The sequence below is a fragment of the Telmatherina bonti genome, assembly GCF_933228915.1.
Source record: "Telmatherina bonti genome assembly, chromosome: 14".
Classification (NCBI taxonomy): domain Eukaryota; kingdom Metazoa; phylum Chordata; class Actinopteri; order Atheriniformes; family Telmatherinidae; genus Telmatherina; species Telmatherina bonti.
In genome coordinates this window covers 11,649,633-11,918,413 of record NC_136612.1, presented here as the reverse complement: position 1 = coordinate 11,918,413, position 268,781 = coordinate 11,649,633, and the positions used below count along the sequence as shown (strand labels likewise).

General features: G+C 40.5%; 2 protein-coding genes across 9 annotated transcripts; one reads left to right on the top strand and one right to left on the bottom strand.

Annotated features, from left to right (window-relative positions):
- Positions 1-42,504: 42,504 nt before the first annotated feature.
- nfixb (nuclear factor I/Xb) lies at positions 42,505-236,958 on the top strand. 8 transcript variants are annotated; one of them, XR_013771557.1, is made up of 13 exons: positions 42,505-42,530; positions 56,836-56,919; positions 92,331-92,862; positions 188,814-188,879; positions 191,702-191,776; positions 194,340-194,460; positions 195,295-195,425; positions 202,720-202,794; positions 220,167-220,342; positions 222,226-222,373; positions 225,563-225,654; positions 229,358-229,790; positions 235,414-236,958. XR_013771557.1 is itself a non-coding variant. In XM_079252584.1 (13 exons), exons 1-13 carry the CDS (start codon positions 42,528-42,530, stop codon positions 229,370-229,372), a joined length of 1,647 nt encoding a protein of 548 aa, XP_079108710.1. In that variant the 5' UTR covers positions 42,505-42,527; the 3' UTR covers positions 229,373-235,196. The 8 variants fall into 8 exon arrangements, 7 of the variants coding, with proteins under 7 accessions (XP_079108710.1, XP_079108704.1, XP_079108706.1 ...); XM_079252584.1 differs by lacking the exon at positions 235,414-236,958 and adding an exon at positions 211,476-211,604 and having other exon boundaries at positions 229,358-235,196; XM_079252578.1 differs by lacking the exon at positions 235,414-236,958 and having other exon boundaries at positions 229,358-235,196.
- A 7,661-nt stretch (positions 236,959-244,619) lies between these two features.
- On the bottom strand, positions 244,620-257,567 carry rad23aa (RAD23 homolog A, nucleotide excision repair protein a). Its single transcript, XM_079252232.1, has 9 exons — positions 257,336-257,567; positions 254,813-254,974; positions 254,449-254,648; positions 252,250-252,293; positions 251,576-251,703; positions 249,065-249,152; positions 247,406-247,536; positions 245,022-245,183; positions 244,620-244,932 (listed from the first exon to the last, which is right to left on the bottom strand). The coding sequence occupies exons 1-9, from the start codon at positions 257,399-257,401 to the stop codon at positions 244,819-244,821; spliced, it is 1,095 nt and encodes a 364-aa protein (XP_079108358.1). The 5' UTR covers positions 257,402-257,567; the 3' UTR covers positions 244,620-244,818.
- Positions 257,568-268,781: the final 11,214 nt, after the last annotated feature.

Genomic DNA, 268,781 nt, shown 5'->3' with positions numbered 1-268,781 from the left:
TCACTAACAGGCTCGTTTACCTAGCAAATAAACTCAACTTATTAAATTCAACTCATTTGGTGACTGGTCGGAGCAGCTGCCAGACAGGACTTTTACTTTCTGGACCAGGAATTGCCATCTCTGGTTGTGTTTTAGCACAAATTTGGTACAAAAAAAAAAAAAAAAGAAAAAAATCACAGTAAAACAGAACTTTTGGAGTTCTAAAATATTTTCGGGCACAATATAATTCAATTCAATTCAACTTTATTTGTATAGCACCACTTTACAACAATGTTGTCACAGGGCACTTTACATACACAAATCAACATACACATTATTTCAAACCAATTCTTACATATCCTATAATAGAAACCAACTGATTGCATGCACGTGGCGACAGTGGGAAGGAAAAAAACTCCACTTTAACAGGATGAAAACCTCCGGCAGAACCCGGCTCAGGGAGGGCAGCCATCTGCCTCGACTGGTTGGGCTGGAGACGACAGGAAAGACAGATCAACATGTACAACTGCACTTATTCAGGAAGACCTGCGGAAAAAAAGGATAAATAAGTTAGAGACGGCAATATTGGCATATATATATACATCAATATATTAGAGAAATAGAGCGAGGAACGTCTCAGTGCATCAGGTAACATCCCCATTGCTACATAAGTAATGGTTGGCTAGACTACCCATAACTATAAGAGCAATGAGCATAACCTGGATAGTTGATCCAATATAAAAAGCCAAAGAAATCTTATATATTTATAATATATATTTATAGTAATTTGCATGATCAAAACATTTAGGAAACCTCATTTTTTTCTTTCTTTCTTGTCATTTGCTTTTTTTTTTCCCAAAAATTTATTTCCTTATGTTGTTTTATTTTACACATTAATAGCTTATTACACAAATAAACCTTTTTTTTATCCAAAAGACTAAAATGTTTGTGATAATACTGTATTTTTTTCCCTCCTTCTGCTTCCTGGGAATCTTTTTTTCAGGCTAAAAGTCCTTCATCTCATCGACTTTTAGTGCTTGAGTAAGTACAAGGGCCTAAACTAACTCTGAAGTAGCTGTGGGCAGGTGGGCCATAGCCAAAGAACCACAGCAAGTATGGAGATGTGGGCTGCTTTTAATACATTTGAGTATTTTGGAATCACTGTGCGCAAGAATAAACCTTTGACAAAAGGGGATTTTAGCTTCAACCTCCCAAGCTTCTCCGCCCTCCCTTAACTTTTATATTTAATTTCTTTTCAGAAAGTTAGGATAGAACAAATAGAGTTGCACTGGAGTGCAACACTTACAGAGACAGATGTCATTGCTTTTGTATTGTGGGAGCGTGCAGAGCTCTCCATCGTCTTTAAAGATTTAAGGTTCCCATGGCAGGAGTTGCACTAGACTGAAGGTGGGGGTGGGCATGACAGAGGCTTAATTTGGCTTAGGAGGGATCCAGTGCCAAGCCCGCGGCTTTAGGGATCACATCAACGTCAGTCACAGGCAAATAGGCTTGTTAACAGTGAGACGATAAGGGGATGGCAAGATGACAGAACTATTTCTGAGTGAGGATGTGAGTAGGAGGGATGGGTGCTGTGATGAGACATGTTTAGGGAAGTTACACAGAACACACCTGATTCATTTATCTCCTGCAACGTAAATCAGTGTTTACAGACACATGAAATTTTTGCCGAATGGTTAATTTATTTCCAGCGTAACAGGTTACTTGCTGACAGGTTTAGAAAAGATTATTAAGAACAACGTGTTGGCCCAGAAGAACATCAAAGCTAACATTGCTGGTCAGATGGTAAGGTCACCTTTCTAAAAAAACAAATTATGCGTTCTTTATAAACAGTCATTTCTTGTGCTCAAATGACTAAAACTGTAGTTTCTTTTCAGAGACCATTCTTGTTTTGCATCTATCTGTGACAAAGTGGGTAAGGTGACCACTTGTCACTATTACTTAACACAAAAACAGCTAACCATTTTGTGTTTGAGTTACTGATACTCTTCTTTATCCTCTCAGTGGGAAGCAGACACCAACTATCCTGGGTTTGTTTGTGTTTTGTGTTTGAGCAAAGTTAAAATATACAACCAACAGAAATAATTTGGTTTAATATTCTCTATTCTTTGTTAATGAAATGTTAGTATTCTTGATTTACTTATCATACTTATGTTCTAGGACCAAAAGGAGGAAGAGCTGCTCATGTCCTGCATTTAGAGGGTTTTACCCAACTGGTGATGTCACTGGATGGTACCAAGTATGGGAAGGGGGGAGTTTCATTGTGTTACAGGAATTGGTTTGTCTTTTATAGGATATGTATTGTACCAGATGTTCGTGGATGGGGAAACAGTTTGGAGAGTTATCTGTGGTAGCGGGGAAAGACTAAGACATTATTTAGCGCGCGTACCTGAAAGGTGGAAGATGCTGGGGGCGGCCATGTTGGGATTCAGGTGTGAGGGTATTTAAGGCGGGCATTTTGTTTGTCTGCGAGAGCCGATATTGATGTAGCAGGGTGCATGTTAGATTACTTTAGGCTTATTTGATTTCAGTTATGTTTAGTGGGTAAAATGTATTGTGTGTAATGATAATTTTCCATTGTGGGTTTCTATGTATTTTAAGACAACATGCACCATTGCACAATAAATTCTCAACTTGTTGGAGGACGTCTGCTGACTGCCATCTGTTAGCCACTCTGGCCACGCAAACTACAACACTATCTAATGCTTTCAACTGTGGTGGTGTGTTTCAAACGCCTAAGCAAGACATGACTTCATCTTACATGCCCCTACATTGACCTTTACCAAATACTAACATGAAAACCTGACAGGACCAATTCTGTGTTTACCAAACTATACTGGAAAGGTAACACTGAGGCTGTTTGAAAGGTGGGTAAAAGTACACTCTTTTACTCAGAAAACATTCAGCATTTGCAGAAATATGTCATGGCTCCTTTAAGTTTGTGGTGGAGAGTGAAATTTATATTCGGCTATTTGTTGGGCAACAAATTTAGATTCAATGACAAAAAAAAACAAAAAACAAAAAAAAACCAAATGACAAAGGCAACAGATTTTTGGATGGCTTCGGAGCTACTAGAACTGACCATGCAAATAAGTGTGTTTCAAAAGTTGCTAATTATTGCTAGTTAATTAACAATACTTCAGACACTCTATTTAACATGGTAATCAACCCATTAACACCTAACATATCATATATGACACATACAGTTTCTGAGACCTACTGCATCACCATATGGTAAAAGCTTGGCTCAAAACCATGTTGAATATACAATCTGATGTTTGGTTTCTGCCCCTGGTGGAGAACCTTTACACTTCAATCTATGCACACATAGACACACATCTATGCAAAATATTATTATTATTATTATTATTTTCTTAGTTTTCGTTAAATAATAAAAGCTTTAATAAGCAAAAGTAGAATATTCTTTTCATTATTTCTCAGGTCATATTTGTAAGGTCAGCTTTTATGGTGTTAACATTTGTATGATACAATCGGTATATCTTTGGAATTTGAACGTTCAACCTTTAATCCTTTCATGCATGTAATACTTTTTAAAAAAATGCAACATTTTTTAAATACAGTATTTAACCTCTACAGACATATTCCATATTACTTTTTTGTTTTTTAGTGATATTTACAATTTATCAGGATTTATGATTTTTTATTGTATTATATTAAACATCTATAAAATAATATCTAATCATAATTATATGATGTTCTATAAAATATAGCTGTATTATTTTCTTTTCCTATTTATTGCAAAGGCAAACTTGTGTAATAATAATTCTTCAGTGAGTGGAAACGTATTGGATGACTCACTAACATCCATGGATATGAAAAAAAAAAAGCTTGTAGGTGTCCACTATATGGACACTATGTCAGAAAGGGTTAATGTTCACCATAAGAAAAAGGCCAGAAAAAAAATGTTTTTTGCATTTTACCATTTGTTTTGGATAGGAATAATCAGAAACCATGTTTTTATCAAATGGTTTAGATATAAGTTACCAACGTAGCAGCAATTGGTCAACATTTGGAATGGCAGTGTTATAAGAAATACTCAGTTTAGGTTTTGTACCCAAAGCAATTGATCATGATGGCTCAGCCGGGTTTATTTACAACAATATCTTAAAGAAATTCCACAGTCTGCAAAACCTTGACCAAATGGTACACAAGGACTTTAACCCATAACGACGCAACTGCTGAAACAATTTTCAAGGAAAAGCTCATCTGGCACATGTAGGACACAACTGGTAAGTGTCTGCCTCTGCCACCAGTTGATGATGCTCTGTTTAATGTGTTTAAGTTAAACTCAATTAATTAATTTTAACCAGACTCATGATGTTTGAAACTTCATGTGAAACAAAGCATACGTGTGAAAATGTAAGATGAACTTTTCCAAAAGGCTTTTTAAAAAAACTGTGACCTATCCCAGAAGCGATAAGTACGGTAGTTGTTTTAATTGTCTGTTTAATGTGCAAACTTTCTAAATCTCAGAGGTTGAAATGTCTTTTTTAGCTAAATAACTTGCAGGCATTTGCATGCTGTCTACAGACCCCTGATGTAAGCCTGCTGAAATCTTCCAGACATATTTCTGTCAACTACAAGATATCTGAAAATTTCCAGCTCATTCTGTCTGTTCTCCACATTTTCACATGATTCAGATCTCAGGCTTGACTCCATAATTTGTTTGTGTGTTAATATAACTTCCATTTAGCTCCAACCTCCTGAATTTTGGCCTCACATAAATATAAAGTGATAAAGTAAACTTCTTACTATTTGAGAGAAATTCTGTATTTCATATCAAAAAGTTTAGGATCCTTTGAACATATGTGATCATGTGAGCTTGAGTACAGACAGAGTTTTGTGGATTATTAGATTCTGAGTTTTCTTTTTCTTTTTCCAGCTTCTGATGTAGTTTCCTGTAGTTTCCAGTAATCTTGATAATGGGAATGGTTTAGCTATTTGTGAGCTTTAACACAGAAAAACAGCTGGTTCCTTATTTTACCACGAAGTGACACGTCACATAGCGTCCTGGATGTAAAAGTTGTATAGTGTCGGTTTCTCAGCCTCAGGACGCTGCTGGGCAGTGGCGGCTCCCAAGCGGCAACCTCCGGCAGTTAGAAGTGAACCCTATGCGGAAGTGCATAAAACTGCAGTTCCCCCTTCATCCACTAGGAGCTGCAAAACAGAGCAAATCCTCATAGACTCCCATGTTAAAAAGACCAACTTCACAGCAGAAATAAACATGTTTACAGCCTGGTTCAAAAATCCATTTTTGGTTTATAGGTCAGGTTTACCTTCATGACAACTGTGGGGGGAGTGAATTTTTCTCTAACTCGCCCGTTTAAAAGTAATTTAATCTCGAAGTTCGGCATATTTAGGGCTGTGTTCTTTTGATTGACAGGTATCCAATCTCCAGCTTCAAGTAAGAAGAACTGCGGTTTTTAGCCCATTAACAAAGTGACTTAGTTTAAGCCCGCTTACCTCCGTCAGCTGGTCAGCTCCTGTTATCTCGGGGTTGGCTAGGTTAGCTTTTAGCTCGGAGTTTGCTCAATGTTAATCATCTGCCATGACGCTCACGGCTCCCCTCTCAGCTCCAACTCTTTGCCCCAATTTGTATTTTTGAGATGACGTGCATGACTCTGCCAACATGGTGACGGTAGGAACCACCCACCGAGCTTCAATTCAGCTCTTCAGAAACCTACGGGTGACGCCATGGAGGCTCCGTCCATCTCTTTATAAACAGTCCATTGCGGCTCCAGAAATGCACATGATAGATGTCACTGTGTCATCAAACAAGTCCGGTACGCAGAGTTTTATGGTCAGAAAGTTACGAAATGCAGTTTAAAGTCAGGAGATGTAAAGATCCTGTAACTTGGCTCCCTATCTGGAACAAATAAATGACTTGTGACCAGGCTTCTGCAGAGCTGAATGGCATGCAGTTGAGGGAGCTCAGTCATCTCATTCAGGTGTTTTGGAGAAGGAATGCGTCTAAAAGTTGCAGAATAGTAGATCTCAAGGTCTCGAGGTTCGGACTTGGGCACATTTGCTTGAAGTGCTGTTTATAAAACCACTCCACCACAAACTTTTTCCATTTGACATTTATCTGAAACATCAGTGTTGAAGCAAAATGTAAATTTTATGTGTTATAATGAAATGTGTGCATTTCTAAATATGTCAAAGAAACACATTATTTCAGCCCTGTGATGGACTGGCGAGCTGTCCAGGGTGTACCCTGCCTTTCGCCCAAAGACTGCTGGGATTGGATAGAATAATGGATGAATGAATAAAACACATAATTTCCTCTATGTTACTTATTTCTTTACATGACTGAACAGGCACATACTCAGAAGGAGCCAAGCTTTGGTTTTGCCATGTCTTTTGAAGCAATTTGCCAAGCCAGTGTTACAATTTGTTGACACAAAGACGCAATCGTAATAAGCTGAGTCTAAATGATCCAGTCTTTTGTTGGCCTTAAACAATGACAGGGTTTTACTCTGAATTTTGGCACCAAGAATCAGATTTGTCAGCATCTTTCCAGAACAAGAGCTGAGGACCAAATCCAAATAAAAGGGAGTGGAGCCTTAAAATATCTCCATTTCCTGGTAATGACAGCACACTGTGGCTGTGCTGAAAAAAGAAGAGGGGCGGGGGAAGCCTCCTTTGGTGAGACGAGTCCCCACGGCACTGGTGATAAATTGCAGCTTTCTGCGAGAACACCGCACCAAAATTAATAATCTAAAGGTAACTAATGTTGTCCTTGGCAACGGGGAGATTAATTGCCCACAGACAACCTAAGCTTCCCTCTCAAACATTTGAAATCCACACATCTGTGTTGCATTACTGATTTCTAAATCTGAACTTGAAACAAGACCATTGTGCTCTCTACAATGCATTGTGGGGATTTTGTTTTTCAGCTGGAGCTTAAGCCACGGCTGTGATCACTCTCGCAGCTCCCTGCACGCTGCTTTAAAAACACCCAAACCGACTCCCACTAATGTTAAACTTGGACTTAGCCCAGTTAAGAACTGCCAGCGTAAGCGGTCTGTAAAGAAGGCTGGGGTGGTGGGGCTTTTTTTCTTTTTTTTTGTTTTTGGGAGGGGGAAACATGAGGCTGACGTGTGCTCAAGGGAAAACAGAGGGCAGAAGAAGGTGGAGAGCTTTCAGCAGGGAGCAGCAGAGTATTTTACAGTAATGGATGCAGCACGTTTCCATTTAGAGATGTGATCAGAGCGTAGCTGATGCTGATGTGGAGGACATGGACGTTGCTTTTTAAGAGTTTTATCCACCTGGGCATAGAGGTGATGGAGAGACGGGAGTAGTGAACCAGAGTAACCACCAGAGAGCTTTTATTTCTGCTCACTTTGCAGCAAAGAGCGCAGCACAAATGGCAAGCTGGGACTCCCTCGACATCCATTTGCATTTCCTGCCACGTAGTGGATGTAACATTTCAACAAAATGATCTTGGATCACAAATCTTTATATCTCACGCTCATGTAAGCACCTGAGGAGGAAAACATCCCTATAAACATTTACAGGCGCTGGGTTTACATAAGGATTTGGCATTTGTTGCCAGTCTGTAATGGCACCAGATTCCCGGGGTGGTAAACAACTGTGCCATCCTCTGCCCATGATGCATTAAGATTTTCCTTTTAACACATGATGAAGCAGCCCTGGGGAAATGAACAGATTGCAGTTTATGAAAAATGTGTGTCGCTTTTGACAAATTTGCAAACAACAGCGATAACATCCTGGAAATGTTTAGCTATGACGAAGCTCCGAGTCCTCAGGCCTTTAAAGCCCAGCCCGGGGTCCTAATGAGATGATGAATGGGAGCATACGGAGTGATGGAGGCTCTCGATCCACCGGTGGCTGCTAATTTAAGAGGAGATTCATCAAACATGGGCCTGCACTCAGATGCAGTCTCATAAAACATTGCTGGGGTCCGGTGAAGATGAATGGAGGTAATTATCAGCTCTACCTGTTCATGTCCCTCCGTGTGGCTTCCCCGGGTTCCAGGGCTCCTAATCTGTCTGCATGAGAAGCAGATGTTTAAATAAACCTCTTCTTTTTACTGTTAGATCTCTATTGAGTCTGAAGTGTGATTATCAAACATTACAATAATGCAGCAGTACTGCTGGAATCATCAGGCACCAAAGAGGACACTCATCATTCTGCACTTGCTGGCTCCAAATGATCTAATCACTCAGTGCATGGATTTAGTCAGACTGTACGACTGCTATCAACAAGACTATTACTGTTTGCACTTGCAGTTGGCATTCTTGTAAATGTCAATGATTTTCATGAAATCTCCTCCCGGTGGCGCCGAATGTGATGCCAAATGACCAGAATAGTGACCCCCGCAGGAGCAGTTAGTGACACAGTCATACATGTCGTTTTCAAAGCCACCTTTACAGACTTCAACTTGAGTTTGCATGAGAGTGAAGGTTCTAACAGGATATCTGCAGACTTTACAACACAGCGGACCCCTCCGTCTGCAGCCACAACTTTGCATGGTCAACTTTTAGTTTTCTTAACACGGCAAAGAGAGTTTCATTGTGCTTGTTTTTAAATGCTGTTAAACTTTCTAGAATCACACCAGAAGTGGGACGATGGACTGCTGCAAACTGCATGTGAGTTAATATTTCACATCATTGTTGTCATTCAGATGCACAAAGTGTCACAGTCTGTCTGTTTTGTTTCTTGTATTCTTTACTTTTTTTTATTTGGGCTTTCTTGAGTTTAGGTTGGAGTTTCCATGTTTACCTGCACTTACATTTTACTAGGATCACCTGTTCAGCTGCTTGTTAACATTAATATCTAAACAGCAGAGCTGTTTCTTCCAATAGGCGAACTACGCGGATGTCTAGGGCCCTTAAACCACCAGGGGGCCCCAAAACTGCCTCTTCTTCATTTTTATTTGTAGCTATCTTGTGTGTTTATGACTCCGTTTATAGGCTTAAAAATAAATGTTGGCCTAAATAAAACAAACTGTGACAGTAAGCAGTGGCTGTTTTTTGTTTTATGGTATTATGAGGTCTTTGAACACATTGCCGCGGTTGGCATTGGTGGTATATATATATATATATATATATATATATATATATATATATATATATATATATATATATATATATATATATATATATATATATGTATATACATAAAAGCACGTTATTTTAAATGTTTGACAGTAACCCATCACAACATCTCTTTGTCATCTTGTAACAAACCAAACTGAGAAAGATCAGGTAAAAATGTGTGAATTTATTGTGTTGGGACTACCCCTTATAAATAAATCCATTGGAGGTTGTAAGGTTGCTCAGAATAACACACCGGACTTTGAACAACAGCTTTAATCATCATCAGCCTTTTAGCAGTAACATGTAACATACCGTCAACGTATGTAGCAACTTGTACTTCCTCATACTCTTGTTGCACCTAGTGGTGTGAGGTAATGGTACAAGTCACTTGACACAACAGAGGCGCAACCATGAGACGGGCAAACCGGTGTCATATGAGGACTTCACGGATGACTTTGCAAATAAAAAAGCCAGGAAGCAGATATTTTGAGGATTATACATTGTGACTGTTACTCTGAATAATGTGTGTTATTATCAGGTGTTATTAGTGTAAGACAAAGGTAATTTATTATTACTTTAAGTGTTAGTCTGTTTTTCTTCTTTAAAATAAAGAGTTCTTTTTTTTAGAAATACTTAATATTTTCTATTGATTGATATATAGACAATTCTTTTCCTTGTCTTACTGTGATTTTTTTTTAACAGTTTAACTTGCTGAGTGGCTCAGCTTAAAGAGCTTTACTTTTACCTGCAGCCTGTTTGCTCAAGAAGTGTAATAGATAACAGACTGGAGGCCCCCAAACTGTATCTTGCCGAGGGCCCCCACAAAGCTAGAAACGGCCCTGCTAATCAGCCAATCGCATGGCAGCAACTCCAAGCATGTAGTAAGTGACATTGTAAGTGACATTGTGAAGATGACTCGCTCAACTGAGCATCAGAATGAGGAAGAAAGGGGATTTAAGTCACTGAATGTGGGATGCTTGTTGGTCTGAGGATTTCACAAAGTCCTGATCTACTGAGATTTTCATACACAACCATCTCTAGTGTTGACAGAGAAGGTCTGGAGATGAGAAAATATCCAGCAAGCAGCAGGTGTCTTGTTGATGTCTGAAGAGAACGGACAGACTGGTTGGAGATGATGGAAAGACAAGAAAAAGTCAAATCAGCACTGGTTCCAACTAAAATATGCAGAACATCATCTCTGAACACACAACCCGTCCAACTTGGAAGCAGATGGTCTCCAGCAGCAGAAGCCCACACCAGGTTCCCTCCTGTCAGTAAGAACAGGAAACTGAGGCTACAATTCACACAGACTCACCAGAACTGGACAATAGAAGATGGAGAAACTGGTCTGATGAGTCTCCAGCTCCACATTCACATGGTAGGATCAGAATCTGCTGAAAACATCATGACAACATGGATCCATCCTGCCGTCAGGATCCATGTTTCAGGCTACTTGTGATGTAATGATGTGTGAGGGGGGCATAAGTTCGTGGCACACTTGGGGCGCCTACAAACGATTATTAAAACACCACAGTCTACCTGAGTGTTGCTGCTGATTCAATTCAATTCAATTCAACTTTATTTATATAGCGTCAAATCACGGCAATGCCATCTCAAGACGACTTACAGACAGATAAGAAAACATATTGAAAGCCAATTCATAATAGCCTATATAAGGAAACCAACAGATTGAGTTGGGTCCAACATGATCATGTCCATCCCTTTGTCCATGTCAAGCCCGGTACTGGCAAGGTGGACCTTGTCTTGAGTCCTTTATTTCATGGTTCTGTGGTTAAAATGCAACAGTTCTTAAGGCTGCACATGATTTATTCTGACCACCACATTTTCTTGAATCGATCACAGATACTGAAAATATTTTTTTTCCACACTGATCGTCATTCGATGAAGACTGTTGGTCATGAAACTTTACCTTCAGTGTTTCAGTGCTGTAGGTGTTTCTGTTCACATTTCATTCCTTGATACGGGCTCAGGTTTCCAAACAGGTCACTCTGCAACACTAAACCCTCATCTGAAGGTTTTGTTCACACCGCAGCTGATTAAATCTGAAATGTTAGCCTGAATGTTATCGCTAGCTTGGCGCATCCTTCAATGGGAATAGTTCACACGGTAAAAAGGCGACTCATTCATCTCTTTCCAAGCAGATCCTCCAACAGGTGGAAAGATTCTGGTGGACTGGCATTCACAGTGCTTCCAGCTAGCAGTTTGCCACCATGATCCTATACAACAAATCTTCAACTTATTTCTTTTTATAGTCCAAGAATAAACAGAAAATGGCTGCAATGATTTATTGACGTAAACGGACACACAGAAAACAAAAACAGACTTTGTGTGATTCTAAATAGCTTGTCAGTCAATTTTAAGGAAGAAAATCTTTGTATTATATTTTAACATTTGAATATTTTAATTTTTTGCCAGTCTGAACCATTTTAGACAAACTTCCTTTCCATTTGATGTAGTTTTCAGGAATAAGTCTCAAAGCTTCTTGTGAGACTTTCTAAAGCTCTTCTTTAGATGTTGCTGACTTTTGTTCTGGTCTCTAACCAGATGATCCCAGACGGCTTCAACAATGTTGAGGTCCGGACTCTGGAGATTACTCCCTCCATCAGACCTGTTGTACCGTTTTTTAGTCCAGTTCCTGTGACATTTGGCAAACCTCAGCCTTTTGTTCACATTATTCTTCCTTAGGAATGACTTGACAGCCTCTCTGGAAACTACCTTATTGGTTCAATAATACTGTTTTACATCTGACAAACTGTTTCCTGGCTTTCTTTTTATATAGTAAAGAAAAGAGAAGAAAAGAAAAGAAACAAACTACAAAAAAAAACTACTTTACTCTGTAAATGGTGAAAGTGAAAAGCAGAAAATGTCTGAAGAAAAGCTGAAATGTCTTCAGAGAGTCTGGAGAACTTTTGTTCAAGATTTATTTTCAGGATTTCAAGAGGAAGCAAATGATAAATAAGTGCTGGCTTCGAACTCCGTGCGCATTACTTGGTTGGGGTTAGAAAATGATCCTGGATGGAGCTCAAATACTTTCTTTTTTACCCTTTTAAAAGACACCATTTTGCTGATTGGCTTGCTGGTTATATTGACAGTTATTTGCTGTTTCAGTTTCTCCAGTCACTCCACTTAAATCCAAATTACTAATAAAGTCTTAGTTCTTCACAACAATCACATTAATAGACGCCATTTTGATACTTTACACGCGGTATCTCTTATGAATACCAGGATCAACATAATTATTGCTTGTTGCTGGCTGATCAAACCACCCGTGAGGTTTTTGTAACTTGTTGGAAAGGGGAGATGGACCTACGCCCATGTTCAAGTCTTATTGTCATCCCACATTACAAAACCACACCCACTAACCCCGACATTGCTCACTAGGCAGATCCAAACCAGTCAAAATAGGTGAATTTCAATTTTTAAAAAAACAAAAAAACTTACATTTGTCAGGACAGTCCTTAAATCTGGATCCAGAATTGTTATCTTTGGTTGTTTAGGAAACTTTCTGAGTGAAATGGCTCAGAAGTTTCCCAGTGGCGGCTAGAAGACGTTTCAGAACTCTCCAAATACTAAACAAAGTAGTTCAAATGCTTCTTTTATTAGCTCCTTTAGCTAAAGATGCACCAGACCACCCTGAATAAAAACAAGCTCCTGGTAGCAGCAACAAAATGCTTCATTTGTACATAGGAACCTGAATAATAAAGGGATATTTGATATGTTCTGTGTAACATTGTTTTTGCATTAAATGAAGTATCTCAAGCAGTTTCTGGCTTAAAATCTGAAGTTTTAGCGCTGCAGCTTAGCTTAAGCGTGGTCAGGTTTTCATCCTTCCACATTTCTCCTACCACCTTTTCTCAACCCAGACATGTTTTCCAGGAGGGTCAACGCAGAAGAGCCCAGGAAAGACGTAAGAAATGCCGGCTGATCAACATTTATCAAGTAGGTGGACAAAGGTCTGTGTTCCTCATCAGAAAGGTCCGTGCTCTGAGCTGCCAGCCATCGGGAACTTTGACCTCTGACCTCAGCGCTACATTCAGATATCCACGCACACACAGACACACATTTGACTCTCATCTCATTTTGGAGATTTTTGGGGCACTTGGTACAGAGAGGAAACTTAAAAGGGAGGGGGGGGTTTGTGGCACCAGCCTGGCGCAGACATCATTCCCATTGCTCCCTTAGCTGCGCCGGCGCCATCTGTCATCTGCGTGAACATCTGCAAACCCAAGGTGCCCTTGTCACCCAATGTTAGAGCAGTATGTTTGGCTTTTCCATTAAGGAAACCTGGAGTGATTCGCCCGAACAAAACCTATTAGACTGGATGGTGTGGTGGTGAATCAGCTGGGTTGCTGAGGCACATTAAATAGTAGGATTTCTCCTCAGGCAACGCCGCCCGCCTGTCTAGCATGTCTGGCTAGCATGATATCTCATCTACTAACTGCCTGACAATTTGGCCTGAGTCTGCTGTTTTCTTTATGAGTTCTGGCTCCACCACATTTCTTCTTCTGTCTGTCTAATTCTGCTGCAGAACAGATGGCTTCACCCCATCCTCACTTTTAATCTTACTCTTCGTTTTGCACTCGAGGTTGCGACCAAAATTGAAATCATATTCTCTGTAGACTCCAGGAGATTTGAATGGCTGAACAATTTGTACTTTGTCCTGAATGAAGCTGAACCAGCGCTGCTGGAGAGGAAGTTGTTTTTTAGCTTATTTTCTAGAGCCCCGAGTCAATGCTGCATATTTGATTGCAGTGGAGTTATTTCCACACAGAGAGAGCTGGCGGCAGATGGACTGCTTTGCCAAATCTGGACAGTCTTTTGTTCACTGCTGCTGCTCTCTAGAGAGCGTTGTTGTCTATTGCATATGGTGCTGAGCTGGATTACAGCAACAAGATCACAACAATATGCTCATTGTCCACCATGCAGGGATATAATCTCAAGGATTACTCTCAGATGAAACAGGCTACGGCCTTTCTGGGTGATATTAAGTGATACAGGAGTTTTTCCACATGCCTTGATGGAGGGATTCTTTTCTTTTTTTTTAACCTCTTTCAGACTCCAGAGTTTTATTTCAATTGTTCCCGTCGTCGTTTCACGCATGTGAAGCTGGACACAGCAGCAAGCAAAGCTTTGCTTCCCACAGCTCTCCAAAAGAAATGGGCAAACACACACGCATGCAAACAGCAAGCCCTCCGCCATCTGCTCTACCCAAAGCGCTGCTGACGAGTTAGTTGTGAATTCGAAACAGCAGCTGAGAGGACACACTGTGCCCTGACCACACAGAGTGGCACCGCTGCTGCCCGGCTGCCTGGCACAACAGGCTCCATCTGACACATTAATGAATTCATACACACACACACACACACAAAAGTTGGGCAGTCCTGGGCCAAATCAAGGACAGAAATGTCCATGTAACATGAAAGTGAAAACATGCTTTAGTCTTGATCTAAAGTCACAAAGTTGTTGAAGCAGAAATGTTTGGGACTGACTTGTTGATGTCTGAGCGACAGATCTTTTTTTTTTTTTTGGACTCTTTTTGAGAAGACTGCAGCTCTTTTAAGCTTCTTCTCAAAAAACGGAAAGAAAAAAAAAGGTGCACTTGCATATCAGGATAATAGAGAAGTATGTATCAAACAGGCATAAAGAAACCAAACAAACACCCTGAAAGACGGACATTCAGTTCAGCCACAAAGTGCCTGTTGGAGAGAGCAGCGCTTTGAAAAGAGCACCTGCATGCAAAACAAAAAGCTCTCCTCTCACCAACTCTTTACAACGCTCACTGGTTTCCTTGTGAGCAAATTTCTATTTATGCACAAGACTTCCAACTTGGCGACTTGCAATTTGTCACCTGGCTTGTTTACTTTTCTTTCCACTTGTTTAGAACTCACCTTTGTCCTGATGGGCTCATTAAGAGCGGCTTCATTCCAGAAGAAACCACCAGGTTTCAGCCTCACTCCTCTGAACTGAGTGACACGGCTCAGGCGCCGCACTTTAAATGAGGCTTGGCCTCTTTTTCCCACGGGGAGCTGCAGGAACAGGAGCCAATAATGTGTTTTCACTTTTATGTATTTTCATAAGTCATTGAGTTGGCCATTAAAGTTGAAGTTTTTCACAAGAAAGTGTATCTTTTCCAAAAAACATCACGTTTGTGTTAAAATTAGATCCTTTTGTGTTGTATGTTGGGTTTTTTTTCCCCCGTGTCCTTCACGTCTCATGTTTTTTAGGAATAATTAGAGGGCTGAGCAGGATTTTAATCGTTGTGCTCACTGTGCTTTTTCCATGCAGGTTTGCATCATGGAACATCATTTTCAAGCTTTTTGTTTGCATATCTGGATGTTTGAGAATAGAAAGCTTTGAAATACAGAGAAAGAGGGGAAAAGTAGCTTCATAGCCTTCTACAGTAGTGAAAAATAGTGTTTTTTAGCTTTCATCTCATCTCATTGTGACAAAATATCCATTCTTCGGCTTGCTTTTGTTAAAATAACTCATTGACAGCCAATCATAATGTCTGGCATTTATTTAATTTTATAAACACTTAGATTGTAATCTAAAAATATCCAGACTGCCAAGAACTAATAAGCTGAACACTTCACAGTCAAATAAGACCAAACGAAACACGACCAAAGCAAAGGACAAATGAATCAGCCAATTTGCATCTTTCCCATAATGGTGGCGCTAATGGATCCACATTAATCTGTTTAGTTTTACAACGGTGAAGCTAATGAGGAATTACAGCTTGAATTTCAGTGGGTTTTTTTCTCTCTCCACGTTGAAGACAGACTGCCTTTACAGGGACGGCAGAAATGGGCATCAAATTCTGCAAATGAAAAAATTGGAAACATGTATTTTCAAATCTATTGTAACTGAGAGCAGCCATGATTGTACGTTTTTAAATCATTATCCAGTTAAACTCTTTTAAAACTTAGAAACTGGATATCAGATTAAGAAATCAAAAGTTTTCTCTGTAACATTTTCAGTAAAATTTAAACAATGAGGAGTTGTACGTTACATGGTTTTGATGCACAACGCCAAGTGTAGAACACCACGACACGCAAAGTTTAATGCACCAAGTTGTGCATTGTGAGATCCAAGTTGTTTAATCTGCTACCATGGTCCCACACAGTTACCTTTTTTTTTTTCTTTCTTTTTTTTTTTTTTTTTTTTTTTTTTTTTTTACAAAACTTGTTAAATATGCTAAAGTATAGGGACTATTTTATGTTGTCCTTGATGTACTTTTTATGCCAAACAACCACTGTCAAGATACACCACATTCATTCACCTGTCAAAAGCAAGCTGAATCGGAATCAGCTGATTCACGTGTTGCTATGGTGACGTCAGTAACAGATTGATATTATTTGCCAAAGTACGCCCGTGTATATAAGAAAATAAGGCACACCAGTTAGCATTACAATTATCACTGACCATTAGGGGTGGGAAAATCGAACTGAAAAATTATTGCGTCACAATTTTAAAATCTATTTTTTATATTGTTAAAAAATCTTTTTTTTTTTTTTTTTTAGATAAATAAAAGTAATTCATTATACAATTTGGTATTTTTATTGTTTATATTGATTGTTTTACATACGTTCTTGGGCATTATGACAGCAGAATGATGGTCTGGCTACTGTGTTGTTTTTCCTAATTGAAATCAACAAAAATGACAAGCAAAAGAAAGTTTTGTACATTTTGTTTGTTTGTTTGTTTTTAGTCTACAAAAATCAACAATATCGAGGAATCGTGAGAATCCCAATTTAAATCAAATCGGCACCTAAAAAATTGGAATCAAATCAGGACAAAAGCATATCATCACAGCCCTACTGACCATGGTATAAATATTTTTATGACCAAACTAAAATTTTTCCTCAGTTGGAGTACAGGAAGTCATTTCCAGACAGCGAACAGAAAAGCACATGCAGACATTGATTTACTGTTACAGCTTCTGAACAACGATAAAGATTCACTTTTAAATGAGGCCGCAGGTGAGAATGAAAGCTGCGGATAATTTTTTTATTTTCTTTTGTTTTTTTATGACTATTGTACTAGATATAGTAGTGGTAAATATTTATGAATTTTTTGGTATTAATAAATTAAAATATAATGAACCATTTTTTGGGGGAAAAATAAACAAAACCATTGCAGTTATGCTGCAACTTTTCCCAAAAACTGCAACTAAATTTTAAATTGTAAAAATGACCCAAAACTGTGAAATCCTGAAGGGACTGAGACAAGTATCTCCAGTATGTGGAGCAAACAAAAATCTGATTTTATAAAAGAGAAAATCAACTTATGTGGAAACAAACATCCTGACGACAACAAAACTGCATAGAAACTAAATCATTGTTTTTATGGCTCCTCTCAGCTTCCATACAACATGGTGCAGGATTTACTTTCCCAAAACAGCGTTACCTTGTTGAAATGACCAGTATTACTGCACTCCCAGCATGTCCTAAGTGTGTGTGAATTCAGGAAGATTATTTATGTCAAGTATTAGCAGGTTCTGATCAGACGTGAGAAGTTGGGAGTTGTGGTTTCATGTACAGCAGTCTGAAAGGGGTTTTGAATAAGAGCCACTATTTTTTTTTTTTTAACATTTTCTATTTTTTTCTGTATTTCTTGTGAAAAAAGGCTGTACTTGCCTCAGGGAAAACAGCAATGACTACTAATTAAATGAAAAGGTAACATTATGTAATTGATAGTAGATAATTTCTTAATTCCATTTTGGTTTTTACAAAAACTGAAAATAAATTTTAAGTTTGCTTATTTTTAAAAAAATAATAATTTCCTTTAACTGTGTCTAACATGGACACAATCAGCAAGTACTTATGACATAAAATTAACGTATAAATTTTTGGTAAACCTTAGGTTTAATTTCAGAGAGTATATATTCACATTTAATACTGAATATTTTCCAGACACATCGTACCTGATGTTAATAAATGTCCATTATATTTAAGTTCCCCTCACTTTTAACTCCTTCCAGGTACCTAAATGCTGCCAGCACATGACAACAAGGATGTCAAAGCAATCTGATTGGTGGAAAGAAGAGAGAAAGATGGATGAATTGGAATAGCAGAGAGGAGAGGATCGTCTGAGAGCAGGCAGTGAGGGAGGTAAAAACCGAAAGCAGATGGCAGAGCTGGCACCTGTCTTCCACTGAAATCTGTTTGGAGCTGTTTTCCACATGTCTTAAAAGAGGGGAAAAAAGCCAATGCTGCAAAGCATGCCAAAGAAAGACACTCTCAGGTTTTAACCCTTTGTGACAATGCCCTTCCTTCAGCTCCTCAGCCATAATGGGATGCCCCCCTCTGAACGGGAGGAGATACAAAACCACTCTCAAATCCTTCCACGCCATCTCACCCAGGCCTTGTAAGCAAACAGAGAGGGCATTCAGAGCAGGAGAAAGTCTCATTTAAAGCATTAATCTGTGGGCCACATGCTCAACAACAGCGGAGGAGCAGAGATGCACAACAGCGACAGACCCGGCGACACACTCTGACACACACATGCATGCAGACACTCGGAGCTGCCAGGCCGGCCCGGGCTAAATGTGGCATGTGTTTGGCAAGCGAGGAACTCGGTTCCAGGTGGCTGCATATATAAGTTGCAATCAGTTTGAACCCTCTTAGGTCACTCTCGACCACAAGACCCTTCTGGTGTTTTTACACATTTTTGGGGCTTTACAGCCAATCACAAGCACTTCACAGTCATGCCAAAGCAGCAGCTACGACTGTGCAGAGAAATAAAGAACCAGAAGACAGCTACCACTTTCTGTACAGACATGTATGTTGTATGAAACTCACGTTTAAAGCCTCCAAACGTGTTTCTGACACTGATACAGACTGCAATATTACAGGAATATAATATCCATACAAACTGATGTTCGAGTCATGACCATATTAGGATTTTCATCTGATAAAATCAGAATATTTATTACTGAAATGTTGGTCTTTGGACCATTTTTGACAATTTGTCTCTGTTTTAAGGACAAAAAAGGGAAAAATTTTGTTTAAAAATGTGTAAATTACATATACAGATATCATGAGAATATCATGATCTTCTGACTTTGATATTTGTAAAAAGCAAAAATGCTCCTTTACAATGATTCGGCCAAACGTAGGAAAGAAAAGGAAAGTTTATTAGTTTAACATTATTTTTGTTCTCATATTTTTTTTCCTGTTTTATCAAATTTCATAAAATTGCATTGATTGGAAATCAATCTGTGTACAGCTGCTAACTCCTGCTACTTCCAGACAGTGCAGGTTTTGTCTTTAGAGATTCATATTACTGCACTTTTGTCTGTTTTTATGCAAAATACTGTTGTTTTAACAGACTGTTTATGTTTCTACACAAATTTGACCATTAAACTTCTTCTGCAGAGAAGCTAACATTAATTTACAATCACTTTAAAAAAAAAAAAAAAACAACTTTAAAACTATTTTAATTTGTTTTTAAAATTTTACACATTTATCTTTATTTATCATCTTCCTCGGTGTATGGATAAAAGATTTACTAGTATTTATTTATACTATATATGTATAACTAATATATTATATGAAGAATATTAATATAAAAAGGCATTAATGCAAAGTGAAATCAACAAAGAAATTGTTATGTGACATATTTATAGTTTATAGTTTATGATGCAGTGAAAACCATCTTTATTCATCATTTTGTCTATAAATATAAATATTTGTGTTTTTTTACACGAGTCCTTTTACTTGTTTTCACTCTGCAGTGTTGTGTCTTTTTGGTAAAATAATTTGGTTTATTTTTTTTTCACCAAACACATGAATCCTGTATCAGCACATCATGCATCTTCACTTCCTCCAGTTTAAAAATGGATCAGATCTCAGTTTATCAACATTAACTCTCATGCGATCGCTCTGAATGCAGAACAGAAACACTCCCTTACAAAAGAAGAAGAAGAAATTAACGTCCTGCTGCTGGATGGCTTTTGTTGTTGTTGTTTGTTTCACATCATATTTGTAAACAACGCGGTGGCACAGAGATGACAAACCCAGAAAATTGAAGCGACTCAGGAGGAAAACAAGCAGATCGTTTGAAGAGGGCAGCAGGAGTTCACCAATACAAAACACTTCCCAACGTTGCCAGTTGTCTCTGTTCACTGCAAAATCTCAGCTTTCAAGAACAAGAAATAAAAGCTATAAATTACTTGAGAGAAGTTGAATTATCTGCCAGCAGAAGAAGAACGATTTTACTTGCCAAGGTTATTTCAAACGAGTAAATTCATCTCATAAACTAGATTTTTTGAAGCTACAGATGAAAAGTGAGTATTTGTCTTTTCTTTTGAGGAAGATGATTTAGGACTGAATCTTTTACTCCAGTTACTGTTCATAAAAAAAGCTTAATTATTTCTGCTTTCAAGAAATAAAATCTCTGATTTGGATCATTAAGGACCAAATACTTGATGCAAATGAAAAGCTTTGACAAACAAACATCCTGAGGAGAAGAAGAGTCTTTCTTAGACAAAAAGCAATAAGAAGTTTCTTTGATTGGAGATATTTAATCCTACTTATGTTGCTGTTTTGCAGATAATTCCACAACTTGATCACATAGATTATTAACTAGTAGTTAATCTGTTATAGAAAGTGATTATAACCTCATAATTTCAGCCAAATTAATCAATCTTGCACTTATTAATGCATTAAATAGTTATAATTCTTGCTTTGTAATTTATGTTGTAAAGTAAGTTTGTTTTTTAAGTGTACAAATATGCTTTTATGCTGCAAAATGCCCCACCAAAAAACCCTGTCATTGCAGTTCACAAACACACCAGTAGAGTGCGCCAGAGGACACACGTCCTGCCATCACCACACACTAAATCTGCAGCTCACACACTTTTATTAAACACACACCTGTCAAAGTTTGTTGTCACCCACGTCTTTTAACTCTCACCAAAACGTTTATAAGCTGAAAATAACTCCTTTCCTGCTCTCCTCTCACTTCTTCTTTCTTCTTCTTCTTTTTTTTCCAAAGGAACCACAAATTGTGTCCAGATTTTCGCACATAGTAACTCAGTGTTTTGAGCCATTTGGAAGTGAAACAATTACAAACAAACCTGTATTTTACCCCCACCTCACCTTTTTGATCCGACTAGAAAAAAAAGCTTTTCCCCCTTTAGGTTATTTTAGACTTCGGGCTCATTTTCTACTTTTTTAAGCACACACTGCATATCTTTCACTCATTTTCACGCTTAAAAAACAATCTGCTCACACAACTGCACTAAAAAAAAAACTGCTGCAAATTATTTTCTGATTTGCTAACCAGTGACAACATATTTATTTTGTGTTTAGAGATGATAAATCATGATCTGAGGGACAATTAGTCGATGAAATGTGTTGAGAGGTTTACAAGCTCGGTGGGAAAGTGTGTGTGTGTGTGTGTTTATCATGATGAAATATGTGACTGATAAAGATCTGGCACAAAAAAAGAGGGAAAAGAGGACCAAACACACAGAAGAAGACGGAGGAAGGTTCATGTTTATGTGCGTTGCAGGTTGGCACTGCCCCGTGAAGATTTGAGCTTCATGCTCGTAGTGGTGGTGCCCAGAGGTTGTTGCCATGCAACTCAATGTAGCACACACACACGCACACACACACGCACACAGCCACCAACAATGGTCTGCTTTATGAGGTGCCCACTGATGCCATGGTAACCTCCTCGTTCTGGGCAAGACGGGCAGAGCGGTGTGCCAAAAAAATGCCCCGCTTCTTTCCCCCCCTCCTTTCTCCAACCACGTTGCCCAGAAACCTTTTGAAACTTAATAAGTGAAACCAGTGGGCAGACAAATTACGGTGGGAGTGTGTGCGTGTGTGTGTGTGTGTGTGTGCGTGTGTGTGTGAGGGGGGCAGAGAGTCTAGGCGTTGGGAGTTTTAGTGTATCCTCTAAGAACAAATTTAGGTTTGAGTGGGAAAAAGATGTAAAAAAAAAAAAAAATTAGATTTTACGACAAAGTGAGTCTGCTGAGAAACTTTTCTGAGTGGTGCACTCCACTGGAGATGATCTGTGGCTTGCAGGCAGGGAATGCGGTGCAGTTACGTAACAAAGGCGGAGGTGGTGGTGGAGGGAGCAGTGGACAAAAGGGCTCCAGACAGGGTGGAGTGTCACTTTGGTGGCAGAAAACTCCAGGTGAAGCACTTCTTATGGAAAACCAAGAGTCGTTCATGCACTAATGTAAGCACCTCGGTGTTTTGCTGCATCCATTTCGCTAATTTCAGGGGTCATCTAGGCAGTGCGCCCAGTCCATGGGCTTTTTATGCCCCGCTGAGGAATAAAAACAGGTCTGAATCATGACTGGAAGCTGGCGATGCGACAGAGGAGGTGGTGGGGAGGGTCGCACACAAAAGCCCCATCTAGTGCTTTTAAATTCCCTTAAAATGGGGATTGGTGCCAAACGTGGCCCGTCATGCACACCACTGCACCATAACTGGACCTGTAATTGCCACTCGTCCCACGTTTTCACCCCTCTCTTTCACCACGGTCACCCCCTCCTCATGTAAAGCACACAGACGGAGCACAACACTAACAGCAGGATCATCATTTGGGAAAACAGGCAACGTTAATGGTCCTCTCCTTCACATGTTGTCAGCGCCTGCTAATGAAGCCACAGATAAACAGGACGGAAAGAACTAAACACAAAGAAACGAGGGGAACGAGACAGATACATAGAGACAGCATCATTTGTTGGCAAGTAAACAGGCAAAGACAGGAACGCTGATCAAATAGATGCAATGCATCAGATAAAATCCGCCGTTCCGTTGGATTGAGCACAGAACTCAAACAAAAAAGGGGGCAGAGCAGATTTTCCTCAGACCTTCCTTTTTCTTTTCTATAACAGGCATGACTAAATAAAATCCACAATAATGCCGTCCTCATGTGAAATGACTAACTGTTTATACCTCAGAAGAAAATGACTTTCGTTTGTTTTTGCTCCGTTCATCAGCAACAGATTTCCCTCTGCTTCAGATGCACATGGCGTGGGGAAGAGAAACATTGGGGCTTGTTGAGGTGAATGGTGCTGAAAACAATTTGATGAAGCCTTTCCTGGCTAGGTTTTTTTTTCTGCTAAAGTCTGCATATAAACATTTATGTTTCCAGCACAAGCGGCCACAGGAAAAGATGTTTCTCTTCTGGAGGGAAAACGGTTCAAACCCTCAGATGCACGTGGGTCAGATACAGTTCTGCTTTTTCTGCTAATTACATGAGTTCATCAGACTTCTTGTTTCTGGAATCTCCTTTAATTTGTCTTTTAAATCTTTAAGAAAACAAATAGCTATGTGATGACGTTCCCATATCTGTCTTTCCTTGTGGCTCTTTTTATGTGCAATTTATGCTTCTCATTTATTTACATATGACTGAATTATTTTTGTTTTTTATTTAACAGCACTAAGCTCTGTGAATGTTCAGGGACTGATTTACTAATTGCAAATGAGTCACTTTCTTGATAATAAGATTTGATATAGATGTTAAAAACTTGGAAATCTTAAATTCAGCAAAAACTAAAATTTACTAAACAAGACCAAAAAATGTATTTGTTGTGTCTTCACTTATCAGCTCCACTGTTTCTAGAAAATATAAAGAAATTTTAAATCTTGGCTACATCTGCCACTACTGTGGAAGCAGTGATCCAAGACAGACAAATGATGATGCATGATCTGACACTGGTTATCCCAACAAATAAACATCGCATCTGAATATTTGGAGTCCCAATGATATGTTTGCATGTGCACAAAAGATGGAAATACATTTAAAAAAAAAAAAAAAATCTGAGTTCTTTAAGTTTCCTTTGTAAAGGACACTTTTGGTGAATGCTCTTTTATACCCTATCATGGCACCCTCACCAACAACCAATTGATCTTCTGATAGAATCTTCTACAACACTGCTTCCTGTAGATTTAACAAACTTATCAATCTTGATCTTGATGCTGGCATTAAGTTCTTGAAATATTTGTTATTATTTTCTAAACACATTAAAAGTGATCATCGAAGAAACTGAAAATCATTTCCTTTATATTTATGCCAGAGGTGTAAGATAATCAAATAGCAGAAACTCAGCTCTCATCTAAATGCCTTTTGCAAAACATTAAAGATATCACAGAAAAACATTAACCTAAAATTCTTGAAACATTTATAAATATTTACAAATTTATACTTTTTTTTTTTTTTTTTTTTTTTTTTAAATAAGAAGAGCAGCCAGCGACTCTGACACAGATGCACTGCATGTTTTTGGACATTTTAATCGCATGTTTTGCTGATGTGGGTGTCCAGATTTACCTGAAACAACTTAGCATTACAAGAAAGCGAAATAGGAAGCAGAAAGAGCAAAAACGAGAAGCTCTGTCTCAGATTTGACCTGCCATGTTGGGTGTTCAGAGGAAGCCCTTCAGTAAACTGGCTCGGACATCTGAGCTTGGCCCAAGGCCTCCTGGAACATGCATATCAGTGCTGCCCACAACAGACAGATATTACTGTTTTTTGACTGACAGCGTGTCTCAGGAATACTCAGGAATATGCACACAGCGGCGAAATGACCGCGCCACGCAGGTGAAAAGCGCCTCATGCCCTTCTGAGCGTGCACCTCTGTATTTGCTGCAGAGCTGGTGGCGCAGTAAGCCTGCACATGGCAGGAGGAGCAGTTGGACCAGAGGAGCGAGAGGCACAGCTGTTTGGACAGGGTCTCCGTGGCATTTCTGTGTCCCTTCTCCCTCCAAACACACACACACACACACACACACCAGAACATACATACAGTATATACCCTCACATACACACCCTCTCTATCACTCAAGCTGCAGCAGCATCGTAGTAACACACAGCTCCTGGTTGGTGACTCCATCCGTGGTTTTCCCTTCATTGATTGTGCTTTATATATTTCTATATTTATCAGCCGTCCCAGGAAGAGGATTTCTGGCTCAGGCGAGTGGCGTGGCAGTGTGTGGAATGGCGTGGGAGAGGCAGAGTGACCCCGGGCTCAGGTGGCAGCTGTGTTATGACTTCTCTGCCAGGTCATGGTGGATGGTAGGACGGATGCTCCCTGTCTCTCCCTCACTGTGTATTGATCAGTCTGTCTCTTTCTGTTCCTCTTTCCACGACATCCTTTTCTGTCTTTTGCTCTCTCACTTTAAACCCAACTTGTGTTTTGGATGAAACCTGCTTCTGCTGCAACTTCAGTGTTTGTTTTCCTTCCTGTGCGCGCTGCATGTTGTGTTATACCACAGAGGACGTATGAAAGGAGCGCTTTCAGTCACTCGGCGTGTTTGCGTTTTCAAGCTGCTTGGCGCTGAAGGCCAAAGGAAAGCCAACCAGAGTGAGAAAAGTGGTCTACTTTTAGCAGTTAGGACAAGTTCAGCCTCCCTGCTGAGATTATCACGCTGTCATCTGAAAATCACATTATGCTAATTTATGTAAACCTGAATGAAATGCTTTCAGCTATTATAGTAACACGGCTGCTTCACCTAAATAGACTGAGTTTCTCTTGAATTTTAATTACAAGATCTTTTGGGTGATTGACTTCATCAAAGATATCTGGGTCTCATCCCAAAAGCCCAAGAGTTTTTAATTAAAACCTGTTTTTTTTCCACCAGAGGAGATGATTCAGAATGTTATTAAGGCCATGATATACTTTTGTGGGACGTAAATGTTTATTTATTTTCTTCATAAGCAGCCCTGCTTTTTTTCTACCTTTAGTTTAGCAGAATTGGTTATTTTTTACGAGATGTGTAAGATGAATCCTCTTCTATATTGAAGTTTTGGCAACTTGTTTGAGTTGTTCGAGTCTGTTGTAAAAAAAACAAAAAAACAAAAAAGCAATCGCTTCCTCCTGTTCTTCTGACCCTCAGCTCTTCTGACACAAACATCCCACAGTTTGGATTATATCAGAGAGCTAATTTATTCCAGATTTCACATATTGACAACATCAATCACACTCCTCTCTGGGTAGTGGTTGCCTTATTATTTTCCCCTCATGTGGCGGTTGGTGTTGATCACAGAAGTGTCTCGAGGCCTGACACAGTTTGTAAACCCGAGGGTTCCTCTCTGCGCCAGCCTGCTGCGCTCGCCGCTATGTAGGGCAGAGCTAGGCCCTCTGCCTGGGTGGGAATGGGGGTGAGGGTTAGAGGGGGGGAGGGAGTTGAGAGAGAGAGATGGATAGGGAGATGGGGAGGGATGGCAGCCAGCAATGGGGCCCCATGAAGGGATGCAGGAGATGGAGAGCAGGAAGGAGGAGTGGAGGGGTTATAGAGTGCTACAGGGGGCAAAGAGAGGGGCACAGGCTGGGCATGGCTGGCAAAAGAACATTTCCTCTGTCTGCTGACATGCAGCCACTCATATCTATGATGACATACGTCTAGGGAAGATACTGCAGATAATTTATATGATCACAAAACAGAGAAAATAGCTGAAAATGAGAGAAACAAATAAAAACGCACAGCTGGTTTGAGTTGTGTACTCATGTTTCAGTAAATAGATAAAGTCACAGGTAACTTTATTAGGTACACTTGTTTAATTGCTTGTTAACACAACATCATTAGGTTTTTTTTTTTAAATTACTTATCCTATCCAGCAGCGCAGGAAGCAGAATGATGGTCTGGCTGCTTGTAATTTGTTAACCAAGGGGAGCTTTATGTTTACTTTATGCATGTTTACACAAATATCTAATCAGGCAATTAAATGGCAGCAAGTCAGTGGATTTAGTCACGTAGATGTGGTGTCAGGATGGGGAAGAAAGGGGGGATTGAAGTGACTTTGAGCAGGACATGGTTGTTGGCTGTTTGATGGACAGTCTGGTTGGAGATGATGGAAAGGCAGGCGGAAGTGCTACAGGAGCTACAGACCATGTCAGCTGCCACTCCTGTCAGCTAGGAACAGGAAACTGACGCTACAGTTTACACAGGCTGCAAAGACAATGCTGGTCTGATGAGTCTCCAGTTCAGCTCCACATTCACATGGTAGGATCAGAATCTGCTGCAAACATCATGACAACATGGATCCATCCTGCCGTCAGGATGCTAGAGGTGTACTGGTGTGGTGGGTCTTTTCTTGGTCACTTTGAGCAGTTTAGTACCAACATCTTCTGATGGTTTGACCCCCACAGCCTACCTGAGTCCTGCTGCTGACCATGTCCATCCCTTTCTGAGCACAATGTAGCATCTTCTGATGGAAACTTCCAGCAGGATGATGCACCATGAAGCTCACATCATCTCCATGACGATGAGTTCACTGTCCTCCAACGGCCTCCACAGTCACCAGATCTCAGTCCAACAGTTCATCCTTCCCCGTGTGGTGGAACGGGAGATTTTCATTGTGGATGTGCAGCTGATGGTATCTGGTCACATTCATCTTGCTGAACACAGCCGGCCTGTTTTAGGCAAACAGGATAACATCAGCCAGCAGGAGTGGATCTTATTTCTGACCTGATCTCATCACGCTGACTGTTTTCCTTTACTTTCTCTCTCTCTTTTACACACATAAGACGGTTATAATATTTCTTTTAATTGAGTATTTTGTATAAATTACTGGTACTCAGTGATCTTCATGTAATGTATATTTGATTGTTCCAGACATGAAGGTAAAATAAAAGACATTTAACAATAAAAATAATTAACATTGTTTTCGTTATCAGCAACAGTCCAGAATCTCACAACCAGTTAATCCCTGAATAAAAGTCATCTATGGATTTTTTTTAAGTAATATTCTTCACAGTATGTGCATTAATGCAGAAGGTTTTTATACTTTCAGAATGAACAATCTGTGCCCAAACATATAGTAAATCTTAATATTTCAGCTTTGTTGCTGTTTTAACAGACAAATGAAACACTGGCTCTATAATAAGCCTTTTACAGAGGCCGTCCTATATTTTAATGGCAGAATAATTAAATCAAATGAAAAATACTTTATGGTATATTTTATAAATATGCTTTATTAATCCCCAAAGGGAAAAACATACATATCTATTTCAAAATAATAAAATCTTGCTTCAAAATATTTAACAGAAACATTGACCAAAAGCTCCAAATTTTACATTTTTGCATATTAAATTCTAAATAACTGTAAAATAGCTGAATTTTTAAGGCTGATGCCTATGTTTTCACATGTATGGTAAGTAGGTAAGAGAGGGTGTTACACTGCAAGCTGTCACACCAAAGTACTAAATCTGAGCCTGGTCCATCCACATAAAGACTTCTCACTTACCTACATTCACATAAACTTCAACTCCATTTAAAGTTAAGCATAAAAGATGCAAGGAAAGGTTTAGATAATAAACTAAGAGAGGTGTCAGACTGAGCTTGGAGATGGCAGACACGAACACAGGAACAATGTAGAAGATTTAATTCTCACTAGAAGCGTCATTATGACAACAATAAACTCTCCACCACCAACAAACCTCCAAGAAGGAACATTTTAACCCTTTAAAGCCCTATTTAAAAAAAACAGTAATAAATGTCCAGTTTTTGAATGAATATTTGTCTCTTTAACACAATGGAACAAAAAAATTAACAGATTTTTGGAGGCTTTTGTCATATGTGAAAATTATTATAGTTTAGTCTGCTGCTTCCTGATATCTGTTAGGGGACGAATACCAGACTCTGTTCAGCAAGAATTTGAGCAAAATTTTACACAAAGTGTCTCAGAAACGGTAAATCTGCCTTGATCTGGGTGGTTGCTATGGCAGCGGCCTCTGTGGACATGGGTGGACTGACTCCAGGTGTGGATGGATCCCAAAGATGCTGTTTCTTCACAGCAGCATCAAGCCAGATGTTTACTACTCTAATGTTTTATTTGTGAGTGTGTGTGGGTGTGTGTGTGGCGAATGACTGTGTGTGAAAGAGAATATTATGAGTGTGTTTTGAAACTGCAATGTTGTTTATTTTGGATATGAAGGCCTGTTTTATTTAATATTGTATTTAATGTGCAGGAACTGTTTTTATCGTGTAAAGCATGTTGTGTCGTGTTCATGACCTCCAGATGAGACCCACAGTTAGGATCAGATGCTGATGACAGAACAGCCTTTCGAGCAAACACACAGTATTTCTTCAGAGGAGAAAGAAACAAGTTTAACTTTAGATAATCATGTGTTTTTATCAAAATTTATTCTTAGAAGAGTCAAAGAAAAATTAATTTTGAAAAGATAAAATTCTTATAAATCACAAAAAATTATGTCATTTTTCTGTCTTTGGTTGTCATATTTTCATGTTAAGATAAATGTGTTTGCAGTTATTTCTGTTTACAGGACTATATTTAATGACAAAGACAAAAAATTGCATTTTCATGAAAAAACAACCCAACAGATCTAAAACATCTAACTCTTATAAAACAGAATATGTCTTTTTAATTTACAGATATTGTTCTGACTTGTGTTGGTGAATTAGAAATAGTGTTCTCGTTTGGGAATCATTACCTCAGTTCTCCTAAAATCATCTTTATTTCCTCTGTAACCGTTTCCAAACATGTTGGATGACATAAAAAAAACAGGAAAAAAAGGCTTCTTATGCTAGAAGAGAGTTTTGAGAAGATCACTGGTTTTGATGCCAACAGAAATGCTGGAAAAAAAAACCTGTTTCGGCAACTTGATCATTTACATTTTTGAGATGAAGAAACCTCCCAGACAGGCTGATTCATAGATCTCAAGTACAGAATGTGAAGAAGTGTCAGCATGGATGAGTTCAGAAACTTATCTAATAAGCATGATCAGTGAAGGTAGTTCATCACTGCTAATATTTAAAGCTTTGCCAAGAGGAAAACCTAAAACACAGGTGGCAAACTCAGGTCCGATATCCTGCAGAGTTTAATTGTTACCTTGCTCCAACACACTTGATTGAAATTAAAGGGTCAATGTGAAGATGTTGACTAGAAAATGTTGAATTTACAGGATTTGGATCCGGTGTGTGTTTGAGCAGGGAAACACCAGAAAACTGGTGAGATCTATCTGTTGGTTTCCTTATATAGGCTATTATGAATTGGCTTTCATTATGTTTTTTTTCTCCTGTCTGTAAGTCGTCTTGAGATGGCATTGCCGTGATTTGATGCTATATAAATAAAGTTGAAGTGAATTAAATTGAATTGAAAAACTTGCAGGGTAACGGCCCTAGAGGACCAGAGTTTGACACCCTGTAAAGGATTAAGATGTTAGAAATGATGCTTCCTTGTCCGGCTCCTGTTTGTTCCAGATCGATCAAAAACAGGGGAAAAAGTGTCAAAAAGAAAATGCGACACAACACAGTAACATGCCTGTGTTTATTAAACACGTTGCTTAAATCTGAGCGTATTTTTAAAATGTCATTTTTCTGTCCATCATGTGCTGTTCTTTGGCTATTTCCAGGAAAATACTGTTTAAATTATTTACAAACCCTCACATCCTGTTGGCCTCTTTACATTTTAGGCTGTGACCCAACATTTCAGGAAACTGGGAGATCGAGGGTCTCAATTCAGGTTTTTGTCTTTAACTTTTACGCCCTTTTCACCTTCCCACTGTCCCAGTCTTTCCAGTCTTCCTACAATCTATCTGTCTCCCTCCATCCCTAAACAGATCCTCCAATCAGTGTCTGTTTCCCTCCGTCTGGCTTGTCCCCTTCCTTTTCACCCAGTTGACCCCGCCACCACCCTCTTCCTTCTGTCTATTTGGCTTCCCTTCACCCAAATACTCCTAACGACTCATTGCAGCAGCTTCGCTTCTCTACATTTTCTCTTTTTTTAAAATAGTATCTCTGTTTTTGCTCACTCTGTCAATCTCTCCTCTCTCCCCTCCTCTCCTCTCCTTTCCTCTACTCTCCCATCCTCCCCTTTCCTCTCCTCTCCTTTCCTCTCCTCTCCTTTCCTCTCCTCTCCCATCCTCCCCTTTCCTCTCCTCTCCTTTCCTCTCCTCTCCCATCCTCCCCTTTCCTCTCCTCTCCCCTCCTCTCCTCTCCTTTCCTCTCCTCTCCCCTCCTCTCCTCTCCTTTCCTCTACTCTCCCATCCTCTCCTCTACTCTCCTCTCCTTATACCCTCTCATCACACAAATGCCTGGTTTGGTTTGCAACAGCTGTCTTGCCATGTGCCACTACCAAGTGTTGCCTTTGCTGCAGGACTGAGGGGGGGCTGGGGGTGTTTTCTGGGCGTAGAGTGGGTTAATCATGAATATTCATGCTCTTTTGGATGTACCACAACACAAGAAAATGGCACCACAGCAGAGGCTCCACCCATTAAAAAAAAAAAAGAAAGAAAAGGTGTTGGGTGGGAGGATGTGAGGATATAAAGAGGGAAACAGGAAAGACGGATGTGGCGATCGAGGGAGAAGTGAGAGAAAAGTACAGGAAATGCAGAGAGGAGGGGTATGAGGATGAATTGCAGTGATTTGGAAGATGACATCCCTCCCCCAAGAGGTGTCAAAGAGGGAGCACAGCAAATGGAGCGAATGGAAGTCAACTCAGGAGAGGGGGAACTGAATGTTTGAATAAAAATATCATTTTAACATTTTGCACTCCCTTTAAAATATCAATGAAACCTTGGAAAGAGGCACGAAAGCATGACTATTCATCGCAAAGAGTTAGCAACCACGCTAGCAGCTGTGGAAAGGCTGTAATGAAGCAAAACACTTTAGGAGGGTTAATGTCAGGGTGAATTTCTTATAGTGTTTGTTTTAGCTTAGCTTAGCATAGCATGCTAATGTTTGCTAATTGGCACTGAAAACAAGAGCAAAACAAATGTTTTGCCTTAATTACAACCACATAATAACACTAGAAGACTAAAAATAGGATGAATTTAGGCCTAATATTTATGTACATTTCTGTACCAAATACAACTGTTACAGGAGGATGACATAACAACAAACTCAAAATTTTAAACTCAGACAATAAAGAAAGTTTTTGTCCTATACTGTACTATTACCACACAAACATATGTATATACATCTATATATATCTATATCTATAGATATATATAGATATATATAGATATAGATATAGATATACATATACATATATATCTATATATCTATATAGATATAGATATATAGATAGATAGATATGTTATTTAATATATATATATATATATATATATATATATATATATATATATATATATATATATATATATATATATATATATATAATGTATATATATATATATATATATATATATATATGTGTGTGTGTGTGTGTGTGTGTGTGTATATAGATAGATAGATAGATAGATAGATAGATAGATAGATAGATAGATAGATAGATAGATAGATAGATAGATAGATAGATAGATAGATAGTAATAAAATAAAATAATAAAACAATAATAATAAATAAAACACGGCCTACTTTTGCATAAAAATGTAACAATCCCGCAAAATGTAAAAGTAGTTTTTCTAAATTTCATGTCACTGATCACTTCTTTAAAGTGAGAGAAACAGACTTTTTTCATGCCTTCTGGTGAGACTGGGCTGACCAAATTGTTTACGTAGAAACGTAGAAATGGGCTTTAAATGAGTTACTTGAAAACATCAGTGGGCCTTGAAAGTGTCAACTTGGGAGAAGCATCAAATAGTTTAAAAATGAATTTGCTGTCATGTTACATGTGATGTTTGCAACCAGGTAAAAATCAAGCAAAAGCAGCTAAGCAGTAGCCATAAGGAGCTGGAGATCCAATGGAGATCCTGTTTTAACGTCTTCAGTAGAGGATACACCTGATCTTCTGTTGAAGACATTCAAAGAAAAGCTCAGTCATGTTTATCCAGTTGCATTAACCGTGAGTTCTGTGTATAAATATGAAGACAGACATGTTGAGTCTGAGTGTGAGCAGAAGATGACATCATCATGTTTCACCTGTGTGAGTTTCTCTTTCATTTCTCATTTTATAATAAAGGAATGAGCTTCACTGTGCCGAGTTTGACAGTCTTTCATCTTCAGAACTACGTTGATTCCACATCCCAAAGCGGCTCTGTTGGTGCATCATCCTGCTGGAAGTTTCCATCAGAAGATGCGACACTGTGCTCAGAAAGGGATGGACATGGTCAGCTACATTACTCAGGTAGGCTGTGGAGGTTAAACAAGGTCATGTTGGTACTAAGGAGATAAAATTGGAAATGTCTTTCATGACGTTTCCACTAAACTCTGATCCTACCATGTGAATGTGGAGCTGAACTGGAGACTCATCAGACCAGTTTCTGGTGAGTCTGTGTGAATTATAGCCTCAGTTTGCTGTTCTTACTGACAGGAGGGAACCCAGTGTGGTCTTCTTCTGCTGCTGGAGACCATCTGCTTCCAGGCTGGACGTGTTGTGTGCTCAGAGATGATGTTCTGTATATCATAGAACCAGTAATTATCTGACTTCTTGGTGCTTTTCTATCATCTCCAACCAGTCTGCCCAGTCTCCTCTGACCTCTGACTTTCTGGTCCAGACAACTGGAGCTCGCTGGATATTTTCTCTTCTTCAGACCTTCTCTGGAAACACGGAAGGTGGTTGTGTGTGAAAATTCCAGTAAATAGACCAACAACATGCCACATTCAGAGTTAAATCCCATTTCTTCCTCATTCTGATGCTCAGTTTGAACTCCAGGTCATGTCAGCATGTCTGTGACGTAATGCACCGGCTTGCTGCCATGTGACTGGCTGATGTTTCTGTTAACAAGCTATTTTACATGCGGACCTCATGCACGGTCAGGAAGTGTCTAACACTGGAGTGTGACAGGATAATATGAAGTATTTAAGGCATTTTCTTTAGAATATTTAATGAGCATCTGTAGTTTTAGTGCTGCATCACAGCTCTGTGTAAGTTGGGTCAGAATGCAGGCATTTTGCACCTTCACTTTCTCCAACAAGGTGAAGGGAGAGTGTATCAGAAAAGCCAACAGGAGGTCCTTTTTTGGCTATTTGATGTGTGATTGGTTCACCCTTTGTCCTTTATTTATTTATCTTTGTGTCCAGTAGCACAGCAATCTGCATGAAGTGTGTCTGTGTGAAAGAATGACTCGACTGAGTTTCACTGTAAGTCTGGGTTGGACGATAACACAGGAGCTACATGAGGGACATCACAGTCTGGAACATGAATAAACGTCTTTCAGTAAAGGCCAAGAAATTTCCACCTGCTACTTGCGCTTTAGGTAGAGTTACATCAGTGCAACGCATCCTTTGGGAACTCTGACTATCAGTGCAAACAGTCACAGCAAACCAGTGGAGTAGTTTTAGAGATTTCAGACCGGACGAGCAGACAGAACAATGCTGCCATCCTCCCCGGAGCCGCCGTTGTTCGCATGGCTAAAATGATTAAAGTCAAAGCCACAAAAGACAAGTACACAGGCACATACTGTAGATCTGACAAGAAACAGCTGAATGTGAGCGAGATGATCACAATGAGCAGAACAAAGTGGATGAGCAGCGAAGTGTGACAACAGGCGGATTGAGAATGAGCAGGCAAGTAAGGCGATGGATGGAGAGCAGGAACAAGAGAAGGACAGATAGGCTGCTCAAAAGGGAGGAACGAGGAGATAGAAGATAGAGAGTCTGGGTGAGGGGCAGCAGATCTGAACAGACCCAGGCTCTAGTGGCTCTTCCTCTCTCTTTCATTGAGAGCCAGGAAAAGAGATTATAGCCACCGTGCTTTCTCCTTTGGAGGGATGGAGGAGGATGAAGAGGGGGAGTGCTCTTCTCTTTCCCACCTCCCATCCCCCCACCTTTCAGACAACACTCTGGCGGTACCAACTGGACCCAAACCAGAGCAAACCATATCACCTCGCGCCACTCCGCTAGAGGAGGAGTGTGTGCTCCAATCAGCACGGTGACAAACGCTGCAATTTGATATAGATTTGTCAAAGAAAGGGAGCTTTTTTTTTTATTATTATTATTTCTTCCTCCTCGCTTTCCTTTCGGAAAGTTTGGAGCTTTGTAATTCATCACAACAAGAGGGCTTTTGAAGGGTGCTGTGTGGTGTTGTACTCTGAACAACACTCAAGCCCTCACTGACGACAAAGCCTTTGTGTTACTTCCTGGGTGTCTGTGAGCCTCTGGAGAGCGACGACTCACCGAGAGAACAAGAGGTTTGGATGTGTGTGTGTGCGCCATCCCTCGCTGCCTGCTTCACTGGGTCCTTACTGCACTTCAATAAACACCTTTCTTTCTCACATCCACACACACACACACACACAATCATACACCCCAGCTCTCTCTTCTTCTCCTCATACACACACATGACACATAGAAGCAGTGAGTTAATCAGACCTATAAACCCTCCTTGCCAGCAGAAGATAAGCGGTGTGCTGGTAGCCCTGCCCTCGTGAGACCAGCGCTCCTCTAGCGGTGCCGTGGAGCGCCCTGATAAGGCAGAGGAGTGTGGGATACCCTGAGAGATCCAGCCACACACACACACACACACACACACACACACACACACACTGGCATGGGTTAGCCTGATCCTCCTCTGAGCCGATAGGTGCTTTGCGTGGCCTGAGGCTAAACCAATCATCTGTCTCCATCAGGTGTTATTAATGTCACCTCTCAGCCTGCAGGTGGATGAACATGTGTATCTGTATTTGATGTGTGTGTCCCAGCTGATGTGATCGACTACATGTCTGCAAACGGCACCCTGATAAAAACGGATCAGGGCGCAGCTTCCAGCATCTGGATCCTGGATATAACACGCATGAATATGGCGGTCCTTGTTGCGAAGGTAATTAGCAAAGTGGCTGTTTCTCCTGCCTGTGAGGTACGTTATAGAATAAATAAATAAATAAATAAATAAAATACATCAATTAAAAGTGCTTTGTTCCCAGTTCTGCAGTAAATACTTCCATGTTTAAAGTAGGTTGCTTTCGTCTAATCCTGCCTGACAGCAAATTTTTACCTTGATGTATAAAAGGCCAGCACTCTTTCCCAGGGGTCTATATCTAAAGCCAACTAATTAAACCTACAGTACTGATCAAAACCCTTCATTTCTCATATGGTGCCAAGAAAACTGGAAATAGGTGAGCTGGTTTATTAATGCACATGCAAACATACATGGAAATACATAATATGAGGAAGAAAACAGATTTATTTAGTAATTATACATTAGATTTATAGTAAATATTTGGTGCAGCTTAACTGTTGAATTATGAACCATCTCCTTAAATTGTCTTAAAGTTGTCTTTAGGAGTAGCTCTCCAGGTTCCTTGGAGGAGTTTGCAAAGCTTGGATGTTTTCTGCCTTTTCTTCTGTTCTCTGTCCAGATGATCCCATACTGCTTGAGTAATGTTGAGGTTCTGGATGTGGGGAGGATCCATCATCCATCAGACCTGCTGTGTCTGTTTCTCACTCCAGTCTTGTGTCATTTTGGCGTAACTCGTCCTTTCCTGAGACACAGCTTCTTAAGAGTCACCTTTCCATGGAGACATTCCTGATGAGGCTTCAGTGAACAGCAGCCGGATCAGCCGACGGTCCCGATGCATCTCTCACGCCTTGTGTCAGATGTAGATGGATGCTGTAGACAGATTTCTAAGCAGCTTTTTTGTCTTCCATTTGTCCAATTTCCACAAATACTTATGGATACACTGAACACCACGCTGCGATTTGGGAAATGTCCTTGCTGTTTTACATCTGACCAACTGTTTTCTGGTTATTTTTCATTGATCCAACCAAAGCTGTGGAAGCACATTATGTGTGTTTTAGGGTGCATTCCCATCAGGATCGTCCGCTAGACTCAGATTGGGGACTCGGCTCAGTTGTAGGGGGGTTTATCCATGCGGACCGAAATCACGTTGGTTAAACGAGCCAAACTTTCCCCATTCCCACCAAAGGTGGCGCTGCAGTGGTATGTTGCAAAAGAGAGGACAAGACCCACCTGAAGAAGAAAACTTTGTTGTGAGTTAAACATGGAGGCGAAACTATGGCTGTTTTGGGTTATTATTGTGTCTTATGCAAGTAAACTGCAGAAACACACTGCAACGATGGACGCAGTGTGAACAACAGACGAGGCAGAGGACTCTTAATGCCATCGCTCTGTATTTACCCACAATGCAATGCAGGAAATGACTGGGTTTTGTTTTTTTTGTAGTCCATTTCCTGTATTTGGTCTGTTTGAAAAGGATCGAGGCCTGTGTTTGTAGGCGGACCGAATCAGCTTCTGTTTGTTTGGCGTATTCACATTTCCCCAAATGAAACGGACTTTCCAAATAAACGGACTCGGATTTGAATCAAAAAGGCGGACGTGAACATGTCCTTACAGGCTGCTGGCAACAAAGCACCTGTAGTTGTGTGTTTCGAGTTGATAAAACACTTTTATTGTTTGAGTTTCAAGCCTTTTCTTTACGCTTGTGAGGTCTGGTCTTTGGTTTGTTGGAGTCTTTATTTATTAAATAGATCAGGAGAGATGTTGTTAAAATGAGTGGTAAACTGGGAGACACAAGAAAAATGATGCGTTGGGTCAGTGGGATCTCATGTACCTGACTAAATTCAGAAGATTTATTTTCTTTTTGTATAAATTTTCAGTTTGTTTGATTGTATATCATGTAATGATGGTTGGGTGAAAAGGGGGCAGGTAATATAAGAACTGACTTCTGCTGCTCCTTATTTCATTCAAATTTAACTTGAAGATTTCTTCAAAATTTAAAATATATTTTGATTTATTGAATGAAAATAAAAAAGATCAGGGGTTTACTCTGGTATTCGAGAGCCGCAGTCCCGCAAATGTTTCCCTGCTGCAACTCACCTGACACATGTCTTATTTAGCAGCCTTGTGCAGAGCTTGACATAAAACACAAATCTGCTAACCGCTGATATGAGTCAGGTGTGTTTCAGGAGGAAAAACTCCCAACACTTGCAGAACTGCAGCCGTTGAAGAGCGTAGTTGTCCACCACTATTCTAGATCATTGTTTTCTGCTCTTCCACGTCTTCTTTTGTTTTCCAATCATTTAATCTTTGACAATTGTTCTTGATAAATTTGATAAATTTAATAAGCAGAATCTAATATTGGTTATTTGTAAGCGTCTGCTAAATGACTCTAGAATAGAATAGAATAGAATAGAATAGAATAAAATAGAATAGAATAGAATAGAATAGAATAGAATAGAATAGAATAGAATGGTCAGGAACAAATACTGTATGATTTACCAAAATACCAACTAAAGATTTACCAATGAAAAGAAAATGATAGAAATTTTCTATCTTCTGATCTCCAAGGCCTTCTTTGGATTCAGATCTGTTTACAGTAAAATGTTTCAGCATCATAAATTAAGTCATTTAGGTAAAGGAATACAGAATTTAAGAATAAATAATAAAATAAAAAGTTCTAAAGGTTTTTAGCTTTCCAAACATGTAAACAGAAAGACATTTATATTAATTTAATCTGTACATAAACCTATTGTTCTTTGCCAGTGAATTCTGATCACATGTCAATAATTCAGATCTATGGTTTACGTGGATTTGTAGTTTCATTAAATGCGCAATTATTAAAATTCATTTTAAATAATCTCTTAATGTCCAAGCTCTATGTGGTTTATATCTGTCATTTTAAACATTTTCATCAGCTGGAAATGAGGGCGGTGGTACATGCTCGTACACCTGAACACTGAAATTTATATTTGCAAAGGCTTATTTAGTCTACAGATTTTATAGATGGAAAATCTGTTCTTTAGACATTTTAAAGGTACTTTATAAGTATTTTCATTATTATTTTATTGCCTTATGCTGTCAGACATCTGCATTTGTGCAAGTGTTAGCATTTTAATTCTTTTCCTCCTCCTGATATTAACTTCTCAGTCAAATACATTTATATATATATATATATATATATATATATATATATATATATATATATATATATATATATATATATATATATATATATAATTTTCTGAAGATGCAGATCTAGCAGGTGTTTGTTGGTCATTTTGCTCTGCTGATTCAGTCTTCCAAAGTTTATTTCACTATGGCAGCAGTTCTTTTCATTCAGCACTAACCAGATTGGCTCTATGTGTCTAAACCATCGTGGCACCTCTTGGAAATTGGCGCAGGTCAAACTGAGCGTCTTAATTCAAGCCCAAAAGAAGCGAGAGAATGGCGGTGAGAGCAGCCCGGTTCCAGCGGCCTTGCCAAGGTCAGCATTCCTCGACAGGCCGTTGCCTGGTGGAACTTTTGTTTCACGGTTTTGTGTGAAAGCTCCAGGGAGAGAGACGGTATATAGCCTGCTGCTGGACCAGGAGCGCAGAGACAGCACGGAAAGAAAAGAGGGTTTTCTTTCTTTTTTCGCAAACGAGCGCAAGCTGTTGTTTTGCACGAGTTTGGGCTGCACATTGCGGATCATTTTAGTGAAATCTGTGGGTAAGGTATAGATGCAGGTGTATAGTTTTTATTGTTTTCTGTCTCACAGACATTATATTACACTTTTTACTGTTTACCTGCAAGTTAAGGAGGCCCGCTCTCTATTTATTGCAGCTGAACCAAATCCAGTGGCCGTAAAAATGCAAGATTTGCTGAAATGACGAAGCAGCCGTCAGGGTAGATAAGTAAAATAATTAGAAGATTCTAGAGCCCAAATTTAAGGTCAATGTAAGGGGTCAAGTGAAAAGTTTGATGTGAGAAACGTGGATATTGGAGTTTTATGAAGTGTTCAAGAGTGTGAAGCTCACACACGTTTTATTGAACACTTCACAGCTCGAGCTGCTCCTCAACCTTTGGGTTTTAACCAGTACTTTACCTCTGCAGCCTGGAAATGATAAATGTTTGCAGGTTGATGAGTCTTACAGAAAGAAAATGCGGGAGATGGACAAGCGGTTCACAAACTGGCCGCTAATGTTCAGACCGCAAACAGAAGCGGAAGTTTTCTCCCGCAAAGGCCGCAGATTTATGGTTCCCACTTCATCCTATAAGGCCTCTCTCTCACTGGAGAAGGCCAAACACACACCCAACACACACACACACATACATATTAAGCTTTTAAATTATGAGTAACTTATTTTAAAAAAAGAAAGGTCAGCGAAGAAAATCCGATTTAATGATTTTTTTAAAATTAATTAATAAATTAATAAGAAGAACTAGATTAATCATTTTGGAAATTCCTGAAAACATGGAAACTGTTTTCATTTTAGAAATTAAACCCAAAAAAAAATCAGTATTCATTTTTTAATTTGATTGTATATTTTATTTATATTTTAGAATAAATATAAAAAGCTGAAGGCCCAAATTAACTATTAACCTGATTGACATATGGCGCGCTTTGTACCGATGAAATATGAATTGACGCATATTTTGCGCTATTTTTAAAATGAGCTCATAGCAGTAACACAATGTTATCGTTATTAAACTCTTGTAAGCTTGTAGAAATAAAGATGCACTGATACTTTCAAGAGTTCACTGAAAGCTACAGCTTTTAAAACAAGAGATTTCCTGTTAAAACAGCGGAAAAAGAAATAAAAAAAAATACATTCTGATTTAGTTTAATAACTGAGTATTTTAAATTGCATATATGAATTTAATTCCTATTAATTTTGAATCAGTAAAGCTTTGCTTTATGTTCTTTCAGCTTTCCTTTTTTTTTTTGTTTTTTTTTTTTTTTGTTTTGTTTATCTCCGCAAAATGTCAAATATTTCCCTGCATGTCAACATCTCTGAGTGCACGAGCTTTTTATCTGTTGAACACATCAGAGTTGCACCAACAGAGACTGAACATTAGGAGGAACACACGGAGACATGGAGACATTCACCTAATACGTGAAGTCGGCGGTTTGCGTCACAGCCGCTAAAAATGTGCTATTTTCTCCTTAGAAGGTCACAACTCTGTTTGGTGGTTTATTTGTGAGCAGGACAGAAACCTGCGTCTTGAAGGCGCATGTCTGTTGAAGCTCCACCTGGATTTCCTCCCCAAACTGGCTTTTTGGGTGTGTGATGGATGCATTTAGTATTTAATGGACTCCTGGCAGGAGATAGGTACCTGCAGACATCAGTCTTCATCTCTTTCCCAGATTACTGTGGCAAAAGAAACACAGAGTGGACTGAGTGAAAAAGGACAGATTTGGGTTTTTGGTTCATAATTTTGCTCCATGTGTGGCAACACTGGGTTGTTGCAGCATTTTGGTGGTGAAAACTGCTGAAAAACTCATGTATTATATTAATTACTGATCCTATCGCCATCACAACTAAATCTTTTTTTTTTTTTTTTACTGAAAGGTCATTCCAGAAATGAATGCTGTAAGTTTGATAAAGTATTTCAACTAAATTAAACGCGCATTTATGGATAAAAATCAGCCGCAGGTTCAATTCCAACATTTTATCTCTGTTAGGCTGCAGTTTGAGAAATGACTCATTCTTCTCATACAATTAAATATGAAAATAAATCATATTTATCCTAAACTCCACTGCCTCCCCCTCCGTCCCCTCCCGCCCCTGCCATCGTCCCTGAGCTGCCCCTACACTGTTGCCGGTGAGAGCTACTAATCCCCTGCGTCCATGCTTTACTCTGAGCCCGTATTTAATTCCTCTAAACCCCCAGCTGCCGCCCTCGTTACTCACTGACACGACAGACTGTGAACCGCTCTGGTTATTAATAATTCACCAGCGCTGCGCTGCGCTCCGCTCCTCCAGCCGCGGCCGCAGGACACCGCACGTCTTCTTCACTGGTGCGTGCGTGTTTTTTTTCCACTTCCCGCACTTGTTTTGCTTCAATTTCTGCTGCTGTCGCGCAGCACGGCACGGCACGGAGCGAGTAGCGCTTATTTGAGCCGTTTATCTGCCGAGTCCCGCCGTCGGCTCCTGACGTTGCGACATCGGCGCTGCCGCGTGGCGAGTTTCGCTTCACGCGACCTTGTTCCCGCAACTTTCTCCGGACACTGAGGAACAGGTGGAAGAGGAGGACAGAGGCGCACCGCTACGTTTTCAGATCAGCAGGGGGGAAAAGAGAGGAGAAAAGAAAAGGAGTCGCATGCATGAGGAGAAAAGTGCGCGGCGGCGGCGTCCCCTCTCTGCAGGAGCAACAGCTGATTTGATGAGCGCGTGAAGCCGGGCTACTTACTGTCGGTGCACGGCCAGACTTCTGCTCTGTCACTCGGGATCAGGCTGACCGTGTTGGTGGACTTTACGGCACCGAGACAGACCGCGAGAGAGAGGAGAGAGGAGCGCGCACTGCCAGGCCACGCAACGTTTATGGAAATAGCTTGCTGAAAGCGAACAGAAACACTTCGGATGAAGACATCGTGACTTGGATTACACGGCTCTTCTCTTCCGTTGCCTTGACAGAGGATAGTTGCCTGCAAATTCCCCCCCAAAAACAGCATGTTTACCGGGCAACAGGTCGTGCTTTAGGGCTTCTTTGCTTCCGGTACAAGGCCCAACTAAACAAGAAACCGACCACTTTTCTCTCTCACACACACACACACACTTTTTTTTTTTTTTTTTTTTTTTTTTTTTTTTTTTTGGAAGCCGAACTTTTGAGAGTGGAAAATGGGTCTTTGAGAGTGTTGGCACATTTCCTCACACCACAATGGTACGTGCTATGTAAACCAATAATTTCCCTATTTATGCAGTCAGCCTTCAGGCTTCATTGTTCACCATAGATTTAATGATAAACAGAAACAACTTTTATGTTCAGTTAAGCGAGCTTACTTATGATAATTGTGTGTATTTACTTGTGTGGAACCAAAGAGTTTGCCAAGTCCCTCCACCAACCTGAATCTGATTAATCTGACGTGTTCCGACTCCTTCTGATATGGTGGTTTTGTTTTCTTATTTAAATCAGGGAAGCCCCGAGTGTTTCATGAACATTTGTTCCAGTGCAAACACAGTTCAGTTTATTTTCATGGATTTTGAACTTTTACCTAAATGTTCTGTCTAAGCTCTTGTTCAGCTCCACCACCTGATGCCTTCTGCAGTTTATCCAGATGGAGAACACGACTCCTCTCGTTGGAGTGGTCTCTGAAGTGAGCCAGTCTGGACACTATTTATAGCTGCGCATATGAGAGGCGCTGTCGCATATCATTCAGAGTAAGAAGCTAATAAAGAGGCGTCACAACGTATGCAGGGGTCGTATATAGTGGGACACGTCAGCCCCCCCTCCCATAAGCCTAATTCCCACCTGAAGGCAAAGTCTTAGGAGAGGTCGGAAACTTGGCTATCAAATAATAGAGCTTGTTGTTTGTGCCAGCTTTTGATTCATGCGTAATTACGCACGGTAGGTTTGACTTATTTCTTAATTATGCAAGCTTTTTATTTATGCAAAGTCCAGAGAAAACCTGGACCATCACAAAGACAAAGTTTATTATGTTTGTTCTGGTCGCTGAGACAGGCAGCATAAAAAGATCATTTAAAAATATTTGTGGTCTTTTTTATGATCTAAATTGGAAAAGTTGTTTTAAAAGACAATATTTAAATGTTTCCTTCCCACTTAACCCTCAAAAGTCAATAACATGCTGCAAAAGCCTCGCGCCACCCCTCATTTCTGCATATATTGCCAGGAAAGAAGGAAATAGGAGCAGATTTACTGTAACATAAACATGAAAAAGTATGAGGAAAAAACAGATTGTAGGATTCTAATGAACCTTAAAGTCAGTATTTGTTCTGAGCGGCTTTATTCTTCTGGTCTGAACCTGGAAGAAGCCTTCTAGTTGGTCTTCAGGAATAAGTTTCCAGTCTTCCTGAAGAACTTTCCGAAGCTCTTCATTGGATGCTGCTTTTTTGTTGTATTCTGACATGATGATCTCTTTGTTCTGGTACCAGAAGGTGAAACATACAAGCTTTAATTAATGCTTTTCTTTTTTATTATCAGCTGCAGGGACAAGGCACCACAAGTCGTTGCCTTTGACTGCCCGCCTGTGAGATTTGAAACAGATTTTAGGATTTTATACTGCTTGTCCTTAAAGTTTAAATGGTCAGGGCGCTGTCTGATTAACCTTTTAACCTTTCATGGGCCCTACTGGTTGACGTTGCCTGAGCTCGACCAGTTGAGCCCTTCTAGTGTTGCCTGAATTACAACTGGCTGCTAAAATCAAGAGACTTTTGCTCTCACCTCTCAGTTTTGTGGTGTTGAAATTTTAGATGTTTTTGTTTCTAATTTTTAAAAAATATCATCAATGCAGCAGATTTCCAAAGTGAACAGAGGAATTGTAAATCGTTATTAGTAAGGAGGATTAATCCATCCGCCGGACCTGCTGCCTCGGTTCTTTAGTCTTGTGTCAGTTTTCATTCTTCAGCTTTTACTTCCCGTTTCCCCTCATTAGGCACGGCTTCTTGTCAGCCATCCTTCATGGAGACATTTCTGATCAGGCCCTAGTTAGCAGTCGTTGGATCAGCTGAAGGTCCAGAGCTATCTCTCAGGTGCTCCCAGATTCCCTCAAATTCTTCTCATATTTCTTCAGGACATTACTTTCAGATGCTCAAAGATGTTTCTGGCCTGCAACTTTTTCTTCTGTCATCCCCTGGTCCAATTTCCTCTAATATTTAATGAAACACTCCACATCTGCCAAGTTAATGTCTCCTTAAGATTCACATTAATGCACAAAAAGATTGTCTGTCTGTGCAACTATTTTATCATCGTCTCTTTTCAAAGTTGCAGCTGAAGAAATGGTAGAAAGTCACATTTCTGCAACAGGTTGCTCGTAACAAAGCGCAGAAAGATACAGTTTAAAATGTTCTTTGCTAAGCTGAAAATAGAAGCACCAGGGCTGGACTGAAACTGAGTGAAAATGCAGAAAATGTCCAAAGAAAAATTTGGAAGAACCTTCAGAAAGCTGGAGAACCGTCAGTCAAAACCACTTTAAAGGATTACAAGAAGGTTTGACTGCTTAAAAATAGAATATCAAGAAATGAGACGTGGATCAAGACTTTAACAGTACTGTTAATATTTATATGTAAAGCATAAATATAAATGTGAGTTTAAATAAATTCTCAGAGGTTTTAAAAGTGTGTATTTAAAAGCAAAACTTCTTGCTTTAACATTTGTTTTTTTTTAAAAAAAAAAAAAAAAGAAAAACGTGCAGAATTATCACATCCAGCGGGCTCGTCTCCTTGACCCTTAGACAGATTCTTTCTTGGCACAAAATGACTCAAGTCAGGCAATAGTTTCATGAACCTCCCACATACAACCTTGAAGCTTCTTAGATACCAGGATGGCATCTTATTTGCACATGAATATGGAAGATTATTAGTATGAATAATTATTTGTTTACGAGCATCCTTGCTGTAATGGCAGCCGCCCAAGAAGCTCATCAGTAAAAATGATACAGAATTCAGGACAGGCCTCACATGGGATTATCTCAACTTGTTATTCTCTTATTTACAGCAGCAACTCACCTTTTTTTTTTTTTTTAAAGACTATTTGTGCCAAGTTGCATGTTATTTTAGTCAGATTTCACTGGGGGCATCTGTCAATCAATGTCAGGATTCAGTTCGCCTTCCCATGAGGACGATGATCCCTCTCCGACATAAAACCCTTAGATGATCTATAACTGTGGATTTACCGCTCACAGTTTGTGTTCATGTGTCCTGAAATCGTCACAGAATGAAAACATAGTCACACTTTCTGATATACAGAAATATTTTTACATATATAAGTAAATGAAGCGTCTGTTTCATGTAAGAACATGTCTGATCCAGTGCAGGAGAAGGAAACTAATTTAGTCATGTAGTCCTATGCTAATATTTATGTGTAATTGTATCTTAAAATATGTTTTCTAAGTGTGTGTTATTGTGTGAGTGTGTGTCCTGCACATGATGACCAGACAAGCAGTTTTCCAGTCTTGCAGGATCTTCTTCTTGGCCTGCCAGTGATGTCATCCCTTACTGTATATAGAAAATGATGTTATTATGTTTGTCCTGGTCGCAGCGAGAGTTCATGCCTTTACTGGAGTTTAAAGATGGAAACTCTGATATTTGAATAGTATATGTACAGTAGAGAGGTTGTGGAGGATGTGAGAAGAGGCGCAATCGTATTGTATTGATGGCTACGGTTACATGATGTTTTTTAATTTGGAATTAATAATTTGGAATTAACGTATTCTCCTACGAGTTTACATGAAAATAATAATTCTTAATTAAGGTTTACATAAAACATGTCCTCACTTAATTCCTCTTAGAGCGGCGGGTTGGGAAGGGTTCTGATTGGACAGAGGGTGCACGTGACGTATGACGTATACCAGAAATAAACAAAGTTTGCTTCCTGCTTCTCATCTTTTCAGTCGTAACTTGTAAAAACAACATTAAAAGTACCAGTTTCACCAATATTTTTATTATAAATGTGAAGTAGCAGCTCAACACCAGCATACTACTTCACTTTTTGCAGCAATTTAGAAGACGAAAGATAGACCACCAAACACGGGAGGCAAAACAACGTGTTACCTTGTCCTGTCATCAGGACAAGGTAACGAGCATGTGCAGAGCGAACAGAATTAACTTAATAATAAGTAAATAAATTTAAGGTTTACATGACAGAGGAATTAAGTAGTTCGGAATTAAAATGCGTATAAACCAGCCACTTACATCGGAGTTAAGTTTAATTCAGAATAGAAATTAGCATTAAGAATTAAGTGTTTACATGGTCGTTTTTCATCAGTTTAAAGCAGAATTAACTTTTATTCGGAATTAATCAGGAATTAAAACTCCCATGTAAACGCAGGGATTGTGAGATTAGAAGTTACAGGACAGTTAAAGTTTTCACGCTGCAGAAGCAAAACAAAAGCAAAGCTTAAAGGATAGTTTTGAGCTTAAAATGCAACAAATGTCAGCTGCTGACAGCTGTACAGCAGGAAGTGTAATTTATTACCTAAACCACACAATGAAAGTTTAGATTTATCACCTCACAGGACGGTTTTTCTTGTTCTGTTCTGAATAAGCTGACGACATCATTTCAGTGCTACTTTTGACTTGCATATATTAACACTAGAGTGTTTTTAGTGTCCCTGGATCAGTGATCTTGTCCCTCGTTTGCTAAATATTTCAATAGTAGTCTTTGTATCTTTGCAGATAATCAGGGGTAGGAAAAAAAATCAACCCACATAATTGTGATTTTTTTTTTGTTGTTTGTTTTACAATTTTTATTGGGGTTTTTTTTTGGCCAAAAATCAATTTTTTTCATTTATAAATGTTTGTATGTTTATATGTCAGATGAAGAGGAAGTTACAGCTTTTTCCAGCAGAGGGCGAAATGCTTCTCTTCGACTTTTTAGTAACAAGACGTTATATCCGATTTGGAAAACACTTAAACAGAAGACGGAGAATAGCGAAAAATGCGCAGAGGCCTCTACCATCACATTTTAAGTCAGTATGTGGACACATTTAGGATTTTTTGCTTTGAAGGGAAAAGCAGCGTTGGGCATGTCGAAAGCTGTTTGTAAACGCTGTAATGCACATGTCGCGTACTGCGGTAACAAAGCTAATGTCAATGCCCACCTTGCAAGACGCCATCCTGAGGTAAATGCAGACCTAATAGCCAAAAGTACTGCAACAGCAAGCCAACACACACCCAAACCAGCACTTTTATCTGCAGCTCAAGCTTTTTATATCAGAGCATGAGTTCAAACAGCTGATTCCCATATATTGCTGCTGAATAAATCTGAAAAACTGACACATTTGATTTTTTTATTTGGGAAATCTGGCTCAAGATGTAGTCTGTAAACTTGGTGACCATGCAACTTTTTCACATTGTCTGGTGTTTAAAAAGCAAACTAAAAGTTGTGAATACTGAGGAATCAAAATTAAAATCAACTAGGCACCCAAAGAAATCAGTGCAAATTAATTTTTAAAAACATATCACCCCAGCCCTGTTTATCTCGTCTTGTTGAACATTTCTATTAATCTATTTCCTGTCTAAGTGTTGGCCCACAATTAGAAGGCTCAGATGTTATTCGACAATTAACTCAAAACATATGCCGCTCTGAAACCTGTCTTTAGTTCTTCATCAATTAAACAGGCAGAATTTGCAAAGTTGATTCAAAGTCAAGCAGCTGCATATTAAAAGTATTGCGGTTAAACCCACAACATGCACTTAAATGAGCTCTGTGAAACAGGTTGCAGAAATAAAGCCAGAATATCATTAAGGGCTGCCACATCCGCTGTTACGGGAGGAGAACAACAAAAAAAGAAAAGCTAAACTGGTGAGCTCTGCACATTTTACATCTCTGGACGTCCAGGATGGTTACTGATGATATAAGGGTCCTCAGTAACATACAGCCAAGCAAAAACACAAACATATCATTATCCTGGTCTTTAAGGAGAGTTCTTCACCAGTGTTCACCGCAAGGTGTAAATCATCCATAAGCCTCAAGAACAGAAAGGCTAGATCAGATTCTACCATCCATGAAAGCCAGAAAGGTTCCGGTGCCGCATTCTTCTGACATGAAACTAAAATAACCTGTTCACCTGTAAAACACATGGAAGCTGTGTCATGGGATGAGCATGCGTTGCTGCCAATGATGCAGGGTTGGTGTCTGTGGTAATGCTCAAGACAGTAGCAGTCAGACTCTGAAGCATGTCTGGATATGCTGCCCAGTCTGCTTCCAACAAAACGCACAATCTCACACTGAAACTTAAAACAGATGCATCCATATAGCCAACCCATAAAGGTCAATTAACTGGGAGACTAATGCTTTTCACTGCCTTTTGTTTTGTAGATCAGCATAATAAGCAATCTGTATTGTATCATGTGTAGGTTATGATATTCTCAGATGGTAATTTATAACGTTCAGTAGCAGATTTGATTCATCACATGAAAGTTTGTACTTTTTCTTTGAGGGCCTTTCCACACTTGAAGGTAACTGTCCTCTCCAGCTGAGTTTTGCTCCAACAAGTCAAGCTGAATTTTGACAGTCTGACGGTGGAGACAAAAGGCTAAACTTACCATCTCCTCATTGGCCGCTCCAGTCCACAGATGTGAAATGTACCAGATCAGGATGCGATCAGTCTTATTTGTTCCTACCCTGAAAAAGTCAAAAGTCAGTTTGTTGCGTACAAGAAAAATTGAGTCTCAGGAACAGAACACTTAATGGCTTATTTATGTTCCCTTACATTTGTCCGTTTCACATTGTCATACGTTGTTTCAGTTGTATTTGGAGTTGTTTTTATTTTGCATGTAGTCGAAGTGTATATAAGCATTTAGCTTCTGCCTTAGCCTGTTTGGTCAGTGAAACATATAGCTTTATTGATGTGTTTATATAAATAAATAATGATTGCTGACTAAATATACTTATCCTATCGTATCGTATCATATCAAAAATCTTACCATATGATTTTATATCGTATTGAATCGTATCAAATACTATCCTATCCTAATCTATTCAGTGCTATCATGATTCATATTGTATCATTTCGTATTGTATCGTATCGTACTGTATCGTATTGTATCATATTGTACTGTATCGTATTGTATCGTACTGTATCACATTGTATTGTATCATATCCTATCATATCGTATCCTATTTTATCCTATCCTATCCAGTGCTATCGTATCGTATATCATATCATATCATATCATATCATATCATATCATATCATATCATATCATATCGTCATATCATATCATATCATGTATCCAGTGCTATTGTATTGTATCATATCCTATCATATCCTATCCTATCTTAATTTATACAGTGCTATCATATATCATATATCGTATCGTATTGTATCGTATCGTATTGTATCGTATCATATCGTATCATATATCATATATCGTCATATCGTATCATATTATATATCCAGTGCTATTGTATCGTATTGTATCGTATCATATCATATCCTATCCTATCCTAATTTATACAGTGCTATCATATATCATATCATATCATATCATATCGTATCGTATCGTAACCTATTTTATCCTATCCTATCCTATCCAGTGCTATCGTATCGTATCATATATCATATCGTATCATACCATATCATATCATATCATATCGTATCATATCGTATCGTATCGTATCATCAAATCGTATCATATATCATCAAATCGTATCATATCATATCATCAAATCGTATCATATCATATCATCAAATCGTATCATATCATATATCCAGTGCTATTGTGTCGTATTGTATCATATCTTATCCAATCCAATCCTATCCTATATGTTGCTGCCCTCATACTTCTAACGTGTGTTTCACGCTGCCATAATTGAGAGTTCTTCCAATGGTAGGCAGTTCTGAGTTCAGAGTTCACTTCAATGTTTTAGCACTGGTCAGTAGTGGTAATGCATCATTGTAAAGTCATTTACAGCAATAAATTAGAAAAAAAAACATCAGTGGCAGAATAAAACCACAAGGTTTTTACTTTTAATGTTTTCTTCAACTTCCTCTGCATTGTCTTTGAATGCTTTTTATTTAGCGGTCTGTACATCATTTTCTTTTGATATCAAGCTGATACCAAGTAAATGGAGGGCAAGTATTGCCAAGACAATACATATACGAGACTGACAAGATTTCGATATGACACGATACCGATATGACACCAATACAATACTGATATGATACCGATGCCATACTGAAAATACAATGCTTAAAATTTCAGTCATTTACTGAGTCAATTATTCATTTTTATTAACGTTAGTCCAATTAAGGGTCACAAGGAACTGGAAATTGGAGCCTATCCCAGCAATCATCAAGTGAAAGATGGGTGTAAACCCAGGATAGGCTGCCAGCCTGTCGCAGTCCATTTAATAATTTCACCATTAATTATTGACCATGATTATGATTTTGATTAAAAAAAAAAAAAGGGCAATGATTTTTTTCACATAAAACATTTTTTTATTAAACTAAATACTATAATTGAGAAATTGAAAAAAAGGCTTTTTTTGTTTATAAACAACATAAAATAAGAACATCAACAATATAACAAAATAGTAAAATAACTACAAATAATGTCAACAGTGCAAATTATCTAAACGAAGGCAAAACTTACTATTTGTTAGCTCTGGTTCACGTTCTTTGACTTTTTGTCCCCAAAGCCCTCTACAAGAAAAATATTAATGTCAGATATCAATACTAGCGATATTTGGATTGATCCAGCCCTCCCTAACTACAGTCAACAAATTTGAGGTCAAGAGTAGCTTGTTTTATTTCCCACATAACTCCATAAATCTGATAAGTTTTCACTTTTAATTCCTATGTAATATAAAACTGTGACTTTGAGCTAAAACATACAAAGCAACTAAAACATGTCTGTATGTATATGCATATATACACAAACCTATTTGTTATACAAACAATTTTGCTTGCAATACTATTGTAGATGTATAGTCAAACTGAACAAAATTTTAGCAAATGAACAACATATGAAATAGCAACAAATGTCCACACTACAGCCTGCACAATAATATTTCACAGATAGATTTTTACCTTCGGATTAACTTCTCTGTCATAAAAAGCCTCCTTCTCACTTTGAAGTAACTTTCAAGGAAAATATCATCTAAATCTGACGGGAATCCGGATAACCTAACTTTCCACTAGCACTTAAACGCAGAATGTATTTGTAGAACACTGGAGGTGTGAAAGGAGTCTCAAAAGTCCAGATGCACATGCAAACTGATCCATATGAATATAATATGATCTGTGTTTTTTTAGGACTTGCATGCACCCACATTTACCACACATTTGAACATGAATATGACCCCATCTGTTAAGTTTGGAGTAAGTACATGCAGAAAATATCAATATTTCTGCAATTTTAATGTATGCATGTGAAAAGTTACTCTACACGTTAATATTGTTTGATATGTGTGTGTGGACTTGAACACACTTTTACAAGTACCTAAAGTTACTCATAAATTTTTTTACATAGTTGTGACCACTACGAAGCTACTCCTCAGCTGAGCCGGACCACGTAGTACTCCTTATCTCATTTCTGAGCTGGCCTTATTAATTATACTGAGAGGTAATCACAGGAATTGGTTTCACAAGGCACAACAAGCTGCACAGCAGCTGCATGAAGCTGTAATCTGAGTCAACTTCATTTAGGAAGTACTGGTTTCTCTTCAAAATTTGCAAAAAATAAACATGAATTTCTTGTCTTCAGTCTCCTGTTTTGAGCCTTAATGAGGAATGAGAGCCAATAGCATTATTCATTAAACAGGGTTTGCCAGCTATTTATCAATGTAACAATATTAGCATATTAAATTTTCAACACTTTATTTTAGCATTCATTACCAGGTTTAGCATTCTAAATAAACTGGCATCAAATGGATCGAACCAAATTAAATGCTGAAAAAGAACCAGTGGCAAGCCCCAGAAACATACTAAAAATTCTTTCGTAACACACACACACACACACACACACACATGCAAACACACTCTTCTAATTACCGCCTCCCCCCTGCTCCCTGCCTCTTATTCCACACCTCCTGAGATGCAGGTGTAAAATATCACATTTTTCCAGCATTTCTCCCTGAGGTGACGCTGGCTCGGACTCACACAACGTAAATTTCCCCTTTCATATTCCCCCACACATTTTTTTCTACAAACAAGTTCCCCCTCCCATCCTTCCTTGCCTTTGATGTGCTTGCCACATCTGCACAGGTCTGTTAGCTTGTTACCAGGTGAAGAATGAGGATACAATTAAGGCTGAATAAAGCAAGAGTGGGTAGGATGTCAGCGATGTTTTGCAGTGGAAGAGAAGTCTCTGAAGCTCCAGAAACTGTTGTGTTCACAGCGTCAGACTTGCACATGATTAAGACGGTAGGATGGAATGATCAGAAGGTTGGTAATCAGTCGGAGAGACCCGCCTCTCGTGGATTGTTGTGTATCCAGAAATGTAGAAACCCAGGTGGTTTCTGTGCTGGTGTGTGTCTGCGTGAAAAAGACAATGCGCTAAGCAGAGGAAGGCGGGCATTATGTATATGTGCTCCTATTAATCCATTTGAGCTGCAGCCAGCTTAGGCATCCATCCCCTTTCTGATCTGACGTATTGTAGTTGTGAGAGAAAAGTGAGTGCAAACACAGATCATGAAACTTATTTAAACTCAGAAAAGTTCAGTAACAGGACACTGGCAAAAGCCTGGAAAAGTAAGGTCAACAGACACAATTTAACATCCTAAAACTGACACGAAACATTTCTCATATACAAGTTTATGGTTTTAGGTTTAGCCTAGCTTTCTACAAAGCCTATATTTATGGCTGATGTGACTCTTATCAGAGCTTTATGATTCAGTCTGCCAACACAATTAACTTTCACCAGTTAAAATTACTGTTAATATAGCAATTTTATGGTTTTAAGGGGGGATTTGAAGGTCACTGATGGAAATCTATGTAAAAATATGAATGTTTCCACTACCAAAGCTCCACCTAGCTGCCACTATTTTATGTCAGACATTTTATCTTTGTCAGCAAAATGGCAAAGACTACAGCAAACATAACTAAGATGGCCCTGCCGAGGCAAGAAGACTCAGAACTCAATGAACACGTCACATCCCATTTTAGTGACTAAAACATCCTAACATAACAGACACTTTCAAGAGATAAATAACATATGTATATAGTTACACTACTTATTTATTTATTTATTATTTCTATTTTAGTTATATTTGTTTTAGGACATCTGTCTTTTTGTTTATTTTGACTTCAACTTGAGGGGGTTATGCTTTGATAACACAGGGAGAGCAAAGTTATTCTAGCTAATGCTAATGCTATCACTAGATTGGCTAGCAGTTTGCATCCAGAATTTACATAATATTGCAACAGGGCTGCAAAACAATACATGAAATATTCACCTAAAGTTAACCTACTCTTTATGCATCTGTATAGATAATGTGATGCAATTTTTTTCATACTTGTGGACACAAAGTAGCTCCCCACAGAGGAAAAATGTGTCACCGCATGTTGTGAAATTGTCACAAAATAACTGCTGCATCTACTTTAAGAGTCCAGAAAGTCCACATCTGAAGGTCAGAGGTACAGAAACGTCTGTCAAGGCACACAACCAATGTGGCTTTTGTGTTAACCACTGGTAGTTCACAGTGGCATTTCTTTGTCATGTTACTTGAGGTTTCAGACACTGTTTCATTTGATTTACATGTTACAAACTAAACAAAGTTTTGTTAATGTTGGGCCTTAAAAACATTAATAAGTTGGAAAAACATTAAACTGTTAGAAGATCCATCCATCTGTCCATTTCTTAACAGCTTAGTCCAAGGGTTGCAGGAAGCTGGAGTCTATCCCAGCTATCATTCGGCGAGAGGCAGGGTACACCCTGGACAAGTAGCTATCAGAAGATATAGCATCAAAATATAAATGTACAACATTAATTAAACATTAATGGCTAAACACTAAATATGTTGGACTCACACACTGAATATTCCACTGAAAAAGTGTTTTTTGAAGGATTAAAATGAACCAAAATCATAATCGTAACCCAACTCAGCAAACTTATTTGTGGAAAATAAATGAGCGGTAATGAGTCAAAAACGATTGATTAAGTCACCTCATCCCCACAACACCAATCTGGAAAATTTTATTTAAATGGGAGTCTGTTGGTGGCAGAGAGGTTTTCAAAGCTAGCCCTTAGCAAACCATGGGACTCAAAATCACTTCCACATTGGCTTCACTTTTCAGAAATGGTGGAACTATCCATCTTCAATAGGCAGCCTATGATTTTTTCTTTTGTAAGACAGAGTTAACTGTCTTTCCAGTTCAATGTAAAAATAGCTAAATGCATCCTGATATATAAGTGCAAATAAATATATTCTTCAGGCCAAGACCTTATTTTTTTATCATAAATAATAAGAAATTTAATTTTAAAACATTAAGTATTAAGTTTTTTCCTCTTTCTGTTTTAATAAAAGTGCTTTTAACGTGTCCAATGTTGTTAGATATTTACACATCAAGCATTCATTTGCGCTTAAATTTCCATTTACTTGATAATTAAAGACAGTTTTACACAAAAAGTTCACCATAAGTAATTACTACAAAGAAGAAAATGTTTTGTAGCCTTTCCTCATTCATACCAACCAAAACAGTGGCAGCTTAGCACCTCATCTATGTGTGCTTATAATTAACTGTCTTAAACACGTATAAGTGTTTCCTTCTGCAGATTTGGTCACTTAAAAAAAGAAAAGTGATGCTTAATCACTTAATTTATCCTGTATATTAGTTACATACAGATTAAACTCCTCCATTCATTGAGTGAAAACCATTATTCATCTTTAAATGAGTAAAATTCAGGACTAGAAGCAGCTCAGAGTTATTAGTATGCCACATCTTATGCTGCTCTGTGATTATCAGAGGAGTAAAATATAACCTTCAGATGGACTGGTCAGTTTATGAGCTTTACAGAAAGCAGCGGGAGCTTGACAAGGGCATCATTTAGTGGGAGAAATGGTTTTCCTCCAGTGTTTCCTCACATATTAATTGTGACATGCCAGGATTTGGGTACCGAGGCTTGTTTTCGCTTTGAGGAGTTGAGTTAAACTTTGTGTGACTGCGTATACGCTCTACATACATCCACGCTAAACTTATTGTGATGAAGAAAAGCTCAGTTAACTAAAACACACAGTTAGTCTTATGTTAATCAACTAGCCTGAGACCTGGTGCCACAGACGCTGTGAAATCAAACACACAGATGTCCTTCCTGTGTTACATGGAAAGGGAAAAGACTCGAGCTGTAACCTCTCATTCTGAAGGATATGAATAGCCTGTGTCTCTAGCCGCAGCTCGGTTAGTCCCAGTCTGGGACTTATTATAGTGCTGTGTGTTTATGCATGTGTCTCTGAATGTATTTGTTCAAGGGCAATCCCATGTCACCCTGTGCATTTGTGTATTTGTGTGCATATGTAAATGCTTAAGTAACCTAATGTCTGTTTGAATTTCCCCAGAACCGTCTATCTCACATGCCAGTTTAAACAGTATAACTATACATTTTCTTCCTGGCTAAGTTCGATCCCGCTTTGGGGTTCATGTTTGTTTCAGAAGGTAAGAACGTAAATAGGATTACTTCCCCGTTTTCTCCGAAACCCAGCAACTAAATAAAGTCTCAGAGCGCCAGTGTGAATAAACTTCTTAGTAGATTTTTAGCCTTCATCTAACAAGATTCCCAGAATATCCATTTAAGTTCAGCCTGGATAAAAAGAACTTGCTCCAGTTTGGACTAATAATTATTAACAGAACACCGAACACAAATCCTCAGCCTTCATTTTTCTGGTATCCATGTTGTGTGGCTGCCTCAGCTGACTTCGGAACATCCTCGGATGCTCATTCACAGCCTTCGCTGGTGCATCCTGTAGCATACAAATGAACTGAGCTGAATAGAAACAAACACTTTGGCCAGACAGCATAGAGCCGGTAGTCTGGCCTGCGTTGGGCTATATGTGAGATGCATGGCCTTTCTATGTGTGTGTATGTGTGTGTGTGTGCGTGTGTGTGGTATATGACTGCACATAGGAGTGTGTATGCATGTGTGTAAATTATTTGTGCTGAATGAGTGGATGCTGACAGAAAAGTGACCATGCAGGTGAAATAGCAGGGACAGGAAATGCCATTGTGTTGGCAGTATTATGTGGGGGGGGGGGGGGGGGGGGGGGGTATGGCAGCTAAACACTTTGCCTCCCCCATTCAAGTGGTGGTGACTGGCAGGTCCGGGCCTCAGGCCTGCACAGCGTATGGACACAGGCCACCAGCTCACATGCGTGCGTGAGCATGAGTACAAAGGAGGTATCTGGTGGTGGGACTTGAGGATTTATTTTTTTATTTTTTTTAAAGAAGGAGGATGAGAAGGATTTTCATGTATAAAATCTACTTTTTCCGCTTTAGAAACTGCATTCCTGTGTTTTAATGTCTAAAAACAGTTCCCACTAATAAACAAATGATTGTTGTGTTACATTTCAGGCAACCGAAACCTTTCTGTTGAACGAAGAACCCTCCAGAGGTCCTGGGATGCCTGAATGCTTTGTAGTATCAGATTCATACAGGGTATGCATTTATTATTATTATTGTTCTCATTGTTATTTGGTATGTTGGTATTAAATGTGTAATTGGAGTCATTACTCAAAATTCAGCCTGTTTTCAAGCTTTTGGTAATTGCACTACAATCATAATGTCAATCCCTGCTCCCTCTACTCAGCTGCAAACTATTACAATTATTATTTCCACACACACACATTTAAGGGGGGAAAATCGGGGACTTTGAAACTTCACCAAAGCTTCCTTGCCTGATGGGAGTGAAAATTACTGTGTTATACATTAATGCCTTTTCTTATAAAACAGAAAGGAGTGCAAAGTTAAAGAAAGCGACCGTTGCCCGCCTCCGGTGAAGGTTTCTAATAAAGCAGAAGAGTGAGGATGGGGAGAAAGTGCGAGTGGTGTCGAAGAGGTGGTGGTGGTGGTGGTGGTGGGGGGGGGGGGGTTGAGTACGGCTGAAAGTGTGATTGTTTATGAAGTGGGAGCCACTTTTCTGGGTTACGGTCTTTGTTTCCCAGAGTTGAGACCTATGCCAAGTCTCACCGAGAATCTGGGTTGCTACAGTGTATCGTGTGTCTCAGGGTACAGAAATGAACCATTATGGCTGTAACCGAGTAGCACGGCTGGTATAGAAGGGAGTTTTGGAGATTGGAGGTGGGGGGTGGGGGGGTTTTTGTGTGCTGTGGCCGTATTAGGTTTCAGGGTCAGTGAGTTCAACAACATCCACAGGAGAGTTGATGTTGGACCTCCAACTTTTCACTGGGAGGTCTTCAGGTCGGGGCTTAGTCTTGTTCAGAGCTCATGACCATTAACCGTCTATGGTTTGTTCATACTGGTTTTCTTAGTTTGAGGACATTCCTAATTTTTTACAGTCTAACATGGTGGTGTTATGACTTTAGTGTTGTGTTTTGAAAGTGGTGTCGTCCAGAAGATGCCTAACCCACAACAATTTGAATGGTTTTCTTTAAAAATAAAAACGAACATGTAGCTACAAAGCATGGAGTGTAGGTATGGTGAGCATGTGCAGGCAGGTTGTTTAATTAATAGATGATCTTTAGAGCATCAACACATTTTCTGTATATAATGGAGCTGAAAATTTCTTTCTTACTTTTTTTCTCCAGTAACGCCAAAGAGATATTATATTACTGATGTTTATTGGTAAATTATTATTAATTTAAATAGCTAAGTAAACAGTAAAAATAAATAAAATAGATGATAATGAGTCATTGCATGTGGCTAATTTTATTGCAGAAATACAACTCTTATGTAATTTTTGCAGTGGAGGCGAAGAAGCCTCTGACTGAAGAACCTTAGTTGTTTGGTCTCTACTGTGTTTTGTGTTTCTGATGTGCAATTTTGTGAAATACATTGAGCAAAACATGGAACATAATTTGGAAAGGATGCATGAGCAAGTTTCTTTCTTTCATTTTAAAGTTGAATAAATCAAACAGATTTGACAAAAAGAAAGTCAGAAACAAAACTGTCCTTTTTCCTTTTATCTATTTAAAAATATCTTGATTTATCAATGCATCTGTTTGTATAATGGAAAATATATTTTTATCAATTCAAAAAGTATTTATATTGCTAATGTGCATTAATAAATGACAGAAAATCTGAATAAATAAAGAAAATAAAATGTAGTTATTATGTGAGGCTGTTGGCATTGAAGATTAGCTCTAAAGTCCAACCAGAGTTGGAGCAAAGTGCTGTATACAATCAGCAAAAAACAAGAGAATAAAACAGTTAAAAGAGAGATAAATAATACAATAAACCAATTGATTATACAAGGAATAAGAAATTAAAACAATGAAAAAAATGAATAAATATTAAATAAAACCAAACTATAGCACACTGACCAGAATCAGTCTCACACTGGGCTAAAAGCCAAGGAATTAAAAACACTATCTATCTTGTAATGCTTACACACATACATTCGTGGAAAAATTTATTGACCACACTGTTCATTTTTAAGCCTGGTACAACTAAAGGTACATTTTTCGGGAACAAGGATGGTCTAATATGTTTTTTCCACTATTATATGTAACATATTTTAAATACCAGATACCAGAGTAGTAATATTAAAACTAACTGAGCAATAATATTACTGACATTAACTGTTTTAAATGTATTTTTAATAATTCAGATAGAATCCAAGCCTAATCAATAATTGAAATAATCATAAAGTACACAAAATATGGCTTTATTGGAAAGTGTGGGTGATTTTTTTCCCACCATGTTTAGCAGCTTGTAATTCACTCGTCTCATTTTCTAGTTTATTCAGGTTCTTTAAGACACGGTTTCTGTCCAAAGTTTTAATTCACATTTATTTAGAACACTTTTGTAAACCACAACTGACTTCCCTTCTTCACAGATGTGATACTCTGAATATTTCAATAAGAACTTAAAGTAAAACTTTTCCTCATGTGGATGTCCACCGCAGTTTTTTTTTTTTTTTTTTTTTTTTTTTTTAACTTCTAGTTAGGACTGCAATGTCAGGATTATCATGGGCATCATCTTCTATACTACCACCCTCTGGTGACACATACCACTCTTTACTTGCTTCAAATCAGATCATTAAAAAGTTTCTGACTTGTTTTTTTTTGCATCTTTTAGGAAAATTGCATTAGATTTGCTTTGCTAAGGAACATAAACATTTTTCTCTTCTCTTCTTATCAAATGAGACTTTGAAGGCTCAGACTATATGGAATAATTACTTTTAAGAGGGAGATTTTTCACTGGGAATTCCCCTCAGCTGAAAACCACTGAAAGCAAACCCTTGCATACATTCTGTTTGTGTAACAAGCTGCTCGAGCTGACATCTGCTCTGCACTGGCCAACAATCCAACCACACTTCTACTTATCTCCTCCCTCTGCTATATCCCATCTCCTGCTACACTCAACACACAGGTGTGGCGTCGGCACTGGTTTCAGCATGACATCGTACGTGTGCGCGCAGTTTATGCAAATGTGCGGTTTTTCTATCATCCTTGAATAACCTGTCTTGCACAATGACTCCCTGCCTGTAGTTATCAGAGCTTATTTTTCTTTAATAAAGGCCTCAGTTCTGGTGTAACTGTGCAACAAGCTGGTGGGTGAAGTTGTTAGAGAGCTGGCCGCTCTGGAGCAGCAGCAAATATGTATATTTGAAGTGTGTGTGTGTGTGTGTGTGTGTGTGAAAAAGCTGTGCCACAGCAGACTCACCAAGCATAGCATATGGCTCTACAATGTGTTATTTAATGAGAGATTTACTCACACAGACCACTAAATGTGTGGCTCGTTGAGGGAGCCATGGCAGAGGAGTGTTGCATGCAAGCCGGTTCCATGATTGCAAGCAGTCAACACGGACTCTGTCAGCTGAAAATCCTACAAAAGTTCCTGGTTGTTATGGTGTGAGCACACCTGCCTTAAAAGGGAACCAAAAAAAAAAAAAGCGTATTTGTGTGTGTTTTAAGGTGTGTCTGTGCACGTGCTCTTTATATTAGTCACGTATCATATTTACACAGAGGAATGTTTTAACCTCGGAGGGCGGTGAGGACAGGAGGTTACAGTTTTGTGGCGTACATACACTCCTGACCACACACTGTCTCCCTCGCCACCCGCCCGCCTGCCTGCATCTCTGGCTCGCGTTTCTGGCCTCGTGCAGTAATTGGCCACACAGAGCCCAGATCTCTTTGTTTCCCTGCAGAGGCTTGTGGTTGAAATGCACAAGCAGTAGGCCTCATAAATCTGCGGGACTCCAGTGTCAGACCCAAAATTTTAGCTCTTCATTTCTTTTTTTTAATGACCTCACTCCTACCTAAATTCCCAACAGCACCGCAATCAGAGCACGAGCCAACAAGTCTTATTATATGACTTCTACGTGCATCACTTTATCCTTTTGTGCGTGCGTGAAAAGACCCGTGCAGGATGTATTCCCACCCCCCTCCTCACACATCCCAGCTACAGTATTTTGATACAGCTCAGAGGCTGTGATTATACGTCTGTCTTAACTGTTTGCTAGTTTTCGACTTCATAGTGAACGCTGCAGTCACTGTTTGGCTTGGACTGACTTCACTGGTTTTTAAGCTACAGTTGTGGCTTCCAGACTGGGTCAAATATGGTTCAGTAAATAAATAGACTTGACTTTACAGCCTTGATGAGAAGACGCATTGATTCAAACGCCTGCGAATGAATTGGAGTACATAATCCAATGCAAACTTCAGACTTGGGAGGAAAAAAAATCCTCGCATCTGAAGATTTAACCGCATATTTTTTTTATGTTTCTGTGCAGCTGGACATATAAATGTGCGTTTGTGCGCAACAAATATTAATAACATCTTTATTTTGGTGTCATCAGATGCATTCTCACATACAGGAAGTTTGCACGTGTCTTAAAATACAAACTTATTCCAGTTTTCTTACACTATTCCCGCATTTTTTAAAGGCGCGTTTACGTCAAAGTAACTACTGGTGGACTGAGCAACTCATTGATCATTATTTGTGTCCTCGTAACATGGCTTGCATGGGTCAGTGAAGGCAACTTGCGCATGGCATTGCCACATGAGACGCAGGGAATTGCGGATATGAGCAGCGTGCAGCGGGTCGGACACACACCGAAGATTAAAAAAAAAAAAAAAGATTTATAGAAATCATAAAGTTTTCTCGGTAACACCTTAATAAATCCAGGCTCTTCTTTTTGGTCTCCTTATCTTCTTAAAAGGTCGTATTTCAGGAGAATTTCAAAGGAGAGAGGTTTAAGTGCTGCGAGGAGGAGAGGGGAGGGAGACAGAAAGTTTTTTCCCTGAAAAAGTTGGTGCAAGCTTTCACTTTCTAGGCGGGGTTACTGTAAGCTGCAGCAGCATGGAGTGAGAGAAACAGGACGGCGAGCGATTGCAATGCAGCACCATACCGAGCTTCCATCCAACTTAAATAAGCTCTCCGGTCCTCCCTACTAAAAATAACCATGTACTCCCCGTACTGCTTGACACAGGTAAACTCTCTTCTTTCTACTTTATTGTTAGCGGGGTGGGGGGACGCCAGGGGGTTATTTTTGTTATCATAAATTGCGCCGCCTGTGTTTTTTTTCCTTAAAAATGACCTTTTTTTCCCATTCGTCTCTCGTGTTTGAGCTCGTCTCTTGTGTTTTGTATCGCTCTGAAACTTCCACCTCTCCGACTCTTCGGACGCTTTCGGACGTAAACTTTTTCTTGTGCGTTTCTGCCGCACATGCTTTTTTTTTTTCTTTTTTCTTTTTTTTTTATTTTTAAGAGAGAAAATGGCGCTTCGACCGAAATGTGTTTTCATATTTTTAAAAAAAAAAAAGGGCAAAAAGAGGAAGGAGAGGAGCTTGCGGGAGGAGGAGAAAGCGGAGCGCAGGAATGGACACGGGAGAGGAGTTGAGCCTTACTGGTGTTAACATTTTTCCCTAGAGTGGAGGCTTTTTTTCCTGTCTGTCTTTGAGAGGAGTGTGAGCAGAGGAACAGTGGGGAGGAGGAGGCGGTGCTGGTGCGGTGGGGGTGCTGCTGTCACCGCCGCCTTTTGGGGCTGCTTGCTTGCGTGTGGGACCGGGAGCGCGAGGGGTTTGTGCCTGTGTGGTTGGGTATGTGAGTAGTAAATGAACGACCAGAGCATAGACGCATCCTGCATGCACATTCTGAGATGGCGCTTTTTGTGGCGCTCGGCTGCGCCACAACTTTTTCAACTTGAATGCAACATGTGAGCACGTGCAGTTTGGTTAAGGGGGCGCTGAAATGTCATATCTGCATTCAGATGCAGCTTTTTTCCCCTCTATATATCCCTTTTACCTGACTTTTGACAGTGGCTTTATTCCTGTTGCTGTAAATTTAGGCTATATATATATATATATATATATATATATATATATATATATATATATATATATATATATATATATACATAAAGATAAAATAAATTATGGCTGCAGGTTGTGTCGAACTTTACTTGATTTTTGCCTGCTGCTTATATTAACAAATTGTTATAATTTCAGTTGTATATCATATTTTACAGTCTTTTTTGTGTTTATTTGTTGTTTTTGTGTATAAAATGCTTGAAGTAAAACTTATGGACTCTTGCAGCATTTTTGCAAACATTTGGATTCTAAAATTATGCCTGAGCTGTAATAAAGTTTTTTTTTAAATTTATATTCATTTTATTCAAAGCAGATGCGATTTTGAAGCCTTTGCAGAGGTTTTCATATTGGAGGAAAGGCAGCAATCTAAGAAACCACTATCAGTTCATGTTCAAGCAGTGCATCTCTGCCAAAGCTCTATCTGCTTATACTTTAAACTTATGATAAAGTAAGGGTATTTTTTCATTGTTAAAACCAAATGCCACTCTAAACTCAGAACAAATCTCATTTTTCAACATTTTCCCTTCAGGATTTCTACTTTTTACCCTCACATTGTTGGACCCTGAAGATATCCAGTTGCAGGGACATTTCTTGTTACACAGCTGCTGGAAGACTCCCTGCTAATAAAGCAGAGTTGTTTATCCCTCATTGGCTCCGTCTGACAGCGGACTGCCAGGGTCTGCGTTTGATCCGTAATGCATTCATTCTTTTTTATTTTTACAGTGGTGTTTTATTAAGCAGGAGTTTTTCCTCCCATTTTGTGATGATTCTGCTACCAGAGGCTGACGGGGCGTCCCAGCATCATGGTCCCCTGGTTGGGGTACAAGTCACGTCTGGTTTCCATCTGAAAACATTAGCAGCTGAGGATCATAGCATCAGCCTCTTATATCGACACCAGAAAAGAAAAAGAGGGATGTTTGATTGCCTTTGTGTATTAATTTTTATGGAAGGAACTGTTAAAAGCCACTTAGCTTGCTGATTTGAAGCTGGTTGTATGTGTTGGTTCCATTTTACTTTATCATTTTCTCTGCATATGAAGTGTATAATCACTAAAATAACTTCAACTTAAACGACTCTGAACATGTGGCGTTTAAACATGATGACTTTATCTGCAATGGATTTTACAAATAAAGAGAAAAGAAGGAGAAGAAAAAGTTGCAGCAGATAAACTCGCAACAAAGGGAGCTTTTTATTTAGCTACATAAATTTCCCTTAATTAAACCTAATTGGCAACAGAGGCTCACACAGCACACATGTTGCACATGATGGTATTTGCAGTTTGTCATTGACTTAAAATGATGGCAGTGCGTTTGGAGCAAGAATAACCCTTCAGATTTTTTTTATTTATTTTTTTTTTTGTCTTTTCTGTCTTTTTATCCTTTTTTATTTTTAGAAAAAATCCTGCACCCTTATTTATGTTAGTGTTGAAAGATGTCACACACACACACACACACACACACACACACACAAATTGCCTTGCAGGTCTGCAGATGAAGAGAAAGAGGCACTTTTTTTTAATCTTTTTTTTTTTAAACAAAACAAAACACTGAACTCGGATGTTTCATATGAAAAGAGCTCTACACAGGATTTTTAGCTGTGATAAAGCCTGAGGAGGAGCAGTGTGTTGGGTTGGGAGTGATCACGGAAACATGAGAGGAGTATATGTGTGTGTGTGTGTGTGTGTGTGTGTGTTAAAACCTGCTGTAACTAGCTTAGGTGTGTTTCCTTATTTAAATAAGATATAATATTGCAGTTCAACTCTTTTAGTTAGTATTTACTATCATTTAAGCTGCATTTTGAGACCCTTTTCAGAAGTTATTGGTCTTATTGAAGCGACAGCGTCCCTCCGAGCAGACCACGGTGACGCACGACCTCATTAAAACCCAACAGATATTTTGGTTGCAGTGCATTTATAAATGTGTTGAAATCTTTATACAGGTCGTCATTTATGTTTTTCATCTGAGACTGTGTTCACTGGTGCGCCGTTTTTAACGTATTCCTTCCCTCTGCCCCCCTTTCTGCCCGCCTGGACGCTGACCCTGCTCTCCTAACACCCTCTCAACATAAAGTATTACCCTACTCACCTTCTAAACAATGCCTTAGTGGTAAGTCCTGTTTAGTCCCTATTTATTCAGCATTAGGTGTGTGTGTGTTTTTCTCTTTTAAGATAATTATTTTCCCATATTTTGTCAAGAGAACATGTTTTTTCCCCCCTGAAGCAGCTCCCGCAGGGCCGCTGACCCGCAGCTTGATCCCGCAGAAGAGAGAAAAATCTTTTTTTTATTTTTTTTTATTACGATGTCGTTCCTTTTCTCCTTTTTTATTTCTTTTATTAATTTGTTTGAATAAATGTTTGCCTCGAGCAGAAGGCACATTACATATGATTGGTTGAATCGGTGCAAATTTAGTTGTGGCGCAGCCAAAACACCGCTGTGCTTTGAATTTGCGCACAGAGCGTCACCGCAGCGCTGATTGCGTTACAACCATCCACGTGTCACGCAAGATAATACGTTTAAAGTTGTCTTAGTGTTTATTAAATGACTTCAGGCTGTGTTTGTTTGTTTCTTCTACAACATCTGGATAAGCATCTAGCTGATTGCCGCACATGCAGCATGACGTCAGTCACTCAGAATTTTTTTTTCTTTTTTTTTTTTTACTTTTATTTTGAAAATAAAAACGGGAATAAGTGCAGACAATTATTTTGAAAAGTACAAACTTAAATGAAAACATAGTTTAAAAGGCAAGATGAAGTTTGATTAAGCTGAAAAGTCAATATTTGATCGGATCAGCTTAATTTTTTCACACTTTTCTTCCTGCAGACTTCAGGAAAAGTGGTCCAGGCGTCTTGATGGACTTTCCAAAGCTCTTCTTTGGGTGTTGGCTACCTGTTTCTTTTTCATTTTCCATCAGTTGTGTTGAGGATTGATCACTTCATCTGACCTGTTTGCATTGATTTAAAGTCCTTTCATTTGCTTCATTTCTTTGCCCTCCGCTTGTCATGCAGACCACAAGTCATGCCAAGTTTTAATGGTCACAGCTCAGAGTTGTGTTATTGGTGCAAGCATACAGTTTTATACACATTAAACCTTTTAAAGAAAATAGAAAGATGGTGTTTCTTTGCAACATGTTGCTGGTAACAAGGTGGCTGAGGATGTAAACAAACTTGTTCTGAAGTTTTCTATTACGTATCAACACAACCTCAGTTTATTGGTTTATTTGACAAATATGCACATTTTTTTAAATGTTTGAATTGTTCATGAATGATAATCAGTGTTAGTAGCCTGAAAATAACTTTTAAGAAGACTTTCAGAAAGTCTGGAAAACTGCTGTTGGTCTAATGAAAGCAAAGCGTGGAAGGGGGCTCAAGACTTTTGGACAGTTGTAGCAGTCAGAAGTCATTTCTGCTTCGAAGTGCGGGCTCTATATCTCACTGCTCCCTCCTCCCTGAGTCCCTGCTGGATTTCTTTATCAGTTTCTATATGTTTCTCTTAGAGGATGTATTACATGTGTCTGACGTCACAGAGCTGTGCTGTGAATGAAAACATGAAATCAGCTTTTGGAGGGAGACCGTTAGCTTTATTTTATCTAACCTAAAGAAATCAGATAAAATAAATACAACCAGTACCTGGATTTTGAAGCATTAAGGTTAGGCATATTGTTTTAAGAGCCCCGCCTCCCCCCAGCCTTTTCTGCCATGCTGTCCCTTCCCTCTCTTCCCATGGCTTGAGTTGGAACAGCTGTTCTGAGGATTACGATCTGATGGAGCTGCAGTCTGAATAAACAGAAAATATCAGAAGTGAAGCGCATGTGCTCCGAACGTCCGTGCGGTAAATGGAAACATGCAGCTGAAATGAGCTTTACATGCTGCCGTGTCAGTCGGCTCTGGGAGTGGTCTTCCCCTCGCTGCAGTTTTACATCACAAGCAAACTCCAAAGCCAGTTTTTCTCTTATTGCCTGTATTCAATTTCCCAGATAGGTCTATTAAATTACCGCATCACCATGAGCTCTGGTCCAGTTGCACACTAGTTATTTTGTTGTGAATCTATATACACACCCCTAATGTTACTTACCGAACTTCAAAGAGAGGTTAACTCATTAATACCTTAGCAGGGGGGGGGGGTGACACGGCATCCGAGGAACCCTCTTCCTCCTTGGGTTTGGGTTGAGCTCCAAGCACATTTGATTGACACGTAGGCCAGATCTATTGGTTTTAGTTTTTGCTGAACAGGAATGTTGGGGACTTTGGAGCGTCTAGGTTGTTATGCTTGTTTTATGCTTAGCAGGGGAACGTGGGTCTTTTCTCCTTCTGCTCGGGACAATAAAGGGTCAAAATGGCAGACGCTGCCTCCCACACTGTGTTTCATTAGATTACAGGCCAGTCCATTGAAAAAAAACCTACAAACCCTTAAAAGACAGACAATATTAGGGCTGTAACAATACAGCAGTTGTTCTTGTGAGTTGGTATGAATAGAAGTGATTGTGTTAATCAGCATGTGAGCTCGTCTAATATTAATCGCTGGATTATTGATGAAACTATTGGAGCAAAATTTGTGATATTGACTCTGAGTCATTATATTATGATCAAACCTGTGATTTAAACCCCTGTTTACCTCTCTGAAGGTGGCATTTTGTGTGTTTGTGCCCACCAGCCGAAGCAAACGATGTATCCCCCGCAGCTTCAGCCAGCTTTGCATGTTGCCTCTGCAGCTTCAAAAGCAGAAGCATGTTGTGGGTTATTTGCATTCTAAGTACACGCTGTACTTGCAAGCGTGAAACTGAAAGGCTTATGAAGGTTTCTGTGATTCATTTCTTTGTCAGTCTTAAATTTTTTCTGTGTTTGCTGTCAGCTGGTGACTGGAGGCCACCATGCGTCAGCAGGAGCACATTTACGGCAATTTTTCTATATTTATGTTTTTGTTTTTTTCTTTGCTGTGAAGAGATTCGGGGGCTGTGTTTGGTGGCGGAGACAAAGATGAGATGAGCTGGGCACATCTTGGCAGCAGGCAATATAGATTTGAATTAAGTAGCATGTAGTTTTTATCTGGAGCTGCATGCAGAGAGAGAGGCAGAACCAACTGTGTCTCATTCAGTATCAGCACAGCTGTCCCAGCATCCGTGGAGAATGGATTCCTACTGCTATTGCCATGGGAGGCTCCAGCCAAGAAGAATGGGAGGATATCCAGTGTGTGCGCTTGTGTTTAAAAAGGAAGGCGAGGAGCGAGAGGAGAAAGGGGAGAGGAATATGCCGGTGTGTCTGTGTGCACACAAGTCTGAATGAGTTGAGTTTTGCATGTGTGTGCCATCTTGTCTCCACCCGCCTCGCTCTTCTTTTGCTCATGTCACCTCTGGCATGGATTAGTCTTTGGCACAACCCTGGCAGTGCCCGTGGCCCCAGTGTGGTTCTGCGGTCGGTGATATGTTGTGCTGTTGCCATGGCTACTGAAGACACACACACACATTGATGCTAAATTACATAATTGAAGCTAGAATATACAGGAACACGGAATACTTAGTGTACAATATGAGACGGGAGAATGGGACCAGGCGTGGGTAAGATAGAGGAAGGAGGGCGTGTGTATTTAGAAACCATCTAAACAAAGTGTGCTTCCACCAGAATTAACCATGAACGTACATTTCGCTCAATGTTTAAGAGTCATTTGTGAGTGTCAGCACAGCATGTTCTTTCCTTCAGTTTTGAGTCATGAATTTAAATAAGACTATTTGGATGTTTGTAACGCCATGACTACTGATCTGTCAGGGTCGTTGAAAAGGTTGCAGTGGCGCACATGACGCGTTCGTGTGTTAAAAGACAGAAACGCGTGTTTATGAGAAGGGTGTGGCGTCTTGGGTTTACACTGAGGCATCACAAGGCCGGCACAAATTCACACTCCCTTTATCGGATGCAATCAGATATCTCTATTAATCCCAAAAGGAAATGGCAGTTTGCAGCGTAATGATGAATTATTGGTTATTGAACAAATAAACATGAAGAAACGGGCATTTTAGATAGTTGTAGTTACGCTGGCCTTATTGAAGTATACCTGAAAGAGCCGTTTGACAAAAGATACTCTGTTTTTCAGCCACATAACAGTGATTTGCAAATCTCATAAACACATTTTTGATCGTCAATAGAACATAAACAACACATCAGATGTAAAATTAAGACATTTTAACATGTTAGGGAAAATATTCGCTCATTTTGAGTGTGATGGCAATAAAAAATCTCTACAAAGTTGGAAGTGGAGGAGACTTCCTGGGTCCATGCAGTTTCTTCTACTAGAAAATCATGCCTGCTGCTAAAGAAATATCTCCTCAGGGCCCGAAGAACACAAGCATCTACTTGTAACTTTCGTATTCCTCCTGGTTTTCTGAATCTTTAGTTGATATTTTACAATGTAGATGGTGGAGTTTCTACAGTCTTTAGGCATTGAGGAATATTTTTCTGAAATTATTATCACAATTTTAATACCTAGTTTGTCTCAGTTACGTCCATCATAGAGTATCTTCCTGTCTAAAATGCTCCATTTATACCTATGTTACTGACCTGTTCGCCTTTAAACTAATCAATTATCAAATACTCCTCCAGTTGTTTTTAATTTGTGCCAGTTTTAGCCTTTTGTTGCCCATTTTCAACCATTTTGAGGTGTGTTGTTGCCAATAATTTCAAATTGAGCAAAAATTTTTCAGATGAAAGATAAAATGTCTTATAAATTGTTTATTTTCTAATGAGAATAAAATATGTTTTTATAAGATTTGCAAATCCCTGGATTTTGTTTTTAATTTACATTTTACACTGTATCCCATCATTTTTGGAATGGGGCTGTGTTTTTTTTGATAAAACTATCAATTATACTGTATTTGAAGCTGATTGCTCACAAAACATCTGTAATATGACATAATCATATAAATTTAGATTCAGCTTGTAAATGCTAATAGCGCTAACATAATTCTATAGAGTAAATGCAGAATATACAAGCGACTATAAGAAAAGTAGAGGTTTGACTACAGGTGGTCTAGACGCTTTCATCTATTTAAATGGTGTTGTCCACCGCATGTTCATTTTAATTTGCAATTAAATTTAAGAGCCGTACATTAATTATTCATTTAAAGCTGCTTTCAGTTGCCAAAACTTTCACTGTACAAAGACAATGAAGTCATGTTGCAGATTGTAAAAAGAAATGTCGGTTTTTAGTGAGGTTTATTGGTTAGAAGACAGACTGAGAAAATTTTCTATGTGTGCTTTGTTCTCACTTGGAGTAAATTTGAATGTCTGCCAGTATCAACACACACGGACCAAACACACTGTAATTCATTCTCCGCTTTTCCTTTTTAATCACCAAGTAACATTTTTATAAATGACAAAGCAATGTGATATCGAGTTTCCAGCTTTCTTCTGGAACCTGCAGGCTCGAGCTTATGACCCAGCAAAACAAAGCACTCAAGTCCGTGTATCAGTGGGTCAACAGGAATAGATAGAGCTGCTGTTGCAGATCGTCAATGACCCGCTCAAGGTCACCAGTGTGGGCAATCTGGGCATGTTGTTTGGCCTGTCCTGCCTCTCTGTCTGACCTACATCTCATTGCACTGGCTAAATATATACAGTAGACCCCGTCATTAAAAAAGCTTCTAGATTAATCTGGATGAAATCTGAGCACTGTTGGCTCTCCATATGTTTGACTGCAGCTTGTACTCACAGACATTCACGGGCAGACTTTCATATCACTGTCACAAACATTGATGCAGTTTCCAAAAACAATATAGATAAAAATAAAAAAAAAGAAATGAAAACCTGGCAGACAAAGGTACTTCTGCAAACATGTACACATACTCATTACCATTTCATGAAGACGTCAGCTATCGCTGCATTTGCTCTGCTCATTTTGAAACAATCAATTTCCACACTTGAAATAAGGCATGTTTTATCTCACTCTTAACCATGTATACAAGCTATGGTTTGTGGTGTTTCATGCATTGCACACCTGCACATATTTAATCACATGAGACACAGGTGTGCATTCTTTTAAGAAAAAGGAAAAAACCCTACTCATTATGAGTGCCTTGGAGCAGGAAACCATGTGTGTTCTGAATGTGATAAAGGAAAGTGGTTTTCAGTTCTCAGTTTCTTCTGTTTTCTCTCTCCTTGGTATGATTTATCGAATTAGCATGTTCATGAGACAAACAAATGTTATTTCACATTACTGATGACACAGATAAAGATAATTATTGCAAAATGTTTATAATACCATCATGGTTCCTGTTTTAAGCACATTTAAAATATTTGTTTTGCTTAATGTTACTTTAAGTTAATTGTTTGCCTAAAATTTTTAGCTAACAGCTTTAATCATTTGCTAGCTGGGAAGTAGCTGCCATTTCAGCTAAGGTTGCTAGCGGTAGTTGAGTAAGTAGCTCTTGAAAAGTATAAAAGAATAGTTTAATTAAAAGAAAGAGAGAGAGAGAGAGAAGGTTTACAACTACCTGACACATAAAAACACCAAAACATGAGGTATTCTGCGCTCTCATTGAATAGGTGTCAGAAAAAGTGTCTTGCTAATTAGCTAATGCTTTGGTCGCTACTTTAGCCATAGCAGTAGTTGTTCTTACAGCTGTTTTTTTTCAATATTCACATGTGGGCTAATGTGTCAACTATTTGATCACATAAAGTATTTTACTGATAGTTTAAGGTATTTATTTTAACGTTGCAACCACGACTAAATCCACCCAAACTTTAGCATTTACTGAAGTTAGTCTGTTAATGTACAACTTTTAGCTGTTAGCCATAACAAAAAAAAAAAAAGCTTGTTAGTTTTTTATTTCTGTCCTTTGTTAGCTTAATAATTCCAGTCAACCTCAGAAGGTAGATTATGTTATTTATCCTTCAATATAGCTTCTAAGAAAAAGCTATGGAAATGTTTTTCAATTATATTTTATTAGAACAATAACAACTATTAATGATTCTACACAAATAGTTGTAATAATCCTTTCATAACTGTTCATCATTGATCAAAATTTTAACATTAATTTGCATAACATATGCTTAATTTTGGCATTACATAGCCAAACCAAGTGACACAGATGGTTCAAACAGGTTTACTTCCTTTAATTTTTAATAAGGTGAATTATAGTTACTGGAGGATCTACTCTACCAAATGACATTGCATAAATTACATACCAATGATATATTGATTTACTGTGCTTAACTTCAGATATCAATCTTAATGAGTTGCTGTTGTAACAAAATAGGTGTTGGTGAAACATACGCCCTTGTCATTGTTTCTTAACAGTAGTTTTATAAGTAAGTGCAAAGGACACTTTGAAATGTCAATTAAAAAACCAAATGGCCTCCAAGAAATATAATTAGAATAACTAGAAACCTCCAAATGTACTTTGAATCTTATTTGGAAAAATTGGATTACATATTTTGGTTTGCCATCTATACTTTGAAAGAATCAATCTGTTGTCCAATCTCACAGGGCCAAAAACAGGACATGGTCTGACGATGTGAACAAGGCCTTAGTGTTCAGGTGTTATAGCTGACTCAATATGAGGATTTTAATCAAATGTCTATTTTTTCAAATTAGTTGAGCTACTCTGCATTCTTTCCACGTACCTCCTGGCAACTGAAAACGTACCCCGAGGCACAAGTACCTCTGGCTGGAAATTACTATTACAGAAAGCCAGCAAAACAAACACTCAGCTGTTAATCTGTGGTGCTCATGTGTTCCTTCTATCCATCCATCCATCCTTTTTTATTATGAAAAGATGCAAATGATGCATTTCCGCTCACCTGCTAAAGCCTGGGGAGGAAATTACAATAATTATTTTTTTTTTACAGAATGGACAAAGAATTCTTTAACCCAAAGTTATTAAGGAAATGGTGGTGGCAGAGTTGGATGATGTCTCACAGTAATTCTTGTCAATGATGTCAAAGCATTTAGCTGTTTTTTTTCTTCTTCTTCTTTGGTTTCATTTGAGGGATAAAGAGGAATTGATTTAGTTGTTGATTGGAACATTTCTTGAGGCTTTCTTTCATCATCATGGTACATTACCTCATGCCACAGAGGCAAAATAGTCAAGTCCTGAGGTTGTTGATCCAGTGACCGAGCAGGATTGTAATTCAGTTCGGTTGTTTAATGGGTAAGATTATGAGCCCAGCGGTGATTATGTCTGACTAAAACCTAAAGCAAGAGCTCGGTGATAAAACAAATCTCAAAATGAGATCACGATTAAATTTAAATGTCAGTCTTAGCGATAAGCATGAAGCATTTCCAGCTGATCCGTTTACAGAGCCAGATGGTGGCAATACGTCTCTTAAGTTGATCGCTTAACACCAAGAAAACCCAAGAAAAATGACCTGAGGAAGGAAACTGAGTTTAAACGTTGGAGAGAATCAGTTTAGCCAAAGAGAGCCATGAAAGCAGGGGTGAGACTGAAACCGAACTGATTTTAATTGTGGTATTTTACAGAAAAGGGTCAATTTCATCAATAATATGGCTGCAATAATCATCAATCAAAGTACCCTAACCCTGTCAGTTTTAACACACTATATTGAGATTGATCAATATAGAAAACAACACAGAAAATATTTTGCTCTTCTGTTCAGTCCTTCTGACAGTCACTATTCAAAGCTAACTTGCTTGTTTCTCACCATGAAAATGGCTTGAAGGCTTTGATTGGACTCGATAGGCATTTATTGGGTTAATGTTGGAGGGAAAAGCTCTTCCTGTCTTGGGGGTGGGTGGAGGAACGTTGACGCTTGGAGGCTCACGAACCCGCAAGTCAAACAGTAATGAAAACAGTTGTGACCTGATTTCAAGAGCCGGGAAAAAGACAGAGTAGAAGTGAGGAAGGAAGATATTTAGATACAGACAGTGAATCACAGAAAGCATTATCCTCCTTTATTCATAAAAACTTAAAGTCTTTTCCTTTTAGCTTTTTAAAAAATTTCTTTTCTGGCTTTTCCTGCTTGCATATCTACCTGTTACAATCCCCCGTCTGTTTATGTATGTGTATCTACTTCTGCCACCCTGTCCGGCAAGGAATAGCTGTCACCTGAGGGAACAAAGTGCTAGAACTTGCTCTTTGGAGCAGGAAGTTGGCACAGGACCAAGGGTGGAAAATCTATACTTGGTTGCATAATATAACATATCTTTACCTCAGATGAACTTGGAGGAGTCCTGGCAGCTGTGAGCAAGCAGGGCTGGAGGGCGGGAGTTTCTGTGTTATTAACTGACTCTGTTTGTGTGGAAGTGTCTGTGTATGTGTTTGGTATGAGTGCACACTTTGTGCTTCTTGTAGCTTGTGTTTACTGGACGGTGCTGTGGGCCTGGGGCTGTTTGAGACCTCCTTGACAGAGTGGAGCAGATACAGTAGAATCTAATAGAAAATAAAATGAAAGGAAAAAAAGAGAGAAAGATCAGAGTGGAGTAGAGTTAACAGAGACAGAGGCCAAGCGGGGGCTCAGGGTTAGACGCTAAGACAACTCTGTGGTTCTCCTTCTGGCCCGGCCAGCTACAGCGACTGCTATCCCAGCTACGACTGCGGCGTCGCTCAACTGCGAGGGAATTCAGATATAAACTTTCTGCTCTGTTTAAGCTCAGAGAAATGGCTTCAGTATTAGTGTGTGTTACATGGAAAGTTGTATATTTGACTGGAAAATTCAGCACAGCATGAGGATTTCATGTCGCTGCCTCAATATAAAACACAGATGGGCCAGATTCAGCTCAACTCCGTGAGCTCATGGAGTGAGACAATCTCTGTTCTTCGAACACTCCTGATACGTTATAAACTTTCCTCAATGGGGCGTTTGACTAATCTCTTTCTTATTATGGACATGTATACGTAGTCTCTCTCCTATTTCTGATGTCACATGATCAGCAGACAGCTGTCTGATGTGTCAAAAGGAGTGAAATTTGAAACCGGCTTCATTACGGTCATCATCTGAAGTAGAAAGCCATCATCTGTGTTACCTGTGGCAATGGGAAAAACAGTGTGGACTTGTCTGAATTGTCTTATATAAATTCACACACATTTATTTCTTTTTTTTTTTTTACCCTGCTCTCCGTCTGCACACTGAATACAAGTTTTCCCGAGCCCAAGTTAGGAGTCATGTGAGGACCACAAACTGACTGTATATTGGAGCTCGGCTTGGGAGATTTATGGTGAAGGTGAATAGGGACAGTGTGGGCGTGCAGAGGTGCACGCGATGCTGCTTTATTTTAATACGCGAAAGAGCTGAAAGTCTTGAGAACTGTGAAGAGGAGAGAAACAGTCGTTTTTCCTCCTTCACATGAGAAAGATTATACAAAGAAATGCAGCCCGGAGAGAGAAGAGAAGGGGAAAGAGAGGGAAATGAGCGGGAGGGAAGGGGAGGCTGCAGGGTATTGTAAATACAGTAGGCTGGAGAGCGTTCCGTGTCCTTTTTATTTTTTCTACCAGCTTGATTTGTTTGATTTACTCTCTATCAGTCAGCAGTGGATGTGTTTAAGCGAAGTTGAAGTATATTTGAGAAAGCCTCTTTATAGCTCTGGCTGTTTGTATTCCCCACTTTTTTTTTCTTTCCTTGGAATCAGACCATGATTAAAACAGACGATATAGGCATATTGTATTTCCTCGGGGACTGGAAGGAATGCAAATGCATCATAACCATATTATACTAGTTAGAAACAGTGCATGCTGCCAAGCCTCTGGATACAGGAGAGGGTGTACACGGTTCCTCTAAAGAGTCCCAAAAAGAGCTGAAATCCCACAACTGGAGAGGTTATTTGACACTGCTGGACTGTATTTGACATTTACACACAGTGCTTAAAGGCCTCTGCTGTACCGAAAGAAAGTGGAAAATAAAAAAAACTAAAAGAAGACCCCCACCTCTAAGAGAGAAAAAAAAAAAAAGTGCGTCTGTGTATATGTGCGTGGAGGCCGCAGAATCCATTTGGCATTTTTTGTTGTGAGGGAAGCATGTTGCTGGTGGGACTTTGGCCTGCACAATCCCTCCTCTGTTAAAACAATGCGGCAGTTGTCCTCCCTAACCTAATTACTCCCTCCAGGGGGAGAAAGGCAACAGCACCAAATCCCATAGTTAGGAGCTCTGATCTGGGTCCTGCTGTAAGAAAAGGCCTCATTCATTTCCCTCCCTCCATCCACCGCACATGCACAGACACGCCGATACACACACACACACATACACACACACTCTTTTTATTTTACTCTGCATTTGGGCTTGGCCTGTTAGGAGCTAATTGCGCCCTTATATATCCTGATATGTCTCTTTATATGTGTTTTTCTTGCCGCTGTAACATTTTATAGTTGTTGTAAAGTTGCGGATACGGAGGACTTAATTGCTTCTGAAGGTCATGTTATGGTGATACGCTGCTGTGAGCGGAGGATTATAAACAGTCCACTGATGCACACATACACGCAGACAAATCCGCAGGTAAAAGAAGCACAACACATGTGGGCTTTTGTGCTATTTATTGTATATTTAAGCATTCAGGTGTAACCATATTCTTAATGATTCGTAAAACATGTTAGTGTACATGACGCTAATCAAATGCAAAAAAACCATAGAAACTTTTTAATTGGTGTTGAAGTTGATACAGTTTCACCCAGTCGTCCACCCCGCCTCCCTGTATTTTAAACATATAATAGTTGTTTAACATCATATTTCTGACAGTTCACTGTCAGCATGTTTCAAGCGTACAAATTTAAAGCGCATCAGGAATGCAAATTTCACGTATCTCAGTAGCTCTGACAGCGCAGTGATTAAAATCCATTCTGAGATTGCTGTTTTTCAGTTTACCATTGTTATTATGACACAATCTGGTGAGAAACCGAACAATTAATTTATGTACATCAATTATGAAAAGCATGGATTTAATAAATGGTTCAGAAGTAAATTTAGCAGAGCTGTTACCTGAATAAGGACAATGGAAGTGTTAACGTTTATCATTTTGTTTACTCTGGTTCCCATCACTTTACCTTTACAGGGGTGTAAATCATAAGCTTGATCACAAAACAGTAATATCAATTGAATGGATAATTATCCATTTAAGCCAGTATTGTAAATTCTACCACAATGTGATTTTTGTTCAATTTGATTCAGGTCCCAGCAATTAATATGAGGTGAAATCAGAAGTGGATTTAACACAATTACTCCCAAAATATCAAAGCACCTCAAAAGCAAATAAACACCAAAATCTAATTTTATATCTGAAGTCACTTCAATTCAGTTGACTTTACATTAAATCAAATCAATTAAAATTTATTTATAAAGACTTTTTCATACATTTAAAAAGCAGCACAAAGGGATTTTTTTTAAACTTCCAATTCAATTAAATTTCAACTGAAATTCAATGCAATTTAAAATTTATCTTGAGGTTTAACACAGTATTTTTTATTGAATTTAATTTAAATTCATCCATTTTCTTTGCTGCTTATTCATGGGGAAGCTGGAGCTTATCTCAGTAAGTAGCAGGCGGGAGGCAGGTACACCCTGGACTGGTCACCAGTCCATCGCAAGGTCAACAAAGAGAGACAAACAACCACTTACACTCACTCCTAGGAAGAATTTGGAGCGATCAATTAATCTAACATGAATGTGGAGTTATTACACAGCGGGAGGAAGAGAGAACCCACGCACACAGACGGGCAGAACATGCAAACTTCACACACAAAGACCAGTGTTCGGACCTATTGAACCCCAGCCAAGGTCTAAACCACTGACCTTTTTGTTCGAGGGCACGGTGCTAAGCCCTGCGCCACCGTGCAGCTCAATTCAATTCAATTCAATTCAATTCAATTCAATTCAATTCAATTCAATTCAATTCAATTCAATTCAATTCATTTCAGGCAGTTTCTTCAGCACCACAGCATAGTTCCTTCAAGGTTCTTTTAAAGCTGCAGTCCAGTTCAGTCCGATTCATTACAGTCCAGTTATAATCCAGTTAAAACAAATATATTATACTATACACATCATTGTTTATGACAACGTTTTTATAAGAGAAAAATCTTTAAATCAAATGGTTCGCATCGAGTCCTTTCTTGATTCACTCCACCATCCTGAGGATGTACAGCACGGTGATTCTTTTATACTAAACTTAAAAGTTTTTTGTTTTTTTTTTAAATAAAAAAAAAAGGACTGTTTACTGAAAGAATAAATTTCTATTGCTAGACATTAAAGTTGGATATGGTATAAACCTGCTGTCAAACCCAGTATGTGTACTTATTGACCATTGTAGTACAGTCTGAATTTATAGTTTTAAAAAAATTGAGCTTGGATTGATGCTCTATTGATACACATCAATGTACAATCAGTATTTATAGCTGCTCCTTCTTAAATATATTTTTACACAGAACTTAAAAAATAAATCTTTTAAGCAGCGCTTTTAGTTCCAAAGATTCAGGTTGGCTAGTCCAGACCAGAGTCCAGACCAGAGTCCAGACCAGAGTCCAGACCAGAGTCCAGACCAGAGTCCAGATCAAAGTCCAGACCAGAGTCCAGACCAGAGTCCAGACCAGAGTCCAGATCAAAGTCCAGACCAGAGTCCAGACCAGAGTCCAGACCAGAGTCCAGATCAAAGTCCAGACCAGAGTCCAGACCAGAGTCCAGACCAGAGTCCAGACCAGAGTCCAGATCAAAGTCCAGACCAGAGTCCAGACCAGAGTCCAGACCAGAGTCCAGACCAGAGTCCAGATCAAAGTCCAGACCAGAGTCCAGACCAGAGTCCAGACCAGAGTCCAGATCAAAGTCCAGACCAGAGTCCAGACCAGAGTCCAGACCAGAGTCCAGATCAAAGTCCAGACCAGAGTCCAGACCAGAGTCCAGACCAGAGTCCAGACCAGAGTCCAGATCAGAGTCCAGATCAAAGTCCAGACCAGAGTCCAGACCAGAGTCCAGACCAGAGTCCAGATCAAAGTCCAGATCAGAGTCCAGATCAGAGTCCAGATCAAAGTCCAGATCAAAGTCCAGACCAGAGTCCAGACCAGAGTCCAGACCAGAGTCCAGATCAAAGTCCAGATCAAAGTCCAGATCAAAGTCCAGACCAGAGTCCAGACCAGAGTCCAGATCAAAGTCCAGACCAGAGTCCAGACCAGAGTCCAGACCAGAGTCCAGATCAAAGTCCAGACCAGAGTCCAGACCAGAGTCCAGACCAGAGTCCAGACCAGAGTCCAGATCAAAGTCCAGACCAGAGTCCAGACCAGAGTCCAGACCAGAGTCCAGATCAAAGTCCAGATCAGAGTCCAGATCAGAGTCCAGATCAAAGTCCAGATCAAAGTCCAGACCAGAGTCCAGACCAGAGTCCAGACCAGAGTCCAGATCAAAGTCCAGATCAAAGTCCAGATCAAAGTCCAGACCAGAGTCCAGACCAGAGTCCAGACCAGAGTCCAGATCAAAGTCCAGACCAGAGTCCAGACCAGAGTCCAGACCAGAGTCCAGATCAAAGTCCAGACCAGAGTCCAGACCAGAGTCCAGATCAGAGTCCAGACCAGAGTCCAGATCAAAGTCCAGACCAGAGTCCAGATCAAAGTCCAGATCAAAGTCCAGACCAGAGTCCAGACCAGAGTCCAGACCAGAGTCCAGATCAAAGTCCAGATCAAAGTCCAGACCAGAGTCCAGACCAGAGTCCAGACCAGAGTCCAGATCAAAGTCCAGACCAGAGTCCAGATCAAAGTCCAGACCAGAGTCCAGACCAGAGTCCAGATCAGAGTCCAGATCAAAGTCCAGACCAGAGTCCAGATCAGAGTCCAGATCAAAGTCCAGACCAGAGTCCAGACCAGAGTCCAGATCAGAGTCAAGATCAAAGTCCAGACCAGAGTCCAGACCAGAGTCCAGATCAAAGTCCAGACCAGAGTCCAGACCAGAGTCCAGACCAGAGTCCAGATCAAAGTCCAGACCAGAGTCCAGACCAGAGTCCAGACCAGAGTCCAGATCAAAGTCCAGACCAGAGTCCAGACCAGAGTCCAGATCAGAGTCCAGATCAAAGTCCAGACCAGAGTCCAGACCAGAGTCCAGACCAGAGTCCAGATCAAAGTCCAGACCAGAGTCCAGACCAGAGTCCAGATCAAAGTCCAGATCAAAGTCCAGACCAGAGTCCAGACCAGAGTCCAGATCAAAGTCCAGACCAGAGTCCAGACCAGAGTCCAGATCAGAGTCCAGATCAAAGTCCAGACCAGAGTCCAGACCAGAGTCCAGATCAGAGTCCAGATCAAAGTCCAGACCAGAGTCCAGACCAGAGTCCAGATCAAAGTCCAGACCAGAGTCCAGACCAGAGTCCAGACCAGAGTCCAGACCAAAGTCCAGATCAAAGTCCAGACCAGAGTCCAGACCAGAGTCCAGACCAGAGTCCAGATCAAAGTCCAGACCAGAGTCCAGACCAGAGTCCAGATCAAAGTCCAGACCAGAGTCCAGACCAGAGTCCAGACCAGAGTCCAGACCAGAGTCCAGATCAAAGTCCAGACCAGAGTCCAGACCAGAGTCCAGATCAAAGTCCAGACCAGAGTCCAGACCAGAGTCCAGATCAAAGTCCAGATCAAAGTCCAGACCAGAGTCCAGACCAGAGTCCAGACTAATGGAGTCAGTGGAGCTTAAACTCTCACCAAATGTATTTAAATCGAGGTTAAAAATATAATTTTTTCTATGCGTCTATGTATGACAACTGCACAGTAACTTTTAATTGATCTTGCATTGAATTATTTTAAGTCAATTTAGATTTTATTTCTACTTTTTGTTGTCTTTTCTGTTTTATTTAAAGCACTTTAAATTGTACATAAAAGGTGTTGTACAAACAAACTTGCCTTGCCTTTACATCATGCCAGGAGACTGAACACAGAAACAAACTTACCGCTGCTGCCGCCGCATTCATTGGTGCTGTCAGAGTTTATAGGAAGTGACTTTAAGCAGCAGCGTGATGCCGTCAGGCTCCATGTCTAGCCTTTGTTTGGCCTTTCCTTCAGCGCCGCTGCCCGCCGTCACAGGCACGGTGTAGCTATTGAAAACTTTTATTACAGCAACATCGAGACAAGGAAGTCTGCTTAGAGCGAGTGGGGAAAGGGATGTGTGCGCGGTGGCATTCACCAAAAAGAGGAAGGGGTGTTGAAATTGTAATTCTCCCACAAGCAACCTGTTTAGCTTTGTTTGTTTGTCTCTCCTCTCTCGGGAAGATTAGAGCAGCCATTGTGTGGCGGCTCGGGAAATACGGCTCCGAAGTTTATATTTGGAGATTGTTGGTGCTGCTTTGTTGGTTTAGACCGTTGAGGCTTAGACGTCTTTATTTGTTTATATTGAGGAAGTAAAAATTCATTTATCACTCCTGATATCAAGACTTTTCTAGCAGGAGGGTCCATAAAGCGTTCTGCCTAAATATCTACTTCCTTTTTGCTGGATGGCTACATTTTGGACGGTTTTGCATCCTTACTTAAAATAACAAGCTTAAGAAGCTACATGTCCTGGTTTTCTTAGGACACAGAGTGTGTGTTTACCTGTGCGTATATACGTGTGAGTGTGTTTCTGGTCCTGCAGTCTATAAGGAGAGGTCATTGCTGTCTTTGTGTTGTGTGTGGGCTAAAATCCGTCACCCTACGGCAGAATAGGAAGCTGCGCTTTAACAGCATTAGCTTGGCTCATCCTTCAGCATCTGGCCTGCTTTATTAACCCCATCACCGACCCTGTAATTCTTTATATCCTTTATTTATAGTTCATAGATCTTTGTTTGTCCGTCCTGTCTCAGTCCCTCTCAGTTGGCGGCTGTCATGATTGAATCTTCTGGGTTTTTTTGCAGTTTTCTCCATTAACAGCTGATCTATCCTGTTTATGAAGCCCCTGTGCCAACTTATCAAAGTGCCTCGTTGATGGGAGCCATGATTGAGCTCTCTAAAATCAAATCATTAACTTTTTATTGTGTTTGCTTGCACTGGCTTGATTAACCCCTCATTGATCTGGAGCATTGTGTGTTTTCTCTGCATCCTCACTTTAGATGTCACTGGTGCTCTTTTGTCTGAATGAATGCAGGATTTATGGGTCTGTTTCTGCAAAGGTTTAGTTTCAATCAAAGCACCAATGTCAGGAAATATTTCCTCATTCTTTTATTCTTTTATTCACTCATCTTCCTTCCTTGTTTTGTCTTTATGTTTGGAGAGGCCCATCTTTATCAGGGTAGGTACAGACACATAAAAACACACCTCTGGTGGAGAAATTCGCCTCTGGTTTGGTGCTTTTTGCCCACTGAAGGCAAAACCATCGTAGGTAAAGCCCCACAGGCTGTGATATCACCCTTTCCTTTCACTGAAGATCCTTACATGCAGGCATTGAGACTCTCAGCGTATAATTACTCCCCACTACGACTGGAGCTCAGTTTCTTGGTGAATTTAAACGTAAAGGTGCGGGGGAACATATAGACGAACATAATGGGTGGGTGAGCAGACGTGGAGTGGTGAGCCAGTGGGGGTTGTGAATTACGGATGGCGGCGAAGCATTTGCATAAAGGGCAGGGCAGCATGCCCAATGGTGGAAAAGGTTGGCATCACGCCTTTCAGACTGGCATAGAGGGAAGACTGGAGAGAGAGACAGAGCGAGAAGGGGGAGGTGTAGTCAATAGTGCATCCCTTGTTCAGAAAGAGGAGGTCCCTAGCTGTTGGCAGGAGAGCAGCCTAAATCTCTAGTTTGATTGTGTGCTAGATTGGCCCTTTATTTGTCTGATTGCTAAGCGTTCAACGCTGCTTTAGCAGCGGGTTTCTCTGGAGCCTTTCACCGAGGACGGAGTTTTTCTGTCTCTGGCTGTTCTGTGATTGTCTCCACACATATGCCTCAGAGTTTAGGCTGAATGCAATCAGCCCATCAGGCTGGGAAAGTTTCTGACCCGTATGTTTTAGCCGAGTCTCGAGCCGCCCCGCGGCCGCCAGCCTCCCGCTAAGGTTAACGACGTTGACGATTTGACTTCACGCCATAATATGGTGTAATTTTTACAGACAAATACAGGCCAGAAAACAACTGCTGAGAGGCAGCCAGCGGCTGGCTGGCTGTATTCATCTGTGTGTCTCTTACATTGTGTTTCTCACAGCCACACCACTGCTGCTCCCCCTCATGTGGCTCCAGCAACGCTCCCAGTGAAAGGGACAGTTATTCATGTGGACATGTTATTTTTGTCCTTTAGTCCATAAGTAATGCGTATAGAGTCTTGGTGTTCTCCACATGCTGCAGTCATGAGCTGTAAGAGTGCGACGTCTGCAAACTCCACGCACCCAAATTCTCAAGTAATCAAAAAGTTGTTTTTAATATTAGTTAACATTATCATGAGCAATATGAAAATTAGATTTTTACTCTTTAAAGGCTACAACAAGTGTCGTGTAATAAAGCAATAACAGTTAACTAATTGCTGCCATCACAACCTCATGCAAAACAACCAAACACTATTCCAACAAAGTGGAGTGCCACATTAAACTGAATTATGAGTAATTTTTCCATAACTGGAATAATGAAACCAGTAGTAAAATGGGTTCAAGACATTAAGTTTCACCAATGAAACTAGTCATACATTAAAATTCAACTTCCTTGAAATCCATGTATTAGAAAAAAACCCATCTTTCTTCTTAAAAACATGTAAACTTCCACTATATTGTCTTTATATTACAAAATTAATTAATCAATACTGAAGCACTGATGTGCAAGCAGATATTAGAAACAAAACTAATGCTGTTAAAACAGCTAATAACTGATCTGAACGCCTCACGGCTCCATCATATGACCATATATAGGCAACAAAAAAGCAATAAATACTTGAAACTGCGTTAAATTTAGCTTTGTTTGAGATAATTTCCTCTGCAAAGCTTCTATAATTTCAATAAAGAGTTCAGAAAACAACAGTCTTTGCTTGCATAATGTGTGAAATGAGAGGGTTTTTCCAGCTTTAACCCTATAAAGCCCAACGTCACGTATTACATACATTCACTTTTGCATCATTTTATGGTAAAAACGTTGCTACAAATCCTGCTTGTTGCAGTCTGATCCTTGTCTTCTCCCTCTAATAGATGCCAGGAAAAGCAGGTTACACCAATAAATTTGACATCTTGCATGGTAATAAATAAAAAACATCCCCAAACAATTTTTTAAATGTTTTGTTTTTATTGCATTTTGTTAAAGGGACAAATAAAGCTCATATTCTAAAATTGGACTTTTCATGACATTTTTTCATAGAAGAAATGTTTCTACAACTTAGTCTTAAAGCTGTGTTTTCCTGTCTGCAACAGCTCAGAAAATTTAATTGTTCTGCCTTTTATCCCCTTCTAATATGAATTATTATGGATGTTTAATTAGCCTGTACTTAATTAAACATTTTTGGAAGCTTTTCTTTCTTTAGTTACAAAACCAACTATTCATGACTTTATGTCATCACATATTAAATTCCAGAAATTGGGTTTTTAATATTTTAAGTTATATATTTTATGCGTTAAATTGCTGTGCAATGATTCACAAATACAAACTATCAGGTGTTTTTAATGAAGATTTGTTATTTAGGAACCAGATTCAGCGACATTAGAACACAGTAATTGTATTTAAGGAGATGCCATTCATTAGAAGTTTTATGACTGATGTAGTATATTTGTACATCTACTTGGATATTTAAGTTAAAGTTGGAATTTTGCTGTTTTTTCTTTGTTAGAATATGAATAAATATAAGAATTTATATATGTAACCTACATAAAGTGTCCCTTTTTGTTAATATTCCTCAGTAGCAGAGATTTGGCACTAGAAATGTCGTAACTTGTCCTTTCCATTAAGCAGATGATGCAAGCTGGAGAGTTTTTGCACTAAATGTTGACTGGATTTTGTCGTTGTCAAAATGTGTTTCAGATTGATGGAGACAGAAAGCTGTTTATTATTTTCTGAAGCTACTTATGAGAGGGGGGAAAAAAAACGAAGCTTTTAGGGGAGCTTTGATTAAAATCACAAACAGAAAACCCAGTTTTTTCAGCACTAATGAGAATCAGAAGGACTGAAGTTCAGGTTAGAAACTTTGTGACGCTTTTCGATCACATGGATCATAACCTGACATCAGCCAAATGCTTTGAAGAGCACCTGCGCTCCAACCCAAACGCCACGCACCTGGCGTCAGGAGGTCGAACACACAGCTGTGTGACTCTGTAACCATCCTTTACAGGAGCGTTCTTCCAAACATCGCAAACAACAAAGTGGAAAACTAATTGTGTAACAACAAGTTAGGAGCAACGGTGCGGGTGTTTACGGCTTCAGACGGACGACACACACCTGCTTGTGTTGTTTTGGTTCACATTATTCTCCCAGCAGTGAGTGAAAGGCTGACTGAGGCGTTTCATATTCATGTCTTTGAAAAGAGCAGCAATGCTGAACGGCAAGTTAACACATGAAACTGAAGACTCTTAATTTTAGGCCGTGTTGAAATTCTGATTACAAATTCAAAGAGCTGTGAGGAAACATCCTTTTGCTTTTGGGGATATTGATGAATCTCAGATAAATCTCAGCCTGACTGTAGATAAAAGAGATAATGTGACACACCGGAGAGGGAAGGTTTACAAACTGTGCCGTTCACCTGACGTGATATCTAACTTAATGAAGTGTTTCTGACAAGTTCATCAAAAATATATCACCTAGCAGCGCGGCAACGTGGGATCAAAGAGAATGGATTCGTTAAATGCGTTTCTTTGTTGCAGGCCAGCCGCATCGTGTTTACCGACTACAGAGCCGGTTTTTACCAGAGTAGAAAATTAGCACCCGTCACCAGCCAAATGCTGCTAAAAGCTGGCTGTGGTTTGTAAGTTTGTCTCTGCAACCAGCCACTTTGGCAAGCTTCTTGTTTAGACTTTTTTTGTTTTCTTTTGATGTACAGGTTTAAATAGTTATTTAAGATGCATAACGTCGGGGTGATGGTATGACTATTATCTCTGTCTGTGCTGGCAGCAGCGTGAGCAGCAGTGGTCTGTTGACTGGCACAGTGAGAAAACACTCAGTCATGGCTGTTGTGGTGCTGAGTTGGCCTGTCGCAGCATGGCCGATCAGTCAAACGCGCCTTGGTGAGACGCAGGGCGGTTCCTTTTTTTCTTTCTTTCTGCACAGCAGCAGGAAGCATTTCTTTTCAAGGCCAGTGGTTGTAATGTGCAAAAAAGAAAAATCATTTAACCTGATTTTCCGTTCACAGGTAACTCCGTTGCCACCTTAAACAACCTTAGGTTCAGGTAGAATATAGGCCCATGTGTTCCCTTTGTCCTCACAGCGCTCTCATCGATATCCCCACCGAGAGGATCTGCTTGTCTCTACATGTTATCTCAACTCAAGCATGAACAAATGTTTTATGAAATCTCTGAAGAAAATCACCAGAACAAAACGGCCTGCAGCCGCCCGCACCATCTCCGTCCCCTTCGTTTTACAGCTCTCACAGATTAAGTGGTTTTTATTTCATCCCTTTCTTGCACTTTTAACCCTATTTTGTCTGGTGTGGTTTGAATGCAAGTGCAAGATTAACACATTTCCTATTGTGAGGTAAAATTTATGGCTGATTTGAAGACAAAGTAGGAGCTCTGGAGGTCCGAAAGGGCCCAGACCATTTTTGCAGCGTTGTGGGACTGGAATGTGCCGTGCGTGCCTCTTCATCAGCACCCCCCTCACAGCCCTCCCCGGGCACGTTAGCACGCAGCCACCACAAATTGCTTGCAGATTTTTCACACATAGTAACGTGGTCGGTTTGTAAACTCGGATAAGTGCGAGCAACGCAGAGCGCTGAGCTCTGTGGATCTTTATGCATCACCAGCTTGACACAATAACGAAGAGGCCGTGTGGTTTTCTGAGGTGACATCCCCCCCCCCGCTTATTCTTCTTGCTTTTTAACATTTAATCCTGTGCGTCCCACCTCCTTGTCTGCTTCTGATGATTAACAGGAGTGTTAAAAGTGGGAGATAATGCTGATGGAAATGTGTCTTGGCTCCAGTAGAAAACCCTTGCAAGCTAAAGACATCACAGTTTGGTTTGTCTTGGATGGTACTGAGGGAGATGTCTGCGCTCTCATAAAGTTCCACACTTTACTACAAATTTACACACAGAAGGGAAACCGAATGAGACCAATAAAAGATGCTAAAACTTGAAGAATCCAGATGCAGTCCTTTTTTTTAAAGATCCCACAGTTTCAGCCTCGGTCACACAGGTCTCTGTCTGTTATACCTCAAACCCCGTTTCCTCAAATCCTGGCTCACTGTCAGCGGTCTGCAGCGAGGTGAAGGGAAGCCGGTGTCAGGGCTCTCCGCGCGGGGTCAGGGACACTCAGCTGGGCAGGAGAGGACGCAGACGAGCCCCACCAGCACAGAGCTGCACTAATGAAGGGCCCAGCAGCTGTGAGGCCCTCGGGTTATGCAGACCATTGGCTTAATTGGCCTTATGAGATGCAGCGTAACCACATGGAGGTCGGGTGCCACAGGACAGTGGCGCCTGGTGAAGGGTCAAAAAGAGGCAAAAAGTTTTTTTTTACTAGTATTTTTTCTGAGTTTGTTGGTAATTTCATGAAGGAAAGTGATGCAATATCGTGCTCATTTTCTGCTCATTAAAAAGGGTTGAGATGACGCTGATGAAACATGGTAAAAGTTTTATTATAATAAACAAAAAGAAAGAAAAGAAGAACGTGGAAAGAAAAGAGCAGTTTTGTGTGCCAGAGTTTTGATTGGTTGGCTTAAGGATTTGGACTTTGGTGCAAATCTCACTACCTCAGTGATTTCTTGGCAAGCCACCAAGGTTGCTTTACGTCACCTTTCAAATCATACTTCTAATTCATATACACACATTTCTCATCTAAACTCTTTTACTCATTTTAATTTATTTATTCTGTTATGAGGAGGAAAAAATCCCTCCAGCTGATTATTTAAAAAAATTTGTTATTTATATTTTTATTACATGCATATATGATCATATATAGTTTTTTTTTGGTCAACACTTATTTGCCAGTATTGTTTTAACCCTTTTCATAAAAATAGATTAAACAAAATGTTGCTCTACATTTAGCAGCAGCATCACAGTGAACATTTTTAATGCGTTTTGTCTAAAATATTAATATTAAACAAAAAATATTATTTGAAAGGATGGGCTTGCTATTGTTTATTCACATGTGGCTGAAAATGCAAAGGCGCACTAATGACTCAAACTCAGGCTGTTTTTTCCACAGTAAAGAGCCTTTTCTCTCCTCTATGAAAGAGTTAATCTGAAGTTGGCAGCCAACTCCTCTCAGTCTCGGCCAGACGTGCGGAGAATTGCAAAATACTTAACTCAAAATCATGCATTTTGTCTTTTCATGGACGTTTTTTCCTCGTCATTTAAAAAAAAAAAAAAATTCAGTTGTGGCTTTTACGATATAAATATTTAGAAATAAAGCTCATGTCTGCGATGTGGAGACGGTTTAGGGCTTAGAAAGATCCCACAATAAACGCAAATACGCCTTTTTTTTTCTACTTCTATGATAAATTTAGATTTAGAGTCGACTAAATGTGTTTTCCACTTTAAATAAAATTAAATATATTTTAATAAAAAATAAAAAGAGCACAAAGCTTATTGAAATAAATAACTAGATAAAGGTCAATTAGGACGTTACTTCATTAGCTTAACTCGTCACAATTTAAAAACTGTTTTTGGTGTTTTTATGCATATTAATTGATTTCGTGTTTTAAAATCGATATAAAAACGCGCCATATATTGTAAAATAGTTATAATTTTTTTCCACGTTTACTTCTTTGAGAAGACAAGAATAACTAATAGTGATGGCGCATTTTTAATTGATGTATAGTTTTATTGGTTTAATAACGGGGGCCTGGACGGTGTTTAAGTAAGCAGCCTTACAAACACGACTTTAATTGTGAAGATATGGGGTTATTTGTGTTTTTCTTCCATATTTCCCCCCCAGGCTTTGACCGTGACCCTTAAAATGTCACGTAATGCAGCTTTTCCTCTCTTTTCTTAATAAAACCAACATCCATCTTTACGTCTCGCGCAGCCTTGAAACGAAGTCTCACTCTGGAAACACCTCAAACTGCTAATTGATAATTACCCCGCATCAAAGCTAAAGGCCAAGCACATTTGACCTTAATTTAATTTCCAGGTAAGGAGATTATCCTACAGCCGTGTTTCGTGATGGCTGCATGCCGGCTGCACAACCCAAACAAGCATATATGTCATGTTTAAGCAGAGAAACGTGAGAATTGCGCGACGCAGGCCCGGTGTGCTGCAGCAGATAGTGCAGACACGCAAATCCGCTTGTTTAGATGCTCGTTTCTCCTCCCTCCAGATCTGGCAGTTATAAAGAATAGTTATTTCTGGGGAATAAATATGTCACCCCCCCCCCCCCCCCCCCCCGTCAGCCTATGGAAGGCGAATAGCATAGCTAAGGAAAATGACTTAAACCTCCTTGTAGTCAAATTCTGCTGACATTTGAATGGTGGTTTATTTGCATTTTGGCAGGGTCACCTAGCGAGCTTTAATTCATTTTGAATAGCACAGGCGCAGGAAATCACATTCAAGTGCCAGTTATCTGCTCCTGCTACAGCAAGTTTCTGCAGGTGCAGGCAAACACAAATATACCCCCCCTTCACACACACACACACACACACACACACACACACACACACACACACACGCCACAAGGACATTTGTGAATTCTCCCAGCTTTCCTTTATGGTGTTATCTGACCATACATCAAACTTTGGCATCGGTCAGTGGCACACAAAGAGGCTGGAGGTGGAGATGAGCTGTCCTTCTCCATGTTAGCAGATGATGGGTGAGAGGCAGAGTTTCATTAAGCTGCTGGAAGTGCAGTGCTGGGAGGAGGCCGTGATGTTTATCGCTGACAGAATGGTGGCATTGTGTGTGTGTGTGTGTGTGTTTGTTTGACAGTTTGCACGCCTCTAGTTTTGTACGTGCAGTTCCTCTTTTTATTACAGGAGGGTTTTAATGTTTGAAAATGTATTTTTTGTACATGGATATTTAAAAATGACAAATAATTTCCATTTTATTCACCGTTTCTTTTTGTTTAATGCTGTGAAACGTAGGAATATGTGCCTAAAAGCAGTCTGAAATGTTGATATTAGATATAATTAGCTGTATATTTATCATTAATGAACAGATATTTTCTTGCAGTGCTTGTGTAATTGCTGACTGTGTGATGATCTGAAGGATTCATGGCCGTGGATTTGGACGACTCGTCCTCTCTCCAGACAGTTTTTTAAGCCTCTGCTCTGTGCTTTTTCAGTCCTCGTGCCTTCAGCGTGTATCTGCCTGCAGAGCAGGTGCAGCCCTGAGTGACACGCTTCACAACCAGGCAACATGGCAGTCGGCGCCGTTGCCTCCCGAGAGGAAGCAGCGAGCAAATTTGGGATTTCTGAGAGACACTCTCACACTCTTGCTGATCATTTATCTCCTGCTTGCTGCGCTGTTCGAAACAGCTGAGGCAAATTCTGTCGCTTGTGTCCTCCTACCTCCCCCATCCCCTGATTTTAAATCCATGTCAGTGTTTGTGCCTTCTAAATCATCCCGTCATTCGGTCGTGTGTGTGTGCAGAGAGCGGAGCGTGGCTGCCCGGGTTCGCTCCTGCCTCTTTGTTTGCTGTGGTAAACCCACGAGCAGCTGCCGGTGGTGGGGTCTGGAGGGACTCTGAAGCTGTGTGTCCTCTCTTTGCCATCCTCTGCCAAGGTGGCATTATGCAAGCAGAGAGAGAGAGAGAGAGGCAGAGGAGGGCGGACGGGCGGGGGAGTTGGTGCGGGGTTTGAGGAGACGAAGCGGCGGCGGCGACCACAGTAAAGATGGAGGCAGGCTGATGGGTGCAGGAGAAGACTTGCTCTCCTGAACTTTGCCTCCGTGTCAGGGTGGAGCTTGTCGATTTGGCAAATTGTGCAGCGTCGGACAAGGCTGCGCGCTCTCTCACACCCCCACCTGCTCCACCACCTCCTCCTCCTCCCTCTCCCTCCCCTCCTAACCCTCTCCTCTTTCTCTTTTACCCTCCCTTTTTCTGCTCTTGAAGCGAACGCATTGGCTGGGCGACAGGCATCTTGTTGCCAAATAGGCGGGCCCTCCTCGCACTGGCAGAGGCTCAAGCAATGGTTAGGGAAAGAACGCGGAGAGGACGAGAGGGCCAACGAGAAACAGAAAGAGAAAGAGAGAGAGTTGGAGAGAAAAGGGGAAAAAAGAAGCAGCACTCAGCTTTGCCAGCGGTCGCATGCGCTCGTCCAACATTGATTCGGCGCTCTGTTTTTTTTTCCCCCCCTTATTCTGTGCTCTGCTCTCCCTGCCCCCCCCATCTGTGTGTTTGCAAGTGTGTGTGTGTGTGTGTGTGTGAGTCTTGTGCCGGGCCCAGGGATCAGAACAGACACCACTACCAGTAACACTTTGCCAAGGATTTTTTTCCTTTTTTTTTTTTTTTTTTTTTTTCTTCTTTCGGTTTTTTCTTCCAAGATTGAATTTTGACATTTTTTCTGGAACAAAAAGGACGTTTATTTTAAATGCATTTAATGCTACTATGATTGATTTATTTTTTTAAATAATGCAATAATTTTTATGGTATTTGTCAGATTTTTTTTATTTTTTTCTGCTCTACAATTTCTTCTTTTTTTTTTTTTTTCTTTTTTTACTTTTTCTTCTTGGTGGGATTCTCTTGTTTTGGTTTTAAACTTTGGCCCACTGTTTTGTTTTTTTTTTTTCCTTAGCAGCGTGTTCTGCTAATTAATTTTTTTTACACCCCACCCCCCTAATCCAAGTTTTTTCTTTCTCTCTTTTTTTTTTTTTCGTCTGCTAATTCTCCACACCCTGCCAAACCAGCACTCGCTTTACATTGGGGAGCGCGGGAGGAAAGAAAAAAAAAAAAAAAACTGGTGCAGGAGATTTTTTTTCCACTTTAAACACTGTGCCAAATTTATGATGAGAGTGCAAAATGGTAACTACCAGGCCGTCTGTCTTCCTCTTAGCAGTGTGGTTTTCTGTGGTGATTTGTGTCTGCTTTCAGTTTGTTGTGGAAATGTGAGTCTGGTTGGAGCTCCCCTTGCATGGTAGCTGAGATAGGGAAATGGTATGGCTGATCTTCTAGCAGCACATTTCAGCAGTGGTCTAGTGGCGGCTAAGCTTGGCGGTGGCGAGCGACCGATGTGTGGCAACCCTGGCACAGGAGCGCTGTGGCGAGATCTGGGCTTTGTTGCCCAGAGATATGTAGTGAAGGTATTATGGTTCAGCAGAATAACTTGTCTTTTTGCAGCAGGGGAACTGAAACTACAACTTGGCTTTTTTAGCCACTTTTGGATGCATGCATTTTATTTACTTTACATTATTTTTTATGTTTTTTTTTTTGTTTGTTTTTTTTTAAAGATTCCTTCACATTGCTGAAATTTTCCCCTTTTTTATGGCTGCATGTTTTTATGCTTTTCCATGTTAGAATATGCATGACAATAATGTTTCATTTCATGTTCATTTGACTTATATTTGCTTTGTATTTTAAGAGTTTTCATTAGTTTTTATTTAAAAAATGTGTTTCAAACTAAAAATGATCAAAGCTGCATGCTGCTAGAATGAAAAGGCGTCTTTCTCTCTCTCATCCAGGATGAATTTCATCCCTTCATCGAGGCCCTCCTCCCCCACGTCCGTGCCTTCTCCTACACCTGGTTCAACCTGCAGGCCCGCAAACGCAAGTACTTCAAGAAGCACGAAAAGAGGATGACGAAGGACGAGGAGCGCGCGGTGAAGGACGAGCTGCTGGGGGAGAAGCCAGAGATCAAGCAGAAGTGGGCCTCGCGCCTGCTGGCCAAGCTCCGCAAGGACATCCGGCCCGAGTTCCGCGAGGACTTTGTGCTCACCATCACGGGGAAGAAGCCCCCTTGCTGCGTGCTGTCCAACCCCGACCAGAAGGGCAAGATCCGCCGCATCGACTGCCTCCGCCAGGCCGACAAGGTGTGGAGGCTGGACCTGGTCATGGTCATCCTGTTTAAGGGCAGCCCCCTGGAGAGCACGGACGGCGAACGGCTGGTCAAGTCGCCCCAGTGCTCCAACCACGGTCTGTGCGTCCAGCCGCACCACATCGGGGTGACGGTGAAGGAGCTGGATCTCTACCTTGCCTACTTCGTCCACACGCCAGGTACGCAGCCACAGATTGCATCGAGCCTTTGTGGGGGGGTGTTTTTTATTTGTTTGTTTACTCTCTGACACACACACACACACACACACACACACTTTTACATTCGAGTCACAGCTGAGACCCAGACCCAGTGCCAAGCCTTTATAAACCCAGTCAGGACTGAGACTAGGACCCTGTCCTGACTTTTAAAGGGACAGTCTGCCCAGAAACCTGCAGGGAAAGTCTCTGATGGATGAATCTCTCAGGTTTAGAGAGATTCTGGGAGTTTGACAGTCAGGCTTAAAACCTGTGTTTACTAAGAGATGTGTTTGCGTCGCTACATTTGTTCAAGCATTTGTGTGCAAATTTGCCTAAATCCGAACGTGCATGTTTCGCTGTGCCGTCGGTAAACAAAAGCATCTGCAGACCTGTTTATCTGCGCGTGCACGTCGCCGTGCACCCGCGTGCGTGTGAGGAGCAGCTTGTCATGCGTCTGTAATCCCTGTGTGTGTGTGTGTGTGTGTGAGGCTGGTGTGTGTGTGTGAGGCTGGTGGTCTGGAGAGTGCAGTGACAGCTGGCCCGGTCCCAGGTAGTTTAGGAGGCGAGGAGGAGAGTCAGGTTGTCTGCAGCGGCCGCTCGCCTCAGCCTATCGCTGCTCCACACACACACACACACACACACACACTCGAGAGTGCACACTCAAACACCCTAACCTCTCCGTTCGCTGTTCGTTTATCACTTTATACATTTTTATTGAATGATTTTCCACATTTTTCCACTTTTTAAAATCAGAACTAATAATTCACTCCTAAACAAAACATTCTCAAGTTATTATTATGTAATAAATATTGAATTTCCCTTTGGGGATCAATAAAGTTTATTTCATTCAACACGTTCCTGTATCGATCAGCACAGAGAATTTCTTTTTATTGAGACTTTATTTCATCAATGCAAATGAATTTTTTTAAGTAAATCTACTGTGCTAAAATCTCAGTGTGAAATCTATAATATCATATCACAGTAAAGTATAATTTACTTGCACATATAAGGAAAAAAACATGTAATTAACCCTTCAGGAAAAAAATGTTTCATTGCTTTTATTTCTTTTTCCATCAGAGAAAAATAGAATGAATTTTATTAGAAGATTTGGTTGAGATTAGTCTTAATAAGGAGGGGATGACGATGAAATATTAATTGTAAAATAAACAGTTCCTTTTGGCTTTAACAGATGGAACAGGCAGGTTTATTATCACAAACATAAAACTCATGTCTGGTAAAGGATAAGAGAAGATTGTTATATTTTATTTTGCTCCTTCTGAACAGTCCCGCCTTCATTTCTGGGTTATTAATAAAGCGGAGAGCTACTTGAAAAGTTGTCCATTAGTTTTTCTCAGGGTCAGATAAACACATTAGTGGATCTTTTCTCTATTTTTGCAGCATCTTCGTCGTCTCTGATGGTTTACGGAGCGTCTCTGTCAGGTGTAAAGCCTCTTCTTCAGCCTTGCGCGATTATCCTTCATTCTCTCACTGGCACACACTTCCAGGCCTTAATTCTCCTCCTTGGCAGGACGGTGCAGAGCTCCTCCGTGACATATCCCCCCCTCCCTCCATGCCAGGCTGTGTGTAACTCTGCTTGAGTTTGCAAGGCCTTCGTGAGCGTCTCTTCCTGTTCCACAATGCGCCGTGGCGAACCGCGGCTCAGATTAGCTCCCAGCACCGCCTGCTGCCCCTTGGAGCAAAGCCTTTCCTTCTTTTCCTTCCTTAACTTAGTGTCGACGCATCTTCCTCATATTTTTATGTCTTTTTAAACCCAAATGAGGCACTTTTCTGAAGATCTGTTTGAGTTTTGATCGTTTTCAGACACAAAACCGGCTGGTCCAAAAAACAAAACAAATGTTTGGACGGGAGAAGGTTTCCTGTTCGGATTGGGTTCAGGTTTTCTCCGGCAGCTTGTGAGCAGAACTAGAACGCAGAAAACAGGAAATGTGTGCAATTTTAAAAGGAATGAAAAAAATCTTTGTAAACGAGACATCCGGGGTTAACCAGAGTTTAGAGGACAGGCAGACGGTGGCTCCACTCTAACCTTTCGGGTGGCAGCGTTACAGTTTTATTCTTAGCTCCCCCCCCCCCCCCCCCCATTCCAGGGTGTCTGTGTCTTTCGGAAGCTATCGGTTGCCAGGCCTGATGATTGGACCGCCGCCTGTCCCCACCGCTGTGTTTCAGTCCTCTTGTCCCCAGTGGTGTCACTGTCGCCAGCTCTGCTTTCAAGCAGTGTGATTGACAGAGCAGGAGATAAACCTCCCAACACACACACACACACACACACACACCTCACCTCCTCTGTACAGCGTGTGTCTCTGCTTTTGTCCAATTATAGACTTCGGCCCCTGCAGGCGGGGCAGCGGGAGCAGGGACACACGAAAGCTGCTGCGCCGCAGCTGCAAAGCAGAGGTCCCACCACCGAAACACACCCCGTCGTTTACTTCTGACAAGTACCTGGTTTTACACACACACGCTGCATGATATGATTCCTGCAGACTGATGAGAGTCGGCTTCATTTTCCTTCCACCGATTCCGCTGCATCCGATGATGAGAAGAATCGCTCAGGGATGTGGAGGAGATCGAGGAGATTGGGAGGAGGGAAGACGAGAAGGGGGGGGAGGGTGGATCTGATCTCATCTTTGATCACACGTCTGTAGAAAGCGAGGTCTGGCTCACCAGCCGGGCGCCGCGGGAACTCCTCCACCTACAAACCCCGTCTCAGGTCATGTTTGTCAGAGTTCCACAGTTGTGGGCCTGACGCCGGCGCGCAGCTCCAGCATTAGTCACGTTTGGAGCGCCGCGCCGCCGCATACGGCTCTCATTACCGCCGCTGTTATGATAAAAAGATGTTTCTGAGCGCGCAGCCTCTATATTTGTTCTCCGTGCTGGAGACAGACGGAGCAGAGAGGTGGCGGGGCCAGGTCCCAAAGCCAAAGCTGCACACATGCCAGGCGGTGCTGCGACCGCGAGAGGTTCGTTTACCCACCAGCGTGTGCGTTACAGATCACTGCAAGCTCTTTTTAAAGGACACAAACGAAGCGGACTGGTAGAGTTTTAACGTCACACTCATCCATCACACACATCTTACCTGTTTCTGCCAACATCCTGAGCTTCAGAAGGAGGTTGGCTTATCAGACGTCTGGTTACATAACGAAGAGGAGAGTAAATTATTTGTGTTTATTGTTTTGTTTCTAAGACGTGCAGAAGCAGCATGTGACGTACACACTCTGGTTCTGTCGCCATACTGGTTCCAGTGATTTAAAGTAAAAAAAACCTCTTTTTCTTGGCGGCTTGTGTTGCACGCAGCAGAGGTTTCTGGATGCAGAGCAGAGTCGTGCTCCGGTGTTCTGGCAGCGCTCCGTTACCGGGGCCGATGAGCGAACGGGGCCTGTTGGTGTTGCTGCGGAAACAAGAACAACTCCTCTCGCCGTACGTTCAGCGGAAACCTTCTTCTGCTTTGTTATGATTAGAAATAAAGCGCCCAATAAAGTTTAAGCTCCACGGTGAGCCTCCAGCGGCGGTGACACGGAGGCGTGCTCCGACTGCCACGGCTTGGCCCAGTTTTTCCAGTTAGCCACTTGCGTGTTTGTCCGTGTGTGTGTGTGTGTTTCTGCATGTTGTAGGAGAAAGGAGAAAGAGCAGAGTGGGGTGTGTGGAGTGTAAGGAATGACTGGTAAACAGATCATTCCAGTTCAACCGTTTTGCCTCCGAATGATGAAAAGACGCGGAGGGTTCTGCTCGGGCTCGGTCCGATCCTCTGACCTCCTTTTACGCAACTTTTCCAGCGCTCCATTGATCCGACAGCTGAGCAGCTCCACGGAGTTGGTAAAATTCCAGGCTGCTTCGTATTCGCTGTAATTATCCAGTTTAGTGAATAATAGTGAAGAAGACGCAGAAAAGACTGAGTGTCTGATTGAATTATGTCTCATTTTGAAATAAAAAGCTTTGCAAATAGAAGAATTCTGTCTAGCAGAAAGTGGACAACATGGATCAGCCTTATTTCCTAATTTCACTGTACGCTGAGTTTTAATTATTTGTGTAATTAAGATTCATAAATAAATGTTGTTGTGTCTGTTTAGGAGCTCCAACCAAAAAAAAAAAAAAAAAGAAACAAAAAAGAAAAGTTTAATAAAATGTGAAGGAAAAGTAAAAGTGAGAATAAAAAAAGATTCCTGAGGGAGGAATTGCTGTTTTTAATTTAACATGTTCTTTTTTTTTTTCCTCCTTTCTCAGAATAGCAAAGCATAAAATTTGCACCCCCCCCCCCCCCCCCCCCCCCCTTCTGTTTTTCCTCTGCGTATTATTTTTAAACTCCAACGCTGTTTCATATCACTGTGAATTTGCGTGACCGCTCCTCTCCTTCCTCTGTACAGGCGCCAGGTCTGAAATGTGCCTGTCCGCTAGAAAACATACGTATCCCCCGTGCAGGAGGGGCGGCTTTGGCTTGGGCGCCGCTGCAGCCGAGGGGCAGGGAGCAGGACGAGAGGGAGAGGAGAGGGAGAGAGGTGCGTCATTTCTGGGCCATTTCCCATCAGAAAGATTCTGATCAGTCCGCCTCGCGCCTTCTTCCCGCGGTCCAACGGAGCGGAGCGCACGGCGACTCGCCCTGTAATCCCGACAGCTCTTTCCATACGGGACTGAAACGTCTCATGGCTGAATCTTTATTTAAAACTCAAAATAAGCAATTAGAACGCGAACAAAATCCTCTTAAACACAATAACATCGCTGCATATGAACCCTGATGATGTGAAAACCAATGAAAATCCTCGCTGCATTTTATTTATTTTCTCCTTCTAATGGGAGCAAATGCCAGTCGCGGCTGCGGGGACGATACCGAGTGCTGATATAAAGTAAAAAGAAAAGCGTAGAATGAAGATAATGCAAAATGCCATGCTGAAAACAAAGACGGAGGGAGGGCACACATTCAGGCTAGCGGGGCTGGTTGGCAGCGTTTGGCACCCGAAAGCTGCAGCTCTGTTTGGAAGGTGCCAGCTTTTCAAACCGACACAGACTCTCTGCCAACTTCTCCTCTTCTGATCCTTTTCATTCTCTCATTTTAACATTTTTCCCCCCCATATCCTTGTTTTCGCTCAACGCTTTTCCCCCTCTTCCCGTCCCTTCGCGCCCCCGGTACTGTACCGCCGCTCCTGCGGGTGCTTTCTGCTAAAACCTTTTCAACCTGCTGCTTTTTTAGCAGAGACGTCGAATAAAACGGCTATCGCTGTCTTTTCTTTTTATTTTATTTTATTTTAGCAGAGCGAATTCTGCTCCGCTGTGTGATGGTGTCCAAAACAAAATGGAGGATAAAGTGAAGGTCCTCTCCAATCAGAGCACAGAACCATTCCACATGTGAACATGTTAAAGGCGAACAAGCAGTAGAGACTGATTTCATTCCTTTTTTTTTTTTTTTTAAATTTTTATTGTGAAGCTGAGCAGGAAACGGTTGATGGATTTAGAGTAAACAAAGAATATGTCTTGTTCATCATCTGGACGGAGACCTGGGGCCCCTTTCGAGACAACATGGAGCTGGGAGTGATGGGAGAAACGCCGGGTGTGGGGGTGGATGGAATTACTCAATAATGATCAGAAAATTAGAGCCATTATTGAGGGAGAGTAAACAGGCCTCTCTAAGTGTGAAAGGCCCCCATTCAGCCAGGACCAGGAGCAGAGCTCCTTTCTTCCTTTCATGGATCCACCCATGGCCTGAAGAGCCTCTCTTTTGTTCCCTGAAATAACAGAGTGAATATATGGGTCTGCAGACGTGGGGGTCCTGCTCTCTGTGATGATCACAGTATGGAATACGGCTCCTGACTGTACGCCGCACGCCCTTTATTTAAGCATTATGCTCCATTTATTTCTGTAGCAAATCAATCTTTGTGGCACTTCTCAGTATTTCTTCAGACTGACTCGTCTAATTAAGCGATTGATGTATTTACATAAGACGGTGTCATCCAGTTTAGAAATACTGGCAGTGTGTTTCAAAATGTTTCTTTTTTCTTTTTGTGTTTGTCTACGAGTGCACCTGGGTGTCGGTTTTAAATTAGCATCACTTAAAAACGTTTCTTTTCCGCATCCGGAGAGGCGACAGTCGGGGGAAGGCGGGTGTAAACTAGGCGCTAATGCCACCACTTCCGCGTTTGTCGGTGCAAATGTTCTAATTAACGGGGAAAGGGATAAATAAATAAACTTGCCGTGTCTCTGAGCAACTGAACAGCGAACGCGGCGCTCAGACAGGGGACAAAGAAATGAAGAGGGATTTACACTGTGAACAAGCTGGTGGAGAGAATAAAGGAGGCTGTGTTTCCTTTCCCTTTTTTTCCCCTTCTCCTTTACATCACTTCCAACCACTTCACTGCTCTCAGATTAAGGTTACTCCACAATAATAATCATTTTAACACAGTTTTTGTTGCTGCCGTAGCAGCTTTTACAGCTTCAGTACATGCTAAAAGCAGTTTTTTTTTTTCCTCATTTCTTTCCCAACATTCCTTCACTCATCTCAGCCTTAACATTCCTATGTAATCATCCATCTTTCTTATGCAGCGCTCCCCCCCCTCTTCTTCTTCATACTTCCTACGAAGACACTCTTCAGGGCAGGACTCCAGTCCAGCTCGGAGCTCCCCGATCGGATAAATAACAAGAAAATCCACCAGATCACCTTTCTTCATTCACTGACTTTCCCCGTCTGTTTGCTTTTCGTGCGGATGGCCAGCTCCATTTCAGAGGGTTAATTCTCGATCGCAACGTGCTCATTATACCCATCAACTGTCAGCGCTGAACTCCCCCGTCTATAATTTCAGACTCATTTGAATTCTTATTGGCAGCTTGGATGCATATATTTCTTAAAAGGAAGGGAATGCTGTCCCCCCCCCCCCAATCCCTAGTGAGGAATAAAATATGGTGCAGATTCAAGAAAAATGACAATTTAGATTGTTTATGTGTATTTTTGATCATTTTCAAAAGTGTGAAATGTTGTGATGAAACTGACCACCGTCGGCTCCATGTGACCCGACTGTATCTCTGCATCGTCTAGCTGTCCAGAAAGCCGGATGAATAGAGTTGCCATGGCCACAGAGCTGTTTTTTGTTTTTCCTCTCTCTCTCTCTGTGCACCTTTCCTGGGTGATATCCAAGGAGTGTCAGCGACTGGCCTGGTTGGCACGGCGAGTGGCCATGCAGTGCTGGGCTGTTTCTGTGACGCTCCGGCCCACTGTGCGGGCAACCAGAGCGCGGAGCTCTGCCAGAGGAATCCACTCAGATCGCTTTCACTCTATAGAGGGCATCCCCCGCACTCATGCAAATGGATAAGCAGATATCTATACATCCGAGGGGGTGGGGGGGACGACGACCGCGTAAGCATAGCAACGGCGTGGACAGCAAAGGTAGCCGGCGAGATCCTGCGTCAGAGCGAGGCTTAGATTCCCAGGAATAACATGAGGATATTAGATTTTCTTCCCGTTTTGATAATCTATTTCTGGATTTATAAACACTTGTCATTGGACACGGACCAAGTGAGACGTAGAAAACGTCTCTGTAAATTTAGAACTTCGATGTTCTTCACACATTTTGTCAGGCTTACTTCAGTCCTGGGGGGAGAGGAGGCTTTTTTATCCTCAAACACGCAGCAAGCGCCTCCCGAGATGGCAGCTTAGATCGACTTTAATTACAAAAGCAGGTGATATAAAAACTCCCATGCAGTTTGATATCAGAAACTCAGAGTCTACACGTAAAAGTAAGAACCTCAAAATGAATCAGGATGTTAAAATCCAGAAATGCTTCATGCTTGACACGTTAACATATTTACGAGGAAGCAAATGCGTTTACATACAAGTGAATGTGCTGTCGCACTTAAGCAGTTTATTTACTTTTGAGGTCATTCAATGCCTGTAACTTAAATAATGGAGTCCAGAGTTAACTATATCTGCACACCAAGTGTGTTTATGTGATACTGCAAAAAAAGAAAAGGAGAAAATGTACTAAAAAAAAAAAAATCAAGATTATTGAAATAATACTCTTAAAAATGAACGTAAACACGTTAGTCCAAATGAAAAAGTGTGAAAACTGTCGTTTTAAAACTGCATGAACACTGGATTACCCTTGCATGCATACGATCAGATACTTGCAAATGGACCAATGAGCTATATATACATATTATATGTATATCTATCTATGTGTATATATTTTTTCTGGTTCCATCGTCCTGTTTTTTTTTTTTTTAATAACCCTAAAATCGTCTGACAAAAGGACCTATTTAGTAACTTAAAAACAAGGCCGGTGCATTTATTTAAACAGTGTTTGATACTCAGTAATCTTTCACACAGAAAGAAGTAACTAAATGTTTTGCAGTGTTGTGGTGCCGAACAAAGACCCAATATCTGGGTTACCCTCCATTTGCATGCAGAAACTAGGACGGTTGTCCAGTTAAATGACGAGGTGGAACTCTTAAACGCGACTCGTCTCGCTTGTACATGTAAATGTGCTGAGTAAGAAATCAGGAATCATCACAAGAAAGTGTGTATTTGTCACTTCAATCATTTTACAGTGCAGATATTGCCATTCTGTGGGTTTGGACTCCCAGTGGGATTTTAAGATTGTTTGTGGTTCCCAGAAAACAAAAACACTAACAGAAAATCGCAGACTTACGTTTGTTGTAGAAGTCACAAGTCTTTATCCTGTTGGGAGTCAGAAAAAGGGTAAACCAACCTAGATATCACTCACAATACAAGGCCATTAAATTCTGTTTTGCTCATACAAACACCATAACGATGTATTTGACGGATTTAAGAGGAGATTAAATGAGACATGCTAATTAATAGTTTGTTTCCAAAGCTATCACCTCTTTTTTGCATTAAGCCAAGGCTGGTTCAATCCTCTGACTTTGACTTGGACGTCTCAATGGTTGTTTCTCTTATTGGTTTTTTAAAAAATATATGCTAAAACTTTGGAAAAATCCAACGCCTGGTCTAAAATCAATTAACTTGTTTTAGACTAAGAGATGGTTTATACACTACATCACTTGTACAAGCAACATAATAGGTTAGAATAGATTTTATTGAGTGTTTTACTGAGTGTCAGAGTTTGTCCGCAAGATTTGGTGACGTTTCAGATGTGGGTGAGGTGGGTGAAAGGTTCAAGACCAGCAACCGATTCCACTGAGTTGTGACTCGAAACAGCCGAATGTCTTCCTAACCGTAACCTTAAAATTAAAAAGCACAGCAAAAACACCCAAACATTACCAAACCGAAGCTGTACTCTATACATTCATCCTGTTATAATAACCCAATCAATGAGTCATCCTGTTCATTCTTGCTGCTGTCAGTGGTGAGGGTCAACCTGCACAGGTTGCCATGGACAACAAGGTGATAAAGTGACTTTTGTGGTCAATGAAGATTCGCCATTTGACCTAAAATGGATGCTTTTGGAGAAACCCCCAACTAAGACTCAAACAAGGTTGAACTCTAGAAGACATATTCAGACATATTAAGCATAACTTCCTGAACCCACTCTGTTTCCCACCACTGGGACCATTGATTGGCTCCTTTTTTCATATTTAAAGACCAATCCTCAGTGGCTCTGTCGGCCACTGAGATGAAGTGCATGAAGACTGCTTTCAAGTGTGTACTCCAACAGTGTGTGATTTCGTGCGTATGCTCATGTGTGCCCTAGAAGCAGGCCGAGTGACAACAAACACTGTCTGCAGGAGAACACATGAGAGCCCTCTCTGGATTCCTCTAGCACCTGAACCCCTTTCACACCTGATGCCCGTGGGCCATGTTGGTTCACATGAAGAGAGCATGCACAGATACAAACACTGTATGACCCAGCTGGAAACTGGCTCAGAGTTAAACCAGACCCCCTCCCTTCGCTGGTCTTTGACTTGGTGCGATCTGTCACCGCAGAAGTGAAAAGCTGTTAAAAAAAAAAAAAAGACACACTCTTGAAAACTCATCTGCAGGGAAGCAATCTGCAAACGATTGCAAGGTGCTGATTATTGCTCTTATGCCTATTAATCAGTTATTTAATGTCTTTTTTATCACTCAAGCAGCCTCAGTAGCAACGGAGCCGATCTGCTCTGTTATTTGCCCTTTGTGTGGTAACGTTTGATTGGTGTATTATTAGGTTCAGACCACCCTGCTTCTCAGCCCCACTTGAGTTTCCATTCTTCTGTTGCTCAGCTTTAATGTCAAGCTGTCCTCCAGCAACCCAAACACGCACGAGAGCGCGCATAGAGAGCTAACGTAAAGGCAGGAGAGCCCTACGAGCGCTTCGGCAGGGTGGCGATAGAGAAAGTCATCCAAGCCTCTGTGTTTATTTTAAGAGCTGATGATCTAGAGATGGCTATTAAAAGCAGAGGGCAAACAATTTAAGAGCAATAAATCTTAAAGGAGTGGGTGTGGGTGGATGGGGGTGGAGAATGGGGTGGGTAAAAGGGGGGTTTTCTACCATTCGCTGTGTCCCACCAACTTTCCTTCCAGCAGGAAAAAAAAAACACGCTGGAGTTGACAGTGAAGAGCAATCTGGCCTTCATTCTGCGGTTTAGATTTTTATCTGCGGTTTTGGCCCTGAGAGCATCTCAGATCCCTTATTTTCCCCTCACTGTCTGGGATTTTATTGTTATTTCTGTTCCTTTCATCTGGGTTTACGTTCCCTTCTGGGCCGTGCCGTGAAACAGACCTTAATGAGATACCGTTCACACCGTACGCTATCAGGGTAATTTTCCTCCATCATCTTATAAACATAAACACAAATAAGATTGCTCCAAGACCTGCATGTGATACTTGGAAGTTTTTCTCTGCTCAGATAGACTGGAAAATTCTGGCATGGATGCAAACTGCCTGATCACAATAGCTTCACAAGGAGAGCATTATGATAAGGACCATGTTGTTATGAGTAAACTAAAGATATCTTGCAAAGTAAGACTTCCAATAAACCATCTGCCATCTTGCTCAGGGGTCCTGCCTGTTGTATTTTAGAATATTTCAGTGAATGACTCTCAAAGTGAAATGAGCATCTCGAGTGCTTTTAAGATGATTCTTTATTTCTGCCAAATAAAACAAAGTTGCCTCAGTAACACACTGATATGTGATTCTCATCATTTTTCAGCACAGATTTAGGTTTTCTTGGGAAATATCTTAGTTTATGTTTCAAACTTTAATATGTAGTCTAGCTTGACATTTCCTCCTGGTCTACTTAAATGCGCTTTGTGGTAATTTTAGCAAGAACAGTAAAAATCCCTGTTGCTTTTGTTTAAGTCTTCTATAATGAAAACTTTCATCCATACAGTTTGGTTAGTTTTCTAGTTAAAAGTAAATTAATAGGTTGATTTCACAAATATTAATAATCAACACTCACTTTTTTAATTGCACTTGTGTAAATACCAATATGCTTTTGTATCAAATGATCCGTAAAGTCATATTATTTAAAGACTCTTTACAGCCTGCAAATAAAAAGATTTTTTGTTATAAAAAAAAAAAAAATGATATATAGTTATTCAGAAAACAATCTAAACTTATAAAAACTTCCCTTCACAAGGTTTTTGCATGAAGACGTGGGATTTTTCCTCTACCTAACTGGCAGCCATGTTGAACTTGATGATTACCTGTATAGTAATTACATTTTTTATTTAAGTAAAAAAAAAAAACTGTATAGTAATCAACAATGGGTTAGTTTAGTCATTTATGTTCTTTTCTCAAAATATTAAATTATTTAAATAATGTGGTTGAAATAATACAACTCCATCACCAAAAAAAAAAAACCCAGTGTAAAATGGAAACTAAAGCTGAATACAATAAACCAATACGGTAAACAAACAAGAAAGATATTGTACTTTTATGATTGTCACTTTGAAATGTTTAATCATACAGCAAATGTTTTCCAGTTGTGAAAGGTCTAGACTACAGCCAGATCAGTCCAACATCTGGACTCTTCCACTACAAAGTACTGTTACTGCAACAGATGTAACATGCAGTTTGTCTTTGTCTTAAAGAAACATGCAAAGACTTCTCAGAAAAACCACCGAGATGGGAATATAAGACCTCTTTTTCGCTAAGTCAGCATGGTACAGTAGAGTTAGGAAAGGTCAGGTGAGCAAGCTTGACCCTCACAAGTTAGGCGGGGTTTAGTCCAAGTACACAGCATAGTATCATATTGTAACGCAACCAACATACAACACACAACTAACTATGAAATGCTAGGAAGGAGTGTTCGTAGTTTCAGAGCCGACTAGACTCTTTGCAGGTATCTTGTTTTTTTTTAATTCAAAGTCAAGTAAACACCGAGGTGAAACAGCTGAACCACCACAGAGTGTTTATGCTTACTTTCATTGTGAGAAGTGATGTTTTGTTTCTTCCGTTGATCTGTATTGTGTGACACCACTAGCTCTGCCCTTATAGAACCATACCATTCTCCTATGACCCTACAACTAAAATAGTCAGGTTTGGTTCTATTGGCCCCCTTTTTGTTATAATGGAAACACACAAATACTTCATACTGTACCAACCTGAACTTTACCACTCTGCACAAACAGGTGCTCTGAAATCTGTGTGCTGCGTTGATAGTGTCTTTCCAGATCTTAGCTTTACACACTAATGACTAATACAACTCCAATACCATCAGAGATGAAGATTTTAGAACCAAGTTCAGATAACAAGCTGAATATGCCATTTCCTCTTCAATCTGGATGATGCAGTGTCCATTAAATCTAAAGCAAATATCAAGTTTTGATTAGTCTTAACATAGAACTGTGATTTCTGGAAGTGTTCCTTGATGTCCGTGGCAGAATCATGCCTGTTTTTAACGGACTGCTGCAAGATTACAGGCCTCCAATACTTTTGTGTGTGTGTGTGTGTGTGTGTGTGTGTGTGTGTGTGTGTGTGTGTGTCTGTGTCATTTGGGCACAGAAATGCGTCCTGATTTTCTGTATTTTTTTTCCATATCATTATTATTATAATATTTACTTTAAATTTGCAATTTTATGTTGAACATATATTCTGAGATTCTTTCCCAATGTTTACGTGCAGTTTTCTTTATAGTTTGCCAAGTTTCTATAAATCTTTATTTCTGAGAGACTCTGTTTCTGTAAGGTGTTCTTTATTATTCCCAGTCATTTTACTGGACTGTTTCTAATTAACTTAATTGATTGCAATGTCTTCATCCAGCTGTTTACTTTTCATAACAACTTTTCCAGTTTTGTTGCCCCCATCACAAACGTTTGAGACGTGTTATTCTTATCAAATTTAGTTGCTATTTAATATCAGATTCGCTTGCATTTCTTTGGTTTTATATACATTTTTTATGGTATCCCAGTTTCAAGGAAACTGGGTTGTAACCACTGATAATGGTAATAAAAACCCAACTGAAATAGTTAGCTAAAACTAATGGATAGCATTATGGCTAAAGAAATTGTGATGTTAATGAAGTCAAGTTCATGTGAACAAAACAAGGTTGAGCCCCACGGCTGCATATCATCATCTTTCTGTCAAATAGTTTGCAGTAACTGTTGATTGATGCAGATTGAGGCTGTCTTTTTGGCGCTGCAACATTTAACTGACATGTTTTTTTCTTTGTGCTTTCCCAAAGTCGTTGTCTCAACGAAGCACATTTGATATGTTACCCAAAACCCAACAAAAAAACCCCCAAAACTGCTGTTCAGTCTGCTTCTAGTCTCTCCCGTCTCATTTTCATTGGTCTTTCAGATGTGTGATAAAGTAATCCCGACATATTTCATATCCTAATGCAAAACAAACAGAGCTAAATAACACACATTCTTGCCCCATTCTGATTTGTGGGAGTTGTTACCCAAATAAAGCTCCACTTTCTCTCTTTCCATCTTACTTGTGCTCCCAGCAGATCTGACCTGACTGGAACTTTTAACTGAAATAGCCTCAAGCCCCAGAGCTTCTTTTGTGGAAATGTCTTTTTTATTTTTATGTTTTTTTTTCCTGCAAGGTGTTTGTGAAAAAGAACAGAATTTTTTCTCCTGGATTCGAGTCTGGCCCTCATTCCTCCGCCGACCGTCTGGCTTTTTATTTGCAAGTTTGCTCTGGTATACTGCCACTTCTTACTCACAGTGTTTATCGCACATAGTGGTGAAATGCATCTGGTTATATAGAACAAGTGCTTCCCCTGAATTTCCATGCCAGGTGCATTGGACACGTCTGGTGGAGTTCATCTGCTCAAAGACCGAGCTGTTTGAGGGTTGCTGAGGCTTGCATGCAAACACGTCCTCTATCCTCAACCACATGAAAATATTTTAGCAACAGCCAACATTTAACTCAAAAAGCAGCAAAATAAAAAACATTGATACATTAAATTAAATGACCCATCCATTAACATACATCAGCAGGGCAACTATTTCTAACTAAATAACTTGAGTGAATTACACTACAATGCAGTCCAGTATGTCAGCACCGCCCGTACAACGTCATTAATAACAGAAAATTAAATTATCACCTCTTTAAAAGTGTTAAGAAAAAGTGAAAATGTACAACTTCATTAATGTTGCATCTGTAGCAGAGCCATGTGAATGCATTAGATGTTACAGGTGCTTCTCCGTAAGAGCTCTGTGGGTGCACGGTTAATAGGAAGTCATTTTGGACACTGTTTATAAATTCCACTTAGTTTGTAAGTAGAATTTATAAGCAGTAAAAAAGCATGCTCTTCAGTTTTTTAACTGGAACTGTCATACTGGTCTCCTTTGGGCTATCGTTTACATGTTAGCAATTGTCAAATATTAGATTTGCTTCTGTGTTTGGGATAACTGTTTCATTTCGCTTTCAGACACACATTTGACTCTAAAATACTTTGTCATGCAGAGGAGCTTATGATCCACTCGATGATTGCGAGGTGTCCAGGTGATGTGGCATCAAACCAAATCCAGATCATGACCCTTCCACCACTGTGCTTAAGATCTGAGTGCTCGTATACCAGAGTTCAGCTACTATATTTTACCTGGGGCCAAAAATGTTCTGACCAACTTAATGTTGGGCCAAAATGACCTCTTCTCAGCTAAAACCTGTTTTTTCTTTGTCTTTATACATTTCTTTATACATTTTATCAGAGTATTTATCATTATATTTAAATGGAAACTGTAAAACGTGATTTATTGTTCAGCAGTAGTGGGTCAGGAAAATGTCAGAATTGAACCTTACACCCTGCTGTGTGTAAAGAGCAGCTGCTTTACCAGGTTAATTAGGCACCTACATGGGTATTCAGCCCAAACAAAACCAGTCATTTTCCTCGTATTTCCATCTGGCATTTCTGGTCCTGAAGCGCAACATTTTGCTACAATAATTTTGACCAATCACACTGTAATAAACTGTGAAAACACCAAAACATTTTTTTTTTTTTTTACATTTTCTTTAGATGAAATGATGTGTATATTGATTCGTGTATGTAAAGTGTCCTGTAACAACATTGTTGTGAAGTGGCGTTATAAATATAAAGTTGAATTGAATTGAATTGAATAGGTATTGTTAAAGGACCAAATGAAGATTTCAGAAATAAAATGAAAAACTTGGACCTTTCTGCCCAGTGGTTATAAGGTTGGGCTTTAAAGGGTTAAAGCAATTATGTTGGGCTGCCAACTTCTATAAAGTTTGGCATGAAAGTTTTCTGTGTAGCATGAAGGACTCAAAAGTTTTAAATGTCCTTCTAACCCACCCAGACTGATGGGCAGCAACAAATGCTTCCTTTTTTAAATACATTCCTGGCATATTAGCATTTTTGCTAACACACACCTGAATGCATAAGAGCAGCAAGCTGCCAAAGCTTCGGCTCTAATAGAGTTTTCCAATATGCTGATGATTAGTTAATCAGGTGTATTTGATTAGAAGCATTTGGCTATTCACCCTCTTTACTCCTGCTGAAAAGTAAAGGTGGACTCTGGTGAAGTGATTCCGTGTTTTGGCTCAGTTTCTGTTACATAAATGATGGCATGGTCTGTTTTTTTTTTTTTTTTCTTTTTTTTTTTTTTTCCCATTTTCAGACCTGTTTATGATCAGATGACTTTCCCATTAGATGCTGATGTGTTCAGCCTTCAGTTTGACAGAACATGTACTATTTTCTGTGGTCATTGTAAACATCTAAACTCGTACTAATAATGAAAAATATCTGCAGTGCTTTGTGCAAAAATCCATTCACTAACTGGCTTCACTGTTAATTGTCCATAATTTTAAAAAGCTTTAGGAAACAAAGTTAATCAATTGTTGCATGTGCTCGCCGTTACTTTGTGGCGTGCATCATGCGTCATGCATTGTGTTCTTGTTGAGAATAAAACCGCTTGGTTAAGTAAGCTATTTTTTAGCGCTGACAGATTGTGCGCACACACTCCCTTTCCCCGGCACACATGTGTTCTGCACAGCCTGTCATTAGAGAAGCCTTGATGTGGTTACTGGGTGGCACAGAGGCCTCCTATTATTGTCGTTTTATGACAACTTTCACTCTTTCCCTCCACAGCACTCCCCCCCACACCCTTTTCATTTTCCCTCCCTCCAACATGCTAAATTCCTGCCTCTATCCCTCCTTCTTTCCGCTTCATCCCTCCTCCTCCTCCCTCCTTCTCCCAACTCGTCCAAACCCACATCCATTTCTCTTGCTGTTGCAACGGGATGCCTGTTTGTTTTTAGTGTGTAAACCATCCTGACACAGATCCCTGGGGCAAAGGGCGGAGATAGGAATATTTTGTTGGTGAGGAAGGGGGTGAGCAGACAGTTTGGTCTCCATTTGCAGAGGGGATATATTGGGAGATGGAGTCGGCCCAGTTCTTGTTCCCAGCTTCGTTGATTGTGGCTGACAGTTATTGTTTTTGGCTTATTGAATAATGGTGTTGGTGACCGCTTATGATTGGGTTCAACGTATATCACGCACAAATTCATAACAGCTAGTTTGCCCAGAGGCCAGTTTGACATCTTGTAAGATGTTTGCGTATCTTGCCGCCGCCCCACCCCTTCACCCGTCACACTTCTGTTTTGCTTTGACAATTTATAGCATTAGGATTCGTTTGTTGTCCTTTTCTCTGTAACACATTTTTCTACTGACTGAAGTTGAATAAACTGGACTGATTGAATAGAAACCCGTTACAAAGACCTTTCTGTTGGGGCAAAACTGAAACACGTACATATGTGACTGTTTAAGAAATCATCTTAGCGTTTATACGAGTTTATGATACGCTGATTTAAGGTGACTCTGTCAGATAATTCAGCAGAAATGGGGAAATTTTTCTTACAGACATTAAAATTGTGTGTATGCACTGTACGCTCCCAATCCACCGCCAATACACACTCAAGAGTGTTTTGCCTGTCTGCACCTTAATTAATGAGGTCTTTGGGAGTATAGGCCCCGCAGCAGTGTTGGCTAAATGAGTGAAGCGAGTCACCTCGGGACAGCAACAAGTAAATCCTGTTTAGATCAGCCCCAAGGCGCTACTTGTTCCTCAATTTGGCTTTTAACACACTTTTCCCTGCCTTCCCTTACCTTAATCACCTCAACACCTCCCTGTAATCTTGTGCAGGCACCACTTCTCATTTCTTGAGGGTTTTTTTTCTTCACAACTTGCTAAATCCTATCTTTGTATCTTTCACCTTCTTCAAAACTTTGCTCATTACACCCACCGTTGGTTGGAATAAGCAGCCTTTGCTCCCGTAAGTCATGTTTGCAATAGAAATGTGCAGAGTAAGGTGACACTGACACGGAAAGTTCAACATACAGTGACAGAATCTGCTTGTTTGGGTAATGAACCGTGTGCATGGGGAAGGACAGGGGTGTTATACATGGCCAGCGTGGTTGGAGTGAGATGAAATCTTTCCATTTTCCTGACCAGACAGTTAGCATGAGGCTGTAATTAGCACCTGTAATCTTGTTAGAACTCCTAATTTCATTTTTGTTGTGAGCCTCATGACTAGTCTTACTAACAGTGCATTACAGCAGAGATACAGCACACATGGTAACTACAGGCCAAGTTCAGACCAGGTCCATATTTCAGCATGCTTAAACTATCTCCATCTACTCAGCTACAGTTTGTGGACACTGATGAATGAAACTGTGGATTTAAGTCTGACTTACACTTATACATTGTACTATATTTCCAGATGCTATGCAGTAACTCATTGGTTCATGTCAAACATGTTATACCTTAAATTATGAAGAAACAAAAAAAATCCAAATGATCTGAACATTTGCAGGAGTCTTCAGCGCTCATGTCGGTGTGGCAGAAGGAGGTGCAGCTCGACCCGTATTTGTCGATGCAATGTATTTCTGAAACAGCGCGGAACCAATAAGATTCCCTCCTGATCCATCTGTGCTCCTGGTGTGAGTATGACTTACAGTAGCAGGAGGGTCTCCTGAGGTCAGGGAGCTGAAAATCACAAAGACATGTGGAATGCTGAAAGTGGGCCAGTGCAAACAGGCAGGCCAGGCTCTCCAGGCTCAATAACCACCAAGCTAGTCGACCACTGTCTTTTTGCAAGGCCCAGGTGCAACCAAAGGCTGTATGCTTTTTTTTTTTTTTTTATTCATCTATATATTTACTTTTAGTAATCAGATAACAGTGGGTTATATCTGTGATGATTTGCATTTCATCCCACTAATACTTCTGCAGAAGTGTAGCAACAGAAAGTTGTTTTTCCACAAGTCCATGTAGGTATGAGAACGTTTATCTCATTTATGTGTGAATTAAGTCAAATAACGTAGATATGATGAATTGTAATAAAGTAGTAAGTGGGCTGTGACGATATGCTTTTGTCCCAATTTGATTCGATTCCAATTTTTTTTTTGGTGCCAATTAAATTTAAGTTGCGATTCTCACAATTCTTCGATATTACTGATTTTTGTAGATTAAAAACAAAAAAAAAGTACAAAACTTTTTTTTTATAGTAGCTAAAATCATCATTCTGCTGTTATAATGCCCAAGAAGACAAATAAAAAGATCAATAAAAACAATAAAAATGACAATTTTGTTTTATAGTGGATTAATTTTATTTAAAAAAAGAATCTTTTTTTTTTTCACAAAAAAATCAATTTTAAAATTGTGAAGCAAAAAAAAAAATCCAGATTTATTATTTTTATTTGATTTTCCCACCCCTAATGGACATTGTGATGTACTACATCCTTTGCAAATAATGCATTAAATAATAATGAGAACAAATAATAGAAGGAAAAGGCACATTTTTGTCTTGTTTTTCGTCATTTGCTGAACTATAACTGGCAAACCGCAAAAATCTGGTTGCTCAAGTGTTTGGTTCAGGTTCACAAATGTTGCCAATGTAAAAAAGTTAGCCAGGACTGCTGTCAATCTGCTACGTTGTTAGAAATATATAAAAACATTTTTCTAATCTGGAACTTAAGTCAGGTGATTTTAGTTTATGTGCATTACTTTTAGTAACTCGACCTGACAAAAAGCATCATTTCCGCTGTATGACAACTAAATTTGGTCGTTACTGACGGCCTGTTCAGCTATACCAAGTTCTTTTCAGGAAACTTGAACATGAAAACGTATATATGATAGTCTTTGAGTAATATCCTTTCAATAAAAAAAGAAAAACTCTAAAAGTAAAAGAATTTAAATTCATTCCTATTGACTTTGTTTGGTATTTGCAACATTTCCAGGTCATTTTAGTTTGTGTTGAACCTTCCCCAGCCGTCGACTTTTCAGCTAAACCCAAACATTAGCTTTCATCACTCCATCATTTATTCGAATGGCACTGAATTTATATCTATTTATCACTTATTTATTATTTATTTACTTATTTGAATATAAATAATGACCAGCTCTCCATTTAGAAACTGAGCTTACTAAACATATAGTTTGAAATTACTTAACCATGAAAATTTAGTTTCTCTCAAAACTCCAACATTTCCAACTTAATAATCATAATAATTGTAATATAATTCATATTTTTTATTGCTTTAATCTCACTTGTGAACTTCATCTCTGCATTTTCCCCGTCTCTACATGTAATAGAAAGCAGTGAGCTGCTATGTTTTGCCGTCCGCGCCGTTTGGAGTCATTTTAACACTAAAAAGAATGGGTGTGTTGATGAGAGAAAGCCGTTACTTGATGCTTGACAGACATCCTAAAATCACACTCAAAAAGTTTATTTCAAAGGCCGCTGCAGTATGGGCGTCATCTCCTGCTCTCAGCAAACTTCTGCAGGCTAGGTGGGCTACCATTACACGTTTCTTTATCATTTTTTTCTCAGCCTTTATTGACATAGACAGCTGGAATAACCCGGCAGCATAGAAAGACTGACAGCTGTGATGACGTGAGGGCTCAAGAGTCATGGGAATATTTCCCCCTCCATGTGTAATGACCACAGCACGAGGCCTGCCGGGTCTCCAGGTAGACAGCAGCAAGTCCTGACTTTACTTTGAGGGAGAAACAGCTTCATCAGATGACATTATATGTAGAGATCAACATGGGGAAATTGGCACGGTTGGCTGATGAGTAGGTGAACTTTTGATCATACATTTGGAAATAAAAGCAGTCTTTAGGAGGACCGTGACTCTAAGTTAAGAGGTTCACCAACAGAGGGTCGATCCACAAGGCTTCGTTTCTCTCCCCGTCGCACATCCATAACAATAGAGGGCAGTTTGGTCCAACAGAAACTCACTTGGCTGCATCAAAATGAAGGGAACAGTTAGAGTTTCATTTGCAGAGACGGAGAAAGTGAACCACGGAGGGACACACACACACATACACACAAATGTGCAGGCAATGAAAAAACAAACACACAGAGGTTGTTGAATTATGGGTAAAGACAGCTGAGCCTAACCAGGTTTGGTTTCCACGGTGCAGTGGGGGGCTTATTGAAAAACAGAAAGTCTATGAGTCAGTCGTGCTCGCGAGAAGACTTTCAGACTGCAGACTTTCTCTCCCCCAGAAATTCAACAAAAACACATGCCGCTGAATATGAGGGAGAACACCTTCGAAAACATAAAACCCCAGGGTTCAAAATGGTCTTGAAAATGTTCCACGTATCCTAACAGTTAATGCCAAAAAGAGAGGAGGGAGTTGGGGGAGAAACTAAAGGGGGAGGGGGAGGTAGAGGAGAGATCCGTCCTCACATTTGCTATCAATTTAGGGCACTGAAAATAAGCACCAGGTTTCACTGGAGCCGAGCAGAACACCAGGAATGTTTTTCTATATAAAACGGAGGGAGGGAGGGGAGAGAAAGGGGAGCTGCGAAGAGAGTGAGAAAAAGAAGGAGATGTTTAAGAAAAGGGGTAAAAAGAAAAGGCAAAGAGAGGAGAGTTGTTTGACAATGGCACCTTGGGTCCAGATGTGAAGCTGCTGCAGTTTGACAGCTCATGGGGGCAAAAAGGAAAGCAGACTGTGACCCTCTGGAGAGGGACAGATAGACAGTTTGATAACCAAACCCTCAGTCTGAGTGCAGTCAGGGTCGTGCACGTGCACACCCCCCCCCCAAAAAAAAGGCATGAACATATACATGTTTAGCAGCAGCCTCCAGTCAGAGGTTTTCATTGCATTCAGCACATTTGCACTTGCTCTGCTCGGTGGCGACTAGAGACTCCCCAAGGGGGCTGACTAGGCACAACAGCTGAAGAGGGGAGGGTTATCTTTGGAGAAAATAATCAATATGTCCCTTTTGCTGCTTGTGGCAGAGCTCTAACAGGCCTAGTCATCGGCTTGTTCCACTTTTTATCCTAGAAAAAGCTCGTGCTTTGGCCAAACTGGTCCAAGTCGAGTGGTTGACCTTCCAACAAAGCCCCTTCACCCGACTTCTTCCCATCGACAGAGTGCTTCTCTGATACCAGTAGAAACAGTTGGGAGTAGAAAACAAGGAGGGAGTTAAAGAGAAAGCAAACTGGAGGGGAGAGAAGGGGGCTGAGAGACAGACCAGATGTGTCTTTTGTTTAGATTTGAACAGAGCGGAAAGGAAGGGTGTAGGAGTTAGGAGGCGAGCTTTGCGAGGGGGAGAAAGAAAGAGGGAAAGCAAGTGGGAGTGAGTGAGCTTATTTTTTTATCATTAGGGTAGGACTGTAATGAAACCAAAGCATTCAAAGCCAAGCCCCTGCATGGGGGGGGGGTATGTGATTACCTACCAGCAAAACCACATTCATTATACTAATTGCTACAATGGTCCCAGTGGTTGGGGAGCTGAAAAGGGGGCGACGGCTGGAGGGGTTGCATTGTTAACATTTGTTAGGCTCATTGACTCCAGAATTCATGTTGTCTGTCATTATAGGTTGCTGGTGATATTCTCCAGGGTCTCTAGTTACAGAAAAACTGATAATCTGGAGGTCGAGTTGAAGACCTGTTTCCTCTAGATCCCACGGGGCCAGCGCTGGCGTCCCAGCCCCGACTAGCTTAATGCATGCGTAGGAACATGCTATGCTGTCCCGGTCCGATTGCCAGTGCATACATTTAGCATGTGGTATGCATTCACGCTCTGAGCAAAAAGCACGTTGACCAAATCTGAGCCATACAAGGAAAGGATTCGAATGATGGAGAGGTGAGGCCTTTTTACTGTGTTTTGCTGCACAAAGTAGCCAGGTTCCCTGCCGTTTGCTTCACTGTTTCACTATGTGTGTGTGCCCAGTATACGCAGAGAGCTCCCAGCAGATGACTGCAACGACAGTTCAAACACATTCGATGGTGAGCACACAGCTCAATCTGTTAAGTGTCGGGAACCCAAAATCAGCCCAACTGGGGGGAGTGTTGCCAGTTGCGATCACCAATATGGCCAACAGTTGTTTGTGAAACATTTGCAGCACATCACTGAATTCTTTAGCGTGCCTTAACAGGAAATGAAGGACTAAGTGACTAAACACCCCCCTCCCCTCATCCTACATCACACACTCTGTGTGTTTTTCTGCTTTTCCTCCTTGGCTGGACTTACCTCGGTGCAACGTTGTTGTGATAACATCATCGCAGTCATACAACTGAGCTCTTCCTATTTTCTCATCTGGTTCAGTCAGACCACAGAAGGGATTTGCATCATGTGTTTTTACTCTCTGGCTGGAGAAACGGTGCTGAGAAACAGGGACAAGGCTTCGTAGGTGGTTGGCTGGGCCACTTTTTCTCATCATTTGGTCTGATCCTTTGTTTTCTCAATGGAGGAAAGAGATATTAGCATGTAGCATGTAGAGTACGTCAGACTCTGAGAAGCATTTTATTGTCATCGTTGGCAAATGTTGCGCTACTTTCACTATGTACGTTACAGTTTTTTACTTTGGTGTTTAACTTAAGGGTAAAATGATTACTGAGGGGTAATGTTGAAGGGGAAAAACAAACTTCTCTAACACTGTCCTTTGTGAGAGATCATAATTTCCTGTAGAATGTAAGTGGAAGTATAAACAAGTATAAACATTATAGACGTACAAGCATTTTCCCACACAGGCATGGGGAGTACGTGCACACTCCACATATAAAAACTAAACAAAAACTCTGTTAGTCCAGCTGGTTTGACTTTTAGGCACTATTTAAATGTGTATCTAGAAACTAGAATAAAAGGTCGTAGCATTTGGCAGCCACAGAGTTTCAGGATGTCTGTTTGGCTTCTGTCTCGAACCGAAGCGGCAACCTTTCGACAGCAAAAAGTGAAGCCTATGTGGAAGTGCATAAAACTGCAGTTCCTCCTTCATCCACTCGGGGCTGCAAAACAGAGCGAATCCCCATAGACTCCCATGTTAAAAAGACCAACTTCACAGCAGAAATAAACATGTTTACAGCCTGGTTCAAAAATCCATTTTAGGTTTAATAGGTCAGGTTTACCTTCATGACAACTTTTTTTCTAATTCGCCCGTTAAAAGTAATTTAATCTTGAAATTCGGCATCTCTAGGGGCGTGTCCTTTTGATTGACAGGTACCCAATCTCCCGCTTCAAGTAAGAATGTAGAACAACCACAGTTTTTAGCCGGGTAACAACGTGACTTAGCTTTAGCCCGCTTACCTCGGTTAGTTGGTTATCTCATGTTATCTCCGGGTTAGCTCGGTTAGATCTTAGCTACAGGCAGCTTGGAGTTCACTCGATGTCAATCATCCACCATGACGCTCACAGCCCCCCTCTCAGCTCCGCGTCTTTGCCCATATTTATATTTTCCGGGCGAGACGACGCTGCCACATGATGCTGCCAAGATGGCGATGGTAGGAACCGCCCACTGAGCTTGAATTCAGCTCTTCAGAAACCTGCAGGTGACGTCACGGAGGCTCCGTCCATCTTTTTATATACAGTCTATGCTCGAACCCTTTGCTTGTTTATATTGACCAAATAGAGGTGGCTCAGTGCTCTATCAGTGATAGTGGAATCAATAGTAGTCTAATATGGCATGTTTCACCACACTGGCTAAATTCAGTGATCGAAAGGCATTGACCCAAACCGAAAATATTGATACAGTAATAATTTATAAACTGATTAACCATTAAAGGTCCATGGTACCGTTGACACTGTCATGGCGCTTTTGCTTTTCAAACGGCACAACAACAAAAAACTAGTTGCTGTTAACGTCACTCGGAAGGGCAGATTTTAATTTTTCATTTTAAAATTTTCGGTATGATGTTAATAAACCATGTAAAACCAGAGATAAAATTGTTTACATTTGATAGCAGAAAAATGTTTTCTTGATCTGAGTGTAAAAGTGGGATAGAATGATTAAACAGCAATTTCCGTTTAATATATTTGTAATTTTTCATCATTTTGTCAAAGAAAAAAGTGATGAAATGAGCTGATCCTACTTGCTGAATTTTTTTCTGTTCAGAAATGAGGAGTTCTGTGAACGTTTCAGGAATATATGTTTACAAAGTAGGCTGAAGTAAAACATAATGATCACATGAATGAGTTGGATTGTCAGGCTTCAGGTCCTTAAAATCATTCAAAAATGCTAAATTAAGAAAATGATTGACCATGAATTAAAGTAAAATTGGCTTTTTCTTCACAGACTTCTGCTTTTGTACGGCTCTTTGGGCCAGCAGACATCCCGGAAGAGTCGGTCTGGCCAGTGTAGCTGCTGACACAGCCAAAGTAAATGAGCGATTTGTCTCCAGTCTCTTGGAAGTGTGTGCCACTGTAGTTGTAAGGGAATCCTCTTTGTGTGCGGGATTAATAATGTCCACACAACTTCTCTTTCTGTACGTTGATTTATACGTTTGCTCAAGCTGCGGGTGTGCCCGTGCACAATCTGTCAATGGGATGCGTGACGGCTTCCCGTCAACCCTGCGGAGGTTTTCCACATATGTCAGAAATAGCCGTTGGGTTATGAGGAGAACGAGGGGGATCAAGTGGGGTAGAATGAGACTGGTGTAATAACAGTGCTGAAGGTCTGCTTTCTCACTGAAGGCTGACAGCTTACGGATGATATCACATTTCCTCATCCTGGCACATCACTCTCATCAAACTGCCCCCCCATCCTTCCATCCAGCCATGCAAGCCTGCCTGCGTGGACTACTCCTCTGGGTCAGAACCAAACCGCAGGGGCCCGAGCGATTGGACCACACATGCTAAAGCAAACGGAGAGGAGAGTGACGGAGATATGGGAGTTTGCTTTCCGACTTCTAGTGCTCTGCAGGGGAATGAGGAGCACGGAGGAGCCGGGCTTTTCAGATGAGAGCACTTTGCATGCAGCTTGTGTGGAAGTCTTTGAGAAATAAAAATGATGTCGGTGGAGAAAGACGTCATTAAAAAGAGGAAAGAGGCCAATTAGGGTTATGAATTTGAGGAATGGGAATGTGCCTATGATTGTTTGAAGTGAAATGAACCTTTTAAGCGCCTCTAACCTGCAAGAAAATCACGTTTTCCAGAAGTCAAAGAGCTATAGTGCAGTTTTTTGTCTTTTTTTTTAGTTGGGTGGGAGTACACACATCCTAACAGCGCTATTTTTTATTGTATTTTCGTTACTCTAAACTGTTTAGCAGCTCATAGCAGCTTTGATTTTTCTTTTATAGTTCCGTTGAATGTCTTACGTTCTTTAAAGTAGTTAAAAATAGTATGTAACTATTTTAAATAGTAAATGTAAATAGTAACAGTATGTTAAAAATAGTATTTACACATGTTCGCTAGTTGTTTTGTTTATGTATTAAAAGCAAATCATGGGCAAACTCAGTCATCAGTAATACTTAGCTTTGAATTCCTGCTTTGTATCTGCAGAGTATCATTTCTCTGCTCGCACAAAGGTGCGGTGAAACATCCCGTTTGTTCGCTGTAGAGCATCGGAGTAACCACTCCTGGCTTGCAGTGTGCTGTTGTCCGGCGAGTGGGCATGGACTGCAAAGAACCAACTAAATGAACTACGCACAGTTTTCCTCTCATGTTTGTACTGAAGGTTTCTGGGTAATTTCCAATCAGAGGAATGAAAAACACCGCTGTTACGTCGAAACATGGTACCGTGTGAAAACATCCTGCCGAAGGCTGAATTTCTATATCTGTCGATCTGTGAAACCTCATCGGAAAAGGATTCTGCTTATAGTTTTCTATCAATTCACAGTTTTGTGTGATTAGAACAGAACAGTTAAAGAGCTGTAATCCACATAAGTATGGTCTCAAGGGTGTTCAGACCTCAAACTCCAAATGGACCCTCCACTGTTTATTGTAATGAGATTATACAGTAATGAAAAACTATGTGACTTATTGTAAACATTTTTTATTAAAACACATGAAGATACATCAAATATTAGTTATTCATTCATTTATTTTTTTTACAACCAATGTGCAACCCTAACACTGTAAAGAAATGGCATTTTCATGTCGTCCGCATCCGCGGGAAGCGTCGGTAGGACGTTGCAATAGGATGACTTGCGAGAGCATTGGTCAAGCAGCAGATGCTAGCAGTCCCTAAACATCTGTGGCAGCTAGCAGCCACAGCTGCTAAACTGGCAACCTTTAGCTTCAGGCAGCTGGAGCTAGCCAACATGCTTTCATAATATTGTTGAAAGGAATAAAAAATGAATACATCTGCATGTGGATAATTCCACTTGCATGTGGTTTTGTATATTTTAGCTTCCGCTTCTTATTATTGCACAGTGGAGTCAGAAAAAAGGTCGGTTTCATATGCTATGAAGATAAAAGGCTGGGTCAGATTAGTATGTTCATGTGAATGCGGAAGCAGGCTTAGGATCATGCACAAGCGTTTATTAGTTGTTGTTTTTTTTAATGCCAAACAGTAACCAGTTGGATGAATAGAAGAGTTTTAAGGGACTTAAATCCTTCCTTTTTTTCTACATCTATTTTATTTTCTGTACCATCTTCCATTTATTGTTATGTATTTTATAGTAATATTATATGAGAGTTGACAGCAAATGTAAACTAGAATGAGAAAGAACTAAAGAAAAAGTAATAAAATCTACTTTGTGAGCCCATGTCAGCCCCTATGTAACGTAGAGAGCAGCTCCTTTTCCTCTGGGAGAAAAGCGAATATGCGGCTTTGTAGTCATCGTTAACATGAACACAGAAACAGATGCAGAGTTAGACGGCGTTCTCTTGTTTTTGTGTGTAAGTTTTAGCGTAAACGCCGCTTCGTGTCGGCGATGACAGCTGAGACATGGCCTTCCTGCTCGCGCTCCCTTTCTCTGTGGCACGAGGGGCTTTCATGCAGGGTACTTTTGAAGTGCCTTCTGGGAGGCCCTGAAGTGTGCTGCAAGGTCAGAGGTTACAACAACTGGGCCTCCCAGGACCCCCACCCTTACTGCTTTAAATCCTTCTAACCCACATCCACACACACACACACACACACTCCTGTTTTCATGTCAGGTCCACAGATCACTTCCAGACCCCGCTGACACCAAAGGCAAAAAGAAAAAGTCACCTTCTCTCAGTAGCCCTGTAATCTCTGCTGACATCTTAACTTTTAAATATCAGCACCCATTTCACACACATTTCATCAAACACACACACACACATCTTGAATAGACCCTTTGTGTTTTTAAGTTGCAGTGTTAACAGAATAAATCGTTGCGAATTGTGTTTTTGTGTCGTTACAAACAAGCGCAGCCTCTGAGGAGGATGTTTTTGTTCTCCCTCCCTGCTAACACAGAGGAATCTGTCATTCGCTCAGCGAGGTGTGAAATTGTGCTGCCATCCGCTTCACCTGTCAGGGGCCGACAGAATGACTGGGACCCTCTGCAGCACTCGCTCTATCTGATAATCTGTCACACACTTTCTTCCCTCTTGTGGAGATCCGTATCTGGGTTTCGCCAGGCAGCGTTCAGCATATCACACGCCACCCCTTTCCCCTCCTCTCTCAAGCTTAACATCTGTTTCTAGTGAGGGCCAGAAAGGGGGATGTCGAACTCTTAAAATTAATTAGCGCATTACCAAATGCTTGAGTTAGAGGAGGCCTTGCGAGCCCCCAAACCCTCCTCCACTTCTCACTCCTCCCTGCTCCGCTGAGCCTCACATCTCCCCAAGTCCCCGGGGGCCGGTTTATCACCCAGGACCAATTAGAGTAGGAAGTAAGGTCGCTGACCCTCTGTCAGGCTTCATCAGCTCCTGTGTCACCTGACTGAGGCCATGCCACCACAAGGAGGAGTGTACACAGAGCGGGGCAGGGAGGAGTCGACCGAGCTGTGACAGCTACAATGAAACATTCCTTTCTTTACCTGTTGGAAAAGAGAAATGACTCATTTCCTCATCTCCCTGCTTGTTTCATCTTTTCTCATGCAGGACCTTTTCTCAGCCAATTTTTTTTTTTTTTATCAAGGAGATGCCTTGTTAGTCCTGTTCAGAGTACCGGCACGGGTTATGTTGACACACCGGACGGCAATCGGTTACCTGCAGGCCTTTTCCTTCAGGACATAAATGAAATAAATAAATGAAAACAAGACTAAAACCGTTAAGCAAAGCTAACGTTTCTGCCCAGCAATGCCTGGTAGTGTTTATGAATTAAATGTCAGGACACCACGTTTCCATGGTGACCAAATGGCAACATGCAGATGATTAATGACTGTAACACCTGCTATATTTAACTTCCTATTTCTTGGTAAAGAACACTAAATACAGTGTGGATGATGGGAATCTTATTGAATACACAGAAATTTAGTCCTGAACATAAATAAGGAGGAACTGTAGTGAAATAAGGCAACCAAATTAAGTTATACATTTTACACATCTATATACTTGTGTTGCCCCCTGCTTTTGAAATCCTATGCTTTATTGCTGGGACTGATCTATTGTATATTTTTTTAGATGGTTATCGTATTTGGATTCGATGATATTTTGTCTGTTTTTTCATTCTTGAAGTCTAACCAGGGGCGTGGCTTGCTAATGACTTTTGGCTGTAAACCTGCATGAATGGCATCTAAATTGTATGGTTTTATGAAGCAATGTTTTATGCTTAAATAAACATAAATGATAAAATAATGAATTTCAGTAATAGCATAGACTTTTAAATGAGAACCATTATTTGGAATCTCATCAAGGTGCTCACAGTCGAGGATTAGCAAAGTCATCATAATGAATTATTTAACAGAACGGGAATGGCTCTGAACCTATCCAGTAGTTATTTCTTAGGATATGTCAAAACTTGGGATGGACTTATCAATACCCAGTCAAAATATCAATTTGAATACTTTTTTTGAGTATTGATATTCCTCTATTCTGTATAAAGTATGGAATTTGTTTACATTTACAAGATTTTTAAGTCAATCAAATCAAATCAAATCAAACTTTATTTGTATAGCACTTTTCGTGCTTAAAAACAATACAAAGTGCTTTACATTATAAAACAATTTACATCAAAATAGATAAAAATAGATAAAACACTAACACACATACACATCCCCTTTCACCCACCCACAACCACCCTTTCTCATGCCCTATTTGCCCTGTAACAGTTAAAAGAAGTTGAATGGCCAGGTGCATTTGCACCAGATGTGCACCAGATAAGGAAACGATATTCTCAGGGAGCCTCTACACAAAGGGCTACCCCCAACCAAGACCACCCAGGCCATCACCATGGGGGCCACCCGGGTCCGGGCAGACAGGACCCACGCCACAACCCTAAGGCTGCAGCGCTGGATCCCAACCCACCAGACAGGGAGAGCCCCCACTGCAACACCCATGCAGTCAGAGCAGGGGCAGCCCTCGGTGAAGAGGACCCCAATGAGGAGAGAGCTGGAGTGAAAACAAAAATAAAATCCATTTAAAAAAATAAATAAATAAATAAAATAAAATAAAATCTATACTAATATGTAAATAAATATATAAATAAATCAAATTAACTAAAAAGATGTAAATCAATATATAAAATATATAAATAAATAAAATTAACTAAAAAGAAGAATAAATATGGATTAATATAAGAATGTTAAAACTTAATTATAAGCTAAACTAAAAAGGTAGGTCTTGAGCGTTTTTTTTTTAAAAACATCAACAGTCTCTGCAGCCCTGAGGCCCTCAGGCAGGCTGTTCCATAGGCGAGGCCCGTAATACTGAAATGTGGCCTCGCCATGTGTTTTGGTACGAACTTTAGGAAGAACTAAAAGGCCGGTACCTGAGGACCTCAGGGTCCGCGAGGGTTCATACCTTAAAAACAGATCAGATAAATAAGAAGGCCCAAGACCATTAAGACATTTATAAACCACTAAAAGAACCTTAAAATCAATCCTGAAATGCACGGGGAGCCAATGCAGCGACTTTAAAACTGGTGTAATGTGTTCCCGCCCCCTGGTCCTTGTCAGAACTCGTGCCGCCGAGTTCTGCAGTAGTTGTAAACTAGAAATACTCTTTTTGGGAAGACCAGAGAGCAGGGCATTACAGTAGTCTAGTCTATTAGAAATAAAAGCATGCATTAGTACCTCCGTGCTGGCAAGAGAGAGAAAAGGGCGGACTCTGGCGATGACTCTGGTGGAAAATAATATGTGCAGCAGTGGGTTCCCTGGTCACATGACTATATCAGAGATAATACTGGTTGTAGAAATGATGTTGTGTTTTAGTGTTTTACTAGTTCAATGCAGCTTCTTGAACAATATGTATTAAATTACCATGATATTTTATCATATCCCATATAAGAAAGCCTTTCTTACAGGTATTTATGATCAAGTGTTTTAATCTTATTGTACATTACCTTTACAATACAGATATTGGTTCACACTAGGGTGAGTTGCTATTTAAGGGGCAAAATCTATTGATATGATTATATTTACTGATATCCATGAAATGGCACCAAAAACTAATGGTGTTATATCTATAGGAAATATATCGCACCGATTTGGCACTTTATGTAATTGTTTAAACCTCAAATGGACGTCATAGCTGCATTTGAGAAAACTGAATCAGAGGCAGCACCTCACTTCTAGTCTATCCGAACCAAAAACCTCAAGCCAAAAAATGTTTATTTATGTCTACATTTACCATTCAAGCCATTAAAGTCACGTAAATCATCACAAATTAAAGCTGATCACTGAATCTTCAAAGGAGTTTGATATGTTATGTTTCTGCCATGCGTTGGTGCCTCTGCCAAGGTTTTATGTTTGATTTGGTTGGTTTGTCTGTTTGGTGGTAAGATCACTCACAGTTGTGGATATATTTCTATCAAAATTTGCCTGAGGTCGGGCATGCGCCAGATTAGAATTGATTAACTTTAGACATTAGACTGGATCTGGAACCAGGATCTAAGTTGTGTGTTCTTTCCTTTTTCTTATTTATTTATTTATTGGAGCTAAATAAAGTATCTTTGAGCCAATCATCAGGGGGTAAAATAATCAGACTTAAAAACTTACCATTGTAATCCCATGAGTTGACCATGACTCTAATTTGTCTTTTTCCTTTTTCTTCCATGTTTCTGCTGCTGACTTTCTGCCGTCTCGAGAATAGGTAAGAAAAGTTTCCAGTTAAATATCTTGTTCTTGAACTATTTTATGGCACATACTTTGAATTATAGGATATTTTCTTTATCAGGCATTATTAGTTTTCCCGCTTTAGAATACCAAAGATAATGTCTTATGTTCATCAGTAACCCATGTCATAAAATGCCAAAATTTGCTCTCGGTACAGGAAAAGCTGTGTTACAAGGGCTTGTAGCTGTGTAGCCCTTCATATCTTGTGATAGACAAATTTGTAGTTTCCAAAGTTGCTTAAATTGCCAACCTTAAACCAGTCTTTTATTGCATTTTCTTTGTCACTTATGTTGTTGGTAGATTACTTTGACTCTGCTGATGAGGAAATGGCGTGCATATACAATGTAAACCATGAGCACCATGAATTTGGATCCTGGATTTTCATGTAACCTTTTTGTTTGCACATGTGCTACACAAATATTAGAAAACTTACTCTCTAAAACTGGCTATAAAATTTATAGTAATCCATGATCCAAACTGTTTTAGTCCATTTCAAGATCACAGCGGCAACTGCGATTAAATAAGGCAGCGAAGGCCTTGCTGGCAGTCTTTTCTTCTCCCAAACAAACCAGGTGAAATAATACTTCCAGTGAGTCATGGGTCAGCACTGGGTTTGCTGAATAATAAACCTCTTAAGGGAGATTTCTAAACTACCTCTACTGGCTCCAAAGTTAACGATCAGTCCAGATTTCCATACTTCCCTCTGATCTCAAAGTAAAGCCTAAAAAACTTCTTTTGGCTGCTTTTACTTACTATCTTGTTAATTTGGTCATTAGTTAAAGTTATTTTCCATTTGTGAAAGCAGGAATGTTGACTGATTAGTAAATTAAGAGCTTTGTGATATGGCTAAGCTCCTTCTTCAACCCTATTAAAGGGTTTAAAGTTACAGAAGCTTCATCAAATTTATGGTTAATCTCGCAGTCCATTTCCTGTCACTCGTAAGCAAAACCCAGCGATAGTTAAACTCTTCCACCTTCTAAAAGGAATAAGCTGTCTTTTCTTTGGGACAGAAACAAGACTTAAGTTGTAAAAGTGCTGATTTGCTTTCCAGCTACAAACTGCTCAAGTGAGCACTGGAAGACCTAATGCAATTGCCAAGATAACAGTGTCATCTGCAAAGGGTAGAAACACGATATCCTAGTTTCCATACCAGATGCCACGACTTGCACCTTCTAAGCCTCCAAATCCTGTCTGTAAAAATCATGAACAGGAGCAGAGACAAGGTGCAGCCTTAGCAAAGTCCAACAGCCACACTTCCTCAGTTCACCCCAAGTAGTTGTCTGGATCCAATGTTAGCTATCATCAACCTCAAACAGTACAGATCAGATGACTGCTTTGCTTATGTCTTAACCCAAGTGTTTGTTATATATGACCTTAAATTAAACAACTATCAAGTTAATATTGACATTTGGCCCAAGGAGATGTTGTAGCAGGTACATTTACGGACTACCTGTTGTTTAAACATGGTATCTGATGCTTAGTACCTGGTGCTTGGGCCAGTGTTCACGGATAGCACTTAAGTCCAACAGGTTACCTGGAATCACTGACATCCAAAGTTCCCAGTGATGTTTTTCATCAAGAAATTCAAGTCTTAGCAGAAAAGAAAAGTCTGTGGGTGAGGTTATAAGGATTCCCCTTTAAACTTTCCATAAAATCTGCTCTACTGCAGGAGGCAAGAGTGAAGGTTCCCTCAATGAAACCCCTATTCCATTGAATCCCATTAAAGCAACCTTTCCATCTCCTTGGGTAAACTCCAGGTGTGACATGTCAATCACTAGACTCCATTGCAGAAATTAGAAATGGCCACAGTGTCTGAAAAGATAAATTGCATGACCTGCCACATGGCCTCTTCAAATCAAAAGCAGAGGCAGACTAGCCAATAAGACCCCCAGGCATTCGCCAGCATATTCCACCCGAGGGCCTGGATCTAGAGTTGGGTCCTGATTTCCAAATTCTGGGTATAGTGATGATTTTGTTTGTCCCTTATACAGAGGTCTGAGTAGTCAAGCCTTTATGAATCTTACACAGGTCTACCAAGGCTTACTTGCCTTTGGAGACCTTATTTGGAACATTTATTCCCCAAAGAAGCCCTTAGGATACACGAGCCCCACTGTCACAGGACTCAAATTAGGGATTCGATGTTCATTGTTGGTTAAATGAAACAATGTCTTGGATGTCACTAGAGAGTAATTTGATTAAGGTGATAATGTGCTTAAATTTAAAGATAATATGTTGACATGCTGCGTTGGACTGGCGAGCTGTCCAGGGTGTACCCTGCCTGTCGCCCAATGCCAGCTGGGATAGGCTCCAGCTTCCCCGCGACCCTGAATTGGATTAAGCGGTTTAGAAAATGGATGGATGGATGTTGACATGGTAAAGACAAGTTGGTGCAAAACTAGTTTAAAGGAAGAAGATTGGAGGCAGTATTTGTGTCACAGTAACTTAAGATTCAGGAAGGTTCTGAATGTTTTGGAACGGCGCCTTCTCATTGTCCTCTTTCTGCTGTAATGGATGCAACACAGAAGAGTGTTTAAATCTCTCACTCCTCCTCTCCTTCTGTCAAGTCTTGACAACAGCACCTTAATTTGTTCCCACATTATATTTTTGTCACCATCTCCACTCCCCCCCACCCTTTCAAGTAATTCATCTCTCCACCTCCTCCTCTTCATCCTCCACCTTTTCGCTCTCGAGTATCCAAATTGACTTTTTTTAATATATTATAACGCTCTCCCGGCTCCATCTCCCATTACTCCTCCTCCGTAACATTCAGTTTATCTTACCCACATCTCTTCTCTCAAGAACTCTGCTTCTTTTCTACTCCCTTAGCTGCCTCCCCTTCCACCCACCCACCCACCCACCCAACTCTTCCTCCTAGCCCAGTTCTGTTTGCGCCTGTTTACCTCCATCGTTCCACCAGATGGTTTGTGTTAAAACTCAACGTTTGACAGCTTGGCTTTTTACTTTTTTTCCCCTGATATTATTTTAACGTTGGGAGATTGCTCAGACCTGGAGGAACACAGAAGAAGGACAAGCAGGGGGTAAAAGGAAATTAAAATATGAAAAGCCCTGATGTATTAAAAGCAATTATTCTGTCAAGTGAAGGGCAGCAGTCATCACTGGGCCCTTTTGGTTTGGTTCCCCCTGTTACTTTTTTTTAAAAATAAATAAAGGCACATACAGTATAATGTATTATTGATTTAAATCACATCTGTTCGGGTGATTTCATCCACCCCCTCTCCCTCTGTTCCATGTCTTTTGGAAGGGAAAAGGGGGCCCAGGCTGCCAGAAATAATTGCTTGTTTGGTGGTATTTACTTAAAATCTGTCAAAGACACAGAGAGCAAATGAGTAAGTAAAGGAGAAGGAGAGACCACTCGGCCCCTTCACAGATCATTATCTGCTTGCTGTCTTCCTGCTGCTGTGTGTATGTGTATGGCTTTGTATGTGAACTGTAGGAAGTCACAGTAAAATGGGACATATGTTATATTGTGCTGTCAGTGTACTATTACTACTACACAGGAAAAAAACAACCTAATCGTACCATTAGGGGCACAAAAGATTGTCAGTGGGATGGTACCCTCAAACGTATGGCTGTTGTAATCCTAGTTTATACCTTTAATGGCCAGAATTAAATCTCTCGACACTCTCGGGGCCTTCTTGTACCCTTCTTTTGAACAATTCTGTGCCCTTTTGTGTAGCAGCACCTGTCAAAATGACCACACTGATAATCCTTTGTTTCCTTAAAGGCACAATTAGGTCCTTTTTTCTGAAATTGTTCAAAGTGTTTTCACTAATGCAACCATAATATTTATTCATTCATTCATTTATTTTCTTCAATTATGGGTTGCGGGTAAGCTGGCGCCTATCCCAGCAATCATTGGACGAGAGGCAGTTACACCCTGGACAGGCCACCAGTCCATCACAGAGCCAACACAGAGAGACAAACTACCAGTCACGCTCACACTCACTCCTAGGCCAAATTTAGAGAAGGGGTCTCCAACTCCAATGGACCTCATGAGCTACCATCCTGCAAGCTTTAGTGTTTCCCTGCTGTGGCACACCTGACCCAAATCAATGACTCATTAACAGCCAGGTGCAGAAAATGACAACCTTTTCATTTGAATCAAGTGTGTTGTCCCAGGGAAACACTAAAGCTTGCAGGATGGTAGCTCATGAAGACTGAAGTTAAAAGACCCCAGATTTAGAGTAACTATTTAACCTAATATTCATGTCTTTGGATGATGGTAGGAAGTCGGAGTACCTGAAAAGAACCCACACATACGTAGGGAGAGCAAAACTCCACACAAAAAAACCACCATATGAATCCGAACCCCCCCCCCCCCCCCCCCCCCCCCACCAGCTGAGGCACGAACCAGCAACTTTCTTGCTGTGAGGCCTGTAAGATTTAAACATAATTGAACAAATTCAAATAAAGAACTAATCTTTTTTATCTAAACCAACCAAACCTACAGAACATTGTACGAACTGAATGTAAGTGTTTAGCATGGCAGCACAAAGCATAACACTGCTAAGGACTAACTACCCAAAATCTGCTTAAAAACTGTGGAGAACTTCATAGTGGTCTGTTGTTTTTAAGTAAATTAATCAAGTTATATTTGTAAACATATCAATTTGCTGAGTTTAAACTGGACTGTCCAATAGCTAATATATCATACTGTTTAATGGCAGCAGATTGACTGCAACATAATTGGCTGATGGTGGCCAAAAAGGCTAAGCACATCATTCTTTAAATGGGCCATAACTATCCTAGCTATTTGGGGGTTAGAAAAAGCCTAAATTATATATATAATATATATAAGTGCTATCAACATCCATCCATCTTTTTGTTCTTATCATTTCGGCATGTTCTTGCATGGTTTTTTTTTTTTACTACTATAATAAGCATTGTACTCCACCACTTGATTTTTACTCAGGCTCCAGTTCCTTTGTCAATTCCTGAAACCTCTCTCCAGAAACAATATCTTTTCCTCTTAAAGTTGCTACCTTGTGGGTGAAGTCATTTTTACGCGCCTCTGGCAAAGAGCCTTCTTTAACTGACTGTGCCAAATAGCATGACCTCCTTTACATGTGGCCTCTCTGCTGCTTTACTTGAGTGGAAAGCTAATAAAAGAGTCCATAGATTTGTTGTTGTAGAGTAAAACCATGAAAAAACCAAAATATTTTAAACAAGCTTCTCACATTATTTATTCCTGGGATTTTCCTCTTGAGACATGCTTGCTCACTAGTTTCCTTCATCTGTGTAGCGACGTAAAAAACACAAGATTAGATTTTTATGTAAGAGGTTGTTGGGGTACGAATTAGGTCAAGCTGATACAGGAGCGTCCGCCGAAGCAGACTTTTGCCAAATTGAATGGGTTGCTTGCATTTTAAGCTTCTCAACGTTTAAATGGATATCTTAAATTCAGCAAAAAAAAAAGTGGCAGCCCTATTGGTCTATATCAAATTATGAAATTAAAGACAAGATGCTTTGTTTAATACAAGTGTCCTTTTCAACCAAGGAGTCCAACTCAGACAGGACAGTTTGGTGTCTAAATCCTGATTTCTGTTGCGCTTCCACAGCCAGCTGTAATATTTCTGAGTGGGTGCGGTATAAATTGGCTATGTAATAGTGGGATTTCACTTTCAATGAAAAACTGAAGATGAATCCAGAGGACAGAAACAAAGGAGAAGAATAGTAGCCATCCAAGAGTTTGTTCTTTCTTCTTAGCTAATGGCTTTAAAACAACAAAAAATACACCGTATATTGAAACATGCAGTTGTTCTGGCTTTTTTCTAATTGCCAAGGCTCACGTAATTCTTTTAGGAAATCAATGAATTACAGCTGCCAAGCTCCACATTGTTGACCTCTATCCTTTAGGGTTGAATCAGTAAGACTGAGATCCCACCAAAAAACCCAAAAAAGTTGGACAAGTTGGATTGAATGTTTTTGAACCATACCCAGTCTTTGCCAGTGGAAACATAAAAAATATTCCCCAATGCCTAGTCGTCACTTACTTCTTGGGAAGTCCTTCTTTTTGGGACTCTCTTTGTCACAAGGGCAATGTTGTGGACCCAAAGAGCAGACAGGAATCTGGAGCTGAGAAACTGAAGGAAAACAGTCCATGAAGCTAGTCGAGTTGCGAACAGGTGAATGGAGGTCAGGAGTGCTGGTGGATGCAGACGTGGTGCAGGACTGAGTGAGGAGGTTGTTCCAAAAACTTGGGGATCAATTCTCTAGGGAGACAATACATACATTAAACGAGGAACAAGACTCGACAAAATCTCAAAGTACTAGAGACCAGATACCACTTCTTACCTCTGCCAAGAAGGTTATGTTTTTACCGGCGTTTATCCGTTTGCCTGTTTGGGTTCAAGATATTTATTAATTGACAATAAAATTTTCCGGAGTTGTTGGAAATGTGAAAAAGAAGAATGGATGTAGTTTTGGTGGTGATCCCGATCACTTTTTAAAGGCCTTGGCAGAGGTTTGCGCTCTCCGAGTGCTTCTCTAGTTTGTCGTTAAACAATATGGGGTTGAATGCAGGATGGACTGAAAGATGTACTGCTGGTGTGATGGATTGATGAATGGCATCTATATCTTTGGAGTCTAGAAGAAAACCACGCCCACACACACATGCAGACACACACACACGCACACCTTAGAGACTGGGCAGGCAAAGTTTAAAGACCCATGACACCCTTGGTGGAAACAGGACTTTAGAAATGATTTTAATCATGTAGTTTGTACAGAAAAGTAGATCCAGCTGCATTCTTTACAAATACCTGAGGTCCTTCTTCAGCAAACTTTGCAGAGTGCACATCACATCCATTCAGACAGTTTTGTGGAGTCTATACTGCAAGATGCTAACTGGTTTATTAAATACATTTTGTCGGACTGTTGGGGAAAAATGATGCCATATTTTTTATTTTGAGTAGAATTCTTTACTCCTTAAAAATGTTTTTTGGCAGGATCATAGTCTTTGATAACAGTTGTAGAGTGGCTTGGGAACATTGTGTATGAATGGGTTTGGATGGTGAACCTGTTAGCTAACTCTTCCACAGTTCTCTGGTTTTTATTGTAACATGAGAGTGGTATAGATCCCAACATTTCCCCCCAAATGCTGAACTATTTATTTCTAAGAGCATTGTCTATCTTTCATGATGACTGGGCGTTTTGCCTTGAATGATCTGAGTGTGCAAAGTTGACCTCCTTGCAGCGGAGTGTTTAATCATGTGCCATAGCTGTTTGATTCCCACTGTGCTGGCTGTCTCCTGAGCAGCATTAGTCTGATTATCGTGCTGCTTGTTTGTGAGGGAGAGGCTCCAGTCTGCAGGCTGACTGAGCGGGACTGCCTGACGCTCGGGCCTCTGCCAATGCACTACTCCCGCTGACTCCCTCCTCCTGGTCTCCTCCCCTCGCCTCGCTCCCTTTCCCTCCTTCGCTTGGTTAGTTCCCTCCCTGAAGAACCACAAACAATAAACCCTCTGTTACATTTAACCTCCTCACGTGTTCCTCTTTCTCCTTCAATCCCTCCCTCCACCCCTCCCTAGTTCTGTCTCTTACTCACTTGTTGCCTTTTCTCTTCTCTTTTGTAGCTGTTTGGGTTCTGTATTTGGTCTGTTACTCATATCCCTTGGGTGATTTGGGACTTGTTTGTGGGCTTGGACCATACAGTAGAACAAAGATGACACATACAAACTCGGTCAGGCTACCACAAACCTTCCCACTCCGAGCCAATGACAGTGGTGATTAGTATCTCATAACAGCTCAGATTGTGTGGAAAGTGGGTGTGTTTGTGTGCATGTTAGCTGGCTGTGGCATTCCCACACATCATAGCTCCACAGCAGCAGTAGTGGCATTGGGACAGCAAACAGATGTTGGCCTAATCTTCCCCTAATGAGATTGGTCCCTCATTCCTACGTCTTTATGGGAGCAGCAAGCTGGCAGGCAAGCAGACTGACTCTTGCTAGCTCTTAATGCCAGATCCTCTTCTAAGGCAACATGGAGACAAGTGTGGCGGCAGCAAAGGCTTTTATTTGCAGACAGCTTGTCAGACAAACAGTTAAGTGAGCAGGTAGGACAGGCAGTTAGTTAATCCTGTTGGTTGACATATAAGCAGACTGGCAGGACGTCGGCTGCTTCTCTGGGTGTAGTCATTCACAGGATGTAGGAGGCACAGAGGACAGGCTTTTATCTCATAGCCCTCACTGGTCAATTAGATTAGAGCACAGTACAGCAAAGTACAGTTAATTCTCTGTATTAACATCATTGCTGGTTTCTCAGACCACTAAACCAATTCACTTTTTCCACTTGGTGAATTTCATTACATGGTATAGATCCAAGCTTGGACATGGCAGCTTATTTTCCAAGACAACAAATTACCTTTTGATTACAGCTTAAAGATAAGGACCAGATCATTTTTATGAAGTCTGAATAAAAAGTCTGCTGTGGTAACATTGTTTTTTCTTTTTTTTTTTTTCCTTTTTTTAAAAATTTTATTTATTTTCTTTTTATCGTGGTATTATTTTGAAGGAATTAAAACAAACCAAAAAAAAAAAAAAAAAAAAAAAAAAGTTCTTTTCTGTCATTTATCCCAGTTGTGGTGATGTTGCTGATGTTTCAGGACACCTGATGGTCAAAGCAGGTGACATCTTCTTTTCTCTGTTAATTTGGTCCTTAATGCAACTTCAAAGAGTTTAACTGTATTTTTCTAAGCTGCCATCTCTCCATACATTCTCTTTCTCTTAGTTTTTCTCCTTTTTCTGCACACATCAGGCATAATAGTAGGGTAGGAGTGCAGGACCGACCACTGGACAGTATGAACAGAGTGCCAGCATATGTCAAATCTGGCTTATTGAACTTAAACCACAGCTTGGAACAGCCCACTGCTCAAAGCACAGAATTGCTCTGGGCACACAAGGAAAAAAAACGCACACATGTGCACAATTTTATCCAGGCTCAGACATATACAGTATATATATTTATATGCACACCTACATATGCAAAGACACACATGCACATACACACTGACAGGGGTTACTCGGTACATTCTCCAAAAAGAATGACCTCACTTGAGCCATTAGGAGCCTGCAGGCTTAAAGAAAAGCAGACAGATGGAGAGAGGGAGAGAGGGCGGAGAAAGGCGAGTGTCACATTAGAGTTCCTTTGCGACGCATATTAATTTTCATGCAAGCTGATACGCTTGGTGATGATCAGTTTTCATTTAGTGTACAATAACGACCTCAGTAAACATACTTAACATATGTTGTGACACATGACTGCACTGACTGGGTGGAGAGAGGTGGACTGAGTGTATTTAAGTCCCAGTCACTGTTTTGTTCACCTGAGACATCTGAGGTGTGGATACTGACGCAGTTAGCCGCTATGTAGCCTAGCAATGATGTGACGGAAATGCTAATTCTTTTTAAAAATTAGTTTTGTGTATAGGTTAACAACCGATAAAGTTGTATGCCTTGAACAGAAGAGTAGAAATGTGGTGTAGCTGTAATAAACGCTGCTTCCCAGTAACTCTAGAAGGTTAATTTGCTCGCTTGCAAAGTTAGCCAGTGTGTCCCGCAGAGTTGTATATGCTGTCACTGTGCTAAGTAGGGCTGTGACAATATGCTTTTTTCCCGATTCGATTCCATTTTTTGGGTGCCGATTTGATTTAAATTGCGATTCTCACAATTCTTCAATATTGCTGATTTTTGTAGATTAAAAACAAAATAAAATGTATAAAAATTTTTATTTATTTTTTTTTTTTTTTGCTCGTCATTTGACTTCATTTCAATGAGGAAAAAATAACACAGTAGCCAGACCGTCATTCGGCTGCTATAATGCCCTAGAAGACAAGTAAAAAAAATCAATAAATACAATAAAAATAACAAAACTTTTATACTGGATTATTTTTATTTATTTGAGAAAAAAAAGATTTTTTTTTAACAAAAAATTGATTTTAAAATTGTGAAGCAAAAAAATCCAGATTTTTGATTCGATTTACCACCCCTAGTGTTAAGCTACTTGTTTATCTTCTAAAGCGAGTTACATCTTAAGCCACATTTGACATTTCTCAGCTTATGAATTTAATATTTTTTGATACATTAACGTGAGTTTTAGTAGAAGAAAAAGAGCACTGAGACAAAATGTCCTGTTTTTGTTTGCACCACTGAAATTTGCCCACAAGTGAATGTTAGCAGAGGCTAATACATCTATAGCAGTCTGGTGAGCTACTATCTTTCCTTTTTTATGTTTCTAAAACATCTATTTGTGTTTTCTTCAACAAATAACATTTTCTTTTCAAACGAACTACCGAAGTGATGCATTTATTCATTGATTCACCTGTTTTCGTTAACCCAAGTAACACGATTTATCTTCAGTGCTCTCTGTGAACAGATATACTCCCAGGCTTTGGTCCAGGCTTGGTTACAGTTTAGGGTCAGTGCAGCATTTAAAGAAGAACTGAGCATAGACCTTAGATAAATGTTGTTTTCTCCATTTTTACGTCTTCAGACATATTCCAGTAATGTTCCTGAATGTAGAAATACGCGTTATCCTTTCAAGATGGCAGATGCCTACATGATCTCTTTGCTTTTTGTTGTATTGTGTTTTAAAGACCCCAAAATCATCTCATTTGTACCCTACTGTGGGTGAAATTAGCTTCATGCTCAACCCCATTTTGCACCCCACGTGTCAAGCTGAGTGGGAAAGACTTGTTTCAATGATCCTTTTCCTCTGAAGCTGACGGATGGGGGTGGTTTCTCCATCGTTACTCAAATTAACACCTAAAATCAAGCATGAATAAACAAGCCTGGGAATGTACAGTTTAGAGTGTAGATGGGGAATCAACACAGCTGCAGTTGAGCTGTAACATCTTAAGTTTTAAACAGCAGACTCCAAGCACCAGGAAGACGGAACAGACTGGAAAAAAATTGCCATACCTTCTTGGGAAGTGTCTTTCTCAGAATGATACATCACCAAGACCCTTGCATGGCCTCCCCCGGCTCAGTTTTTCCTCCTCTCTTTGCTTCATCCATCTCTTTATCCCCACATCGTCTCTCAATCTCCCACACTCCCCCGCTCCTGTCTACCCATCTTCATTGTTTCTTAAAGCTCTCTTTCCGGCTGATTTTGACTGAAAGGTGATACAGGAGGTTTTCCCTATGGATGAGAAGAGGCTCCATAGATGAAAGAAGCTGCGTAGAATAAACACATTAAACAATATTGCTGCTCTGCTCTCCTGTAAACTTACAAAATGATACAAAAAGAATCTTTTTGACATTCGCACATGTATAAATATGTGCCTGAAAGTGAGAAAAAAAAAGAGCTGTGCATTGAGAAATGTTGTCCGTGGGAGGGGAGCTACGCTAACAAGTAAGGAGTTGATGCTTGTTAAAGCACATATGTTGGAATCAGATGGGATTTGCTTGGTTGTTTCCTCCTCTTAAGCCAAACTCTATATCTCTCTTTGCATTCACTGTTTTACATGTGATTTGTTCCTGCAGACAAAGTTGTAATGATAGCAGAAAGACTTCCATGTCCATGTTAACCAGAAAAGCAGCAAGCACACATACCGTACATGCATGTATGCAAATACACGCACAGTCTTGACACACACGCGCAGCTCGCTGTGGTGTCCTGAGCCTGTGTGGCCCAGTGCTGGGACGTGGAGGGAGGCAGGAAATGTGTGAGCCATGAAGGCATGTGTTTATGCTGGCTGCAGTCACCCATCACCAGCCAGAGGGAAAACAGACACCAGCGCCGCTTTGTTTGCTCTCCATCTCACTCCGTCTCCTCCAAACCCTCAACGTGATCTTTTCTCACCTCGAGCTCTGCAAGATTTTTCTTCTCTCGCACAAGTTTCCTCTTTCAGCCTCCATTATTGCCATTTTTCTTTGAGATTCATCACTGAAAAAGTCAGCTGCAACCATCAAAAATGAGCCCAAATGCAAGACAAGATTGTTTCTGTATGCAGGTTACAGTTTAAAGGAAGACATTAGACACTAAAAATCCAGTTTCATAGATAGATTATTAAATCAACTCCCTGCAGCAGCAGAGTCTCTGTTGACTAATAAAGATGAGATGATAATGACATTTAAATAAATAGATATAGGAAAATGGGAAAAACTTTGAGGCAGTCTTGCACAGAAAAATGAAGTACTTAATTAAAACCTCACTCATGATATAAAAATAAATAAAGTCGGAGTTGCAGAGCTTGGCTACATTTCCCAACATGCTTGGCCTGAGCCCTGAATCAACAGTTTTCTCTCATCAAGGCAGTTTTTCCTCGAGGTTTGGACAATAGAAAGCCCCGTCACACAGTATTTCTCTACTTGTACAATGGCTACATTAGCCTAATCATTGCCTGATGTTTCCTATACTCTGTCTGGATGTGTATGTGTAGTGCAGTGACCCGTAGCAGCTATGTTCGATTGGGATCTGGCCTCTGTTATGAGTAGGTGTTGGAGCATGTTGCAGCAGGTTGCTTATCAGAAACAAAAGGCTCCATGCAACAATTTGTTCTTAAGTAACATTTATGTCTCAGTAAAGATACTTCCATGAATAAAACCTTAAAGTCTGCATAATTCATTCATTAATCTAACATATTCTGTGTGTTATATTATATTTACCTAATTAAAATGTGGCATTTATAAGTAGCTAAAAGGCTTCTAAAGATTTTAAAGACTTTCTGTGGGTTTTTTTTGGGTTTTTTTTTCGCATTTTCTGGCCTGGCAACCCTTGCAGAAAAGTAGTTTCTTTGATAATTGCCTATAGGGTTGGAGTCTCGGATCCTGTTTTTTGTGGCGCCCGACAGTGACGTCACCCATCTCCACAACTGACACGTCTCCTTGACCACCTCATGTCTTATTCATGAATAACTTTGCTTTTTCACTCCGCTTTTTAGCTTTCAGGTTAAAATATTCTCTCCACTTTTGATCCGTGATGGCTTCGATGACATGTCGCAGGCAGCTGTGCTTAATATTTAAAAGAATGTATGGGTTGTATAATACGGCCACTAACACTGCTAAGTATGCCATCGAGAGTTTCTCAGACTTTTTACAGGCATGAAGGAGAAATGACAGAAAAAGTAGTAGATCCATCACAAGGTCCCCAGCCAAACCTGAACCAGGGACATTGCGGTTTGTTGTTTCCGCCTTAAATTGCCTTAGAGTATGGAAATTTTACTTTGCACAAAGGAACTTATTATTTTGACTAAGTTGAGTTTGATTGCCGTGTTTTCTCCCATCCGTTTTTCCAGTCGAAAATCCCTCCGTCCATTTCTCTTGCTGTTATACACGTCTAAATTAACTGTTAACCCTCAACCACACTTTACTCCAACTCAGGACCTTTTGGGGAGTTTTTTTTAGCAATTTGTTTTTGAATTATATATTTTGGAAAAGGGTTTACTTCTACTGGAACTTTCACACGCAATCATCTCTCGGGTTTACAGAGAATGGTTGGAAAAGAGAAAATATTTAGCAAACGGCAGTTGTCTGGACCAAAAATGTCTTGTTGATGTCAGAGGAGAATGGACAGACTGGTTGGTGATGATGGACAGAAAACAGGAAGTCAAATAAGCACTGGTTCCAACCAAGGTTTGCAGAACATGTCCAACCTTGAAGCAGATAAAAGACCACACAGCAAAAGACCACACAGTGTAACTCATGTCATGCCTGGTCATGTGGCTACAAGCCCCATAGACTCATGTTGCCTTTTCTGATGGGTCTCCATTTCTGCTCTACATTCAGATGGTAGGCTTAGAATTTGGTGGAAAACATGAAAAACATCCTGCTTTGGATCAACGCTTTAGGTGGTGTAAGGACAAGGCACACCCACTGAGCATCATTTAACCAACACTGCCTATCTGAGTACTGTGTCTATTACTCTCTGAGCACAGTGTAGCATCTTCTGATGGAAACTTCCAGCAGGATGATGCACCATGTCACAAAGCTCACATCATCTCCACCATGACGATGAGTTCACTGTCCTCCAACGGCCTCCACAGTCACCAGATCTCAGTCCAACAGAGCAGCTTTGGGACGTGGTGGAACAGGAGATTCTCATCATGAATGGGCAGAAATCTCAGTAAATCTCTGAGGAATGCTTCGAACACCTTGCTGAATCTATGACACCAAGAATGAAGACATTTCTGAAGGCAAAAGGAGATCCAACCCAGTACTAGAAAGTTGGATTTAATACTGTAGCTTATGATACTTTTAAATGACAATTTCAGGGCCATTGAATAAACTCATGTCTTATGAGTGCTAAACCTACGAGACCATGCATTTAATGTACTTCAAGAATGTGTCATGGATGGAGTTTGCAGTTTTGTATTTTTCAGGAAAGTTTTCAAAAATGTTCTTACACAAGTCTCTGGTAGTGTAAGAGTTGTAGAGTTGTGGAGGAAGGAGGAGTGACGTTATGGATGATAATGATGATGTTGATAAAGTTCATTTGTTTTGGAAGATCAGAAAGCAAATGTAGAGTTGAACTTTTGGACTCTCTCTCTCTGTCTTTCAGATCTTTCCCTCCTTAACACACAATCTTTTTCTCATGACGACTTTTGCCTTGTGCGTTTAGCGGGGTGCCTGTGTGAGAACAGAAGAAAAACACATGGCAAAAATTAACTACAAAAAGCGAGTTATGAGGCACCAATGAAGTTATATTTGTAATAGCTTATTAATGAGGCGAGTGTGTAAGATCTAAGGAAGGATAATGGAGGGGGTGTGAAATGCTTACTTGGTAATTGTAAAGTGTACAAAAAGTAGTACACAAAGTCCATTTCAGCTTGAAAAATCTGGGTCGTGGACATTAGTTAGAAAATGTGCTTTAAGTGTACAGTATAGGAAAGCTAAGCCAGCCTCTAATCCTGTACCTGCTCTACCTCTCTGCTCCCACTTTCCATATTTGATATCATCATTCATGGCAAGCTGCTGATAGTGATGGAAAATTGGTCAATACAGCTAGAGATACAGGATCATCAGCGGCTGTTCAGGTCAGCTTGGGAGCAGATAGATTTAGCGGTCCAACCACGGTCAATGTCAGTAGGATCTGTGAGGCTAAGTCCCAGAGAGCGTGTGGATCCCGGTGATTGAGTGATTGAGCGCTTAATGTTTGAGCCTGTGGACAGCCCAAACAAGTTAATCCCCACCCCCACCATCATTGACCTCCCCCTCACCACTCATCCTTTCACTAACTCCAAATCTAAAGCAGAGGAAGCAGAATGGCGGCAAATTTAGTGGACAGGGTTTTAGTGAGGCTTGTCAATAAAAGCTCCTTAATGATTTAATCAGCAGAGATATTCATTTGCTGTAATACGAGGGCACCCGCTCAGCCCTGTACACTCTGTACAGATCTCCGAAGGCCAGGCTGATGCAAACAGGAGAAATTGTGATTATGGAGCTGGATTAAAAGACGAGGTTGTCCTTTTTTGATTAGGGACAGAATTGGAGCCGGAGGTCAGGCAAGCTTGTTGGGAATAGGATGATCCTTCATAGAATCCACTTAGATTTGGAGGCATGCAATCCTGAATATTACGACTGCTTTTTCACACGGTCTATAGGAGACCTTACCATTGAAACCTAACTCTGATTTTCGTAACATCTAATAGAGATTATGTCTAATAGTAAAAACGTGGCATCACTGTACATTTATTATCTATAAGCAGGATGCAGGAGATTTGGATTGGGCAGATGTTATGAGAGGGCTGAGCCATAATGTTTACTTAACCATATTTACCTAAGTCTTAATGCCTGGTTTGACCTAATAGTTCTTAGGATCTAAAACTACTAGCTTTAACTCTAACAACCTAGTCTTTCAGAAACCAAACCTCATGGTTTTAATGCACGTCCCCAAAAGTCTAGATTTTCAGTGGCTAACTGTAACAGCTACAGCTCAATGCCCCATCACATGTTTTAATGGCTAATGGTAATAAACTACATTGTAGCACCAGAACCTAACAATATATTTTTAATCCCAACACCTAGCCATATAGTTTTAAGTGGCCAAATCTAACCACATGTATTCAAATGCCTATCTGTAACGATACAGTTTCAAATGCCTAAAGGGATTTAATTGATACCTTGTTTTAAATGCCCAAACCTAGCCACGTGGTAAGTGCCTATCCCTAACAAAATGCCCAAACCTAACCATGTGGTTTTAAATCTATAAAGCTAACCACATATGTTAAACTACCCAACTCTAACTAAATGGTTTTAAACAGCATTCATTTAATCATCTAAACCTCATCACTTTTTAAAGGCTAATTGAAACAGCTTATACTTTTAAAAACCTCAACCTAACTAAGTTGTTTTAAATGCCTAAACCTAACTACACAACTTTAAATGACTAACCCTAACAAGTTCATTCATTCATTCATTCATTTTCCGAACCGCTTATTCCAATTCAGGGTCGCGGGGAAGCTGGAGCCTATCCCAGCCGGCTTTGGGCGACAGGCAGGGTACACCCTGGACAGCTCGCCAGTCCATCGCAGGGCCCCTAACAAGTTAATTGCGATAAACAAAACTAATAGAAATGTGATGTTTTAAACTCATATCTCAGTTTGATGTGTGACCAATGCGTTTTGTGTGTGTATAGATGTTTTTTGGACTTTATACTCAACTCCGTCTGTTAATAATATTTTGCCATCATGCTATATTCACATGCCTGGAAACAATAAGAGACATTTGAATACCAAAGAATAAATCATTAGTTTAGTTACTGAGTTTAGTTTAGTTTAGTTTAGTTACGTGAAATTTTTTGATAGACTTTTGTGAAACTGCATGGTACATCTTGTGATTTTCCCTGTAAACAGAATTTGTAAGGTAAATTAAGATTATATTTATTTGTATCATGCCAATTCACCACAGCCATCTCAAGACACACTTATTATAGGCAGGCCAGTGTAAACAATTTTATTGTAGTGTACTTACGACCCAAGAATATTTTAATTGTCATTAATAAATAACATTTTTCTAAATTCTATCAAAGTTCATATAAGCCAATTCTTTAAAAGTAATTGCCTAACCAAGTAAACCAATGAATTGCATCAAATCTGTTTGATGAATTAGAATAGCTATTTTACAGGTTATTTGAACATTGTACTGAAGACTGTGATGGAAATTAATATGTAAGAGGCTCAAATAGCATGTCTTAGAATCAGAAATTATGTTTTATTTATTATATTACTCTTTCTCCTCCTTTACCCCCAGTTCAGCTAGACCACTAACATGTTTGGTGAATGTAGCTAAATTAGTCTCATGCTTCATGTCTCAAGCAGCAATAAGGAGCAGCGAGTTCGTTCAGATTTGACCTTTTTCCACATATGGACACCTGACGTGTTATAAACCACCTTTGATGTAAAAAAAAATGTCTAAGTTCTCTTTCAAGATTAAATTAAACACTCCTGTCTCAAAAAAAGTTTCATTTATTACACCAAATGTAGAAAAACCAACATTTTACATCTTCAAAAATGTGTGCATAAAAAGCCATGTTGTCAAATAGCTTTTTTTTCTCTCATCACCCCCTTCTGCGTAGGAAGAAAAAAGTGGCCTATTTTCTGTCGGGTTAACACATGCAGACACACAGTCATGAATGGATCATATAGCTGGGGAATAATCCGTCTAAATCAGTGTGTCCTCTGCTCCTGTAGGTAGTCTTTATGCTCTACTAAGCGAGCTTATCTCTCCTCTTTCAGCTGTAAATCCATAGGTCTTAAAGGTGCTCATGCCACAGAGGCCCTCTGAGCCTTACCCCAGGAAGACTGGGGGTTTTTGTATTACCATGACCGGCACAGTATATAAAACTGGTGTAATGGAAGTGTTACACTATTGAAACATGAAAGATATACATCAGCAGTGTTTTGAAAAAGGTCAAAACAGTTTAGGTTACTGTAAATAGGAACATTTTTAACATTATTACAGTTCATTGCACTTGAAGATGACAATGTCTACTGCTGCTGGCTAACCCTCATTGACTTTTGGCCATCTAAGCAGCATATTAAGCACAAAGAAATGTTGATGTGGAAAACCTGGCTGGCAGCGATCATGAAATAGCCACCTGTGTTTCTTCACTGACATTGATCTTGGCTTTTTTTCTGCCCTCATTTAAAGCTGCGCTGACTTAACATTTTATTGGAATAATCAGGGCCTTCCTTTGAGGCCAGGCTTGTTCTTCGCTCTCATTCGGCGTTACCGTTATCCATTCTGCGGTTCCTCTTCGACTTGGCTTCACTAAACGATGGAGACAGAGACTCTGAAAAAGAGACTTTTCCAACATGCTTCCTGTAGGTTAATAGAGGCAGAGCACGAGGAGAAGAAATGATGAAGAGAAAAAGAGGAGAGGAATGACAAAGAGGGCTGAAATGGAAAGATCCAACTTCTCAAAGCACACCAATTACAGGAACATTCAGGAGCCAGTTTCTGCAGAAAACATTAGCAGCCATTCCCCAATCTCTTCCCCTCTCCTTTTCTGGCTCGCTGTGTCTCTTTGCTCTCTGTCCCTCCTCCTTTCTTTTTTCTATCTTTTCTATTTTTTCTATTTTATCTTATGATGCCAGTGGGATTACTCTTGGTGAGGTACTTCCTGCACTAAGTTTTCCTTTAGTGCACGAGTGCTCTCACAACTAGGGAGCTGTGAAGCAGAACTGGAGCATTAAAGGGCTGATTGTAGCTCACTTAGCTGCAGTAGAACTCGTTTTTTAGTCTACTACTTTTTTCTTCTTTTGCAGCCAAAATCAACATTTAACTAAATTGTTAAAAACCTTTATTTTTAGCAGAAGCTCAAGTTTCCATCAATGTTTTTATGCTTAATTTGAAGTTAGAATGAGCTAAATGTGAAAATACATGGTAGGAAAAAAAAAACTCCTCAATTTCTGAAATAAAAAAAATTAAGGAATAATCTCAGTGTAAAAAGCTGAAACAACTGAGCTTGCCACCATCTTCTGACAACTCTACAATCTGGTCCATTTCCTCTTAACCAGGTAATCACTTAGAATTATTGAACCAATCCTTCAGATACCCCTGTGTATGGGCTAACACCATGTTGCTAGCATTGTATGATGATGCGCTAGCTTTGCCTAACATTGTATCATGGTGCGCTAGCTTTAACTAGCATTGTATCATGGTGCGCTAGCTTTGCCTAACATTGTATCATGGTGCGCTAGCTTTAACTAGCATTGTATCATGGTGCGCTAGTATAACCTAGCATTGTATCATGATGCGCTAGCTTTAATTAGCATTGTATCATGATGCGCTAGCTTTGCTTAGCATTGTATCATGATGTGCTAGCTTTGCCTTGCATTGTATCATGGTGCGCTAGTTTTACCTAGCATTGTATCATGATGCGCTAGCTTTGCCTAGCATTGTATCATGATGCGCTAGTTTTACCTAGCATTGTATCATGATGAGTTAGCTTTACCTAGCATTGTATCATGATGCGTTAGCTTTACCTAGCATTGTATCATGGTATGCTAGCTTTGCTTAGCATTGTATCATGATGTGCTAGCTTTACCTAGCATTGTATCATGGTGCGCTAGTTTTACCTAGCATTGTATCATGATGCGCTAGCTTTGCCTAGCATTGTATCATGATGCGCTAGTTTTACCTAGCATTGTATCATGATGCGCTAGCTATACTTAGTATTGTATCATGATGCGCTAGCTTTGCCTAGCATTGTATCATGATGCGTTAGCTATACTTAGCATTGTATCATGATGCGCTAGTTTTACCTAGCATTGTATCATGATGCGCTAGCTTTACCAAGCATTGTATCATGGTGTGCTAGTTTTACCTAGCATTGTATCATGATGCGCTAGTTTTACCTAGCATTGTATCATGATGCGCTAGTTTTACCTAGCATTGTATCATGATGCGCTAGCTATACTTAGTATTGTATCATGATGCGCTAGCTTTGCCTAGCATTGTATCATGATGCGTTAGCTATACTTAGCATTGTATCATGATGCGCTAGCTTTGTCTAGCATTGTATCATGATGCGCTAGCTTTACCAAGCATTGTATCATGGTGTGCTAGTTTTACCTAGCATTGTATCATGATGTGCTAGTTTTACCTAGCATTGTATCATGATGCGCTAGCTATACTTAGCATTGTATCATTATGCGTTAGCTTTACCTAGCATTGTATCATGATGCGCTAGTTTTACCTAGCATTGTATCATGGTGCGCTAGTTTTACCTTGCATTGTATCATGATGCGTTAGCTTTACCTAGCATAGGTTGACCTGAACCTTATTCCTATTTATTTTCTTGAAAGTTCCAGTTTTGATCTGCTTGTTGTTGTTTTTTTATTTGTTTGTTTCCTTATATTTGTACTTAATTATCACAGAATCTCACAGTACCACACACTTTGTACCAGAACCCATCAAATGTAAGGTAGTTTTTTTTATTGTGTTTGTTTGGTTTTTTTGGTTGTTTTCTCCAGGCGGTTGGCAAACAACCTGGTAAACAGCTGCTGGTTAAAAACAAGATTGTCACATAAACTTTTAGATTTATGACAATACAATAATTATTTAAAAGAAAATTAAAATTCATTACCCACTCCTGTATTTGATATATGGTTCATGCTTTTTTATGAAAAACACTCTGGAGGCTTTGTTAAAAATTCACTGTAAAATTAGATGGAAACAGAGCAAACATCACAACATCTTGCTGTAGTATAAACTTTACTAGTCCATAAACTTTGCATAAAGGTGCATGTAGCATGCTATGACTTAGAGAGCTGGTTTGATTTAAGCCTAGAACATGTTTTTATGATCAGCTGGATATTTTCTAGTTTTAGGACCTACCAAAAGCAGGAGATCCACGTTCATGCTGTAGGTTTGAGGAGTGACTGGGAATAAAGCTTTCACCCAGACAATGACTAGCCTTACATTTCCATGAAAGGATACTCATTGTAAGCTTAAGTTTTGTTTCTATTTTCCACATTTTCAGTTATTGATTGACATAGATACCAATATTTTTTGCACCTTTTTCCACTTTTAGTTGAAGTATCTGTTGATCTAATACATTTAACCAACAACATCAGCTTTCTCAGTTGTTTTAAAGCTTCCTGAGATCTTTTGAGCCTCAACTTTCGCAATGATGGCCGATGCAGATGTAGCACTGTGTCTCCATGTCTCATAAAGTCACCAAAGGAAGGGCAGGAAGGAGTAAAGAGATGACAGAAAGCCCAGGGCATGCTGCGATTCTCTGATGGGTATTACTGTACTTTAAAGACAACACTGGACCAGCTGTGGGACCAATAGGAAAACAAAAAGAGTTTTTTTTGGACCGAAATGACCGGCATGCTTGTGTTATCTCTCAACTGGCCATGCTGGCTAAGCAGGTTTGCACATCTGGGAGTACCACATCTGTGGCAGCCACAGAGTCGGTGATTACCACTAATGACTTAATTTGTCACTTGGGAGGTGTAGTAACATAAGACGAGTTTTACTGAAGGCATTCAAGCTGTAAATGCCCACAAGAGTAAAGTTTTGAGCCAGTGAAGGACGAGAAAACGTGTCCCCTGTTTGTGATTTGTACAGAACTCGTTCAGGCGATGAGTCCAGCAGGATCGGCGTATTTTGAAGGGAAGCTAAAATAGGATCACGCGTTGGAAAGAAGCTTTTCTTTTGTTTAGAGGAACAGCGGAGAAACTATAGATCTTTGTCTGCAAATGCTTCATTTTTTTTCATTTGTCAGGGCAGAAACTGTATGTAGGTGTGGCAAGCCCACATCTGCAGGATTTTTCTTTTTTTTTTTTTTTCCAGGCTGCACAATTTGAAGCTAAAGCAAAATATACAGGTCCTTTCATCAAGACCTGCCATGGTGAAGAGAGAGAGAGAAGGAAAAGAGGTAGAGACAGAGAGATGACCATTAGTCTGTTCTTCTCCACTCTAATTTCACTCTAAGATAAGTGAAATCACATGTTGGCCGTCGTTCCAGGGGAAAATACAGAGTAGGAGAGGAGTAAAAAGAGAGGTTTTAGCATGAAGATCGGGGCAGAGCACAGAACTAATGCTAAATTAGTTTTGCAAAAGTAAAAACTCAAAAGCAAGCCATGCCATGTTTATTTCTCTGTTACATTTAAATGATGCTTTCCTGGCTGCATTTATGTCAAAACAACCAGTAAATCAGAAGTTTGAGGCAAGGCAAGTTTATTTGTATAGCACATTTCATGTACAAGACAATTCAAAGTGCTTTACATGAAACATTAAAAGCATTACAGAAAAAGAAGCATAAAAGAAAATCCAAATAACAAAAACACAATAAAACCATAAATTATATTAAAATAATTAAAAGCATCACTAATTAAAAGTTTAGTGTATGAAACTCTGAAGTGTGGTGCTTGGTATCAAGTTTTTCTGTCTCCAGCTGTTTCCTGACAATAACAAATAAGCAAAAAAGGTCTCTTTTTTTTCATGTAATTAAAATATTTGTGTCTTTGTTTGGTCCCGTGATGGACTGGCAACCTGTCCAGGGTGTACCTGCTTCCCGCCCAATGACTGGAAAAAATTCAGTAGTCTTCAATTGGTTGGCTTTAAATGTACTTTAAGTTGTGCTGCACTCCTGTTATCGTGTTGACTACTAACCTGCACTGATTTCATCTCTTTTCGTGAGTGTTGAAAGGTATAGTTTGTATTTGAGAGTCATTGTTATTTTTTTATTGCTTGCTACTAGGTCGTAAATGTTTCATTCTATAATGTGTAAATATGAATTGTGTGTTACCATAAATGTTTGTTTATTGCCACTGGCAATAATGATATATTGTAAAATGGTGTATGTTTTTTTGGTTGTTTTTACATTCTTTATTACCATGCATCCTGGATGATAGCAATAATAATAGTGTATTAGATTTCTATTGTGCTTTACTGCCCATGACAGTGACATTAAGGATGGATCCGTTGTTCATTCACACCTCATTCATACTAGGTGATAGTAATCTACATCTGGAGATTGTCCCAGTGGCCTCACCAACATTTACCCAAACTTTCCTATACATTCCTATGCCAGCAACATTCATAATATTTACTCTTTCAGTTTTGTTTTGCATTATACAAAAACTTTAAAGTTCAGTGTACAAAATGTAAATGTGTGTGTATGCTAACCTGTTAGCGATCCACTTTTTGGGAGTTCTGATCCGATACCAATATCAGAAATTTTAATATCTGCCAATACCAAACCTGTTTATGTGAACATTATTGTGACTATGGTTATTATTACTGTTACAACTGTGTAAGATTTCATTAGGTTGTAATAAATGACCCATCCTTTCTGAAGTTACCTCACCAATACAAATATAATAACATTACAGATCTAACTATTTCAACAGGCTTTATTGTGATTTGGCACATTTTAAATTTTGACACACTGTAAATGTGAAACAAAGATCTCGCTTTTAGTGTAACAAAAATGTCACATTTTAACATTCAAGGCATTTATTTCTTTGAAAACATGTCCAAAGCATGTCATCAAATACATCTGCGCTGTCTTGACTAGTGTGGTATCGGTACACTTTTATTAATACCAAGTACGATTACATACGCTTGGTATTGAGCCGATACCGATGGTAGTATTGGTGCATCCCCCTAGTCCAGGGGTGTCAAACTGCAATCCTGGAGGGCCGGTATCCTGCAGGTTTTTGTTGTCTACATGCTCCAACACACACCTGACCGACACTCAAACAGGTTGACAAGAAGCTGCTGGATCCATTGAATTGAATCAGCTGTGTTGGTGGAGGGAAACAACAAAAACCTGCCGGATTCCAGCCCTCGAGGACTGGATTCTGACACCCCTGCCCTAGTCTCTCCTCCAGGTACCTACTTCTGTTATACATCACTGTGTATAGCATTTCAGGCTAAAAGCATAACCTTAGATTCAGTAAACACTTATTTCTGACAAGTCGCCATTACAATTTATCTTTGAAGACATACTGTACTTCGGTAGCGACCAAATTAAAAGATGTAGGAAAAACAAACTGAAATTTTTATTCCCTCCAATATAAATCACATTATTTAGCGTGTTAAGATTCATATATAACAAGTACAATCAGATAAAACAATTGAGGGAACTTGCAGGTAAACCTACAGAAATCTAGAAAATAGTCATTTCCTGGCATTTTATTTCATTTTTCTCATTCTAATGGTTTCATGTAGTTGTTACTTCTTTTGTGCCCAAACAAATATTTCCTTTCTTTAATCCAACAAACATCACTTGCATTAGTGATCCTAGAATTCCTCCTTAGGACTGAGGCTTTACATGTGTGGATGAACATGTCCTAGACTGCTGATGAAACCTGAGCAATCAGATCTGAAAGGGTCCTTAGTGTGTCCTGAGTGCATCCACGTCTGTATCTAGTGCTGTCCGCTTGTGACCAGATAACTCAAGTTAATAAATGCAGGGTCGTTTTTGTGGTTTGTCTGTTTTTAGACTGTTATCCTTTAGCCTGAAGCAGTGGAGAGACGTATGGAAAGAAAGGGTTAATAATAATCTATCATGAGAGGCATTGTACCTTTGAAAGCAGTTCTGAACAGGTACTTATAAAGTCTAAGTCTTTGAAACATGCTGAAGCCATTACTCATAGCTAAAGGAAACTTTTCATACAGTTGTCGTTTTCTCAGCCAACTGGGGGACTTCAAACCAGTAATCAGCCTTTAATATTGTCTGCCTTGGACCCGTCGCTGCAGTCTGTCTGCTGTCAGTTCATCCTCAGCTGTAAAAGTGCCATCTAACAGAAACCTCCATTGATCTCCTGACTTCCTCGCTGCAGTAACACAACCCTGCAGCTCATTCTACCTGACATCCCCAGCCAGTGCCCATTACAACCCCCCCTTCTTCTTCTTGCAGCCCCTTTTGTTGACTGGCCTCCTCTTGGATGGCAGCCAACAACACAGACAGTGTGAGTGATCTACGTGAGTGGCATTTAGCTTCCCCTCCTTTAACCTTCTTCATCACTCACTCAGTCTAACCTTCCTTGAGTTTACAGCGCCGACGGCCCTGTAATCCACAGTGGGGTATAATCCAGTCCCTGGTGCCAGTGGTAATGCAGGCTTAATTTCATTATAATGTTTAATGGGCATAGCAACAGACTGGGTTACATGTCTGTAATGTTGTGTGGGTCCCGCATTGGGGATGGTTCCCAGAGGCTTTCACAGTCTTAAACAATTACTTTTCCTCTTTTTCTTTAGAGCCAGTTCTCCCAGCCGTCTGCGGACTTCAATTTAGACCTTTTTGTCTGGTTTGTTGGTTAGTCAACAACATTGATGGATCCTCATTAAACTGCCGTTCTGTTCATCAGCAGCCTGACTTGTGTTTTTGTCTTTTAGTACAAGGTCTTCACAACTTGTAGTTGGATTGGCATAAAATTTGGGGCAAACATTCATGGTTTCCACGGGCGACTTTTCATTCGGCCCTTTTGGAAGGGCAGATTTTGTCCAGTGTTTAATTTTTATGACCATCTTCCAACAAAACTGATGACATTTCCATCTGTCTTGGCTGTACTTCAGCACATTTTAACCACAGAAACCTTTTCCAAGAACAAGGATCTTTCAGGTGATCCTTCCCTCAACTCCCTCCACTTCAACTGCCAGAACCAAGGTGAACTAAACCGGGTCCTGCGCGTGATAACATAGCCGCAAAGATACATTTTACTTTTGAGATGACTCAGATGTTTCGGGAGGGACTTGAAGCTCTTAACATTTCTTATCGAGTATTCCCAACATTGTTTTTCCTTCTGTCTCAACTATCTAAGGTCTAATATCCACAATAGTTTAGCTAAGGACACAAAGCTAGCACTATGAGCTAAGGTGGTTAAGTGAGCTCCAGGTTGAAGGAGGACAGAGATCAGTGAATCAAAGTAGATCAACTTTAATCTGATTATTTCACAACAGTTACACTTCAAAGCACAAAAATGCCTACAAACAGATCTTTAATAGTGTGTTAAATCACATGTTTAATCGCGATACGATTGATTCAATGAATAACGATTTGATTAATTTCAGAGAAAGCAACTGAAGCACACTTACTTGTTGGTGGTACTGCTTGGTTTCTTGCTGTGGGATAATCCTAGTGAGGAGCGACTTATCAGTCCTCTACAACCTGATCCACCCTGTACCGTATTAGTTCGAGGAAAAGACGCATGGCCAAAATAATCATTTAGTTCCTTTGTAAAGTCTTGGACTAGATAAGTTCCTTCTAATGTTACTTGAAACCCAACACACCCAATATCTAACATACTAATACCCCCATTTTGTAAAGCTAATTCTGCATGTAGCTCTAAGCATCGCTAAGATTCGTGATTAAATGTTTTATACTGTACTTTCAACAAGAAGTTAAATAAACACAAGTTTGTTTCTTTTATTGAACAGTTTGAAATGAGGTTGTAGAATATGGCTGAAATTTAATTATATTATTTTCTAAATTGACCAATCTTAATCTTGATCACAGCACACAGTTTATATTTACCTCCGCCAAGGAGGTTATGTTTTTAACAGCATTTATCCATTTGTCTGTTTGTTCATTCATTCATTCATTATCTGAACCGCTTAATCCAATTCAGGGTCGCGGGGAAGCTGGGGCCTATCCCAGCTGGCTTTGTGCGACAGGCAGGGTACACCCTGGACAGCTCGCCAGTCCATCGCAGGGCCACACACAGAGACAAACAACCACTCACGCACTCCTATGGGCAATTTAGAGTAACCAATTAACCTATCATGCATGTCTTTGGATGGTGGGAGGAAGCCGGAGAACCCGGAGAGAACCCACGCATACACGGGGAGAACATGCAAACTCCACACAGAAAGGCCACTGACCAAATCCCTCCCCAGCCAAGGAACAAACCAGTGACCTTCTTGCTGTGAGGCCACAGTGCTAACCACTGTGCCACCATGCAGCCTGTTTGTCTGTTTGTGTTCAAGATAACTCATAAAGTTACTGAGGGATTCTCAGGAGTTTTTGAACATGTGAAAAACTGATTTAATTTTGGTGGTGATCCGGATCACCATTTGGATCCAGGAACTTTTTAAAGGCCTTGGCGGAGGTTTGCAGTCTCTGAGTGCTTTTCTAGTTGCTGTTACTTTCAAAAGGTATACTAATAATAACCACAGTGTAAAACAAAAATAGTAAAAGCAGCACCTTGTAACTTGTTTATCTTAAAAATCTATGTTGCTGACTTGAATTCTTTGTACGTTGACGTGTAGTATTCACATTCCTGTAGTCATCATTGTCCGGTAGCGTTCTGAGGCTAAGAAAAGTTAGGCATCACTTAGAAGCAGCTTTATAATACAAGCCAGGAGGTGGATATCAACACATGCCAATCTGAACGTGCACTATGGCTGATTAATCAAAGTAACACGATAGGACATTATCAGTAAAGGAAGATAGAGAGAAAGGGACAGAGCCAAAGATAAGACAAGACTCTCAGAAAGACTTTAATTGATTGAAAGAGCTCAAAGAAGAAACAGGATGCAAGATGGAGGCTGAATTAGCTATCTCTAGGTGACGCCTCAGAAATTTGCCACAGCTCAGTGTTACTGCATTAAACTTAGAATTTAATGTTGTTTACTTGGTCTCTATTGCTATGAGATGTTGATTTTCTTTTTAAACAGCAAGACCTGATGCACAAAGTCACATCCGCCTGTTTTTATCATGTTTTCTGATAAGTTGCCGTGGTGATGCCTTTTCTGGTTATTTAGCAAATTAGTCCTTGTGTGAATGTTCACCAAAAAGTTTGATTGTAGTATTAATCTGTTTTTCACAATTAAACCAAATTTAAACCCCTTCTGTATCAGTGAAAAAGCGGGTCTTTTTTTAGTCAACTTTTTCAACAATTTTGGAATCAAACCTGAGGTTGGTTTTTGTCTTGGTTCAGCTTTGGTGGCTCTCTTCAGTTATTCCAAATCTCTTCTGTGTTTCTGCTTAGTTTCCTTCCTCAGTACCCTGGCAAGTTATTGTATTTCAGTTGAGTAATTGGGTTTTCTTGGTGGTTAGTGACCAGTTCAGAGGTACACAACTAGTGGACTGGAGTGTTAAGAAAGCTGGCTTTGTCTTAACCATAGACTGTACATAAAAAAAATGGACGGAGCCTCTGTGACGTCACCCGTAAGAGCTGAACTGAAGCTCATTGGGCGGTTCCTACCATCATCATCTCTGCAGCGTCATTTCTGTCGTCTCTCAAGGAAAATACAAAAATGAGAACAGAGTTGGAGCTGAGAGGGAGGCTGTGAGCGGGTCATGGATGATTGACATCGAGTTAAATAAGAGCTAATTGAGCTAACCTGGAACTATCAGGGGCTAACCAGCTAACGGAGGTAAGCGTGCTAAAGATAAGTCACGTTGTTAATAACCGCGGTTGTTCTACGTTCTTCTTACTTGAAGCGGGAGATTGGTTACCTGTCAATCAAAAGGACACGCCCCTAAAAATGGCGTGAATGGTCATGAAGGTAAACCTGACCTATTAAAGCTAAAATGGATTTTTGAACCAGGCTGTAAACATGTTTATTTCTGCTGTGAAGTTGGTCTTTTTAACATGGGAGTCTATGGGGATTTGCTCTGTTTTGCAGCCCCTAGGGGATGGAGGGGGAACTGCAGTTTTTGGCACTTCCGCATAGGCTTCACTTTTAACCGCCGGAGGTTGCCTCTTGGTCTTAGCATGTCTCAAGCTTAATCACAATAGAATTTTAAGAGCTTTTTACAGAGTTTTCAGGGGCTAAATGACCTAACTTTGTATATGTAGATTTAAAAGAAGCTTTTCATGAGCTCCTGAGACCCTAAATTTTTCAGATGTCGCTTTCTGCAAGAACCTCCACATTTACTTTGGAGAAACATCTCATGTAAGTGACTAAACCCTGTTTACAGCTTCAGATGATGCATTGCATCATGCACCATGATCATAACGTTAACTGTCTTATCCTCCTACACATACATCTCAGATTCATATATGCAGGGATGAATCTCACACACACAAACTATATATGTTTGTGTGCGTGAAATGGGGGGGAAAAAAAAAAAAAACATATAAAAATGACATGATGGATGTCAGAAAATGTGTTACATTTATGCTTCTGGTTCTATTTACCGCCGGACATCAGGGCTGATGATGACAGATGATGTAAGATGGAGTTACACAAAAAAAAGCAAAACTAAAGGAAAGTGAAAGGCTCCTGGTGTGTCAAAGCCATCCACTTCTCATTCTTTCCCCTGATCAGATCCCATCTTCCTTCTTTCCACAACTCCATCCATCCATCCTCTCACACCTCCCTCATTTCCTCTCCTCTCCTCCCTCCACTGGCCCCCAAAGTCCCCTTTTCTCCACTTTTCTTCACCCCACCCACCCTGTGTTTCGTCTGTTTTTTCTTTTTCCCCCTCTCCTTTTTTTTCATTTGCAATTACAGTAATATGTAACATCAGGCGTGGTGAAATTTAGGGCTTTACCTTACATAACCCCGGGATTTAGCTGCAGGGTTTTAAGGCTTCTCTGAGCCGCTGAGCTGGGGGCAATCGGGCCTCTTTAAAATATTTTTCAAATGGCTGAAATCCCCAAAGGGCCAATGAGCATGTAGGGATAGGAAGGCTTTGAGGGCCTTGATATAGCACAAGCTTCATTATTTTGTATTACCATGGAGCCTGATCCATTTAAAATACAGCCTTCTCTTTTCTGTTGTGCAGCAGTGTTGGCGGTGGGTAAATAGACGTGGATCAATACACATTATGCACACAAAGCCGCTGACATCACACACACACACACACACACACACACTTAGAAGTTCTCAATATTCGCTTTTCTGCTACACAAAGTCTTCATAGTCTCTATAATATGTGCAAATGTCATTTTATTTTGTCTTTCCATGCACACATATACTGAGTTATTCCCCCTAAAGAGGGCAGAGGGCAGTTAAGTGTTGGGTTACAAGTCTGTGCATGTGTGCACGCTGATTTGAGTTGTGTATTTTGGTTACGCAGAGCTCTTGGCACACGGGAGAAGTTTTTTTATGCGTTAAATTTAATTTGATATGACTTTATATTAAACTGTAAAAAAGGGGGGTAGAAGGAGGGGTTCAGGTTTGGCCACGGATCACCACGCCAACCAAAGCCTGATTTTATTCCTCCTCGAGGCAGGCCAAACGGACAGGCCGTAAATTTGAAATAATGAACTGCCTGGCCTGACTTGATTCGAACAGGGAGGGGAAAGTGGATTGCAGAGAAGGAGCTGGGTACGAGAAAGTAGAGAAAAATAACCTTGACAGATAGCGGAGTGAACAAAAGCAGATGAGGATGTCAGCTGAGGACAAAGCTTTGCACGGGAAGCAGCGGAGGAGCATATGTTAGACCGTGGCTTTAATACGCTGAGATATGCTCCGAGTTATGTGGTGTGTTGTGTTACTTTCCATAGAAAAGCCGCCGTCTTCAGCTTCTTAGGGCAAAATTTTAATTTCTCCCTGGCGCAGGTCCTGAGCCAAGGGAGTGGGGTGGGGGTTAAGATGTAAAGCCGCTGGGATTAGGCCCCATATGAGGGGAAGACATAGGGGATGAGGCCGGGTTGAACACCCCCCCCCCTCCTCTCCCCCTGCAGGGACTGCAGAGATCCAGGCCGACCGGGTTGCTGGTCACTTCTCAGACTGTCAACAAGAGACTCAGAATGTCGTTTGAGCGCACACGCAAGGGAGGGATGAGGAAGGGATGAGGGGAAGATGAGTTGGAGATTAAAGTGGAGGCTGATGATGTTTCAGTAAATTATGGGAATGCTCTTAAGTCGGGGAGAATTAGCAGAAGAAGGAAGTCGAAGTTCACAGAAATGTTCTGGTTTTTTTTGCTTTTCTCTTCGTCAACCTTTCGCTCTACGCAGTCGCTGGCTCGGGCCGAGACCTCCCTCCTGCTATTTTTCGATCCGTTTTACTGGTCTCCCAGTGACTTAACGGGCTTTTATAACCCGGCTGCAGCTGCAAAAGAGAGCACGGTGGAAAGGGGTAGTTAGAGAGGGAGGAAAAGAGGAAGGGAGCGGGAATTGAATCATGAAATGAGGACCATATTTCCATACCATGCTTAAAATGTGGACTTTCCATTTATATTATTAGGGTTCTCTCTCTCCTTCACCCTCTCTGACATTGAAATGCTCGGTACAGCTGTTCGTCAGTAGTTGTCTGTTTGTTTGTCTCTGCCCCCCCCCCCGTCCCGTCCCCCCGTTTGCCGCCTCCCCCTTCTCAGCCTTTAGCTCATGTAAACTTTGTTTTTCGTCATGCTTTTTCCACTTCAGGGCGTCTCTGCTTTTGATTAAAGTCAGAAAAAAGCAGCAGATCTGACTCTTGCTCGCTCTTAACTGTAACTAACGGAGACGCCATTTCATTTTTTTCTCTCTTCCTTCGTCTTCATCCCCCTGTTTTATACTCTCCTCATCTCCGTAGCAGTTTGTTTAGGCCACGCGGCTTTGAGAAAACTTCACTTTAGCTGTTTGTTGAGCTTTCCGGCAAGAGCATCTTGAACTGATATGGGTCCCTCCAGTGTTATGACCACTACAAAGCCAATCTTTCTCCGCCGTGATGATATTGCAGGCCGGATCATAAACCCCTACCTAAATCCTGCAACCCTAACTCCTGACTCCATCGCAACAGAACCAGCAGCTTCACGCTCATCCTGTTCCTCCAGATTTCTGCCACAGTCTGTTCCCAATCTTTTGCCTCTGACCTCAGCATCCTTAGAGCTTTCCCTCTCTTTCCCACTCCTGCTGCTGCCTCAGCCAGACATGTTGTTGCAGCAGAGTGGGCCGCAAGCATCTGTTTACAGTTCTCCTTCTGCAGTGTGAGATAATGATGGCCAGATACAGCCCACAGTTAAATAAACACATTGCCACCTCCCTCCTGCAGGCCCGAGTTCGTGCACAGTCTCACTGCGGAGGGTCTAAAAGCAGTTCCAAACCTAAAAGGAAGGATCTCGGCTCGTGTTACCTTTAACGGTCTTAAATGTTACTTTGATTTTTTAATTGGATGAGTGCAAGTCTGCAAAGAAAAGCAGAACTCATGCAGGAAGATGGCAAATGACCTCAAGTTGCACTGTGTGATCCACTTTAAACATCAAGTGTGGAGTATAGTGCATAGAAAACAAGCGGAACAAGGTTTGTATGGAGAAGAAGATGCTTTAACTTGCCTCAGATACCAGATGGACGGGAGATTAAGGCATCCACTTTGGGTCAAGAAAGTTAACAGGAAACTAAAACAAATTGCATTCTGACTTCTTTCCAATAATTGTTTCATCAAGTCATTCTCCCAAGACTGTAAAACACTCCAGAAAACGCAGGATGCACACTTTTTTTGCCAGTCAGCTTGGGTCTTTTAGTTGAAAGTGCAGTTTAAAGAACCCAGATAGGTGGAGATCTGACATAATGTGCTAATTTTTACCAGATACAGTAGATGCAATACAGGATGAGGCGAGGCCCGGGCGCTGTTTTTCTGTTTGCTTTCTCACATGCTGTTTAGCATCACTGTGCTATTACAAAGAAGTACCTCTTGCAGGTGGAAACTGTGCATTGTTTAAAAAGTTATGGTTGTGAAACTTACCAATAAATACATGGAAGCAAGATTGTGACGACAAGACGGATGGTCAAAGCATCTCACCATTATAAGTAAGGATTAAACCACGAGGATCCGTGCATTACATGGTTATAATGTACGGCGCAGCATCTAGAACACCACGACACGCAGTGCATCATAACCAGGTAATGCAGTTGTTTAATCCGCTTATATTAAATTCAATTCAATTCAACTTTATTTGTATAGCGCCACTTCACAACAATGTTGTCACACGAATCAACATACACATCATTTCAAGCCAATTCATGCATATCCTATAATAGAAACCAACTGATTGCATCGAGTCATGACTTCGATCCAATCCCTCATCCTGAGCTGCACGCGGCGACAGTGGGAAGGAAAAAACTCCCCTTTAACAGGAAGAAAACCTCCATGTTCCCACACAGTAAATCTTTATAACATATTTTTGTTTCTTTTTTTTACAACACTTACTAAATATGCTAAAGTATAATAACTATGTCATGTCGGCCTCGATGTACTTTTTATGCTAAAACAACTGCTGTCAAGTTACATTGTGTTTCTCACAGTCACCTGTTAGAAAAACAGCTTCTCTGAATCAGCTGATTAGCACATTGCTACGGTGACGCCCCGTAACAGAGGGGTGTTACAGTAAACTACGTGTGCATTTATACGAAAATGATGCACACCAATTGTCATTAAAAAATTTTCTGACTATGGTATAAGATGAACAAATCCTTTATTTTAGACATGTTGTACAATAACAAAAATGAAATCACTGAAACAGGAAAGTAAAACCAAACCAAAAGTAAGACATGATAAACAGCCAGTCCTCAGTTTACGAACAAGTTTGGTTCCTACCACTGCGACGTAACCCGAAATTCTGTGTAAGTTGGATTTTTATCCTCAAATACCCCATATTGCACCCTTGATCACTAAATAACTATCTAATTATACATCATATTAATAGAAAAACAGTGCAGGTAATTAAGGCACACTGATGCATCGTCTCAGCCTCTGTGTCACGCGTCGTAAGATAACTTCAAAACATGCAAATTTTTTTAAATTTACATTTATATAACAGTTTATTTAACGTAAAGTTAAAAACCGCATAACTCAAGGACCGCCTGTAGTCATAATGTATAACATACTCAAAAAGGAGTAGTGCAGTTATTTACTCCTACACCTTCCTCAGTATCAATAAACAATCATTACTAAAACTTTGTTTTGATAAGTCCCAAATTGTATTTATAATTGGATATTTATTCCTGTTCTAATAAGCCTGCCAACAACCAAAATCTGTACATATTTATAAATGCATGATTACATACATGCATGCATGCAAAAAAAAGCACATACATGTGATATATAAGTATATAGATACACATTTACAGAATCATATACATAACCTGGGTTTGCAGAGGACGTTCGACTGGTGGTTTAAGGTGGGAAGATGTGGGATGAGAGGTCTGGTCGGTGTTTTCCAGTCTTAATAAAAGAGCTACTGAAGCTAAGACTGCTGAAGAGATTCATTCTGCTTCTATGTGTGTGTGTGTGTGTTTTTTTTAAGGTTTTACTTGTACAGAGCAAGTTCACAACAAATATAAATCCAGTAAATTCACAGAAATGTACTTCCGTCAAATGAAATGTAATTCATATATGTCTATTTAATTTTAATTGCGTCCATATAAAGTCATTTATTGACAAGTAGCCTATGGGAGTCCATGCGAGTGTGTATGTGGGGGCGGTAGGGATGGAAATGTTGAAAAAAACTCGGGATATCGCAGTTAGCTGCATTTGTGGCTGCATAGCTGGAGTGTTGACCCTAAAAGCACCGTCATGGACACATGAGCGTCAGAGTTGAATCAGGAAGCAATGAAAGAGCTAAATGTTCAGAAAACCGTATATGTTGCTCAGTAAACATGAAATCCTCTGATGAGCAGGTTACAGACAGTTTGTACACAGATCTTTTTGCTTTGGTAAGTTTATAAAAGTTTAGTTTAGGTTGTGTTTTGTTGACAGCATTGTGCAACATTTCAGATTCCACCGTTAGCATTAGCATCAGCATTCCTCCATGATATCCCGACCATATGCAGCAGCCAAACAGCAGCTACAACGACAGTTTAGTTAGAGTATCTACTGAAATACCAGTGTTTGCACTTCTGTTTCATTCTCTTTTACTTCCCTGCAGTTTTCTGTTCAGTTATTTAAACCAGAACGGAGAGAGTCCAAATGCTCTTATGAAGCAGGTGGTCCAGCGTGTACCACATGTAGGGGGTCATTTTACTGATGGAGCACAGTTTTACACAGGCTTTTTCAGTCTTCATTAGTTTTATCAGTACTTTGATGTGCACATATATGTCTTGTATGTTAACAGTCATTAAAAATTAAAGAGCAGTGACACTTTTTTTTCTTTTTTTACTTCCATAGGCATGTATATATAATCTGTATTTTTATCTTAATTGGCTTTTTGTTTGTTATATTTAAAGATATAATACATTAAAGGTGGAGTATGTAAGATTTTCAATATTTTCAAAATAAATTAAAAAAAAAAAAAAAACTACAATCATAATTAGATAGTTTTTTGAACATGTAGGTTCCAGTCTGTCCATATTTGTTGCGTTATTAAATTACAAGTTTAATTAATGACAAATGACAAAAAGCACTTTTTTTACTGGTAGGAAAACATTTAAGAAGCGTCTTTGTCATTAATTAAACTTGTAATTTAATAACGCATCAAATATGGACAGAATGGAACCTACATGTTTAAACAAACTATCCAATAATGATTGTAGTTATTTTTTTAATTAATTTATTTTGAAAATATTGAAAATCTTACATACTCCACCTTTAACAACTTTGCTGTTTATCATTGATAACAATGATATACCATAGTTATTTATTACAATATATGCAGTTTTATAATGTATTTATTTATTCTTCAGTGAGCTGCAGTGTATTGGGTGAGTAACTAACTTTAGGATCTAAAGTAGATCCTTTGCAACTATCCCATCCACACATGCAGCCTTTAATAGTAGTAATAGTGGAGGGCTTCCAGTGTAAAGCCTAGTGTAGAAGTAGCTCAGGCCAAAGGAGGAATAATGTTTTTTTTTAGTTCAAACAGGATTTTTATGAAGGTTTTTGCAGTACAGCTTCTATGTTTACCATTTTCCTATTGAAATGATGTCATTTACAGATTTAAGCACCAGGTGAAGATCAGACCTCGCGTCTCGGCCAAGACTTTACAGTCAACTTCTTTCTCTTCATAAAGAACATCTGTCCTCCATGTTATTCAGCTTAAATTATTTCTTAAATCACTTTCTTTATTTCTTCATATTTTCTTCATATGGACAGTAACTCCCCAGGATGTTCCTGCGGTTGGCTTGTTTGAGTAAGCTGAACATGTGTATGTGTCTCATGTAAAGACGCCGTGTCTCAGTGTTTTCTGTGTGAGGCGTGGTGACAGCTGAGATGGAGACCCAAACACAGATCAGGCTCTGGGGAGCCGGTTTGTTGTGGACGACCAGGGCCGGCTGTCACACGCTAATCCAGAAGAACACACAGGCGTTTGTGCTTGCTTGCTGTGTGTAAAATACACACTCGCCGTCATGCGTCGAGGCAGGAACGGTTGAAACGAGCACCAACGCAGACGCTCACACTCGCTGTCCCCCGGCCGTGATGTTTTAACATGTTGCTGCACCTGCTTCTCACCTGAATCCACTCAGAGATCCCACAGGGGGCCCTCGGGCTCCTCGGGGGCGTCAGGAGAACCCCCTCACACACTCTCTCACACAGTGGAAAACATCACATCATCATCTAAACCAGCTCCTATTCTCATTTCAGCTGTCCCACCTCCTCCTCCTCATCTCTCCTGTCATCCCTCCCTCCCTCCTCCCCACCTTTTTTTTAAAAACTTTTCTCTGTCTGCCCCCCCGTCTCACTCTGTTTTTCATAAACTTCTGGCTGAGGCCGAGCCAGCAATCCCAGAGGCGTAGTGTGAAACGCTAGACATTTCTGAGCTAGAGCCAAACAGATGCAGGCTCATCTGGCCTGCCCCTCAACATCAACATCCTCTCCGTTTAATACCGCCGGCCAGCCACCGCACTGACATTTCATCCCTTTTACTGAGGCAGAAGATGTCGACAGCAGATCCACTTAAAATAAAGGCGTTAAACGTCTCATAATCACTTTCACACCACAGACAGATTGAAATATCCGAAGCGATTACAGACAGATTTGTTTCTGCAAAAATGAGCTCTTATATTAATTAAAAATACGCTTGAAGAAAATTCAGACTGTAATGAAGTAAAACTACTCTAATGCCGTTGAAATATGTACTTTGTCTAATTTTATACAATATTTACCACAAAAGGTTTGCGGTTTACTTTAGTCTGTACTCTGGAATAATTGATGATTTATTGCAGTAGAAAGAGATAAAGCAGATACAGATTAGTGGCTAGGCTAATTCTCTTCCTTTTTGGGACTTTTTCTTGTTTGTTTTGCAGTTTTTATTTTTATTTATTTTACATTATTGAAAGTTCAGCACTTGTGTGAACACTGACAGCTAGTTTTGGCACTTTTTTTTTTTTTTTTTTTTTAAACTTTATTGAAACATAAGTATTACAGCAGCCTTTCGCCCAAAGACTGCTGGGATAGGCTCCAGCTTCCCCGCGACCCTTCATTGGATTAAGCAGTTAAGATGATGAATGAATGAATGAAGTAATACAGCAGTAGGACTGGGTGATTAATCAGATTTTAATCTTAATTACGATCTGGGTTTTCAACGATCATAAAAATAAAAGGGTGTGATTATTTTTCTCTCTGCAGTTTCCTCTCCTGCTGTCTTCAGCTGCTAATCGAGCGTCTCTGGCATTGCAGCGCTGTGCTGTAAACTCCTCCCACAGCCGCTTTGCTTTCATTCAGACACTGTTGCCAACTTGGAGACTTTCTCGCTAAATCTGGAGACTTTTTTTGTTAAAAGCGACAAATCTAGCAACTTTTACTGGAGTTATTAGAGACTTTTCTGGTGTTTTGGCGACTGACTTGAAGGCACATATTGTTCTGCAGTTACTGTAAGGAAGGAGCAGCGGGAGCCTCTCCCGTCCTAAAGCACTCCCAGGCGGCCAGTCTCAGTCGGCTCCGGCTGCAGGTCGATGTAGAATAACTGCAGTAGGTTGTGGAAGTTCACCTAAACATAGTTTATACCATTGATGTGACAACTGGCTGCATTACTTTCATATAGGCTACATAGTACGGAGAGTTAAATCACTGTAACAGGGCGTTACCATAGCAACGCGTTAACCAGCTGGTTCAGATCAGCTGTCTTTTAACAGGTGAATGAGAGAAACGCGCTGCAGCCTGACAGCGGTTGTTTGGCATGAAACTTACATCGAGACCAACATAAAATAGTTCCTATATAAGCGGTAAAAGCGGATTAAACAACTCGGAACCGTGCATTAGACGGTTATAATGCACGACACGGAGTCAAGAACACCACGACGCGCAGCGTTGTTTATAAATACTGGATAATTGTGTTAAATAATCGAGATCTTAATTTCAGTCAAAATAATTGTGGTTATAATTTTTGTCAGAATCGAGCAGCCCCAGCAGTTAGATGAAGCATCTATCCACTGATGACGTCATATTGGGGTCACTATCTTTCTGGCGGCTGTTCAGAATCGACTTTTCAGGCTTCAAACCAACTTTTTTTCAGTCTGAAATTTCCAAACGTTAAAAATTGTTTGCGAACTCGTACTTTGGCTGCCCGGCCAGTTTGAAAAGGCCATTTCAAAGAAAAGTTCATTAGACAAGAGAAACTAAACAAAATAATTATTCTGAACGTAAGGATTGCTAATAACACAGAAGTGTTTTCTGAACTCCTCACTAATACCAACAACCACTGAAACATAAAAGACACATGGAAGTATGTGGGGGGGGGGGGCGACATATGATGACGTTTGAAACCAGCGTTACCATTTACGTACATAAGGGAGAATAAATGGACCTAGAAAGACCTAAAAAGAATTTAATAACAACAATCAGACAGTGATTAGATGTATTAAGTGCTTTTCAGGGAACTCATAGTACTTTATATCAAATCCATTACGGACTGGTGGTAAATGTAACGTTCAGATCAAGCCATCAGACTGAGCCATTTATTAGTGGTGGTCATAAGATGGCGCAGAGGTTTTACATCATCACGTTGGTGTGGTCGCAAGAGGAATGCATGCAGGTTTGGTTGTGAAAAAAAAAGGCAGTACTAGTTTTTCAGCAATAAAGAGAACGTACGTGAAGCTCCATCTCTCGATTCATTTCAAGTTTAGCAGACATCCTAACAAAATGTCACAGTAAGCTACATGTTTAACTGTGTTTTTATAACTAAAATTAGGTGTAAAAGATAAAATGTGATCTCAGTCAGAATCTCAGATTGTCACGATGGCGTAGAGGTTTGGAGCCAAATGCAGGAGGCTGAGGCAGACTGCTGGGAAGGTTCTGGGAATCAGGTTTATTTATTTAAAGGTGGAGTATGTAAGATTTTCAATATTTTCAAAATAAATTAACGAATAAAATAACTACAATCCTAATTAGATAGTTTTTTGAACATGTAGGTTCCAGTCTTTCCATATTTGATGCGTTATCAAATTACAAGTTTAATTGATGACAAATGACCAAAAGCACCTTTTTTTACTGGCAGGCAAACATTTAAGAAGGGTCTTTGTCATTAATTAAACTTGTAATTTAATAACACGTCAAATATGGACAGACTGGAACCTACATGTTTAAAAAAAAAAACTATGTAATTATGATTGTAGTTATTTTTTTAGTTCATTTATTTTGAAAATATTGAAAATCTTACATACTCTACCTTTAAACCCCGGCAGAAGAGGCACGAACTAAACCTAAACAAACACAAGACTAAACATACTAGAATAACACACAGAAACAAAGGGGTCTAAATACTAAACCACAGAACAAGAAATCAGTGAGATGGATGAAACTAATGAGACCAGGAAGGCGAAACAAGACTCAAGTGAACTAAAGGGGGAAAACTACAAAATAAAGCAGGAAACTACGAAATAAGATACAAAACAAGAGACCATCATGACAACGATGTGACCTAGTTCACATATAAAATAAGCAATTTTAGGATTTATTAACCAACACTAACTGCACGCTGCTCTTATGGACTATTTTACTGTCAAAACTACATGAAAAAGACGTTTTGGCCCGACTTAAAGTCATCTCCTTCCTCTGTTTCATAAGAAGAAAATATTCCTGTTATTTACTTTCAGATTTCCAAACAAGGTCAGGTTGACTTGACGGTGATGCAACAAGGCCGAGCTCGCCGCTGCCTATTGATGAATATGTTTTTGAGACTGGCTCAGTGGGTTTTCGTCCGTTTAACCTCGGTTCACCGTGTTGATTCTGCTGAGGAAGGAGGGTTTTAGAGCTTTTCATCTGCGTTAATAAGTTAATAGATGGATTGATAGATGGTAGGAATAAATCTCCAATTATCAGCTTTACCGAAGGAGAGCCTGAGTGGAGCGGTAAGCTGTCCGAACTAGGCTAATCCTCTGAGTCTGACATGTACAGGCATGCCTTTTGATTCACTTATGCTGCTTATCTGATTGGCCTGATGCATGAAAAGCTTACATGCTTGTCACACGTGAGGCTGCAGCAGCTCATGGTGACGTGCGCTGCGTTCCTGGGTTGGATTTTTCACTCTTTAAGGTCTGCAGCTGCAGCTGAAGCTGAATCCGGTGACTCATGTGAACCATCTCTCCCAGTGCCCCAGTGTCTGGCTCAGCCAGGAGGTGTTTATCAGCTAGCATGTCAGAGACAGGAAGACCAGATCAGTTGTTTACTCACCTTATCAGCCTGAGAGATAAAGCCAGCTTTGACACAGACAGCTCGCACACTTGACCACGCACGCGAAACACCACAAGAGTCATTAATTCGAGTCTCTGTGCGTGCATGCAGAACACGCTGCACAAACACGGGGCTGCACGCGGAGTCAGCGACCTCTCGGGTCGGGTTCATGCGGGGACACAGACTGACAAATGCAGCTGGGCGGTGACTCCTAGACAGCTGGTGGTCAAAGGTTCCCTTTCTATCTGTGCCCTCATTTGGCTGATTGTTTTTTTCTCAGGCCTCATCTGCTTCTCTCTGTCTGCCTGCCTCTTCCTCCTCCTCCTCCTCCTCTCTTCACTCTCACTGTCGGCTGAACGAATAAATCTTCAGTTCATGCCGGAGGTATGCAGATCTGGCCGATGCTTTCCTAGAATCGCTGATCTTTGGACTGTTCCGGTCTTCTTGAGAAAGCCTCCACAAGTTTAAGGACGGATGTTAACAGCTCCCTCCAGCCATGCACGTGTGTGTGTGTGTGTGTGTGTGTGTGTGTGTGTCTGTTTAAGTGCACCATGGTGTGTCAAGGTCTCAGATCTGGTTTGTCTTTAGTAAAAATGCTGTTAAATCTCTTGATAATTTAGCAACTTTGCGACCTCCAACTGTTGTACGTGTAAGGCGGGGGCCTGGAGGCCAAAACTGGCTCACCAGAGGGTCCATCTTGGCCGGCAGGATGAAGTGGGCATATTTGAAGATTATATAGAATTAACCACAATTTATTTTAATATAAGAGTAATAACAAATTCTAAATTTGTACACATGAGGTAGCTTTTTTTTTAATGTATCAATTAGGGATGCATCGATACAGATATCAGTATCTGTATCGGCTCAATACCAAGCATGTGTCATCGTACTTGGTACTAATAAATGTACCGGTACCACACAAGCTAGCGCAGATGTGTTTGATGACATGCTTCGGACATGTTTTCAAAGAAATAAATGCCTTGAATGTTAAAATGTGACATTTTTTGTTCCACAAAAAGCTCGATCTTTTTTCCAAAACCACGCATTTATAGTTGTATTTAGGTAAAATTTGCCAAATCAGAATAAAACGTGTTGAAATTCTTAGATCTGGAATATTATATTTGTATTGGTGAGGTAACTTCAGAAAGGATGGGTCATTTATTACAACCTAATGAAATCTTACACAGTTTTAACAGCAATAATAACCATAGTCACAATAATGTTCACATAAACAGGTTTGGTATCGGCAGATATTCAAGTTTCAGATATCGGTGTTGGATCGGAACTCCCAAAAAGTGGATCAGTGCATTCTTAGTATCAATAAAACCCCTGTCCAAAAAAAAAAAACACCCCACCTGAAACATGCTGCAGAAGTCAAAAAGACTGTTTCAGAACAACAGATCATTGGCATAAAGTATTAAAAACATCTAAGGAGATGAAGAAACTACTAAAACTGGGTTACAAACTGGAAGGAACTGAAAGGATAGTTGGGAACCATTATCCTCCAGGCCGAAATGTGGTTGAAAGACGTCTTTAATGGTGGTGATTCTTAAATGTCTGGTGGAAGCAAATAGTAGAAGAAACAACAGTAGAACTCAGGACTTGGTTTAATAGTAAAAGTTAGAACATTTCAACACATACAATGTGAAGAGATTGGGACTAAACAGCTGCGTAGCCTTAAAGGTGGAGTATGAAAGATTTTCAATATTTTCAAAATAAATTAACTAAAAAAACAACTACAATCATAATTAGATAGTTTTTTTTAAACATGTAGGTTCCAGTCTGTCCATATTTGATGTGTTATTAAATTACAAGTTTAATTAATGACAAAGACCCTTCTTAAATGTTTGCCTACCAGTAAAAAAAAAAAGTGCTTTTTGTCATTTGTCATTAATTAAACTTGTAATTTAATAACGCATCAAATATGAACAGACTGGAACCTACATGTTTAAAAAAAACTATCTAATTATGATTGTAGTTATTTCATTAGTTAATTAGTTTAAAAAAATCGATTAAAATCGGAAACCGGATTTGGTTTAAAAAAATCGGAGATTTTATTTTTCGGCCATATTGCCCAGCCCTGCTCTCTATCACCAATACTTCTGTCTAAATAATAAACTGAGTTAAAATATTGATGGTAGTGCTCTTATTTTTCCTTAAGAAATGTCAGTACATGAACCACAAGGATGGTTCATGTACTTATTTACACTAAAACATAAGGAAAATGTGAGTTTTCATCATGCATGTGATATGTAGCATGGCATTATTTGACTGGTTTGGTCCACTTTAGATCAAACTGTGCTGTGCGTTGCCTCTGAGCTAAAATGAGTCTTAAACTCTGGCTGTGTTGTAATCCATGCACTCCACAGTTCAAACATCGGGGCATAAATGTCGAGTTTTTAGTCAAAGATTCATCCAAAACAAAGATTTTACACTTTTCGCAAAGGTGTTGCAGTGATGACCGCACGCATAGGCAGATTTTAGAAACTGACTCCTCAGCCGAATCCCAAATCGTGCCCCGCATACATTAAACCTTCACTGGCATCATCCAGGGAGGATGTGGACTTTTACACAGCCATTCATCGCTCCCCTAATTCATTAGTCCAAATGAGCATTTATGCAGAGCGCACATTATTTTTACAGGCCCGCTTTATGTGTTTGTGTGGAGTTTTACAGCGCTCATAAAACACGTTCTCCAAGCCCCGGATAGATTTGGGAGCATTTATTTGCATAGTTCACAAACCCAAAATAAATCTTGAGTGTTTTCTGGCCCACGCTGCGTCAGACTGAGGGCCTGTTGGTGTAAATAAAGAGTGTGAAGCAAACAATGCCGTCTTGTAATTGTATGAATGATATTCTGTTGACATTGTGTTACAATTCAAGAGGAACAACTTTATTTAAACACCGCCAAGCAGACTTACGCTGGCAGACATTCGACGCCTGACTTTCAGTGAAGTACGATGCCGCTGAGGAGTAATTAGAAAGTGGAGTCTCATTGCACACATTGTTGATTTCCATGTGCTGTTATGCAGAGAGATGGAGTTATCTGCTCAGTTATGACGACGTGTCCATCTCTTTAATGCTCTGATCCCTCCTCCTGTTTGAACATGTGTGCTAACAGGTGTAGCATCAACCAATCGGGATTTGGTAGGTCTGTACGTTTCCTCCCTTTTGGTCGCCCACCTTTGCTTCGACGTTCTGCAGAACATATCTTTAGAAAAGCAGAATGAGCTCGTATGAGTTCAGAGCAAATGCAATTACTTTGCCATGTTGTCATACTGATAACAAACCGTGTCATGTCCCCAGACGTGGATTTAAGCCAGTCTAAACTGTGTATGCCATAAGGTCAAACACCAAGATTATAAACTGTTGGTGAACCTGCATTTATAAGACAATGATGTGTCTGACGGGGAAATGTTTGAGCTATTTCTCAACGAAGAAGATCATCGCTCTGTTTGTCTGCGAGACGAATCGGTAAAAGATGCAAAGCGGGACGGAGCAGGACGATCGAGTCGTGTTGCTCACTTTGTATTTTAAGGTAGAAAGCACCCCAGATCTCATATCATATCTCTTATTTATTTCTCACATGGTCATACAAAAGGTAAACAAGACTTTACAAAAAAACAAAACAAAACAAAAACAGAACACCATGCTCGAAAAGGAGCAGAAATAGAAAATTCTGCTCCTGTTTTTTTTTTTTTTTCTAAAGAAAACATAACGCACCAATAAATGGTTATTGGTTTTCTCAATTAAAGAGGACAAAAAAATCATTATCATAACAAAACATGCCATATGTCTCCGGTTGTTCACTTTATACATGAATAATTTTCCACATTTTAACTGCTTGTTATAATTTCCACAAAATAAATTAAATTTCTAATACATATAGTTATGTACGATCACATTTACATGTACTTGGATGTATATACATACATATAGGTGCATGCATAAATATGCACACATGAAGCTCGTACATATACAGACAGAAATGCACATGCACATACATACTTCACCAGTAAAACATTTCAAAGAAAAACTGTAAATAAATCTTTCTTTGTGTGTTTTTTTATATTTCAAGAAATCTATGAAAAGGCAATGAAAAAGACACTATAAAGGTATTTTTTCCATTCTTTTTTACAACAATAAACAAGATACATATGTGCTTTTGAAACAAGTAGACATAATTTTTTTTCTATTTGTGAAAAATAATACAGTTTTATAAGGAAAAAATTTAATTATTTTCATGCAATGTGAAGATTAGAGAACAAAAGTTCAACTTTGCGCTCTAGCTACGATGTTAACAAGTCACATAAATGAATTTATCAACATCTTTATGATAAAGTACATTATTATTCATCATGTGTTTTTATTACACGAGGTTGCACTGGTGGTCACTTAATTAGGTTCACCTGTTCAACTGCTTGTTAACTAATCAGCCAATCACAAGGCAGCAACTCGAGACGACTCAAGACGACCTACTGAAGCGTCAGAATCAGGAAGAACGGGGACTGAAGAGATTTTTAACATAGCATGGTTGTTGTCTGAGTATTTAAGAAGCTGCTGATCTTCTGGGATTTTCACACACAATCAGCTTTTACAGAGTTTATCAAGATGATCTGCAGAAGAGGGAATATCCAGCAGGTGTCTGGACCAATGTGGACAGACTGGTTGGAGACGATGGAAAGACAACAGGAAGTCAAATGATCGCTGGTTTCAGCGGAGGATGTTGGGGGAAAGGAAGTCTCTCCAGGACGTCCATCCAGGACAAGATTCTGTCCCTGGATCTTTTAGTCTGGTTTGCTCGGACCAGTTAAACTGGATGTAAGGCGTTGCTCTGAGGGCAGAAAAGACGGAAAACGTTTGTCAAAAACAAACTGTGGGTTTTTTAATCAGTGTTTTTTAATTTAGCCTCTGGCTGCCCGCTGGCTACACCAAGCCCCTACACTCTGTCTGTAGCCTCCAGATGTTGAGCCATCATACAGGAATAAACCCAATCAGCTGACACAACAACACATGTCAGGCTTGATGGGCAACCAGGGCGCCATGTTGTCCATCTTCCCTGCCTGCTCCTTCCACTCACACTTTCTCCTGAGGGGAAGGGACACAGTGGGGAATGGGGATGAAATCCCACGACAGAGTTCACTGGGTCATGCATTCTGCTCCCAGTGGAGTCCCCACAACCCACACACACACACACACACACACACACACACACACACAGACCAGTTCATTCCAGGTTGAGGCCCACAAGCCCAGTGACTGAGATGTGCTGGTTACAGTGGGAGTTTTGGAAGTGTGATGGCAGAGCCCCCGTCGAGCCGGCTTCTGGTTGTGTCTACACCCTGTCCGGTGCCCCCTTTTGTACCCTCCTCTCCTCTCCTGCTCTGCCAGCCAGTCTCCCTCTCTTTCTTTCTCATGCCTTCTTTTATTCTCTCTGCGTATGTCTGTCTTGGTGAGGCAAAACGTTCCCACAGCCCCAAATCCCCACCCACCCCCACCCCACCCACCCGCCCCCAACCCACAAAATCTATCTCTCTTTCTTCCCCTCTTTCATTCATGTCTTTTTCTTGTCCTGACTTCTCTTCCTTTTATTTTGGCCTCCATACCCCCCCCCCCCCCCCCCCCCCCCCCTCCCCCCATTCCCTGGCAAAGACTGGCATCACATGATCCCTGTTCCCAGTTGTGCCCGGACCCCGCTGCACACACACACACACACACACACACACACACACACACACACACACACACACACACACACTGAAACACACATGCATGCATATATCAGAAGACAGAGTGCAGCTGGGGGGCCTCAGATCTTCCACTTCTGTTTGCAAGTAACTAATATACACACCTTTTGGTGTGTGTGTGTGTGTGTGTGTGTGTGTGTTAAAAATAATTTTGTTTTCAGTTCAGTCTTTGGAGTGTCAGATATTTCATCTTGTTGGGAGGAGTTTTAGCGAAGCCCGACACGCCAGCGAGCTCTCTGCGTCCTCCCCCCTCCTGCTGAAATCGTTCCCACTGCTTTCTCTTCCCCCTGCAGAGGCAGATTTCTTTAGCATGTGTTGCTGCCCGCGTGCTGCCAACAAGTGACATCTGCAGGCCAAATGGAGGAACAACACCTCTCCGTATGCATTTCCATTTAACCCTTAAAACACACACCAAAAAAATCCTCTTTTTTGTTGTTTGGTCTGTTTTTAGATTTAAAAAAAAAAAAAAAAATGCATGTAAGATAAAAACCAACCAAAGACAAGAAAACAGGATTTATTACCAGCAGTAGTTTGTAAATAACACACAGATCAACAGAGACCAAGTCTACATATTCTCTCAAATCTTGGCTTTTAGAAAAAATATAACAAACACACAACAGAAAACGTTAATATAAGTACGCATGTTTCTTCCAACTGTTTTTGCTATTTGGTTATTTTAAGCTACTTTTTGCTTCCTGTCCTCATAAAACCAGTTTGTTTTTGGCACCACCATGCATCAGAAACATCTTGGCTTAGAGCGAGGCCGGTGTCCTGCAGGTTTTACAAAAGTCCCTGCTGCAACACACCTGATTCAAATCAATCCGTGTGTTTACATGGGAGTTTTAATTCCTGTTTAATTCAGAATAAAATTTAATTCCGCTTTAAACTGATGAAAAACGACCATGTAAACACTCATTCCTAATGCAAATTTCTTTTTGGAAATAAACTTAATGCTGATGTAAGTGGCCGGTTTATTCGCGTTTTAATTCCGAACTATTTAATTCCTCTGTCATGTAAACCTTTATTCCGCTCTAAGTTAATTCCGGTCGTTCTGAGCATGCTCGTTACCTTGTCCTGTCCCGATGACGCGCGTTGTTTTACCTCCCGTGTTCGGTGGTCTATCTTTCTTCTCCTTCTCAGTTGCTGCAGAAAGTGAAGTAGTATGCTGGTGTTGAGCTGCTACTTCACATTTATAATAAAAATAGCTGGGAAACTGGTACTTATTATGTAGTTTTTACAAGTTATGACTGAAAAGACAGGAAGCAGGGAGCAAACTTTGTTTATTTCTGGTATACGTCATACGTCATACGTGCACCCTCTGTCCAATCAGAACCCTTCCCAACCCGCCGCTCTAAAGAGGAATTAAGTGAGGACGTGTTTCATGTAAACCTTCATTCTGAATTATTATTTTCATGGAAACTCGTAGGAGAATACGTTAATCCTGAATTATTTAATTCCAAATGATTGATTCCGAATGAACAAACATCATGTAACCGTAGCCAGTGTGTGTTCAGCAGACATGAGCAGAGCTTGTATGAGTCTGAGACAGGAATTTTCCAGCAGGATCACCTGGAAAACCTGCAGGACACCGGTCCTACAGGACCAGGATTGGTGATCCCCGGCTTCGAGCCGCAGTGGACCACGACTTCTCTACTGTTCAGACACACACAGAACTTTCTGCTCTCTTGTTGACCTTTGGTTGGCTGCTCCTGATTGGACGTTAAGCCAGTCTTCATCGCCCATCCTGCATATATTCCATGTTTCTCCGCTGAAGCACACCTGATTCTAATTAAAACAGTCTCGAACAAGCTTTGATACTGAAACATTAAATTCATTCAGTTGTTTTGCAGCAGGGAAACACTGAAACTGCAGGACAGTGCATCTAGAGGACCGCAGTTGATGGTTTAAGCTGTCTGATTGGTGGAAGGTTTGACAGGAAGGCTGACTGGCTTCATCATGATCTCAGGTCAGAATGAAGGTCCTTTAACACCGTAGTAGTGATGTGGATCTCTGTTATAATGAAACCTTTAGGGTTGTTCTGCTCAATCGTTCACATCTCTCCTGCATTTCCCATCAATTAATCTGATTAAATAAACTAAAAAATCATGATGATGTGATAAATAAAGGTGTTATGGATTTACCATATCGAGTCTCTACATTACAGGCTGGATTATAAATCTTCTGGACGGGAAATAAATGCCTCTGATTACCTAAAGGCTTAGCTATTGATCACGATTTACTCCACCGCGCCGCACACCACTGTTTCTGAGAAACTGTTGACCATACGGGGAAGAGTCTGGAGTTTTAGGGGTAGAAATGGCAGAAAGCTTCAAATCAAAGGTGGGAAAAGGCCGTTTTTATATAAGTGTTATAGTAAAAGCTTTGAAGATGAGCTTTAGATCAAAAGGAGGTTTTTTTTTTGCTGAGAGTTTCCCCCCTTCTGTGCTCCCCCCTCTTGCCGATCTCTCCCCCGTATATCACAGCTCATCAGCATAGGCAGAGATAAAAGAAACAGGGAGAAAAGGGGGGGGGTACACATGGGCAGCACGCCAGCTCCCTCCATCCTTCCACCCCCTTGCCCTCTTCTCTCTCCCATGGTTGATTCCCTTTAGGCCCTCTCTCACCCCTTCTCACCCCCCGGCTCCCCAGCTCTGTGTGGCGTTGGCACGGAGAGGGCGCAGGCGGCACACAGACGGCTACGCAGATGGGCAACGGGCAATGCAAGGCTGCCTCCCCACACCTGCTCCTTGCTGGCACAGGGCTCGGGCCAGGCGGCCACGTAGCACACACACACACACACACAAACACACAAACACAGATGTGCATCTAACGCAGAATTATCTCCCTCGGTTTATTGAACTTTCCCACATATAGACGGGATCTGAGAAGAAGAAGAAGGGGGTGGGTGAGCGTGCACATGCAAATACTCCCACAGCACGGCCAATAGATGCTACACATGCACGCTTGTGTGTTTTAATAAAAGAACAGTGTCTCCCTCCCACACTCTGCTGCACAGCCTGTCAGTCACAGATGTTTACACGCTTATCTCCAACTGCGCCTCAACATGTGCTCTCCAGAAATCTTTTGCACTCGCACACGATCACAAACATATAGAAGACACAATCTCGCATCACGTAGCCACCAAAACCATGTATTTATAGTTTCACGCCCACACATTCACACTTCAGCACTACTAGCACGGAAACACATTTCACAATTAATCACATGGCCCCATGCCGCGCTGTCACATGCACTTACATGCCAGACGTTCACACAACTACACGGAGATGCACCATTGTCACTTTTCCACTGAATGTGGGCACAAAGATTGATTTATACCGACTGGGAAAGATGTTTCAGTGCATCAAAAAGAAGAAAAAACAGACAATTTGCTAGCCTGGTAGCCTGTGACTGCTGCTTTAATAGGTAGGGTGTGGAGAAGGAAGCCAAATAAACTTCCCAAGAAGGTGCCAAAAATAGCAGAAAGGAAAATCCATCCTAAAACAGTGTTATTCCTTCCATTTGTGAAAGCTCGGTCTTAATTTGTGAGGAAAAATGAGCCGCTCCAGTGACGGTAAATGGGCCGTTACTCCAGTCACAGAACACTGGCTAGTTTTAAAGGGATCCAGGAAGTCTTTTTAGAAAAAAAAACTTCAACATTTTTAGTTTTTTATTTTCTGTTTTTAAATGAAACTTTTGTTTATTTTGTATCATATCACTCTAAAACAAGAAAGCATGGAGAATTACGCTGCTAAAGCTAATGACTGTGTGTGTAGAAGCTGCTGTTCCAGATGTCCAAACAGCTCAGCAGGAATAACCACAACGTTCTCCCCATCCCTGTTATTATCTTGTTTTACTCAACTGTACATTATCTAATGAAACTAATTCCCATGAAACATCCGGGGGCATTTGCACAATTCTCTGAACTTTAATGCGGTCACACTGAGCTGGGCTCTACCGTCGTAGTAAATACTACTACCTCCCAGTACCGCGGCGTCCAATCAGAAGCCTCGGGCTTAAGAGCCAGGCTCAAAACGAGATTTGCTCGTAGAAGATTGAAATGCGAGGGGCGGCGATGAGGCGATCAGAAGGCGATGAGTACTTTTCAAAAACTGGAGAAAGAACTAAAAGGAAAGGGTGTAAGGGGGGGGATGAAGGAGGAGGAGGAGGAGGAGGAGGAGGAGGAGGAGGAAAGAAAAAAACAAGGTTAAAATGAAGTCCAATAAAAGAGCCGGGTGAACATCTGTGTGGGATAGCCGCAGAGATTAGGAGGGTTTGGAACATTTTAAGCGCATTAAAGATTAAAAAAAAAGGTCAGAATGTTTAGCAACATACCGATAAACCTCTTAAGCGAAACCCAATTGGGGAGGCTGTTCGGCTTCTTTATTCAGAGGCTGCCGGATGGGTTGGGGGTGCTGCTGGAGAGAGGGGCTGAGGATGTATCCATGTATTTTAGCGATACCAAGCAGAGTTTCCTGACAGGCTGCATAATCCTACATTATATTTGGGATTTATGTGTATCCATAAGTTACAGATCAGTCAGGTAAATGAGCTCAGATGCACTCCGAAGTCTGTATTTTTGTCTGCAGATATGGAGTTTATTTTATTAACCCTTAAAACTGCGATCTACAAGGTTTTCTATCCACTATAATGTAGTGTTCAGAGATAATGTGGTAAATTCATAATGATTGATCCATAATAACAACATTATTTATTATATTTCTGTAATTAATAAAGATCACAATTACCGTATTTTCACGACCACAAGGAGCACCGTATTAAAAGGTGCAGTCTCAGTTATGGATCCTATTTCTGTATTTAACACATAGATAAGGCTCACCGGATTTAAGGGCGCGGTCACGGTGAAAAATACCGCTACGCTAGCTTAAAACATGCTTGCTTGCGTGTGTTTTAAAAAAGGCAGCGGAAGAAAAACTGAGTTCAGTTTTACTTTATTGAAGAATTTATCAATGTTTTCATGTTGTTTTTTGATCAATCCTCATTCACAGATCCAGCAAAGTCCTCATCTTCTGTATCCGAACAGCTGGGCTAATTCTCCATCGAACACGCCGGGTTCATAAATGATGCCGGCTTCTAGCGAAAACTCGTACAACAGTGCAAGCAGCCAGGTTTGCCCAAGCATCAATACAGCGTGATTAGTCTCCACTATTCCCTGAGACATTAAAACTAAAAACCCCCTCCTTACAGCTGGGATGGTTATAATCTGGTAACTGAAATATAAGCTAAAGAATACCAGTTTAATGAACCGGCATCCCCTATTCTGGTCTTCAAGGACCAGAGCTTCACAAGTTTCCTTTTCTTCAACATACCTGACTCAAATTACCATATTTTCACGACCATATGGCGCACCGTATTAAAAGGCGCATTCTCAGTTACGGGTGCTATTTCTGCACTGGGTTTTAGGGCGTGGGCATGGTAAAACATACTGGTACTCTAGCTTAAAACATGCTTGCTTGTGTGTTTTAAAAAAGGCAGCGGAAGAAAAACTGAGTTCAGTTGTACTTTATTGAAGAATTTAGCAATGTTCCCGCTCGTCATTGTCAGTCAGTGTCGTTGCCTGGGGCTCCTCACAAATTATGTCGGCTTTTGCGAAAGCTCGAACAACAATGCAAGCAGACACGTTAGCCCAAGCATCCGCAATCCACTCAAACTGTGGCGTAACTCGCCTGGCGCTGCCTTCCAGTCCAAGTAAAACTGTGTTCGCCATTTGTCTCCCATTGCGCCCACGCCGTTCGCAACTTCACTTTGAATGCTTTGTTTACACCAATGTCCAGCGGTTGGAGCTCCTTCGCCAACCCCAAATCGGCTCAAGTTTTCCAATTCGGGCCGCCTCGCCTTGTTTCCGCGGAAACTCAGCTTCCTGTTCTTGACTTGGCGAAGCTCGTTTTCCTGCTTCCTCTACTTGCGAACCATGGATTAATTGATTATTCTCTCATGGCTGCTTGATTCCCATGTTTGTCCGTGTAGCTGATAGCTTGCAGTTTGAACTGTGCTTTGTAAGCATGTCTCTTCGCAAGTGCTACTTTAATGAATGGTCTTTAGTCACACCGATGCTGTTCTGCATAATGCACATTAGGGCTGTGACGATATGCTTTTGCCCCAATTGGAATCGATTCCGATTTTTTGGATGCCGATTCAATTTAAATTGCAATTCACACAATTTGTCGATATTGCTGATTTTTGTTGAGTAAAAACAAAAAAAAGTGTAAAACTCTTTTTTTGCTCGTCATTTTTCTTGATTTCAATGAAGACAAAACAACCCAGTAGCCAGACCATCATTCTGCTGCTATAATGCCCAAGAAGACGAGTAAAAAGATCAATAAAAATGACAAAAATTTTATTATGGATTATTTCTATTTATTTAAAAAAACAGATTTTTTTTTAACAACAAAATCGGTTAAAATTGTGAAGCAAGAAATAACAATTTTAGATTATTCAATTCGATTTTCCCACCCCTAATCCACATATACCGGCACTATCGACCTACTGAGGACATCCCTTTAGCGTCTCCTTTCACGCCCACACTTCCCCTTTGACGTTCTCATGCTGCCCTCTGTTATGTCCGCTTTTCATCTAAATCAGCAGCGTGTCAGAAACACAAGCGGAGCGCTCATCAAAGTCACACAACAACATTTATAGATTTTGGAACTTGGTACATACATAAGACGCACCACATTATAAGGCGCTCCGTGTTTTTGAGAAAATATAAGACTTTAAAGTGCTCTGTACTGTGTACTGTAATGTTGCTAAGAAACTTTGATTTTAACCCAGAGATGCTGATGGCACTACTTCATGTCAAACTTTCGACCAATCAGAGAGCGTAGATTGACAGCGACGTCGAATCAGGAGCAGCCAAAGATCAGCAAGGGAGCAGAAAGCTTAATGTGTGTGTGAGAAGAATAATGATAATGGTCTTCTATGGCTGGAGTAAAACCACAGACATATTTAATGTACAGTGATGCTGTACAGGAAAAACAGCTGAATGACAACAAATATGTACAGTATGTATATGTATGTAGATGTAAGTATTTCATGTTGTGTGTTTGTTTCAATGTCAGTATTTTTTCTCCTGAAAACCAAGACTTGCAGAGGAGAAAAAGCTTGGTCATTGTTGATCTGTGTTGTTTCTACAAAGTACTGTTAGTAATAATCTGTTTCCTTGTGTTTGGTTGACTTTTATGGTTCTGTATCTGTTGATGCATTTATTTCACCTGATTTCAGCCTCATGATCTGACAAAATAATGAAAAATATTAAATACGTCAAGCTTGAGCTTTTAGATACTTTTAGATACATATTAAAAGATGTATATATTCATTTATTTTTCTTTATTTCACCAGGAAAGTCCCATTGAGATTAAAAACCTCTTTTTCAAGGGAGGCAGCAAAAAGTATGAATTACAGCAACGTCACAATTATAATTACTTACTAATGAAAACAGTAACAGATTAAGGAGGCTGTCTCAGGTCCTCTCAATCTGGTTTTTGTTGTTTCCCTCCACCAACACAGCGGATTCAAATCAATGGATCCAGCAGCTTCTTGTCAATCTGTTTGAGTGTCGGTCAGGTGTGTGTTGGAGCACAGAGACAACAAAAACCTGCAGGATACCGACCCTCCAGGACTGCAGTTTGACACCCCTGCTATATATAGTCTGCAATATACAGATTCTGTGTGAGAGTAGCTTTTTATCTCAACTAATCTCAGCTATACATCCACCAGTCATAGTTTATATTTGCATTATTCTCTCATGGTGCTGGCTGAAGTCCATATCAGTGCTAGCCATAACATCTGCACTAAATCTGACCTCTACATGACAAAGCTTTAGACCAACTTTTTGCTTCCTCTGCACTGATAAACTACTGAAAACTTGGGTCTTAAATGGGGTGCACCAGCAAAAAACAGAGTTGTGCTCCAGTTTTCCAAGCATCACTCCCAACAGCACTTTTTGAGACATTTCAACCCTTTAAGGTCCTACCCTACCGTTAAGTCGAGCGTAATTTTCTGTGACTTTAATAAATTTTAATGGAAGTTTGTGGAAGTAAACCAATTGGAGCCATTTCTACTACTAGGTTTGCTGTTTGTTGTCCCATCACTGCTTCAGCTGGACATAGTGGGTTATCTTAGCTCTTAACATCTGGTAAAAAAAAATAAATATTGCTTTTCCATGTTGTCATAATAAAATAAATGTTTTGTATGAAAAGTAAAGGGATCATTACTCATATGTAATGGGGTTATTTAAATTATTACAAACAAGAATGAGGTTTAGAAAATCCAGTGGTGATGAATTTCATAATTATTTGGATAACTTTGGAACTCCAGCATTTCTTCTTCATTTGACTCAGGTACCATAAAAACCCCTTGAATTGGTGTGATACTTCCACAATATTTCCCTTTTTGTATTTTAATCCAGTTTCATGGTCAAATTCTGCGTTTCTTTGAGTGTTTTCCACGTCAGATGCCTGGATATTTAGAGTTATTACAGCAGGTTTCAGGAATGTGTTGATTTATCTGATGACTGAGAGAAAAAAGGGCTGTGACAATATGCTTTTATCCTGTCTCAGTTCCATTCCATTTTTTAGGGTCTCGATTCTATTTAAACTGCGATTTTCAAGATTGATTTTTGTAGATTAAAAACAAAAAAACATAAAGTACAAAACTTTTTCTGCTCGTCATTTTTCATGATTTCTATTAGGAACAAAACACCACAGTAGCCAGACCATCATTCTGCTGCTATGACGCCCAAGAAGACAAATAAAAAGATCAATAAAAACAACAAAAATGACCAAAAATTTTATAATGGATTATTTTCATTTATTTGAAAAAAAAAAAGGATTTTTTTATCTATTTTAAAAATTGTGAATTAAATAAATCCGTATATTTCTTTTTTTTTCTTTTTTTTTTCTTTTCTTTTTTTTAAATTTCCCACCCTAAAATGTGACTTGTCTGTGTTGTTCTTTAAACCAACACTCTATGCAGTGTATATCTGCAGATCAGAGCCAATCAGAGGGGAAGACCCACTCCCTCCTTGCCTTTTCTATGAGCATTCAGAAAAGGTCCTACAGGGAAATGTGAGTGCAACCAAGTCTGGACCACATCCCAGCTTCTTGTGCTACAACTAAGCCCTAACAGCTGAAACTAACCTGAATAAGTCCAGACATTCAGGCACGATGTGAAAAGACGGCCACTAGCCTTCACTGTGTTCTTGATGCAGAAACACAAGGGGAATCATGTCGGATTCAATGCATCAGGTTATTTTTGAATTTGCATCAGTGCCAGATGACCAAGATTGACTTGGCTTAACTTGCCTGAGATTGCTGGTGCACACACACATACACACACACACACACACACCACCTTAAATGAGAAGGAGGACTATCCAAAAACAGAGTTAATGAAGCTGAGGAGGAGCGGAGGAGAGGTGAGACAAAGATGAAGGAGGGGAGAGAACAGTGCAGGGTTTGTCCGTAGAGCTGTCGGTGGAGGAGGCACCTATCATTTAACTGTGAAGCGAACCGTGTCTGGAGAGCTATCCTTAAATGACACTGCACACATAGGGTGAGGAGAGCGAGCGAGTCCAAGTGGTAACCAGCTGTGGGCTGCAGTTATACTGCCAGTGAGTTATGTACAGTCACATGCATTTTTATGTTACTTGTTGTTACTTCATCTTAATGGCTGCTATTTCCACACATTATATATTTATATATATGTATGTATGTGTATATATATATATATATATATATATATATATATATATATATATATATATATATATATATATATAGATAGATATAGATATTATACATATATATATAGATAGATAGATATAGATATTATACATATATATATATATATATAGATAGATATAGATATAGATATTATACATATATATATATATATATATATGTGTGTATATATATATATATATATATATATATATACATATATATATATATATATACATATATATATATATATATATATATATATATATATATATATATATATATATATATATATATGTATAATATCTATATCTATATCTATCTATATATATATAGATATCTATATCTATCTATATATATATAGATATATATATAGATATAGATATTGTACATATATATATATATATATATATATATATATATATATATATATATATATATATATATATATAGATAGATAGATAGATATAGATATTATACATATATATATATATATATATATATATATATATATATATATATATGCACAGGTCCACTGCTTGTATTTATAAAAGCATTTACAAAGAAGCACTTTACACACTTTAGTTTCAGTGTTTTACGTGAGACTGGAGGAACATCATCAACCCCATACTTGATACCAAACTTATTCAAATCGAGATGAAAGACGCCTCATTTATGCTGCCTTTACTAATGCAAAAAGTGTATGTCACTGCCCCCACATTCACACTTTGGTGTGGTTGGTCTGTGATATGTCCATGAGAGGAAAATGCAGAGTTAACATCTTTCTGGCACTGTGGCAAATATGATGGTGGAGGAGACCATAAAAATGTACGTTCACATAGAAAGACTAAAATGTTGCAGTGCTAACAGGTCACGTAGGATGCAATATGGATGCTGACGTTGGTGGTCTGTGCAGCCAGTTGTGGCTTTCTTTTCTTCCTTCCATTCTCCTGTTGCCCATGAGGTCTACCATACATCACTGCCCCCATAGTTTCCAGTGGTACTGCTTTGTTTACGCGGCCTTATGTGTGTAAAATACTTCCATGTGTCTTTACATTGCCGTGGTTGTAGAGTCAGTTCATCCACTAGAGGGCGGTGCTGAGTTCAGAGTTCACCACCGGCTGATGTTTGTGGTCTTCAGCTGTCCAGCCATGTCTACAGTTGTTATTATTCCCCTCAGCTTCTTTTGCGTCTCCTTTTCATGCTTTTTATTTCACAGTTTCTGTAGTGTCTTCTTCTCTTTTCACTGGTTGCATGTCAGCTATACAACTCAACACTGCCCCCCGCGACTTCCGGTGGTATTGCTCCGTTTTCTGCATCAAGTTATGGACCGCTGGATGATTCAACCCCCTGAAACTGGACCAAATGGATGCAGGAGACAGACGAAACTGTCTGTCCGTCTGCATATCCACCTCTCTATCGAGCATAAACAGGCCTTAATACATCTGGATACATCTCCATAAGCTCCATAAGAAAGTTGTGTCTGTATATTTAATAACATAAATGAAGCGTAACTGTTTTAATATGTCCAAAATCCAGTACTGCTGATGAAGCTAAAGCAAAACTCCATCCATACAGTTGCTGAATTTTGCCAAATTGGACATGATCCCATTCCCAGCACTGGTATCTGATGTCCATGAAAGCAGGACGTGCTAACAGACTTACCTCTGCTGTTTAATATGAAACACAATCAGAGAAACTATCATTAGTGTTAAATATTAGCTGTTTTTTTAGTACATGTGTATTCATGAACACTGAATATGCCTTCCAGTATTAGTCTGGAAGATATATAAATCCAAGTCTTTTCATCTCTGCACGTGGCTGCAGGACCTTGTTTTAATTCTTTAGCTAATTGCTGTTTGTTGTTGCAGGTGCACTTGGTCCTTGTCATTGATTGTTGTCTAAACATTGGTTAAATCCATAAAGACTCCAGCTTTAAAAGACCAAACCAATCTTTTAAACAGTCCAATCCCCCTCTGCTGTTCATCTGTCATCACACACACAAACACACACACACAGACTAACGCCATCACATACACAAGTCATAGATGCTGTAGCTACATCTGGACAGCTGTTGCTAGTACCCCCCCCTACCTTCTGTTCTTGCTAAAAATAGTGCATGTATGTTTGCATGCATGTGGTGGAGTTGAAAGGGAGACCAGGGGTGGAGGTGTCGTTGCGAAGCTGCAGGAAGATGCAGGAAAGCTGCAGCTCGTTCTCATCAGACACACATGATAATGGTGCACGTTGGAGGAGCTGATTTATGGAAACCGTTGTGTCCTTCCAGCCCGCTGCCAAGTTTAACATCCAAAGCCGTTCCGTTTTATCTTCGGTTCGGGAATGATGATGGTAATTTTTATAGTCTATCGACTGTCTGCAAAATCCTCTTCTCTTTGTGCACATTAAATTACACAAGGCCTGTTTGCTCACGTGCGCCCGCGACACACAAACAAACACTGCCGACTGCTGGGTAAATTAGCACAGCGTGCGCGGCGTGCTCTCCGATATGAATGCGTGCCGGAAAATGAGTCCATTAGCGCCAGCGATGGCTGCCAGTGTACTAAGTGAGCATGTGTGTGTGATTTTACATTGAAGTGTCTCTTAATGATTCGTTTACGTGTGTGTGTGTGTGTGTGTGTGTGTGTGTGTGTGTGTGTGGCGTGCTGGTTTTTGGTGTGTAAGATGAAGTGCCTGATTGCATAAGTGTGATTTTCAAGTGTGTGTACATTAGCCTGGGTGTGAGTTATTAGCCACAGTCTGTATCTAGCGTGTGATAAATGTATAGCCAGTGTTAACTTTAACACACACACATAGCAGTGACTGTACATTATATTGACCAGGGAATCAGATGAACTCTGTGTGTGTGTGTGTGTGTGTGTGTGTGTGTGTGTGTGTGTGTGTGTGTGTGTGTGTGTGTGTGTGTGTGATTAGAGAGATGGCATGGTGTGTTTGATGCCCCGCGTGTGTCTGTTGCATTATCTCTAGTGGGGCATGTGCAGGGGGCCTTGGGGCGACTGTGTGCAGGAGATAAGGGTGATTCATCCATGTTTGAACATTGCGTAAGTGTGTGTGTGTGTGTGTGTGTGTGTGTGTGTGTGTGTGTGTGTGTGTGTGTGTGTGTGTGTGAGAGAGAAAGTGTGTTTGTGCTTTGGAGGCATGTGCTTTCCATGTGCACGTGCTAACACTTGAACCTACACGTTAACATACGTGGGTATGTATGTCCCAGTCAGTGTCATGCATGTGTTATCGGTGTGGGCGTGCACAAAGGGTTTTGCAGGGATTGGGGGTCTGCTGGCAGTGATTTCTCCCTGCAGGTGGTCTATAGAGCATATATAATAATATAATAACACACAGCTTCTCTATTGTTCCCCGTCAGGATGAAGCATCTTCGTTTATTGAAGGCGTCATGCTTCTTGCACGCAATTACCCCTGTACAACCACCTTCGGAGTTCAGACACAATATATATTTAGGTTCTTGTAACCGTGCCAAGGATTTACACACACACAGCTGAAAACCTTCACACACAGATCTGCATGTAGAAATTAAATAAAAATAAACAGGAACAAATGCATGTCTGTATCATATATTCATGCATGGATTGGTATCGTAGAAGGAAAAACACTGAAGAAAATTGGAAAAAGGGAACTAATGAATTGATTAAATTAAAACATCAAGTGGCAGAAGCATCCTCCAGAGCAGGAGAAGTTTCTGTTCTTTTTCTAAAGGGGAAATATGAAAATGGTGCCTGAAACTGAGAACGTGGCTTTTATTATTTGATATTACCCAGCAGACTGGATGCCTTCTGTGTCAAATAAATCCACTTATTCAGAAGTTCAGCTTTAAAAAAATGGAAAACGGTTATTTTTGTCTATAAAAACACACATTTTAAATGGATAAGGGTGATTATTGTCTAAAAAAACACACATTTTAAATAGAAAACGGGGATTTTTGTCTATAAAAACACACATTTTATTCAATTTTCAGCAAAACTCAGATTTAACTTTTAGTAGCGCCCATCTGACGTCGTTCCTAACAAGTTCTCTGTAAGAGCAAAAGCTCCCATAAGCACTTATTTCCCTTTAAGTTAAAGGAAAAACAAGTTGACTGATCATCAGGCTCTTTTAAAAATGTGTTGTGCATTTCACCTTGTCATAAAGTAGAAGATGGGCAGAGAGATTCAGCTTTTTGTCATTTTATAAAGGAAAAAGGGATCTGCTGACACTATGCTGCAATTTTTTTTCATACTCAAAATTTGATTATTATTTTGTGTAATTTTGATCCGAAAATATCAATAAAGTAAGTTAACGTGAAAAAATTATTCTCAGATCATAAAGGCAAAGTGGTGCTGAAAACAAAGATACCAAGCAGGAGTATAATAATAAATAAATAAATTAATTAATTAATCGATAAATAATCTAGAATATAGAGGCAAAATAATAAAAAATGTGATGGACAAAATCACTCAGACCCCCCTCAGGACTCACCTTTGTGGTTCACTTTCAACATTAAACAAGTGTAATCTGTTGCCGTCACGCTAACAAACACAATTACGCAACCTTAGTGGGTTAATTTGGGATTTATAAACCAACTATAACAGCTCTGTTCAAAGTTTCTCTATCTTGATTTTTGTCCACTTTTAGCAGCATCTGAGAGATTTTGGAGCTGCAGCTTCTACTCCATCAGATCGTTTATCAATATATCCTCGTCCACTGCTGATTAAGACAATCTCTGTCCCTGCAAACCTCATAGAAGAAGACTTTAGATTGACTTAGTTTTACGTTGAAAAACTCCACCGCACAGCGCCTTCAAGTTAAGTAAACATCAAATTTAGCCGACGTTATTAACGTCCCTGTTGCAGGAGTTTAATTAAATCCTCATGATCGTAACGAACTGTTAACAGGCCTAATCACAACCTCTGCTTACTTAGTGCACGACTATTAATCTTTACAGTCATATGTTATAGTGAGAAAACTGTGAGGCTTGTTATGTTAAACTTGACTTGATTTACTGTCCGGTCTCATGCAAATGGAAAATTATAGCAGGTGTCTCTTCCTGTCATTTTGACTGGCTCGTCTGAACGAAGGGTTACGAACCCAAAGTGACCAGAATGTGTATCACTGACTGCTAGTTATTTAACAGATTGATGAAGCCATTTATGTAATGTATCATGTATGAAAGGAGCTGTTGTTAGACCAAATTGTCAGCCTGTTGTGTGTTTAAAATGATCATTCCCAACGCTGGGACTTAACAACCTTCCGAGAGGTAATTTGTCTTTTTCATGGTCCTGAGACCAGCAGGACTGCGGCTCATGGTTCATCGTGAGGTTTCACACTGTAGTCCTGAACCCCTATTTATCGTTTTTAGTATCAGAAAGGTAGAAGTTTACCATCTAGAAACCACCGTTCCAATCCTTACCATGATAAGATGCGAACTTGTGTCATACTTACATTGCAAATCAAATTTACCTTCCTCAAACTTTTATCCCAACACATCTGAACTATTGTGTGACTGTCTTTAAATCCGCTCTGGAGTAAAGATGAGTCAGTCCTTTTCAACATTTTGCCAACAAAACCCGCAAAAGTTGAGGAAAAAATTTGGTTGATCACATCAGAGGAGTGTATTTAGGACCATAAAACGGAGAGCGACTGATATAGTAATAAAGTCAGCCTTGTGATATTGTAGCTCAGCGGCTGTCGGCCTGTTTGCTGCCAAGAGATACTTAAACAAAACAACACGCTGAGCTCCTGCCAGTAAGCTATATTATTATCTTCATTCCAACTAATTGCCAGGCCAAACAGTGGCACATATGCACATGCAGGCTTCGACAACCACTCATCATTAGGGAATTTAAGTGTAAGCCTGCCTGTCTCTTGTTGTCATGACAACCATGCACAAAATTTTGGCTTTGGGGGGGGGATTTCAAAGTCTAAAACTGAGATTTCAACAGTTTTATTCTTGCAAAAAGGCTAAATATGATTCGATTTGGCTTTATTGAGAGTATTGATCCAATACACTTAGTTGTACTTTGCAAGTTTGTGATTTCGCACCATTAGTCCTAAAGATATGACACCTGCAGACAAGCATCCCAGTGGTTTATCCTCCCTCCTTTAGCATTGCATATCCTCTGTGGGTCTTTTTTATCTTTAAGGCCATTGAGGCTGGGTGTGTGTGCGTGTGTGTGTGTATGTGTGTGTGTGTGTGTAAGAGAGAGAGAGAGAGAGAGGGAGAGAGCTTTGAGAGCATGTGTGTCTGTTTGTGTGTATGTGTGGGTGTGCCGTCAGCTAGTAGGAATGCATGGGTACCGCCAAAGCTAAGATGGCTGCCAAGCGCTAAGATGGCTGCCAGGATTCCACAGAGCGACAGCACGAGAGAGAAAGGGATTCAGAGACATGACAAGTGTGGGAGACTATGAGGGAGAAGGACCTGAAGATGGGATCTGACTCCCAGTGAGATGAGGGACGGGTGATACGAAAAAAAACCCCAAAAAGAATCTCCGTCCTTTGAGTGTTCCTCCCTTTTCTGTTTGGCGTAAAACGGGGAGGTGAATTCGTGTCTCTTCTTTTTGTTTTCCCGGTTTTGGCAGCGGGTAGACGAGGTGAATGGTGCGGCAGTTTTACTGGCACATAATATACCACTGCCACCCAAGATTAAGAACCTGATTTGGACTTTAGAAGATGTAGAGATTGGGTGGCCTAATGCTGACTGCAAGACGGCCACGTTCTAGTTGGGGAGACTTGGCCCAAGGCGCCCTTAAAAGTTAAACACTGTGGGGGTAATTGGCCTAAATAGTATATATGATACAGCCATAAAACTCAGCAAGGCTGCATTACACATCTAAAGAAGAATGGCAGCCAGCGGGCCAAACAAAACTAGCTGAAGTAGGCAGCTCTCCGTTTGCCTGCCCCTATAGATGTAGAGGCAAACTCAGGAGATACCATCCAAATAATGGTCGTAACTTAAAAATGTACACTTTACAAGTCATTAGTGGAAAAGTTGAGCTTTCCTGGGAACTCTTTACTCAACTTGTGCTGTCAAAGGCTTTTAGTAAAAGAGTGTGTGTGTGTGTGTGTGTGTGTGTGTGTGTGTGTGTGTGTGTGTGTGTGTGTGTGTGTGTGTGTGTGTGTGTGTGCCAACCTGCAGCGCTCATAGTTGTGATGATAAAGTGATGAGTGTACATGTAGGTGTGAAGAGAAGAAGTAAGAAAGATTGCTGAGTTCAACACAAACCAGAGAAGAAGTCCCAACAATGCATTTGTTGGATCCCAGTTTACACGGCAGCAATGGGAAAGTTGGGGTTTGTCTTCAGAAAAGTTTATCTGATATAATCTTTTAACCCTTTAACAGCCTCATCTACAGTTTGATAGAGCAAATATTTCATATGGTAAAGTGCAGACTCCAAGTAACACCAAAAAACTTTTATTACTGTTGAACATCACAAAGACATCTAATTCAGCACTTGTCTTCATCCTGTCTCTTTTATGAGATCTCCTTAGTCAAAGTCAGTCAAAGGTTGACTCTTCTTATTTCTTGCTCTGTCACTTTCTTTCTATTATTTCCTCTCTGCCTCAGATGATATCTTCTTGCGTGTCTTTTATGTCAGCCATGATGTGCATTCAAAATGGCCAGTGCCATCATGTGACACGGTAGCATAAAGCAGATCAGTGCTATGAGATGTGGTCTCTCAGCTTTGAGATGCTGCATGGCAATCATGGTGCCAGAAATGTACATAAATAATCTCAGTGTGCCATAAAAAGGAGTCATAAACACAGTTTGAAACGTGATGAAGTGCTGTTATATAAACATTAACGAGTTAAAGGCCTTTACTGAAAGTGTTTTCAGACATTTAAGAAAGAAGTGTGACCTAAATCCATGCAGATTCAGATCATGTCTAGATAACCAAAACCCATGAAAATATATTAGTTTTCTAGGGCCTGATTCAACGATCTGCCTTAAACAATGTTCTCTATATTTTATGGCCAAATAATGTTAAATTTCTATAAATCAATCCTTAAGAGTTTGTTTCCCAGAGTGACCTTTTGTTTTGGCGTTATAATAATTTTCAACTGGAATTGAACCTGTTTGGAAATATGCGCCCATCTTTAGTCTCATCCTGACATCTCAGTGGAAAGAATGAAAAAAGGCGCCAATTCTCCATCAATTTATAAGAGTTTCCTCCAATACTGACCTTCCCCCTCACCTTGGGCCATGTCCAGACATCTGTCTACCTGACTAACGTTTCGTCTTTTTTTTTCCTCCCTCTCTTCCAGAACAATCAGGACAATCAGACAACTCAAACCAGCAAGGAGACGCAGACGTCAAGCCCCCACCAAATGGTGAGTTCACAAGTACGTCCTGCCGTACTTATGTTTCCATACGCCTATATGCATAAAATATGTTTGTGCATACACAGAGATGCATTTATTCAGATACTTAAATTCATACACGTATATTCTCACTTCCCCGACACACAGGCCTCTATGTGTTGGTGAGTTTAGGCAGGTTTGGGGCAGAGTTTATTATGGTTAGGAGAGTTGATGGTACTGTAGCGTGGGGGCTGTGCTTGGATTGTGGCGGGCCACTCATAAATCACACTGACGTTATTAGAAGATGGGAACCACATGGCCACTGCCGAGCTGAGTGCTGACCTCATGCGTTGTCCCTGCTGTGGTTAACCCCGGGTGGGATGGAGAGATGAAGCGAGAGATGGAGAAACAAGAGGAAAATGTTGGGGGACTGAAATGAAAATGAGAGGTGAGGGGGATAAGGAGAAGTATGATGGACAGTTGGAGTGAAGATAAAATGGAAAGGAGGGAGGAGGTAAGGAGGAAGGGTGTGGACATGAAATCAACTCAACCCTGAAGATTCAGTCCTTAATACAAACACCATGTAGGCCTGAGGGTTATAAATGGCTATTTTACCTTTAATTAACCAGGAAAATGTAAATTATTTTATATTAGATCACTTTTTGTGTAAAGGTAACACATGGAGTCTAGCTAAAACTCGGCCCAAAGTGGGTGATAAACAGCTGTTTGTTCACAAATCATAAGATTATCAGTCACATTTTTATTAAATGTTGTTCCTATATTCACATAAGGGAATTTGATTAATTGATCCTAAAGTAAAATGTCAGCCTTTTAGGCTCTGCATTGTTTGTCCCAGACTAAGCGCTAATGTCAGCTGTTTGTTACAGGCTAATTGCTAATGTTAGCTGTTTGTTACAGGCTAAGTGCTAATGTTAGCTGTTGGTTCCAGGCTAAGCGCTAATGTTAGCTGTTTGTTCCAGGCTAAGCGCTAATGTTAGCTACCTGTTTTTTTGCTTTTGGTTTGAACAAGTTTTTATATTGTTTTTTGTTTGTTTTTTCTTGGGAAAGGCTAAGGTAAAGAAAATGACATCTTTACTTTTTTTATTTATCTAATTTATGTGAACCAATTTTGTAACTAGCTATTTATCACACATTCCTAGCTAGTACCTTATTTCATCTTTTCTTGTGTCATAACTTTCTGACCTCAAAACTCTGTGTTCCAGACTTGTTTGATGACAGTGACATCTTTCCTGTGTATTTCTAGAGATAAAATGTCTCAGCGTCCCAAGGCTGAGAAACCGACACTATACACCTTTTTTATCTGGGACGCTACGTGACGTTGCAGCTTCACACTAGAAAACACACTGGCTGTTTGGAGCAGCCATTGCTAATTCAACAAAGAAACGCAGGAAGATTAAAAGAGCGAAAGGAACAAAACAAGTCAGATTGTCTTTTGCTGGCTGGAGAGAGCTAACAGGTGAAGAAGGTTACAAGATGGACGCTGAATTAGCCGTCGATAGGGGTGCATGACGGGGAAATTGACAAAAGTTCTGCAGTGTGTCGTTAAGAGTGAGTATAAGTTTAAGAAATTGCTTTGATGGAAAAAGCAGCTTTTCAAGCAAACCTTGGAAATGTAGCTCAACAGAAAATGCACATCAGACTTGTTTCTATTATCTGATTTGGACTGGATTAACTGGTGTGCATGGTGCTATCATTAGGTTGTGTCAAACCTGACAGTTGTAATCACAAAGAAAACTTGTTGACGCGGCCGTGTGCTAGTAAAAATCTGAGATAAGCCATATAAAGTATTTCAGCTTGTTATGTTGTGATTACATGTCAGTGGTCGTGTTTATTGTCTGAAAGCAGAAAAAGCTGACCGATCATTTGATAAGTCGTATTTGTTATGAGCTGATTAGGAACAGATTGTTCTGTCTGCCCAGATGTGCATCAACTCTCCTTCAATAAAAGCCGAACAAAGCAAGTCTAAACAGACTTGCTGGTTTAATCAAGTTCACTGTGTTCATGGTAACACAGTGACAAAAAAATGCAAATGACTGATTCCTCTTGGAAAGCTGATATAAATATACTTTTATTACTTTTTGTTTGTATATGCTTGCATATGTTGTTCTTAAAATTATTAAAATTTTCTAAAAGCCATGTAGATATTGAAAACAGTTTAATATGACTTGTTTGCTATAGCCAACTTTAAAAAATGAAAATGTTAGAACCTTTCCAACTTCTCTGGAAATTGAGTTTATCGCATTAAAAGTATTCCTGTTCTCAAAAAAAACATGCCATTTTTATTTAATATTTAATATATGATCAATATAATATTTGACATACATTTAATATTTGGAAATTTGTTTGGAAAAATAATTGTTTCAAGGTTCCCGTAGAATGAGCCGTTTGTACAGAGTACAAAATATTGTGGATTGTCTTGCTTGTAGTTGGTTGTTTCTACAGTTGTCCATTATATTTTATGCCTATTTTGATACGTGTGTCCCTGACATAAACAAAAATCCCAGTGCAAAGTGCATCATACACCAAACCCTTTCTTTGTGGAGATTAGAATATTGTTTAACCTGATTGGTTATGCATGCTCAAATGTCAGCGGTCAAAAAGAATAAATCTCTTAAACCGAATGCCGATTGTATCTCATAGAAAACACATGGCTTCCTTGGATGACATGGACCGGCAGTGTGTCAAGCTTTCCATACATCTGTTTTTCAGCTCGTACTCTACGTCTGTGCCGAGTGTGTCCACCCATATGTTTGTGAAATGTTGTGCATGTTTGGAATATGCATATACTGTTCAATCCATACTTACACTCGTCTTTTCTCTCTCTTGTACAGGCCACTTGAGTTTCCAGGACTGCTTCGTGACTTCAGGGGTGTGGAATGTAGCCGAGTTGGTCCGCGTGTCGCAGAGTGAGTCATTGCTGTAATTTCTAATGTCAATCACTGTCTTAAGTCACACCTACTGCACGTCTTATGGTTACTCGACATGGTAAATGGTCTGCATTGAGAAACCAAACACTTTTCCTCTTTTCTGTGGGAACGTAACCCAAGCCCAGTGGAAAATAACCAAACCTACAATATTTCAGTTCACTTCGCAATTTAAAAGTCACAGCCGTCACAAGGACACGTCACTCTCCAAACCACTGGTGACTTGTGAAAATCCCTGCCTTGACTGATTAGGAATGATTCTAGCTGATTGTCACACTGATCTAATTACAAGAAATGGGTCAATCAGGGTGTTGCCTTTGTCTGAAAGAAAGCCAGCCTAAGGAAGAAAAAGTTTGTCTGCACTTATCAGAGGGATGCTGTGTGCCTATATGGGCGTTAGCATTTTGGTTAGCTTGTTCATGGCCACTTAATTATAGGCAATCAAGCAGTTTCTGTCATCTGGATGAGCATTGGTATTGTTTTAACTAGCATCTGGTTGTAATGTATCACTACCAACACATAGTGACATCATTTTACCAAACTGTTGCAGACCACCAGAAAAAAAATTATACAAATAGCTTTACTGTTGCGAAGTCCTTGTAACAAGTATCTGCTTTGATGCTAATGCAGTAAAAATCTAAAAAAAAACAAAAAAACACGTAGAGACAAAACCAACAGCCTTCAAGAAAGTAAAGCAAAAAAAAAAAAGGTCCGCTTATGCATCTTCCAGGTAAAGCTTGCATAGCAGCAGTCTACCACGACTGGAATGAAACATAAAATTAAAGGTCCATCCACCAATTACATCCACCTGTTACTACTTAGCTTTGTCACCAGATGTAAGTTTGATGTTAGATATGAACAAACAGTGGACCTCTTTTTAAGCTAAAGACATGTTTCTATCAGTTTGTTAAAGATTAACATTTTGAGTTTGATGGAACATCTTGCATCCACACCAGAACAGTCTGGGAGACTTGCTTCGATTAGTCAGGAAATGCAAAGCATTGCTGCACCTTGTTTGAGTTGGTTTGATTGCATGCTGCAATTTAATCAAATAGCCCAAACCGCTTGTACAATGTCATGCACTTGAAAGAACCACTCAACTAGTGGGCAATATTACCCCTGACCAGGAGAAAAAATTCAGCTGGAAGAAGAAAAGTCGGTTAATTGGTTAGCCGGGTAGACGAAAGTTCTTGTAATAATGTTCATTCATATATCACTTTTCAAACAAATGCTACAAAGTGCATTATCGATAAAAATCAACACATAAAACAATTAAAATCAACAACAACAAAAGGTACAGATAAAGTAAAAACCACTGTAACTACATGTCTACAAAAAGCTCTGATAAAAATATGTTTTTAAATTCCTCTTAAAAGATGACATTGAATCAGCTGATCTGATTTCCTTATGTGAGACATCTGACGAGGCTTGGTCACCTTTTGTATCTGCTTTTTATCAATGCACTTATGGTTTTCCCTAAAATCTGTCCAGTCTGACCCCCAGGAGAGGCAGAGTCTTATCTGACATGTTTCCTTACTACTTGCTCCATGTCACTTCCTCTGTTTGGTTCGCTGGATGGTCCATTTGCTTTCACACTGTTAGCAAACTGAACCAAGGTTCATCTGCAGGTGAAACAAGACCCCCGGGTTTATAAGCAGACCAGTTTTCACTTCCAGGTTTATAAGCAAACCAAAGAGTGCCAGAGTGAATTTGCCCTGAGTTTCAGCCTGAAGAAACTGTATGATAACACTATAGATGAGCTAAAAACTCAGTTAGCAAGTGTTGAAAACTTGTTTCACATTGTTACGGGCTGAAAGTTCCACAGTGACGTTTCTCTAGACATGATAAAACTGTATACTACTGCATACTACATGTAGATTTTTCCACAGCTAGTGAACAATAGGGACTAAATGGAAAAGCAAAGGCGTGTTAGCAACTCGCTGTTAGCTAAACCAGAACACAAGACAAGGAAAATGAATCTATATGTCTCAGCTCTGTAATAGTATTTGTGCTTAAATTACCTGTCTTTGGTTACAATATATACCAAATATCCTACCACAATAACAGAAAGTATTTATTAATGTATGATATCAAAACTAAACCAGATTAAAACCCCCTTGAGATCAAGACATCTTATACAGGAACGGCTTTGGACAGGTCAGCAGCACAGGTCATGAAAACTTCAACTACAAAAATAAACTACATCATAACAATAAATGAAAACAACATAGCTGGAAGAAAAATGAAGATTTCATCCGCTTAAGTCATTCAGACCTGAGGCGTTCTTCATCCAGACTTCCTATGGATAAATGATACGATGCCATATGATGCACCAACTCTAAATGGGTTAACTCACACATGTAAATGAGTTCATCTGTCAAGCCTTTTGGTGGTTCAGCCACTTGCAACACGAACCCTGTGTTGGGCACAAATAAACCATCATGCTTTCAAAGTTACTGGGATTCATTAACTGGGAACCACGAAGCATGAAAATAACAATCATATGTGGAAATAAAGCCGTGGTGTCCATGTTTGTGTTCCTCAGCTCCAGTGGCCACAGCGACAGGCCCCAACTTCTCTCTGGCAGACCTGGACAGCCCTGGCTATTACAACATCAACCAGGTGACCTTGGGACGGCGTTCCATCACCTCCACCCCCTCCACCAGGTACAAATACATGCAAAATACACCTGTAGATAGAACATTCTGCACTAATATTCCTTATTTCTGAACCTCTAATGCATTCTTTATGCCTAGTTTTCTCTACTTTCTGATTGTTGTCTTTCTTGCCCAACTTTTTCCTTCCTCATCACTAATCCTCTTCATCCCACCGCCCTGTCTGCTGCCTTATCTGTCTTTGTGTCTGTCTCTTCCATCGCTCCCTCTCCTGCTCATCTAATGCTGCAGGACTGAAATGGAGCTTTATGCAAGTCTCCCACGGAGGTAGTTAACACTCACTGCAGAATATCTCCCTTGACGCTACTGCAACATAGACTAACGCACAAAAATCAAACAAAAGCCACACACGCATGTTGCATGTCCACAAGTCCCTTTTGTTTTATTGATCACAGATGTATGGAGCCATAGGAATCTGCAAACTCACACAACAATGCGTTCCTGCTTCACCCACCAGTTGGTTTGGAGCGTGAGGCTGTTTTTGGCCAAAACAGACGCAGCATGCTACTCAAATTTGAGCCTTCTGCTTGTCTTGCTGTCTCTAGTCGTGTTGCTTCGTGCAGCCCCTGCTTGTAACAGTATGAACCAAAACAGATGTAAAAAAAAAAGAAAAAGTGACATTTTAGATTTCTATTTCATTTGATTTTAACATATCGCTGTCTCACAATGGAGGAAATAAGCAGCCACATCTGTCTTCAGATGTCCGACAAGCTGTATGCTAAAAGTCCTGGATATCAGCCAGTGGTGACTTCGATGGAAAGTTGGATAAACCAGATAATATTTGTCTTAAAACCAAGAAAACTCACTTGTTTGCTTTTTCTTCAGCTCCAACAAGCGCAAGTCCATTGATGACAGCGAGATGGAGAGCCCGGTGGATGATGTCTTCTACTCAGGCCGTTCCCCTGCGGCTGGCAGCAGCTCTCAGTCCAGTGGTTGGCCTAACGATGTGGATGCAGGTACCCCCGCTTCAACTGCCCCCTCACATTTCAATGTATGCTCATGGATGTCCAGGAGCTGGGCTGTGGTCTGCCCTGAAAATAAAATTAATAAAAGGACAAAACATGTTAAAAATCTCTCCTCTAGTGAATCTCTTTTCAGAATAGGATTTTTTTTTTTGGCCTGAACCAGTTTGACATTTTTGGTCAATCAGTTATTTGCTATAATTTGACACCAGTGTCACTAAATGCTACAAGCTAGCTCTGAGAGGTTAGCCTAAAGTTAATTTTATAATAGACTTTACTGGCCAAGTGCAGGTCTTTCCTGGAGTCTTTTCTTGATTTCAGTGTTATCTGTATTAAGTGTGTTGGAAATATTTATTTAGTCATATTTTTTAAATTGTTTTTAATTCTTAGTGCACACCTTTAAAAACTAACTCTCCAGTGACTGCAGGGTGAAATTAGCAGCTTTGCTAAAGCCCAGTACCAAATATGTTTACCTTTGAGGTCAATGTATTACGGTCCACGTCCCTGTAAATAAATTCCTTCATTCATTCATTAAAAAGCCGACCCCTGTTAGGCTGCCTCCAGCGTTGATGCTAAGCTAAGCTCGACTAATCATCTTTCAGGGTGTCAGCAACACTGAACAAAGCGTTGTAACCTCTACACTCCCTGCCGAAATGATCAAATTATTATGTCAGTGTCGTTAATGCTAAAAGCATTGGCCAAAAAAAAGCAACTTATATAATTCATCAAGGAAGCAAATATTTGTATTTGCCAGATATGTCAAACTTTGCTTCTAAATCCAATTCCAGGCATGTTGTTTCCATAATTTGATGCAAAACTTGCTTAAAATGAGGCAGTAGCCACAGCTCACCTCCTTCCACTCTCATCTCCCTTTGCCTCTTTTCTGCATTTACCACTCTCTTCATGTCTTTCCCCTTCCCATTCACTCTAGCCATCTTCCATTCACTACTTCTGCTCCACGTAACACTTATGAGACTCCACCAATCACAACAAACCTGTCTGAGGTACAGAAATGCTCTGTTTGACACAGCCAGCTTATATTATTTGTCTTATATAGCCACTTAAAATACACAAAGAAACATTTTCTCAGTATGGGTAGGTAGGTTGAAAAGTTTATTTTTTCTTTTACCCTGAAACCTTTTCCACCTTTCTTGTGCAGTGCTGAGAGATGACATATAACCCATTACACAACAGGATAAATGAACATTTTGGGCATTGTCTGTCAAATTTTGAATGAGCAACAATAAGGAGGCAGAAATCTCACAGATATATAGGAATTCAATTAATCAGTCTGAATCTATCTATATAATTATGAGTTAAACTTTTAGGAACACATTTTAGATGTCTGAGCATTTGCAGAAGTAGAAATATTGTGCCCTGTTAGTTCTCATGATGTTAGTAGGAACTAGGTCTGGGCGACCAAAATCTCATATCCCAATAAAGCTCAATTTAAATCCCGATAACGATATACATAATGATATAAAATTGTTTGTGTAATTTAGAGTAAGTCATCAGTTATGTATCAGATGTTGCTTGGCAACAGCAGCAGTGATCTCCTTCCATCTGCAGGAACTATGGCATTTCAGGGGTAAATACCTGTTGTAACATTTGCGTATGGAGTTTATTATGAGCTTTCGCCTCCACTTGACGCTGTTTTTGCGGCTTTTGCTGGTTGACTCTATTCTTTATTCCGTATTCTTTATCCTGATTCCTGTGCAGGTGATAAAATGAGTTAGTTGTGTCAGAGTCCGTTGTTGGGACTGTGAGCTAGTCTGTTGTCGGTTCAACGTCTTTTTATATTAAAACTGCATCCATGCAACAGAAATGTCCCTCTTTTATGAACAAGCTCATCAGTTTTGGTTGGCTAGTCGACCTTTAATGAATTACCTGCTCTGAAACACATCTGCTACCGTCTTTCTCCATGTTTGTTTATGTATTGCAGCGTGCATGCTTTAGGGCGTATGTTGACGTAAAATACTGCAGTAAAGCACCTTGTCGTGGCGTAAACGATAGAGCCTCATACGAAGTGGTAGACATTTCTATCATCCAAAGGATATATATCATCATTGCCCAGCTCTAGTAGGAACATTAACCTTTACTGTAGGTATATAAATGTGTGAGTATCATGTAGGAGATAAAGCTACAGGCTTGGGATAACTCCAAAAGAATTATACTTCTTTATTTCTTGACTATCTGTTTTGTTGAATTGTTGGGCTGCAGCTGGGCCAGCTTGTTATCAAGATTTCATAAGGGTATGTTTCTGTTTCAGTTATTTGCAAGGATAGCTTGATGTTTTGGGAAATTCAATCTGATGGTTAACTTAAAGGAGGGATATCACTGATAACAAGCTAAGAGGAATTTAGTTGACAGAATGAGAGTACAGCTAGCGTTAGGCTAAAACATTATTATTTTAGTTGGTGACGCCAATAAGTGTGCGTTAGCAATTGGTGTGTCTGAGCAGTGTTAGTAAGTAAAGACAGCTGTTGTCTTGCTAAGCCGTTTATTGTAACTGCTAAAAAATAAACAGTAAAAAGCAAAGGAAATTTTGTGTTTTGTCAATTATTTCTCCTCTTTAATAATATTAATTACTGCTGCATTATATTGCTTAGTCACCTTTGCAGCGAAATATAGCTTGGAAGGACTGTATTTCTGTGAAGAGCAGCACAGCTAAACATGTGGGTAGTCCATCATAAAAGGGGGAAAAATCCCCTACAATATTTACTCTTGTTCAACACATATTGCCTATTTTTTTTTACATTTTGTCCATTTTACCCTGTCAGACACCTCAGTAGCACATCAGTACACAGCCAAAACAGTTTAGCGCTGGTCACCAGTCTGATTGCATTTGGCTGTGGGATGGCATCCTGTTCCTCAACGCGGAGTGGCTAAAGGGCAACCAGAGTGGTTGTGTTGGTCACTCTGGCATTAACAACTCGCCCAAGCTGACCCCACGAGTGTTGGGTTGGGTTGAGGGTGGGACTCACAGCAGGTCATTTTATGCTCTCCACTCTCAAATTGTGGAAGTTTTCTGTTATGATTCTGGATCTTTGGGGGAGATTGTTGTCATCCCAGTAGATGGAATCAGGTCCAAGGTTCGGGAGATATGGGATCACCATTCTGATGTGTCTACCTATCAATCAGGTGCCAGTTTGTTAGTTCTGTTTCACCAAAGAATAGTTAGTGCTGTTGCCTCGCTGGTTCAACTCTGGTGTTTCCAAAGAACCTTTTCTCGTTTTGACTGAAAGAGTCTAGTCAATGCTGCTTCATTACGTCATCTAAAACGTAAATGAGCAGGAAGATGGCAGAGTTCGGGGCGCCATTTGTTAGGTTCACCAGCCGGTCACCAAGAACAGAGTTCAGGATTTCAAAATGTAACTTCATTTTGGGTCATCAGTTGCCACTGCACTTTGCCACTGGCTCCCTTTTCTGGTCCTTAAAATCTTTTATAAGCCTTTTTAATCGTTAACTACCTGGTCAAAGCTCTGTTTGTTGCTAGCAGCAGCCATCTCCCATTGTAGATGCTCGAACACGGGCTTTGTCCAATTTACCCCGTCCAATTTACCTTGGATCTCCATGGACAACCATAAAGCCATGATACACTGAGTCTCTTATGTGGACCAATTTAGCTTGTTCTTGGAGCCCGGTATGAGGATTTTAGTCCATGTTTCAATGCTCTTATTTTGGCCAGGTAACCCCGTCTGCTGGTGCAAGCATCATGAAGCTGTTCTCAGCTCTGGCCCAGCAAAGAGTCTATACCTGAATAAAACCAGTTTTGACAGCCAGGAGCCAGTGCTTAGTCTAGCTCCAAACCAGCACTGGAACCAGCTTGGTCGACAAAAGGGCTTGTGACTGACACCCATCTGGCAGCACTTGAATTTCAAACAAGACTAAACACGGTGGGATTTTGGCACATTTTTTTAGGAGCACTATCCACACAATACTTTAAAGATACATTTGTGCTCATACTTATTCATACCCTTTCATTAAAGAAGGAAAAAAACAGCTGCCTGTAAAATAAGCTGAAATTGATAAAAAAAAAAAAAAAAGTAATAATAAATAAAAAAAATGTATAAAAATCATGACATTATTTTCTAATTCTGGTTCAATAGAACTATTTTTTTTAAAGCAAACAAATAAGATAATTTATTACATATTACATCACTCACAAACTAATATTTTGTTGAAGAATTCTTTAATGTTTCCGCTCCAGTCAGGTGTTTTCTGTTCCTCTCAGTCAGACTTCTGCACCTGTTGACAGGTATTTTGTCCCACTGTTCAACAGAAAAGTCTCTCATTTGTCCAGGACCAATTTGTTTGTTTGTTTGTTTTTCTTTCTTCAACTCAATTAAATGAAAAAACAGTGTCTTTTATTACTAAATTATATTTTTGCAGATTTTTAGTTATTGTTCCTTTTTTAAGTCTCCAGTTATTTGAGTGACTGTTGTAAATTCAGCCTTTTCTTTAATGAAAGGGGATGAATACTTATGAGCACAGCTGTACCTGATTGTAAAGGCAACCAAGCAAGCGTCCCAATTAAATATAATGCAGTACTAACTTGCATTATTAAAGGAGAGAAATGATTGACCTAACACAACTTTCCTTACTTTTTTGTGCTAAGTTCAGAGAATATAGATGAGATCAGACTTCAGAACTACTTCAGGAGTTTCAGTTCCACTATAAAGACCTATTTTTGCTCCCTTATGTATGTAAATGAGGACGCCCATTATGAATGTTGTTACATGCACCACATACATTTTTCCACGGGACTTTTACTTTGTTGTGGTTGTTAAGTCAGTTCATCCACCAGTGGACAGTGTTGAGTTCAGAGTTCACCTCCATGTTTTGACACCAGTAATGCACCACTATAAAGTGGTTTACCACTGTCTAAAACCGCTGGAAGCAAAATAATCTGAAGATTCTTTTTACTGGTCTGAACTCCTTCGTTTTCTTCGGATGCATTTTATTTGATGGTTTCTGTGTCATCTCCTTCCGGTTCCTGTTCTTCTTCTCTGGTTTGTTGCTTTTGTTTGTTGTGTGTTAACTAGACAACTCAACACTGCCCCCAGGATTTCCATTTTCTGCATCAAGTGACAGTTAAGCTCCTTGGAAATTAATCAAAATACATGCAGGAGACAGACAAAACTGTCCATCGGTCTGCCTATCCATGTTATATGTCGAGCAGAAACTGACCTTAATAGCCATTTTGTCCAGTTTTCACCCTTTGCCTTTAGTTTATGGTAGGTAATCAGTTTTGTAAGATCATACCATTGAAGATGTAGACCTTTTTATAGAAACAGCAACCCAATTCTGCTCATTTTTGTTTATGCAAACATCCCCACTGGGGGACTAATCAGGTTAGTTCAGCCATGAAGGACTAGAAAGATTTTTTTTCCAGAATGAACAGTAACATCTGGATACATTTAAACATGTCTAAAAAAAAAAAAACAACCTGATCATGACATTAGCAATGGAAGACAAACAAGGCTGCCCACTGTTTCCATGTACTGTGTTGAATAAAACAACAATGGTGCCTGTATTCTGTTTAGTTAGTTTCCAGCTAGCTCTGCTTTCAATCAGATTGATCTTTTTGTTTCTCCATCTATGTAAATTATTTACAAGATCAAATAACTCGGGGGTTTAGATGTCACCATTGAAGGTGTTTTTCCTCTTGTATTATGATATATAGTCAGTGTAGTCGTTATCTCCCCCTACTGGTCTGGCATGATTACTTCAGCATTTGTTGGGATTTCTGGAAAATAAAACTCCTTTCTTGCCGTTTTTTTTTTTTTTTTTGTTTGTTTGTTTTTTTTACAAACTCTTCCATTGTAAGCGGAGTGAGTTTTCTTAAGGTGTTACTTTCTGCACCCTGCGCAAATACAGAGATTAAATTTTGACCATCTACAGTCAAATGTACCACTTCATATACATACAGTTTTCTGAAACCTGTTGTATCACTTTATGGTAGAAACTTTGTTTAAAACCCCATTGTACTTACATTGTACTTGTATTTGTCTCCTCCCCCTTAACCTTTTATGGGGCAAGTGACTATTTTTTATCACTTTGTTTTCTTTCATATTCAGCATGAAACAAATTTTTTTGTTGTTGTTGTTAATGTAACGACTGAATGGAAGTCTTTGTACATACCAGAAGGACAATTTTAGGTTAAAATTTCTGATTTTAAGATATTTCATTGAGTGCTCTATAAACAGTTAATATATACCAGAAAGCACAAGAGTACACTAAAACAATTTTGACCTGTCAGCTGACAATAAATGGTATTCATAAACAAAAAAGGTTTTTGTTGTTTTTTTTTTTAAATTTGTAAAATGACCAAATAAAAACTTCAGATTTAAAAAAAAATGTGACTTTTATCCCAAACTTCTCTCAGGTCTGGTTGTAAAGGCTTAAATCATACATTTACAGTTTTTTTTTCTTTCTTTCTTTACTTGGGCCGGGACAATGATAATGTTTTCTGATGGAGGAGGTAGGCAACATACTCCTCAGTAGGACGGTGCAGAAAATTGTGGAAAAATAAAAGATTTTCATCGTGCTGCTTCAAAGGGAACAAGACTTTGTCATATAAAACAAAGAAATCATACCATAATTCCCAGCAGATAAAACTAGATATCAAATAAAAAACATACTTTTATATGCAGATGATATGAAGCCAGTTGTAGCGTCCCGTCAGCTTGGATTAGCACAGAGACTGGAAGCAGTGAGAAACACAGCTTGCTGCGTTCACTCAGTTTAACCATTTTCACAGCGACTACTTATTTTCCAAAAGTTCAGGTTGTTCCTCCCCATTTTCCAGATGCCTTCTTAGTCTCCCCATTCACACCCTTCTCTGTTGTCTTCTTCAGCGTCACCGCCGAGCAGCACCGGCATAACCACCCATCCTCCTCTGAAACCATAACTCACTCTTTGGCTTACAGCACTTTTAAACACCATGATGGGTACCTCATCAAATGTATTTGCAATGTGACTTCATGTGTATGTCTGGGGTGTAGTATTTGACTTAAAGGTTTTGTTAAATTGCTGGATTTCATGTATTCTCCAATTTATGACGACAGTCCCACTTACACGCTGCTTTTTTAATACTTCCAGCGGTAATGATGTAACTATTTTATAGGCATTTGCTGCACTCTATAACATTAAAGTCTCCATTTGCCCATAATTTAACCACCCCTATTTCTCTCTCTTTCTTTCCTCCTCTTTCTTTGTCTCTGTCTTTTTCCCCTCTCCCTCTTCCATTGTTAACTCTTCCCTTCTCCCCTGTTTGGCCTTTCAGTGCAGCACCATTTGGCCAGTGTGCAGGAGAGGAAGATTAAGCATGAGAGCGATGGAGTGCAGTTTCCTTACCATGGTTAGAACATTAAACATTATACTGTGTACATGTATACATGCTCTACTTCCACTCACACCACCCTCAACTTGTGTACATCTCTATCTGTTTGTAACGTCTTGTGAGCTCTCAGAGCTCGTCTACGTTTTTCATCTTTCTCTTCTCCTCTTCCTCTCCTCTACCCTCTCTTGTGTCCTGTTCTCCGGCTATGCTGCTGCTGGGTGGGGTTGTGTTGCTGCCAGATGTCTGCTGTTGTCCATCCTGGGCTCGCCAAAGCCTTTTGGTAGCCCGGTAGCTCCACAACACCCACTGCCTGTCTGCCTGAAAAGATGCTGTTGGGAATTTGTAGGAAAAAAATCAGATCTGCAGCAGGATAAAGACATCTCTGAGGGATCTCTGAAACCAGCGTACTGTCTTTTATAATTAGTTGTATGAAAAAAGAGAACTCACAGTGTAAAATGTGCCCTCTTTGGAATCTTAAAATAGTGTAAATATATCCTTATACAGATTGCAAAATGCTTTTATTTAACAAAAACTAAGCCAGAATGTAGAACTTGCATTTTTAAAGCTAATTACAGCTCATAACTCAGGAGCTTTCAGTTATTTTCTGATGAAGTCTGTATAACTTTATCAGTCCTGTGTTGCTTCACTTCATTGAGGTTTGCAGCATTTGTCTGTGCACAGCTCTTTCTGGCAGGTCATACTCCCATGCAGTCGTAACCATTAATAATAATAGCCAATAATGTAATGAAAATTAGAGCTAATGATATAATAACATGTTGCTAATAATGTTACAAGTTCAGACGCTGTTGGTTGGTTATTGGCCCAGCTTTAAAAAATCCATTCAATATGTAAAAATTGCAGTCTTTAATGTAATAAAACTGATTTGGCCCTGCGATGGACTGGCGAGCTGTCCAGGGTGTACCCTGCCTGTCGCCCAAAGCCAGCTGGGATAGGCTCCAGCTTCCCCGCGACCCTGAATTGGAATAAGCGGTTCGGAAAATGAAATGAAATGAAAAACTGATTTGTTTTCTGAAATTGGTTAAAGGGACGATTACATTATTGGTATTATTGCATTAAAGATGTCCTAAATCAATCCATTATTGTTCTCACGTATTATTACATTGTTGGTTGCTACATCCTTCCAAAAAGCTAGCATTACATAGCATGTGTGGCTAATGTAACATGTCAACTTAGCGTTAAATAACTTGCCTGAAAGGTACAACTTTAGCTGATAACAACTACTTCATAACATGGTTAGGCCCCAGAAATGTCACCGGCATTAGTATTAAAGCATCGCCTGTCCATACTTTTGAGTTTACCAAAGTGTAGTTTCTCCTAATGAAGAAAAACCAACAACAGGACAAAGAAAACCCGGAGACAGCTGTGTTTAAAGCTGTTCCATCTTTAAAGCAGTTCCCCGTTTCGGCCACAGAAAGCTAAACCTGACAGAGTTAAATGTTTGTCAGTTATTTATAAACACCTCGCAGAGATAAACGTAGCTACCTTTGAAGCTATGTCATTTCTCTCTGGTGGAGGTCTAGATAAAATTCTCATGACATAGTATCCACCAGTCTTTACCTGTCAGACAGATGACAGCACATTTGACTGTAAATCAGTTCATAGTCCAGTCATTTCCCATGTTAACCTGCGCAAAGTTTCCTAAATTGAGTTATTATGATCAGATCTGTTTGGCTGGACCCTGAAAAGGTGTCATGACGTGTTTGCATGCATCATGTTTTAACAGATTTTTGACAGAATTGTCTGATTTTCAGAAGTCAAAAATCAGCAATTTCTGATGAAAGAAAACTGTTTTACTAGCACTCATATTCAGTTTTGTTTTAAAATAGACTTTACTATATAAAACAAATGGTGCAATACAAGCCGTAACGTGTGTGGTCATGCTAGGTTGACGTACAACAAGGATCATTTCTTCTGAACTTGACAGTGTGTGTTTCCATACACATCGATAGGAAAAAAACAAACACCAACATGACCCACCCGTCTCAAACAGAATGACCTTTAGATCCAAGTTCCTGACTGGATCAAAATATTCCAAAACTTTAGTATCTTTACATGAAGCATTTTTTTTCAGAAAACTTGTGTAAACACGGCTACTGAAGCAGCAAACCCACATCACCATCCCTCCACCACCGTGCTTGCCTGTTGGATTGAGCTGTTTGTGTAGATATGCTGTGCTAATTACTAAAAAAAACCAGATACGTTAGTCCAGAAGTCTTTTTCTCAGAAACCGTGTTGCTAATCTCAGCTGCCATGAAGAGAAGACTCTTCTTCCTGGTTAACCTTCCAACAAAACGCCAAATTTGATCAGTTTTTGAATTCAAAGAGGGTGCACTTTCATGTCTTACATGACTTCAGGTGCATTATGATGACGCCATCTGATCCAGAAACCGTCAGCTGTTGTAATTTAGTTGTTAAATCCAGAAAGAGCAACATATGAAGACAGAGAGAGAGAGAGCAGGGAAAGAAAAGAGATTTCCTGTCTTGGTGCTTCCAGGTGTTTGAACAGAGCATCCCACCTGCTGCAGGCCTGACTCATCTGTGTATGAAAGGCAGCACGGGAAGAACAACAAAACAACACACAACTAAACACACTCAGGTGTGTCATCAGCGCACAAGGTGCCTTCTGTCCCGGAGACATGCTTACTCAGTGATACACATGCTCGCAAATGTCACGCAGACACGTGCGCAGCAGCAAAACTACATTTAAGCTTTTCTCACTGATTTACATTCACACACACATAAACACACTCCCCCAGTCTGGAGAGGAGCAGCGTTCCGGTCCAGATGGCACCTCCATGTGTCTACAGCAAAGGGAGCTACTGGGTTACAGCAGACATCTGTTCTGGTGATGGTGGTGGTGGTGTTGGGAGTGAGAGATGAGGAAAGGAGGAGGAGGGAGGAAGAGGAAGGAAAGGGAAGGGCCTCTGCCTCCTTCCCGCTCTGGAGGTGATTCTCTACCTGAACGAAAAGCTCTGAGGCATCACAGGTGATCATGTAATTCATCATGAAGGCTGCTGTCTCTGCTCCGCTCTGCTCTCTTCTCTCCTACCTGTTCACTCTTGCTGCTGTGTGCTGGGAAAACCTGCTTTTCAGTAAAAGATGAAGGTGTGTTTCCCAACTATTTATCATTTCAGCAGGAAATCATGAACTTCTTCACGTTAAACTGTGACTTGTTTATGGATGCTTTCCATGAACGTTTCACAGCGTTTTTCAGCTCTGCAAATATGTGTTCTCTGTTGTTTCTCGACCTGAAAGAGGAGAAAATGAGCTCATTTCTCTGTGCTGCACGTGTGTGTGTGTGTGTGTGTGTTTGTGTGTGTGTACAAGCTAGCGGACCAGTTCTGTGACAGTTTGTGCGGTCGCCAGCTTGTTAGCGTGGCAAGACTACAGGGTCATGGGAGCAATTGGCTGCCAGGCTGCGTGTGCAGCGTGCCAGGAGCAGGACATAGAAATAATGAAGAACAAACAACCGTGGATGTGTCTGTGTATAAGTATAGACTCACACACATGCACACACAGATTAAGGATAGATCAGAGTAACTTCTGTTAGCTTTATCAGACAAAGCATTCAGGAGGCATCTGGGCCTCGTTTGCTGCTCCTTACTGCGAAATCACATATTACCAGATATTTCACCAAGATACCGACTAATTAGGGAATATCACAGGGACTAAAAACAATATGTATAATTTAAGGCTGTATGTGTGTGATAAGCTGGTTATAATTGATGTTGGGATGCGGTGGCGTGCAGTTATTTGTATATGAACCACAGAGGAACTGTCTGTGTGGAAGCAATGCATGTTGGGATTCATTTTTGCCTGTTTTTAATGATGTGATCAAAGCAGCTAAATGCCACATGAAATGATGGATGTTCATGTAGATCTGCATGAAGAAAGCTGGAGAACTCACAAGTGAGATTCATCAGAAAAAGATGAGAAAACCAAATCAGAGCCAAAAACATTCATATTAAATCTTTCATATCCCTCAATCCCCCCAAAACTTGGACGCTTTATTTCCCACAATGCAACATGATGCATCTTTTGTTTCACCAAATGTCCACTTTTAATCAAACCCTCACACCTCAGGAGGACCAGTAAAGGCTTAATCATGTCAAATAACCTACATTACATCACTATGATAGCAAAGTTTAGAAACTTTTAATTTCATCTTTGATGTTCAGAATAAATCTTTTACAGTAAACATTTTCAATTATAGAAAATTATCACACTCTCTGTTTATATTACACAAATAACAAAATGTGTGCTTTTTATTTTAGCTACTGGCAGATTTTAGGCCTTGTGAGACTTTTTTTTTTCTTTTGTTGCCTTTCACTTCATTAATTCTCTATGTTTTGGTACTTTGGTACATCTATGGTTACAGACCGTTCAGAAAGGAGACAAAACACACTTTAACCTGAATAATACCAGTATTTTTAGTCATAATTACTTAAAATTTCCATTTTTCTGTTGAAAATTTAATTATTTAGTCATAAACAAAAAAAAACAGCAAAGATCTTACATCATTCTCAACCTTAGCTTATAATAGTCAGGTCGTCTGAGATATATTGAGTGTATGGAGTGTCCTTTATAACTTTTCTTACACAATAATGAGATAGACAATAAAGGTCCCTGGTAGGTATAGTAGCACCTAGCAATGGCATGTATCATTAGCAAGTTAACGTTCAGTCGTTGTAGGTAATTTGTTTAAATAAAAAGGTGAAAACAGACAGGTTTATGTAGAATTTAAGCAGTTTTCACAACATAGGTTATGTGGCTGCAGCATCATTACAGCTGCAGCTCTTGGAGGGCCTTAAAAGAATTCCTGTAGTTCACATTGTAGAGAAAAGTCACAGAAAGAAAGTTGTTAGAACATCCAGTGGATTGCAGTTCGCCGTCTCGAGGGACACATTGGTGCAAACCCATGCTGACCAATGGCGACCACTGGAACCATCTGTCATCTTCCGCATGATGTGGAAGACTTATGTCCTTATTTGAGGAAGAAGACGAGCAAGTGAAGAGATTGCTGTGTGGAAAAACTGAGGACTTTGCATGAACTTTAGTTTGAGATGAAGTAAGAAACCGATTTTCCTGATGGTGGCGTGTTCAGGGTAACACTGTCAAGCTTGTGTTAAAAAAAAAATTATTGTCCCACTTGATAGGACTGGTAGAGCAACAGAGGACGCGAGGCCAACTCAGCTTCTTTGAAAACTTTATTTTGAAGTTTCAGCAGGGTGAAAACCTTAAAGAAAAGAAATTAAATAGGAAAAATTAGAAAATAGTTTTTACCTCATTGTTTTTACCTCATATTTATATATGAAGAGACATCTTCTTTGCCATGACAAACACCAGCATAACGTGAAAGTGGAACAGGAATTGTATCATTATGTTTTTTTAATTACAGCTCTAAAGCAGAAATCCAGCATCTGTAAGATGTTCTGGAACAGTATGAATCCACAGCTGCATCACTTCCCACCTTCTTGGACTTAAAGGATCTGACACTGATGACGTTATCCCACATACCTGGAGATGTAGAATAGTTCATGCTTCAGTGGCTGTGGACTGTTTTAGTGGGAAAAAGTGGGAATATACTCAAGTTTGGACAGCTGGTCATAATATAGAAAGTGACTAATTGCAACTGCTGATAGAAATATATTTTTACGCCTTTTGTATGGAGGAATTTATATTTTATTCACTGATTTCGTGATTTTTGAGGGGGGAGGGGGGTAAAAATAAAATGGGGAAAAAAAAAAAAGCCTTCAACAGCAAGTACCATTCGTCCCATTTTAAACAAACTCCCAACAATAATCCTGAAAACACAACATCCACAACTTTATACAGGCATAGCAGCCAGTAATGTAATAAGTTTGGCCATTTTAAATGTAATCAAACCATTAAATAACTTTCTTATAATCTAATAACAATATAGTATGTCAGGATATTGGTTGGTTATTGGCCTTGCATGAAAAAAATCCTTTGAAAATGTGATAACTGCAGCTAAAAATGTAAAATTGCTAGGGATTACCGGTATGTTGGCGTTAATATCAAATGTTAGTCTGTTTTTTAACATATCAGTATCGATACCAATCAATACCAATACCAATCAGTAAAACTGCGCCAAACGCCATGTGACAGGGATGCCTTGTGGGGTGTTTAACTGAAATGGAGAAACAATGTCAATGGTTTGGTCTTTTTTTTTTTTTTTACAGTATATACAAATATACTCAAAAGGCAGTATGTAATACTCACAAAGTGGAAGTAATGCGAGGAGGATGCCACGTCACAACAATCAGTTCCTTCAGTTTATGTCATCTAAAACATCACCAAACACACTCAAATGACAGGAAGCTAATGCTGCTAACGCTAACTTTCATTCTGTGCTAAATTTAATTGTCTTAAAACATATGTATAGAAATTGGTAAATGTAGTTATTGGCTAAAACAGCAGTGTTTATATTAGTATCGGTCCAAACTTTCATATTGGTGGATCCCTAAATAACACATAAATAAGACGTTTCTCAGAAATGTCAGTTCCAATTACGTTGTTGGATTTATTTCACTGAAAATGATGAAAACTATCATATTAGTCGCTACAAAGTGTGTCAGTGTTGATTTTGTACTTCATTTCAGAGCCTTTATCAGCAGTTCATATGTCATCATGCAACACATCATACTGAGACAACACAAAAAACTTTTTTTTTATTCCTTTTCCAAACATTTTCCAAAAAAAATCCCATCATTCAGAGCTCAATTTTAAACTACCAATAAAATGTAACCAGATGGACAAAATCTTTAAGATTCTGTCATGATATATAGATTGAGATGGTTGACGTTGACTTTATGGTAAATAAAAGTGTCACCGTCCTCACTATCGTCATTCCTCCCATGTGCATGGCTGCACATTAGCATGTGCTCCTACCTTCCTCCATATTTCACTGTGCCCACACAAGCACAGCTGCACCCACAGTGCCTCTGAGCATTATGGGTAAACGGCGATAAAACATTTCCCAGTGTACCCTTTAAAAAAAAAAGAAAAAAACTTTTCAGAAATCTACTGGCAGACTTTTTATGCTTCACTCATAAAATCTATTTCCACGTCCCTCGGGGCCATGCTGAAATTACCCACATCTTTATTTGACTGCGTTTGTTTTATACGTGTGAATATTGTGCCGTTTAGTCGTTTACGGGCCTCTCGCTCACCAAGCTTGTTTATAACTGTATCCTTTCAACCGAATCTGAAGCAAAACAAAACATGAGCTCAGTTTGTTCCAGAGAGAAGTAATGAGGACTGTGTGTCCACTCCGATGCACTTTTCTAGACTTCTTTCATTCCTCATTATTCTCTCCGTTTATGGATTTTTCTTTCCACTTTTATTTCAGCGTATATTTAACATTGCGGTTCCCGGCAGAGGTCAGGCGCACCATTTGGCGCAGCTCCCCAAACCCAGAAAGTCTAAAATGTGCCTTTTGGATTACCATACATCAAAATAAATTCCCTCAGCCCCCACCACACAAGGCCTTGATCACAGAAGAGAGCCTCTTTTATCTGTGGCTCTCACACTTTTGGCCATGTTTCTGGTCCGCTGGTGAACCGGGCCTATACTTAACGTGCCCGTTTTTTTTTTTTTTCACCAAACTGAGGGATATTTCATGCGGTACTTCAACCTCGGCCGACATTTATAGACGAAGGGGGGACACTTTAATACGTTCGTCTGTGCCGTCACCGCTCCTCTCCAGCTTAACTTCTTCCATCTTTGTGCAGCTCTCCCACCTAGCCTGCACTGGGCGGCGTGCCCGGTGCTCGCCACCCAGCCTGAACAGCTTGCGCGAGTTGAGTGTGTATGTGTGTGCGAGATAGAGAATGAAAGAGGGTTCAAGCACTTCATATGAAATATGGCTGGAGCATTAAGGCAGTAGCATTAAATGTCTGACTGTCAGATATGCAGGACACTACATCAGAGGATCCATTGATGTGTGTTTCTGGCATGCTCCTCTGCATCTATATGTAGTAGCGCAGGCTGTGCTGGCAGCAGACCCAAAACAGGGTCTGCTCCAGATACGAGGCCATCCAGGATCCCATTCATTCTGAAGAGGCATCCTGTTCAGAGTACGCTGGTTGGCATGTTTGTTTACCGCTGGGCTCAGAGAACGGTGGGATTTGTTACAGTTAAAGAAGAAGAGACGCATTTAAGATGTAGTGTTTTCCCAAAGTAAAGCTTTGTTGTGTTAAATCACCCGGTGGTGACCACAGTTGGCATTTCCCAGCTCTCCTCTGCCCCTTGGTCTCCTGACGCCCCGTCCCATCCCCTCCCCTCCCCTCTCCCATCACCTCCCCTCACTCTGAACCCCTGCTGCTTCAATACATGGCCTCCTACCGGACCCACCCCTCAACACCCCCCCTCTCCAGTCGATGGACCGCAGAGCGTACACAAACATAGCGTTTTTGGACAGAAAATTTGTGAGAACCCATCTGTATGTAAAGCCAATCAAACAAATCAATGAATGAATCGATCAATCCATTGATTTTAATCACAATCATTTGATTTTTGTGATCAAATTAAAGAATTCTGATCAATTTTTTTTTTCTTTTCTTTTTCTTTGAGTAGAGTCAAAGTAAGAAAAAGCAGCCATGTTTGATTAAAACCTCGTCTCTGTTCTGCCATTCTGTTGATCCCCTTTTCGCCAGGACTCTCATCGCCTGGTTCTCATAAGAAGCTGGGGAAATTCGATTTCAGCGCCCTGTCCTCCCAGACGAGGTCCCCCCGCATGGCGTTCACCCACCACCCACTGCCAATGCTGGCGGGAGTGAGACCAGGTGAGACCAAACCAGCTCCCAATCCCGCTGATCGCCCCCTCCCTTCCCAAACCCTTCCTCTTCCACTCCTCACCATCTCCTCCTACCCACTCCACCCTTTCTCAGGGACCCCCGCCCCTCCCTCCCCTGTGGTTTAGCGGTGGGAGCGCTGACTTTGGGATATGAGCAGCTGGGAATTTCAAAGTTGGCAGGTTGCTCTGTAGGTCTGTGCCTCCTCCTCTGCCTCCTCTCCTGACCCTGTAGGGTGTAGGTCACGCTGGTGGTGGAGCTTCAAGGGTGTCTGTGGATTTTTGTGCCTTTTTCTTGGTGGATGGTTGGTGTTTGAACATCTGTAGAGTTCAGATTTCTTCCTCTTAGAGCTTTAGGTTGGTCGTTGCTTCTGTCATTTCTCTAATTTTCTATCATTTTTACTAGAAACCTGTTTATAAACCACAGAATGACCAAATAATGCAGCGCACAATGGATCCGGTGCATACAATCACAGAAAAAGTATGTGAACCCTCTGGAATGACCTGGATTTCTGCTTAAATAGGTCATAAAATGGGATCTTCATTTAAGTTATCCAACAAACAAACACAGTCATCTTACACCAGGACCACACAAACACTGGTTTGGTTATAAGTTGTGTTATTGAACATGTAAACATTCACAGTGCAGGCTGGAAAAGGACGGGAACCTTTGGATTTGGACAGCAAATCCCAAGTAAATGTTTCCTGTAAGTAAGGTGTGTTTATTTGTAGAACACATTTCACGTTCAAGACTATTCAAAGTAGTTTACCTTGAACATTAAAAGCATTTCAGCAGGAGGAAGAAGAGGCATTAAAAGGTACATAAAAGAACAAACAAGCAATATGTAAAAAGGCGTGCAAAAATCATAATAAAAGCATATAAAATAACTGAATTATATTTAAATATTTAAAAACAAGCAGAAAGACTAGACCAGTTACAAGATACTGGGCAGATTTCATGCCTATGGGTGCAGATAAGACCTGCATACCGATCAGGAGGCGTTTTAGACTATTACAGCTCACAGAACTGTTGAAGTTTATCAATATTCTCTTCATATTCTGTTGTCTAGAGGTCAGACCACAGCATCTTAGTCAGGCCTCACACACTCCAGAAGGCGTATTTACATATTTGCTTTGGTTCGTGGTCCAGTTGCATCATCACAATCTTTGTTGATTCATTTTCAGATCGACGATGGTGAATGTTACCGTGTTGTGTTCAATAAAAACTTGAAAACAAACAATTGTTTGTGTGCTATTAGTTCCAGAGACAGCTTTTATCTGTTGTTATGGACTCACAGGAAACTCAAAGAGGTTTACATTTGTTACATTTTATGAAAAATATAATATCTTGGGTTTTTTTTCTTGGGATTAATTTCTTTCAAACCCTTAGATTTTTCTGAATTTTAAATTTTCTGAACAAAACTGCAACAAAACAGTGAATATGTACCATTAAAGAGAATTAAAGACAATCCTATAATAAAGCAATTACTTTACACTGTAAAAAGTTAGCAGAATATTTACACTTCTATTGATTTGAGCCGTAGAAATCTTCTCTGGAGCTTTCATCACAGCAAAAAATTAAAAGTCTGAGTTTCTCTGCCTCCGCTGCTTTGATTTGACCCTTCATATTTTTTAATTGGTCTCTTGGGATTCTATCATTTTTTATTTACACTAAGTCTCTGGGGCGCCCCTTTAATGCTCCAAAAATCCTGGCAGAAACCATCTAAACTGGGCAGCTGCCCAGGATCTTAGCTCTTCATATTCACTGTCAGCATGGCAGCTGGTTTGGTGGTGATATGACTTGACTTTATGGGAATATGCTCCAGTCAAGCAGGATGCATAAACTCATGCAGCTAAAGGCCTTGAAATGGCATTTTGTTGGCGCTTAGAGTTCCTGTGTACATGTAAGGTGATACTAATCTGATCACAGCTCCAAAATTAATCTGGTTTTAATCAGGTCACCACACAGCAAACACAGGACTATCTAATAATCCAGGAGAATGCTATAAACACGGCACTGACAGCGAAACAAATCAAAACCATTAATGTGTCTTTCTTTCACTTCCTCTGAAATTCGTATGAGCTTTTCTCTACAGTGTAGGAAATCCAAATTCATTATGTCTTCATTTATACTGGCAAGACTACGAGTACAGTAAGGCTGTGAGCCTGAGCCGCTGTGTCTACCAGCTGACTCCCAACAAGGCTGAAACAAGCTGCTTACTTATCAATCATAGCCAAGAGGCCTTCAAAAATAAATCGTCTCTTAATTTTTCTAACCGCGCCACAGATCGGTTATGAGACTTTCTCTTTATTTGTTAACTCACCGAGTAAAGGAGCTCCGCAGAGATAATTACCCATGTGCTTTAGTTCTGTAGCGACGCTACATCAAAGGATTTTTAAGCCACTGAGCAGATGTGAGGCTAAGGGGTTGACCACCATGTCATTAAACCCTCCTCTGTGGTTGCTGACAGACCCTGTGCCTCTTGAGATGTATCTGCAGCCAACCTGATCTCTGCACTTGTGCATATAAAGCGAAACCGTTCATAGCAACGCATAAACACACATATGCAACATCCGCTCCTTGCTTCGGCCAGCAATTCTGATTTACAGCTGTGAAACAAACTTTAGCACCGCAGCAACATTGCTGCCACGTTAGCATGAAAGTGTTTACCACATCATCAGCATTGTTGTTCTTTATGAAAGATGAGATCGGCAGGGAGTCAGGGGCCAGAGGAGAGAAACTGAGCAGCATACCAGAGACACCAACACACTGCAGCTGTGGTCCTGCATTCAGCCATCTAAAGCTGGAGTTTGTCAGCTTGTTGGGATATTACCCCCCCCCCCTTTGGTTGGTGAAATGCGTCACCACTAATTTAGTTAGCTTCTCAAACGCCATTCAGCAGCATCAAGATGAAAAAACTGGACTAATTGGAGAAAAAACTCCATGTTTACACATAAAGTACACAGAACTAATACACTAAGCGCATAGGCACCTAGCCTACAAGCAAAAAAACTGAAATACATTGAAATGATGGAGGTAAAGTGCAAAACTATGTTTTCTACACAGGTATTAATCAATTAATAGTAAAGTAGCCTCATTAGCAGAACATAAGACTTAGTTAGTTTAGAAACTAGGTTATTAAAAGTTGTGAAAACAGTTAAAATAGTCCAATTTATGAATGTTGATAAAGCGACCTAAAACTAAAATGTAAAGGGAAGAGTAGCCATAAACTGTGGATGAAGAAGAAAAATAGTTAGCTAAACATACATTATAAATGAGAACCCAGTTCATTTAAACTTATGAAAACTGTTGAAATACTTTAAAAAAAAAAGTGTCACTGATAAATGTTTATGTTGCTATCTAAAGCTAAAATATTCCAAATATATAAATATACAACCACTGAAGTTACTTCAAATAATTTGAAAAGTTTCATTAATAAATAGTAAGATAAGTAGCTAACGCTAACAGCAAAATGGTGAAACTAATTAAATTTCTCTAAACTAGTCAGATTGATCAAATTTGGTAGTTCATTGGATATCTTGAATATGTTTTGTCCTAGTAAATTAACACGTGTAATTAACACAGTAATTAAAACGTCAACATTATCCCTTCGCTTATGGGACATTACAGTGGTACTGCTTCCTATCAAACAGTGTATGAAAACAAACAAAACTAAACCAAGCCTGTTGCTCATTATCCGGTTACTTCTTTGATATTTACATAATTATAGGAAATGTATTTATTGCATGCAAACCATCCCAACTTGTGCTAAATGTTTAGGGAGTGAAGTTACTTTGGGTCTGTAGCTGATAACCTTCAACTAACCGCATTTATCTTTTGCTACACAGCAAAATGAAAACAGACATATACTGCAACTTTCTGCAGCTCATCCGGTGCTTACTGTCGTTTTGAATTAACACTGGTAGAAAGATGTGAAAGTGTTCATTATATTTTGGTGAGTTTACACAACAGGCAAAGAGCGAACTTACCAGTCTGATAATACCGAGGCAAACAGAAAGTGGGTTTTGCATCCACACTGTTTTCCATCAGACTCCAACCAGCAAATTCTTTGCCATGGTGGACTCGTGTCTTTCCTCTAAAGAGATCGCTTTCCCGCTCTCTCTTTTTGGCCTCATCAGACACCTTTTTCACTTTCTTACTCTGTTCAGCCATTACAAACTTTTGTTGGACGAGGGTGGAAGAATAGCACATTGTGCAGCCCTCTGTGTTTATGGGAGGAGCCATAAAGCAAAGCGCTCCAGGTCACATGATCTAATGAGAGACGATCTGCTCCTGCTAAATTACAATTACTACATTTACATGGGAGTTTTACTTCCTGTTTAATTCTGAATGAAAGTTAATTCCACTTTAAACTGATGAAAAACGACCATGTAAACCCTTCATTCCTAATGCTAATTTCTATTCTGAATTAAACTTAATTCCGATGTAAGTGTCTGGTTTATTCGCATTTTAATTCTGAACTATTTATTTCCTCTGTCATGTAAACCTTCGTTCCTCTCTAAGTTAATTCTGGTCGTTCTGAGCATGCTCGTTACCTTGTCCTGTCCCGATGACGCACGTTGTTTTACCTCCTGTGTTCGGTGGTCTATCTTTCTTCTCCTTCTCAGTTGCTGCAGAAAGTGAAGTAGTATGCTCGTGTTGAGCTGCTACTTCACATTTATAATAAAATAGCAGCGAAACTGGTACTTATTATGTAGTTTTTACAAGTTACGACTGAAAAGACAGGAAGCAGGGAGCCAACTTTGTTTATTTCCGGTATACGTCATACGTCACGTACACCCTCTGTCCAATCAGAACCCTTCCCAACCCGCCGCTCTAAAGGGGGATGAAGTAAAGACGTGTTTCATGTAAATCTACATCTGGAATTATTATTTTCTTGTAAACTCGTAGGAGACTACGTTAATTCCGACTGATTTAATTCCAAATTCTTAATTCAGAATAAAAAAAACTAGATGTAACTGTAGCCAGTGTCTGGTTTCTGAGAAGGCAGCCTCCTCAGAGCAAGAAGCACTGTATATTGATTCCAGAAACAAGTCAATACTCACTTCGGGCTAATGTTTAGGTCAAATGTTATGTGGTGTCCTCTTAAAAGTAATTAAACAGTTTGAATAATTAAATACATCTTTTAGAAGTGTTAGGATAGCTAGCTTAAGCTAACTGGTGAAATAGTTTACATTTGGCTAAACTATTTTGTTTGTTAAAGTTAGTTCGTGAAATTTAATGAATATGTTCTTTATTATTTGAATAAAAATAATAAAAACCATTACAAATGAACATAAAGTAATGAAAACCATTTTAAAGGAGACCAAGCATAGTTTTATAAATGTTAGGGTTAGCCAAAAGTTAACAGAAAACAACTACCAGTAACAAGGTGACATAGCTACTATTTATTGATAAAGGATCAGCTATACATAATTTAAAAATACTTGACAAACTAGCTAAAAGTAATTAAAACTATTTAAATAGGTAACTGAGCATTGTTTATAAATGTTAGCATTATATAAAAGGTAACAGGTAAATGGTGAAATAGCTATAGATTTTAAAAGAATGTTAAAAAAAGACCTAAAAAATAATATTTACAAAATGTCACACAAACTAGCTGAAAGTCAGTCATTAAATAAATGAAAACGCATATTTTATAAATGCTGTGGTAGTTAGCTAATGGTAGCAGGTAATGGTGAAACCTAAATATGAGCCCAAACTAGCTAAAAGTAGCTATCATTTAATAACTGATGAGTGTAAGATTAGCTTAAAATAATATATAAATAGCTTCAATGTCAGCATATCCTATTCTACAGTCATTTAGCATACTTACATACCCCGATAGGCACATCAGGGGGCAACTTGGGGTTCAGTGTCTTGCCCAAGGACACTTCAGTACATACTCAGCGGAAGGGTGGAATCGATCTCCCAACTTTCCGGGTGAAAGACGACTGCACAGACTTATAACATGGACAAATTTAAACACTGATAGCCTAACTGTGTATTGACCAAGCAGCAACCTTGGGTAAAAGTGAAGCCTATGCGAAAGTGCCAAACATAGCAGTTCCCCCTTCATCCACTAGGGGCTCCATAACAGAGCAAATCCCCATGGACTCCCATGTTAAAAAGACCAACTTCACATGTTTACTGCCTGGTACAAAGAAACATTTTAGGTTTATAGGTCAGGTTTACCTTCACAACAACTGTGGTGGGAGTTAATTTTTTTCTAACTCCTCCATTTAGAAGTTGGTTCATCTCAAAATTTGGCATGATTAGGGGCGTGTCCTTTTGATTGACAGGTACTCGATCTCCCGCTTCAAGTGAGAAAAATGTAGAACAACCGCTGTTTTCAGCTGGTTAACAGTGTGACTTAGTTTTAGCCTGCTTACCTCCGTTAGCTGGTTAGCTCCTGTTAGCTCAAATATCTCTTAGCTACAGGCAGGTCAGAGTTTGGAAATGATAGCTTAAGGGGGTAGGAAGAGCAGGGGGGTGCAGGGAATCCCCTTGATCCCTTCTGTCCCCACCACCTCTTCTCACTACAATACCACCCCGATACCCCCTGTGTTTGGCCTTCTCCCAGTCTCTAATGGGATTAGTATGGCACTATAGGAGCAGGGAGACAGCTTCACTTGGGAGCAGGAGGCCTGGCATGGGTGCAAGGTGCTGCCGAGCTTAGAGGCGTACACCCCTGTCTGGGGGGTTAATGCAGCAGTGTTGGCATCATCATGAAGTACACTCACTCACAATGTATACGATGCAAACACCAAGGAGTGTTGGCAACCCAGCTTGGACAGCTGGAGGGTCTGGATGGGACAGGGAGGGTGTCAGACTGGCACTGCTAAGAGAACATGCTTCTAATACAAATCAAGGGGATTGAATAATGACTATAGGTCTGACAGAGGGCTTTGTGTTTGTGTGCTAAAGCTCAACCAACTGCTCCGCTCTCGTAGCTCATACATATATTCAGCTCTGATTTGCTGGGGTTGATTTTTCCCCTTGTAATATGAGGCAAAGACGAAGAAATTTGTGAGAAAAACATCAACTTAGATTTTAGCATTTACGTTAAAAGTGTCAAAGAAATGTTTCATATATGCAATCTTTACCAAATGGATGGCAAATTGCATCAGTGCCAGTGATTCACACACTGAGAACAGCTCAGAGGTTACAGACTTAAACAGCAGCTAGCTAAAGACAGCACCTATATGTTTTCTGTGTTTAAATGTTTTTCATCTGAAATTAAGCGCCTGCTTTTTCACATTTATGTGTGTGTGCAGTCTTATATTGTTGTGCAGCTATTGGATTTGTACATATAAACAGTGTGTGTGGGTTAATTTATTCCCATAAAGGTTTTACAAAGCAATCATACAACATCAGCACTGATGCTGATGTTGTATGATCAGATAACAGCACTGATGTCCACTGATGCTGTTATCTGATTTTTTTTTCTTTTTCTTTTATGTCCTTAATAGTTTCCAGTTGCGATTAGGGCAGGGTGATATGGCAAAAAAAATATCATTACATTGTCATTTCTATGTTGACTGATCTTGATCTGGATCACAAAAGTTTGTAAATGCTGTCAATTTAAAACTTGTACGAATAATTTGCAGGAGGGGCATCATGTATTTTGGTATGAAACATGAAACTGTTTTTGTAATTTGTGATTAGCATGTTTTCAACATGGGGGGGCAGTGACAAATGATATAATGATGCTGTAAGAGCTGGTGAGTCGTTAGGGGGCATCTGTTCCTTCGTATTAGTGACATAATGGAAACTTTTTGGTCGACTCTTTTGACAGTTTGTAAATAACATGAACTCAGTTTCAGCCTCTCCTCCGCTATCATGGCTCTATTTGGCTACATTTATGTCCTCTATGTTTCTGCTCAGTTTCCTCCTTTAGTGATGGGTTACTATGGAGCTTCTTGGTGGTTAGCATCCAGTTTAGAGTTGCATTACCACCCACTAGTGGACTGGAGTGTGCTGAGGAATGCGCATCTGGTTCTGTATTGGTTCTGGATAGGTTGAAAATTAGGGGTGGGAAAATTGAATGGAAAAATCGGATATCAGGATTTTTTGCTCCACAATGTTAAAATTGATTTTTTTTTGTTAAAAAATCAATTATTTTTTCAGATAAATAAAAATAATCTATTATAAATTTTTATTGATCTTGTCACTTGGCTTCTTGGGCATCATAGCAGCAGAATGATGATCTGGCTACTGTGTTGTTTTTTTCCCCAATTGAAATCAAGAAAAAAAAATTGTAATTTTTTTTTTTTTTTTTTTTTTAGTTTACAAAAATCAGCAATATCGAAGAATCATGACAATCACAATTTAAGTCGAATTGGCACTCAAAAAAAATCTTAAATACCTCATGCTTATCGCTGAGATTCATATGAATTTAACTCTATCTCATTTTGAGATTAATCACGCAGCCGAAGGTGTGATATTGTTTTCTGCCGTCGTTCATTCATCTCTCTTATCTTCAAGAATCTCTCTCGCTGGTCACATCTATCTCCGACTGTTTTCACCCAACGCAAACATCTGTGTTCACAGGGAGTCCTCGTGCTTCCGCCTCAACTCTGCACTTCCCGTCTCCTTCCATCATCCAGCAGTCGAGCCCCTACTTCACCCACCCAACCATCCGCTACCACCACCACCCTGGGCAGGATCCCCTGAAGGAGTTTGTGCAGTTTGTTTGTGCCGATGGCTCGGGGCAAGCCGCCGGACAGGTAAGGCTCGCCAGCTGTGTGGAGGAAAACCAACCGACCTGAAATAAACACTTTTTATGTAAAGAAACGTGTAGACAATCAAAGCTGAGCAACAACCCAATGTTAGTCCCAAAGAGTAAAGGTATAAAGCTTATTATTACAGGCATTAATAAAATATTTAATCTGACATGGTGGAAAATGTGAAGACAAAACTATATGGGTGAACAGCAGGTCAGAAGCAACTTATTACCTTATTGTGAAATTTAACCACTATTATAAAGTTACTATGAAGTGATTTATTTTTCATCTAAGGTCTTTTATTTATCATCCAAAATATTAGTCTGTAGCTGCGTTTCCATTACACCTAGAATTGCAAAAAAACGAAATATTGAAAAAACAAAAAAAAAACGCTAATGAAAACACCTACATTTTGAACAAAGTGTCAAATGTTGCTAACTGATTTTTATGAGGTGGTTTTTCAGACTTTTTGATATAGAAGTATATCACAAAGTTGTAATGAAACTCTTTTCTCCGCATTTACGTGTCCCCCAGAGCTGACGTGGGGGGCGTGACCAGTTAATTTCCGGTAAACATTGTGCTAAACATTGTTCAATGGAAACACCTGCAAATCGCAATTGTTTGTCGAAACTTAAAAATATCGCTTTTATTGTGCTGAAAAATGTAATGGAAACGCAGCTTGTGTGTGTGCGGTATATGTGCATGGATGGATGGATGGATGGATGGATGGATGGATGGATGGATGGATAGATAGATAGATAGATAGATAGATAGATAGATAGATAGATAGATAGATAGATAGATAGACACAGATCTAGAATAGCTCTACCTAATCCTGTATTGCTGGCAAGTGTAACGGTACTGACATTTATAAAGTCATTTTGGCAACTTAGTCATAATATCTGAACCCTTTATATGATTTTTATGTTGAATTAGAAAACTTTGACATTCAGAAAATGTCTTTAAAGTATTCTGTGGTGGTTAAATTTCACATTTTGTTACCGCCTTTATTTCCTTCTGTTGTCTCTGAATTTCAGGAAAATCCGTGAAAGCACCAACTTTCTCCACTAAACTAGAGCTGTATTGTTTTATAAAGTGGACACCACAAGCCAATGCTTTATTTAATGGTTTCCACCCACATAACAGACTTACACCTGCAGACACACCTGGCATTTGTTTAGTCAGGTGGTGGAGAAATCTTTGTATTGTCTTGTCGTTGTCATTTTTACCGTTTCCTGTTTCAGACCCCGACGCCCCCCCCTAGCCCCCCCTCCCCAACCCTGCAATTTTGATTTATCTTTTGCTCCACCCAACCCCTCAGAAGTTGCAACCATCAGCTCAAGAGTGACTCCGTCACGACACGCTTCAGCCAAGCATTCCCGTCTTGTGTTGTGTCATCATGTTTCTGTCTCTCATCTCCGGCTGTTACGATTTTAGTTGGAGTTTGGTTGTTTGGTGCTGGTACCGTTGGTGGTGTTGTGATTGTGTAGACGAGTGTTCTCCCATGGTTTTGATTTCTTGCCATCTGCTGGATGAACCCAGTCAAATAATTCGTTCACCCCCCCCACCCACCCACCCACCCACCTACCTCCTCCACCTGACATGGACCACCCCTATGGAGCCTCCAGCTCCTGCTCCTACTTCCAATCAGTTCTTGTGGTGATTATTATTTTCCACACCTCCATGACAAATGCCCCAACACATATCATTTCTTTTAGTTGTTGTTTCCCACCCCTTCCACTCCCTTCTTACACCAACCCCCTCCCCCTCCTATCACTGTCATGGATATATTTTTGGACCCGGCCTCTCGAGCCGCGTCCCGTTTCCATTCCGTGTCTACGGGTTGTCACATGTCGCCCTCCTGACCCTATTTGTGTTGTCCGCAGCCAAACGGGAGTGGCCAGAGCAAAATGCCAGGCTCCTTCTTGCTGCCTCCACCTCCCCCAGTGGCCCGCCCAGTGCCCCTCCCCATGCCCGACTCTAAACCCAACAGCACGCCCCCTGATGGCGGACTCTCCTCGCCCGCATCTCCGTGTAAGTGACCCCAGCAGAGACTGCTCTCAAAACAAAACCAACACAAAAAAAAAAGAAAATGAAAAAGGTCAGGCACCCCCAACCCTCTCCAGTGAAAAGACATCATTGTATTTCCAGCCTCCTACTTCCCTCTCCTCTCGGAAAGCGATGTTAAAGCAGCTAAAGTCCCTCGGAAAGTTGGTTTTTCCATCATTACGGACTTCTGCGGCACTCAACATGGTTCTTTATTAGGCCCCGAGAGTTTGCACATGTTGAAGCCGTGTGCGTGTTGTGCTTGGAGGCAGCGTCACCGCTCGGTTCCTCTCCTTCTAAAACCATCCTTCCCTCCCCTGCTGGACTCATCGCCAAACCTTGTGAGGTTTTGAATATTAATTGACTCTGACTTGCAAGGGGCACAAATTTAGGGCAGTTAATTTATATGGACTCCAAAGCAGAAACTAGGGCACTGGTGGAATATTTTTAATTTATAGATTGATTTTCTCTTATGGTTTAAACTTTTATTTTTATATATTTTTATCTTTTATAGGATATTTTGTCTCAGTGGATGTTGCAGAGGAAGAATAGGGCTGCATTTCAGGTGAAGGAGTTAAGAGATAAGAGGGGCACTGGATGGAGCACTTTATTTATGTTTTGTTTGTTTTTAGCTCTCCTTCAAAGTTAGTGTTTTCATTTTATCCCCCAGTCAGCGTCTGAAAGTCTTTTATGTCTTTTTGTATGTTATTTCAATTCCAAGAAACACATGGATGTATACTGTATCTCCCTTCCTGTCTCTCTCATTCCTGTCCTTCCACCCTTTCCTCCACACAAACAGACCCACATTTGCACAAGTCTGCACACTTCTTCTTCCCCAAGTCCTCAGTGAGGTTCAGACTCTGGAGTCCGTGGGATACCGCAAAACTGCCCTAAATTTGTCAGAGACGTTGATGCCAGTGGGTTTTGAATGTCCCCGACAGTTCCTCCATCACTTCCAGCAGAGTTTATCAACTGGATTTAATCATTTAGGGAGATCTGAGTTTGCATTCCTGATTATAGCAAACAACTCCATGGAGCTTTCATGACCTCAATGATTTATCGTTTTGCCATAGGGACATATCAGTTATTTTATTCACTACCAGGATTAATGTATGCTTTTTCTGTCGATGCAATAGCAACAGCTGGACTTAGTTTTCTTTCCAAAGTTAGAAAACTTCTCTTATAAAGATGTATTTGCAGTTTAAATGCAAATTAATTTTTAAAAATTACCTACAAGCTACAGATGTATGTGTAATACGACTTTTAGGATCTTTTATGTACAACTTAGTTGCTATAGTAGTGAAATTCACGTAGACTTTGTACCATCATAGCATTTCTTTACTGCCAGGAAGCCATAAAATATGTGCATTATCGTTGTAAGCTGTAAACATAAATACATAAACAATGCATGAGCCTGAGTCTGAGCAGTTTATATTGAACACAATCCGAACCCTTCAGGATGAAGCTTTCTGGTAATGTCTTGGAGTAGTCTTCAGGAACAGTTCTCCAGGCTCCTTGAAGGACTTTCTAAAGCTCTTCTTTGGATGTTTCTGCCTTTTGTTCTGCTCTCTGTCCAGACGATGGTGCTCTGCTCCTGTCATGTAGAGGTCCAGGCTCTGGTGAGGATTCCTCCCTCCATCAGACCTGTTGATTTTAGTCCTTTCTTGTGTCATGTGACCTCAGCTTTACGTTTCTTCCTCTTCCTACAACTTTAAACATGGCTTTTTTGACAGCCACTCTTCCATGGAGACATTGCTGATGAGGTTTTGTCTGACAGTACATGGATCAGCTGAAGGTCTTGAAGCATCTCTGCGGTTCTCCTAAGAACACCTTTGTCCTATCTCTTGAGAATATCACGTTCAGATCCTGCCCATCTGCTGTAGGTAGTCTCCTTTTCCAGTTCCAGTTTCCTAAAATACTCAATGACTCACTGCAGACTATGCTGAGATACGACTTTCAGCTAGAAGATGCAGCTGATGAAACATGGCTGTAGGAGCCATTTATCTTCGCCTTCAGCCACATGGAGGAGTATTGAGTTGGGAAAGCACGCAGCTTGGTGAATATCTACAGGTGGTCCTAATTACTAATGGTAGTTTGTGGGTAAAAACATTGTTCTTACTGATGTTGTGGCTACTCTTCTCAGCCTCTGTGTGGATGGGAAGTGCTTCCATCATATCATAACTTTAGGCTTTCTATAGTTGATGTTTCCGTTGGTTGAACTCCATAAAGTGTAAATTAATCTATAAAAGAGGGATTTTACTTTATAGAAACTGTTTTCAGTTGGTTTCTGACAACTACATTATGAACCATGTCTTCCCCACCATCTGTGTAAACTAACTAGGATCACCTGTAGATATACCTAAACCCATGTGACACCCAGCTCTAGACTCTCTCAACTCAAAACTATGCAGAGTGGCTGAATAGATAGTCCAAAAATACTAAACACAATCGCTCATACAGTCGGCAATTATGTGTTTTTGTCACAGGCTGCGAGCTGCAAAATGTCCAAAGCAGCCATTTAAAATTAGTCTGTTATGTGCCAGAAAAACTGGTTTATCCTTTGAGTTTTGAGCCCTTGAATGGTTAATGGATCAGCATTAAGTGGCTTCACAAACAAAACAGCAAAACTTTGAAAGACCTTCTGTAAGTCTGGAGAGCTATTGCTCAAGTCACATTTCTATAAAGAAATTAGGGCAGGATTGAGACTTATACACAGTACTGTACTTACAATGCTCATCTTCCATTATAATTTTAAATAAAAGGAGGAAAAATACCTAAACTATCATTGAAAAACAAACATAAATTAAGTATAAGAACAACTATTGAGGTGAAGCATAGGTGGAGGTTCAGGAGAACATATCCAAGATTAAAGTAAAACCTTAGTGTGTATCTTTAGAAAGAAATCATCTGGATGTGTGTAGCTTTATGTAAATTTGGTTGTTTCTGTATAGATGCACAAACTGAACTCTGAGGTAGAGGTAGACTTTCTTTATTTTGAACCAAACCAAGTTTATGCCAAGCTAAGCTAAGCTGTGACCTAGCACGAGTGGGAGTGGTGTCGATCCTCCTGTACAACTTTCACCGTGACGCCAAACGTTTCTGTTAGGGCTGCACAGGATGTTGCTGTGTCCGTCGTCTGAATGCTCTCTGATGTCTGCTGTCGTTCTGTTTCCGTAGCATACTCCACGCCAGGCGCCACAGCTCCCAACAGGTTTGTCGGCATCGGATCACGGGACAACAACTTTCTGAACATCCCGCAGCAGACACAGGTAAGGCGTCTGGGATGCTACGAGCAGCTCTTTTCTCTGTGTGGAGGTGGAAACTCATCGGCTTTCACTGCGATTACTGGTCAAACTCAGGAAACTTATTAACTGTGTGGCCGTAAGCCAAGTCACTTAATATTCCTTCAAATTCCCTGAAAGCTGCTGCTGGGTTTCCTCTCACACCAACCCACAACACACCATCAGCGTGTGCATGTGTACATCTGCACGTGTGTGGTTTTCCATATGTGCTCAACTGTTTATTTGGCACATATGGAGCTTACCCCTCCAGGCCTTCTCTCCTCTGCCTTTTTCGGTCTCCTCGTTACCTTTCCTCTTCCCAATCCACCCAATCCCCCTGCTTTTCTACTTCTCCATCTCATCTTCAGTTTCTTTCCTTTACTTTCACCCCCAACTTTCACCTTCCTCGTTCTTTGCCTTCGCCTCCTCCATTACTACCGGTACTTTTCTCATTAGCATCCGACCACACCCGCCTGGAGCCAGCTCAGCACCGCCGCTCGACACATGGAAACCATCTGAAACTGCTCTGGGATCCCCTCCCTTGTTTCGCTGCTCTCCGTTCTCTCGCTTTGTCTCACTTTCCATTAGTTTTACACCAAAGCGTCAACTCCCCTTCCTCACTTTCTTCACTTAAGTTTTCTCCTCTTCCTCCATTACTTTCTTGCCCAGAAGAACACGGACACCCAAAAGTTTCCATGTGTCTCTACAGTGAAACCAAATGATTAATAATACTCAGAAAAAAAAGATGTAGATAGCTTACTTTTTATTTTTTTTAAAGAAAAGTGTCTACGTGGTGACTGCCGAGAGGCGGCGGTGGGACTAGTCTGCCCTCTAGTGGTTGATGTCAGGAACTACATCTCGTTCCATCCAGCGCATGCAAAGAGGGGAACTTCAGCAGAGAAACAGGAGTTTCAGTCCATATAAAAGTCACGTCCAGGCCGTCTCGTTACCCCCAGCAACCAGACATGATGTCATAGCCAGTTGATCTTGAATTTGAGAAGAGGTTTTCTCGAGAGGGGGTCAGGAAAGAAAAGAGGGTGGTCACTGTCTGCTGCCAAGGATTTAGTGGGAGTGTTCACGGGAGATAGATGGATTGTGTGTGTGTTTGTAAGAGCAGAGTAACTAAGAAGGGAGAAGTTACAATGCCCGAGGCCTGCTGGGACAGCGCCCAGGGGAGTAGGAGTAGCTGAGAAGGGCAGGAGGGAGGGGTGGTATTCATGCGACCTGTTAGAGTCAAACAAAACAAAAGGCTGCTTCCCTGGAGGCGCGGAGTTGTTTCCAAGGCTTGACTTCTTGAATGTTGGCGCACCAGCTCGCAGCGCCAGATCCTGCAGGCCCAAGCGGGGCAGCCAACAGCAGCGGCGTTGACCCGTTTCTGCCCCCTGCCCATGCTGAGCGGGAGACACCCAACACGAAGATGGCGCGAGTGACGAGGAGCGCCAGACTGCTCTTCCCCTGCTGCTCCTTGGTCATAATGAGCCATTTACTGCTCGGCCAAATTCAAGCCTCGCTGTAGTTGACGTTTTGTCACACGCTGCAGCCAAAAGCCCGACACAATGTGCATCCATTCTCAGGATCAGTTTACAGGATCTGATTAAACCGACTTGGATCAGAGTCAAATAAGTCGCAAGATGTACGAGTTCTTTCTGGTTTCTTTGTGGACGTGCACAGCAGGATGCGCTCAGGATATTTGAGTTGTATTCTATGTACATGTTGCAACAGAAGTGTTTTAGCCCATCCGAAACTGTCTTTAAATCCATTTCCCTCAAGAAACAAAGAACATATGTCTTGTTTTAATCTGCATCTGGAACCAGGGTTGCCAGATCTTGTTACAGAGTCAAGCAATCTGATGAACAACAAAAAACAGCCCAAAGTTGCTCCTAATGAGCAGACCAGGCAACTCTCGAGCTGCATGAATGGGACTTAAAGCAGCTGAGTTTGTTGTGAGATGCCACGAAACTGCATCAAGATGGAACATTGTAACCGAGGTGTACGCCTTTACAATGCAGTAAAATGGGCTTAATTTGATTATTTCTCACCCTATGACCTGATTTGGTTAAAATTGATCAGTAAAATCTGTTTACATGGCAGTATCTCATTCAGGGTAAAGTCTTAATCAGGTTTTTATGGAATATTGCTGTGATTGTAAACAAAGTGAGCAGCTGTCAGAGAGCTCTCAGTTTGGAGAATCAGGGAGGAATTAGCTGAGCTGATGCTCAGAACAGAGCTGTGGAGGAGCGATACAACGTTTTAGTTAAGAAAATAAAAGAGCTGAGGATTATTAAGCATTTTGACGGTTCAAAATAAAATGAAAAGAATAAAAAAACCCTACTTTTTTCAGACGAGTAGACCTTCATATGTCAGAAGCTTTACAATGGGATCACTTTATCTATCATCCATGGAAACATGCCAGCAGAAATCTCTGGTCAGATTCATTTCAACTGAATACATGACACATTTGTCCATGTAAACGTAGCTACTCTCAGAAGGTTTCTGTAAATATTTCATTCTTTCAATTTTCACACAACTGAGTCAATATTAAAATATTTCCAACGAAGAAGGGACCCAAAGAGGTTCAATGTTCTTGATTTATTGTGACTTTGTCTCCTCAAGTTCTGAGGAATAGAAGCCATTTAATTACCATGTTCCCAGCAGTAACTACACTATATTAGTGATGTAAAAGCATTAAAACACTCCCTGCCTGGTTACTAAACAGCCCGCTGTAGTTTTTCCCAAAAAACAAGAAAACTTAAGTATTGTCAGCCTGAAATCTGTGTCATTAGATCGGTGTTTCTCAGTCAAGGACCTTACAACCCCCTGCACTGCATGTTTTATGTGTTTTATGTGTGCTTTAACACACCAAGATTTTAAAAAAAAAAAAAAAAAAAAAAAAAGGGCTCCTTAACAAGCTGCAAAGAACTTGATGATGAAGTTTAATAATCTGATTTGGGTATTTTGGAGGAGTAACATGTCTAATATATGTAGGGCAGGGGTTCCTAAAGACCTGGATGGTGAAATATTGCATTAGATAAAAAAAAAAAAAACTACATTATGTGTGTCTTAAATAGATGATTTATGTACAAAAGTTTTAAATTTCGGCATTGTTTGCATGTGTGTTTTTTTGGTCTGATTGAGGGAATTGGAAAAAAAAAGGAAACCCTGTATCAACCTCCAGATATCTGATTTGGATAATAGAGATGTTCGATATTGTCTTTTTTTACCCATATCTGATATACCGTTATACCATAGACTCCAATTTCCAATATCACCCGATACTGATATTTTGGAGTGAGTTGTGCCAAACAAACAAAATATCTGGAAGACAAAATATCTATTTTGGGACCTAGCTGAAGAGTTTTATATATATATATGAAATGTGCATGTTAACCAATACCGATAATTTCCGATATTGCATTTTAATGTTGATATTGTCCAAAAATATCGGCATGCTGATAATATCGGACATCTGTATTGGATGTTTATTGTGGCTATTTGAATTGTTTTCATTTCTTACTCATGATTTGTCGTTAGCAATTGCTCAACTACACTACAAACTACTTTTTAAATTCCATTTAATTTACATTTAATTTTGCTTTTTTCTACTATGTCTCCTGCACATAAGCACATACTTGGATCCAGTTTTGTCACTAATATATTGTCTTCCCCTCTTTTCTTCTCGTTTCTGTTTCAGTCTTGGTTCCTCTGACAAGATCTGTGTCCAAACCAGCAAGTAGAATTCTTTCTTTACAATCCAAAATAAAGAAAAACAAGAAAAAAAACCCCATAAACAACCCGCAGGATGATAATAATGTCCTCCAACCAACCCACTGACCGGCCCCCAACACTTCGTCTCACCTGATATAAAATATATAACCAAGTAACGCAGGAAATTACAGCAGCATGACGCTTCTAGTGGAACTCTGGACTTGTTCACACAGTCAGACGGAGGACCCGGTTTGAGCAAAGACGAAAGATGAATGGATGGACAAGAGGATGCTAGTTTGAGAGACGGAGGGGGGTTGAAGGGGACAGCAGCAAGCAGGCCTCTTCATCAAACCAGCACAGCACGGCATCGACGCAGGAGGAAGAGGAGGATGGGTAAAGCGGTCAACTTTTCCTTCTCTGTAAGGACACATTGTGTAACGAATGGCTAAGCAAATCAACTGTCCGGCATACACAGATTCTAGCTACAAAAAGCATCCCGCATCATGTTTCCAGTGAAAAACACAGTCCATGCTCCTGTGATGTCTCATCACACCCCCACCAAAACAAAAAAAAACATCAAATTGGCAGATATTTCTCTCCCATTAACTCCATAAAGCCCCTTCTCACCCTGCTACCAACAAGCGAGACCATGCCAAAACATATCTCGATTAAAAGTTGCACTACAAGCTGAATCAGTTAACACTAATCTTAACGATGTGCACTATGTTCCTACAAGGCATGGGAGGTAAACCAGACTTGCCTATGAAATGCTCTAAAGAGGAAATAAATCAAGGTACAAAAAGCCTTCATGTGTCCTCAAACCCCCATCGTTCACTTCAGCCAATCACTGGCCTCCGCTCAATCTCACTTCTACCCTCACATGATCTGTGCCATGACTACAGCATGTATGAAAATGCACATAAACACGCATATTTGCCGTATCACCGCTAAGATTGGAGTATTTATAGGTGGTGATGTTGTTTTTTTTATATTTTAATAATCATCAGCCTAGTAAACTCCCTCCCTCTGGGTAACTATCATGCACACAGTGTCCCTGTATGATCACTGACACTTGTCACCACTAAAGGCAGCAGCCATTGGTTCCCCATTTGCCCTCATTAAGTAGGCTAAATGAAGAATGATTTTTCGCTGGTGTGTTCCTCTATTTGAACGTGCTCCTTTTGGATTTGTACTGTTTTGTAATTGTTTTGTATTTGAATGACAGCACCTTAAAGAGAAGCGCAGTAGGAAGCGGTAGGTCGGGGTGGTCGGCTAACACAGATTTAGCAATGCTTGCAACCACTTGGGAAATACCCTGTTTTTGTTTTTTTCTTTCTTTTTGTGGATGTGAAACATGATATCGCTCACATGTGAACTTTGGTGAAATCACCTCTGCATTATAATCATGTAAAGGGCTGCATTTGAGGATTTCAATCTAAGATACCAAACACAATTACTATAAGAAGGATGTATGCACCATGAAGTCATTCGATGACAGTTTTGAATCTTAGTTTTGATGTTTTTTTGGAGTCTGAACTGGTCGTATTTGGAGACAGTGATGGACCTGGAGTCGAACTGGACATAATAAAAACAAACATAAAAAACAAAAGATTAATATTCATCCAAAAGCCCAGGGAAAATGCACACTGTAATGATGTGCATGTCAAAAAGGACAACATTAGATTTGAAATTGAATAGTTTTAATTAGATAATTAAGCTTATTTCAAGATTTTTTTTTTCAGCAGGGCATATAATTTACTGTAAAAGTGCTATTTGATTTGTTTAATCTAAATTACTAAGGTCAAGTATCATATGAGAGCACATCTCCTTAAATTTACAAGGAATTTCATTTGATTCAGAGGAATAATTGGTCATTTCAGTCATAACGTGACTGCTTTCAGCTACACACTGTTGCCTGCTTCGGGAATGACGGCTGAAGCACTGTTCTTGACTAAATTTGTCTTTCAGAATCACTAATGTAATCTCTTGGAGATATTTTAGCTCCAAAAGCTAATGCTAATATCAGTTATACCGCTAAGTCAGGTAAACCAATGTTAGCTTAGCTAACTAATAGGCAAAGCTAACATTAAAGCTAGTGCCTCAACTAATCTAACTGTACCAATATTAACTTAGCTTACCAATAGGCAAGTTTTGATGGCATTAATAGTTTGTTTTTGTAAATTTGATCAAATTTAAATCATTGTTTTATCCTCGTAATTTTTATTAAAAACTTACTACTTCCATTAACAGTAGCTTATTTGTAAGCAAAGCTAATGTTAATGTTAGTTACAAAGGTAAGCTGATCAAACTATTGTCAGCTTGTAAATAGGCTACTTTTAATGATAGCTTGTTTTTCTTAAAATATATATTTTTTTAAATCAGTTTTTAATAATGGTTTTTGTCCTCTTAACTTTTTATCTTTTATTAAAAACAGGCCACTACTTCCATTAAATTTGGCTTACCTTACTGATGGGCTAGTTTTAATGTAAACAATAGCTTGTTCTTCTACAGATATTTGTAAATTTTTATTTGCTTTTAGTGGTTGTTTTTATCCTCTGAAATTGTGTGTTTCAGGGAAAAAAAACCTATTAGTGTTTAGTATTAGTAAGCTAATGTTGGTTTCAGAGCTAAGCTAGCCACACCAATATCAGCTTAGCTTAATATGAGGTTAGTTTTAATGGCAGCAATTGTTTTACAATAAATATATAATTTTTGATCATATTTAAATTATTCTTAAGTCATATAAATAATCAAAATGATGGGTTTTTTTTGTATTCTTTTTATGGACTCAAGTAAGATGCAATGATTAATGGGGAAACATTGCAGTTTAGCTTAACATAAAGTGAAAATCTGGTATTCAGAGGTGTTTCTGATCCTACACAAAAACTTAATGATGTATTCTGGGAATCCATCGCAAAATGTGACATTTTCAGCATGTTTGAGGCATATTTAATAAATAAAAATAAGTCAAACCAATGACAGTATGAACTAGAAGCAATGAAAACCTAATTAACTGATCACTTTAGTCATTTTCACATACATCATTGGACTTCTTTGTCTTTACAGCATTGTAGGGACGTGTGAACCATTTGTTACCCTGAGCAGCTAAAGTAAATACAAATTTTGTTTCTTTGAGGAAATAAATTATTTATTGATGCATATTTGAGGAGGAAATGTAATAACTTATTGTTATATAGAACAATTAGACTAGCTTTAAATGGTTTTCTTCTGTGAACAGACATGTTTTGGAGCTGATGCCTCATTTCCAGTAGTGCCATTAACACACTTAACACACTTCTGGTGACTACATCCATCTTTCATGTGCAGTTTGTGTTTGCTACATCTTCAAGCTACTTCTCTAATATGGAGAGAGTGGCCTTCGACCCCAGCCAGGCTATTGGCTTCCCTGTTCACCACGTTTAATGCCTATACAATCTGGCTAGAGCATCTTATTAACACACAAACACATTGAGTGGTATCACTTTTTTGCATCCACTAAATGAGCAAGCATATTTTTGGAATCATAATCGTCCATTTAACTTGGTTTTATTTTTACTCCGTGCCCAAACTTAAGGTTTTGACAATCACAGGAGGCTTATTTTTCTAGAGACAGGCGAGCCGAACTGGTCAAGACGAAACTTAAAAAGCTAGATTAAAAGAACCAACATGTCCGGGTTTGGCTAGTAGCTGCTGGTGTCGGTGGTACAAGAATGATGGAAAATTAAGGAGAGAAGGTCGCTGAAGATGGGACCCAGAGTAAAAGAGAAGTGCAGCTCCTCTTTCTGTGTCCCGTAAGTTTACCCTGTTGTTTACACTCCCAGACGGGCCGATGCTCCAAGAGCAGAGGGCGCCACACTGCGGAGCAAAATGAATATAAGACATATCTGGCTGTTTTTACAGAGGAGATGAGGGCCTCTGAGGCCAGCAGTAGGAGGATCACACGTGTGCCCGTTTGTAATATCAGTTCATATGATGAGAAAAGTTATTGGTTATTATTGTAATCCCCCCCTCCCCAAAACACGCAAACACATACACGCACCAGCACTCCCCAGTGTGAATGGAAGCTCCAATGGATCAAACTGCACTAATACAATCATGCCAGCCAACTTTATGAGTCCTTTTTTTTTTTGTAAGCATGACCATAGATCGACCACCACGTAGTGTTTCAAATCAGCGGATGTGTTGCTGTGATGGAAGCACACTTTCAGAGCACAGATTGCCACTTCGTAAAGCAAACAGACTCGCGATGACCACTCAGTATTAGCAAACGCACCCCCGCGCACCAACGAAGTCAAAGGGAAGTCTTAAAAACCGACAATCTGAGGAGGCCTTTATGCTTTCAATCATTTTATATAGAACTAGCCCACTTATACTCAGTCATCTCCTGATTAACCGTTTAACCCAGTCACCCATCCAACCTCACAAAATAACTGGACTGCCTGGCCATGTTCTTCGCTGCAGGGAAACAACGTAGTTCGCCGACTGACCGGCGACCATCTCATTGGCTTCGTAGAGAGAACTAGCTCCGCTCAGTGAGACGTTGACAATGGCTAAAGGTGATTTATTTTCTAATCTATGGAAGTGCCTCTGTATTCCCATTATGCAATTTGTCAAACATGAATTCAGGTTCTTTTTTCTCACATATAAGCTATAGTGAATGGTGAAACATTTATGTCAGGAGGAAGAGAAAAAAAAAACAGTGACAGCTCACTTAGATAATCACAAGCATCTTTATATATAATACACATATATATTTATAGATATATACTTTTTTTTTTATTTACAAGATAAGCTCTGTGGCAGTCTAGTTATTTTTTGAAGCATGGCATACATCGCACAGTCATAGGACGTAACTCAAAACCGCCAATTTGAGCTCCCACAGTCGCGTTTAAAAGGATGGAAAAGAAAGGAAATTCATCGTAAACACAATAGAGACGTAGAGGACGAGAAACGGTAAAAGTAGCTGAGGATTTAAAGAAAAAAAAAGCAGATTAGGTTTTGTTGTTTTCCTTATTGTTGTGATGGGAAGTATTGTTCTTGAAACTAAATGATGTATGTTGATTGAGCCATGTGCAATGCCTTGGTAGAGGAATTGTGTTTGTTAGAGATTGTTTGAGGGTGTCATGCGAAAAAGAGGGGGTTTAAAAAAAAAATGAAAGACCCTCTCAAGTTTTTCTTTGTTTGTTTGTTTTCAAGTCCAGATGCTCTGGGACTCTAAATACAAGGGCGTTGAGAGAAAAGAAAAAGAAAAAAAAAAGTTTGGGGACATTGTTTTAATTTTTTTTTTTTTTTTTTCATTTTATCACTTTTTTTTTTTTTTTTAAAGAAAGTAAAATAATTTCTATTGATTTGTTTAAAAAAATGTGGGAGGGCTGAAGGAACAACTTTGCAACTCATAAATATATATCACTTTGAAAACTGGTGCTTTCGTAAATGAATAAAGTACATTCAGTCTCTATAATACATAAATAATAATAAAACAAAAATTAAGTGTTATCATAAAAACATTTTTTTTTTTTAGGAAAACATGCATTATTCTATTTTTTCTTTCTTTTTTGTATTTACTGGGAAGAGGGGAGGGGGGGTTCGTTGTACGAAAAGGTTATAACAAAAGGCATTTTCCCTCCCTTCCCCTTTAAAAAAAAAAAACAGCTAGTTAAAATCTTGTATGTGGTATCGAAACGTGGGACAAAGACAAGATCTTCCCCAGTTCTGGGAGATGCACGAGTACAAAAACCCGTTCCTAAAGGAAAAAAGCGTGAAGAAAAGATGTCTGGCGGGGGTTTCTTTCACTTTTTTTTTTTTTTTTTTTTTTTTTAAATTCAACTTGGTTCAATGTCATCAACAAAAACATGAACCCCCCCCCCCCCCCCCCCCCCCCCCCCCCCTTCCCCAGACTCATAAACAACCATCCCGACTCCCCCCTGCCCCCCTCCTGTATCCACCAGCTGTAAATGATTATAAATATTTGTTTGGTGATGTAGTGTAATAGACTCAGAGCATCTTTAAAGGTTGTCCCTAAAAAGTGCCTTTTGTTCACAGACTCCATCTCGTAATCCTGAGTGCCCACCTGAAAAGAAAAAACTCCCCCCTTCATTCTTCTATATCTTTCTCTCTCTCTTCTTCGAGCTTTTTAAAGCAGTATACATAGTACTAAAGGAAATTGGTGTGATTTAGTTCCTCTTTTTATTGTTGATGATTAAGAAAAGCTGAAAAAAGTCCCAAAAAAAAAAAAAAAAAGACGATATTTTCTGTCTTGCTTTCCTCTGTATCTTGTCGTCTGTCTATCTTGGACACTGGAGTAGTCTGTTAGCCGCGTAACCTCCCTCCCTCCCTTTTCCTCCCTTTCTCTGAACGGCGGGGTTTGAAAAATAAATAAAAACAAAAAAAAAAAAATTTTTTTTGTTTCTTTTGGGGAAAAAATGTAAAAAAAAAAAAAAAATTTTTTTTTTTTCTTTTTGTCTGAGCAGAATGCAGTTAGCTCACATGTTATCCTTGTCTGTACGCTTCACATTGTATTACCATACCCATCTTCTCCAGCTTCTCCATTCAACAGCTAATGTAAGTGAACAAGTTACACCACGGGGCTCTAGGCTGGCCTGGCGACGGGGACCGCTTCGGGGGCGGGGCTGGACGGCGCTCATCGGGCGGGATGGCTTTGAGGCTGCGGTGACGGCGACAGCCAGCAGGACTGCTAGCGTAGACGAGTTTGTTTGTAATCCTTGTTTCTATCTATTTATTTTTTATAACTGAATTTGGATTTTGCTGTTTTGATGATTTTTGTTGTTACTGCGTGATCTTAGGCGGCGTTACGGCGCTGCGCTCAAGCCGTCAATCGTGCACCTTTCTAGTGGTTGAGTGAGACCAGCTATTTAAAAAAAAGTTTTTAAAACAAAAAATCAAATAAAAAAATAAAGACTCAAAGCACCTTAAAGCGGAGTGGTTCGGCTCGGAGACCGACCGGCTCAGATTTAGCACAATCAAAACCTTCTGATGGATCGACCGCCATTTGACCAAAGCGACGTGGTTCTTTGTGACGTGTAGATTGAGAGACGCGAGACTCCTCCAGCAGAACGGAGGGATTGCAGAACAAACGGACATATGCAACTTTTTCTTTTCATCCAGAAAGCCAGCAGCAGTATTATCAATCAGTCAATCGAATGGAAGCACCACAGCTGAGAAGCCATATCCGAGACGAGCAGGTTGCAGGGAGAGCAGCGTATGTGCCCCCCCCCACTCCCCTGCAGCGTTCAGAGATCCGGTCCCTGGGGCCCGACCGTCCGCCATTTCTTTACTTTCTTATTATTTTTGCTTAGTTTTGTTTCTAACACGTTTCGTGGGATGCTGAGCCGTGATTAGTGACTTAGCGACTGAGCCCCCCCCCCTCTGCCCGCCCTCTCCTGGCTGACCTTTCACCTCTGACCTTAAACCCAGCCCACCCCCCCCAACGCGCTTCTCCCCTCATCTTCCTCCTCTTCCCCACCGAGCAGCGTCCCCTCTTCAGAAGCCCCTCCCAGAGCCCCTGGTGAAATGCATGTGTTAATTACAGTTTCTTTTCCATAATAATAATAAAAAGCAGTTTGAAAAGAGCAATGCCTTTACTTGATTGAATAAAAGGATGTTCTCGACTGTATTTTTCTTCTTCGTTGGTCTGATTGTTACTGTGTCCCGTTACTCAAAACCAGAACATTACACACACACAGGTTTACAGATGAAGGCAGATTTGTCATTTTAAAAAAAAAAAAAAAGAAAGGCCTTAAAGCAGGGAAGTTCAAATCCAGTATCCGGCAGGTTTTTTTTGTTTCTACAAACACAGCTGATTCGAATCAAATGGATCCAGCAGCTTCTTGTCAACATATTTTGGTCAGGCGTGTTGGAGCCTGGAGACAACAAAAACCTGTAGGACTGGAGTTTGACACCTGTGCCTTAGAGGATAACGATGAGTTCACTGTCCTCCAACGGCCTCCACAGCCACCAGATCTCAGTCCAGCAGAGTAGCTTTGGGACGTGGTGGAACGGGAGATTCCCATCATGGATGATGCTTCGTGTCAGTGTGGATCAAAACCTCTGAGGAATGTTTTCAGAGAAAGAAATCTTTGAAAAGTTTTTAGTTCCTGCTTATTAATCTTCTCTAAACTTCAGGACGGTGATGCTGCAAAGCAACATGAAGTTCATGTACTTAGTTACCAGGATGTAAATCACAAGTCTGATCAGCATACATCGACTTAGTGGGTATTAATTTCACATCACAAATTCAGTTTGACTGTTTTCAGGATCCAGTTATCAATATGAGACAGTTTAACCCAATAACCTCCATTTCAATGAAATCACACAAATTATTACTGTAATGATGTTTCAATGCAACTTGCATTTTTTACCAAGGCCGGATTATCCGATGGGCATTATGGGCACGGCCCAGGGGTCCACGCCCACTCAGGGACTACGCAGGGCAAACACCAGCAGTTTGGACATAAAAAAAAGATGTACACAAAAGCCAGAAAGTTTCATCACAGTGTCCAGTGTGTTGCTACTGGTACCAGATGGTAGAAATGTTGTTTCACAGTGTATCATTCACAATTTTCACAGTGTTGATGTGGGAAAGGGGGCCCCTGGAAAACTCTGGCCCCTGGGAGCCCGTGCACTTTTAATCCGGCCCTGTTTTATTTTTACAGTATTTAACTAAACTTTACAACACAATGAGTGGGAAAACGTTAAAATCTGAGGTTTTTAATATATCTTAAGATTTCTGTTGTAGCTTCTGAGTCACAATTTGATGAAAAAAAATCTTTTTTCATTCATAAAAAAGTACAGTAAGGATTTCTTTGAATCTTCTGTGAGTTGAAAGCAGAAATATAATAGTTCCGTTTTCTCCTGTATGTGACATACTTTCGGTAGAACGTCTTTAGCGATGTTTGTTTTAAATGAATCACGTTTATGATGTTTCATTAAGCTTTTCTATGTTTTATGTTGTTCCTGAACGTGACTGACATCAGCTGAAGTGAATGAATGAACACTGATCAGGTTCAGCGGTAAAAATCATTTCCCAGTTACATGCAAGAACTACTCAGGTCTTACCGGCCAAACTATTCAAGACGTGTCCTGATCATTTCAACAAACCTTTAAAATCCAGCTCAGTGGAGTTTAATCCCTGACGTTTTATTATTTATTCCCTGAAATCTTTAGTCATGAGCTGAAAGCATGGAGGCTAGATGTGACAAAAATTGAGTTAATCTGCTCTGAAGCGGCAAATAAATCTGTAAATACCCTACCGAGGTTACTGTAGCCGCTTTCAGACAGAGACGTTTTAAGAACGCAGTCCTAAGAACGAATTGCGTTCTAAGGATTGCCCTTCCCCAGAGAACCTCGTCACTTTGGACATGTGTCAGAGACCCTTTAGCAGGACCGATCTGATGCAACCATCTGTGACAGTGACGTGATACTCTAGCGCCACTCAGCAACAAAACTAACGGCGAAGGGAAAACCCCCACCGTCCACGATGCTGTCCGTTCCGTGTCTGATAAAACAAACATGGGTCAGAACCATAGACATCATATATACGTAGACGCCTCATTGAGCGCTGGACAGTGAACCAGCGTCGCCGCCATATTGGATGGGTCTCCGCTGTCGAGTTTTGCTGCAGCGTCAACGTAGTTTCTCCACAAAACTTTTTTGTGGAACAACGCGTATATATTACACACTAAATAAAACACTTTTCTACATAATTGGTTGATAAATAATATTAACACAGTGAATAATCTCCTGAATGCAAGTGAATGCTAGTGATCCCTAACTATTGGACTTATCAAAATATTTTAACTTAAAAGCACGTTGTTTTTTTTATGTTTTACAGTGATCTGTATCATAACAATATCTCTGCCCTTTGTAACAAACAAAACTGTGAGGAAAAACAGGTAAAAATCCGTGGCGTTCTTGTCGTGGTTGGACCTACACTTTACAAATAAATGCCTTGGAGGCGCATGGGAGACCCATCCAAGATGGCGGCGCGATGAGACGTCAGCTCGTATAGGCGGCGTGATACAATGCGGCGTCTACGTATGTATGATGTCTACCGTCAGAACCATGTCGTATACAAAATGGTTGCAAAACTGGTGACGTATATCCTGGGGCTGTGACGGTATGCTATCGACCCGATTGGATTTGATTTAGATTTTTTGGGTGCCGATTTGATTTAAATTGCAATTCTCATGATTTCTCAATATTGCTGATGTTTGTAGACTAAAAACAAACAAAAAAATGTATAAAACTTTTTTTTGCTAATCATTTTTCTTTATTTCAATTAGGTAAAAACAACACAGCAGCCGAACCATCATTCTGCTGCTATAACGCCCAAGAATACACGTAAAAAGATCAATAAAAATGACAAAATTTTTATAATGGATTATTTTTATTTGTTTGAAAAAAAAAAAAAGATTTTAAAATTGTGAAGCAAAAAAATCCCGATATTCGATTTTTCGATTCGATTTTCCAACCAGAGTAATTCAGCACACCTACTGAAGAACAAACCTTCAAGCTCTTCTGAACGCACCGGGTTTTCACGACCGAGTGCTTCCAGCAGTCCGGCACCAGAGTCTTCCTTTCCGACGTTACCTGTAGATTGAGGTCCAAAGTACCAAACAATTTGCCAGTTTTCCGGTTTGCTCCACTCTGGTTGTGGTGGTCCTTTATTTTCTTGTAGACCTGTTTAAGCCGTTTCATCCCTACGCTGCTGCTTCGCAGTGTGATAAAACCCGGCTGTCTGAAGTTCAGCACTTATCTTCGCGAAAATCTTTATGTCTGACTGTGAGCCGTCGAAACCCCTCTGGAGGTCCTCGGCTGCAAAACCTGCCAGCAGAGCTCTGACCTCCTCATCGCTCCACTTATCTGTTGCCTTTCTCAATCTTTTGCAGTACTGTAAACAGTGGCTTTTAATGGCGGGTTCGGAAGTTGCGGAAATTAAGTACCGGCGCTCAGTGCGAGGGCATAGCTGCCACCTACATAAACCAACTACGTCAGGTGCGTTCTGACCATAGACCTTATAGTCTAAAAGTGCATAAAACTGCACTTCCCTCTTTATCCACTAGGGGCTCCATAACAGAGCAAATCCCCATAGACACCCATGTTAAAAAGACCACCTTCACAGTAGAAATAAACATGTTTACAGCCTGGTTCAAAAATCCATTTTGGGTTTAATAGGTCAGGTTTACCTTCATGACAACTGTGGGGGGGGGGGGGGAGTGAATTTTTTTCTAACCCGCGCGTTTAAAAGTAATTTAATCTCAAAATTCAGCATAATCAGGGGCGTGTCCTTTTGATTGACAGGTACCGATCTCCCGCTTCAAGTCAGAAGAACGTAGAACAACCGCGGTTTTTAGCCGGTTAACAACATGACTTAGCTTTAGCCCGCTTACCTCGGTTAGCTGCTGTTATCTCCAGGTTAGCTCGGTTAGCTCTTAGCTACAGAAAGCTCAGAGTTCGCTCGATGTCAATCATCCACCATGACGCTCACGTCGCCCCTCTCAGCTCCACCTTTTTGCCCATATTTGTATTTTCTGGGCGAGACGACACGCATGCCCCTGCCAAGATGGCGACGGTAGGAACCGCCCACTTCAATTCAGCTCTTCAGAAACCTACGGGTGACGTCATGGAGGCTCCGTCCATCTTTTTATATACAGCCTATGGTTTGGACAGACCTGGAAGTTGAGTAGGACCTGAAGTGGTTCTAGGAACTGAGGGTCGTTGTCCCTAATTTGCAGACAGTCCAAATGCGGGAAAGAACTGAAAAGGTTCAAGGAACCTCAAAAGGTTCCTGCTGTGGAAAATTGGGTTACGATACAACTGGTTCAAGATCGTGTTATTGTTGGGTAAACTGGGCTGGAGCCTGGTTAGGAAGGAGTTAAGAGAGTAATGGATGCTGATGCCATTTATTCTAGATCTACATTACAGATGTGACGACTAAATGAACAGACTGACAGACGTATCTTCTACGTGCCTAAAAAAAACACATTCATTGAGGTTTAATATATGAATATTTATATGAGCAGATTTGATGTAAAATGGATTAAATTAAAGTTGTTTTCCTTTTAAAGAAAAAATGTTCACCAGACTTTTTTATGGAAGCAGATGGTCTCCAGCAGCAGAAGACCACAGCGGGTTCCCTCCTGTCAGTAAGAACAGGAAACTGAGGCTACAATTCACACAGACTCACCAGAACTGGACAATAGAAGATGGAGAAACTGGTCTGATGAGTCTCCAGTTCAGCTCCACGTTCACATGGTAGGATCAGAATCTGCTGGAAACATCATGAAAACATGGATCCATCCTGCCGTCAGGATCAATACTTCAGGCTGCTGCTGGTGGAATGGTGGGGGGAGGTTTTTCTGGAACACTGTGGACCCTTTATGCGAGGGGTGTATCAATACATCAATATATCGTTCGTATGATCAGGGAGCCGATGTGTGATCCAAAATGCAAATGTAAAATCTGTACAATAATAGTTTATCAAGTGAACGTTTAGTTAGAAAAGAGCTGTTTTCAGTTCCGCTGACACGTCTTGTTCCATTAGTCTGCTTTTGTGAAAAGAACTTCATTTTTATCGATTAACTTAAATACCGGAGCTCGTCAAAAAAGATGTTGAATTTTGCGATTTTTATGTGAAATCACATGGTTTCATATCAACTGGTGGATCCAAAATCAAACTGAAACTGGATCATGACTGAATTTTAGATGAATCCATGTAGTAAAATTTCCTAATCAAACTGATTTTCACCCTTTAGTACCAACATGACACGGTTTAACCCCCACAGCTGACCATGTCCATCTCTTCATGAGCACAGTGTAGCATCTTCTGATGGAAACTTCCAGCAGGATGATGCACCATGTCACAAAGCTCACATCATCTCCACCATGACGATGAGTTCACTGTCCTCCAACGGCCTCCACAGTCACCAGCCCCACCCTGTCCTGAACCATGCTTGGCTTTATGCCTCCATTAGCGAGCTTCTCGGCACTCTGCCTGAATCCTGTCCCATGATGAATAAAGGTACCTACCGGCATGCAGCATCACTCTGCTATAGAAAACATCTCATCTACAGTGTGTTTCATTACATTACTTTCATTAGCCTAGCGCCACCAACTCACACCTCGCAACAGACAATCGAGATCTGATATTTATGGATTAATCACTTTGAGATTTAGGAGACCAAGTGATTTAACACCTCAGCTTTGGTATGTTGTCATTCATATTAATCACACAGGCTCTGCACAACCAAAACCTCATGGACCCCCTTCTGCTATGTGGGGTGGGTCTGGTAGAGTTGGGGTACCACGGCAACAGAGCTGCTTTGTATTGGAACGGGAGATTTTCATCATGGATGTGCAGCAGAGGTGTATGAAGTAGAAGTATAAACCCTGTCCGGCCAATCTTTCCAAGCAGTCACTAAACCAGGCGAACGTAATCATCTCATCTCCGCTGCAGGTAGATGAGCCTGGTAGTGAAAACAACTCTGCTAAATGCATTGGTAGATCCAAAAACATGGTAGGACTTCTACTTTATTTTTTACTTCTACTTTATACACTTCTGATGTGCAGCAACTGTGTGATGCTTCATGTCAACATGGACTAAAGTCTCAGGAATGTTTGCATCTATGACAGCAAGACTGCAGGCGGTTCTGAAGGGAGGAGGTCCAGCCTGGTACTGGTGAGGGGTCCTGATAAAGCTGCCAAGCTGTATCCATAAGTTTTGACATTTAAATAAAGTCTATTTCTGCTAAAAATCTGTCTACAGATGTGATTTAAACACATTTATTTCTTCAGACACAGCAATGCTGGACTGTGCCACTAGAGGGCGGCATGTTGTGAGTGAGGTGGATCTCAGCAGTAATACAGAGACAGAGGCCTGAAAGACTGCTGATATTTAATGTAGCACAGCATAGTCTAAGATCACGTTGATGCTGTAGGACAGTAAAAACTGCCATCACACATACAGAATGACAAAGCACTTTGTTTCATCACCACCAGTCGTTTCACGGCACCGTGATGGAGCTGACCTCTTCAGTACAGGAAGAAAGAAAAACAACCCAGGCCTTGTTCTCCGCGTCTGCACGACCAGATCAGATCCATCGTTTCACGTTCGCATGCATGTTTTTATTTTTAATTAAAGCTGCAGAAATGCGGCTTTACTGGTTGCAGGATGCGATGACGTAATCACGCCAGAAGAATGACGCCCATTACAGCTGATGGTTAACTCGTACGCACAAACACTGGCTCTGATGACGACGGCGATGGTGGATCAGATCAGCTCCTCAGGTCCATGTCTCCTTGCTTCCAGCTTTGTGTACTGGTGCAGCCTCGTTCTCAACACCCCCATCAAACCCACGGGTAATAGTATGGACCGGACCAGGGTGACTTGGTAAATGGTTTCCACCAGCTGGCCAATCAGATTACAGAAGGAGTATGTGCAACTTTCTTAGCCCCACCCACTGCCCATTTTAAACTTTACAATCTTCTCCGATTCAACCAGTTTGGTCTGGTTTTAAATGGTTTGAGGCTGCGTGTTTCTGCTCTCAGACCAGTTTGCTAATAAAACCCATCCAGATGGATGTGATTTAAGCTGGTTGTGTTGGATCATAGTGGGAAAAAACGCCGTTCGTACTGGTTTGGAGCAGGAACCAGGAATCTTTAAAGCATCTGGTCCAGTATAACCAGACGTCCAGGTGTTCGGCGGCGACCACCACCTGCAGCCGTCCGATTGGTTGAGATCTGTGCATTTAGCTCCCGTTTCGACCAGTTACAGTCACCTCAGTTCGGTCCACCTCTTCACACTTCATTCTTGGACATGTGGAGGCTTGCAGCGTGCACGCACACGCACACGCACACACACACGCACACACACACACACACACGGAGATGACGCTGACGTGCTTCCCAACAATCGCACTACAGCATGAACGAGCTTAGACGACGCCAGATCGATTACTTCTTCAGCTTTTAACTGTGTTGCATCCATCTCTGCTCAGGCATACGTGGACATGTACTCTCACACACACACACACACACACACACACACACACACACACACTCGCCCCCGCCAACCCACCCCCCACCTCGTCCTCCCTAACGTTCACAAAGCGCGTCTAAAATCAGATGATAGATCTCCCTAAACGAACCCCACACATTCCATTGGAATTCACGTGGATTTTAACATTCTTCCACTTTTTCACCCCCCCACGCCCCCCCAACCCACCCACACAGTCACACACACACACACACACACACACACACACACAGCCTCCTGGCTTCCCTCCCCCTCCCCTCCCTCTCCCCCCTCCTTCGGTTGGGTTGAGCTGAGGTTGGTAGCTGTACAGTAAAATGTGGGGGTGCAGTCTTTAAGCTGAGGGAGGGGTGAGGGGGGGCGGGGGTCGGAGCAGGGAGGTGGTGCTCTGCTCCCGTTCAGTCGTCTTCCAGTCCCTGGTTGAGGAGAAAGTTGGCTGCCAGGTTCTCGTTCTTCTCGCAGGCGAAGTAGGCCTGGATGACCAGGGCCTCAGGGAAACCCAAGGCTTTTAACTGGGGGGGGCGAGGGGGGGGCATCTTTAAAAACACCGCAAACATGACTAATTAATAACCTGGATGCTGCGTCTGCGCTGCCGACTCACCCTTTCTATGGCTTCCTTCTCCTGAGGTGTAACCTGGATGTAGTTGACAGGCGCTCCTTCTTCTCCCGCCGCCCCCATCTCGCCGACCTCCGGGGCGTCCCCCCCCTCGCCCACCGGCTCGTTCAGCATCTGGATGAACAGCTCCTGATGCTGACTGATTTGCTGGAGGACAGAAACACAAAAAAAAGGTGTCATCGTGGGTTTTTTTTCTATCTCAGAATTACTGACGGTGAAGATGGATGGTGGCCATCAGGGGTCAAAATTCTCCCAGATAAAAACATTTTCATCTGAGTGGATCAGTAGCAGAGATGACTGCGACGCCGGTAACCATTTCAACCCTGTACAGGTGTGTCACCTCTTCTTCTATGGTTCATTTAAAGTAGGGGCCCCCACCTCCGGTTTCCTGCAGGTTTAAATGAGCGGGTTTTTTTTTGTTTTTTACTGCGATATTTAGGTTTGGGGTCCGCCAGACGTCTCTCTCACGTCTCCAACTTGCCGCTGCTCATCTTTGGGTTGGAGCACGTAAGAGAGAAAACATCATGCCTATTTTAGCATCGCTTCGTCGGCTTCCCGTACATTTTAGACGTCATTTTAAGCTTCTTTTATTTGTTTTTAAGTCCCTACATGGTCTGGCCTCTCTGTACGTCTCTGAGCAGCTTAACAGACACTCGCCAGCCTCAGGTCAGCTGATCAGCTCCGTCTGGAGGTACAGAGGTCTGGACGGAAACTCAGAGGGGACGCAGCGTTTACGGTTGATGCTCCACATCGCTGTAAATCTTTAAAACCCGCCTAAAGACCCATTTTTATGACCTGGTGTTTCATCCAGTACGAGACTCTGCTTCTCATCATCTCTTATTGTTTTCATTGTTTTTATTTTTTTACTTTTGTTTTTTATCGTTTTATCTTTTATCCAGATCTCTGCACGTTTTTCCTGTTTTACTGGTTAGTTCAGCCCTTTGCTGTAGCCGGCGTTGTGTTAAAGTGCTCTATAAATAAAGCTGAGATGAGTTTAGTGGAGTTCTAGGGGTGGAAGCGCCGCGTGTGTTAGCCCACCAGTACTAAATAAAGACTCGGTCCAGTGTGAAAGCACCGTGGTGCGGCTGCACTGAGTCTTCGCAGCAACACCAGTAAAAAGGACTGGTTTTACCAGGTGTGCTGCAGTGCGTTTCTAAAGCATCCCAGAAGTGCTTCTAAAACACACGTCGGTTTTATTTTTGTTGCTTTGAAACGTCGTCAATCTGGAGCAGAGCGGATCGTTTAAGCCGGAAGTCAGTTGATAAGTAAAAGACTACGTGTCCAGTTTGGATGCATTTTAATCTGAAACATCAACATTTTGTCGTCATCGGCACCAAGCGTTAGGTACGAGACCGTTTCACTCATAGACTGTATATAGAGATGGGCGGAGCCTCCATGACGTCACCCGTACGTTTCTGAAGAGCTGAATTGAAGCTCGGTGGGCGGTTCCTACCATCGCCATCTTGGCAGGTGTATGCGTGTCGTCTCACCCGGAAAATACAAATATGGGCAAAGAGGTGGAGCTGAGAGGGGGGCTGTGAGCGTCATGGTGGATGATTGACATCGAGCGAACTCCGAGCTTTCTGTAGCTAAAAGCTAACCGAGCTAACCTGGAGATAACACGAGCTAACCAGCTAACGGACTAAAGCTAACTAAAGCTAAGTCACGTTGTTAACCGGCTAAAAACCACGGTTGTTCTATGTTCTTCTGACTTGATGCGGAAGATAGGGTACCCGTCAATCAAAAGGACACGCCCCTAAATATGCCGAATTTCGAGATGAAATTACTTTTCAATGAGCAAGTTAGAAAAAAATTCCACTCCCCCCCCACAGCTGTCATGAAGGTAAACATGACCTATAAACCTAAAATGGATTTATGAACCAGGCTGTAAACATGTTTATTTCTGCTGTGAAGTTGGTCTTTTTAACATGGGAGTCTATGGGGACTTGCTCGGTTTTGCAGCCCCTAGTGGATGAAGGGGGAACTGCACTTTTATGCACTTCCGCATAGGCTTCACTTTTAACTGCCGGAGGTTGCCGCTTGATTTCATGACACTAATGACAGCATGAAAAACATGCATGTATCTCGGAGGAGGAAAGCTGAAACCCTTTTGTGATCCCGCTGACACCAAACATCCCTGCTATAAAGAAATAAAGAGCAGCACGTGAGACACAGTCGAACTCCACCTACTAATTTATTTGCTGGTTTATTGTTCAATTTAAAGTCTTTTCATGAAATATTTTAGGTCGACAGACGTTCTGCTGTGAAACTCTGCAGGTGAAAGTGTCTGGCGGAAAGCTCGGCGCAGTCGCTGCACCGCGTTTTCACAGCGCTTCAGCGTTCAGTGGATCCCAGGTGTAAAAGGTTACCTGTAGAAGCTGAGGGTTCTCTCTGCCGAGCTGCTGGAGCAGAGCAGGTAGCAGAGCCGGGTTCTGCTGGATGGCCTGTCTCATGTGCAGGAACTGGGGTTGAGTACGCAGGAATGCAAGTGGGTTTTCTCCTGGCGAGAAGAGAAAGGACTCACGATTAAAAACAAGTAAAAAACACCTTCCAAACAAAAGCTGGATGAGAACACACGTTACTTCTTATTAAACCATGAATCTCAACAGACGACAGTAAGATAGAACTTCAACCCATCAGCCTTCACTCCGTTTTCTGGACTTTACGCCAGCAGAAACTGGAAATGCGACATTTCAGCTCATCTAGCCGCTCGTTTCCCTCAGTCAGCTACAGATTGAACCATTAAAGCTTCCTTCAGGAAAACTGTCCCGGTTTCAAGATTAGGCATGAAATAAAAACCATCTGAAGTTAAAAAGCGCTACAAGTCATTTCAGGTTCCTGTGGATCTGGTTCACACTGGTTTCTAAACTGATTGCTGATGTTATTCGTCTGATTTACAGACAGCATAAAAATTAATGTAGAAATGGGACTAAAACAAATAAAGTTAAAGCTACAAGCAGCATTGGAGGCCCTCGCACCTACGGCGCCACAATGAGCCCCATAAACTTTCCCCCACGCTTCTGTCGGAACCACATACAGCCAGACTGCACATCAGGCTCTAAAACAAGGGACTTCCTGTCCACAGACGGCGGGGCTAATTTCTACACCAATGATTGAGAAGGAAGTATGTTCAGGAAGGCATCACATGTATGAAATGTGGTGCACAAATCTTATTTTCTGTGAGTCATGGCGAGACATCGGCTTTGAAGCCCCGCCCCTCCTACACGCCCTGTATTCTGTAAACGTTTAGCGCAACTTTTTAATCCCACATGCCTCCAGAGTGTCCTGTTGGCGCTAAATATGGAGAGTTTTTAAGCATCTGCAGGTCCCAGAAAAGGCGATTAATTTGACAGGAGAAAAATAATAATTATAAAAAGAATGCTTGCCTTCGCACCGCATTTGGTGCTCTGGACTGATAAAATTTAACAAAATTAAAAAAAAGAAAAAAGAAAATATAGATTTTTTTTTTTTTAAAGTCTAAATAAAAACAAAAAACAAAATCAATAAAATAAAAAATAAAAAGGACCTAATTGTTACTGAAAAAACTGTAAAATAACAAAAACCTGGTTGTGTCTGGGTGTGTCAGCAGCCATCAATATGATCTATAATGAAGCCAAAGAGGTTTTTTTTTTACAAAATTCCCTCCCAGCAGATAAATGTTATGAAAAAGACTAAATGTAAATCCAGAGGAGATTTTCAGTTTGATGTGTTCAGATCAGTGAAGCTGCATTGTAACTTTATGTTAAAAAGAAAAATTCTACTCAACCTTCACATAAACATCTTTTTTTCTAATCCTCACTATTATTCTAACCACTATTAATAACCGAAAAAACCATTTATGTCTACATATAACCATAAAAAATCCTTTAAATGCATTGATAATTTCCCCAAAAATTGTGGTGCATTAAGTTTTTACTGGTTTACCCGAACTATGAAGTTAGGCGCACCAGTTCAACCAGCGCTACGTGTTGGTCTGGAGTCCTGAGGTGCTTTTAGAGTCCAGCAGTGGTGATGAAAAACACACAAACCTTCTGCTAGAGATGGGGCCTCTGTGGGTCCAGATGTGGGGGCCTGCGCTGGGGGATTACTCTCCTGGACTGGGCTGCTGGGGATACCCTGGTAACACAACACAACACAAACACAAACACACACACACACACACACACACACACCTATCAGTGTTTCAGAGAAATGCTGGTCAAAAGTTACAACCACGTTGGAGGTTACAGTTTGCAGCGGACATCCCAGTACGGGTGACTGAACCACCAGTTTGCAGCCAAACAGCTCGAACGGCTCCGTCTGAATCAAGCTGTATAAACAGTCTCGTCCTCCTTAAACTCTCCCATCCTGGATCATCATGTCTCGGCTGCTCCTCGGCTCCTTCTTCATGAGCTTTAAAGCCTGTTAATGCTAACTGTACCGGGATCATCGGATGGAGCGGTAGCTGCAATCCCTCTTCTAACCAGATTCTGGTGTTTTTGTCTCGATACAATCTGAACTGTATGGAAGCAGCAGAGACGGCTCTACCAGAGAGATTCTCTCTGAACGGAGCAGCTAACACACGATGCACTCATGTTAGCTGACATGCTAACAGACAGATAAACGTGTTGGAAAAGGCGTCTTCGATCTGCGTACGGACTAGGGCTGGGAAAATCTAATTTAAAAAATCGAATAAAAGTATATAATATATATATAAAATATATTTTTTGTCACAGTTTTTCAAATAAATAAAAATAATCCATTATAAAATTTGTCATTTTAATTGTTTTTATTGATCTTTTTACTTGTTCTCTTGGGCATTAAAGTAGCAGAACGATAATCTGGTTACTTGACTTTTTTTTTTTTTTTTACTAATTGAAGTCAAGAAAAATGACGAACAAAGAAAAGTTTTGTACATTTATTTTTTGTTTTTTATCTACAAAAAAAATCAGCAATATCAAAGAATTGTGAGAATTGCTATTTAAATAGAATAAGCACCCAAAAAAATCGGAAACTCTCCGCTTACAGTTAGCATTCTCACCGCTAACCGTTAGCATGCTCGCCACTAACTGGCTTGTATGGCTCATTCCTACTGGGTTTAATGGGTCTCTTGATTCACAACAGAACTTCAGTCAGTGCAGCTTTCCACACTTTCAACCACCACCATTATCATCATCATCATCATCACCACAGGATGTGATGAAGATCCTGCTGTGTCAAACATGTCCATCTATCTCTTTATTTAATCCTGCAGTTTCTCCTTCACTTTCTCCCCCGGTTCTTATAGGTAGCTTCATCCACTGGCACAGAAACTGACGGGGTTTAAAGAATCTGGGGTTACGTTCAGACTGCAGGGCTTTCTGCTCATATCGGATGTTTTTGTGAAATCCGAATTTTTTTGCAAGTCCGTTCACATTTCCGATCAAATGTGACTCCTATGTGATCTCCTGTATGAACCTCATGCGCATCAGAAGCTTCCCGCATGTGTAGAAGACACGGCGACGTGCAGTGAGCGTGCGTGTGACGTCTTTGTGTTTGCAGAAGTAAATATGGATGGCAGCAGAGCATTTGCTGTTTTAAAAGTTTTGTCCAACCGTAAAAGTTAAACATTAAGCGTTTTGTCCAACCGTAGCCACAACATTGTGAATGGGTTCGTTTTAAGGAGACGAAACAACAAACGCAGAATAATGACGTTTGTCGTGTCAATGATGCATCGGTCGGATTAATGCGACCTGACCGTTCAGACTGAAGTCGCATGGCAAAAGATCAGATACACATCGGGTTTAGGACCACATATCCAAGCGGCCTGGGTCGCATTCGAACATATCAGATCTGTCCCGTTCAGACTGTTATGAAAAGATCGGTTACAGGTCGCATAGGGGCAAAAACATCGGATTTAAGTCACTTCAGTCTGTAGTGTGAACGTAGCCTGACTGGTTTATCCTTGTGTCAGTTTAAGACCAGAACCAACGAGCTGCAGATCAGCTGGAAAGATAAATCTGTTTCGACTATTTGGGCAAATGAATGACGTAGGAACAGAGAACACGGGGAAAGGAGACGTGTTCACTCAGTTTTTTAGGGTCAACGTCACCATTTAACATCAAAGTGGGAAGCTAGACATAATATTCAAGTTATTTTGATTCATTTTAAACAGGAATATGTGTGTAAAAGCACGACTCCAACAGAAGTATACATAGAGCACAAAAGCCGACAGTGGACGGGACAGTGATTCACAGACAGATTAGTAAACATGACCAGACAGAGTTAGAACATGTGCTAAACATAAATATCGTAGCTGAAAATACAGAGGTGGTTTTTAAATTAACTTTAAAAATTGAAGCAGTCCAGTTGGGCCACTGCTACGAGTTTTGTGGACCAGTTAGACCAATAAAGCTGTGCGGGACCAAAAGATTCTTCCAGCCCACCAGGAATATGACTCCCAACGCCACTCCCAGTGATGTCTGTTGGATTACAGATAACCTTCAGACTAACTGTGAGCTCAGAGAATGTGAAGAGCGTTGCTACAGCAGTAAGAACAGCTGTATGAGTGTGTGACGTACAGTGAGGAGGTACTCCACAGCTCTGTGGGGGTTGTTGAAACTGGCCCGTAGCGCTGCCACCACTCGCTCCCTCTCGTAGCCCATAGACATGATCTCCGTCAGCATCGCCTCGTACTCGGCTCCAGTCACTGAAAACCAGAGCAAACAGACAGTCACCGACCGCACGGCTTCCTACGTTCGATGTTTGGAAGAGGAAACACATCCAGTCATCACAAAGCCCAGTTAATTTACTCTTCATCTGATCCAGTCAGAAGACCGTAACTATAAACACTCAACTCCAGCTAAAGGTGAGATCCATTTTTAGTCTCCCCGCAGGGTTTAGAGCAGTAAAACTACGAGGACAAAGTCTTTCTAAACACAGATTTAAAATGACAAACAGAAACAACAGACATGAGCTGAAATAGCAGTAAAACAACCCCTCTCTACATGACTGGACCAGATGGGAATCCCCATCAGTCTCTAGGACACCACAACAAGGACTGGCTTTTGTCAGCGCCTAAATATAGCAGCAGCATGTGTGAGCTTGTAAAGTCCCCGACTGGATGGCAGAGTGCAACGTTTATGTCGTCATAACTCTCTGAAATGGTCCCATTACCAATTAAGACAACATCTAACTGGGTGCCAGTTGCTTCTCCACACCATGTAAGCCAACAGCAGCAGCGTGTGGTACCTACCCAGCGCTGAGGAGGCATCCAGGCCCTGATTCCCACCACTGGAGCTACAAAACAGACAAAAATATGATGTAAAACAATGTGTGACTGCCAGGTGAGAAATGCTATTTGGAAACATTTAATCAGTTTAATCTGTGACATTTAACGTCTAAATCTGGATTGAATCCAAACCAGCGAGCGACTTATGATCTAATATTTTGAACAAAACGTAGTTTAAGAAACACTGAAGAAGCCTCTGAGAGGGACTCCCCTGCTGAGTGCTACACGGTTACATTTACATATTGATAGTTTACTATACAACTAAGTCTTAAGTCTCATTCGGACAGAGACGTTCTAAGAACTGCGTTCTGAGAACTAATAGCGTTCTAAGAACTGTCCTTCGCCAGAGAACCGTGTCACTTTGCATTCGGACATGAGTCGGAGACCCGATCGCTACCGATCTGACGCAACCATCTGCGACAGTGACGTGTTATTTTAGCGCCACTCAGCAACAAAACAAACCGCGAAGAGGAAAACACCACAAAGGAGCAAAAATGGAGAGCGACAAGGCCATCGTGTTCTTTGTGTGCTTTCGAACCCCCTCTGGATTTCCTCGGCTGAAAAAACGGCCAGCAGGGCTCTGACTTCGTCGTCCGTCCACTTATCAGCTGCGTTCTCCATGCTTCCGTAAACAGTGGTTTTTAAAAATGGCGGGGTCTGACGATGCGGAAATTAAGTAGCGGCGCTCAGCGCGAGGGCGTAGCTATCACCTACGTCAGCCTGCTTCGTCAGATGCGTTCCTACAGAACTAAGGAAAGACCCGGAAGTTGAGTAGGCGCTGAAATGGTTATAGGAACTCAGGGTCATGGTCCCTAAGTTCCGATCTGTCCGAATGCGCCAAAGAACTGAAAAGGTTACAGGAACGTCAAATGGTTCCTACAGTGGGAAAGAGGCTTTAGACAGCACTACACTAAATCTGCAGCTTAAGAAACTAAAGGCAGAAAGACTGAAAATGAAAGAGTCCAAGACACAGACATGTAATCCTTTAAATTCATTCATGTCTACTTAAGACCCTTGCAGCTACATTTAAGTAAAAATAACCTAATTTGATGTAATGATCATCAACTATAACACTCAACTAATTTATTTCCTGCCTAGTGCTCTGTAGTAGAAGCTGGTTTTCTAAATCCCGCTCCAGCTGGATTTGTGTTAGCTCCTGTGACATCCCAGTCCCAAAGCAGCTCTCTTTGTCAATCATCTAATAAATGTACTGCTACTTAATGCACCAAAATCCAGCAGGAATTAAAAGAATGAAAAAGTACTGAAGCATTTCTGTTTCTGTTGAGTCTGACACTTTAGCACAGCGTTAGCATGAAGCAAGGTGAAAATAAGAGGAAAACTGCAGTAAACACATCTCACTTTATACTTCAGTACTTTTATGATTGCACACAAACATAAGGATAATATGTGTTTAAGATTCATCTTAGCTACACACCGTATCATGTATGAAACTGCTGAAGTGGGGAAACATTGATGTAGCGCTCAGCAAGCAATGATGTCAGTAACAGCTGTGAAGTTTACATTCGTAGCTCAGGTGAGCCACTTTATCTGACCGCTGTCCTGATTCCAGTACACATCCATGGAGGAGGGATGCCTCAGCTTTGGTGACAGCATGTGATGGGCTTCCTCAGGTTGACCCGTTACGCCACCGACCGAAACAGCTGGCAGTAAACTATCACAGTAATGAGCTGCAAGTTTTTTTTATACACCTTCACATATCTGTATGTTTCTGCTGTAACAGAAGCACACAATCCGTGTGCTTCAGAAAGCTTCACAAAGCATCAACGCCATGTTGTCTAGTTCAGGGTTTACACGCAGGGGTAAACTGATTCCCATCCATGTAGTCTGGAAATGTTTATCCAGCTTTAAGATCTCCAATTTTGTATCATTTTAAATCAAGCAACCCTGTTTACATGCATTTCTAATAGTTTTAGGCTCATGGAAACATGACGCCAACTTGTCTTTACTATTTAAAACCTTTCTTCTCTTTCAATCTAAGTTTCATGAAATGCTCTACTTTTTAATAATCCTGCAAACACACACAAACCCGCCCATGTTTAATGAGGAATATTAATAAGTTTGCTGCAGATTTCTGTATTATTCATCTACTTATTAAATAATCCAAGGAGTCTTCTCAGGTTTATGTCACTCGCTGTATGGTACCTGGCCGGTTGCTGTGGTTCTGTGGCTGCGGCACTTGGCTCCTGTTTGGCCTCCTCAGACGGAGGAGTGGGGACAGCTGCTGGAGCTGGGGTGGGAGCAGGGTTTGAAGCTGGGGCCGGTGTTGACGTGGAGCCAGAGTCCTGCACTGGGGGCTTTGGTGCTTCTGAAACAGGTGGCGAGGCTGCAGCTGCAGGCTTAGTCTGTTTAAAAGAAGATGGAAAAACAACAAAACATTCAGATTTAACTTCTATTTAACTCAGCTCTGACAAACCCTAAAACCACTGTTTAAGAATCTGACTGCCAATAAAAATCAGAACAGCACTATAAACCCTGACGTTATGAGCAATAAAAGATCTCATCTCACCTTGGACACCATCACGACAACAAAATTCTTCTCATCAATTTTGTAGTCCTTAATCGGTGTGTCATCTTGCAAGATTTTTCCAGCGTATATCAGCTTCTGCCCTGAAACGGGAAAGTTGTCTTTTCCCCGTTCGGCTTCTATCTTCTCTTTCAAGGCCTTGACCTGATAAAGACGAGGGGAAGCACATTCATGACCACTGTCACACACACTTCTAAACACTGTAACAAACTATCTGCAGATAGTTGTGAGATTCCAGACGTTTAAACATCATTACAAGGCATGGAGGGATAACTTTTTAAAGTAACGGAGTCAGAATAATGTCCAAAAAGGTTTCTTACAGATCCAGTTTCCCCCACAAAACAGTGATGACTGAAGTATGGAGTGTCCCCTGAATGCTATCATGACAATGTAAATATTTATGAAATAACATCTTAAATAGAAGACATTGTTTAAATAATAATTTACCTCATATCAGAGACCTTCCAGATGGAAACACGTTAAAATGAACTTGTTTCTATCATATTTCTCCGGTTTTAGCCTCTCTTCATTGGCTGCCTGTTGAATCTAGAATAGAATTTAAAATTCTTCTTACATATAAAGCCCTCCACAACCAGGCACCACTATATATCAAAGACCTCATAGTTCCTTATACACCAAGCAGAGTACTTCGTTCGCAGACTGCAGGCTTACTTGTGGTTCCTAGAGTCTCAAAGAGCCGAGCAGGAGGCAGAGCCTTTGGTTATCAGGCCCCCCTCTTATGGAATAAGCTCCCAGTTAGTGTTAGGGAAGCAGACACCCTCCCCACCTTTAAGACTAGGCTGAAGACTTATCTTTTTGATAAGTCCTATAGCTAGGGATGGTCAGAATCTCTTAAGCTTGTTCCATACTCCACGAGAAGCAAGAACTGAGGCTGCAAGAACAAGATAAAACATCTTTTTCGTTAGGTCCATGCATACTCCACAAGAAGCAGGTCTGCAGCGGGGATAACTCCAAAGTTTACCGACGGATTTTTATAATATTTTCAAGAGTTGTTGGAAATGTGAAAATGAAGAACTGATTAAATTCTGGTGGTGATCCGGATCATCGTTTGGATCCAGGAATGTTTTTTTAAAAGGGTTCTTTAACATTGTGCTTGGCGGAGGTTTCCGCTCTCCGAGTGCTTTTCTAGTTTCATATTTAACGAGTAACGTCGTCCGCGGCAGGGCGGGTCGTGCACGCGGCAGGGTCCGAGTGTTTTAATGCCACATGTAAAAATGTTCATACTTTCTCACCACCTCGATCTGCTGTTTTATCAAAAACAATCCATTTTACCTGCAACAGCAAAAACGCGGAAGCAGCAACTCCGCTTCGTGCTTTCTCCGTGTTAACCACGCCCACCTCACATGTCCGACCAATCACACGATACTTCTCGGAGCCCCGCAAGAAAAAAGTTCTGCCAGCCCGATGTGTCAAGAACTGTCTTCAAACGCGTCCGCGAGAACAAAATGACGTCATTTTCTTCTCGGAGCCTTGAGAACAAGAAAAAAGTTCTCGCTTCTCGTGGAGGATGGAACAAGCTTTAGTTATGCTGCTATAGGTTTAGACTGCTGAGGGAAATATCCTGATACACTGAGCTGCTTTCTGTCTCTCTTTATCCCCGACCCCAAAATAACAGTGTTGCATCATTAACATGTATGTCTCCTGTCTCAGCAGGTCTCCTTGGCCGGGAGTAGCAGTTCCTGTTGTCTGTTGTCTCTCTGTCCTCTTCCCCCCACACAGCAGAGGCAGACGGCTGCCTGTCCTTGAGCCGGGTTCTGCCAGAGGTTTCCTTCCTGTTAAAAGGGAGTTTTTTCCTTCCCACTGTCGCCAGAGTGCTTGATCAGGATGGGAGATTGAGTTGGACCCTCCAACTCAATCTGTTGGTTTCCTTATATAGGCTATTATGAATTGGCTTTCAATATGCTTTTTTTCTGTCTGTCTTGAGATGGCATTGCCGTGATTTGACGCTACATAAATAAAGCTGAATTGAACGTAAGCTAACATGAAAGCTAGTGGTAATTAGCAGTGTCATAGGCGTTAGCATGCCAATCATTCATGTCATGCTCATGGTGGGAAGTCTTACAAGTTGTAAGACTGCAAACTAAACATGATTATGTAAAATTAAAAAGCAGTGTTAGGCAAATACCCGCAGCAAAAACCTTTGAGGTAATGGTTAAACTGGTTTACGGTTGCGTCATTGTGACTTTGTTAATGGGGTGTCTAGCTAATGCTAGCAACATTAGCATGCTAACGTTAGCAACATTAGCATGCTAACGTTAGCAACATTAGCATGCTAACGTTAGCTCGTAGCATATTGAACGGCGCCGCGTTTACAAGTTAAATTTGTACGTTTGCATTAAAATGGACACTCCTTTTAGACAAGACACAACTTATTCTTTAACCGGACACACGACAGGAGGCTGTAAGTTTTTTCTAACTAAAGTTAAAACAGAAGCAGCGGAGCTAGCGCTGCTAGCTGGAGCTAGTTAGCTGATAGCCACTCACCGTCTGTTCGGGGTCTATCTCGATCTGAATAGTCTGCTGCTGCAGCGTTTTCAGCGTGATCTGCATGGTGACGGTGGCTGACGCCGAGTCAGATGGGCTTCACACGGAGAGGTGGGTCGCTCACTTTGGCGGTTAAATTGTTTCTAAAGTTGGCGTTTCGGGTAAGATAACAGCTAGCCGAGAAATGTGTGTATCCATGAGCACTCAGCAAATCGCCATCTTTGGTGACAAGTTGGTGGTGCGGCTGAAACAGACAAGATCTCGCGCACAACGAGGTCTCGCGCACAAGTACGCGACGAAGTCACGCATGTTTATGACGGCGGCAAACCGCTGATCATCATCAGAGTGGGTTCGTTTCAGAGAGGAGAATAACATGCTGAAAATGACAGTTTACCAGCCTGTTGCTACTATTTAAATGATCTAGCATGGCATCAAGGTAACACTTGATTAAATATAAGCTGTATCCCAGTGATTTATTGTCTGTATTTGGCAGAAGACGTTATAAGAATGCATGTGACCCGAAATCTAAGCAAAAAAATAAACCAGCCGTTCTGCCTATTTATAATTATCTATTTTTTGCAATTTATTAGCCATTTAATTGTTTCATACACACACACACACACACACACACACACACACACACACATATATATATATATATATATATATATATATATATATATATATATATATATATATATATATATATATTTATGACTGCCCCCATGACTTGTGGTGGTATTGATCTGGTGGTCTGACAGATAGCTAAACCCCATTGAAAACCTACTAAATTATGTGTGTAACAGACAAAGGAGACTAACTAAACTGTCCTGTTATTCCCTCTTCTCCATTATGCATAAATGGGCCATTAGTCTTGTCTGTTTGCTCTACAGTCTCAGTGTTTACCTGCTGGAATCTGCACTAGATTCTCCAGCCTGCTGAGCCTCAACCAAGCAGATCAGGCTCAGGAGCAGCTAAGCACCCCTAGATCATGATACTACCTCCACTGTGCTTTGTGCTCATTGCTCCTTGAAACATGTTTATTAATAGTAAGCCAATTTGCCCACAATCTTAACACTTAGTAGAGTCATTGTTGAAATATTAGACTTTTAAGCTCTAACAAAGATGAAACAGAAATAAGAATTGAAATAAAAACAACTATTAAATTTCACACATTAGAATCTTTAATTTTTGTCTCAACTTTCCTAATTTCTTTTATTGATATTCATCTTTATTTTCACCCTCAGCTTTCAACGGATTTCAAAAAGCATTGAGAGTAAATCTTCTATGACTTTGTCATGATTTTATTCTTTCTCGCAACACTGAAGACATTTTAACCAACATACGAAGTCAGAAAGACTGTCAGGTGTTTTGTTTCTCCTGCAACACGTCTTAACATGTGCAACAGCATCTGGTGGTCAATGCTACATTTTTCCTCAGCAAATTCTCCACATTCTCTGTTAGGGAGAAGCCACTCCTGCTGGCAGGTCAGTCCAGTCCAGTTCCTCCTCTTCCTCAGCTGTGCTTCCTCCATGTGTCAGAATGTGTTTTTGCATTAAAAAAAATGCATGAACATCGCTTGAAAAGGAAGCAAAATCTCTAAAATCTCTCAACTTTCCTGCATTAACTTCCCCTTCACAAAGCTTTTTTTTTTTTACTGCCTCCTGTCCTAAATGGCATCCACAATAAATTCTGTGTATCTTCACAGCTTAGTGGCTGTAGCTCAGGATGAGTGGAGTGCAGTGGTTCGATTCCAGACGTGCCCTGACTACATGCCGACTGACATGTCCTAGGGCAAGACACTGAACCCCAGATTGCCTCCCGATGTGTCGATCAGGGTATGAATGTGTGTGATAGAGCAAAAAGCACTTAGTATAGATATGCAGAAGTGCTGTATGAGTGTGTGTGTGAATGGGTGGATGTGGCATGTTGTGTTAAAGTGCTTTGAGTGGTCAAGATGACTAGAAAAGTGCTATGGAAGTACAGTCCATTTACTATTTACAAATGTCCTCAAAAGAAAGCAGAGACACACGGACTCAACATGTGTTGCTGTATCAGAGGAAATCCCCTGGAACACAATAGAGAATGTTATTTTGGTCTCCTCCTTAAAAAAATCGCATTCATTTCAGGAAAAAAACAGAAGACAGCCGATCAGTTCATCTGGGAACAAGTAAAGTAAAGTCGGAGTCAGAACTGTGGAAGTTAAAAGTGTGAACCTGAGCAGTTTTACAGATGTTTTATACGGAGGGTCAGGTCTGTAGATCTCTTAGAAATCATTCCACCAACTTGTCAGAGTTGGGAAAATTAAGGGTTTCGTCTTAAAAATACCACGAGAATCCAGAAAGAATTGAAGCCAAAGATCATTTACCATATGAAGAGTATAATTTATTATATTCATGGACATTCATGATTCATTTCAAACAAAGGCAAAGTCCTAGAAGAACCCAGTAGAAGAGATTTTATTGTATTTTACAAATGGTCTTCTGCAAAGCAACTAACATCTGAGAGCAAGAACAGCACAAGCAAGAAATCAAACAGATAAGTGCTGGTCAGACTGCTGCGAGCCCAGTTGGATGCAGGTGTTTCCATGGAACAATAAAAGCGGTGCAATTTTTATTTATTTATTCATTTATTTCTTCTTTCCCTTGCTGCAATACTCCTTTAGTTTAGAAAGGATTAATCCTGATATGGTCTTGGGAGCAGCTTATTCAATGCTGAATTATGGCAAACAACTGGACAAATCTTTCCAACTCAGTCGAACGATCGCTGGAATAAAAACTTTTTCAACGGAAATCAGCCAAAGTCAGACATGATCTATGATTTTACTAATGTCTGATGAGGAACTGTGCAAAAACAGAAGCTGTAAAAGTGAACCAGAACAGTGTTTTATGTGTTTTCATTGAGGTGTTTTGCAGGTAATTATCTCATTAAGCCTTCAGCTCAGCTGACTGATGATGTTGATGATGGACACCTTTATCATAAGACTGAAGAATCGACGGATGGACCCCAAATTCACTTTAGAAACACCACAAGGATCCAGAAAGAAATTAAGTCAAAGATGGTTTATGATAGGAACCTCAGTCTCCATGGAAACCAGTATGACCTTCATGGTTGAACAAAGGCAGAGTCATAGGAGTTACATTAGTGCTCACAGCAGGACAAAAAAAAAAAAAAAAAACAGTCATTACAATAAAAACTGAACAAAATACAAACTAAGTTTGTTAAAAGCTTGTCTGTATTAAATGTCTTCAGGTGAATGCACTGTGTACAGCATGTAGAAAATAAAAGTAATAAGAATGCACTCAGAAAAGTGCAAACCTCCACCAAGGCCTTTAAAAAGTTCCTGGATCCAAACGGTGATCCGGATCACCAACAAAATTAAATCAGTTCTTCCATTTTCACATTTCCAACAAGTCCTGAAAACTTCATATAAATCAGTCCATAACTGTTGAAGTTAACTTGAACACAAACAGACCAACAAACAAACAGATAAACCTTGGCAGGGGTAATAAAACTAAAAAATGAAAATGAACTCTGAAACTTGCTGGTGACAAATGACGAAAAGCGAAAATGGAAGTGAATCCATATGACGTTTAGATGTTATTAACAACAGAACAACAGGAATGTGGATCTGTATGAAGGTTTGGTTTGGTCCTGCTGAATCAGAAGTTTGACACAAGTTTAAACTTTACAGCAAATTTAGAGGCACAACTGACCTCCTAAAAAGAAACATATCATTTTTGATAAATATCGACTGTAGGAAATTTTCTATATTTAACAGCCACAACTTTATTTCCATTTTAGATTTAAAAAAAAAAAGAAAAGCCTAAAATTTTTGCAAACAATAAAGAGGATAGATATATATTTTAACAGGATGTAGCCGTTTTGTTTGTTTTTGTTTTTTTTTTTTTTCAGGTAGTTATTTACAGCCTCCTCCCTGAGTTGCCACCTTATTGTGGTGGAGGGGTTTGTGTGTCCTGAAGATCCTAGCACAGGGGTGGGAAAATCTGGTCCTCGAGGGCCGCAGTCCTACAAGTGTTGGTAGTTTCCCTGCTGCAACACAGCTGACTCACATCAGACTGAATAAGCAGACTGCTGCAGAGCTTTACATCCAACTGCACTAGTCTGCTAATTACCCATTGATTTGCAGCAGCTGAGTTGCAGCAGGGAAACTCCCAACACGTGTAGGACTGCAGCCCTCAAGGACCGGAGCTGCCCATCCCTGTCCTAGCAGATATGTTGTTGGGGGCTTTATGCCCCTGGTAGGGTCTCCAATGGCAAACAGGCGTGTAGGGGAAGGATTAGACCAAGTGCAGCTCGAAGACCACACGATGACAACAACCATGGGCAGAAATGTTCCCTTGCCTGGACACGGGTCACCAGGGCCCCCCTCTAGAGCCAGGCCTAGGGGTGGGGCACGGGAGTGAGCGTCTGGGTCGTTGCCCATTGGGCCCGGTCAGGCTCAGCCCAAAAGGGTTACATGGGCCCCACCCTCCATGGGCGCACCATCTGCGGGAGGAGCCATAGGGGTCAGGTGCAATGTGAGTTGGGCGGCAGCAAGAGGCGAGGAACTTGGCGGTCCCATCCTCGACTGCAGAAACTGGCTCTGTGGGACGTGGAGTGTACCCTCTCTGGTGGGGAAGGAGCCTGAGCTTGTGCTTGAGGTTGAGCGGTTCTGGCTAGATATAGTTGGTCTCACCTCAATGCATGGCTTGGGCTCTGGAACCAGTACCCAAAGGAATACTTTGAAGACCCCCTCAATCCTACCAACACGTCTTGCAGTGAGGAAGCAGAGCTGGGGGACTCAGGGGTGGACTCTCCAATATCTGGGGCTGAAGTTGCTGAGGTGGTTAAAAAGCTCCTTGGTGGCAAGGCCCCGGGGGTGGATGAGATCCGCCCCGGAGTTCCTTAAGGCTCTGGATGCTGTGGGGCTGTCCTGGCTGACACGCCTCTGCAGCATCGCGTGGACATCGGGGACAGTGCCTCTGGACTGGCAAAGGTAAGGTCTATTCAGGGGTCTTGGAGAGGAGGGTCCAATAGTCCGATGGTCGAATCTCAGATTGAGGAGGAGCAGTGTGGTTTTCGTCCTGGTCTTGGAACAGTGGACCAGCTCTATATCCTCTTTGGGGTCCTGAAGGAGGCATGGGAGTTTGCCCAACCAGTCTACATGTGCTTTGTGGACCTGGAGAAGGCGTTCGACTGTGTACCCAAGGGACTCCTGTGGGGGTACTCCGAGGGTGTGGGGTATTGGACCCCCTTATACAGGCTGTCCCGTCCCTGTACAACACGTGTCAGAGCTTGGTTCACATTGCTGGCAGTAATTCGGATTCGTTTCCAGTGAGGGTTGGACTCTGCCAAGGCTGCCCTTTATCACAGATTCTGTTCATAACTTATATTGACAGAATTTCTTGGTGCAGCCGAGGTGTTGAGGGGATCCGGCCGATTGGCCTTTGGATTGTGTCCCTGCTATCTGCGGATGACGTGGTCCTGTTGGCTTCAGCTGGCCGTGATCCCCAGCTGTTGCTTAAGCAATTTGCAGCACCATGTCACAAGAAAAAAAAAAACAAAAACCCTAATGTCACTCATTTTCACTTTCACTAAAAAGTATGAGTTAAAATGAAAATTTTTGTTAAAATGAAAATTATAAGCATATAACAATGTGAAAATTAAACTATAGCCCATGTTGTAAAATATGATTCAAGATGAGTTGTATAACAGGAAGTCATACGAAAATGTTGGGGTTGATAAATAAGAAAAAATTTTTGGTTGTTAGGACTTCTTGTAGATGATTAAGTTATACCGTTTTTATTTTCATTTAATTTACTTTTTGTCTGTTTGCTTATGTACTGTACTGAGGGCTAGGTGAAAAGGGGGCAGATTATATAAGAGTTTACTTCTGCTGCTCCTTTCTTTCATTCAAGTTTAAAATATGTTCAGACTTTAAAATACATTTTGATTTATTGAATGAAATTAAAATCTACTATAATATCTACGATATTGAAAATAAAATATTATTACTGAGTGTTAAACTCTGGTGGCATAAAACAAATAAAAGAAAAAAAAAAAACACAGTTTCCAGCCTATGACAAGAAAAAATAGATCTTAGCATTATTATGTTGTGGAAATCCAATGCAATTGTGCCATGGGGTAAAAATAAAAGCTGAAAACCTGCATTTGTTATTATATTTATATTTAAAAATGCCTGTTGGTTCTTTGATTTTCAACCAATGTTATCAGGAGCCACTGTGGAAGGTCCGTAGAACCGCTCAAAGCCCCCTGCCCTAACTCCTAATCGATGCAGTTCTTCAATGCAGACACCAGGGGGCAGAGTTTGACTACTCACCGGTGGACTCAGACTTCATAGAAGAAAAAGCAAAACCCTGAAGGGGTTTCATGACCATTAAAAAGCAGAATGTTTCTAATGGTGTTTGTTTGCTTTGGTGTTGTTTAACTGGGGCCCTTTGGGAGAAAGAGCTTTGTCATTGGTCACACAGTGATATTATGTCATAAGGGGGGTGGATGGATCGCTGAGTTCATCACTTAAACTTATGCAACTACGCCTGCTGAGAGACATAGACAGGAAACCGGTGTGGTTGATCACATGTTTGATATGTATTCTCATTACTGATGGGACGCTGAAGAGGTTCATGTCCGATGGCCACAGTAATCTGATCTAATCCATGAAAATAATCACCTGTCTGCAGGAATTTTAGGCCTTTTCTTGTTGGAAACCATTTACCAAATTACACATTCAGCTGCACAAACACACACAATTACCTACATGTGCACTGCGCCTTCTGTGACCACTAATTTTTCATCAAATTACCCCCTGATCCATCGCTCACTGCCAGGTTTGCCAGAGCCTCCCAGTCGGTGCCCTCGCTCTGTTCCTCCCCGTCCTCCTTCGTACTTTTACTTTGTCATTTCGTCTAAACTACAGCTTAAGCCTCTCCTCTGGATACTGTCTTCATTTAAGTGGATTATCTTGTTTTGTGTAAAATTGGATGAGAAGGATGGTGAGGTATTTGAGAGGAGAGTAGGTGGGAGATAAATTAAAGCCGAGAAATATGAAGAAAAGAAGTCAGAAAGGAGAGAAAGACAGGAGGGAATGGAGAGACAAATGGCTTGAAATGAGGGGTGATGAATGGAGGAACGTGAGATGCTGACGACTCTACCAACAAGAGACAGTGAATCAGTGTGTATGTGTGTGTGTGTGTGTGTGTGTGAGGACGGTGCCCTAAATGTGTGTTCATCTGGGTTAATTCACAAGGACAGAACTATTAAAGATTAAAACCAAACCACCATGTTTTATTGAGACGAACCACATTTACAGGCATATGGTTCTAAACACAGACCTACTTAAATGTGTGTGTGTGTGTGTGTCTCCAGGCTATTATGTTTGTATGTGTATTAAACCCCCCCATCTTTTATAAAATGCAAAGGCTCAACTATATGTATTGTTTTGTGCTGCTGCAGTGCAGAAGTCACATTCTTGTTAGACAGGTCTCATTAGCTGCATTTCCATTAAACCTAGAATTAAACAAAAACTAAATATCGCAATGAAAAACGCTAATGGAAACCCCTACATTTAAAAGAGAGTCTCTAATATTGCTAAAAAGTTGTTAGGCTCTCATGAGGTGGTTTTTCCAGACGTTTTGATAGAGAAATATATTGCTAAAGTGCAATGGAAACACTTTCTTTGCATTTAGGTGTCTCTATATGTGACGTGGCGGGTTGTGACCATTTCTGGTATAGATGGCGCGGTATGGAACAAACAACAGCAAATTTCAGAGTTTTAGTAAAGAAAATGAGGGCGAAAAGCTTCAAAAAGCCACAAATTTTCCACAGCAAAAAAAAAAAAAAAAAAAAGTTACTTGGCTGCCTTGCATACGCCACAATTCACGTAAAATCTTGTCAGCTGGAGGAGATCATGCGCTAAACACTATTCAATGAAAATCTACAAATTGCAATTGTTGTTTGTCAAAATTTACAAATGCTGCTTTGATTATGCGAAAAAAAAAATGCAATGGAAACGCAGCTTCTGAGGTCTTACTGAAAACCTGGACTGGATTCTGTACGTCTAACTTAGAGGGCCTTGAACCCCACAGATGTACTGCTGGGAAGTCTAAAAATTTGTCATAGCCAGATTACCCAGTGGCAACCGTTCTCGGCCTTGAGATTACTTCTCAGTTTTGTTCACCAGCTTTTGCTAATTTGTTTGTGTTTCCTCCTTGCCAGAAGATCCTGGTCTGTCTGCCTGCCTGTCCGCCCACCCGCTTGCCTGCCCGTCTGCCTGTCAGTCTGTTTACTACACTCGTCTCCTCAGGAATCATCTGGATCTTGAAAAACCACATAAACCTTTTTGGAATTCAGTGTCTGTGTTTGGATTCAGATTGTATCTCTACTGCACAACCAAAAATGTTTGATTGATAAAAGCCTTTTTAAAACTACCATTGTACTGAAGCTGATGGCATGTCATGGGTCCTCTGAGATGCTCCTGGAGAACTGCTCACGATGTCTAAGTGGAAGAAAAAACTCTCAGCATTGCCAGAAGTCATGATTTCAGGTCCATACAGTGATTAGATGAAACATTAAAGAATGACCACCTACGTGATGTCGTAGTTGATCTCTGTGTTAAGGCCCATTAATGCTTGACACAGAAGATGGAAACTTTCGTCCATCTCCTGCTTCGGTTATGTGTGTAATTTGGTACGTTTTCAAGGGGCTGAACCAACCGTTACTTAACCGAGAAAATGGAACAATACTACCTGAAATCACAGGGACAGTGCTGAGTTGTGCAGCTGACACACAACCAGCGAAAGGAACAAACCAGACAAGACGAGAAACAAGAAGGCACAGAACACCCCAAATTAAGGTTTACCTTCAAGTTACCAATGTATTGCGGTAAGTTTGGTTTAAAAAGTTGACTAATTGATCTGTGACCTGGATGATCTGCATCAGGGGTCTCCAGACCTCGAAGGCCACAACCCAGAAGGTTCTTGTCGTTTCCCTGGTTCAACACATGTGACTGAAATTAATAGGATATTGTGAAGAAGTTGACAAGAAGCTGTTTGAGCCATTTGGTTGGATTCAGGTGTGTTGGACCAGGGAAACAATAAAAACCTGCCGGATTGCGGCCCTTGAGGTCTAGAGTTTGAGACCCCTGATCTGCATGCTTCACTACAAAAGACTGCAGTGCTGAACAGTCAGATGTCGCATATTCTGTCATGAAAGGTGTGGATATAGTCCAGAAGAGTGCTTTATAAATGCATCTCCTCTCTGAGGCAAGAGAAGACACTGCGCTACTGAAGCAATCCGAGCTTTGATAGCTTTCATGTCGAAACTCCCTGGAATTACTCAGGATGTCTGTATTATTAAACCTACACATCTTGGGGGTGCATTCACATCAAGATAATCCACTAGACTCGGTCCGATTGGGGACTCGGCTCAGTTGTAGGTACTGTATCCATGTGGACTGAGGTCGTGTTAACGCTGCTCTTTGGTCAAACGCGCCAAAGCTTTACAATAATATATCCCCATTCTTACCAAAGGTGGTGCTGCACTAGTATTTAGCAAAAGAGAGGACAAGACCCGCCTGAAGAAGAAAACTCCGTCGTGAGTTAAACATGGAGACGAAACTTTCGCTGTTTTGGGTTTTTACTTTGTCTGATGCAAGTAAACTGCAGAAATACACTGCAACAATGGACGCAGTATAAACAATAGACGAAGTAGAGGACCCTTAATGCCATCGCTATGTATTTACCCACAATGCAATGCTACGTCAAATCCAGGAAGTTAATTTGAAACGGATTGAGACCTGCGTTTGTAGGCGGACCGAGTGCCCTTCTTTGGTCCGAATCAGAATTTGTTTGGTGCATTCACATTTCCACAAACGAAGCAACTTTCCAAGCAAAGGACTCTAATTTGAATCTAAATGACTGATGTGAATGTGCCCTAATTACATTTTAACTAAGGTAACAACATAACGGTTATATTCATCTACACTTTCCAGTCAGCTGTATGATGGTCCCTGCTCCATATCCACATTCATTTAGGGGTCCTTTAACTAAACAACAATTCTACAATTTCATAATCTGAAACGTTCCTGGAGGACTGGAAGAAATCACTCCATATCTCTTTACCTCAGCATTGTCTGGCTAAAAACGAGTTTTTTCCAAAGCTTTCCTTCCTTGAACTAAATATAAAGTTATGCGTTTGTGTCCATACACTGATCAGATACATTAACGCAACACTTGACAAGTTTCCAACCTTAAAACGGACTTGTTCATATTGGAGTGCGGTAAGGATGTGAAGGCAGCTACATGTAGAATAACAGAGAAATGCTCTATTAGTCCTGATAAGGATATCTTACTCCCACTAAGTTCCCAGTCAAGGTGAGGAAATTCCAATTTCACAGTTGGCATTGAACGCACCATCAGCTGCTCCAAAATGATTTAAATAAACCAGTTACCTTAATAAAAGAACCTTATTTCAGCATCAGTTCTTAGAGTAAGTGCCTAAAATCGTAAGCAAATCTCAGATGAATGGGCTAAAGCTGAAGTTCAGGCTTCATGGAGCTGAGATGTGAATTATTATCATGTGAGTTTAAACAAGCAGTAAAAATTGGGAATGAGGTGTTCCAACAACCTGGGTCAGTTTGACGCACAACTTTAAATGAGATTACGCCTTAAAGACAAAACACAACAAACTGCCTAGAGCTGAACTGCAGACAAGGGAAATGTTAAGTATCTAAGAATAAAACAGATTTTAAAGAAATCATGTATCAGTTTGGTGTGTGCTAGTCTGAGCTGGATTTTTGTAGCCTAGCATCATAACCACTTAGCTCTGGGGCTATTTACCATATGCTCTTTAATAATAAGATATTAATGTGCCTTAAAGGTTATTGAGCCATCCAGATCATGCTGTGGAGAGGAGTAGAGCAGTGTGTCTGGATCACTTTGCCTCCTGAAACGGGTCAGTGCAACACCAGGTACACATTTGCGTTGAAAAAGTTGTATCTTAACCAACGTATCTCAAAGATATTTGATCAACATCAAAATTTCATTAAGAAATTTAATTCAAGAAACTATGCAAATTTGTGTGTTTTTTTTTTTTTTAAATGAAATTGTTTAATATTAGATATGCGTTATACAACTCCAGGTTTGACCCAAATTTAACCAAAATAACCGAAAACATTTAGCTGTCATTGTAGAACCTGCTACGTACCGTCCCGTAAGCAATGTTATAAACAAAAAATAAATACGCTCTACATATCTATTACACTTACATTTATATATCCATTATATACTCAAAGAACAGCACAAAACCTAAATATCACAATAAAAAACAGGTAATGGAAACACTTACACTTAAAAGACCTATAAAATGTCGCTAAAATGTTTTTACGCTCTATAAGGTGGATTTTCAGACAGGTTGATGTAGAAAT

Coding starts and splice junctions, on each gene's coding strand:
- nfixb (XM_079252584.1), top strand. Junction 195,426..202,719: donor GCCTAACGATGTGGATGCAG/GTACCCCCGCTT, acceptor TTGGCCTTTCAG/TGCAGCACCATTTGGCCAGT. Junction 211,605..220,166: donor GCTGGCGGGAGTGAGACCAG/GTGAGACCAAAC, acceptor CTGTGTTCACAG/GGAGTCCTCGTGCTTCCGCC.
- rad23aa (XM_079252232.1), bottom strand. CDS start 257,401: ATGCAGATCACGCTGAAAACGCTGCAGCAGCAGACTATTCAGATCGAG. Junction 254,975..257,335: donor AGATAGACCCCGAACAGACG/GTGAGTGGCTAT, acceptor CGTCTTTATCAG/GTCAAGGCCTTGAAAGAGAA. Junction 249,153..251,575: donor CTGTGGAGTACCTCCTCACT/GTACGTCACACA, acceptor TTGTGTTACCAG/GGTATCCCCAGCAGCCCAGT.